This window comes from Python bivittatus, unplaced genomic scaffold (genome assembly GCF_059951505.1).
Source record: "Python bivittatus isolate LINGU-HERP-01145 unplaced genomic scaffold, Pbiv_v1 ctg000850_np1212, whole genome shotgun sequence".
Taxonomy (NCBI): Eukaryota; Metazoa; Chordata; class Lepidosauria; order Squamata; family Pythonidae; genus Python; species Python bivittatus.
In genome coordinates, this window is record NW_028277112.1 from 14,752,225 (window position 1) to 15,040,582 (window position 288,358).

At 37.3% G+C, this 288,358-nt stretch overlaps 5 protein-coding genes across 5 annotated transcripts; 3 read left to right on the forward strand and 2 right to left on the reverse strand.

Moving 5' to 3' along the window:
* Window positions 1–19,969: 19,969 nt before the first annotated feature.
* On the forward strand, window positions 19,970–76,789 carry LNPEP (leucyl and cystinyl aminopeptidase). Its single transcript, XM_007430066.4, has 18 exons — window positions 19,970–20,450; window positions 40,736–41,573; window positions 42,962–43,100; window positions 47,866–47,997; window positions 48,799–48,919; window positions 51,392–51,546; window positions 52,519–52,632; window positions 54,288–54,419; window positions 59,398–59,529; window positions 61,325–61,485; window positions 63,070–63,158; window positions 66,129–66,312; window positions 66,588–66,744; window positions 67,459–67,643; window positions 69,926–70,087; window positions 72,651–72,791; window positions 73,479–73,560; window positions 74,352–76,789. Exons 1-18 carry the CDS (start codon window positions 20,429–20,431, stop codon window positions 74,481–74,483), a joined length of 3,078 nt encoding a protein of 1,025 aa, XP_007430128.1. The 5' UTR covers window positions 19,970–20,428; the 3' UTR covers window positions 74,484–76,789.
* A 16,443-nt stretch (window positions 76,790–93,232) lies between these two features.
* LOC112540859 (2'-5'-oligoadenylate synthase 1-like) lies at window positions 93,233–105,117 on the forward strand. The gene is made up of 7 exons (XM_025167844.1): window positions 93,233–93,397; window positions 98,224–98,410; window positions 99,654–99,844; window positions 102,475–102,635; window positions 102,753–102,877; window positions 103,081–103,270; window positions 104,961–105,117. The coding sequence occupies exons 1-7, from the start codon at window positions 93,233–93,235 to the stop codon at window positions 105,115–105,117; spliced, it is 1,176 nt and encodes a 391-aa protein (XP_025023612.1).
* Window positions 105,118–106,237: 1,120 nt separating this feature from the next.
* On the reverse strand, window positions 106,238–141,478 carry LIX1 (limb and CNS expressed 1). Its single transcript, XM_007430065.4, has 6 exons — window positions 140,873–141,478; window positions 129,880–130,043; window positions 116,699–116,839; window positions 111,253–111,348; window positions 109,827–109,904; window positions 106,238–108,241 (listed from the first exon to the last, which is right to left on the reverse strand). The coding sequence occupies exons 1-6, from the start codon at window positions 140,979–140,981 to the stop codon at window positions 107,957–107,959; spliced, it is 873 nt and encodes a 290-aa protein (XP_007430127.1). The 5' UTR covers window positions 140,982–141,478; the 3' UTR covers window positions 106,238–107,956.
* Window positions 141,479–145,333: 3,855 nt separating this feature from the next.
* On the reverse strand, window positions 145,334–162,316 carry RIOK2 (RIO kinase 2). The gene is made up of 10 exons (XM_007430064.4): window positions 162,145–162,316; window positions 161,235–161,373; window positions 160,225–160,341; window positions 159,788–159,963; window positions 157,131–157,219; window positions 153,365–153,556; window positions 152,771–152,863; window positions 150,908–151,423; window positions 149,659–149,755; window positions 145,334–146,766 (listed from the first exon to the last, which is right to left on the reverse strand). The coding sequence occupies exons 1-10, from the start codon at window positions 162,208–162,210 to the stop codon at window positions 146,605–146,607; spliced, it is 1,647 nt and encodes a 548-aa protein (XP_007430126.1). The 5' UTR covers window positions 162,211–162,316; the 3' UTR covers window positions 145,334–146,604.
* An 87-nt stretch (window positions 162,317–162,403) lies between these two features.
* On the forward strand, window positions 162,404–210,309 carry LOC112540858 (uncharacterized). Its single transcript, XM_025167843.2, has 12 exons — window positions 162,404–162,707; window positions 170,820–170,957; window positions 172,509–172,558; window positions 173,804–173,903; window positions 174,924–175,012; window positions 177,556–177,670; window positions 180,804–180,923; window positions 186,063–186,293; window positions 201,999–202,157; window positions 206,351–206,498; window positions 206,693–206,836; window positions 208,260–210,309. The coding sequence occupies exons 1-12, from the start codon at window positions 162,657–162,659 to the stop codon at window positions 208,709–208,711; spliced, it is 1,797 nt and encodes a 598-aa protein (XP_025023611.1). The 5' UTR covers window positions 162,404–162,656; the 3' UTR covers window positions 208,712–210,309.
* The last annotated feature ends 78,049 nt before the right edge of the window (window positions 210,310–288,358 follow it).

Genomic DNA, 288,358 nt, shown 5'->3' on the forward strand with positions numbered 1-288,358 from the left:
TTTATCTATTCTTGCAGATATTAAAGGATCTGATTAGTTTTGTGGTATGTTTTTGTGCTTATTTGCAATGTTTTCTTTATTATAAACTATAAAAAGTTATTAATTTTTTTAAAAACAGTTGCCCAGTAATGTCATGCTTACTGCCACAAGGGGTAGCTGTTTTGCTACTTTGATTCAGTCAAGCACTGAAGTTAATAAATTAAAAATAAAATAAAATAGAAGCAGAAAAACATAATGATGTTTTTATATTCAGTATTTAATTTGGTTTGGAAGAGTGTTTTTCACAAGTTAAACATTTAGTGTGATCGCTTTTCAAAAGTTAAACAATAGCATCAATTGAAAAAGTAATAACTAACAGGCACACATAACTCCAGTACTACGCATGGCTATGTGTAGCCCAAGCAGAGTTCAGTGAATGTATATTTCACAAAGAAACTAGTTGACACACTGTTACCAACAAATTAATATTTACTATTAGTCTGGGAAACACTAGTACAGTCTCTTTACGGGCCCAGAGTGAATCAGAATTGAACAGCCTGCTGTATGCAAATAAAATTATGCTACAGAAATTAGTCTGAACATTTTCCCCCTCATTTTATGTTCATTTCCTATTGCAAACCCTGTGGCTATTTTATAGGATATATTTTTTATTCTGGCAATTGATTTCAATAAGTTTGATTATAATGAGCATGCTGTAAAAGTTTCTAAGACACATTGATTTCAGAAGCAGTTTCAATACAGTTTATGTCATAAAATGTGCATTATAAACGATTGCCACCAGCCTTGTACATCAAGAACAGCATGTCTTAAAAGGAAGGCTAGGGTGATGAAACTGCATCTATGACTAAGTCACACGCAGGGGCTTGCCACTATTAGCATGGCATTACTATCATGAATAAAATACAATTTGCATGCAAATGTATCTACACTCCATATTTTTCTGCACGAGGATTCCTAGAACAGGGCAAATTGTCATATGATGTTAGGGGGGATAAAAAACATTTCCTCACATTTCAAGAAAATCTTCATTTTGTTCACTTGTACACAGTATATATATCACTGGGATGCCAAGATCAGAGTTCTATAGAAAGTCTACCAATATTGTCCATGTGGCTGTTTTTCATTTAGAATGTGTACAGTGAAGTATAGAGATGAAAGTTTCTTTTCCACAGAACTATTTCCTGAAGCGAGAAGGTCAGAACATTCATGAATTTCAAAAGGGATCATTCAAACACTAAGGTATCATTAAATATTATTATTCTGAAATAGTTTTATGCTGTGGTCTTGTCAATTGCCTGACATTAATCTTTTCCAGGGAAGAAAGCAAAATCAGTTCAGAGTTCATAAAAACCGTTCATCTGGGTGTTGTCTATCACTGTTTTAAAGTAATTATGATTTTTCCCAAGGAATGAAGAGATTCAGGAAACTCTGAACTTAAAAACAATAGAACCATTTGGACTTCAGTACTGATATAAATACTTTCACCTCTGGCTATCTGATTAGAGCATATTTGGAAGGATCAAAAATGCCTTCTTGAGAGAAAAAAGCTCCATTAACTTATGGAGCTAGTAAAAATGTATGAAACTACATTTGTGTGTTTGAATAAATATACTGATCCTGTTGTAGCTTTGATGCAAATGGATAATTTTTCTTATGGACTGCTATTGAAAGGAATGACTTTTGTGCTTGTGAGAGATGGATAAAATATGTTATTATTGACAAAGAAATAGTAGCTTGAGCATGCTAAGAGTGCAGCTGTGTGAGAGAGAAGGAAGTAGTGTTAAGTGTTATGGTTATCAAATAGTGGCAGATGGAGAGGAAGTTGTCTCCTTGTGTGGGACAATGGAGCAATCTTTAAATTAATTTAATCTGGGGCAATCTTTATCAGTATAATGCAATTAGCTGAAAATTACCATAGACTTGCAATGGATGAGGTGGGAGGGACCAGGAAGAAATCATAGAGCGGCCGGAAAGAGTGTACACCCTGAGTACCTTAGCCAATGGGGAAAAGGGGAGGGTCTTGTGATTGGGAAGGTATATAATTAGGCCGGAGTGTGTATGTGGGTGTGGCTTCTTATTTGCAATGAAGCCCACCAGCCTTTGCAAACGCTTCCAATAAAACTTTACTTCTGACTAACCCAGAGAGATTTGTGATGCCTGTTTCACACATGCTCTACTCCTAAGTAATTATCCACCTCATTAAGATACTCTATGACATCAGCATACATGTCTTGAATACATCACTGAAGAAACACTGTAGTTGAATTCTGAAGCTTTGGGTTGGATTAGGCCTATCGACCAGATATTCCCCTTTTTCTGCATCCCTGGGCCTTACGTTGGGAGTTTGGAACATAGCAGCTGCAAGTACCACCCCACCTGCTCTAACCTAGATGGTGTCCTGTGACTTTGTTTTAAAAAAAGAGATTAAAAATGTTCAACATCTAACAATTCTAATGAGATTTTACCCTTGTTTATTTTATTTAGTTTTTAAATTATTTTTGTCCTATTCATGAAATCTTGGAAAATTGCATGATACTGACCATCTGAAAAGGTGGCTGATTTCTGACATATTTACATGGTGAAATGATGTATGAAAACCAGCTAAAGAGAGAAAGCATGAAAAAAATACACACTGGATTGCTAATCACTTTTATGTGGTTTAAGATATAAGCATGTTCCAATTTTTGGAAACATCTGCAGTCGATAGTGAATTAAATGACATAAGGAAAGGAAACATTGTCTTGAAGCTTTTGTTTTGGCTGGTCTTGTCAGTATCTTGTAAATACTGTATAATTTTCATCAATAATAGGAGTAACTGTAGACCAAGATTACTACAGAAAAAATAATGTCTTAAGAAATTAGTCATAAAAGTTAACATAAATATCAAATGCAAAATAACAGTCTACATTAGGACAGCTTCTATTGTCTTGTACTGTATTAACTGCCATTTTTTTTCTTCTATGTGTGATATATTAAAAAGTGTGATGGAATGGAATTATGAAGGCCAAGCTCAGGGAGATAAGCATTTTCTTAGCTCACCGGAACCGCGTGGGAGGAACAAGAGGATGAGACTGGCACCTCCCTGAGGCATTCACACTGTTGTGGCTGGAGGACTTTGGGAACTGGGGTTTTAGTCTGGGAAGATTCTTGCTAGAGGTTGTAGCTAATAAACATAGCTGGACTGAATTTGCATGGTCTCTTGGAGTTCCTTGGGCTAGGCCTGACAAAAAGTCATCTTACCTGCACATTGTCAGTTTTTCTGAATCAAATGCTGTCTCTGGGAGTGTTCCTACCATATCTATTTTTTAAATATCATACAAGGCTTAATGACTATTTAGATAAGAAAAAAATCTTGGTGAATTGTTTGCAACTGGCAAGTCAGTGGAACCCCACCAAAAACATGGAATACACTAGGAAATCTCCCTGGATTCCCTGGGTATCTTTGGCTTACTTGCTGTCACTCATGTGTAGTTCTCTTTCAGTAAAACTGCCACAGCATCTTATTGCTTACTCACTACAACTTAGCTGTTTCAGAAAGTTGATATCCTGCTGGAATGAAAAGAAATTGTATGATAGGAATGGAGACTAACTATTTAATCATAAATTAATGTTAACAGAAATGCAGTAAGGCTTTTCCAAAAGCACTGGAAAACTTACCATATTTTGGAGAGAGAATATATATATATATGTGTATAATACACACACACACTCAAATACACTCTCATTCATTTATATGTATAGTCTTATTCATTAAATATATATATAAACTTAATGAAGCCAACTGTTCCCTCCTCAAAATAATTCATAAGAATTAAATATGCTTGATGAAAGTTTGTTATGATTGAGCTGGTAGTATGCAAGGTTGGAGGTTTTAGGCCTTCTGTCTTAGAAACTCTCTAGGTGTTCCCCCCTTGGCTTTCATCCTGCCCCAGAAAAGTGGGCTGGTAGTTCACATTGCTACCACCTATCTTTCAGGAAGTGCCTTACTTGGCATCTCTCTCCTCCCCTCTTCCAATCTGGGTGTGTGAGAGCAATGGGGATCTCATCAATTGTATTGCCTTTTCAGATGGGAAGGAAGGAAGGAAGGAAGGAAGGAAGGAAGGAAGGAAGGAAGGAAGGAAGGGTATAATGCAACCTTGTTGCTTTGTAGCACTGAGGCATGTGGAGATAGACAAATCGCACAAGAGACAAATAAAATCAAACTTTATTTTTAAAAAGACAAAATGTAAAAATCACTTTTAAAAATTTAAGTATTAAAATGCAGATATGCATTTCTTACAAAGCTAGAATCCAGGAAAATACAATTGTACTAGAAAATTGGTTAAACTGAAAAAATAAAAAAAAACTACCAGTGGGCTACATTTTAAAGACAAACCTGCTATAAAAGGGATTTCTAGCAAGGGATTTCAGGTATTATTCTAAATCACAGGAAAGATTAAATATAAATTATTTATTCATGCACAATTGGAGATATGCATAAAAAAGCTGATGTACGCATAATTACTCAGTTTGCACAGAGAAATAAAAATAGGATTCATTCAGCACAGAGAAATAAACATCAAGGTTAATGTGCATTCCTTCCTATAGACTTCTTTCCTATTTCTTTAGAAAAAGAATTTTCTTAAATCAGAGGTTTCTTCTCATTCAGTTCCTTGAACAGTTCAGTCCCTTTGCCTTTCAAAAAAAAAAAAAAAAAAGGCTGAAGTAATCTTGCAGAGTAGCACTCCTGTCAAGTGGTAGAGCTACATAGCAATATTCTGTTACAAATTCTGTTTGTCAGGTATAATTTCTACAAACACTCACAAATAAATGTAAGTGCATGGAAAAAAGAGGAAAATCTTGCATTTATCAATATTCTCAATGCAATGTGATTTGCAGGTTAGGCAGATTCTTGTTATTAGGTTAAAAGCTAGTCACACGCTAGTGTAAAAGCATATTCTGATAGACAACCTTTTACATATTTGCTTTTACCCGCATTATTGTACCCAACTGATACCAAAGGGAGTTAACAATGAATAAACATTACTAAAATGCTGTGCAGTAGTTTCTTCATTTATTTTATTATCCACTTAAAGAAGATTCTACTATTTTGTTAAGCACAAAAAACAATGTAGTTCCCAAAATGGAGAAGGGAGGATGTACCACTTCTACTACTAATGGGAGCCAAGGGGAGGAGGGAGAAATACATTGCCATTTAAATTGAGTGCAGTAGTGTTTCACAAAGCATATTATTATAATAGTGGTTATAGAGAATATCTGAGAATCTCTCCTCCATCTTAACTTTGCTACTCAGCTGATAAGCTACTTTTGTACTATATATGACAGCTCTTTCTAGAACGAAATTAATTGCTGAGGAGCAAATGCAGGTGGGAGGATACTTTTGTGCTATATCTAATAATAGTTAAAGTTGAATCTTGGGCCAAAGTATAAGCTGATAGTGATTGAATTTCAAAGTCCCACTAGTTACCAGTATTTTTTCCCACTAAACAAGATAAGAATGGTTGGGAGATCATGTGATTTTGGTGTAGCAGAAAGTAACTCTCTCATGAAAGTCTGAAAAGGGGGTATAGAGTTGATTTGGCTTTCTGCCCTAAAAATCTAATGTTAACATTGGTTCCTCTACAAATCTGATAGGAAACAACAATCTGTTGAAATGCTAATCTCATGAACCCTATACTTAACCTGTATATAGGCTTAAATAATTCTTATATTGCATACATTACATTTCATACATCTCTAATACTCTTCTTTTGGGGAAACTATCTGATTAAGTACTAGAAACCTGGAAACTTCCAGAAAAATTCAGTGGTAGTAGTTGATTTGGTTCTCAGACCTCCAAAGAATCTCATGCAGAGTCTGGGTCAACATAATGTATTAAGTATCCTTTTTCCAGCAGAGATATTGGGATTTGTAGACCTGGTCTGGACTCTGATGTGAAATTTTCTGGCTGTACATAAAAGTTACCACTGTCTTGACCCTGATCTTACTAAAAATAGGTTTTAGCAGCCTGAAGGGAAGAGAAGAAGGAAATGATAAAATCCATAATTAGATGCTTATAATATTTGCTGAACAAAGATATTGCGACTTTGATGTTTGGAATGTTAATTGCACAATCCCTGTAGTGAAACAGTACCATTCCTATAAACGTTACTGTAATTTCTGTCCTAAGTATGTACCAGCTCTTATTACCTCTTCTTATTTTTTCATTTTCACTAAGATTTTTAAAAATATAAATAAAATTTCTGATGTATTCCTACAGTTTTATTTCAGCTTCAATACAACAAGCCTATGCCTTTGGAAAAATGGAATTATCACCAGGATGATTACATTATAGAAAACTCAGATGTTTTTATTTTGAATTTTTAAAGAACTTTCAGGTGTTGATGGCCTATTTCAAGTAACTAATACAGTGTTACATGCATTACATGGGAATACGTTCCACTGCACTGAAAATAATGAGACTAAATTCTGAGTAGGATAAGATTTCACTGGAAAGCTGCTTTCTTAAATACTCTTTCCCTTAGTTGGTAACCTATAGATGAATTGGAATAGTAATTCCCACATTTTCCTTTATAAGCCATGTTGTCTAGACATTCTGGTAGCTACAGTCCCAACCCTTCTCAAAGGTACCAGGTTGGGGAAGGTGACTATACAAACCAGGAAATAAGCCCTATTGGAGTTAATGGGACTTGGTTCTAATATGTATACAATTTCCTTGTAAATCAATTGAAAGAGTCCATTTGAATCCTGGAAATAACAATGGGATTCCTATGTTGCAGCATGTTGTGCATAAGAAACAGCACGTGCACAGATGCCCAACAGACGGTTTGTACTGTCAGCTCTGATAGTGCCACTTAGCTATTAGAAAGCGGAGGGAAGTGGTGGGCTCTGCGTTTAGTCTGTATTACACTTCCAAACAGATGGCCAAAGCTGCCAGCAAAATGTGCCTTTTCAGTACTGCAAGTATAATCCCATTCCAAAACCTAATATATATCAAACACATATAAATTAAGCCATTCTTAGCCATGACCAAGGCAACATAGAGATAAGAGAACTTTAAAAATAATATCAAATAAGCCCCTTAAAAAAGAATTTTAACAGCAACAACATTTTAAGACCAAAGAGACCCAATAAGTTAACTAGATCCATGTGCACACATGGAAGTGGGGATGTGAGTTTCAGGTTTCATAAGAACATTTAAAAATAAACTCCTGTGCATATGGCCCACTTAGCACATAATGGGGAAGTGGTAGTAAGAGTATTGTGAAGGACACCTGCCTCCTTTTTTTATGCTTATGGTTACTGTGCAATATTTCCACTCACAAGGAAAATAGTTTCCCCTTTGAGTATAGAGGCTTTTAGATCCCCTTCAAAAAGACTTATTTCTGCTACGGGTTCCTTGTTCATTTTTTCCTACTACTTTTATGCAAAGACATAAACATCTCTGTTCTTGTTTCTTATCCCAGAAAATGGGTGGACAGATGACAACACACTGACTACACTCCCCCCTCCCCCCAAATCATGGAACATCCTGAGATTTCACTTGTGAAATCACAAGTGAGAATACCTTCGCTAGCCAGATCTTTTACTCATGACAGAGTTTGCTTATAACTATGTCTCTGCTTTAACATAGCCATTATTCTTTGAAGCCAGCTATGGCTTCCAATACATGGAGAACATCTATTTATGTGGTGCTAAGATTTGACATTGACTTGATGGCACATAACCGATCAGTCAAATGGCTACCATCCTCACTTTGTCTCTGGTCCTTTATTTGTCCCAGAAATCTTTTGTTTCACTCAAAAGATTCAGGAACCTCAGCCTTTTTCAGGAACAACTAGACTATACAAAGGCAACTTGGAGGGAGAGGCTGGGAGTTGAGAAATTGAGTGGGGAGATACAAGATTAGACTATCCCATTGCCTCTAAAATTCCTGCACTGAAAGACACTTCATTGCTGGAAGGAGAAAGGGAGAGTTTTGAAATCACAAGTGTCTTGTTGGCTCCTGACAAAGAGGAGAATGCTTTTGGAGACAGATGGACAATAAAGGGAAGCGCCACCTATTCCTGACACTCTAAATCTGGAGGAAAAGGAGTGTTCAGCTATAGAGATGGAGGGATGGAACATATCCCTTTCCTGCTGCTCTGAATCAGGAAGAAAGAGGAATAGTTCCTGATCTTTCCAGACAATTAGAAGGAGAAAGGTGGAAGATGGAGAAAATGATGATAGAAGAAATAAATTGGGATTTTCCAAGGAGGAATATTGATTATCTAAATAACCAACTGCCGCTAATATGAGAAATGGAAAGAAAATGGACTGTGAAAAAGGCAGGAAAAGGCACCAGATTTAAATTGCAATGGCTATAAGCAGGAACATCCTAATGTTTACAGAGGGCAATCAACTGACTTAAGTGCTTTCATTTTAGTATGCAATAAAGGTATAGTATTTATCTAGCAATGCATCAAATGTCTGGTAGTTTCTGCTGAATTTGAGCCTGACAGCAAGAGTTCCTACATCCAGAAACATAATTGACTGTCTTTGCTTAATTAGATTATATCATAGAGAGTTAGATTGTCATGGGAACAACTAAACCTATCCAGCTCTTATGGTTTAATTTAGGGCTAAATTTACCTTCCCCAACCAACCCTATCATGCAAATAGGCATGACAGGGTTCAGAGGGCCAGAATACAAATATCAGAGCCCTTTGCAAAAATAGAACATCAGTAGACACCCCATCTCTATTTTATTTTTCAGCTCCCTTTATGAGCTCACATAGAGGTGAAACAAGGGTAGAAAGAATGAGCAAGCTTCCTCTAATGTGGCAGATGTATTATTGTTGTTGTTGTTGTTGTTATTATTGTTACGATAGTGGAAGAAGGCTGCTCCCTATTTTAATTGGGGCATGTATGATTATGTACTGGGAGCTCCTGGACAGCAAATGTTTTCTCTGGGACTGAAGCTGAAAAGGCAGCCATGTAGCCATTTAGTACCAAACTAAATGTGATGCAAAAGTTCTTGTGAACTGTTTTGTGATCAATTTTTTTTTTTTTTGGCATTGCTAAAGAGCAACTTTGTGGAGCTGTTTAGAGATCTTTAGCAGGAAGGAGCTTCATAATCCTTTCTCTTCAAGTCATCTTTCTTTCAAATTTTCCTCCCACTATTATTATTCAACAGGGAAGAGAAATATAGGGAATCTATATTGTCAGTTTAGCTGTATCTTTGGATAATGTTATTTTTTAAAAATAATATACATGGAATTGACTACCTTTTCTTCATTTGCTTCTTTCCAACATGAATAAAAATTTATTCCAAAACTTTTATATTGTCTCTACCTTGGCCCTGACTCAAGAAAATATTTGAGGATGAAAGCTGAAAAATTTGATAGCACAATATTATACTAAGCTTTCATGATACACATTTGAATTTAGAATGGCAGTTTATTTCATCTTAACATTTTCACCTCATCTGACAGCATATTATTATTATTATTATTATTATTATTATTATTATTATTATTATTCCTTGAGTAGCATGCATTCATTTACACTGACATACTTTATGGCACAGTATTTATTCACACATACACATTATGCTGCTCCTTTTTGTGGTAAGCAATATTACGTAAATCACAGAAAAGGAATAAGAAATAGTAAGACAAAGAAATTAAGGCATTAAGCAACAAAAAACACAGGCAATAGGGATGTGCTATGTTTCATAATCTGAAGCTGAAATGTGCTTTGGAGTGGTTTTGGCTGTGCATAGCATTCCTGTTGGTACTTCCTTAAGGGAGCTGTCTTTTCCTGGGCTAACATGGTAGCTATACAATCTAAGGAAAATATGTGCTTGAGTTAAGGAGGCACCGATAGGGCATGATAAGAAGCATCAGAGTAGATATGTTGGTGTTTCCTTAGTGCAAAATATTAAGTCTTAACTATGTTTCTCTTAGAGAAGTGCTGTGCTTTGGCTCTGAAGCTGAAAAGGTACCTCAGAGTGGGCATGGGCATGCATGCTGCACTTACCAGCATCTTGTGAAATAATTTCATATTTTCCCGTAGCCACACAGTTCTAGGAAAAGGTGCATTTGTGTTAAAGAAGCACCAACACACCATGTATGCTGCATTCTCAACATCTTTTTAATAATAGAGGATTTATGTTGACATGAAGTCAGCCCTTCAATGTGACTAGTATTCATTGAAAGTATAAACTCACCTTGTGGTATGTTGATTACAACATAGTTGGAAACTTTGTTGCATCTTCTCAACTAATTGGCCAACAGGAACAAAGTTAGTATAGGGCTTCCCTTCTTTGACAACATTTCCTCCTTGACATTACCTAGCATGCCTCTAATTGGTTAGACTAATATTTTCAGGGCTATCATCCATGCCAGTTCCTCTTCCTTGTTCCCGCAATTCTTCTCTGTCCCCTCTGATAATGAAGTAGATACCATACCAGGCTTCATGTGAAGCATTTAGGGTTTCTATCTAAATGTAATTTTTTGAAAAGGTGTTCTTTTTAAAATAAAAGCACATTCTATGAATTGCCGTATTTTTTTTATTTTTCTTGGCATGCATATTCTTCTGCATAGAGTTACTCCCATCAGTGGGGTCCACAGTAAATCATGATGATGCCCAAATGACAATGCACACAATGACATACATGATCATGCAAATGCCCTGATTACATATTGACATCTGGATGTCTGATGCAAGCACCTAAGTCTCAGCATTTGTGTGATTATGTCATCCCACACTTGCTCCATCTGCAGACACTTATGACTGCCATAAAAAGAAGAACTAGGTCCTACCCTTCCAGCAATCTAGCACAAGATTGCTAGATTGGTTACTGGGACGAAGAAACCTGTGGCGTTTCTTTTTCTCACGATCTGAAGCAATAGCACTAAGAAAGGAAAGGAAGGCAAAGTGAAACTTGTAATGATTACAAACAGCAACCTATCTACCGTATGTTGCTGTATATCTGGACTAGCACACAGGATAATTAAAAAATAATAGAATGACAGCTTTAGGGCAGGGGCAGGCAACTTTATTTGGCCTGGGCTGCATTTTATTTTGGCCCCTGTTGACAGTAGAGTGTGCTTTGAGATATGGTGGACCAATCCTGTTGAGTGGACAGGATTGAAAGAAAAATGGTGTGCGTGTTAAATGTAGGGATAGATAGATACATCTAGGCTCAAATAGGGTTAGGATGCATCAATTCTGAACTTGATTTCTATTAAAAATAGCTAAAATTGTTACATCTTCCATGTCTTAATCTGTTACACAGTAAAAGTTAAAGATTCTGATCCCAATAGCATTACATAGTCAGGATTCTAGCCTCAGGGTAATAAGGCTGTTATTTCTTTTCTACCAATAAAGTATTCCATGCTAATATTCATATAATCTAGGCATCTCCAATAGTTTGCAAGGCAAGATACAATTTTTCAATATGGACAGACCATGGTGATGTGTACGAAAACTGCTATATTTAAATAGAGTTTATTATCTTTTGGTAACAACTGATTTTTCAACGTATGATTTATACTCACTAAGAAGCAAACTTTATATACTCCTATTTCACTATGTATATATTTCTAAAATATTTTGGGTGAAACATTTCTCTATTTTTCTATCATTCTAAAATCCCTCTTGGCCTTTATGTAATCCATTTGCTACCTCTTAATGGAGGTACTATTACATGCAGTGTAACTAGATGAAATACGATGGCAGAAATGATGTGATTGTACACATACCACAGCACAGGCATAAGGCAGTGGTTTCTACAAGTCAGAGATGGGGTGTAGAGTTGCAGTATACTTTTTTTTACTTAACCAGGAATGGTATTGTCTGAGACGAGCTGGCAGTATTATTCCAGACATCGTACTGTATACTATAACATAGCAGAATCACAATAGTCTTAGTGTGCACTGTAAATTGTCATTTAGCCACAAACTAATGCAACTTTTTCCAAGCTAGGGGCTCTAGATGTATTAAACTTCAATTCCCAGAATTCTTAGCCAGCATTTGGCACCAGAGTGAGAAAAGGTGTTTAATTTAAATGTGCCTGCAGCACAATGGTATGTTAGTTTTATAGTTTGATTAAGGTTCAATTTACATCTCAAGATAATCAATTATTTTAAAATCATCATTTGTGGAATAAGTCACAATCGGTTATGGATACTTTTTTTGGTATTTACCAGGTTTAATGTCCCACATGATTTTATATACTGTAGATGGATGGATGGATAGAATACTATAATGGAAAGCTTCAGCTTCAAGTATAATTTTATTTCTAAGAATACTTCTGGCACTACACGTGCCTTATACATTGCAGCATTCTTAGAAAATTAAAATAAAAAGGGGCCACAAACCAGTGCTGCTTTTTATAGAAAGATTAGACAAAAGGGCAGTTCAGGTGGCTGAAAGCATTCAGGGAAACTAGGGAAGAATGTAAACTCATCCATTTGTTTTCTGATAAATGCATGCTTTGTTTCTTGCCATATCTTCCACTGTAGCCATTTTAATGATGTATCCATAATACAGCATATTCTCAAAATTCTGAATGTTCTGGATTTGATTTTCTCAAACATTTTATATCATAAGATATAAAACATAACATTTTACTGAATAGCCTTTATTTGCAGGATGATAAATCCCTTTGTTTCACTAGCACGTTTTCCAACCATAATTTTAAAAAAAAAACCCTCTTCAATCACACTGGGTTACAATTTGAATTATAACTAAGTAGCATGGGAATAATAGGAATTGTAGTCCATTTATATAGAGTGTACCAGAAAGATTGATCAAATCTGAATAACAGTTTGCGCATTGTCTAGTGATGGGCATGAAATAATTAACAGGACAAAACCAATTTATTAATAACACTGTTCTTTATGGTACCAATATATCTCTGTCAAATATTACCTAAATGCATTGTCCATCTTCAGATTTTAAAATAAATATGTGATATGACTATTCAGTCATATATATTACACAGGATTATTTGATATTGGGATAAGGCACCACATCTAGTCTGCAGATGAATTGTTATAAATTCTGAAATATGTAAAAGGCATAATACTTTCTTTTCTACTTTGCCTGATTATGTTTCTTACCTATTTCATTTATTTACCATTTCTTTCTTTCTTTCTTTCTTTTCTCTTTCTTTCTTTCTTTCTTTCTTTCTTTCTTTCTTTCTTTCTTTCTTTCTTTCTTTCTTTCTTTCTTTCTTTCTTTCTTTCTTTCTTTACCATTTCAGTATTGGACAAAGTGTTTAGCATTATACAAGCATGCAACCACTGTACATTTTCCTCAGTGTTTCCATGAAAATTAATAAATGAAAAAAATATATGACTATGATTACAATCTTGCAATACTTACCTAAAAGTAAGTCCAGTTAAAATAAATGCTTTTTACTGGTAAGTGAGCCTAGATAGGCTTGTTGTTCTTATTGGTTTTTAAACAGCGATTATCAATACATTAATTTAAATGAAATGAAAATAAGGTGAAGCCAATAAGCTGCGCTGCTTAAAAAGTCACATTAGCTAATTTAAAACTTCTGATATTTAGTATTTTATTTCTAAATCTCATTTTAAAATAGTTCTAGAATTTAATTCAGTCACAGTAGCATAACATTTTCTTTCAGAGAAACAAAAGTCAGGAAGTAACACTGAGATAACTGAAATACCAGTTTCTTTTCTTATTTACACATCAAAGAATGTCAAAAAGCAAAACTATTTCATTGCTAAAGAGACAGGAAACGTACATGTTTATTTAATGTTTCAATAGAATACTTTGAAATTTTCCATACCTTGTTTTTAGAGTACAAATGAAATGGAAATAGCTTCACGCAGTCAAGGAATAGTTTTCAGAATTTATAATAAGAAGCCCTTTAGAGCAAGAAGAGGAAGTTTGGAATCTATGGATATAGCAATTGTATCACTGCCAGGGACTCCCGCATCAACTCATCCAAATAACTGATCAATAAACTTAAACACCTACTAGATGGCTATGAACAGTCCATCAGCTCACCAATCAAGTGATGTTGTCAAGGTCTTGTCTTAGTGCCCGGAGGCTGTTTGGGTCTGAATGGGGAGAAACACGTTTAAATTCAGCCCTAACATCACTAAGTGGCTTTGGGTGCATGGTTCTTCCTGTACTGGAGAATCTCCATAATTAATTCTGAATGGGGTGGCCATGTAGAATTGGTGCACAATTTGGGGGTCTTCCTGTCTAAAGAGCAGATGGCAGCTGTGGCCAGAAAAGCCTTCTCAAAGATTAATCTGTGTGTTCTTTCCTGAACTGGGAGTTCCTTTTTAAGGTACTTCATAATGACATTGCATGTGGAGTACTACAACATGCTCTACCCAGGTCTGCCCTTGAAGACCACATGGAAGCTACATCTGCTCCAGAATGCAATGGAATGAGCAGTTATGGGCGCACCTTAGGGTGCCCAGGTAACACCTCTGTTATTTGAGCTGCACTGGTTACAGTGAGCTTTTGGGTGCAATTCATGATGTCAGGAATCATCTATAAAATCCTCCATGGCATAGAACCTATATATCTGAGGGATGATCTCTCTCCCATTTCTGCCCACCTCATAAGATTCAACAGTGTGGGTATGCTTCATTAAGCAATCTATCAATTAAGCAATCTCATCTGATGGGACCTAGGAAACATGCCTTCTTGTCAGAGTGAGTGTCCTTTAGAATGGCATTCCATCAGAGGTTCAGACTGCCCCAACTCTACAAGCTTTTAAACGATCTACGAGAATCTGGTTTATTCCTGAACTTCTAGGATAGGTCAGGGAGTGCCCATCTGGCCTGAAATGTCTCTATTAGAGTATATATCAGTGATTCTCAACCTTTTTGAAGCTGCCGCCCCCCTAAGGAGCAGAAAATTTTTCAACACCACCCTTTGTGAAAATCCTGTAATTTAGGGTATGGGGGGGGGGGAGTTACTGAATTATAAAAGGCAAACATTTTAAGTAATTTTTTTCAGTAGACTTACACACCAAATTTGTTCGATTTAACTCGATACTTTTGCCCTGGAAGGTAATTGCATTCCTTTTATTAAAATTAAAATGTTGTTCTTGTTCAGTCGTTAAGTCGTGTCCGACTCTTCGTGACCCCATGAACCATATTGCGCCAGGCCTTCCTGTCCTTCACTGCCTCCCTGAGTTTGCTCAGTTTCATGCTCATTGCTTCAGTGATGCTATCTAACCATCTCATCCTCTGCCGTCCTCTTCTCCTTTTGCCTTCAATCTTTCCCAGCATCAGGGTCTTTTCCAAAGACTCCTCTCTTCGCATTAGGTGACCAAAGTATCTGAGCTTGAGCTTCATTATCAGTCCTTCCAATGAGCAATCAGGGTTGATTTCCTTTAAGATTGACTGGTTTGACCTCCTAGCAGTCCAGGGGACTCTTAAGAGTCTTCTCCAGCACCACAGTTCAAAGGCATCAATTCTTCGGCGCTCAGCCTTCTTTATGGTCCAGCTCTCACAGCCATACATTACTACTGGAAAAACCATAGCTTTGACTATGCGGATCTTTGTCGGCAAGGTGGCGTCTCTGCTTTTTAATATGCTATCTAGGTTTGCCATAGCTTTCCTCCCAAGGAGCAAGCGTCTTTTAATTTCATGGCTGCAGTCTCCATCTGCGGTGATCTTGGAGCCCAAATAAATGAAGTCTGTTACTGCTTCCATTTCTACCCCTTCTATTTGCCAGCAGGAATTGATGGGTCCAGATGCCATGATCTTAGTTTTTTTAATGTTGAGTTTCAAGTCAGCTTTCTCACTCTCCTCTTTCACCCTCATCAAGAGGCTCTTTAGTTCTTCTTCACTTTCTGCCATTAGGGTGGTATCGTCTGCATATCTGAGGTTATTGATGATTCTCCCTGCAATCTTAATTCCGGCTTGTGATTCTTCCAGCCTGGCATTTCTCATGATGTACTCTGCATATAGGTTAAATAAGCAGGGTGACAGTATACAGCCTTGTCGTACTCCTTTCCCTATTTTGAACCAATCGGTTGTTCCGTGACCGGTTCTAACTGTTGCTTCTTGGCCCGCATACAGATTTATCAGGAGACAGGTAAGATGGTCTGGTACCCCCATCTCTTTAAGAATTTGCCACAGTTTGTTGTGATCCACACAATCGAAGGCTTTTGCATAGTCAATGAAGCAGAAGTAGATGTTTTTCTGGAACTCTCGTGCTTTCTCCATGATCCAGTGAATGTTGGCAATTTGATCTCTAGTTCCTCTGCCTCTTCGAAACCCAGCTTGTACATCCGGTAGTTCTCGGTTCACGTACTGCTGAAGCCTAGCTTGTAGGATTTTGAGCATAACCTTGCTAGCATGTGAAATGAAAATTTAAAATGACTAATGCAAAAAAAATAAAGATAAAGAACTAATAAGCGCACTTACCTAGCCGACTGGCCAAATAAACAATGAAAGTAAATCGAAACTGAGGGGAAAAAACAGAAATGAAGCGAACGAAAAGCAACTCAAGAAACACAGGTCAAATCAAACATTCATATTGAAAGGACGCTCAACGCACGTGCTGCAATTAATCGCGCGGGAAGACAGCTGACGCACGCGCTGTGATTAATCGTGCGGGAAAACAGCTGACGCATGTGCTGTGCTGGTTGGGATTGGAGAAGAATTGTAGTGTCGAGTTCTTCAAGGTCAGCCTACCTAGAATACAAATTCGTCTCACCATTCTTAGAAGTGCGTGAGGGCAGCCATCGCGTAAGTTTGTTTTATTGCTGGTACAAATGGTGTAAACTGGATAATCGATTTAATAAATTTTTTTGGGAGTTTTAAAATTAAGTTTGAATGCCAAAACATGCTCATCGCCCCTCTACCGCCCAAAACATGCCCACCGCCCCCCTACCGCCCCAAACAAGTTCACCGCCCCTCAGCATCCTCCCACCGCCCCCCGGGGGGCAGTACTGCCCCTGTTGAGAACCAATGGTATATATGTTTTCCCGTTTTGTTTACTATTGTTTACTTTTTGTTTTTAAGTATAGCATCTATTTTTAACCTATATGCCTCCCAGATCAGTGTTGAGTAGAGCAGCCTTATCATTCTAAATAAATAAATAAATAAACTGTGTGTGGGGGCTCTAATCATGGTGCATGTGCTGTGTGTGTGAGATGCACACACACACACAAAGATCATCTAATCAGGGTGAGTGCTTGCATACTGCATCTGTTTATGTATGTGGTCACTGGGAAGGCTGCATCCTCTTTGCTCTGGGTCACATGACTAAGAGGGAGGGGTTTAGAATGTCAGCACCATCCCGGTTGAAAGCCTAATTCCCTCTCCCATTTGAAAAACTACAGGAAACTTTTTCTGGACTTTTTTCTTCACAGGCCCTGGCCAGGTCTCACACATTTTTTAACACTATCTGTCTTGCTGGTTTCTCCCCCAACACCAAATTTGGTCATATTCTGTTCTGGTTTTGGAGTTTTCCTGCTGATGGAAAATGTCCAGTCCCACATTGCATAACCTATATATTACTAAAACTCTTGTGTTGGTAACCTTCAACTGGGCGAAACAGTACATCATATGGCAACAATTTTTGAACCAAGGTACCTCAAATGGGCTAACTTGCATCCAAGATCTGGGACCCATTACTCCTGTGGGATTGAAATTTGGGAAATTTGTGGCCGCTTCAGCATTGCTGTGCTGCTGTGCCGTCATGGTCAGCCCAGGTCACATGATCGTCATGGGCGTATCCCTGACCTCTTTCCTGCCTCCTTCTGTCCCTTTCACTCAATCGGCTGGCGACAAGGCCTGATGGGCGAGTGGCGATTGGCTGCTTTGGAAATGAGGCAGAAATCTGAAATCTCTTTATGGCTGTGGGTGTTGAGGGAAGGATGAGGGAGTGACCTGGATGCCTGCTGGCAAGTTAGGGCTGGCTGGGGGGCGCCAGTGATTGATGGGTGAGCCCTCTTCCTCCCTCAAGGGAGGGGGCTCTTGGGGACATGCCAGAATGGGGAGTAGGGGTACTGTTTTCCTTATGGTAAGGAAGGGAGGGAGGGAGGGAGGGTTTCTGATGCTCCCTGCCAATGGAGACGCTGGCAGCAAGTTGGAAATCACTCCTGCTGCTTTTTTGCCCTTGGTCATTCTGTTTCTCTGTTTAGGTAAGGAAATACCTCTGAAACTATGACCCAATGGGTCACAGGTTGTCTAGTTTCTTTTGAATATCATATTAGTTTAGAAAGAATAAAAAAGTGGGTGGCTGCATCTCCATGTCCAGAGAAGTAGAGAAAGAGGAAGAGGAAAAGAAGGGGCAGTGGCAGGTTCAGCGGTAGCAATAAACTGAAATAGCAAAGAATATCCTGTGATGCCAGAGAGTGGTAAACTTCATTAGTTTGTTTTCTAGTTAAATGGGCATTTTGTGATTTTCTACACCCATTATAGTAGAATGAATTTAACTTGCTCACAAAATACAAACCAGGAAGAAGGGAAAGAAATATACCAGGGAAGCATCACTTCATTGTTGTGAATTTTTCATTGCCTATAACAAATATAGTTAGTCAAAAGGACAGATTACTAAGATACTACATAGGCAAATAACTGGGTTACTGTTGTTCTCTCTCTCTCTTCTGAAAACATATACATCAGCAGAAGAGAGTCAGATTGACACCAAGACTATCCTAGTAACATCAATGGCATTAGATGCTGATCCGGCCCAAAGGACATTAGGTATATCCAATAACTGCAATGTGCTCAACTTAGTTACTCCCTTTGAAGAGTCTTTGGAAATAATTGATCCAGAATGCTATAGCTATTAGCAGGAACTGCATATAATAAGCATGTGACCCCCTTTTGTGTATCCCACAACCTCCAAAATCCATCTGGCTGGACTACAGATAGGGGCTACTTGGTGGCTATGGCTTGATTCTGAAACTTGCTTCAGAGAATTTTGTCCCACTGCCGCACTAACACCCTTCCTGAAACTGGTGAAGACCTTCCTTTTGGGAGGGAGCTCTATCTATCTATCTGGAAATAGACAGAACTACTTATTGCTGCTATAATGCTGTTTTTTATTTCCTCATTTTGGTTGATGCTGTGAGTTTCCTAGTACTCCAAGAGGATAGTAAAAATATGGGTTAAATTACAAGAAGAGCTGAAGGTTAATGTCTATAGACACTATACATCTAAGGAGATTTTAACTAAGAACTATAATTGAGAATTTAGACAGCTAATTTAAGCAGGTTCACATTACTAATTTTGAGCCTTTTCAGTACCATAAGGCTACAATTTAATAACAAATTACAATTGTAAAAAGAATAATTTCAGGACCAGATCACTTTCAGATTTATCTGTAAACAAAGAGCAAGTCTGAGAACTAAACTAAAACAATTGATAAGACTCCCTCTTTCCTGGCAGATTCTTGAGTCTCAGCAAGTGTGAAAAAAGTTAGCAGGGTGACAGTTTGTTATTTATCCATATTCCAAGAAAAAAACTTTTTTCCTGCTGTATTTTACTTACACAGCTTCGAGACACCAGAGCACTGCTAAAAACCAACAAGAAACAAATCTTTTGCCATCGATCTGTTTATGACTTATTACCACCTATTATTTGGTCTGAGATGTTGCACCTTTATGGCGATTCTGCTGCCTTTGAAGTCAAGAGTCAGAAAGAGGGGAGAGGCAGCAAAAATCATAAAACACGATACACGTAACGGAAAAAGATGTGTCTGTTAAACATGTTCATATTAAACTATTCGGGCCTAAGCCCTAACTTAAATTAAGCCTCCCTGGCTGTAATGAGATTTACCAGTCGGCTTCAGACCGCAGTCCGACTTGATTCCAGTAGCATTATTAGCGAGCGGGGATTCCAAGCGGTAAAAAGGAGGGCCGTGGTTCGTCCTAGATAACAGAGGAAAAACGCCCAAGGGTCATGGTCGTCTGGACCAGGCGCAGCCGCCCCGGGAGGCAGCCACCGGCGTAGGCTCTTCCAGCGCCTCCTCAACTGGTGCCTAAGGGTTGAAAGGAGGTGGCCTCGGCGGCCGCTAAACAGCCCATCCCTAGGAGGGGAGGGGTTGGAGAAGCTGGGAAACGGAAAATGGTTGAGGGCTGAGGCTGGCTTCGGAGTCAAGCCGCCAGAGCCGTTCGGCTGGGAAGAGAAGCGAGCCGACTGGGCAGCGGATCAGCGGTCCCCCCCCCCCCCCGGGGCCGTCCTCCTGCTCCCGTCATAGGGCTTGTTATTCTGTTGGCAGCGGCGACTGAGACTGCATGAAGCCTCTCTGCGACCTCAGGGCCGGCACCCGCGTCCTCCTCGGTAACATGCAGCTGCGGGAGGAGGAGGAGGAGCAGGCCAAGGCGTGAGGAGGAGCCGCGGCGGGTTCTGCTTTCTGTTTGTTTTGGTTTCGGACGTGTTTGTCTTTTCCTCCCAATTCGTGCTTTGGCTCGCCTCACAGAAGGAAAATGGAGTCCTTCCCCAGTAGCGGTGAGTAAAAGCAGCCCTTTTTCTGGCCTTCCTGCGCGTCAGCGGTAACCCGACTCCTCCGGCTTGCTTCTGGAGGACCTCTAGTTACAGCAGAAACCACCCGGCCCTCAGGAGGCCGTGCAAGAGGGGCCACGGCCCCGCTCTAAACTTTCTGCAACCTCAAGGCCACGCGGCTTTAAGCAGCCGAAGGTAAGGGGTCTCCTCCCCCCAAGTCGGTTGGGCAGAAGGTGGCCACGCCGCGCACGCGCGACCCTTCCCCATAGAAAGGCTCGAAGGTAAGATTACGACGGTGACAGCCTGAGAGTCGCCGTTGGAAAGTTTGGGGGAAGGACTTCTCCCCCTCGCCTACCGAGCGAAGATCTCACAGGTCGAGGCTGAAGCAATGAGTTTTCATGGACCGCATTTTGCTTCCTGAGATGCAGGGAGAATTAACCTGAACCCTAAAGTGGATACACCAGTTTGGTGGTGTGGGGGATCAGTAAAGGATTGCTGAGAGGGAAATACCGTGTAAAAAGAGCACATGCTGATAATTGCATACAGATATTAGCTTTTTACAAACGACCTAGAATTGGAGTGACCTGAAATGTAGGGAAAGCAGCTCTTTGAAAAGGAGGAGGGAATCTCTGTCAACACCTGTCTTTGGCTGGTAGCCAACTGCATCTAAAGTGATGTAAACTCTTCCAGACTTGCTTGGTTTAAAAAAAAAAAATACCCGTTTTCCTCCCTGTTTATTGGGTTCTATAGTTGAAAAAGCATTTAGCTTTTTTAGGGCCTGACTGGATGCATCCAGAAGCCGACTGGAAATGGAATTGCTTCTGGAAACTGGGCCAAGAGAAGGTTCTCCATTCCCAAGCAAGACTTTTAATTTAACAATGATGGCTACTGCTATTTATGAAATGTCAACAGAGCAATTCTCACTTGGTTTACCGTAATGATAGTAATAACAAGAACAATTCTCAGTGCAAGGTTTTGAACTGCTATATATTTTATGATTAGTGAAAGCATGTGCTCTTTTTACACGGTATTTCCCTCTCAACAATCCTTTACTAATCATATATTTTATGATTAGTGAAAGGTTCTCAGGGATTCAGTTCAGTGATTAGAAAACGTAAAGCTTTCCTTTTTTATATGGTTAGTTATGATGGAGTTACAGTCAGTGTTGTTGTACATATAAGAATTGAATTCCCAGATTTAATTCAACTATAGAATGCAACTGATATTTCAAAATGCCAGCAGTTTAGAGTGAAAAAATGACTGGAATCTTGAAATCAATGTTACATGAAAATAACTTTTAGCACTAATCAATGAACTAAAGCTTTTGTTCATAAAGGAGATGTCTTGGTAAACATATAGAAATATCTCCTAGAGAATATTCTACTAATATGTTTTTCTGAAATCTTTTGTTTTTGAGTGAACAGAGAAGATTGATTGAAGAAGAAGAAAGAGATAGTGGGGAAAATACTACTTTTGTCCTGTTTAGATTATCTTTATTTATGGAATAATTTATTTAAAATATGTACATTCTGTTTATTATCTTTGTTTCCTAAAGTGAACTGTGAATATTGGTTGAGATATTAACAAATCCCCACATGTTGCTTTTTTTTTTGTATCTAAATACATTCTTGAATTTTCTTTTTTCTTTTTGCTCATTTCTACATTTTAAAAAGCCTCACTTGGTGTCAGCACCTGGCTAATCTTCTCTTGGATTAGAAACTAAGCAGGGTTGGGTGTAGTATCTACTGGGATGGTAATCTTCAAGGGAATCCTGGGTCTATATACTAGATTGGGAAGTCTGGAAAAAAAAAATCCAGAAAAAAAGACAGACCAAGGAAACTACATGGACATGTCCATGACCTCACCTCAAGGAAAGCTTGAATGAAAGGATTTTTTTAAAAACCTTTTTAGGCCTTAAATACAGTGCAGTGATCTTTACCATGGCGCATTAAGGTTAGATTAATTAATTCCATATTTGCAGTGGCACTTGAATTGGAAAAGGAGACATGGAGAACAACCTATTATTCTTTGGCTAGAATTGTAATCCATAAATAGGTTTGTATTTGTTGTCTATAAAGTATGTCTAGTTCTTAAATAAAAATCCTTATCTTTAAGATACAAATAAGTTCTGGTCTCCAGCCAGGACTCACTTAACTCCTTTCCACTACTGCTTTATGATATATTCTGTGAACCGATTGGGCCTGAGGAGAAACACTACAAGTTTTTTTAAGGAGTCATACAACTTGAAATCATTTATTGTAACTGTTGCAAAAATGGTATGTTAGTTGATTCCAAGAACAATGAAATTATCTGGGATTAAGGTACCTAACATACATTGAGGTAAGAATTTGAATTTGCATGAAATAAAATTGTAGGGGTCACATAAGCACATTTATATACGTAATATTCTTGCAACAGATATACATTGATCTAATTAAATCAGGGTAGCAACCTTTTTTCTACCTAGAGCTACAGTTATAGAATTGGAAGCAATTTTATAGGTCATCTAGTCCAATCCTCTGCCCAGTGCAGGAACGTACTAAACTATCCCTGAGAGGTAGTCATACAGCCCCTATCTAAAACTTCCAACGTGGGAAAGACTATCACTGTTCCTGGCAGATTTACCTGCTTTTATTGTCTGGAAATTCCACCTAATATTCAGCCTGAACCTCACTTCTTTTATTTTCACCCCATTAATATTTTGTCCTTGTTTTCAACAGAGAACAGCTCTTCAGTGTGGCAGCCTTTTAGGTACTGTGTATTTATATTCAGTATCATATCTTCCCAGCTGTTTTAATGGCTTCTCGTTGACCTTTCAGGCCCCTTTACAGCCTGGTAGCTCTACACAGAATCTGCTTCAGCTTTTCCCTATCCCTTTTAACGTATGATGTCCAGAATTGGACACAGTACTCAAAGTACACTTGGGATTCCTCTTCAAGGGTAAACCATTGCACATAGAACACAAATATTTGTCTCTCTAAATATTTGGCTGTCTCAGAAGTATATCATCAAAAGTGATAAAGAATATCAAATAGTCTTTGTTCTCCCATTTTCCTTATTTCTACTAATGAAAAAGCCATGAAAATTATATTAAAAAATACTCCAAACATTTGAATAAATTGCTCTGAAGTTTTCTTCCCAACCCTTTTGTACAAAAATACCCCCTAATTCAAATGTTGATAAGCAACACTTATCAATAGTCCTTGCTGCAGATATAATGTTGTACAGTAACTATTTCGGCTAGCACCATATGCAAAAAGTGTACAATTCTTGATAACTTGATAGATCCCAAATATTGGAACTATAGCTAAGCAGAGCATGTGTCTTTCACTCATAAGCCAATCTGTCTAAAATGTGGGTAGTAATTAAAGTGTTGGACTATGATTGGTGAGATCCAGGTTCAAGTACACTTCAGCAATGGAAACTCACTGGGTGACTTGGCCAGTTACCCTTACCCTGGTCTACCTCAGATGGTGGTGGTTGTGAGAAAAAATTGGAAGAAGTGGCTTGTATACCCCCTTGAGTTCCTGGCAGAAAACTGAAATACAAATTAGCAAATAAACATTGCATTTGGACGCTAAAGATGGCAACAATTGGACATGTTTTAAGAGCAGGTAGCATACAAATGTTGGTAAATAAAGTTTGTACCACATCCATTAACATTATGCAATTCATACTTTCTGGCATTTCATATATATTGGAGGTGCCCAATGTATATGAAATACATTTTTATTGCATTAACCTCATTTTAAGATACAGTAAAAAGAAACTCATTTTACAGACTAAAGCAACCTTCCACTGATTCATCAAGACAGCATTCAAGCCCTTTGTTCAAAATGTTGTATAAATAATTGTTATGCCAAATTGCTATGCCAAGTTGATGATTTCAAATATTACTTGTGGTACCTAGAGAAGACCCTTTTGTTAGGGTCATTTAGTAATAAGGCAACAATATTTTTTCACTTCCTGCTATTTCCCTCCCTTCTGTCCCTTTTTGGCAAAAATGTGGATCAAAATTACTTCCCAAACATGGTAATTAAACTCAAGAAAAAACTTTGATTAGCATGGATATATATCTGTGTTGAGCTCTTGGAAATAGAGTTGGAACTTGGCAAATGTCTTTCTTTAGAGCTCTTCTGGGAATGCAAGTGTTTGATTCATAATCCTACCTAATTTAACTTTTCAAGTCTTGTTTGTAAAATGTATGTAAAAGCTGAACTCTTAAATTAAACTGCATCTAGAAAACTACTTTAGCTTACAAGTTCCACTTAAATGAAGCTTGTAGTTTTAAAAATAAAACCAATGCTTTATTTGTAAGCTGACTTTTTTCCACTAAGCAAATCTGTGTTGACCTAGGGACCCATAGAGCTATACTTAAAGGCCTACAGACAGAAGAGGTTGTGAAGAACAAATGATTTATCCTTTAGCATCAGTGTTTTTGAGGAATATTTTTTAAAAAACATGCTGTATTTCTTTTTAGCTCTTTTTTAGATCCCTTTGACATTTTCTGAAAGCTAGTCTTGAAGAAGCTTTTATCCCTAATTGACTTTTTTATAGGCAGTGAGCTATGTTTCAAGAGGCGAATGATTGGATCCTCTGCCTTCTGCTTATCCAGGATATGATTGCTGCCCTTTGAGTACTGTACTTCTAATGGGTTTTAAAGATGAACTCCCAGGACTGCCTTGTTCACTATGTGTTCATAGAAATTTCAAAGAATAGATGTAAAATTTAGAAGATATTTCTGAATGTTTCCTGTTAACATACATTGTAATGTATGTATAACTATTTCTTCCACCTTCCCCCACAACTCAGTTCAATCAACTCAGGTGATTTGTTCTTTCTAATGTCTTGCTACAATTCCCCATAATTAATTCCTCAGTATGCGTGTTATTCACAGAGAATGCAGTGAGCACTTAGATAATTACAGGCATCCTAAGGTCACTGAGCTTTTGGGATGAAATGTAAATGAAGTAGTCTCATAAATGAAAAATTATGTTTGATGTTATGCTTGTTTAAAGGGTTGAACAGTACTTATCCATTGAAAACATGGAGAACTTATTTGTTTGTTAGATTTCTATCCAGTCTTGCAAAGCTGAAGTAAGTGAAATGAAACCAAATATGAGCTGTTTGTTAAGTTGCAGATAATTAAATGTATGACCTTATTTTCATGCAACTGTAATGATGCTTGACATATTAAATATTTAAATAATAGCCTTCTATTGAAAATGTAATTTTTTCTAATAATTTCTTTTCGTTTCTGGCACTTTAGATCTATGGTTCTAGTGGTACCAAAAAATATTCTGGAAATTGGCTTCCCAATTGGGATATAAGAAATTTTTTTAATACGATGATCAGAAATGCAGATATGAAAAACCTAAGAGTTTTTTTTTAAATGTCTAGTAAATAGATTTGTCATTTTTATTGTCAGCCCATATAAAAAGTTCTCCTTGGTTTGTTGCATGTTAAACAAAGTTGGGTACTTTAGCCAAACAAGTTGTTCAACATACTTGATTTTGACTTGAGCCAGATATGTCTTCTTTTTTTTTTTTGTCTTTTTAAAAGAAACAGTAACATGAACAGTGCTTTAAAAAATTTTAGGTTTCAGAAGCTACATTAAATGTCATGTATGTCATATTTTCCCAGTTTTTATCTGTAGAGGACTTAATGGGCATATTGCATCAAGAACATCCAGAAAAACACTAGCAGAAATTACTTGGCAGAATGCTACATAAGTCAAAATTAAATAAGGCCTGGCTCTTTTACATCAGGCCCGGGCTTGTTGAATCTCATTTCCTTCCTGTTATGTTTAAGAGTTAGAATGGTGGGCATTTGTTAGATCAACTGTTCTGTTACATCTGTCTGTGCAGGTATACATTTGTTGGAATATGAGTTGTTTAAGTGATCAGTGTCATACAGATGAAGCCAGTCTTTCACTGGTTATAGAAAGTATTTTTCAGGTGAAAACATTGGGATCAAAGTGTTTGGAAAATAAGTATCTGAGTAACAAAAATGCTGGTATACTGAAAAGATTGCAAGTTATATGTGAAAAAGAATGAATTTACTATTGAAAACTTATTGTAATATATAGTTTCTGTAGTTTCAACCCAATAGTATTTCACTTGAGTTTGATAACAAGGTAGATCTTGATCTTTTGTGAGCAACCAGTGAGGAAAGATTCAGAATAGGCAAAATACCGGGCACCTTTGCATTTTATACTTTGGAAAAGATGCAATGAGAACAATTGTCTGAGGGTTGGCATTTGAAATGAAGACTATCTTCAAGTGCAGGAACTTTTCTTTCCTCAAAAGAAAGGTGGGGTAGTTCTGGAAAACATACCAAATGAAGAGAGAGAGATCATACGTGAAACACATTTAATTCTGATTTAGGATACAATTTTGCCAAAATAATTCTGCTGATTCCTTTGCTTCAGTTGTACAAGATTTTACCACGTGCTTAACTTTCCAGTTAAGACTGAAAAAGATTCAAAGTTAATTACTTGGGGTAGGATTGTTCTGTCCATTGGAATTTGCTAAACTACAGAAACCTTTTCGGGATAACAGTTATCTGAACATATTGATATAACACTAAATTATCAGCATAATCTTGTCTATTAACTTTTTCCTCTATCAGTTGTAATTACATAAGTGATGGGATAGTAGATAATTTTCTCGTTGGATTTAGATGGCTCCTAGTGAAATCAGGCTTAGAAAATTTGAGGTGGGCTTTTTTTGTCACATAGTAGCTGCCAGAAACTTGCACCATATGCTTTCTCAAGTGCCTTTAGGCAGAATGTATTAAGAAATACAGTGGCTTGTCTAAATCGCAGTGGCATTGCGAAGATGATCTGGACTGGAACCATGTTTTCATAACCAGGCATGAGGATAACATTTATTTCCAAGTAAACACCAGTGCAAATGGCTGTGCACTCTATTATTATTACCTAATATACATCTGTGTTTATAATATATATCTGTGTACTGTATATTAGGAACGGGGTTGTATCAGTTTTCTTTGTACTGTAGTGAGAAATATATGTAACTAGATCTTGAAAATTAGTTATGCAAATGTGAGCCCAGTGCCAAAATCTCTACTTTCTTGATAGTTTTCTTTTGGACTACACCACTCTTCCAGTTGATAACCGCAATGAATTTCCTACTGATCCCAAAGGTGCTATACTAGTTGGAGGGGGTGAGACCAGATTCTTAGCATGTGCATATAGATTTCATAGTGGAAAATTGCTGCAGCTTCCCCTCTGTATTTTTAAAACGCTCTGATTTGCCAAAACTCTATTGAGAAACTTAGAGAGACATGCAATTAAAGCTGGGGACATGGCCATGTATACCCTCCATATCTTTGTACATACTGTCTCTTAAATCCTGATTTTGCTACGTTGAATAGCATGAAATGCAAGATGATTTTGTGTTTATTTTCTCACATGTGAGTTGAATTCTCACAATTACAGCCTCTGATTTTAGCTGTCATAGGTAGGTACTCAGGTGATGTTGTAATGTGCATATGCATTTGTATCACACTGAAATTAAATCTTTTTTCAGTAATGGCAGTATGCTTGCATGCAAGAATCAAAAGTGTAGAATACCATATTTTTTATGACTACAGTGGTTAAAATTATGAGTGATTCTATATGTGCAGTGGCGAGGGTGTCAGTTGCTTGTCTGGAAGTAAACAGTACTAAATAGAGTGAGTCTTCTTTTGAATATGATTGCTGCATATGATTGCTTTGTTAGGCTTATTGCTAAACATATGGCACTATGTAAATTCAACTCAGTAGAATTTACTTCCAAATAAATATGCTTGGGGCTGTATCATTATCTAGAGCAGCCTTTCTCAACCTTTTGACCCTGGAGCAACCCTTGAAATATTTTTCAGGCCTTGGGGAACCCCTGCACGTTCAGGCTCAAATATAGGCCAGAAGTTACAAATTTATTATATTCATTTCATATGTAGGCCTATATATGTGCATTAACAATGTTCTTAAAATAAAGAATGAAACTTACCTCTTTAACGTGAAACCTATGCTTGTTTTTTGCTGCACAAATACTCAGTTCTAGGCCAAACTTGAGATAAGCACACATGGATTTCATCTTCAACTAAATAAGATGATTTCTGTCTTTGCTTTTGATGCTTGTTAAACAAGAAAGTTTGCTCACACATGTAAGAAGTTGAAAACTGCAGGTAAATGTTCAATGCCTTCCTATGAAGGGCAGGATACTCTTCTTTCACAGAAATCCAGAACTTGTCCATGGACAGATCAGTGAATCTCATCTTGAGTGTACGATCAGATTGCAGCTCACAAAGTTCTTCCTTTGAAGGAAAAGTTCTCAGGCTGAGCAGAAGATGCAGAGAAAGGATCCCTCACCCAGTCATACATTTGTGTTGGAAGGGAGGGAAAGTACTGATCAGGTTTTTTTTCTGCAGTACTTCCAGGTGGTCAATTACATTTGAGACTTTTTGGTATCCTTCCTCACTCTCAAGCCCAAGCAGCAGTGGAAAATATTTCCTTTTGCAACATGATTTTTCCAAACATTCAGTTTTCTTTTAAATCCAAGAATCTTGTCACTTGAAGTCAAAACATTTTCTCCAGTGCCTTGCAGAGACTTGTTCAGCTGGTTCATGTGATGAAAGATGTCCGCTAAGTATGCTAGCTTCTGCAACCATTCTCCATCTTCAACACACTCAGCAAAATGTGGAATACTGTTTTCTCGAAAATACTCTTGCAATTCTGCCTTCAGCTCAAACACCCTGTTGAGAACTCTTCCTCTGCTGAACCAGTGTATTTCTGTGTATAACAGGAGACTTATGGTGCTTTTTGTCTAGGTTTTCACACAGTTTTTTAACATTCTTGAGTGAACTGGTCTCTGTTTAATAAAGTTAATCATTTTTGTAGCATCATCCAGAACTTTTTTTTCATTTCATCTCAAGAGTTCATCAAGAGTTTTTGACACCATCACCTCTCTGTGAAAAAAACTGTGTTGTGACAACATCAGGATTTTCTTTTCTTACAAGAGAAACAAAATCTCTCATGGAGCCAACCATTGATGGAGCACCATCAGTACAGATACCAACACAGTTCCTCCAAGCCAGACTTTTTGTTTCCAGATATGAAGACAAAACATTAAATACATCTTGGTCTTTGCATGTTTCATGTAGTTCTTTGCAGCAGAAAAAGTTTTCTTGAATTTCACCATCATTTACGAATCTTACAAATTCCATAACATGACATTTATTGGTGAAATCTGTTGACTTATCAATTTGGATAGAAAAGCTGCTGTTCTTCAGTTTATCACACAAAACCTCTTCAGCATCATGTGACATGTCATCAATATGCCAACTTACTGTACTGTTTGACAGTGGAACCTTTTCAGTTTCTTGACTGCATCTGGCCCTAGCTTTTTTCCCATTATTATTTTACATGCTGGCATGATTACTTTCTCACTCATAGCATGACTTTTCCTTTGCTGTGTAATAAGTTCTGCTACTGTATAACTTCCTTCTTGGGCTTTTTTACTGACTTCATTTTATTAACAAAAGCTTTATTCTGTTCGTTCTGTGATTCCAATAGCTGTTTAAAAGTAAGTAATCAGAACTTTTACTTGTTACATGGCTGTGATTTATAGTTAAATATCTTTTTAATTTTGCTGGAGCCATTGCTGCATTTGTAAGTTTGCCACAGATGAGGCACAATGGAGTAGGACAACTTGGATTACCAGTCCATGTAAAACCCATTGATAAATAGCTTTCATTGTAAAGACGGACTTTTTTTGAGTCCGTTGATGTACCAGTGCAGGGAAATGCCTGAGAAGATTTAAATTCTTCATTATTATTATCATCATTAAAATTATTGGTATTGCCCGTTCTGGAATCCTCCTCTTCTCTTTCATATCTCCTCTTCAAAAATTGCCACATTGGACCCTCAGACATGACTGAATAAACATGTGCAAAATTTATTTAAAATAACGGGATAAATAACTAGAGGAAAACTGCAGGGAAAATATGCAGGAGGGAGAGATTGACGTCACAGACTAAGTTGGATGAGTCCATTAATTTCTTCAAATCAAATCAAATCAAAGTTTATTGATTAGCCCTAAGGTCTTATCAAAATAACAGTTAGACAGTAATTAATAAAACTCTTTACAAAAGTAATGTAGCAAGCATTAAATAAAACATGAATAAAAATAGAGTAATAAGTATAAGTAGGTATACATATAAGTGAAAATACAAATCATATTTCCATATCACCCCGGCAATTCACTCCAATCAACCCCACATATATAGATCTCAAATGCATTGCTTTGCTTAAAAACAAGGCTGTGTTGTATGTTATTTTGGGGTTTTGACCACATATAAAATATGTTATTCTAATATGTGAATCCCAATGGGTCATTCGTTTAACATATGGGCCAAGGTGTAAGTCTCTCACTGTCTTATACAAGTTACAGTTGAATAGTATATGTGCTATATCCTCAATTTCAGGTGCTCTGCATATACAAATGTATTCATTATAAGGGATCCTGTTAAATCTCCCATATCTGACCATGGTATCAAGTTGTTCAAATGTAGCTCGTGTGAATACCTCCCTAAGTTGTTTTGGCATTTGCATTTTTAAGTAATTATCGGTTTGAAATGTATGTTTATAACAGCTCAGCCATTTTAAATTGCCAACCTTACTGAGGGTGGCTATATCTTTTTGCGCTTTGATATCCAAAATTCTTTGTACAGCTCTCTTTTTAGCTTGATCTCCAAGAACATCAGAGACTGGGAGACCACAATTCCTTATATAATTTATCAATTGTGTAATCCAAGTGGTCTGTCGTTGGGATTCTATCTGTTCTAATAAACACAATCTAGGAAGTTTATCAGATTCCATTTCATTTTATACCAGTAATTATATGCTCTGATTTTAGTTTGTGAATAGATTGTGTAAATTCCCAGTTTAGCTCTAACAGCGGCAGCTGAAGTCCCAGGGTGCTTCTCAGATTCTGTGTTTGTGTTTGTTCTATTGTTGTTGTAGAGTCTAAGCCCCAAACTTCTGCTGCATCTAAAAGCATGGGAATTACCTTAGCTTTATATACTTTAATTATTGGGATCAAGGAGCCTGGGTAGCTATGAGTTTTTAATTAGAGCAATAGGTTCATACGTGCCCTTGCTCTAAGCAGGCTCCTTTGATGGTGGCAAATCCAAAATCCGGTCTCAGAGAAAATTACCCCAAGGTAAGGAAAGGCTTTCACTTGCTCTATTACTTCTCCATCTAATCACCATCTATGTCTCTGCTGACCTTTTCCAAATACCATAATTTTTGATTTTGATTTGTTAATGATTAGAGAATTGTCATGACAATAGGAGCTAAGCCTTCTTAACAATCTGCGAAGTCCCACTTGCAAGTAAGATAATATCATGTCATCAGCATATAACAAGGTGTTACAATATGTATTTAGGACTTTAGGCATATGTACTGAGGGGTCTTTCATTACTCCCAGCAGGTCATTGATATATAGACTAAATAACAATGAAGCCCCAGGAAAGGATTTCTTGCCAACTGAATTATTTAAAAACTTCCCTAACTGGTCGGGTCCCTTACTGGCAGGTCTATTTACACATATAAATAACACCTACCAGATCCCAGTTGGGTGGAAGATGGCAATAGTGGTGCCTATATATAAAAAAGGAAGTAAAGAAGACCCTAGTAATTATAGGCCTATTAGTCTATAGATATTGTTGCCGAAATATATGCTCGATTACTCTTGAGTAGACTTGAAAGCTGGGTATATGAAAAAGTTATCCTGGCAGAAGAACAAGCAGGTTTTAGGCAGAATCGATCAACCATCGATAACTGTTTTGTTTTAAATCACCTGATCGCCAAATATGCTGGTAAGAGGAGACATCTCTATGCTGCCTTTATTGATTTGACGACGGTGTTTGACACAGTGAATAGAGAATTATTATGGAGCAAATTGATTACCCTCAAAATCGAACACAGACTGCTGGTATTGATTAAAGCTCTACATACAAGCACATGTTTGAGAGTGAGGTTTAAGGTAAACGGAGCTATGACAAACAGGGTTAACACATATAAAGGGGTAAGACAAGGGTGCATATTAGCGCCATTAATTTCTTGAAAAATACACTTCTCCCTCCCCTTCAGTACATTCCTCCCTTCCTGCAATATATTCCTCCTTTCCTGTAATATATTCCTCCCTTCCTGCAATATAGCATTCACTTGTTATCAACGGTCTCCCCATCTTGCATCAAAAATTAAGAATGGATTCAACCAAATACAGTCCTACAGTGCACTACCAGAGAACTCAGAAAGAGTTGTGACTAGATTTTTGTTTGGTATCTGCTCATCACTCCGAGAACGTGTTGCCTGAATTTGAAATAATTTTTTTAATAAATCATGATCTTCCAGGGAACCCCTAGTGACCTCTTGTGGAACCCTAGGGTTCCCTGGAACCCTCCTTGAGAAACCCTGATCTAGAGCAGAAATAGGCAAACATTTTTTTTTAAAATCAAGGGTTACATTTCTTCAGAGTTAAACTTTTAGGGAGCATATAATGGGTTAGATTGAAGTTAATAATGGGTGGGTTCAGAGCCCAGAGTGAGTGAGGATGCTTTTTCTCAGACAGCTTTTTTTCTCTTTCTGTCATCCATCCTTTTCCTTGCCATTCTTTTTCTGATAGTCTTCTTTCAGTCCTGTGTAAGTTGTTGCAGAGAAGGATAGGTATCTTTTACCAGAGATTAGAAGTTATGTCCTGTAAAGGATTTTAAAATTAGGCTATGGCCTTAGGGAGTAAATTGTCCATCCCTGATCTATAGAGAGTTTTCAAAGTTTCATTTGAATTGGAAGTAATATTTCTTAAAAGTCTGAATACAAACTATAAATGTGTGCATTGTTTATATATTAATAAGAATATGCCTTATACATCTTCAGAACATATGAACTAAGCTATTAAATTTATTCTCTGTAATTTGAAGTTCTGCAATATGATAGCCATAGTCAAAACAAAGGATGTTATGAATTCTGAAGTTGAAAGTTTGAGGAGTCTGGCATGAAGAAAAGCATTGGAATATAATCTACAAGTTCTCTTATTTTTGTCTATCATGGTTTTTGTTTGTTCTTAGGCCTGTAGTAATTTTGTCATTCAGAAATCTAAATATTTAAGGCTGTAGTGCATACTTACAGTTACTAGAGTTTTCTTGAATTATTCTCCTTAACATATTGGAATTTTGGCTCCGAATCAAAAATATAAATTTTATCCAAGATAAATTAAAACCTTGCATTAAAGTAAGAAAAATGGGCAATTTTGTAGTACTGGGTCCAGTTCTAAACATAAATTAGGCATTCACAAATTTGAGCACATTTGGAGAAGATATTCATATGAGAAACTACTGAAAGATCGAAAAGGTATGTTCAGCCTTAAAAAGAGGAGCTGAAAAGGAGATATGTTAGTGGCCTCCAGATATCTAAAAAGCTATCATGAAGATAATGGAGCAAAGTCATTCCCTGTTATTTCAAGGTCAGGATTAGAATCCCTGGGGTGAAACTGCAAAAGAAACAGATTTTGGTGAAACATTAAGAGAAGTGTCTTAATGGTCAGATCAAGTATCAGTGAAACAGATTGCAATTCTGGATAATGGGTTTTTACTCCCTTGCAATCTTAATCTGATGTTAGACAACCATTTATTTGGGAAACTAAACATCTCAACACTGAGCAGGAAGCTGGACTGAATCAAAAAGATTATTTTAACTATGATTTTGTTATTTTATAAAGTTATAATGTGTGCTTATATTTCTGATAGGAAGCCAGAAATATTCCTCTGATTTAAGGAAAGCAAATTGTGACTGATATTCTGGTGCAGACTTTCTCAGCTGATACTTGTTGGACAGTGTTGGGCTTCAGGGTTTAGCAATCGTAGTCTAGACAAGAGATTTCCTGACATTTTGTTGGTAACTGTGGCTGGCATGTTCAGCGGCAAGGTGAACTAAGACAGTCCCTGGTCAGTTGCCTGTGGTCTGTGTAAGATCACCTTCCCTCTGAAGATCCCAACCATAGATGCTAGTGAAACATCAGGAAATCTGTTGTCTAGACCGTGGTCACTAAACCCTGAAGCCCAACACTGCCCGACAAATTGTCATTGAGTTTCTTTCAGATTTGGAATTAAAATTTTGGTGTTCACATTAAATTTCTGATGCTTAATCAATTGGTAATCTATATCTTGTCCTTCCTGTCTCAGAATAAAATTAGCTAGTCCATCAAGAACTGAGAGGACTTTTGTTTTATCTTTGTAATTCCTAATTTTTGTTTGTTTCTATCTGATATCTGTGCTTCCTTAATAGAAACAGAGATTAAGCCCAATGCAAATGACACCCCAAACCTCCCTGTTGGCCAGATTGCTTGAAAACATTTTTATACTCTTAAAATAAAGCTTTGAAAGGGGATTGAAAGCATTTTCAGCATTAATATGAATGCAGATCAGGCAATAACCACATCAAGCAATGCAGGGGCGTGGGGAGGTTGGAAGGGGGAGTAGAATGTGTGCCCATTCCTCTTATTTCAGTTTCGCTCACATGCAGTGACCCACTTATACAAGGCCTATGTTTCCTGTTCTGTACTGAATTGTTTTTACTTTCTTTGAAAAAAGCACCGAGTTATTTACAATCTTGCATAAGGAATTACTAGAATAAATGTTTAATTTTATATGTATTTGTTTTTAATTAGATTGCTGTAACACATACCATTGACTGGTACATATGTCACTCAAAACTGTCATTATTGGAGAAGTTTATGAGCCCAGTTAGGAAGGGAGGGAGGGAAGTAAGGAATGAAGAAATTTAGTAACACGCTTCCAGGGACAGCAATGGTGGACTGAAGATGGCTCTGCTTTTGTGGAGCTGACCATGGCGAAAAGAGGAGCCAGTGAAGGGATCCTTGGAACCCCTCTCCAGATAAAAGAGGGGACAAGGATCATCCACAAGTTTGCTCTGTACAGAATCTCCCTGCCAAGAGATCACAAAATAGCAATCTCTAGTGGGTTTAAGAGTTCTGGGAGCTGAGGGAAAAACATCCTGCCCAAGCCACAGTTTAGCACCTTTCAAAGGGCACTGGGTCCTCTTTCTTCCTCTCTTAATTACTTTATGGACTTGCTTTTTATGGATTATTTAGAAGTTAAGAACCTTCTGAAGGGCAAATTTTATCACACTGGGAGAATCTCCTTCTACCTTGGATGAAAGAAACTACATGTAAGTCTAAGGTTTAAAAAAAAAAGATTTATTTTTTGAAGAGCAAAAGGGTTTGAAAAGTTAAGGGGCTAGATGGACTTGAAAGAAGATTTCCTGTGGATATTTATAAAAATTACAAAATATATATATATGAAGATTTTGAAATTAATTGTAATTTAAATGTAAATTTCCCATGGGAAAGTTTTCTTGTTTGGAAAATAAACAGATGATAAGGAAACTTGGGGGAAGAGATCCATTAATACAATGGAGCAATAGTATGTGACTATAGAAGAGTTTTAGGTGGTTTGGGAGCAGTGCACCCAGAAATTACTGAAAATACTGTCTGACAGTTTAATAGAGAATATAGGAGAACAACAGATTTCATTGGAGAAAACGGAGATTGAGGCCGATTGAATGTGAATTTGGAGTTTAAAAAATGCCAGATTAGTGATTTGGAAAAAGATGTTGTGGATCTGAAAATGGAAAATGATGCTAATAGGGATTTACAGATGAAAGGGGACATATAAATAATAAACCAGAAGAGTGATTTGAAAAGTTGTCTTATTATGGATTTACAGAAGGGATGTGTTAATTGAATGAAGCTGTTCCTGAGAAGACACAGAAACTATTGAGGCTGTTCTTGAAAGAAGACAAAGAGAAAATGATAAGCAACCAATGTGTGAGACATTATTTGTCAAGATTAAAGAGTAAACTTTTTAAAAGTAAGAAGAAGGTTTATAAAGTGAATTTATTTGACTATGGTTAAAATATAAGTTGTGGTTTCTGGTAGTTACAAATGGGACTTCTTTTTGACCAGGACTGAAGGATGAGGTTTTTAGGATTGGCGTGTAAGTGGGGAGAGATTTCTTTTACTTTACTTTTTAGAGGAAATGATACACTGGATTATAAACTGGATTTCTTTGATTATGGTTAAAATACATATGTTATTATCTCTGGTAGCCCTAAATGGACTTTTGGTGATTAGGATTGAAAGATGAATTTTTACAATTTGATTATTGATAAGAGATGAGATATGGGAAGAAGAGAATTCTTTTATGAAATACTTGAGAAGGTGTTAAATTACTGAAGCTGTTTATACTTGTCTGGAGTGAAGGGGAATTCATCTTTTATATATCTTTTTTTTTCCTTTCTTTTCTCTGTCTCTTTGCACTTCTCTTTTTTCTTTTTTTTACTCTTTATAATTTCTTTAGTTTGTATTTTTTATCCTTGTATTTGAAAACTTGAATAAAAATTATTATAAGAAAAAAGTAATTTAGTCACAGTCCCCTAATTATGAGCCTAGAGTAGATGAAATATATCTCTGTCCAGATAATTTTAAGCAAATGTTAGTCCAGTTAGTTTCAGTGAAGTGGATGAACTCTTGATGTGCACATGGAACTTACATGAGTTCTGATGAACTTTTCATCTTACTGTATAGTCTACTCTGACTGTCAGAGGCTTTCTGAGAACTCATGAAAAGGCACTTTTCTTTCACCCTTTGAATTAGTGATATTACAAGATGCATATGTATCATTCTGCCAAGCATGTGCTCAGCTACCAAGTCATAAGTCTCTCCCAAATGCTTTCTTAATGTTGAAAATTAAGAAGCATAGAAATGCTAATTGTTAGATGAATTGGTTATTGTTTGGGTATACTTTTGAAGAGGAAGAAAGGGTTTTGTGTAGTTTCCGACAGGATTATGCAGATGAGACATTAGTGGAACATAGCATTAAAACTTGCCAAGCCACCCACAGTGTGGTAGCCTTCAGAGGTGTTTCTGCCATGCTTGCTAAGAATGTTATAAATTGTTATCCCAAAATGTCTGGGGAGTACTATGTTTAGGAAAAATATTCTAGTCTGCTACTGGAAGTATTGCATTCTAATGCACTTTGATTTTTTTTTCTAAATAATTCATACTTGGAAATACATATGACAGACTGATTAATGCATAATTGAAGTAAATATCTTAGCAGTTGCCTGCAGTGAAGTTGTCTGCTTATATTAATGCTATGGGGAAAAATCCATATGTCATTCTTAATAAAGTTGGAAGAGTTCAGATGTATAAATGCTTAAGTGTGGAACTACAAGTTAATATATGTACCTAAATATTCCAGAATAATGTTAATCTACCCTAATCAAAGTTAAAATAAGTCTACTTTTAGTGCAAATGATTTGAGAGATACAGTATATAATAAATATATTGCTGCATATTAATATAATGTAAGCAATATATATATATATATTGCTGCATATTGCTGCTTTAGAACTATGCTGTGTATTGACTGAAATCTTGTTAATTCCTTGTTTCAGCAAGTCAAGTACATAGATGCTTTGGCTGGTAATAGCTAAAAAACTTTTTATGACAGAGCTTTTATCATCTTAATTCCATGTTTTTCTTCCTGTTTTTGTGAATTTATAATTTCTGTTCCATATCTAGAAATGGTGGATATTGTCACTGATTTGGTTTGTATACTGAATAAGACATAATATGCATCTATTTTTGTTTGCATTCACATATCATGTTAAGTTTAAAAACAAAAACAAAAAACTTCAGAAATAACCAGCACCTCTTCTGAAGAAAAATTCACTAATTTGAGTAGTAATGAGACTCATCTTCAGAATGTCAACACCAGTGATAAAACGTAAGGAGGAGAATTTGTGTCACACAGATGTTTGTGCTAAGGAATCCATTGCTCGTACAGCTATTTGAATTTTGTTTTCTGTGCAGTCTGAAACCCTGATAGCACAGAATTTGAGAATTATATAAACATAATAATATGCATAGATGTATGTGTGAAGGTTCTTGTAATACAGTCATCCATGCTGTGTATATAGGTATCTACTCTTAACTTTTGTGTATATAGATATCTGTGTATATAGATATGTACTCTTAACTTTTCTAGTTAATATAATCTCTGATATGGCTATTATCGCTGTCATGATTAGACCAGCCTTCTCTAACTAAGGATAATTAAAAAAAAAAAAAAGCAATTGGAAACTGGTTCATTCAATTGAATTTCAATTATTAGTTTTAGAATTTTTGTTTTTCTGTGTGGTAGGCCTGTAGGATAGAAGATTGGAGACCCCAAATTTCATCTCCAGAAGCACTTTAAATCTTCTCATCCTGGATCCACTTCTTGCTTTGGGGTGATGGCCTTGTAGTTCCTGTCCATCTATCCTCCTGGAAGCATGTCTAGGACTTTCATATCTGGGGCTGCCCTTCTGATAATTAACAACTTAAGATGCAAATATAGAAATATTTTTTTAGCGGAGCATTGTAGCACAGAAGTATGGTTTCTAGAGGATTCAGCTGTTTGTTTTCCCCTTGGGAGATAAACAAAATTATTTATTTATAAAGAAAAACATGTAGAATGCTCTATTTGCTTCATTATTAAAATGCAGATGTGAACAAAATTATAGTGTAGCCCAGAACATAGTAATACAGCAATCTGCAGATTAAGTTAAGAAAAATCCAAGACAAAATGTGATTTTTGGACAGACCACAACATGGGCCTGGTCTAATACAAATTGAGAGATCTCTGCCCAAAATATTTAGAATACAAGATGTATAGAGAATTCAAAACAATGCAGAAGACAAGAAGACTCTAAAGAAAAAAATATTTTATCTTAATGAACATAGACTGAGATATGTGTAAGGCTGAAATCAAACATTCAATTTCATAACTTGCACAGAGTGATAAAAGACTTGAAACTTAGCATAACAGAGCAAACAGAAGAACATAAACCAGAAACCTAGTGAAAATTCGTGGCTACACATTTATTTCTACAGTCCTGAAGTAAGTGGCCCTTCAGAGTTCCTGAACTCCAACTTCTTGGAGAACTTCCATCAGAAGCTATTGGGGATAGGAAAACCCCATCCTTGCTCAGACTCTTTCCACAGACTTCTTTCTGAAAGAAAGGCAAAACTAATAGCCATCTCACTGGTAAGGACAGTGTGCAAATCTATAGTTCCCAGTCCAGCAAACTTTTTTTTAGTGTTTGCTTTTTTAGGATTATCTGATTGGCACAGTAAAAAGCAACAGTAAAATCCTTAAAACAATTTACAAGACAAAGTTTTATTTTTGAATATGAATTATACTTCCCTATAACTGAGCAGAGGTGCATATATGCATATAAAGTTAGTTTATATTATATAATATTCTTTGGGGGAGCAATCTGAGATAGAACAATTTGAATGATGAAACTTGTAAATGTAATACAGTAGTTAAGTGAATGCTTGTTGTTTGTTACTCTTATTTTTAAATTTTGCATTAAAGCATTATGGATCCTTGTTAAAGACACAAAACTCCAGTAGTATTTAGAAGGTATTTGTATTTAGAGAGGAACTGAAAATTATTTTTTGTCAACTTGAAAGGCCAAGACTCCTTCAGCATGAGCTGATCAATGTACTTTGGAGTGGGGGCATTCATGAAAAACCTGAGCAGATATAGAGTTATGATGACCAGAATTTTGGTTATGGTATTTCTAGTGATTTATGTTTCTTAATTTTATAAACTGTGCCTGATCTTAATAGTATATTTTAAAAGAAAATACATTGTGTTGTAGTAAGGATATTTGAAGCAAGTTGTACTGAATTGTTAAAATGTTTTCTGTGATTTCCTTAAAGGTAGAGTATGGTGGTGCAAGAGACATTTGTCACTGGTGAAATTCAGTGATCTACTTACGTTTTTGCAAACTCATCCTGAAAATCTATTCCTGAGGAGTTCAGGAAGTCTATAAATCTGTATCTGAGGGAACATTAAAGGGTGGCTCTAGACTATAGAAGATTTGAAGTCCCACTTCACAAGCAGATTCTGTTTATTATTGGATTTGCCTTGTGAGGAAATCACCAAAACACCTTGATTCATCCATTTGTTTAGCAACTATTACAGCAGCTATTTGAGCTGTTACTATACAGACACCTTGCAGATGGTTTCTTATATGAGAACTATAATATGAACCCCAATTTTTATCAACTATATGTAAAATAATCAAAAACCCAACCACAACCATTTCAATTACTTGTTCCATAACATGTTGCTTTTGTATTTCTTAGATCGAGTTCAGTTACCTAGAAATATGATTGAAAACAGCATGTTCGAGGAAGAGCCTGATGTGGTTGACTTGGCTAAAGAGCCTAGCTTGCATCCTTTGGAGCCTGATGAAGTAGAATATGAACCAAGAAGTTCTCGTCTTCTTGTACGTGGTCTTGGAGATCATGAAATGGATGAAGATGAAGAAGATTATGAATCGTCATCAGCCAAACTTCTGGGAATGTCTTTCATGAATAGAAGCACTGGCCTGCGTAATAATATGGCTGGTTATAGACAGCGTTCAGATGGCTCATGTTCTCCATCTGTAAGGACCACAGTAATCTGTGCTGTTGTTCTTGTGATAGCTGTGTCTGTAATAATGGCAATCTATCTTCTTCCCAAGTGCACTTTTACCAAAGAAGGTTGTCACAACAAAAACCACACAATGGAAGATATATATCCTTTGGCAACTAATGGAAAGCCTTTTCCATGGGCTCATTTTAGGCTTCCAGGTGCTATTGTTCCAGTACATTATGATATTGTTCTACAGCCAAATCTAACCACAATGAGATTTACAGGTTCTGTTCTGATAACTGTGGAGGTTATTCAGGTTACTATGCATATCATACTTCATAGTTCAAAGCTTAATATTACCAAGGTAACACTTGCTTCACTGGGTTCAAGCCAGCCAAAACCAGCAAATTTTCTGGAATATCCAGTGAATGACCAGATTGCAATTATAGCTCCAGAAGCTCTTCTTGTGGGACAAAAATATAACATCAACCTGGAGTATTCCTCAAATTTATCAGACACTTACTCTGGCTTTTATAAAATTGCATTTAAGAATAGCAGCTCAACAAGGTAAGATTAGAATGGATTTATTTCTGTCTTAACTGGAAAAAAATTATGTGCATGTATTGAAGGAGCGCATAACCCCTCAGGGCTGCATGCAGCTTTTGAAAGCCTTGGATGCAGGCTCCTAAATCGCGGAGAAGTTGTTTCCAAATTTTAAGTTTGGAAATTATTAAAAACAAGGGGAATAATCACACTGAAAAATAGTTTTTGTTAAGCCTCTGTTTTTGTCTTGGGCTTGCTTATTTTTTTGGAGTGTACTCCCACCCTTGGCATACCATTTAACAGCCAACACAGGATATCAGCTGGAAAAAGGTTGCACGTCTCTGATGTACTGTATGATGTAACCCCATTTTAAAGGAACTGTATTATGATTCATTTTCTTCTTATTGATTTATCTTCAGATTTCTCTTCATACCAAGGTAGCTGGCTTCCAGATTAGCACATAGGAGAACTAAAATATTCATCTTTATAGATTAGTTTTAATATTATCTATATTGCTGAATATTAAGGAATCCTATTGTGGAAATAAAGCGCTATTCTTTATTTAGTATCAGAACATCTTAGTGCCACCTGAAATGCACACTTGGCATGCAAAAAATCCCTGATTTAATTCTGGGTATTTTCATGGAAGACTTCTTCCTTGAAATCTAGAAAGACTGCTGCCAATCAGTACTAATAATATTGTGCTAAATAGAATCAAGCAGGCTTATATATGGCTGGGCACTATGGCCATATGACATTTGGCCATTGAATAGGCCATTAAATGTACTAGGCCTAGTTTTCAGGTAATTATAAACCAAAACTCCTGAATAATAATATGGGTTTTGGTTTTGTTAATATAAAAGTTGTTCACTTGAACATTTCGAACTAGAGGAATTAGGATAAGTCATTTTTTTCCTGTTGTAGATGCTGTATAGAGAATTTAATTTTTTTTAAAAAAAATCTAGCTGTATATGTAATTGTTATTGTTAGGATCTTGACCAAAATATGGCTAATGTCAAATGCAATTTGTTTAACTTAATTTTTTTGGAAATAAAATGCATCACAAGGTGGATTAAGCTACAACAGGTAAAAGGAGTTTAAAATGCATTATAAGTATAAAGATGACTTAGGAAGATGCTTTTAAATGTCTTGGATGAAGCGTTATGAAGGCCACATCTTTGTAACAATTCCCTGTGTGCTACATAACTCTTAATATTCATATGGATTCAATGTCCTAGAAATCTGTCAGGTCCTTTTGAATTTCTAGATGGGGTAGCATTTTACTTTTCTTGAACAATTAAAGTAATATGGCTAGGATTGTGTTTTTCGCTCTAAATTTTATTTCTCAACTATGTAATATATATCGATTAAAAAGAAATCAGATTTGAATGCATTTCTTTTATTTTTATCAGTTGGCTTGCAGCAACTCAATTTGAGCCCCTGTCGGCAAGAGCAGCATTCCCTTGCTTTGATGAACCAGCATTCAAAGCCAATTTTCAAATCAAAGTCAAGAGAGAATATCAACACACTGCTCTGTCAAATATGCCAAAGGTATATACTATCCATATTTTTGTGGTCTGATGTTTATACAGTTATATGCTCATGATATGTGCCACAGAACAGGAAAATTGTGTTACTTGGTAAAGAACTTTATGTTATGAGCTTATGTGGCTATTAGTCACATTTTTGTATTTCTCCCCACAATAAAAAAGCAAGATACAGTGGTACCTCGAGTTACGAATTTAATCCGTTCCGTGACTCTGGTTGCAACTCGAATTGGTCGCAACACGAGGCAGATTTTCCCATAAGGTTCAGTGTAATTACCGTTAATCCGTTCTGGCGTGGAGGACAGAGAGGCGGCTATTGCTTGGAGGGAGAGTCAGGGGCGGAAAAATGGCCGCGGACCATGTGTCAGGGGCAGAAAAATGGCCGCGGACCACGTGTCAGGGGCGGGAAAATGGCCGCGGACCACATGTCAGGGGTGGAAAATGGCTACGGACCACGTGTCACGGGAGGGAAAATGGCTGCGGATCCGGTTCGTAACTCGAGGTGGTTCGCAACACGAGGTAAATTTTTGGGGCCGGAGCTGGTCGTAACACGAAAAATTCGTAAGCAGAGGCGTTCGTAACTCAAAGTACCACTATAAATGTAGCTTTAAGAAAAGCTAAAAGATTGATATAATCTACTTTCCACTTTCCCTTGGAGGCTAGCTGGATTGCGCTGGGAATCCCACAAATAGGATATGAAGGCTTTTCCTTTTTTGTCAATAGCAACAGAGATTGCATTTTTGTAACCAACTCTATTCATTTCAGTTGACTGATTTTTAATTATTATAAGGCCTAGAAAATGTGGTGGCATTATTGCAGAGATATTCCACTAAATGAAAGAACATGGTAACATTTTTTTTTTCAAAATGGTGGCTGACAAACATGGAAAACTCTAGGTCTCAGGATCAAAGGGAAGATGGGTGGTCAGTAAAAGGGGGAGCTTTGAACATTATGACCCTTTTTCCAAACCTGGCATCTGTCCATGTTAGCTGAGCCATATAGGGTCCCACTAATCTTAAAAGAACAAAGAAGCAGTCGGATGCTGGTGACTAGCCATTGAAGAGTGAACATGTGAGAGCAAATAGACGAAGGAGAAAGTGGATGAGAAAATGATCGGAGTATTGTTTTTTATTAGAGTTTCAGTATTGCTGAATGAGAGTCTGGAACCGGTATGACAAGATTTAGAGAAAATGAAGGCACGGTGGAATTGGATTAAAGGGGATTGGAACTGAAACAGAAGAAGCGAGAGGATTTTAACGGTGGCAGTTGATTATAAAATGAAAGAGAAAGTGAGAAGATGAGAAGAAAGATAAGAACTGGATTCACTAATATCCATGCCAGTGTGGCTCAGAAATTAACCAGTGGCTAACAAAAGTAGCTGCGCAGTCTGGATGGAGAAAAAGTGGCTGGGGGAAGAATAGGTGCAGAATCTTTTCATTAACAACATCTGGCCTAGGTGCTAGATGAGGGCTGCAGGAAGAGTGAGTGCTGAGCTAGTTGAAAGGCCAAGCTACTGAGTACCTGTAATAGATGAGAGCAGTTGGTGATGCCAAGAGATGCAGATCATAGCTATGGGTCCTCCCTTGGGCAGCTTCAGATGCCAGGAACATCAATCAGATTATCTTTGGGGGCACAGTCACTAAGGAAGTGCCACGTAGAGCTGTCTGATTTTGTGTCAGATTCAAAGAGGAGGCCCCTCTGGAGTGAGAAGGGGAAATTCCTACTTTCATCAGTTCAGTAAGAGGGAGTTGGGGTGGGAAGGGATCAATAGAAATGTTTTAAGTTGAGGATAGAAGAGATTGATGTGAAAGTGAAAAAATGTAGTGTGAATATGTAGTTTTAATGTAGGATGGGTAAATCTGAGTAGCAGGGACCTCTCTTGTCTGGATAAATACAAAATAAGTTTTGGATGAAAAAGTGAGAGGGAAGCATACCTAGAGGATTGGTATTGGTTGTAGTAACAGCTCTGTTGGCTGGAAATAGGAAGTGGGAAATTCAGAAGATCAAGTGGAGTCATGAGAGACAAGCATATCCTGACAGTAACAGGAAAGAGAAAATATGACTGGAGACTCTGGCTTGACCATTCCAGGAGAAGAAGATCTGCACATTGTAGTTAATCTCCACTTCCAAACCAGCAATCTAGTTCTGGAGACCATTTTACCAGATAACTGGAGCTTTAGGTTGCTCCTAGTAATACTAGATTTATGTGTGATAAGACTACACAGATAACAAGCAGACATGGTGGAATGAGAGTGGCAGTGTTGCCCCTTGGAGATCTGCCCTCTTGAGTCTTGTCTTGCATCATGTATGATACTAATGTGTGGGGAGCAATGATCTTCAAAGAAAGTTTACTGGCAGCCAAGGACTCTTCCCATGATGTGATGGGTCTCAGTGCTTATATCTCAACGTTGAATTGTAAAGGCAAGCTGGGTATTCTGCTTGTGTGCTGCACATTTTGCTGCATAGTGGAAGCTCTTCCTAAGTATCTTTACCTCATCTCTGGGCTGGTGTTGGTGTCTCCCTTGTTTGAAGTGCTGGAAAACTTCAATTTTGAGGTCTTGGGGTGAGGTTCAAGTATTCATGGCCTACATGACACTAAGGGTGGCAAAGTTTCTTCTCTGCCCTTATTGCATTGGCATAAAATGCCACCCCCCCAATTCTTCCCTTCTAGGGGTGGGAATTGTCAAGATCTGTCAACAGGCTGCTGTGGGAGTTTAGGACATTTCACTGATAATATTGCTCCAGTTTCCTCAAATCTTGAACTCTACATGGGCATAATCTCTGAAGATAACCGTGTTTTTTTTCCCCTGCTGCTGTTTCACATTTATGTGAAATCTGGGAGAAGTCATCTGTTGCATCAGGGTACAGTATCATCAATATGTTAATACCTAGTTATATATCTCCAACCTGAGCCAAACAATAATGCAGTGGAAATCCTGACCTGGTGCTTGGGAGGCTGTAGGGATTTGGTTTGTGAGTGTGTGTGGAGGGGTGGACTTTGATCTTAGCTGAATCCCATCAAGGCTTGATTACTGGTTGTCCAGACCTTTAAAGCCCTACATGGCTTGGGACCTGGTCTCTTAAGGAGCAGTTTCTTCAAGTGGATCCTACCCATCCAGTACACATGTCTCAGTTTGGGATGCAGAGAGTTCCTTTCACATATGAGATCGAAGGGAAAACAAGCACATCTTGTTTCTCAGCATTAGCACCTACCTTACTGTAGCAGCCTTCCATCAGAAATATGGGTAGCACCATCACTTCTGACCTCTAGAAAAATGTTAAAAACTGAGCTTTTCAGAAGAACATTTAATTAAGACACGTCACTGGTATCATATTATTAATTTTGATTTTAGTAATTTATGAAATACTTTGATAATTGTAGATTCTTATTTTTGTATTACATAAATAATTTGGTTTTTATTGTACACCATCATGAATCAATGTGGAATGTACCACTATACAAATCCAACTGATTATATAAGATTCTTAGATTCATGGTATTTCTGGTCATAGAGACTGAAATATGGAAAAAATAAGGCAAAAGAGTTTTGGTAAGAAGTATAGTTTGTTTTCTTTTGCTAATTTGTATACATTTATTCAAATTTAGAAATAATTACCTGTGATGGAATGGAATTATGAAGGCCAGGCTCAGGGAGATAAACATTTTCTTAGCTCGCCAGAAGAGCGTGGGAGCACCAAGAGGATGAGATTGGCACCTCCCTGAGGAATTCACACTGTTGTGGCTGGCTGGCTTGGGAGCTGGGGTTTCAGTCTGGGAAAATTCTTGCTAGAGGTTGTAGCTAATAAACATAGCTGAACTGAATCTGCATTGTCTCTTGGAGTTCCTTGGACTAGGCCTGACATTACCATAATATAGCAATATAATATATCCTACCCTAAGGCTTTTTTTTTTGCTTCATTTATTTAATTAAATGACTGCCTAGGTATAGGAGGTTAATTATTGTGAGAATGCAGTGCTAGCTGATTAGGAGTGGGATTAGCCCTTTTGCCTTTGAAACCTTATAATGTAATTATATGGCACTCTAACAAATGCTCTCTAGAGTGTCTTTTTATCTTTTTTAACATTATGTAGCATCATTTTGTGCGTAATGTGCCCTAGTTTGGGCTACCCTGATTTTTTTTCAAATGAAATTTAAAAAAAAGCAAAAATGAGGAGACTGATGGTAAATTCTTCATTAAAATGCTCGTACAGCTTTCTTGCTATCAGTTCCTGTTTTTCAGTGATGCTTTGCAAATTTGGCATCAGTGCTTTTTAAATATACTATAGGAGCAGTTTCTTGAAAGAATCCTAGTCAGGCTGAGATCATGTCATGAAATAAATTGAGTCTGTGTAACAGCATCATGCAACCAAAAGTCAAATAAGTAATGACTTTTACTTTAAAGTGCTTTCTGCTAATACTCTGGATGAATGTTTCTTTCTCAGTTAACACATTCATGAAGTGTGTTACATACAGAACAAATATCTTTATAAAATCAACTGTTTACTATCTTTGGTTCAACCCTGGCGGGTGAGCTTGCTCTATACTGAACAGTGATTTTTACTTCTTAGATTTATTGATATAATTTTAATTTGCAAACTATTGAGTAGTGCAGTCATAGGAAATATCAATATTCTGTACATTGCATTTTGCATATTAGCCACTCTCCAAGCATCTCAACATAGAACAGATGGCTTCTGAAACTTATGCTCCAGGATCTGCAGCTTCTATTTACATAATTAAATTATGATCTCTGGTTTGTATTTCCAGAATTCAACCAAAGCCCTGGCAAATGGATTATTTCAAGACGAATTCTCTGTGAGCTTGAAAATGAGCACTTACCTAGTAGCTGTCATTGTTGGAAACTTGGCACATACCAGTAAGGAAACAAATGGGATTCTGGTATGTGGACTTTTTGCTCCTAAAAACCTTACTTGTGTTTTCCCAGTGTGTTATGATATACTTGCTAGGTTTGAATTAATAATGTTCACTAGCTTGAGTCATTGCACCACTGAGAGTAGACTGTAGTTTTCTGACCTGATAGTATCAGTTGGCTTGGTAGCTGCTTTTTTTTTTTTTTTGCTCATATCAAATTATTACAAGATTCAGTAGTGTATGTTAATCTAAACAAGGAGTATGTGCCTATTTGTCAGGGCCAGGGGAGAACTGTTGTGAATCATCTTGAAGAAAGATCCATTTGCTGACCTAAATCTGAAGAGACAGAATAATGTGAAGCTCCTTTTCAGTTCTTATTCTACCCACTACTTCCTTTTATTTCCACCTGATGAGATCTGTTTTTATCTGGGGAAAATCTCAGCCACTCCTTCTGATGCTGGTCGGAGGCAGAGGGGAAATACCCAACTAGTGGCCCAGACCTGAACTATGAACGTGTATGTATTAGCACCATAGAAGTGGCTCTTCTGCCATCAGAATGTAAGTCTTTAGAAATGACAAAACAAGGAAAATATCTATTTTCATATTATAAAACAAAATATGCTATACAAATGGGACTAAGACAAAAGCTATCTTGACAATATTTATTGTAAATAGTGAAAATTGGTTCTCAGTGGACTGACTTATAAATGCTGCCTTGTCAACTATTGTACTGAATCTTCGTTTTTCTCATTAAGAAATGTAGACAATGAAAAAGTGAATTCCACTGAGATTTTCCTCTGACTTCCTCTCTCTTTCCTATTGTGCCAGGTATCTGTCTATGCTGTAGCACAAAAGCTGGAGCAGACTGAGTATGCCTTGAACACAGCAGTGAAGCTTCTTGAATTTTACCAGAATTATTTTAACATAACATACCCATTTAACAAAATAGGTGAGAGATTGTATATTCTTATGAGATTGTTGATCAAGTCAGCAACTTTATAGACCTCCCTTGTAAATAATGTTTTTAAAGGGATGGTAAGTTGGACATAGTGTGGAAGGTTTAGATACGTTGTTTGAGAATCAGGGGGAAAAAATAAATTAAAACATTTATTTCAATCTGTAGGCCACAGCTTTGATTAATTTTTGTAAAAAAGATTTAAAAGGCTGGTATGCAGAGTCCCCAAATGATTTTACACTTCAAACACTACTTCATAAACTCTGCCATAGTCTCTTATTGTCTTTTTTTAAAAAGAAGCAAAGGTATTTGGAAATAGTAATCAAGTAAAATCAGTTAAAATAATAAACTGAAGCAGAAGTAGCATTCAGCTGAAAATTGTGAGGGAAACAATTTTGCCCTTCTGTTTAAAGAAACAAAGGTTAATTCTTCCTGCTGTGCTCTGAACTATGTGAACCTTCTGAACAATTTCTAATGTCAGTCCCCGCACATGATATATTTATTGATACATTGATGTAATGCATTAATATACGATTTCATATGCCGAAACATCTAAGGGCAATTTACAATAAATAGATGATGAAACAATATAAACAGCAAAATAAAAGCAGTATTCCATAAATATATATTCATTAGAGAGGTGGGGGAGAGGATAAGAAAAGAAAACAGTATTCCAACATGCGTGTCAGGAAGTCCTGGAGGAAGAGTAAGTTTTCAGCAGGTGCCTAAAGATGTTACAGTATTTTTTTCCTTTTGTGCCTTTGAGTCCGTGTTGACTTCTGGTGACTGTCTAAACTAGTCCCTGCAGTTTTCTTGGCAATGTTTTTTTTTTCCAGAAGTGGCTTGCCATTGCCATCTTCCTAGGTCTGAGAGAATGACTGGCTCAAAGTCACCCAGCTGGCTTTGTGCCCAAGGCAGGACTAGAATTCATAATCTCCCAGTTTCTAGCCTGGTGCCTTAACCACTACACCAAACTGACTATTACAGTAAGCGCCTCCTGAATTTCAGAGGGAAAAAGCATTCCAGAGTGTGGATACCAACACAAAAGCCACACATGAACATCTGCCAGATGGCACTCAGCAGCTCTTGGTACATATAGCAGCACCTCCCTAATGATCTCAGTGACCAGACAGTTCTATAACACCTTTAACAAGGAGATTATTTTTCTTAAAGGTTACAAAAGTACTTATTCAGGCAGTAAGTAATGGTGTAACTTGGACAACACTATTTTTTTTGGGGGGGGGGGAGAAGGTTGTATCTAATGCCAAATATAAACATAGTTGATGAGAATGCCTAAAGAACACAGCTGGTATACATCTAAATCTCAGTAAAATTAGCCAGAATTAATGGTAAGTCATGACTGATAGAAGTGTAGGGTATAATAAGGGTAATTGAGAAGGGAACAAGTCCAGAAGAAAAAAAATGTGCTGTCTTGGTTGTTTCTTCCTTTTTTAAAATGGATTATCAGTTCCCACTGTTATAACTCCCCCTTTGTTTACCCCTCATATAGGTTAAGGCTGCCAATGGTTGTTAGTCATATTATGTGCAGTCTCAGAGTCAGTATGTCTCTAAATGGAGGATGCTAGGAATCCAAAGAGGAGAGTACTGTTGTTCTCATTCCCCCGACTGTAGGCTTCCCATAGGATGGCCATTTTGGAACAGAATGCTAGATTAAATAATTCTTCAGTTGGATCTCCTTAATTTTTTTAATGAAATTTCTTTATCATAGCTTGATATTATACTCTGAGAGGGCATATTCTCAGGAAACAAAAAATATCATTTAGAAGTAACAGCTAATATTAGGGTGGAAAATATAGTGGTGAGCTAGAAAATATGCTAAATGTTAATAATCAGCAAAAGTAGTAGATAGGCAAAAATGAATTACTACACCTGTATAGTTTTAAATACCATCATATGATAGGAAGATACAACCATTTATAAAACTAAGTACAAGTGAATGTATTATATTTTAGTGTTTTAGATGCTGATATGTGTATACATACTGGATGTATGTACATAATAATGTAACATCCACGCAGAGCTTTTAATGAGTGGGAGTGCAGTAGGCAAAGTGTGTAGTAATTAGTTTACAGTAATGAGAAATGTATAGCCTGAGTCTTAGCAGTAAGATACTTTGTAAACAAGTAAGAGAGACTCCTTCACTGCATTATTATACAATTAAACATGGTGAATGTTCCTATTACCTTTTTGAGAAGGCACATATTTATGTGCCTGCACAAGTTTAAGAATTTAAGAATTCCCTTAGTTTATAAAAGATGTGGGATAGATTAAATATATTGATAAACTGCCCACATGTTGTTTAAAAGTGACAAGATCAAGTTCATCAGAGATTATGGATATGTCCATGGAATTAAATATCAGTATGTATGATGGAAATGTTCAATAAGCTTTGTAAATAGTGAATGCTGGAAGTATGTTTAAAATAGTTCTTCCTTCTTTGTCCAGATTTGGTAGCTCTTCCAGATTTTCAGGCTGCAGGTATGGAGAACTGGGGTTTGATCACTTTTCGAGAGACAGCACTCCTTTTTGATAATAACACTTCTTCAGCAATTGATAAAAAGAGAGTAACAGCAGTAATTGCTCATGAGCTAGCCCACCAGGTATGGAATCTACTGTTCTCTGTATTCTAAAAGTACTAAAAAGATGGTTCTCTTTTAAATAATTGAAATTCCCAAACTGGTAGTTTACAAGCAAGCTTGTTTTTTCTAATTTTTTATTCCATTGTTCTAATAAGTTAATTCAGCCACTGATGCATTTAAGCTGGAAGTGATTTCTTTATTTTCTCCCTGCCACACCCATCTCTAGCATGAGTACCTGGCATGCGATATGAGAGCAGTAGAATTGTGAACCCTGGAGTTACCTTACTTTAGTCTTCTTCCTTTCTTACATGTTGTACAGTCAAAATATATGAAAGACTTAAAGAAATAGCAGAGAAGATTTTTTAAAAGGCCAATCTACATACTAACCTGTGCACAAAAAGCAATAAGAAAGAATTACAGGCAATTACAAATTGGAAGAACATGTGAGCTACCAGTGTGCATAGGCTGTGGCCACCAATTAGGTGTTAATGTGGATTTCATGTATATATTGTTGCATTTTTAGTTGTAGTAATCTAATCCTCTGCAACCAATATTGTGACACAGCTAGAACAATTTGCAGCACTGTATCCTGCAGCTAAGATGCTTCTGAAAGTTTTGATTAATTAAACATTAACATACCATAAGCTGTCAGCACAGGCACTTATTAAAGAATCATATAGCCAATCACATGGCTTTACTGGCTGAGGGAGCATATATAGCCCTAGTACAAGCTTTTTGTTCTGTTTCCTGTTGTAAAGATTAATGTTGTTTTGTGAAGCTGATACACTAGTTTTTGAGGATGTATGAGTCTTTTTTTTTTTTTTTAAGTATATGACAGCCCTCTAGATGTCTTGAGCTGAACTCTTGGAATCTCTGGCTAGAACAGATGGGCTAGAATAGATCTGGAAGTCCTTGTATATATCTCAGCCTAGGGCTCCATCTTTTGACACAGAATGTAATAATAGAGGCATAATATGTACTTTATGTTTGTAGTGGTTTGGCAATCTGGTAACAATGGAATGGTGGAATGACCTGTGGCTGAATGAAGGATTTGCTACTTTTATGGAAAATCTTGCCATGAAGATGGTCTTTCCAGATTTGTATACTGTAAGTGCATTGAGGGTTGATGGGTTTATATATTTCTCATCTTTTCTATGCGTCTTTTGACTTGACCTGTCTTCCTATTTAGCCTCAAAAGCTAGAGCTGTTTATATAATTTAGGAGGTTATTTGTGAAAAAGAAAAACTTAATTTTTCATAGCTAGGAAAAATACTTCATAGGCTAAGAAATTAAGTCTTTCCCTCACAGCTGGGTAAAATAATTGATATACCTTAAGTTACAGGCAGTCCCCAGGTTAAGAACATCCAACTTACGAACAGCTCTTACTTACAAACGGGCTGCCTATTACTAAAAATGGCAGACGGCGTTCTCCTTCCTCGAGCTGATGAACTGCTGAAGCTGCACAATGTTTTCATCAACTGCTGAAGCTGCGCGTTTTTAATATACAGTTTTCAGTGGTTTTCAGTGGTTCATGAAAACATCGCGCAGCTTAAGCAGTTCTTTGGCTCAAGGAAGAACACTGCCATTTTTTAGTAACTCATAAGTACAAGTTCCAACTTAACATACAAATTCGAGTTAAAGACAGACTTAGGAACAGAACTCATTCTTAACCTGAGGATTGCCTATACTGATATTTTTGAAAAGTAGAAGAGTGACAAAAAGAAATTCTGCCAGTCTACAATTAGAAGGTCTTATTTCTACTATTCCTCCTGAAATAAATGCCAGTTAAGGTAAAAAATACTTTGGTTCCAAGAAAATTAGGATTTTTAAAGTATATTTGGCAACCTTTGTTCAGTAAAATGGTTGGATTTCTTTTGGTTAAAACTGTGAAAATAACAAATTTGGATTCCAGATAATAGCTATTTCCATCATGGCTCCTGGTACAAAAGTTAATGTACACTAAAATATTGAACAGGATGTCAAGAAATAAGTATTCTGTAGACTTGGGAAGAAAGACATCAATAGCTGTGGAGAGAAATGATGAATGATGTAACGTGTAAATGGAACATTTGCAATTTGTGGTAGGTAGGGAGTATCTGTGTCTCTCTTACTCACATATCCTGTCATGGAAGGCTCTTACAGGGTAAGCTTCCTACTTAAACTAATTTGGAAATCTCATGAATGAAACTATATATACAGTACATTGCTATCATGAAGAAATAACATTTCACCATTTGATGGTGCCAGATCGTTTCATAAGATACATAGTTTTTCTCTGGGTGAATGAGTGAAAACATACCAGCTTGATTTGCCTCTCCCAGTGCCATTATTTTCTGGAATGTATGGTCACTTGGAGGTACTCTTTATGAATTGATTGTGCCTCTGTATTATTTGCTTAATGTGGGTTAAAGGAGCAAATGTAATAGTGCAGTTGTCTATCCTCTTTCAAATGTAAAACTCATCAAGTGACTTTGAACCAGATGATATCTGTCACCCTAACCTACTACACAAAGTTGATGGAGGATATAATAAGGGATATGATGGGTGCTTGAACTCCAAGAGAAAAGACAAGTCATAAATGTAATAATAAAATAAGAATAAGAATCTTCATGATAGATACAATAATTTATAAAATTCTCAGAGGACCTACCAGATAGAAAAAATATATGAAAAAAAGCCTTTTTTTCCTGATCTTTACTGACTGGTTAAATTTATCATGTTAATTAATGTTCATTTTACTTAAATGTCTTTCAATTCTTCAGGATGACATTTTTTTAAATCTGCAATTTAAGACCATGGAGAAAGATTCCATGAATTCATCTCACCCGGTTTCCCTTGCTGTCAATTCATCAGCAGAGATCGAACAAATGTTTGATGTAGTCTCCTACATCAAGGTAACTTCATAGGTTCTGTAAATGTGGTTTTAATAAAATTAAATGCATTTGCAAAGTTGATACAGATCTATTTCAAATCACATTCTAAGTATGGGCAACAAGAGGTCAGAAGCTGAAGGAAAAAACATTTCAAGAGTGGATTAGGAGGGAGGTGTTGAGAGGACAATATAATGGAAAATATATATCCCATTGGGAGAAATTTTTAATCTGATTTTTTTAGCAGACAAATGCTTGGTTTTAGAAATATCTTTTTTTTTAAAAAAAGGAAGAGCTAAAAAGAATATTTTTGTTCTCTCTTCACTGATGGCACCTTAAATAGTTCCTTACTTCAGCATTTTTGAATGTTTTTGGATATAACATTAAATCAGGGATGGGAAATCTATAGGGTTCAAATAATCCCTGAGATCTAGTTTTGCAAGATAATTCTGGTGGTTCCCACTCCTCCCCCATAAAATTCTAAAACAGGGGCCAAGCCTCAGGGAGTCATCTTAATTTGCATAATGCCCCTTCTTCCCACTGTAATAAACCTGCCATGATCAAGGTGGCTTTTGAAGGTCAGAAAACATAATAGAAGATGTTTATAAAGTATAGCCTCTCCTCAAAAAAGCTGCCTGCTTTAAACCATGTTTAGCATAATGAGAAGAAACTCAGCTTCATTCCATGCTTGCATCTTTAGGATTCTGTGAGAAGATATCAGAAGCATCTACTTCTGTTTTAGATTAATCATAGTTTGGTTAACACACTAAACCATGGTACATTTTATTAAAAGAACTAGTTTCTTCATGGCTAAATCAAAGGAAAATGTGGGAGAACTTGAGCCCTGGGGCAGGCATGGTTTGCAGCTATATCTGAATCTCCTATGGTTCTCCTCCTGTCTCCTTTTGAACATACTTAGCTATGGTTAAGAATCAGCAACATTCAGCAATACAAATAAGTGGTGCCCATAAAAGGATTTTTTAAAATATAAAATAAAATGAAGTCTCAGAAGACTGGACAGATTTAAAAAATGATGTATATTGCTGTTCACACGTGACACCTTTGTCTAAAATGTTTGCCTTTGTCTAAAATGTTTGCTATAGAAAAAAGACCAGGGTATCCCCACACATTCCCTATAGAGAAGTTAGGGATATAGCTTCATCAGTTACCTCTATGCACACCTTTAAGTCAATACTTTGAGCGTAGTTTAACAGAATGTCATTGTTAGTGTTAGTCTTGAAAATAAAGAGCATGGCCTGATCACTGTTGAAATGGAAAGGAGCTAATGCTTTTAATTAAAAGGTTGGATTGTGCTGCCATTATAACAGACCCTAGCTTTTAAATTTTAATATAGAAATGAGGGTTTTTTAGTTTTTATAACACTTTTTAAAAATAATTTTATGGAAAATTGAAAAAAAAAAGACAATACAAACTAAACTCAGAGAGGAAAAAAAATAAAGAGAGAATAGAAAGTGCAAGAGAAAAGGAAAGAAAGGAAAGAAAGAAAAAAATAAGAAAAATATTAAAAGAAGTGTTCTGATCTTCATCACAACAAGCACAAACTTAGTAATTCTTCACCGCCTATAAGGTCACATGCAAGTATCTCTTCTTCCCATAACCCATCTCTTATCCGTACAGAAATCTATAAATGATTAGTGTTATTTCATTGCCCATCTGAATGTAGACAAAAGTTATGTGATTAAATCATTTGATAACAGGATGCAAATGAGCTGGTTCAGTATGGACTGAAATGGAGGGGAAAAAAGGATGGAGAGTATGTTTGTAATGGAAATGCTATTCTGCCAAGGACTACATCAAATAGTAGTGAAGAATCAGTTGTGGAAAATTTTTTAAAAATGTGAATAGGTACAAAATCTTCCTCTTTCTTCTGCCCATTCTATAAGATCAGATAGGATTGGAATGCTCCAGTTTCCATCAATAAAGTAATCTTGTCTTATGCAGACTTCAAGGTGTGCTTTCTCTGTAGCAACATCTGCTCTTTGGAACAGCATCGCTCAACCCTGCTGACCTTTGGAGGGCATTAAAGAACTGGCCTTTTCCACAAGCACTGGGTTGTTGTTATTGTGTGAACCCACTAATTATGGTATAGTGAAATGTGTTTCTCCAGCCTGCCATGGTTGCTTTTTATTACTATTGTTTTATTTATTCTTAACCTGTTTTTAATCCTCTTTAAGCCACCAGAGGTGTTAATGAGTGGGTGGCTTAGAAATTGACTAAATAAATAAAATGTAAATAAGTTGTTGAGTTGTATCCCAACTAGAATATTTGTAAACATAGAAACAGGAGAATTCATATCTGAATAGATTATGCTTATAATACTGTAGGGATGCCCAATGTTTTGGATTCACATATAATTGTGTGGAAAACAGATGTATTTGAACTCATTTTCCCCCTTTGCTGTATCAAAGTTCTTTTTGTAACTTCTAATTAGGTTCCATGCCAGCATAAGTTCCTTTTGTGTTTTAGCCGTTCTGACTTTCTGGAGATACTAGCTACCTGCTAATGCAACTCCTTGGTGACAACACCAACCTTCCATTTCCCTATACATGACTGTTTTAATTCTTAGTCAATAGCAACCTATGTATCCATTTTCTATGCTCCTACCTTTTTTTTCTCATTGGTATGGTGCATGACTGTACCTCCAGCATCTTATTTTTGAGAAGTTCCTATCCTCCCTTTGATCTAAAGATTATGCACAAGAACCTACCTAGTACTCCTCTAAGCTTGTGGAAGTGATCTCTTGAAATATTTTTGTATTATCTTGAACTCCAAGTTGATGTGATCACTTCCTCCAAAAATCCCTACTGATTTAATTCCTTCAACCGACTCTTCCTTATTGAAGATGGTCTCCAGCCATCTGAAAAATGAAACAGCAAACCCACTGAGGAATTTAGGGGGCTTTACAGTCTTGAGTTAGTTGATTTTCTAACAGTTGTCTAGGTAATTGAAATCTCCCATTATTACTATGTCTCTACTTCCTGAAAATTCTATAATCTGGTCCAGGTCTGTGTTTTCCAGATCTGTCTGGCTGAATGATACATAGTGCACTTTTAACAATATCGTGGATTCTTTTTCCTTTGTTCTTACCCAAATGCCCTTTGTTGGACACTCATGCTCAATATGCTTCCTCTTCCCTTTTGTCTGATTTATTCGTTTTGAGTTATACCTTTTGCATTCCACTGATGAGTTGTATTCCACCAGGTTTCAATAATGCCTGCTAAATCACTAAATGTCTGTCTTTCTACATGAATATTCCTGTTTGTTCCCATATTCTGGGCATTTGAGTAGTGAAGCTGGAATCTTTTCGGTCATATACCTCAAGCCTTTATTCCTATATATACCTGTTCATTATTGGGTGCCTTCTGCCTACATCTTGTAATCCCATTCTCAGTACTTTGCATCATCCTATTTTCTAGGGTGTCTTCTCCCTTCCCCAAAGGATTTATTTTAAAACTCTCCAGATCAGTTTTACAAGGTAGGTTTGTAAACATGTTCTTTCTAGTCGTCATAAGGTACAGCCCATTTCTTGCCAGAGTTTATCATCTTTGAAATGCATCCCTCTATCCAAGAATTTATATTTTTCTTGGCACCATCTGATAGACAGTTGTTCAGTTCCATTATTTGTTTCTTCTTCCTGGGGCACATGCCTTAACAGGGAAGAATGAAGAAAACACCACTTGTATCCTCAGCTCCTTTATTTATTTATTTACTTAGAAGATTTAGATGGCTTGTCCAACATGTATGATCATGACTCTGGGCGGTGTAATGAAAAATTCAGATCCTAACTACAACAGTATCAATAAAAACAATAAAAAACAACATGCCAGTAATTGGGACCCATTAACACATACTCCATCTCCCAAAGACAAGCTCATCTGTCATCCTGGCCCAATGCCTGGGAGAAAAACTAAGTTTTTAAAGCCCCCCTAAAGGCTAACTTGGCCCAGCAAGGTCAACTGAATTTTGGGGTAGAAATTCTTTCAGTGGGCAGGCACTGCAAGAGGACAGGCACACCTCTTAGGTCCCATCAGATAACATTGCTTCAGGGAAGGATCTGGAGCATCCCCATCCTGTTAGCATGTGAGACAGGCAGAAATAATCAAAGACACATGGTCCCACAAATAACCTGGTCCTGTACCATGTTCCTTTCCAGTGCTTCCAGGTCCCTTGCTGTGTCTTCAGATCTTGTCATTTGTTCCCATGTGGATGAATAGAAAGGGCTAATTGTTAATGTGAGCCTTTCTGTCATGTTCCAGTTGTGTGACTCAGGAAGAAAACACATTTCTCTTGAGGGAGAAGCCAAGAGATTGCTGCTTCATCCAGGGGTCCAGAAACACATCAGTGGGGAGGCCCTGGAATATATCCAGGGCTCCAAAGAAAAAGAGTTTTTCCTGACAGGTTCAGGGTTTTGCATCGCATTTCTCCATTACTCAGCCCGGTTTTCTTCTGGGAGATTTCTTGGTACCACTGTCCCTCCACAACCATTTCTTGTATCAGATTCCAGAATTCTGTTTTCCCTAATAAGCTGGGGGTCCCGTCACCTTCTCTTCTAGGAGAGCAATCAGCCTGCACTTGCAGCATGTGTAGTTTTTGTTTTCATCAGGGAAGGAACAAACCTGGCATATCTCCTGCAAGTCATATGAGCAGTTCCCTCCTTCTCCATGTCCTGCTGATGAACAACACCAACCAACCAACCCCATATGTCTTCTCCTTGATCTGCCCTGTCAAACTCCTACTTGCTGTTTCTGTTCAGTTGCTCACTCTGGTTATCACTAATTGGTGTCACTAAATCGGAACAAAATCAAGCTTTTTTTCTTTTTCTCCCCTCCTGAATAAAGCTTTTCAAACCAACTCTAGCATATTTCAAGTCTAATAATTTCTGCTGGGTTCAGTATTTTGTTTAAGTTAATCATCATGTTTCTGTGTAAATTAAAATTAGGAATTTTGGATTTAACTTTGTAACTTATTTTTATTCCTACAGGGATCTTCTCTCTTGTTTATGTTAAAAAACTATCTTCATAAAGATGATTTCCAAGCTGGCATTCAGATCTATTTGCATGACTATAGCTATGGTTCCACGCACAGTGATAACTTATGGGACAGTATGACTAAGGTAAATCTCTTTGGATACCTTCTAAAAAAAAAGGTATTAGTACTCACCCTATCAGTTATCTGTATATTCCTGGTCTGCTGTTTAGGATAACCTAATTACTATTTCTTTTAAAGGGACTATATTCCCTTCATTAAGGAGAAATTTATAGCCTCCTTGTTACAAACGGAGATCTTCTCCTTCTTGGATATATTAAGCCATGAAGAGCAAAGGTGAAGCAGACTGGTGGCAAGTACACTTGGCTATCATCTTGTTAGTATCCTCAAGTTAGTGTAAACTCATCCAATTCAACAGGACCAGTTGGCTAAATGATAAATATAAATGAATTAACTATGGAGTGAATGCTTTTTTTGTCATTTAATCTCACACAGCATAAGTCATTCACATATATTCTAGCCATCTCCCATCATCGTTGCCTTCAGCTTAGGTATATACTGTGGAGCTGCCTGCCTTGTTTTTAGAGGAAAAGGCATTTTTCTCAATCATATTGCTGTGCTCATTTCTATATTCCATAAAGCAACCAGAATTTTGGCAGAAATGCTTACCAGACAATCTCCCATAGTAATTAAGACCATTTTTCTAGATCCCAGGTCTCCCCAGAAGGGAAAGGTCACTTAGGTTTAAACTTTAGCAGGGAGAAAATTAACTGGGAGAAAGAGATAGAGGCTATATTTCTCAACATTTTTACCATCCTCCTGTGTGGATGCTCTTCTATTCAAAGTGCTAAACATTATAGAGCCAATGTTTGTTTGTCTTTGGTAAAAAGAAAGTTCCATCTCAGCTATCTTGCCTTGATTGTTTTCTCCCTGCAGGAGGTTTGCTCAGCTTCTGCTTATAGCTTTCAAGAAATTATTTGCCATCTGGTTAATTTGCTTTGTGGATTAGAAGATTCTTCTTTAATACTGCTGTAATTCTAGTCAGTAATCAGGAAGAAATCAGCCTCCAAAACTTTTGTCTTTGTTCCTAAGAGGTGGTTTAATTATGACAAGTAATTTAAAACAGCCTCCTTCAACTTAACACCCCCGGATGTTCTGGACTTATAATTCTCAGAATTAGCAGCCAACATGGCCATTGGTATATTCCAACTAATTTTTAGAGTGTCAAGTTGGAGAAGGCTAGATCCCATTTTAGAAAACAAAACTATATCCCTTTCCAAAACAGAAATTACAATAACTCAAAAACCATCTTCCTATTCCATGACCTTGTATCTCTAGTTCTTCTGTATTCTCTGTTATTATGAAAATGGAGTGTATTGAGGCTATTTTGCTATTAAGAGCAATATTGCTTCTAACTGTCTTCTTGGAAAGAAGATAGTTGAAAAAATGCTTAAAAGAATGTTTTTAAAGTAGCATCTACTGTAGGCTGTGCAGCACTTCAATTTTGACCTCTAAAAAATCCTTAGAAACACAAGCATAGTAACTATGTTAAAAGCAGCCATGCTCTTTCCAAGAATTGTGTGACCACTGTGAATGGTAGCAGTAAAGTCCTGCAAACAGATGAATCTGCATTAAAGTGTTGGAGACAGGTGTCACTGCATGTTTGCACTTTTGCATGATGTGAAGTATCTTTTAGAGATTGAATCTGAAGTGCTGTACAACTTTAATTTACTGTGTTTCTAAAGCAATATGAAAATAAGGCAGAAAGTCCTAAAAAGTAGAACTTGTAGCATTAAACTATGATTGACAAGCTTGTTAATGAGAATCGTATTTCAACAGTTTATTTAGCTCTTTAATTAGTGAAAAGAAGATATTGATTATGTTGACACCGCCATTTTTTGCATGTGTATGTTTTTTCTAAGGTGACACATGGAGTAGCTGATGTAAAAACAATGATGAACACTTGGACAATTCAGAAAGGATTTCCATTAGTGACTGTCAAAAGGGAAGGAAAAAAAATCAATTTGAAGCAGGAAAAATTTGTGCATAATACAGAATTGGAAAATCAGATCTCTTCTTCAAGGTTTTTTTCCTTCTTAATTTGCATAGTTTAATTTTTCAGTCTGTGTTTTAGATTTTAAAAAGGAAGAGGACTGAGATATAGGATAAATATTAAAGTGTGTGTGTATGAGGGAACAGTAGTTAGATGGAAACCTGATGGAGGCTTTCTTACCTTTCTAAAGATAAAGTCATTTGTATGCTGAGCTGAGCTCCTGGTGACTTCAGGAAAACAGCCATGTAGATTTCTTGGTAATTGTATGAAAATAGTTTACAAGTGCCTTCTTCTGGCATTTGTTTTAAAAATATACCAGTACGGCAAACAGTCCTGAGATTTCCTGGTAGCCTCCAACCCAAGTGCTAACCAGTTCTGATTCTGCTTAGCTTTTGAAGATCAGCAAAGGTCAGGTCAGATAAGTGCCACTACCTAGCTAGGTCTTACCTTTGCACTACTTTCAAAACTATCATAAAGCATATAGATAAGGCAGGCAATAACACTTGTCACTTGTAATGTCACATTAAATTGATAAGGCAGAAATATTGTGCGGGCAGGATTTCATCCTTTACATTGGATGATAGAAACCATTATTCATTGTAAGCTGTAATTTTTTTTTATATCTGCCCATTGTTTCTGTCAATACAGATTTTTTCATACTGAAAAGATACTCTAATTTGAAGAAGAATAAATTTCACCTAGGCAGTGCCTATAGCCTTGACTGTGATAAGAACAAATGTAATATATAAATACTGCATAAGTGAAATTGAGATTTTTAAATAAAAAATAAAAAAATTAAAGTAGAAACATTTTGTATATGACAAGTGTCAAAAATACAGTTGTGATTTCTTTTTTATGTAACTTGAAGTTGAATTACCCAATTCTCCCTGTACAGAACTGTGAATTCCACGAGCTACAGAATATCAGGAGCAAGTCAAGACTCTGTGTGTGACTACACTGCCACTAATACCCAGCCTCATTTTCAAAAGTGTGATTAGGATGAACGATCTCCAGCCCTCATTCTTCCCCACTGTGTCCTGATTGGGACCTCTCTCCTGAGATCCCTCCACAATAAGTCTTCCATAGGCTTTACATTCTTATTTTTGTTAAAAAGGGGTAAGGCAAAAAGCCCTGAATTCACACTCTCTGATAATGTCATTGGGTCATTATCATATTGCTTCTGCCTGGAGACCCCCCCCTCAAATACAGTAATTTTTAAGGACAGTCTCTGGGCATAAAAAGATTGCCTGCTCCTGGATTGGTGTGACCAGGTTTAATTCAGAGAAGACAGTGGTTTTGCAGAAACTATAAAAGTAATAAGTAACAGAAATTAATTTGTACTCTTGAAACCATCTGGTTGCCTGAATATTTAAGCTCTGAATAGGCAAGCTCAGCCACTGAATCAGAGAAAGGAATTCTGGGCACTTTAACAAATTGTGCATGTAGTGACATACCTTTGCAGTTTGATTTCTATCATTGCACCTTTGTTTTATACATGTACATTAAATCAGGTGTAATCTCACAGAAACTTAAGGCAATTGTTGCTCTACTATAATCTTATCAGCCTTATAGAACTTTGTGATCTAAGAGTGTGTACCCTTTTGTTTTTCCTAGTTATCTGTGGCAGATTCCTCTTTCTTACATCACCAGCAATGACAGCTCATCCCTCCCTTTGCAGACATACTTACTGGATAAAAAGTCAGGTATGCCATTTATCTTTTGAAAGTTAGAAAATGCTGTACTGAGGTCAAACCTCAGTGGTCCTAACATGGTCCAGTCATGATAAAGGCACGGTCCAGTCATCACAAAGAACTAACACTTCTGGAGACTCCTAGCAACTCTGCCCTAGAACATTGTCTACCCTTGGGGTTAGCCTTCTGTATCTAGTTTGCTACTATGGAACAAGGAAGCTGGACCAAATAGGCTACTGGTGTTATCCAGAAGAATGGTCCTTTTATTCTACATTTGAACAGTGCCAGCCTCACTTCTTCAGATGCTCTCAAGCAAAAATATCAATTTGTATAGAAGGTATTATATATTTTATTATATATTTTCTCTGGATTGTTTAGACTTAGGAATAAAACTGGCATAGCAGTTCTGAGATTAGTGAGAACTGGTAATGAATCCCAGGTGTCTTCTGTGACTCTTAAAAGAATAACCAAATAACCAAACTCAGAAAGGGGGATTTAAAAGCTTAGAATTTAAACCTGTAGTGTTAGCACATATATAGGCTCTGATTGCTGTATCAGTAGACGGATCTTGTGCTGTAGTTGGCTTTATTTTTTGCCCTTAGTACATGCCCTTCATTAGCCGAGTATATGTAAGTATGTATGTATTTATTTAACACATTCTATAACTACCCATTTACCCAGGGGAACTTTGGGTGGTGAGCAGAAATAAAAATATAAGCATAAACTATGCAAGTGCAAGAGTGTACTGGCAAGAAAGCCAGTTCCAGAATAATGGGCTAAGAGCCTAGATTTACAGTTGTGGCAAATGGGCACTGGGCTGAATTGTGGCAGTTACATGTTAAGAACCATTTTAATCTTTGTGTCCCTGAATTAGTATCTGCACCCATTACTGCTGTATTCTGTCCATCCTCCTTATTGCTGACCATCTTCTCTTTTTTCTATCTTTCCCAACATTATAGACTTCTCCAGAGAGCTAGGTCTTCTCATACTATATCCCAAATATGATAATTTGGTCATTTATGCCTAGAGTAAGAACTCTGTCTTGATTTGTTTTATGATTCATTTGTTTGTTTTCTTGGCTATCCATAATATTCTTAATAGTAAGTTCAAAAGCATCAATACTCTTTCTATCCTGCTTTTCAGAGTCCAGCTTTTCACTTCTATAGAGTGTCACAGAGAAACCCATTGCTTGTACAATTCTGATCTTTGTAGGCATAGGAGTGTAATAGAAGCAACTTTAAATGATAACAAGATCTCTGTACTTGATCTCTGAAGCTTGAATAATTGGCCATATTCTGATTTCTAGATGCTATGCTGTAAGTGGTATTCTGCTGTTGACTAGTTAAATGTAGCACTGACTTAACACTTTATGTGAATAAATATCTAAGTTGAGCATGTCAGAACAGGTGCAGTTCTGATAATAATGAAAAGAAAGCTTCTTGCTGCAGGCTTTTTAATCATACTAATACTATGTTACATCTTAGGGAATTGTAGGATCTTTTTGATATTGAATGTTTAGTTACCAAGGAAATCTTCACTCTACACAGACATCAGTGTTGGTGGTTTAAACTACCAGTTGTCCTCATTTTTCTGAGTGACAGGAACATCCTACATGAAGTTTGGGAACGAAAAGATTCATACTTTTATTTATTTCATATATTTATTATTCTGCTTTCAGGATACAAATCCTACCAAGAGGCTTACAAGCAACATCTATACTCATAAATAGGAACATTACAAAAGAGGCCTTTTTCTAATCTGGCTTCTCTGAAATATAGAATGAGTAGTAAAGCAAACCACTGAGATTTAAGTAATTCACTTCTTGATAAATATGTTTTGTTTATAATTGAACACTGGTTTCCAAAGAAGATGCTAGCACCATGTATTTAAAAGAAATCAATGTACTATTGCCAACATCTAGGCTGCAGCATGTTTGTAGTATTAAATATGCTGATGGAATCAGCAAAGCTAGTTTAAATGAGAAAAGATTTTAAAACAGTGTTACTTTCTATGATTAAAACAAAATAGTTGGGATTTGATATTTCTGTGAACTGCATTACTGGTAAGTGAGCTGATGACGAAATATATACATTGTGGTAAACAGTTATGCATTATTCAATATATTTACTTGAAGTTAAGTGTAAAACTGAGCTCAGCACATAAAAACATGATGTGACATGGGTTAGCTCAATGCAGTTTCATTTCCTGATCTACTTAGTTGCTTAACAAATAAATAAAAACTGAGCAATTCTTCGTGAAGCAGGAGGAACCGTTAAGATGGAGAATTTTTTCCAATGCTATTAATAATGTGTCAGTTTAGTATAAACTTTGGAAAGAGGATAAATTCATTGAAACCATATAATGTTCCCAGTCAGTGGATGTAACAGGACTTCTGACCATTATTCTACCCTTTCATAATTGCAGGAAACAAGGCAATTTGTGTGCATGGCTTGCAATTTGTCTGTATGGCTTACAACTCTGTAACATGGAGTGCAATTTAAAAAGGACAGTTAATTTTTCAAAAAAGACTATTCATGCAACTAACCTAACCACCAAGGGTCTCATGATTGCTGTGAGAATAAATACAATAAATAAACCATACTGTAGAGAGTTGAATTGTGATATTGAGAGTAGCATGTGAAAAAGTTTTATGATGCTGAAGTGCGCTTATATGTCATGAAGCAAATTTGACTCTCATTGCTGTTGGAGGCAGATAACTATATTGTGGAATGACTTGGTGAAAATTCAGTTTGTGTGAAGATAGAGTAGTAGACTTTATTACTCTGCAAGATATACTTTGTAACACTGAACATGAGCTGTTTGCCACTGCAGGTACCCTGGTCTTCTGGAAGAAACAGAAAGACAAATGGCTGCCCAAGTATTGTCAGTAAAGAATGTTTATCCTTGTGAATGCTTAGTGGTTAGCATTGATTTAAACTGATGCTTTCTTTTTCTCCCCCGCCCCTTTTTTTTTTTGCCTAGGTGTAATTGACTATCCTCATGAAATAAAGTGGGTGAAGTTCAATGTGAAGGCAGATGGTTACTATATTGTGCATTATGCTGATAATGACTGGATTGCTCTAATTGAATTACTGAAGACAAATCCCAGTATTTTTGATCCCAAAGACAGAGCCAATTTGATCCATAACATTTTCATTCTGGCTGGGTAATTATCCAAAAGATGGATGAACCTAAGTTTCTTTTTGTCAAATACAAATTGAAATATAAAGCATCTCAACAGAGAATACGATATTTAATCAGAATATATACATAAAATGTTATAATATTTTAGAGATTCACGACTTGGTGAAGCAGGAAAATAGAAGTTCTAGTTTAGAATTGCTTTTTTTAAGAATTTCTACAAGTTTCCACAGTACAAGCCTTTTCAATATTAGGCTTAGGATACTGGTCTGAATGTTTTGTTTTTTCTGATCTGTTTAGGATAGGAAAAGTCCCTTTGGCCATGGCTTTCAATCTAATAGACTATATAGTAAAAGAAAACAGCACTGCTCCAATCATGCAAGCTTTACACCAACTCAGTCGTATCTTCAATCTAGTTGAGAAACGGGGAATGCTGGAGCTCTCATCCAGAGTGTTGGTAAGTTCTTGAAAATAGGAAGGTAGCAATTACATGAAAGCTAGAAAGTTGTATTATGTAGTAGCATAATGTCTGAACTGAAATGTCTTTATGTAGCATTCATTGTATTTTTGTTTAAGAAATGCTATGCTTTTAATAGTTCATAATTTAACCTACAGGCTTTGTCGCTTAGAAGCACATTTTAATGTCAAAGGCCACGTGTTGTAATTGCATCCCTTTGTATCTTGGGTAAATAATATGGCTACTCAGAAGGGAAAAAGCTTCTGAACTTTTATAGTTCCTTTCATTTCTTCATGGTCTCTTAACATTTTTAACTGCTGTCTCTTCTAGTAGTACGATAGTGAGGGAATAATAAATCTGATTTCCAGCAAACAAATAGGTTTCTAAGATGTCACAGTTTTTTCTACTTGTGTGATTCTGGATTTCTAGTACACATTCATTCACTTTCAAATCATATAATCAAACTAATTTGCACAATAAATTCTGAGTGTCTAGCAAATCTCACCCATAGGATCTTTGATGCTCACTTTGGAGTTAGTTCTGAATAAATAAGGCTGTGGTAATAGTTGACAGAAATGAAGGAGAATTGGTCAGGTTTCTGCTCAGATCTGTGCTCTAGATCATTTTTGCAGATTTTGAAGTTAATTACAGTACAATTGTAATAAGGTTTTGTCTAATGACCAGTGGTAATCTTTTTCCTTTGCTATTTTCTAGTATAGAATTGAAAACTTATTTGGAGACAAGATTGAGCAACAAACATGGAACAATAATAAGACTCTCTCAGAACTAGAGCTACAGTCAAGTCTACTAAGTTTTGCCTGTTCCTATGGTTTAGGAAAGTGTAGTTCAATTGCTTATAACCTATTTAACACATGGAAGAACTCCAATGGGACAGAAAGGTAAAGAATAAAAAATGCTTCTTATTAAAGTTACTTTTCTCCTTGGGCTTTAAGAAGCTACTTGACCATCACCACAAAAAATGAGTCTTTTTTTTTTATCAGTATATATGTGCAAATGATTATCTTTTTCATTGGGGACGAAATTTTACTATAGGCATGCATTGAATTTTTGGGCACCTCATATGACAACAAATCCAATTTTCGATGGCTTATTATTTGAATTAGTCACAGACCTGGCTTATCTGTTATGCCATGCCATAATGTTGTCTGACTGGCTTTGTGTTACCATGTGATATAAACTATCTGTTGTAGTTTATAAACCACAGTTTGTGGCTCGCTGTGTTTTGTGAGTGCAACCAATTTTGCTTTATTCAGTAAGCCATATTTAGACAAACCTTGACTTAATATGATGTCTGAATGCAGTCACAGAAAACTGTCCTCCACACTGCTTGGGGATTAAGGCTCTTTTTGGCATGCTTCCAAGCGTGAAGCAACATGTTATGTGCTCATTTACAAACATATAAAATGAGAACATTTTCTTGGACTTGTAGTGATGGGTAAGACTTTCCACATTTTGCAGTTTTTCTTTCCATCCAGAAGGATGTTTGTCTGTCTAGCTTTCCAGATCCTTCTTAGTTTACAAACTTTATGAGCACTTTCTTTGCGATACCAGGAATATTTCTCTGAGATCAGACTAAGGCATCTATTCCACTGGTGAATAATTATTCAGAGGTGATTGTATCCTAATTAGTGCTATATTAACACAGTGCTGATTGGATGACTGTAGAAGACAATGTAAACCACTAATGGGGACTAAAACAGGAATGAGCAATGGGCAGCCTTTGAGGTGTCAGGTGCACAACTAAGTCTGCTGACTTTCCAGTGGGCCACAGGAAGCTTAGCAATATGGTGACATCAGTGAGAGGGGCAAGGATATTTTTTTCTGCCTTTCTTTTTGTTTGGTTGTTTGAGTTTTTAAAGAGTAGGAATAGGAAAAGCTTTCTTTATGCTTTTGGTCATTTTGACACTGATTTCAAGATGCAGTGGCTGGTCACAAATGGGGGAGGGTTGAGGACTGCATGTGGTCAATGGGCTGCCCATCCATGGTCTAAGAATTTAACCTTATTTTTATTTCTGTTCTGAACACAATTTTAGGATCACAGACAGTAGTAGCAGTATTAGGACATTTTTGTATATTTCAGACCACAGTTTGCTTTAATATGGAATGGGAAGCCTTGGTGCAAGAACATCCCAAAGAAGTTCCTTCACAATGAAGAAGGGAAAAGCCAGTGGAGTTTAATGCTGGCTAGGAAACCTAAGAAATCCAGTTTGGTGTAGTAGTTAAGGTAGCAGGCAAGAAACCAGGAGCTTATAAGTTGTAGTCTCTCCTTAGGCCAAAGCTAGCTGCTTGACTTGGGCCAATCACTCTCAGCCCTAGGAAAAAGTCAATGGCAAACCATTTCTAAAAAAATTGCCAAGAAAACTGCAGGGGCTAGTCCAGGAGTTGCCAAGAGTCAATACTAGCTCAAAGGCATGCCCACATGCAAAAGGAGATGTAACAAGAATATGTTGCCGTTCTTCTGAACACTGGTATTGCAAAACTTCTCACTTGTGCTTGCATTTCAATAGCATAGCAAAGGATAGGATCAGACTGGTATCCATCCAATATTTAATTAAATTGTTTGATCACTCTTACAATCATTTGAGCATTAGAGTCATTAACTATTTAACCTTTTGAACTCTTATCTGATACTGATTAACTGTTAGACTTGTCACAGTACTTGAGAGAGAGAAAAAAGCAGAGTCCAGCTCCTGCCTGTCAGAAGTGACTATTGCTCAGAGAAATACATTTGTGGTGCCAAATATAAGGCATGAAGCTGAAAGACAGGAATCAGCTGTTCCCAGGCCAATTAGAACCATTACGACATCAGATGACTCTCAGTCTCAAGACCATTAAGAGAATGGCCAAGTATCCAATGACCTGGAAAGATGGGAAGAGGAAGCCTAGAATTTTAAAAAAAAATCCAATCTAGCTGAGTTGTGTTTGTGAAATGATTGCTGAATAACCAGTTCCTTAACAGAGGGTTAGTGTTGGGAGAGATTTACAGCCTTGCCAGAGTTTCGGCAACGGGAATATCTGTGTCCGACTACAAATTGCTCTATCATGTCTAAGGGCTTTACTGGGAGCAGTTAGTATTCATATTGTTTTTATGTTTAATGTGGATGTCCATATGAGAATTCTAAGAATATATATATTCTTTTCTTTTGCTATCACTCTGCAGCCTGCCGACAAATGTTATGAAGATCATATTCACAGCTGGGGCAAAAACTGAAACTGGCTGGCAATTCCTTTTAAAGATGTATTCCTTTGTGGATTCTGAACCAGAAAAACTCAAAATTCTTGAATCTCTGGCCAGCACAAATGATGTTCAAAAACTCATCTGGTACAGTTCCCCCTCCTATTCCCATATGCAATACATTTTTAAAATTGAAGATTTTAAATCTTAAATAAAAGTTAGTTTTCTAGTCATGGTCAATCATCATTGGTTTAATTTATTTAAATCTGATTACTATAGATTTCTCTAGGTCATTGTACAAAGAAGTTAAAGTACATGAACATTTAGCATGCTTTTCATAACCCTTTTAATCTTTTGAATGAAAGAAATCCTATGCACTGACATCAAGGTTAATGAACAGATGTTTTGGCTTATGAACACCTGTATCTGAGGAACACTCTTTCTTCCCTTGGTTATATAACTTCCCTTAGTGATATAACTCAATTGCTTTAAAGTTGATAAAACAGATTATGCTTTCTAGACCTATACTTTCTTGTAATTAGAATATTCAGGGATATATGCAGTTGCAAAGTTCTAGATAACTTCCATCAGGTTTCTAAACTTCAGCTGAAACTATCTAAAAAGGGCACACTTTGCCAAAATATACAAACATAAGGGGTTCTCAAATACAGAGTAATATTCAGTGATTTTTTTCCTAGACTCAGGTTCATCTCATACTTGACCTGACCACTGCCATTCCCTCTTTAACCTACTTCAAAGAGCTTCCTTCCTTCCTAGGAGCTTAAGGATATTTTATACTACTGTAGTCTCAACAATAATTATACCCCATTGAGTCTCAGTATATTGAGGAGTCCTGTCTGCTAACAGTGTGCTCATGTTGTAAGCTGTACTATACTATACTATACTATACTATACTATACTATACTATACTATACTATACTATACTATACTATACATGTATGTACACCCACACACATACCGCATACGCACACACGCATATACATACATATATACATACACACTCGAGTTCATTAATACAAAGTGCTGTGCATTTCTTCATTTCTGAAGCACATGTGTCTAGAAAAAGCATCTCTTTTCAAATTGTTAAAGCAGCAAAGTCTTTTCATAGCTTAAGCAGCTACTTTAGAAGTTGCTCCTGGCTTTTTCTGTATGCTTTGCAAAGGAGTTAGGCATGTACATGCATGTGAATTCAGTCAGCAGTAGCTTCCAAAGCAGCCACGTGAGCTTAGAAAAAGACATGCTCTAACAATTCAAAAAGAGATGCTTCCTATGCATTCTTCTGTATTCTGGAGCATTTCTTTCAAACGATTTGTCCAATACTTGTGTATTAGGGTTATGTAGGCAGTTTTAGAAAGGTCAGGTGAATGGGTCAATCTCCTGAGTCCTACAAACGTTTTAATATGCATATTTTTTAATAAGTGCATTTAAATAAATACTTAAAATTGTGCCATTTAGGCAGGTGTGTATTTAATCTCTAGAAAAACAAGCTTATAGCTATGTTTACAGAATTTTCATGTGTCTTCTGTATACATTAAGCTGCTGGGTGATTTGTGATTTGAAACATTTTGTTTTGGATGTCCATGTAATATATTTTATTTAATCATCTAAATGTTGACCTCTGAATTGGAACCCATGCATGTATCAAAAAATGTATGTGCCAAAAGAGCCCTTTTTCAGGACCTAAAGCATTACAGCTGCTATTTGTCATAATAATAATAATTTATTAAACTTATATGCTACCCAACTCTCAACAGCTAAGGGCAGCTTGCAATAATCAAACAAATAAATTACGATAAAATTAATAAAACATAAAAAATAAAGATGAAAGATGGCAAGCGCAATGATTTATAGTCATAGTGTGTATATATGTATGTGTATACGTATATGTATGCATGTAGTCCTCAGCTTACATCCATTCATTCATCAACAGCTCAAAGTTAGGGCAGTGCTGAAAAAAATGGATGTATGACTGGTCCTTGATGTTCCGGCCATTGCAGCACCCTCATGGTATTGTTATCCAGGAGCTTGGGTGCCCAGCTTGTGATTATGACATCGCAGGGAGCCGCAGTCATGTGATTGCCATTTGCGACCTTCCTTGCTGGCTTCCCACAAGCAAAATAAATGGGGGAGCTGACAGGGAAGGTCTCAAGTCACTTCAGTAAGTCACTGCTTTTTCTCCCACCCGCAAAGGCCCTCCCAGGCCCTCCCAGATCCTCCCCCAGACTCCACCCCCCCAGCACCCCTGCACTCCTTAACTGGGACTCCCGCCTCTTCCCACTTAATGACCTGCACATCTTGGGGTTACAACAGCAACCGGGACTGCCTGGGATTGCCGTTGCTAAGTGATGCAGTCACGTGATGCCGCATTTTATGACTGCATTGCTTAGTGATAGCAATCCCAGTCCCAGTTGCCGTCATAATCCAAGGACTATCTGCGTGTGTGTCTGTGTGTGTGTCTATACACACACACAAATAGTCTATTTATAGACTATATGTGTAGAGAGAGATGTATAGACCATATGACTATATAGAGAGATTATATGATTATATATATAATCAGGTAGTCAGATATCCATAGTCCCTGGATTATTAGGCATTATCTAGTTCAAATTACAGATGATATAGTTCCCTGGAAAAAGTCTACATGCATGCCTAGAAATGGGATTTTATTGTTTTTTTTATTTCATAGGTTAATGCAAACAAGCCTGCAAGGAGTCGTAATCAGATCACAGGATCTTCCAACTGTCATAAAAACTATCAGTCAGAAGTTGCCTGGACATTTACTGGCATGGGATTTTGTCAAAGAAAATTGGGATCAGCTTATTAAAAAGTAATAGTTTTGCTTGAATTCTCATTATAATCATTCCTTGCCCCCCTACATGAATCAGCTATGAAACAGGTAGTTGCTAACCTCTGACATGAGTAAGCATTCTCTTAGGACTCACACTGGTTTCTTGAATCTTCCAGCATGTCCTCATCACTGTCTAGAATTAACACTGCTCAATGATGGGGTGACTTTAGCACTGAGCTGTATAAAGACTGTTTGACTCAGTGATGCTATAATTTATGATGATATGGTATCTTTTGAAAAACATGACATTTGAGAATCTTTACTATGGCTTTCTCAACTTGGTGCCTTCCAGATGAATTAAACTACTCTACCCAGAATCTTCATTTTAATTTAACACTAAATTGGGTGAGATTGATTTAAGTTCTTCTGTACTCCAAATATAATTAATCTGTTTTGCCGCTATCTGTAAAATGCATGAATGGGAGAAATTATATTTGATATTCTGTATTCTCTCGATTTGTGAAAAATATTGAGTATATTAGTGATTTTACAAAAGTTTGCTTTATGTGGCTGGTGACAAATGTAAGATTATTGATCTTGGAATTCCCTCCAAACCTCCAATTTATTAGGTATCAAATGAAATGCTTTAGATTAAGTGATATAGGCATCAGGTTAACATAGGCTAGTGAAATAGATTTAATCTTGATCCATTTTTCTAAATATCAGGTTTCACCGTGGATCATACACTATTCAAAGCATTGTAACTTCAACAACGCATCAGTTCTCAACAGTGGGACATCTGCTTGAGGTCAGTTGGATAAATTGTTCCAAAAGAATTTTAGAATAATACTGTCACTGACATAGTAAGAAGGCAATACGTGATGCAGGTCAAGATTCTAAATTATGATATTGTTTACAATACTAATAGTTGTGTTTCATAGAGATTTTGGGGACAGAGTAATGTGAAAGATCTTTTCTGAAATTAGAGAAACTGTTTCTAATACGTAGTTATTACATTGTTCATTAAGGATAGTTATTTAATTTCTTAAATTGTGTGAAATAGTCTGGATTTCAAAATTTACAATTTCTGTAACAATGTAATAGTGGTGGGGTGAGCTCCCATCATTCGTCCCTAGCTCCTGCCCACTTAGCAGTTCGAAAGCATAAGTGAGTAGATAAATAGGTACTCTTACCCCGGTGGGAGGAAAAACACTGGCAGTGCCTTGCATGGGAAAACGGGAATTGGTTGCCAATTGCTGGATGCAATGCAATGGAAGAGACTCGATTTCCTGCGACCGCCAGCTGGGCTCCACCCTAGGAAGGAGGCAATGGCAAACCACTTCTGAAAAAACCTTGCCAGGAAAACTGCAGGGACTCATCCAGGCAGTCTCCATAGAATCGGTCACGATTGAAAGCAGATTTAAAAAAAATAATAAAGCACAAATAGTTAATAGGTAAATGAAATTTGCATTCCCCATCAGTCTTGCTGATACATTTAGATAACAGCTGGTTGGGCTATTTTGAATGCTTAAGGGATTACTTATTTTCAGTGCCCTGAGACATTTTTTTCTCTTTTTTTCATGTGTGACCTTTCTTTAGGTTAAGACATTCTTTGAATCAAAGTCAGAGGAAACTGCTCAGTTGCGGTGTGCCCAAGAAGCTATTGAGACAATTCAACTGAATATCCAGTGGATGGAAAAAAACTTGGCTCTCCTGGAGAAATTGCTATAGTAATCACAATTCTCTTACAGCTTGTATTAGTCACTAGGAATGCTGCAACTCTTGGTCTTTTGCTTTTGCAAAAAAAAAAAAGTTAAACATGAGCAATGCAATTTTTGTTTTTTGCACTGTGAGAGAGGGTTCTAGTTAGCTCAGGGTTCATCTCTTCCGAATTGGCTCTCTTTGGAGTATTTGTGGACTGGACATAGTTGCTAATTAAGGGAAAGCTCATTGATTGACCAGACATTTACCCCAAACAAGGATACTGTAATAACTTTTAAAATTGAGGTACAGCTCCCTTCCATTGTAGGAAAATGGAATTACATTTCTACATACAGAGTACATTTTTACTTAAAGAAAAGACAAGAGAGCAAGATAAACACTCCTGAGACCTGCCTTTTCTCTGCAAAATTCAGTTTGGTCTTTCTCACTGTGCATAGTTTCTTGAATTGTAAACATTGTCCCTGCTGTAAAGCATTTTTTTTCATTATCATTATAAGCAGTGGCTAAAACACAATTAATGAAGGTGAACAGGTGAAGTCAAAAATAAGGTTTTGGGGAGTTCTGGGTGTTGATTTATAAATATTTTCTAGGAATTATGCAAATATCAGAATTTTTGTTTTTAATTTGCCTACAACATGGCTAGAAGTTACTAGTACTATGTACTGAATAAGTCGAATTACCTTTTGTAAACACAAAGTAAAATATCAAGAGAGCTATGCTGAACCAACCCATAGAGGTTTTCAAACAGGTTCTAAATTATAGCTTGGAAAATGCTTTATATAGTTTTCAGATTCCAGTTTTGTTTCTCACTTTGATGTAGCTGCCTAAAAGTATGTAGTACACTGTTTCAACAATTTCAGAATTATCAGCTTGGGAATTTCCTGGTTTCAGTTTCTTTTCAGTACTGCCCTGATGTTTCACATTGTTCTGTATATAGATATTTCTAAAAATAGACCATGCCTATGCTTTGACCAAAGTCAATATTTGTCAAATCACAAGACGTGCTATTTGTGTCACCCATCCTTGTTCTAAAACCTTTCACCAAAAATAAAGCATGCCAGATTGAATATTACAACAAACTATCCCACACTTGTCAAACTCTTCTATTCTATGCTAATTTTTTATAGTAAAGTAAATAACTGGCATTTGAGGTATTATTGTCAACAGTTTTATGTGTTATTCAGTACAGTTCTAAAACTCCCCGATACAATATTGTATTATGGAAGAATTGAGAAGAATAAAAATGGATGAAAAAGTTAAATGTGTTGATTTAGGCCAGCTTCCCCAACTTGATATTTTTAAGATGTTTTAGAACTACAAATTCCACAATTCTTAGCCACTGTTGAGACTTACAGTTCTGGGATTTATATTTCCAACACATCTGAAAGGGCACCAGATGGGTAATGCTTTCAATCATTTGAAAGTACTCTTAATTTCTGAGTTTGTTCCTATCAAAGAGGATAGTTTAATAAGCTCTTTCTTCAAGCAAACATCAACTTGGAAAGGTATGGATCCAATTTGACATCAGCTTTTGAGACATGCCTTTCTTCATATTTGTGAAAAATCCCACTTTTTATTGAAATGTTGTATCTAGTATAGATTCTACAATAGGAACAGAAGATGATTGTTTGGTTCAATATTTTACTACTGATTTTACTTCATTTATTTCTCATGGAGGATTACATACTCTGGAAGCTTTTAAATCTTATTATTTCTGTGCCACAGAGTTCAGTGCTACATAAACCAATATTAGATAGTTTGTTTTGTTTCTTCATATGTACTCCAGAAATTGGAATGTAACCGTGGGATAAAGCTGATGCATCCTTTGTGGTACAAATAATTCAAAGTGGAGGACACTGCTGAAGAATATACAAATTCAATGTTTGAAGCAATTTTGGGTCAATATGAAAGAGGCAGTTTCCTAGATCAAGAGAAGCATTCAAAACCAATTTTGCTTAATTATGAATTTAACATCATAAAAACATAAACTAGATAAGTTGTTTTCAATTATATTTCAATTATATCGAAAACAGGGAAAGGAGAAAAATATACCAAGCAACCTAGTTTTAGTACTTCTGACTCTTTAATACACTGAAAACAAAGTTATTGCTATTAACTAGCTCAGCTTCTAAATTGGTTGAAAATAACTCACCTTGATATTAGCCCTCCCCCATCCCCCAAAATGGCTCACTTTACAAAGTGAAGAGCATCTTTCATGGTTGGTAGAGAATGTGAGGCTTGCTATGTTTCTCTCATATATCTGTTTTGTTCCCCACTCTTATATTTCTGTGCATTGCCCTCCCTCCCTCCCTCCCTCCCATCCATCCATCCATCCATCCATCCATCCATCCATCCATCCATCCATCCTAGCATTCTGTAGAATTGTTGCTGCTTTCTTTGTTGGATCATCTGACACTTAGAATCCTATGTAGAGTTGTGCTTGCTACTGGAAATGTGAACTGGACTTGAAATTGTAGTGCACCTATGTTCTAGAATTAGAATATTTGTTTTAAATGAAGGCACTGATGCTTTGAGAATACTTTCAAATATTTATCTTTTTAAAAATGATTGTGGTTTGATTTTGATTTACATTTTATAAATTATGCTTAAATAGAGAAACATATTTAAAATGAATCAATCATGTATGGATCTGGGATCCAAAGCAGTCAGTACACTTTTTGCTTCCAACAAAGTTTGATTTCCAACAATCTGTAATCTGGAAAAGTTGGACTTTCTATGCATGTGCATTTGTATGTATGCTGAAACCATAAATGATAGGCCATAGGTATACCTTAAATGTAATTGTCTTGAGTCCATTCAGAAGAAGAATTTGCTGTAATAATACGAAATGCTTTTATCCAGTTCAATAATCAGGGGTGACTTTAATGGAGTAGATAATTTTTTATTACATCGAGGACTAATTAAAGTAATTTGAATGTCCTCAATTTTCTTTATGGTTTCTTAGCTTAGAAATGCTTGATTCTCAAATCTTGATCAAAGCTTTTGTGCTGCTTTGGAATCCTAACTTTGCAATATCTTATACATGTATCCTGTTGAAAGTGGTAGCATTTTTGTTATGAAGTTTTTCCCCCCCTAAAATCAGTCACTTTACTGTAGAAATACAATGTAGAGTGGTACAAACTATGTACCCCCTCCTAGCAATTAGGTTTCAAAGCTTTCTGTAACAGATGGGATTGGAAGAGGGAAAAAAATGAGATCAAACTTGGTTGTGTTTTCAATCTGTTTGAAATAATAGTTCATGTGCCTTAAAGTATATTATAAGTATTATAATATATATATAATGGAAGTCTATTTTTGTTAAAAGCCCTTCATAGTTATGAATCTCCATATCTTCAAAGATTATTGAGAGATAGAATGTTATGCTTACTTAGTGAAGGAAAATCTTTTTTGTTCAAATTATAAACATGTCAATTTGAACGTCTTAAAACCAAAAACTGATTTTGGCCTCTGTAGCCATGATGCAGAGTTCCACAGAGCTCTAAATAGCCAAGAGCATTGTATATGCAATGGCTAGTTTGTTCTCTTTAGTGTTAAGAAGTGTGTATACTTAATATGTACATGGAGCATTCTGTAACATTTAAAAGTGTGTTTCTCTATATGTTTGCATTAAAGCCTTTTATTAATGAGATAATTAAACAAGCCTTAGTCCCAGTAGTCTGGCTTTGTGGATAAAACTTATAGTTCTACACATTTGAAACACAACTGTTAAGTCTACAAACTTTGGAGAAATACTCAACTATTTGCATCTTACATATGTTTGTATATCCATGCATACCGGTATGTGCCACTGTGTGTATCACAGATAACTTTTCTGCCTATTTTATTTAACATGGAAATATGCTTGTCTGTCTAGTGTACTATCATGATCAGCCCAGAAGTTTTAGCTGTGGTTCCCAAAGACCAATTATTTCCAGTATATTTGAGGAGAAAATTACTAGATATATGACTGGAGAGTGACCATAGTAGTTATATTTAATTTTTAAATGTAAAGGAAAATATACGTAGTTTTTGTTCTGCCTCCACCCATTAGATTTTGGTGTGGCCTCAGGCATGCTATTGAAAGGTCAAATATAACTCTTGATCCAAAAAATACCCCAGATCTACAGCTTTCCACATGTGTGGACCTCTTTCTCAAATGTTGCACTGGACATCGGGAAGAGTAGGACCGGCACATGTTTGCTCTTCTCTCTACGTATTGGCTGAATGCATGGAGTTCAATATAAACCTACCCCAATATTTAGAGTCAGTTTTTGTTCTCTTTGAAACCGTTGCTAGATATAATATTTCTATTCAGCCTGCAAAGTTATAAAGTTGGAGCATTACAATTTGTTTTCTTCTGGCAAAGCATTGTAACAAAGCCAGATTTCTCTCTCTGCCACCTATTTGTGATCTCCATGGAATTTTGAAAAAAATGCTATGCACAGTAATTTAGCGTTTAACTTCTGGTTTTGGAATGGGTGAGAGTATTCCAAATGATGTTTGATGAAAAGATATTACATTATGGTGGTTATATAGGGGTGTGTGAAAGGGCCTTAAAAGTGCAGGTTTCAGCTATAATTTTGTATATGTATAGCCATACTGGGGCTGTAATTCTGTCAAAATGCACAAACACACAAAGCAATCGAGCCATTTAAAATTGCCCATCTCCAGAGTAATTATTCTTTTACTTCAAATAATGAAACTGTTTATTTTTAAATGCTCTCAAAGCGACTACATTTTAACTGTAATGTTAGTAATTTTATACAGCTGTGGGAGATAGAATTCATGTAATGGATCTTGCTGCTTTTAAAAACTGCCTGCTCCATTACAGGTGAAATTGGACATGCACTGTGAGGCTTATACTTGAAAGAATGTGGCCTTATTTTTTCTTTAATAGCATCATACTACAGGACACTGACCCTTATATTTATATGACTGTCTATCTTCCACCTGTTCTGTGTTAGAACATTTCTCCCTCTGATGATAGATTGGCTTTTTAAAATCCTTCTGGAAGATGTTATCTTTCACTGCACTCTGAACTTTTAAATATTGCCTCATTTAAGGATACATTTTTGTACATATTTCACAAATGGATGCCCCTATGCCAGAGAGCCAGGTTAGTCTAGTGGTTAAGGCACCAGGCTACAAAGCAGGAAATTGCGAGTTCTAGTCCCACCTTAGGCATGAAAGCAGGCTGGGTGACTTTGGGCCAGTCACTCTCCCTCAGCCCAACTCACCTCACAGGGTGGTGGTTCTGGGGAAAATAGGAGGAGGAAGGAGTATTAGGTGTGTTCACTGCCTTGAGTTATTTATAAAATAATAAAGGTGGGATTAAAAAAAAATCTTAAAAATGTTTAGATATATGTTTCTTAATTTCCACTTCAAATGGTGGTTGATGATTTGTCCATCACATGTTTGTTTTATCCCACTAATAAGATATTTAAAGTTTTAGCCAATTAAAAATATTGCTTTGCCATACTCTCAGGTCTTGATATTTAAGAACTTAAGCCTCCTAGAATGTTACTAAAACCTGCAATTTGCAGCAGAAATGCAGATCTTTACCCATGACACCGCTGCTTAGATCAAAGCAACGGTTGGGCATCTTTTTTAGGTTAGTCATGGCACATGTAGCAAATTACTGTCTAAATCTAAGAGTTACCTTTATAAAATGTGCAACAGTATGATGAAGTTGGAATGAATTATTGAAAGCCACTGAAGACACTTAAATTTACAGAGTCTTAAAAAGGGTGAATTTAAGAGTAAATTTGCACCAGATCTGTGGAGAGATTGTAGTTCTGTTGATAACAAGCTGGCTTAAATAATGGTAACATGAAAATAGTTCTGGAATATCAAGTATTACTGGACATTGAAAGGGATTACACTTCTCTGTTGATATCTCTATAGAAAGCATAGCGTACATTCTTATCAAAAGAGTAACTCCAAGTTGTAGAATATTTGTTTTGAAGAGGAATATTTTAGAAAATGAGATATGTGTTTGTGTCTATACGTAGATGTACACATTATATGCAAATCTGTGGGTTTTCTTAATTTGTAAAGGACAAATGAAAGCCTATTTTCTTATATTTTGAATAAAATGGTCTGTGTATACTCAGCACTGGCTGAATGGCATATATATTGCAAACACAATTGCTTTTTTTGTGTGTGTGAAACAAAAATAAAACCATTTAAATATAATCTTAAATGACTATCTTGTATTTTTACTTTAGTAGATGTAGTTCAAACACATTGCTTGAGCTTTCAATTTTACTTTTATTTTTTAATTAGATCCTCTCTTCAGAGAAAGAGACTTCCTAAACTAGAGATTCAATGGATTCATTGGTTTATGGAATAATTCTCTTTTAAAATTATTGCCTTTTGGGTATATGCGTGTATAAATAAATATCCCCTCCCACCCTATGGGTGGTATGTGTCTTCTTCAATCTCGGGTCCTCTACCAGAGGCCTGGAAGTTGAAGGTTCTGCACATTATCATAGATGTTCCTAACAGTGAACTAGTGAACTGATATAGAAGAAGGACAGCAGTAAATACCCCCTTGGAAAATGAGGTTGGAGGCTAAGATCAAGGCAACTCAGAAGTTACCTGGTGGAAGTACAGAAGGGTGTGAAAATTAAAGATCAGACTTGGCTACTGAAAAAATACAAGGGCCTGACTTCATCTGAAGCCCTAGAGACTGCTAAACAAAGGCTCTCAGCACTGGCTGCCAGGCTAAGGAGATACAGTAGAGAAGCAGAGGACAAGAAGATAAATGCCCTGTTCTCCAAAGAACCATCCAAAGTGTACTCCCAACTGCAGTGCAGCAACACAGTAACAGCAGGGCCACCAGCAGCAGAAACTGAACAGTACTGGAAGAACATATGGGAGAAAGAGAAGACACATATGGGAGAAAGAGAAGGGCATTGGGAACAATACCTGAGGCTCAAAACACCAGTTGCTCATAGATAGAGCAGTCGCCTGAGACTCAAGGTCTAGGCAGACCAATCTAAGCACAGCCTGGATAGGAAAGCCTATGACTGAATGCCACACACATTGATCTGTGAATGCCTGGCACTCACTGGACACCAAGGACCTACCACAAGAACTCAATGGGACTGTGGAAGACAACACTGGAAGTCAACACAGTTTGCACAAGTGGACATCAAGTGCCGCATATTCCAAGGTGATGCACTGTCCCCACTGCTGTTCTGCATAGTGAACCCCCTCAGCCAGATAATCACAAGAACTGGATATGAATACAAGTTCAAGAGTGGAACTATCACCAGCCACCTCCTCTACATGGATGACATCAAGCTGTATGCTGAGAGTGAATGAGACGTCGACTCATTGATCCACCTGACACAGATTTACAGTGAGGACATTGGGATGCCATTTGGACTGGAGAAATGTGGCAGGATGATAGTAAAGAGAGGGAAGGAGGTTAAGGCTGATGGGGTGGAGCTACCAGCAGGCCACATAGCAGACATACAGACCAGCTACAAGTACCTTGGTATCCCACAGTCAGATGGGAACCATGAAGAGGAGGCAAGGAAGACAGCAACATCCAAGTACCACCATAGGATAAGACAGGTCCTGAAGAGCCAGCTCAATGGAAAGAACAAGATCTATGCCATCAACACATATGCCTTGCCAGTCATCAGATATCCTGCTGGTATACTGAGATGGCCAGAGGAGGACATGGAGGCTGCTGATGTGAAGTCCTGGAAGTTCCTAACAATGTACAGAGATTTCCACCCCAAGTCTAACATCCAGAGACTGTACACTAGCTGGAAAGAGGGTGAGTGGGATCTGGTGAGTGTCAAAGCTACTGTCCTGGATGAAACCCGGAGTATCCAGGAGTACATCAGGAAGATGGCACCCAAAGATGAGCTGCTGAGAGAATGCCTGAGGCAGCAGCAGACATGGGAGGAAGTTCAAGTGGAGGAAGGGCCATGGCAAAACGAGACCCTGTATGGGATGTACCATCGACAGATAGCAGAGGTGGCTGACATTGGAAAATCCTACTAGTAGCTGGGAAGGGCTGGACAGTACATGGGCTAGACCCTCCCAAGTCCAGATGGGAGATTCCATAGAAGGTCATGGGGAGTTACAGGGCTAAGATCCTGTGGGACTTCCAGATCCAGATGGATAGGCAGGTACTGACCAATCAACCAGACATCGTGGTAGTAGACAAGGACCAGAAGACAGCGGTGGTGATAGATGAGCCAAGTGACAGCAACATCAGGAAGGAGGAGTATGAGAATCTGGAGAAGTACCAGGACCTGAAGGAAGAACTGGAGAGGATGTGGAAAGTAAAAGCCAAAGTTGTCCCGGTGGTGGTAGCACTCAGGGGTGTGACTCCTAAGCTGGGAGAGTGGCTCCAACAGATCCCAGGAACAACATCAGAGCTGTCTGTCCAGAAGAGTGCAGTGCTACGAACAGCTGAGATACTGTGCAGAACCCTCAAACTCCCAGGCCTCTGGTAGAGGACCTGAGGTTGAGGAAGAAGCATACCACCCATAGGGGTGAGAGGGGATTTATTTATATATTATATATTGGGGGGGGGGGGAGATTCCATTCATTCATTCATTCATTCATTCATTCATTCATTCATTCATTCATTCATTCATTCTTTAAGAGTAATGGCAAAAAGGTGCTTTGGACATTCACATAGCACTATTGGCTAACCCACATATGTCTTTTCCCAGGGCTATGCAACTGTAGAGGGCAGACATACAAAAGATACAGTGGTTTAAGAAGTTGCTGCCAAGTGTTACATGACTCCCACACATTTGGAAGCATTTTTCTCTTCTGAGTTGTTCAAACACTGCTTCACTGATGGGGGGAGAGGGAATTGCAAAATTATTATGGCTCAAATTGGTGGCTTGCCATCTGTTCCTCTCCAACAGCCTTTAGGACCCTTCTGATTGTTGTAAATAACTCTTAAAGCACCTCCAGTTGGCTTTTTGCTTTTGTACTGAAAATGCATATAACAGCTTTCCCCAACTTGAGTCTTTCTGGATGAACAGGAACTGCAACTCCTAGAAGTTCAGGCAGCATGGCCAAAGGTGGGAAGTCTGGCAGTTCTTACATATAACATAAGGAAGGATGCTAAAACTGAAACGCTTGGTGTAGTGTCACTGCAGAAGAAGTGTTGAGCTGCTACAGTGGGGTGGGGCACTTTTTCTCTGCCCGCATATGATAAATCCCCTACTCCCATGTTCACTTAAAGACTCACAGATTGTGGTCTCATCACTTTGGAGAAGGAAGGATAAGTAACAATGTCTTAATTAAGATATTTCTGTCAGTCAACTGTCTGAGTTATAATCAAGTCACTGATAACATGTGCCATCAAAGCAGATGCTGTACTATTCATATCTCTTATATTCTGAACATGTATTAAAAAGTTGGCAAAGGACATTGAGCCTAGGGGTAGATCTGAAAACCTAGGAAGGTGTTGCACAGCAGACAGCTGGCTCCATGGGTTCCTAACAAGCTAAGCAATGCAGTCTGGTATATATATATTTTCTTCAATAATTCTAATAATCTATATGCAATAAGATCTCTGATGTTCACCCTGGTGTGCACCTGTTGTCTTCAAATCCTGAAACCTATCGGCTAAAGGCTTTCCACTAGTCTCAAAACACTTGGGGAGCAGAAGAAAAGAATGAAGCAAGCACATATTTATTCAGGTGAGATGCAGTAGCTGAAAAATGTGGCTTCTGAGCCTTCAGTCCTCTTTCATTCATATACAGTGTGTGTGTATATATACATGCCCACACATACACACATACATATACATATATATACAACCATATAGTTAACTTCGTTCAGCAATCCAAGGACATGGAAAGTCAAATGGCTTGGAAAACAAAGGTGGAACTGCAAAGAGTGTTCACTCCCACAAAAGTTTCTTGTGTAAAGTGATGCTGACATAATCATTGCTGCTTTGAGATACATAGTATATAAATTGATTACTAAAAGTTGAGGTCAAAAGGCAGAAAATCCCACCAGTTTGTCTTCCTAGGAATCAAACCTAGTAATAAGTAAAGACTAATTTGCTGCCTTTTCAGGACATCCAAAATAATTTAGCTCTTTCTACCTAAGGAGAGCTGACCTCATCTAGGAGAACTGTATGACTGGACTTTCCAGACCCAGATATAGCAACAAGGCAAATAATTCTAACAGAATGGTAATATTTGGGGGGAGGGAGGGGCACACAGTTCCCAAATCCTTTTTTGCTGACTCCAGAGACTCCCTGCATTAGGAAAAACAGATCAAGAGTTTTTCAACATAATTTAACATAGCTTTTAAAAAAGACTCCACTCAAGAAATCTGGAGAAAGAAAATCCTAGCTTTCCCCCCTTAGCATTACTTCCATCTCCAGTGAACCCTTTGCACTCCCTAAAGGTTGCCCCTCTGGCCTACATTTTTAGTTGATTAAAGTTCATGATCTTTGGAATCAAAACACAAGAGCTGTGTTTATACATGACATACTTATCCAACAGTCAACTGAATTATGGTATGTTCGATTTGGGGGGTTGCTACCATCAACTAATCTCACAGGCTCAATTTGCACATTACAGTCTAAAAAGTGGTTGCCTGGATCATGCTTAGTATGTTCAACAGACCCAGTTGCAGCTTTGCAGAGGTAAATGAAAAGATTTATTCCTGGTTTGTATATTCTGCCACTTTGGAGATGTGGGTGGTGGATTTGTTTTCTCTACACTTTCCCTTGCTGTTTTGTAATCATGACAAAATGAGGACAAAAAGGATTTGACATCCTGTGTGGCCTTCATGTGAACCACACAGGAAGAAAAACCACATTTTATAGCCTGTTCTCCTACCAAGATCTGATAACTCTGTTTAATTATTGGTATAGCATTCAAACCAGCATCACTGAGCCTAAATGTAAAAATAAATAAATGTTCTCTTCCCCCCCCCCCTTTCAAGTGCTCCCACCTGGAAATGATAGTCAGCCAACCTAACTTCCATTTCCTATATTACCCTCCTCAAAGCAGGTCATTTTCTGCATCAAGAAGAGATGATGTATTTCAAACTGGTTGACTGATAGGAAAACTTTAAAACATGAAATGCTAACACTGCAGTTACGCTAGTAAATCAGAAATAAACAGATCTGCTTTCTGCAGGAAGAGCCCCTTCAACTATCTTAAATCTCCAACCTTAATATTCTTTTTCCTGTTTGTTTGTGGTTTTCAAATATGACTCAAATAACGGATTAGTGTATACTACGTTAAGCTACTTAGCTTTCTCAAACTTGCACTGTGAGTTTTTCAAAGTTACTCAGATTTGCATAAGGATATACATTCCTTAATAAAACATAAAGCAAAAGGAAACTATGCTAAGGAAGTTTTGGGGAAAAAAGCTTCAGTGTTATTGAATGTGACCAGGAGCTCAACTACAAATTGTTAACATCTGCATTTTGGTACTTCTAAGCTTAAAAACAAAATTATTCAGTAGCAGCATAAACGTTTAACATTTTTCTTCTCCCAAAGCTCACTGTACAGTACACTCGCCCAGCATTAGCTCTGTAACCAAAATGTGTTTGAAGAGTTTGACAGCAAATTTTTGTTCTGAATCTGAAGTGTTCTCCTTTCACTCAAGAGTATGCATGGCTAGCTAAGATAATCTCTCATTTAATAGTTCCAAGAGAAATTGTTAAGTGACTATTTATATGCTATAGTCACCTCTTGAAGCCTTCATACATTCCTTGACATGGCAGTAGCTGTAACTATCTGGTGAGATCTAGTGACTCAGAAAAGAAACCTTACTGTGGGTCTCATTTTTGAATTTATAGTAAGTTCCCAGTTGAGATCTGGAACTCTGTTACATGAGTGTCTTGTTTTTCTTTCAGCATATTCAGGGCAGCATACATGAGAGTCTCCCATTTTATGATCCACTGTATAACCTTACCTACTTCTATTCTTCCAGCATCTCTTAGTCTCAGTTTAATCCCTGAGTATAAAGAGCAAAGATGTGGTTCAGTTCCACTTTCTGATTTACAGCACATCACTAGCAAAACATAGAGAATGGCTTGAGCAGACATTCTCAGGTCAGTTTCTTGACCAGACAGCAATATGGCTATATGTAAACCAGCCTGTTACAATGCTTCTGTTCAGTAAGTTGCATGTTCTTGCACACTGTGACTAGGTACACATCTCATACTAAATATAATGTGCAGTGAGTTTTGCTTAGTACATGGTATGATCCCAAGCATTTTGGTTGTGGTTTGTTATGGCTTAGTGTGGGATGATAACCCAGCCATTCTGATTTATCAACTGTGTTTTTTTTGTCTTAGCATTTTATGTGAATCCCACTAACTGTAATTTATTCAATAAACCATTCAACAATGGCTTAGAACAATGTGTGAACCAGACCTATGCAGTACTTGTTTCTAAAACCTTCCATTTGATGCTACAGATACAGTTGGTTTAAATTAGGCATGAGGAATTTGAAGCTTCCCCAGTGTTGCTGAGTATCAACTGCTAACCACCATGCCCAATGGTGAAAGATGGTGGGAGCTGTAACTCACTAACATCTGGAAGAACACTTACACCTTTTTGAAAGAGTGAGGGTCTGTTAGTCAAAATATGCCTACAGGATGCAAAACACTATCAAATATTTAAATTATTACATTTATTCTCACCTTTAATCCAAAAAGGTTAATACAATGCAGATAGTCTTTCTCCCTCTATTTTAACCTCCATTGAAATCAGGTTGGAAAATACTATCTAGTTTAATTAGCTTTATGGCCTAATGCAAATATGAGCCCAGTTCCAGCTCCAAGACTAACTCCTACCAAGCTGTTCTTTATTGTCTGATGCAACTTATTTTGCATGCAGCTAGAACAAATACAATCTCTCATTAAAACCATCTAGGTAAAAGTTCTCCACTTCTGAATAATTATTATAGTTTTGCCCAGTACAAATTCAGCAAGGCTGAGTTCTGTGTGCCTTTCAAATGCTACATAAAATACAATACAATAATAATTAACCTAAAGTTCATTTTTATACGTGCTTCAAGAAGCCAAAGTTTGAGGTCCTGTTACATGATTATACATCTTTTGCTTGATCCCTATTAAAAGGGGAACAGGTTTTTTTCACTGTTCCTTTTTTTGCTGATGCTATCATTCATTCTACTCTGAAATATATAACCACAATGTCTCATCTAGCCATACACTTTTGTATGCATTTATGCATCCGGTTGTATATGTTAACTCCTGGACCTTCAATATCACATTTCATGGAGTTATTTTATTCCTCCACATGGTACACATTTCTGTTTCAACATCTGACTATATTGTGTATGTTTACAATAACAAACCGTGGGGCAATTCTTAAAAAATGAAATAGCAGTTTTTTAATTGTATTTAAATGCTGGCAGATTTAGAACAGATTATTTTGTTTGTGCTCTTGGGTAACAGTAAAATGGTTGTTATCCAGGTTATTTTTCAGATGAATGATTGTCCCTTACAATGTTCATTAAGTGTCTGGCCACATCAGGACTAGAACTGTCATGTGTCTTTCCAGCAAGTTTCTGAAATACCTATAGCTAGATAGATACTATAGATATTTACAGCTAACTTTCATTAGTTAAAAATGCTTCTATGTAGTCACAAATGTTCATGTTCTTCCTTAAGTTTGAAAATATATTCTTTATTATTAGATTTTTATTCTGCCTTTTTTATGTATGTTTTGGTCAATTCAAGACAGCGAGCATACCTAATACTCTTGCCTCCTATTTTCCTGAGAACAACAACCCTATGAGGTGGGGTGGGCTGAGAGAGAGTGACTGGCCCAAAGACACCCAGCTGGTTTTTCATGCCTAAGGTAGAACTAGAACTCACAGTCTCCTGCTTTCTAGGCCAGCACCTTCACCACTACACTAAACTGGCTCTTTAAAATATATGATAGTATTCCCAACCAACACATACAACTGTCTAAGATGGGATTCTAGCAAGCTCATTAAGTTCAGATTGTAAAATATGGGTGAATAACCTTTCTTTGACCAAGAATTGCATATTTTTCAAAGTATTTTTCAACCACCGCAGGCCATGAGAGGACGTGGCAGTGACATTACTGGCAGTGGAATCCCCAATATTTTCAGCTTTCATTTCCTGTGGGATCCCAAGATATTAAGGTTTTTCTCAAACAGGTCATGTTTCCCCTTCACTTCAGCAAAGTTTCAAATATTAAGACCAACAACAGCAACAAAGGGATGGCTGGGGGCTCTGTGACCTGATGCACATCATCCTAAGGTGAAGCTAAAGGATTAATAATGAATAGACTTGTTTGCACCAGCTTCTGCTTCTCTGCAACAGTATTATACAAGTTTTCTTTATTTTTTTTTCTTTTTCTACAGCAAATATTGCTATTTCACTATTTATTTAAAAAATCAAAAGGCCAAGAGAATCACAGGAACAGAAACTTGCTCCAGGGAAAGAAAAATAATCTACACAAGGACCTAAAAACTGTCTGTGATGGATACAGCCATAATTATGATTTTTAGCCTCTTCATATAATAAATACAATATGCCACAATTATGTATGCAAAATATAAGAGGAAAAGATGGAAGACATCGACAGTAAAATCTGTTGATGACATGATATGAATTCTTGATTAAGATGAACAAAGAACATTTTTTCCTCAACAAGGGCTGTTGTTTAAACAAGTTTTAAAAATTATTATTTTATTTATTAGGTTTATATCCTGCCTTTCAGCCAGGAACTCGAGTCAGTGTGCTAGTGGAGCTTTGATCACATGATTGGGGCTACCATCTTGACTTTCCCTCCCCCCCATCTCCCCTTCCTAGTTTTAATATCAACTTCTCTCCTCTTTCTAATGCAGCACTAACCAACTGTCCATACATTTTCTCAAACCTTTTTTTTTTCTTGTTGTGTTTCAGTGATCCTGATTTGAATAACAGGTAATCTGCTGAAGCTGAATAACATAATATCCATGTTTATTATGTCCTTGCTCCACAACAATGCAGAAAATACATGCGTTGGTTGGGTTTTCTTTAGGAGTGAAGACAGAAGGAGGTATGCAGCAGAGCAGGATGAAATACAAAGCTATAGCAGGGTTATTATGTCATTATTTGATCATAAGTGCCCCGTGCCTAATGTAAATATAACAAAACTGGGGTGGGGGATCTTTTACCCTGTGGAAGAGATCACTTCCTAATTCCACACAATAATGCTCTTTTCTGGCCCTACAGCTTTTAACCTCTACCTTCCTTTCACATCTTTGGAGATTTTCTTCAATAGCTATTAGCTGATATAAAAAATTTATCAACAAGGATATAGACTTTGGGTGGGAAGCTTTTACAGTAAGCTAGATTTTTTTTTCTTGTTTTGCATTTCTATCATGGTTTTTACCTACAGCTTTGTAAGCTCTTTTGGCTGATGTGCACTATTATTTGGTAGACTGAACATTTTTGAAAAGTATTCCTTACAAACTGTGCTGGAATGTGCACTCAGTGCTTCTTTCTCAAGTCCATGTAACATTTAGGGAAAAGGGAAAATGACAAGTTAGTTGTAATGGGTCTATATAGGTAATGGTGATTATTTATGATTGGCAGGGTGGATGGATGTAGCCTCAGTTTCACACATCATAATTGACATATTATGAGACTGGCAGAGACAGCAAGCAACACTGAGAGTGTTGGGAAGCTGAGACCAAGGGGAATATTTTGAAGAGAGCTTGAATGGAATAGGTAAGAAATCTTTTTAAGGCAACTAAATCACTAGCACTAAAGGAATGGATGCATAAAGACATCTTGAAGAAAGCTCTCCCCGAAAGGCCTTAAAAAAAGATAGCACCATTTTCTTTTCTTTGATTTAATGATCAGTTGTGATATACTTGCACAGATAATCAGATAATCCAAGAAATCAAATTTACACATTCATGCGTAAAAAAATTATCAGCTCTTCCTATTCTGGGCAAAACTGGGCAATGACATTCCTCCTGCTAGTATTTTCTTGCACTGAAAGATATACTTGGGTTCAATTAGCCCAGGCAATATAAAAATACTAAGTATACTTGCTATCTCAAGCAGCTGTACTCAAGAATCAGACAGGTGTGACTTCCATGTTCCCTTGTTCTTATTCTTCTGGTTCTGGTTCTAGTTCTATCAACCAGTCCTTCTCCAGCCTGGCACCTCCAGGCTCTGAGAATTCCTAGCTGACCAGTGTTCTGTACTCAATGACAGCTTAAAATCAGAAGGTTCGGCCTACTTTCCTGACTTCAAAAAGAGCAGGACATAAAAGCCTGAAGTTTTCTGAATAGCTCTGAAATTTTAACAAAATCCTTTCAGATTAATGTTTAATATACTTGTAATTTAAATTTGTTGAAATATGACACCAGGATGGAAGGTAACCTTGTTTCTCCATCACATAGATATAAACACACACATACATATATGTGTATATTTTATAGTAATGTAAGTAGACTGTTTAAGAAGCAGAAACTTTAAAAGTCTCTTTAGAATACAAGAGACTTTTAAACAAGATTGCTGCTTCTTAAACAGACGAAGTATTATTGTTTGTCTCTGTTCAGTTTCAATAAATCCCTTTTTTATATCTTCTACTGTCTAGACACAGCATCTTTAACAAACAGGAACCTTTCTTGTTAGTGGGTGATATCTATGGGAATTGATTATTTAAGGCATTTTTACCTCATTTCTTCAGCTGAAAAAATCTCCCACAATGGCTTATCCAGATCAGTAATACGACAATCTCAAACAGCAAAGGAAAAAAAAAATAGGATGGAGAAGGAAAAACAACTGCAGGACTAGACTTTATAACGGTTCCTTCTGCCACTGGAAGAGCAAAGCCAGCTGCCTGACAAGTGTCCTTCTCTGGGTTATTAGGATCAGGTTGCCTTTGCCTTGTGGGAATATACTTTCCAAGAGATACTGTGAGATTCTATTTCATGTAGCCCAGTGTTTCTCAACCTTGGGAACTTTAAGGTGTGTGGACTTCAACTCCCAGAATTCCCCAGCCACCCCTGCTGGCTGAGGAATTCTGGGAGTTGAAGTCCACGCCTTAAAATTCCCAAGGTTGAGAAACATTGATGTAGCCAAAGGCCAATCTTAGCAATGAAAAGAGATTTGGAACCAGGGTACGATCAGAACATTTTATTTATTTATTTATTTATTTACTGGCCTTACATGCTGCTCCAGTCATAATTGCTTCTGAATAACATATAGAATGGTAGAGTTCATTTCCAAATTCTCAAATAAAAGTAGAGGTTAACTCCAGGTCCTGAAAGAAAAGGATTGTAGTTTAGTGCCAGAGAAGTGCCTAGGTTTAATTACCTCTAGAGAAGAATCTACCCCAGACTATCTGAAGCCCCGGAGAGCAGCCCTCAAACTATAGAGGCCATGATACGGGAGATGGATGAATGGTCTGATTTGGCAATAAGGCAGCGATCAGGTTCATGCATCAGACTAAGGTATAGTAAGGCTTGCTTGATTTGGACTTAGCATGTTGTGTGAACCCAGCCCTATTTTGCCTTTGCAAATCACATTTTATTATTTATTATTATTTGCTAACACTAATATCCTCCTCGTAATTCTGGGCAACTCATACCATCAATAAAAAACACAGAAATAACAGCACAGAGAATCCCAACAGTAGCAAGCAGTATAAATATTTAAGATAACAAAATAGCAGTTTAATGCAAACAGCATGTGGTGTAAATCCAGTGTAGTGATTTGTTCATCAGACCATAAATTAAGCAAACCATGGCTTAATGTACATTCTTGCCTTTCAGCATGCAGAAGTAAATGAACAGAAAGAGCTCACAATCCTGCTTTCTTCTTGCCTTAATTTACAGAATTAATTCTTGACTTGCTGTAACCTGCCTAGTACTTGGGTTTCAAAATGCTATCATTCAATAAACTCTGCAGGAAATGGTGCGGATTCCAGCCCTTCATTCCTGCCAGTTGTTTCTGTGCTAACAAAGCAACAGGAGCTGCTGCTGCTTCTCCACTGACATATTAATCAAACAGCTTAAGCGGTGGAAATATGAGAGAAAAACACACCCAATAATTGGTGACAAAGCATTGCCCACATTTCCAAAACCTCCAGTTATATATTGTACAAAAAATCAGGGATTTTAATGGCAATAAATAAATAATATGAATGTCTCATGTCAAACTCCTCTTCCAGTCACTGTAAAATGCACAACAGCCCCAAAGGAGCTGCAATGCACACTGTATGTTTATGGCTACTATTTCAGTGCTATTAGAGCCAAGTTCATTATGAAGTCCTTGTGAGACAAATTACTCGAGTCTCTTACTACGGTAGCACAAACTACAATACCCACAATTCTAAGCCACCAGGGGTGGTACAGAGATGATTTGTACACCTGGCAGTGTAACTGGGCAACACAGAAACAAACACACTTGCATGAAATAAGGACACAATGGCTTTGGCAAGGTAGGATTTCTTTTTGGCAGAAAATCTCTCCTTTGCAATTGACCCTTTAAACTAAGGACACAAAAATCAAACTGGAAAAGAAATGAGCACTCTTAAAATAAATTACTTAGATGGTTTAGGAGTGTTGTTCCAAGCTGATCAGAACTGGATCGGTTTGATTCTAAATGTGGAGACTGTCTGAGATCTGGGGCAATTTATTCAGATTTAGTTGCTCCTATGTGCATAGTAGTTATATTACTGTATTGTGATCAGAAGTGTTAAGAGGTTCTTTTCAAAAGCATGGTTCTGTGTTTTTACAGAATGTGGCATCTAAAACAGAAATCTTATAACTGTGAGAGATGTGGAAATGACTTTGTCAGTCGTGCAGCTCTGAAGTACCATTTTCATGCTAAGCATCTTGGGAGGGTTCATTGTGAAACATGTGGTGTGGAGATTTTACGAGAGGTTCCTTCACATCACTCAGAGGTAAGATGGAAGATGTTACCTTATTCATTCTTAGTTCAGTTCTGTTGTTGTTGTTATTGAATGACCTTTACAAGTATCTGGAAGTGTTATTTGGGGAAAAAAAAGAAAGGAAAAGGCAGCACCAGAATGCTACTATACTAGGAGCATATTATGTTGAAAGATCAGGATTGGTTATTGATTGCTTTCTAAGCATTATTGGTTTAATGCTGGACAATCTGGGAGGCTGCTTATGAAAATATGAATTATTCAGGCATTAAGGTCAACACAAGAAGCTGTTTACAAATTCCCTTATTTTCTGAGAGTCATTTTTAGGAGACAAGGTTCCCTCAAGCTTTCCGTTTCCAATTGCACTCTCCTCCCCTCTTTTGTAGTAAGATTCTAAGTATTTTTATTATTGTTACCTATTCTGAAGAGCATATGGAAAAAGGATGGAATGCCACTTGTATGAATTAAGGACTGAGTCAAAGAATGAATTGATGGAGGATGCTACATTCACCCAGGTAATCTCTGTGGCTAGGAATGGCTATTGCTAGCTTTGGTTGTATACCGGTTATGTGCTTTGTGCCCTTTCCGGAACAGAGATGACATAGCTGTAATTGTTCGTGGAATGGTTACTTCACTTTCATATTATTGTAATGCAGAATATATGGGGCTATCCTTGTGCTTACTCCAAAAGCTGCAGATGGTGCTGAATGAGGTGGCCAAGTGGCTGAGCAAGGCACTTGTCAGTGTACATATTGCATCTCATTGAAGCATAGAATTCTCAGGATGGAAATCCTCTACTACAGCCTCCTCAACAGATGGCCATATAGCCTCACATTTCCAGTGGAGCATCCACCTTGTCCTGACACAGCCTGTTGGATTGTTGAACAGCTATTACAATTAGGAAGTTTTTCCCGATGCCCAACTGACATCTGCTTCCTTGTAATTTAGATCCATTTTTTCTCCTCTCGTCCTTTGGAACAGCTCTCCCTCATCTCCTACAAGGCAGCTTGTCAGACACTTGAAAACAGTTACCATGTATCCCTGCAATTTTAGCCTTTTTCAGACTAAATATACTCAACAACTCCACCTGTTCCTCATACATTTTTCCTTCCAGGCCCCTTATAATTTTTGGTTGCTCTCTTCTAGTCATACTCCAACTTAATAGTGTCCTTCCTAAAATGTGATTTCAAAATTTTAGGTTTGGTGCAGAGTGGAAAGGAACAATTATTTATTGTCATCTTGACACTACACTCCTGTTGTTGTAGCATAAGATTCTATTATTTTTGTTGTTGGTCGCACAATCAGCCAGTTGTTTAGACTGGATTTGATATTTTTATCCACCTATTCCCAAGAACCTGGGATAGGTAGATGTTGTTTGATGGTGTTAAAGGTATCGTCGCAGGATGTAAGCTGTTCCAAGTAAAGCTGCCTTTTGCAATTGACTTATGGTGATTTTGTCAATGCCAATGGTCTTCAAGTGGTGCTTGAGATGTTTTGAGATTTCACCCAAGATGCCTATTACTATCGGTACAATCTTTGCTTTCTTTTGCCACAGTCGTTCTATTTCTATTTGCAGGGCTTTATATTTTGTGATTTTTTTCCAGTTCTCTCTCTTCTATTCTGCTGTCTCTACGTATTGCAATGTTCAATATCCAGACTTTTTTTTGTCTTTCTTATCAACAATTGTTAAGTCTGGGGAGTTATGTGGGAGGTGCTTGTTGGGTTGAATTCTAAAGTCCCAGAGCACTTTAGCTTCTTCACTTTCTACTACTTTGTCTGTTTTATGGTCCCACCAGTTCTTGCTTGCAGGCAAAGGATATTTCTTGCAGATATTCTAATGCACTATTGTAGCTACTTTGTCATGTCACTGTCTGTAGTCAGTCTGTGTGAACTTCTTGAGGCAGCTAACTAGATGGTCCACTGTTTCTTCAGCTTCTTTGCAGAGGTGGCATTTGCTGTCTGTTGCTATCTTCTCAATTCTGGCTTTGTATATATTTATTCTTAAGGCTTGGTCTTGTGCAGCCAGAATTAGCCCCTCTGTCTCTTTCTTCAACTTTCCTGCCCTTAGCCATTGCCAGGTCTTGTTGTTATCTGCTTTGCCTGCTAGTTTTTTTGTGTACTGGCCATGTAATACTTTGCCTTACCAGCCATGTCTCTTTTCTATTCTTCATTTGGTCTTTCTTGTAGGCCAGTTTGGTCTTTTCAGTATTCAGTAAGCTTTCATGGTGTACTAGCTTCAGTGCATCTTCTTCACTGTCCTTCAGATATTCTTCCAATGCCATTTTTTTTCTTCAACTGTCTGGTGTACTTGCAACATTCCACACCCACCAATGCTCTGTGGTAAATGGAATCTGTCAACATCGCTGCATGAATGAAGGGCATGATTCATTGTCATTATTTTTCTGGTCTTCCTATCCAGGGCTTCTAGTACTGCTTGAGTCCAGTCCACTATTCCAGCTGTGTAATAACTGGAATTGCCCAGGTATTAATTGCCTTGATGGTATTTCCTCCTTTCTGATGATGATGATGATGATTTATAGCTGTGTCAAAGTTTTGGCTCACGTTCAGCTTGTGATATAGCAAGATACCCATATTCTGTTTGCATGTAGTCTTACCAATATGGTTCCTCCACCCTATACTCATGCCTTTGATTTTTCCCACCCACAGGACTTCTGATTTCTTCCTGTTGAAATTCTTCTTACTACTTACATTTTGCCCTCTTCTCTACTAGAATCACAGAGAAGTCTTTGTCATATGGTTTTCTGCTATCAAAATACATTGTGTCTATCAAATTCCTATGGTCGGCTAAACTAGTCAGTATCAAAAAAGATCAGGTTGGTTTGATATGATTTATTCTTAGTAAACCCATGTTGGATCTTGTAAAGCATCTTCTTCCCATATCTCATCTCTTATCAATAAGCAAATTGTAAAAACTCATCATTCAATCCTATTCAGCAAAAGTCCATAAGAGCTACCATAAGAGCTACCAGAAGTAATAACATATATCTATTTTTAACATTAATCAAATAATTCCATTTTGTATTCCAATTTATCACTTTCTCTGAGGAATAAAGCAAAAGAAATATCTCCCCCTTTATAAACAAATCTTTAAAATCTCGTCATCCAGTCCTGGTCAAAAAGAAATTCCATTAATAGTTACCAAAAACCACAACATCTATATTTTAACCCTGGTCAAATAAATTAACTTTGTATTCCCTCCATTTACTTTTAAAAAGCTTGATCTTTAATCCTGTCAAATAATAATGTTGATTTCTCTTTGTCTCCTCTCAGGAACAGCTTCAGTAGTTTAACATGTCCTTTTTGTAAATCCAAGATAAGGCTATCCAAGTCTCTCTTCTCATTTATTACTTGTATGTCCCCTTTGGTTTCATTTGTAAATCCACTGTGGCATCTTTTTTCATATCACTCTTGTAGTCTGGCATTTTTTAAAAATCCATTTTCAAATCCACATTCAATTCAGCCTTAGTTTCTAATTTGTCCAGTAAAATCTGTTCCTCTTCTGTAGCCTCTATCAGATCCATTTTTATAGTGGCAGACAATCTTGAAAGTAATTTCTGAGTACATTGTTCCCAGATAGCCTTAATTTCTTCTATAGTCAGATAATATTGCTCCGTTGTATTAATAGGTCTCTTCTCCTTTAATTGTAATCCTTAGTTCTCTCTGGTTCCCTCTAGTCAACCTTCAAAGTCCTCTCTTATTGTATGTTTATTTTCCAATCAGCAAAATTTTCCCACAGGAGGATTTCTTACAATTCATTTCAAAATCTTCATATATACTTTTCTAAAATTTTAAACAAGCCACAGGAAATATTCTTTCAAGTCCATCTGTCCCCTTAAGTTTCCAAAATCAACATTCTAGTCCCTCTTTTGCTGTTTTCCAAAAATTAATTTTTTTCTTTTTAATCCTTAAATTTACATGCAATTTCTTTCATCCAAGATAGAAGGAAGCTCTCCCACATCATGAAACTTGCCCTTCAGAAGGTTCTTAACATCCAAAAGATCAGTAACAAGTAATTTCCTAAGGTAATTAAGAGAGGAAGTGGGCAAACTGGTGTCCTTTTGAAGGCACGGAACTGTGGCTTAGGCATGATGATTTTCCCCCAGCTCCCAGAGCTCTCAAACCCAGTGGAGACTGCTATTCTATGATCTCTTCACAAGGAGCTTCTGTGTGAAGCAAACTTGTGGGTGATCCTAGTCCTTTCCTTAATCCAGAGAGGGGCTCTGATAAGCCAATTCATTGGCTCCTCTTTCTGCTGCAGCGATCAGCTTCACTCTTGCAGAGCTGTTTTCAGTCTGCCATTGCTTCCCTGGAAGTCAGAGCAACTAGTTATGATAGATATTTACTATAGGTAGTCCCTGATTAGCAACTGCCTCAGACAGTGACCATTGACAGATATGACAGTGATGAAAAAGTAACTTTGCAACCAATCCTCACATTTAGGACCTTTACAGGTCTGTAAAGCAAAGGAAAGCTGAAGTAAGATCATAAGCACAGTTACAGTTTCACTTATTGATAGTTTTGTTTAATGACTGTGCAGCTGGTCCCAGTTGTGGGCACTAAATGAGGACTACCTGTAATTCCAATTAATACCTCTTGTATAGGAAGAGGAGATAATGCCTCTGTGTAAAATTGGCAAACTTCCCATGAGTATCCGGTTGGCCACTGTAGAAACAGAATACTATTTTACCATGGTTTTCAGTCTGTTCCAATAGGGCTTTTAAAATGTTCTTATGTATCCTCTTCTTCCCATTATTAATTTCTCTGTCTCCTGATTCAGGCGATTCAGTATTAATTCACTCATATAGGTTGCTGTTTAACAGGCTGAGCATGGAATGGTGCTGGCTAACAATCAAAGGAGTTGCTGGAATATGAATCTGAAAAGGGAAACAAAATTTGTAGCCGTGGGAACAGCCACTTCTTGCAGAATGTGCTGCAAACGGTTTGGATCAGTCCATGCCAGAGAACACCATGAGAAGCAGAAGCACCACTTTACAGCCAATAAAAGAGGTGATGTTTTTATTCTGCACTTTAGCTCCGAAGTCTTCGCACTGCTAAAGGTCTGTGGGATTTGAATTCTAGTTTTTAAAGCTGACCCACATGCTTCATTTTCCTATATAGTAGCAGGGTGTGCAAATTATGGCCTTCCAAAACTACTATAAAAGTTACTACTAAATTATAATGCTCAGTACAACAGGGCAAACTGCTTAAATATATGGTGGTTGTGTTCCATATATTGGTTATGGACACATCTCTGTACATTGGCTGTGCAACAATCTCCAGTGACCCAGTCAACTATTGAGTGACCATTTTCTCATGAGAATTCTGACCTACCTCAAAAGCAAATGGGAGGCTGTTACTTTCTAGATTTTTTTTCACATTGCCACTATGGAGAGTCAGGTGCCATGCCCAACCAAACCCCCCTCCTCCTTTTTTTTTCACTCCCATATATGGCCATATGGGAATGAAAATTAACATGTAACAGAGACAAAGTTCCTAGAGATGCTCTATTTTTGCTTAGCTTTTCTAGGACCATCTCTGTCTCACAACGGAGAAGGGGCAGTTAGCAACTGGATCAGCTGTTCATATGACATGCCTGACTGGAGGGAATTCTTTTAGGTCTAAAGATTTCAGATAAAAACATGTAATTTGCATGTTACCTCACTCTTCTTTGACTGACTAAAATATGCTGGGTAGGACTGGGTTAAAGTTAAGAACATCTTGGGGATACAAGGATTTGAGGGGAAGACTTCCTGGCCTCAGATAGTATTCAGGAAATTCACTCTGATATGAAGGGATGTGTTATCTCTTCACAGTCACACAAAACCTTGGTACTGTGAACAGCTATCTCAGTTGTCCAGTTCATGTAATTGAAAGTGGGAAAAAAGAGGTCCAAAGCCACCCAGCTCAGATAGCACCAGCCATTTACATACAAAGTTCTCTTGGCTTCTTTGCATCCTGAAACCCTGATTGCAGGGTGTTCCAGAATCTAAGGGAACCTTCTTGCATAAAGACCTACATCAGTATTTCTCAACCCTGGGATTTCTGGGGGTTGAAGTCCACACATATTCAAGTGGGCAAGGTTGAGAAACACTGACCTACATCTTATCTTAGAAATCCATGTTAGGGTACTGATGATAATAGTAAGCTCCAAATGAGTTACTTAATACAATGCAGAATAGCCATGCATCATAATTTAGGAAAACCTGTAATTTGTCTTGATTTTTTTTTATATATATATATATATATACAGCTCAGATGGCCACTAAATTTAAGCCTGATAGCTTCTTGGAATATACAACACCATTGGAGATAAAGATATTTGTGGAAGAAAAACTCAGACCTATTTTGGGTGCTGTAAGGCTAGCCTGTGCATCAGACGTTGAAGGCATTATTGCATTCATCAAAGAAATGTTTCCATTGCCAATAACTGACGTTATCAAGGTATTGATGTTTGCTATGCTTCTGTCTTGAGATTGATCATAAAAATACACTCTTATTCCCTATTAAAAAGTTACTCTTTTTGAATCTGGCATTCCATATTTTATTATTTGTCCACACAACTGTGTGTGGATTAGTGAGTCTGTGTGCAATCAATCAATTTATTTATTGTTTTGATCACAGGTCATAACAAATAAGGTAAAACCCGCACAAAAGTGGCCACCACATACAAAATATATACTTCAGTTCTTCATTGATATCATCCGTTTCATATTTTCTCTCAAGAGTAATGCTTTGCAGTGAGACTGATTTGTTTGAGGACTACTCAGTGTGCAGTGCTTTACTTAGAGAAATGTATGCATCATACCTTCAGATAGAGAGATGGCTCAGGCTATTTTAGTATCTGACCAAATATACAAATGTCCCTTCATGTTGATAAAAATATTATTTTTATCATCTGAACGGATATTTGGATATTCTGTAAATTACCAATCTGTGGCCCTTTCATCAACTTCTACTGCAATAGCCTGGATCTTCCAGTCTATTCAGTCAATGTTGCTGTGGCTGAGGTGAAGATAGGAGCTGAATAATTCCTCCTTTAATGTTCAGATATTACTGAACACTGGATATGATTTATTATGACAAAAATTAAGAATTAGGCAATGTCTTACTGGAAACAGTATATACATTTTTGAATAAAATAAAACTTCTGCATCCTTTGAATCACTGCTGCTTTATGAACTTTTGAAGTCTCTGGTGTCTGAGTTAATCAAGTGTTTTAAGGTTTCTTTATACATTATATTCTTCATCTTAAAGTTAATCTCTGTTTAAGGAAAAAAGCATGTGAAACTGATTTGAGCAAATGTGTTCCATTAATATGTATGCCAGTGAGCTATTATGTATATGGAAGCTTCACAAATTATATTTGGAACAAAATGAACACATGGATGGGTATTATGCAAGACAGCTATACTGTATGTATTATCTGTAAGAAGCAATGTAACTGATAAAGCAGATGATAGTCTTGCATCCCTAGGCAATTAATTTTATGGATGAATGATGTGTGGGATATGTCCTGGATGTATGCCACATTTCTTTAAGGACTTTTTCTCTAAAACTTCATAGTTAATTATCCTGTTCTAAGGTGGTAAAGTCCATGAATAACTAATGTATCTAGCCAACACTCAGCAGCAATAGCAAGATCCAGAAGACGGCAGAAGGCCCACTTGATAGGAACAGGCAGACCTAGTCATCCAATACAGATCTGGAATTCAGGGAAATCAGGTTAACAGGACCATGGACAGATCACTGGGCTCAAGGAACTTCTTTTAAGTCCTAACTGTAACCCCAAAATCCACATCAAAGTAATATCATGATTAGATCAATGGAAGGTTTATATAATCGTGGCAAGGTTCCAAATTTCAAAGAACTCTTCATCAAGCAAGACTGTTAGAAATGCAGGCAAAAGTGGGGGTAAAGAAAAATGTGCCTGGAGGTAAGCCATGTTGTATCGAACTACATTGTTACACTGACTACTGAAATATCTCCAGACATATACATTGAGATTTATCAAGTATATGAGTGGTGTTGGGCTACACAAGGAAAAGCAAATAGTAATTGCTCCATTAAAAAAAAAAACAAAGCAAGAAAATTTAGCTGTTCAAATCAAAATTGTTTTCCAACCTCTGTGAGACACTCAGATTCTTTGACAGATGAATCAGCAAAGAAGTCTGTGTAAACAAAGCTGGAGGTAATTCAAGACGTTCTAGGTTAAAAATCAGGTGGTTTACTTAATGACAAGAGGGCATATTCCCTCAGAATACAAATTTAACATAAGGGGTAGAAAATTGTCCATTTCTATAGTATCTCGTTGAACAGCTTAAATTCAGCATTTTCCAAATCATATAAAAAGCAGAGGTAACTGTATTGATCAACTGGAACAAAAATCCATATTGAGATGATACTGTCCATTAAAGATGCACAAATGATTGCAAATGAAACTTGATATTCTCTGGTTGTGCTATGTGCTATGGCTAAGACAATTGTCAAAAACTGTATAGGGCTTATTGAGTTATAGCCCAAAACCTCTAGAAGCACCCACTTGGAGAATGCTACCTTATATCCTTCTTGGCCCTGTCTTGCCAAGACATTGCCCCATTCACATGACTTACAGGGATTGCCTTTGAGACTGGACCCTAGTTCTTTCATTTAGCTGGCTCTTTGTGCTAGTGAGGAAATCTTTGGAATTACAAGATAGTCTGCATGATGCACCATAGTTGTTTGCAATGGGCTAGTTTGGATATCTCCAGTTCCAAGTTGTGCATTTTAGAGTTGAGATGAGATAAAAGTTCTTTTGTTGGGGGTGATAGTAAAGAAAAACAATCCCCTTCATACTTGATCCCTGCCCTTAGACCAAGCCATGTCCTTAAAGACAATTGGACACATGGGATGATTTATTTTTCTGGAAGTAATCCTTTCTACTAGCATCTTACTGTGATGCACCTGTTTTCTGCTAATGGCCTAAAATACTGCAAGTGTGGAGCTGGTGTTTCTGTTTTGCTGTAAAGTATTCAAGACTATGTGGGTTAAAATCAAGTATTAACTATCTTTTTGGGTAATATTCTATGCAACAGGGTGGTTCATATATAAAAGGAACAGATACCCAAGACTTTTCTGATGTGGACATAGTTCTTTTTAGCAAAGCTTTTGCCAGTTTAGAAGACTGCCAAAGGACAACTCCAGAGATACTAGAAGAGTTAGGAAGCGCCCTGATAAAATCCTCATGGACGAACAGGTTTGAATTGAAAGTTGTCTTCTATTGTCTTCTACTTTGATGCCTTCCCCTCCTAATTACAGTTAAGCTCTTAGCATAGAAGCATCATTAAATCTTCTACTTTCTTCCTCCTTTAAGGTTAGTCTTGCAGAAACGGACAAAATTTTCCTTAAGGTTCTATTTTAAGTGTTATAAAAATCACCATGGCCACTCATTTGACATCATGCCTTGCGATGGCGTGCTTGCATCTGTGTTATCAACAGGTAAGATGTGGCTGTTATTTGGGAAAGTGGTTCTTCCTCCTCATACCAAAACATCACTACTGGGAGTTCTACATTATTGTAGTTTAAATTGATGTAATATTTTCAGGAGCTCACAATCTGTAAGGTTTGGTTTTAGTTAAGATCTAAAGGTAAAGTAGGTCAAAGCAGCATCATTAGTCTTATAAGTTGCTTGGTGTTAACAGGTTTAAAAGAGAGCTTTTACCACAAGCTGTACCTTTGCAGTGATGATGATAAAATCCAGCTGTACACCATGGCCTTATTGAAGTACCAAGTTGAATTTGTCAAAGCATCAACAGCGAGGGTGAAGGACTTCATACGTTTAATGAAGCACTGGTTCAAAACTTCATTTGCTGAACCAACCGAAGAAAATAAGTAAGTTGCTAGTATCTAAATCTCCACTTTTTTTTTATCTTCAGATTCTCATCTTTTCCCATTTTATAATAGTAGAGGTGTGATTCATAGGTTGTTATATCTTTTTTATATGTCTTTTCCAGCTCCATATGATGGGTAATTTGTGAAATCAGAAAACAAATAAAAAACTTGGTGGCAGCAGGGGAAATAATATAGAAAAGCTAAGCCTGCAGCTCTTCCCATGCAAGGAACAGTTTAACAAACCAAAGTTAAAAACAAAATGCTATTGTTGGTTTTTATTTTATTTATTCATTTATTTATTAAATTTGTATGCTGCCCATCTCCCTCAGATGGGAGTTTTTAGCCCTTTGGTTTACAACCTTTGCTATTAACCATTTCTTGCCATGGAAACTGTGTGCAGTTCCTCTCTCTGTCTCAATTTCTGTCTCTGCATTTAGATTTCGCAGGCTTCCCTCCTCCTATACAGTTGAACTGATCACTATTTATGTCTGGGAGCTGGCTGGAAAGCCCATCTTTTTCAGCTTTGTACAGGGCATGAGAGCTGTTCTGAAGCTTTTGATTCGGTATCAAGCAATATGTATCACATGGCACAAACATTACAGACCAAATTTTCCAATTTTCCAGAAGATGTTTTTGAAGCAAAGTAGGTAAGTAAACCTACTGTATAGTTAGCTACCTCTTCATTTTGTTACAGCAAAAGTACAGGGCAACTCTACTTTCTATCACTATAAAAAGTCATTGGTTAAGGAAAAGCCAGGTTAGCTTCTAGTAAGTTGTGCCCAAGGTTCTTTAAAACTGCAGCTTGTGACTATAACTTATTTAGGAAATATTTGTCTGCATTACAGGACACTAGAAAGAACAGCTTCTATAGGCCATGCTTTTGGGGATCAAGAGCTTGTAGTTCAACTAGCCTTGATGATAGTACCCACTTCTACCTGATCGGTAGTTTTATGAACCATATTAATTCATCACGGCAAGCTGTCTGAAATAAATGGGACTTTTCTTTATGAAACAGTATAGTTATATCTCTTGTGCCCAAATGTGTATGTATTTCAATTTGTATTGTCAAAATACAGTATATTTAGGAATAGCAAACTTCAATTTTTACTGGTTTCTTCCTTATCTTTCTGTTCTAGTATTGCCCAATGACACCAGGTAGGGGAGGACTGTGTTCCCACCTCTTGTTTTTGAAGAGGGGTTTTGCTTCTGGGAGGGTCATCACTCATATTAAACTCCTGTGCTTCCCTTCTCTATCGTCTGTTTTCATAGAACAAGCATTGGTATGCTTTGTTCTGGGAGATGAATATTCATGTGTGACAAAAAGTGTGTTCCTGGGTGTAGGAGTCAGAGTGTTAGTTATGAAGTGGTTGTGTTGATGGTTGTTGTTTTTATCTTGGTTGCTGATTGCATATTTATTTTGTGATTTTTGCTGTTTTTAATTGTTGTACACTACCCAGAGTCACTTGTTTGAGATGGGTGGCCATAAAAATTGAGAGAGAGAGAGAGAGATGATAGATAGAAGATTTGTGAAAGGGATGAGCAGGGAGAGCTGGAACCCTAGGCTGGGTGAGAGGGGATGTGTGCATGTGTGAACATTGAGGGTGCATAGGCTCAACTAAGCCATCTTGTAGCAAAGCATGTTTGAATGTCCATTCATTTGCCAATATGGGCCATTTTCTCTCTCTCTTAGGCCATTTGTGCTGGATCCCGTTAACCCAACCTTCAACGTATGTGAAAATAGCAATGCTTGGGATGAAGTAGCCCACGTGGCCAGACGGAGTCTCCTCAAGCCCCTCTTCAATGGCATAACAGCAAAGGAGCCTTGGCTTTTTACAAACAACTGGTGAACTCAAGTAAGTCTTTGTTACAATCAGCAAGGTCTCCATACTGCTGGCTAGAAGAAAGCCAGAGTATGAAAATGAAACTGATAGGTAAACAGCCATGACACATATATTTTACTTGTAATTTCCTCCCCTCCTCAAGAATACAATAGGAGGGCAGGTGGGTGAGTCAGAGAAGGAGCTGACATAAACAAACTATGACTCTTCCTATAAAAGCCCATTTTCTCCTACTCCCCTCCCCATATCCACAAACAAATGCCCACTGCTTTTGTTCCTGTGATGTTCCATCCCATGCTTCCAAGATAAACATAGGTTTAGAATTGGTGGATGAAAAATGGCTAGAGGGGAAAATTTAGGGTGAAAGCAACTGGCAGCATTGAGTGCATATCAATGGGCTTGTGTACTTACAGATTTCAAACAATTTACATTTTATGTCTAAAATAAAATCAGATGAGCTTCTGTCCTCCTGTGCACCCTCCTATCTTCTCCTGCCTTACAAGAGGCAGATTAGTTTTTCCCTTTTCCCTTTCTTCCTGTGCTTAATCTTTACAAGAAGTGAGTGTTGATAGAGCAGGCTTCTCTTTAAGATGTGTAGACTTCACCTCCCAGAATTCCCCAGCCAGCCTTGAAATTACAGCCATGTAATCTGCCCTTGCTATTGGGGTATCTTTTCTTTGTGGACTGAAATATTAACCAAACAATTGCCATCTCATTTGTAAAACAAAGGAACAAAATCTGTGCTGGCTAGCTGCTCAAATTTTTTTTTTATTTTTTCTTGTTATTTGCTTAACTGGAAGAAAAAAAAATCCAGTACAAATGTATACTATTTTATGGTTCAAGAACTGGACACAAGGTTGTGAAACATGGAGAATTTTTAGATTATAGGTAAAACTGTGCTTTAAGTTCTCTTTTTTTGTCCCCTTGTGGAAGGAGGGCAAAGTTGCTTCTCCTTTGATGTGTCATTACAAGTTTAGGTTTCAAGTGTAAAACAAACCATGGAATGAAAGAAGCCTTACGATGTTTTTATGCCCCAGAGAAATTAGCTATCACAGTAAGTCTCTATGTTTATACATAGATGCAGAACATTCATAATATGCTTTTTTTTTTCTGAGAAGGTTTCAGAACACTTTATTTTACTATCCAAATTCTACATATGAGGATGATCAAACAGAATACATTAATGAAATACACATAGCCATTTTTAATATTATGGTTCCTTCATATACCCATTCTTGCAATTCTGTATAGGCAATGGATCTTATTTTAATACTAAAACAATTTGTTGAAGCACAGAGATGACAACCGTAGATGAATGCTAAAAAGCACCTGATTTACTTTGTATAATATGCCATTTTCTGGCTATATGTGAATACAGAGTTATTCACAGTAATATAATAACACACATGACTCTTTTGCATTATAGATAACAACAGTGGAAACTTCAGTCAAACTGGATTGTCTGGACTATGGTTGATAAACAATATATTGTGATACTGGAGAGGTAAAGAGCTAACCAGCCAAGATTACTGCTAAATTAGAAATCCATGATGAATGAAATATTAGCAGCTTTGAACAATTTTGGTTGAGGGTCTTAAGTTAGGAAATTTTGAAAGCAGACCAAAAATTCAGTTGTTAAGATGTCATTATTTCATGTGAAATTAAATAGAAAATACTGTTACAGGAACTGTGCTGAATAATTCTAAATTATCATTTTCAATCCCAAAATATATTTGGCTTTTTATTGTGGTGACAGTTAGTAAAGCTGAGCACACTTGAAAAATGATTCCAAAGTGTTTCAGTCCTTGCATGAGGACAGCACCACTCTGCTATTCATCAAAGCAATCCATCTTTTCCAGACTTCTGTGCAACCCTGAAAAAGGATGTATCTGCTTTAAGGAATCAATCCTAATCTGATTTTTTTTGCAGTCCAGATCTGGTAGCCATACACTTGACTATTATTATGATTCTTCCAACATTGATTGGGCATTGTGTTGATGTAACAGTCAGTGTTTCTCCTGCTAAGTATCTATACAGCCTGTTTTAGTATTGGAACTTTGAACAAGATGTGTAGTTATTTCAATTACTGTTCAAAAATATTGCTTTCTTTTTCTGATTTGCAGAGGAAAGCAATATAGACTAGCAAAACAATGCAATCATTTGATTCCCTATTCAGAGGCAACAAGTCTGACATGTTATTTGCCTAATTAGTAAATGAGACTGAAGTTGGCTTCTTTCACCTGAGGTTTTTTTCCTTTCTTGTGTAAAAAGAAATGTATTTATACAGATTTGCTACAGCTAAGTATGTTTTATAATTATCACACTGATTTTTTTGAGAAAATTTCACTATTCTTAATATGAAAACTTTATAGTTCTCTTTTAAAAAAGACTAGTAAACTTACAGGTGGGTTTTTCCCCTCCATACTGCAAGGATATTTCACTTCTTTCCCATACATCTCCCAGATGAATTAATTCAATACACTAAAAGGTCTGGTCAACAATACTTAACTAACTATGCTTCTTCTTAAAGAAGTTAGAAGCCTAAATGCTATTATTATTTAAAGAGAGATTCTAAAAAGTCTCTTGGTCCATTCTGAGATTGTATCATGGCAGTTTTAGGCATTGCCCAACCAATGAAAGAAGCATAAACTGAAGCATTATGTCCTTTCTTGCTTCCTGGGACCTTTAGTTTAATATACAAGGAGTCCTTACCTACCTGGAATACATTCTTCTCATCAAGGAAGAAATCTGAGACTTTCAGCTTAGTACATTACACAATACGCTAGGTAAGGTAAACAGTTACTTGCTGTTGACGAAGCTTATGATAACCCCATCTCTCAAATGCATGTTAGTGATAGCCGCTGAGGGCTAGGCTCATATGATCATCATTTGAAGAGGTGGCTGCAGAATCACTATACAGCTGACTCAGTGCTAGGCCAAGGATTTCTTTTTTTTCTTTGTAAAACCGCAGCTCTTGCCCGGCTTTCCTTGCTTCTTCAAGCTCTCTAAGTGCCACTTGTAGCTCTTGTGATATAATGCCTGGAGTTTCTTGCTCTTTCATAAGCCAGTCCAGTGCCATATGACTTCTCATCCGTTCATCTAAATTATATTGGGAATAGTAGGAAATCACTTCCTAAGACACACCCACCCCAGAAGAAAGAGTTAGCAATCAATATAGCAAATTAAATACATTCTAAAATATAGATATTGGAGAACCAGGTAACTTATCCCACCAAAGAAACATGACATGAACTGCAGTCCTAGCTGGGTAGGAGCTTTAATGTGGGCAAGTAAAAGGGTAAGAGCCAGTTTGGTGTAATGATTAAAGGCACCAGGCTAGAACCTGGGAGACATGGAGTTCTAGTCCTGCCTTAGGCACGAAGGTAGCTGGGTCATTTTGGGCCAGTCACTTTCTCACAGCCCTAGGAATAAGGCAATGGCAAACTACTTCCAGAAATATTGTCAAGAATACTGCAAGGATGTCAGCCCTGTGGGATAGACCAGTCCAAGAAAGAGAATCCACATAGGGCTAAAACTATTTTTATTAAGATTGGCTATAGTAACAGAATCTTGCAAGTCTGAATGTGCTTCCTCACCTGTCAAGCTCATCTTCTTTACCCTCTACAAGGCAGCAGTCCCTATAGTCACCAGGAGTCAACACTGACTCAAAGGCACACCCAGAAGTCTTAGGGTTAGTGCACAATGGGAAGGACTGCATTACTCTCTAGTGTCATAAAATTAGAAATTGTACTTGAAAATTTTTTAAAGCCCTTTATATTATTGCCTTCATATTTCCACACTCATTTGTTCACCTACCAGATCACTGTCTTCCATTTTGCTTTTTGGATATGTATCAAAAAGTGCATCACTGGATGGTATGCAAGCTTGTGATGATAAGGGCTGTCATGGTTCTTTAAAAATGGGATCTTGTAACCTACAGAACTAACATTTCAATCTTTTATCTATTTACTATTAGAATCCAGGCTCTCCTTGAGAGGGTTCCTCTTTACCACTTTACCATCAGCATAAACTGAGGCTAGCTGTGATTGTTAAGTAATGTAATAATTACTTACAGTAATTATATATATATATATATATATATATATATATGTATACACACACACACACACACACACACACGTTTACTGAATTGTCTGAGATATTTCTTAGTATATGCTTAATATGAAATGAATTTTGCTTACTGAAAAGAATTCTGTTTACTATCAACATAAACCAGAACTATCCATTATTGAAATCAGAGATTTCTCATGTTTATTTAATTTTTTTAAATGTTTGGTGTTATGTATATATGTTTTACATAGTTTATATATGTAGATCCCATTCGTTCCATCCCAACTCTTGTCCACAATTTCTGATTATATGTTTTTAGAACATTTTTCTTGGGAGGTCTATGCCTCCGTATTGTATTTTCATTGTTTGCTGTCCTGCGCTGTGCTACCCAGTTCATGCTCTGATGTCTTAGGCTGAACATTGATTACAAATGATGGAATCTCAGTTGGAAAGAGGTAAACTTAAACCTAAACATTTTCTAGCAATGGGACTTGAAAATTGCTAAGGTTGGTTGAACCAGACCAACCACAATAAATGACTTATAGAAAAGAAGCCGCATATTACACAGTAGAACTTCAAGTAGAGTTTTCTAAAACAACTGTTGGGAGCGACTGACCATTAGTGCTCCCTTTCAGAAGGCTACTTACTTGCCGAGAACACTTAGTTTCACGCAGAGCTTTAAGGCTTCCATTCCAGTGAAGAAGCTGAAACACGATCATAAGCTCCTATGGGGGGTGGGGAACGGGGGAGAGAAACAAGGAGGATGCATTCAGAAGCCCAGGACTAGAATCTGAATTCCAACCAAGTTTAGAAAATGTATAGATTTTTATTAACAACTAGTTACTGGATTGCTTTAAGGCACATATTTTTTTCCTGAAAATAATGTGGGATTTGGTGTGTACATAGTGGATTAGATTCAAAACTACCGTTTTTCTGCAAAACACCATACAAATACTGTTATACATTTTGGTCTAGAGCAGTAGAACTAAGCCTGACGGTTATTTCTCCACTTTTACAAGAGCTGGTTTACCTCTAAACCTCTACTTCTAAAAATTGCTTTAGTAATAAATCATAGCAAGCATCAAACTTTTTTTCCATTAATGTTGCAATATTATACATATTTATCGGAAGTGCATCCATGGAAAGAAATAGGGCTTACTTTTGGGATGCTACACCTTTTAAATATACTGTCTTGCCTTTTTTTCCTTTAAAAAAAGGCAATAACTAATCAATGGAGATTCTAAATTGACACCTGACACCATTTTTAAGATTTACATACATCTTTAGTTAATTTATTATTGATAATCTGTTTTATTCTATTTTATACAAAATTATGAAGCACCTCTGATTTTAGCATTAATAATAAAAATCAAGCTTTTCTTAGATTACCGTGGAAACATTTACTACAATCAATTATTACATAAATAAACATGCTTCCCCTGTTACTTTGGTGCAATGGCAGTTGAAAAAATAAAGAAAGCCCTGAAGCGATTGTGGCAGCAGCCTGAATGTTGGAATTGGACTGAAACGGACCTTACACGAAAGGAAATATTTTCAGTGGTCCACTCTGGGAGCATGGAAAGTCAAACATAACAATTTGGATTGCTTAGTTTTTCCAATGCATATTAAAATCATGTCAGGCAGGGGTAACTAAAATGCGACTTTTTCCAGTTGGACTCCAAAATGGAAAGCAGTGTACAAGGAGAGAAATGTCAATTTGCAGACTTTTTCTTCAAAAAAAAATACCAGAAAAAATATCAGTATGGGTGTGTATATAACCACAGATCTCAGTTATTGATGAAAGTTCATTTTCTACGGTGCTGAAATGAAACACTTCAAATGCCACTTTATCCTTTATGCTGAACAGTAAGGTGAAAGGTCAGAGAAGAAGGAAACAGCAACAAGAACAACCACAACATAACTTTAAAGGAAGCCGTATCTGTAATTGGAAAAATTAAGGCTGCTTCCTGAACACTTAGTAGGAAGTGGTTTTCCAATGACTTCAGAAAAAATATGCTTGTATATCTTTAAAATTCTGGGCAGCCTGGATCACATAAAGGCCACAGCACATACCTGAAATTCTAGCATTGTTTTTCCCATGTTTGATTCTAGCATATAGTGATATGCTCCAATACTTGTGCTGGGATCATCTGCATCATTTAAAGTACCCTTTAAAGGAAAAAGAGATAAAATAAAACTGAATCATGAAAGCTCATTTTTAAGCAGAGAAAAAATGTATTCAGTCTTTACACCTCATATATGTATGAATCTTTTCCAATAAAAGCAGTGACATAAAACTTACACATTTATCAAAACTATTTTAAGCCTTAACTAAGTGTACTTTCTTGGAATTTTCCACATCTTCCTTTGGTATTTTAAAAAAGAGTTTTTGTGCTGTTAGTAGATATGTTCTGATATAAGCCAGCTGTGGTGGATCTGATTTTCAGTTTCTGCCGGACAGCAGCAGATTTTTAAGCAAACATTTTCCATAAATGAGAGAATCTGCTTGGTGTCCCCAAGGCCAATTTATCTAGCTATTACTCGATTACTTAATACATGCAACTTACTGATTGGAATTCTTAAAGTAGCTCACAGAATAATAATGAAACAGATCAGAGGTGTTGGCAGGTGGGGTCAAAAAAGTCAAGATGGAGGCTGGGACAACACATTGGAAGCACAACCCTTTTCACATGTAAAAAAAGGGGTGGGTGGGTGTGTATTCACAACCTCCATCTTGACTCTTGTCCCGGAAGAGGGGCTAGATGAGGAATGGTGTGTGTTCATCATATGCATTTCTCTCTTTCCCTTTCTTGCACACACGTGCCTGGCATGAGACAGCTGCCTGTTGGTGGAAGGGAGACCACTTGGTAGAACTTTTTTTTGCTTTCTCTCTGCCTTTCTCATTCTCCCTCCCCTTTTTTGAGGGGTTAAAATTCGACTCAAAATGATTGTTATCAGTGGACTTGTGGAGTTTAGTATATGTCAAATTCAACACAGAAGGGTTGAACAGTCAAAGAATCTCCCACTCAGAGTCTGCCTCTTAAATCATGAGAGCACAGTTATCTTGTAGTCTCTTCCATGGGTCAATACATCTTAGTATCATAGAGCCGCATCCAAGGGGAGAAAGCGGCTGCTTGAATCAAAGCTTTATACCCAGTGATATTGTTTTCCATTTTGGGGGAACCATCTGAAGATGAAATATTTGCTGACTTTTTTTTCCTTTTCTTTTTAATCATCTTTAATATTCTGGAAAAGCTGTGCAAAACTGAACAGAGCATTGTCCACAAAACAGTTTCTGCACTGGAACCGTGAGCAGATTTATAGCTTTGGAAATGCAAGAACATTAGCACACTACTGCTACAATATTTATGCTGGCTTTTAAATATCCCTGAGGACAACTGCCTAGAACTCTGGGATTTTAAGCTTTTGCCTTAGAAAATTTCCGTTGAAAAAAATACATATTGCATTGAATGAACTTTCTTTGAAAAATTGCATGTAAATGAATCATGGCTCAGTTTCCCCAAATGTATAGTATTGTTCTCAAAAATGGAATGGGATTCTTAAAAGCCTTTTTCAGGACTTGTAAAGAGGTTTGGGGGGAAAAAAGCTTTCTTTCACTTGCAGATGTCCTCTACTTTATAAATCCACCATAACTTTAAACACCTTCTCCATCTACCCAGAGTCACATAAGCAAAATGTTCAGTAAAGGAGCAACAGTGTCAAGTTTATTTTATTAGAGGGCACCTCTTTCCAAGTAATTCCAACACTCCTGTTCCCTTCTTATCAACTGTTCCTTCTGCAAAGATGGGAATATTTCATTAATTTTTCTGGAGACTGAAGTAATATATTCACCAGAGGTCAGCATATTTCTTTTCTTTCTATAAATTTTGCTGCATTATTGATTAGATTAGCCACATGCTTTTACTGAAATAGTTTTCTGTTCCTACTACTAATAACTGTAAGGTATAACATGGCTCCAGTAAGATTATCTTTATCCATCAACTCCCAACTCATTAGATATACTTCCATCATGATGATGGGGATGGAGAGGAGATGACTTCATCCACTGTCCTTTAGATTATTTTACTTGTCAATCACAAGAAAGAGGCAGGAACCAAGTGTGCCTATTGAATATATAACCAGAACGGGCAACTCTTTTTTATGTTGCACTTGAATTGCACTAAATATTTATTGGGATGGGGGCTGCAGGGGGTGGAAAGGTAATGCAAAGTGGGTGAGATCTTCTGCTTTCTCTGATTTTTTTTCTTTTTAAGAGGAAGATCCTGCCTGCCTGCCTGCCTGCCTGCCTGCCTGCCTGCCTCCCTCCATTTTAGAGTTTGCCCAATCTCCTAACGGCAGGACACCATGCTTCTAAGATTTGGCAATTCTGGCCAGGGGTCTCTGGGGCTATGATAAGGCATTCTGGGGCCTCAGATCGCCTACTCTTGTTATATGTATAGGGTTTCCATATATACAGAGTTAATTGTCCCTTAGAAACATTTGGAACATCAAAAACCAAAATTATATATTTCTCTTCTAATGTTTATATATGCAGCATTAAAAAACTGGAACCCTTGGCTGGCATATAGAAAACCTTATAGGGGTTTCTAATGGGGTTTTATATAAAACATTAATTTAGAACTGTTCATACTCTTATTTCAAGGGAATGAATGCATTTAGTTTTTAATAATATTTAAAATTCCCTATATTATACCTTGCATTTACTTGATTTTTATATCTATGGTAATATATAAGTAGGGAACTTTACATATACATTGCCTGTTCAAGATAAGCATAATGTTTATTAAAAATTGTATCTATTAGTAAATGCAGAAACTTCCATGATAGAACACAGTAGCTGATGACAACATACAGTAATTGTAAACCGACACGTGAAAAATATAGAGGTAACCTCAAATGCAGATGTTAACATCTGATTCTGTTTCACAAAAACTCCTGCCAACTTATTTCCTTGCCAGAGGCAGTTAAATAATAAAGAATAAAGGACTGAAACAGAAATACAGGAAAGTGAATCAAAGGGCTCAGATACTTTATACTTCTGTTTTAGCCTTGGGACCATTACTGACTTTCCTTATATTTTATAATTGATTTCAAGAAAGTATATATTCTGTGGAGTCCTTGGGGTTCTCTGAGCTTGGTTCTTTTCTTGCAAACATTTCATTACCTGGCCAGATAACATCTTCAGTGCTAAAATGGGAAGAGGTTTGCTCTCTATTTATCTGCTGTGGCCTGCTTTGCCAGTGCTGGTGGGGGTGGGGGTTCTGGTTTGCTCCTCTGATCGTTCCTTGATTAGCATCTGTTGACTGCTTGATTGTGTGCCTGGTGTGACCTTTGCTTATCTGGGTGATGATTGCTGGAGATTGACTGCTGGTGAGGCGATCTTCTGATCTTTAGTCTCTTTTGAATAGTATGTAGATGCTGATAATCTCTATGTGTCTGTTAATTGCTTCCCTATCTGAATACCAGGTTTCCAAGAATTCTCTTGCATGTATTGTCGAAGGCTTTCACGGCCGGAATACGATGGGTGGTGTGGGTCTTCCGGGCTGCTCCTGTCTGTGCTCCTGCTCTCTGAAGATGCCGGCCACAGATGCTGGCGAAACGTTAGGAAACAAAACTTCCAGAACACGGCCACACAGGCTGGAAGACCCACACCAGCCAATTCTCTTGCATATTTGGATTTGGCTTGGTCTAAAATGCTGACAGTTTCTGAGTTAAAACTGTGGTTGAGTCTGTCCATGTGTTGTGCAATTAAGGAATTTTCATCATGTCTTCTGACTGCTAGTTGGTGCTCATGGATGCGTTCTGCTAGTCTTCTGCCTGTTTGTCCTATGTAGTGTTTGTTACAGTCCTTACACTGTATGTTGTAGATGACTCCTGTTTTTTCTTCTTGGGCAACTGGGTCTTTTGGTTTACTTAGGATATTTTGGAGTGATTTTGTTGGTTTGTGTGGTACAGAGATGCCATATGGTTGTAATAATCTGTTGGTGGTTTCCGAGATGTTTCTGATGTATGGCAGTGTGATCCTTTTCATGGCTTGTGTGGGTTGTGTTGTAGTAGGTTGAGTGGTCAGGCACTTTTTGATAAAGTTACATGGGTATCCATTTTGTTGGAAGATGTTGCATAGGTGGTCTTTTTCCTTTTTCTGCTGTTCTGGGTTGCTGCAATGCGTTTGAGCTAGCTTGAATAACATTCTTACACAGCTCCTCTTGTGGGAGGTCGGGTTGTTGCTTTGGTAGTGGAGTACTGATTGGTGTGGGTTGTCTTCTGATAAACGTGGGTTTCTAATTTCCTGTTGTTTCCTCTGCTGATGAGGATATCCAGGAAGGGTAGTGTGTTGTTGTTTTCTTCTTCTCTGGTGAATTTTATTCCTTTGAAGATGTTGTTAATGGTTTCATGTGTCTTTTCTAGTTGTTTCTTTTTTATTATAACAAATGTGTCAGAGTATATATTCTCTGAGGAAATGGCAGGATATAACTAGACATTTTTAATCATTTATCTTAATAACACTAAGCTTAATTGATACACTAAGTGTGCATGAATGACTGTTGAGTGTACATTTTTTTTCTTTCATTGCATCAATATCCTAACGATGGGTGAAGCAATGTTTCTAGTTCAGGTTCATGCCTGGACTATATACAATGTTCTACTTTTTTTTGTATTGAAACTGGATAATCAAGGCACTGATGTGACTCAGATCAGATCTGTCAACTTCTTGAGTTCTATATCTAGTGAGTGCTCTACACAACATGAGTGGGCTGTTAGGTCCAGTAAAATGTGGAAATTATGTACAACATGTCTCCCAATCTAAATCTTTTCGGAGTTGGGTGGCCTTAAAAATCAAATCAAATCAAATCAAAACAATCAATCAATCAGCCAATATTCTTGTTCAGGGCCTGGTGCCCATTTTACTTTTTATCCCCATACAATTCACCTTCCATTTTGTCACCCTATATCTCATCACCATAAGTCAGAAGCAAAATGTAATTGGTGGTGTACATTTAGTGAAAATACAGTATGAAACAAGTGCCTTAAGTCTCAACATCCATTTCCCCCTTAACTTGCTCAACACAACCAAACAGAAATGTTCACATTCCATTTACATCACCATGTCATCACCATCCCCCCATTTCTCTTGGAGACTGAATAGTTTTAAAGCCTAAAGTGCAGCTCTCATTAAAAAAAAAACAAATCCTCATCCCTGGCGTATGCAATGTCAGTACTTGTAACTTCTATTTCTCAACAACATGCTGAAATAAGCTCATATGTTCCTCTTAAGAAACAACACAGATTACCAACTTTTAAAGTGTGGCCTTGATTTCTTTGTTATGTCATGAGGGAAAGGGTGTTTGGGTCAAAAGGGAGACATTCATCATAGTGTCAGAAACTTATCAATGAAGGCCCTCTCATGCATACTGTTATGTGAATGATTTCCTTCCTGCTTGTAATTCTGTCATAAATACAGAGGAAGACAGCACACAAAATGATGGCTAATACTTACACTGGTGGAAGAAACAGCTTCTTGGACACTCTCCATAATGAATTCCTTTGTGATCTTGCGACAAGGCAACTCATTGAACAGAGAATTGATAAGAGCCACTTTTGCAGCATCTCGTCGCGCTTCTGCCCTACTTAGGGAACACTAAAATATAAATAAACGTTTGTAAGAACTGGGACAGCATATTTCTCATCTTTAGATGAGATTGTCCTAACTGTGTTTAACACCAAAGAGAAGTATATTTGATGACCTGGAATCTTTAAAAAAAATCATTCTTCTGAGATGAGTCATCATCAACTGAATGTTCTCACATGGTTGTGGCTTTCACTCCTTCTGGGGTTAGAAGCACTGTTTCGTTACTTTGTAATTCATGTGGAACTGCCTGTTTTGTACAGACTCCAATAATACCCCAAAGCTTTGGTCATTCACCCATCTCAAAAAGAACAACTTATACAGCTGCAAAAGATTTGAAAAAGGCAGCCAAAATAATCAAGGAGATGGAGCACCTTCCTTCTGTGGAAGGACTAAAAGATTTGGGGCTTTGAAGTTTAGAGAAAAATAACTAAGTGGTGGTGGGAAGATGAGATTTATAAAACTGTGCATGATGAGAATAAAGTGAGCATTCTCCTCCTCATGCAGGATATTTAAACTCAAGGTGAAATGCAATGAAGTTCATGGGCCATATATTGAGGCAGGCAAACAGTAACCACGGCATTCACATCTGTATGCCATGCCAAATCGGGATTCATCAGGATTCTGGCTTAGCAGAAAACAAGGGCTACATTAATGCATGCTATTTATTCCTGCTACGTCTTCCAATCAATAGATATAGCAATCAAATATAGACAGCTTAGAGACTTGTTTACATCTGTAGCCAGTGAAGTGGCTGTGCACTTCAACAATGAAGTGATGTGCACCATAACACTCTTGTGCAAATGAATTTGCAATTACTCACTGATGTTTCTTACCCTGTCCCTACAAACATGCATGCGTGTTCAGTCTGTTGTCAATATCAGGCACTCTGTTTTGTTCTGCTTGAAACAAGCCAGGGAAAGAATCCATACTCAGCTTATTCCTTTGGATAACTCCAAAAAGTATAAGCTGATTTCCTGGTTGGGAAAGCACAGTAAAGAAACTGCAGATGGACCCAGGAGTAGTTGGATTACTGGTGCCCATTGGCAAAGAAACCAATGGGTGCGATCCAAGCAGCCTGTGCTAGCACACTGCTGGTTCCCTGCTAAGCTAGAATTCAGGGGATTTGGTTTAGTTCTGGCTCCCTGCCTTAGTCATGGAAAAGACTAGCAGGAACAGCTAACACACTTTAAATAGGATGTAGCTGTACAAAGTTTGTCAGTCCTGACTATCGATGATTTCCACAATTTACATAGTGAGCCTATGGTTAACTAGCTACTTAAAGAGAATGGCTAGTATTTGTTTTTAGTTCCATTTTCTAAAGTTTTGCCCAAGCTTTCTTTAATACTGCCTAAGTTCATCACCATTGCCAAAACCTTGTAGTGCTGAATTTTGCATAGAGTAAATCTGGTTTAGTAGAGAAACAGATACTGCAACACCGCCTGATGCAGTGAAGTCTGTTCATTCTGCAGTGTGATTAAATATTTGTAGCACTGGCCTATGGTTGATATAATTGCTAGTATTTTTCCTTAAAGACAATCCTTAGAAGAAAAGTAAAATCCATTTTACTTTCTACCAGCTAGTTCACTAGAAATGTACTTTAAAAAATCAACCAAGAATTACTGTATGAAGACACCTGAACTTTTCCTTACACATCTTTTATAACTTTCTTGAGTTGCCTAAATCAATGTAGTTCACCAGTTTCTTTTATTAGTTTTAACCTTCTCTTGTGGGTTATATGAATATTTACTTTTTCAAATTCCTAGACAAAATTCAGAGCTGTATGCTTTTAATAATAAACGTTATAATAGAAACCAATCCAAACAATTTGGATTTAAACCATCTTTGCAAAGGCTAAACCCAGTAAAAAGGCAAGATAAAAGAAACTATTTATTTTAAGTAAGACCAGCAAAGTATCAGATCAAAGAGGCTGCATACATTTAAAAGAAAATAGCAAATCTTTGCAGGCTGGGAGATTTACACATCAAGAATAATTCTTACCTCTTTTTGAAAATAATTGGAGACACAAAAGCTTAAGTGGTTTGAGCATTACAGTTTAGTTCCTCTACCCATGTTTTCTCCTGTGACCTTCTTAATACCCACTCTCATATAAGCAGTATTCTTCATTCTGGGAATTCATGAGAATTGTGGAAACCTCAAGCCTTAATTTTGTCTGAGGGCAAAGGTATTTCCACAGATTGCTCTACAGAAGTGTTAGAAAAAAGTATGGCAACCTTCTTTGGTGAAAAGAATGAAAAAGTAGTGTGAATATGAGGGGGTGGCTACCCCTTTTAATTAATGGACATGTTGTATGCTGTGTTAGTCTCCCTTGCAGTGAGGTATTGGTCTAAAAAAACCAAACACTTGTTGTAGATATTAGATGAAGTCAAACTTAGCAATATGGTAGTGCACCAAGCTGTTTACAGCTGATACACTACAATTAGTCCTATGAAAGAAGTTTCAATATTCAATATTATTAGGAACACAGAATTCTAAATCAGGACAATGGAGTGGCAGTATAATTGGAGTGCAGAAATCAAGCATGTAAGGCAGGGGTGAGAATCTCCAGACAACTGAGGGTAGGCTTTGCAGAGGGTTGGGGAGTTAGGCAATTTGGTATATGGGTGTTTTCAGCCTAAAAGAAGACTTACATAACTTTTAAATGGTTCCCACCACCATCCTCACTAACAAATTGTATTGATAATCCATTACAGAAGCTCCTGCAGAGTAAATGCATTTCCTTGTGATTCCCTTTTGAATCTGAAACAACTTGAAGTCCTTTTTGGGGAATCTGCAGATTTTTAGAAGACCTCCCTCCTATTGGCTCCTGTGGACAATCTGCTGCACATAATATAATGTGTCCGGCCTTAGTCTGTAATGTATTGTAGAGTGAGTAATACAGATACATTGAAATCTACTTAATGTAGTCCCAATGAATTTAAGTTCCATTTGTTTTATAAGATGATTTCAAGTGGGACTTCAGCCTAGATCCAGGTGAATCCATGCATTGCTATTAAATCCTCATCCTGAGAAACTTCAAAGTTATTTCCAAAGGTATCTAGTATGGGCCAGATAAACCAATGAAAAATTGAGACTTTTGTTTATTGTTTTACAGCTTTTTCATGAGCATTGTATAAAGGAAAAAGACTTCTCTTGTTTTCTAAACTGATATTCTCGATTCTCCCTATTTCAGTCTTTGCACCTAGACTCCTCTCAAAATACCAACATTCTTAGTACAATTCCCTTCTCTTCCAAAGATAAAGGAGAGATGGAACCACAAGGATGTAAAATATCTTTAATGGCAATTCACATAGCCCATTGGAGGTGTGTCAACATGTTGCTGCTTAAAAGCCAGGCAAAACTACTTATAATTTCATAAGCAGAATGGCTAGAAATTGATTTGGGCTAACAAGAAATTCAAAAAGTGATCTTAGGACCTAGTTCTCCTGTCTTTTATTTCAGTCTGTTCTCATTGTAAAGCATCTTCTGATAAAATGTTGTTTTTCACACTGACTTTTGGGGGAAGGGAATCCGTGCCCATTTACCTGCTTGTGTGGTGGTGAAGATACAATCAATGAATTCTAAATTACAGAGGCAGATTTGCTGCACGGAAAGCTGTCTGCTTATTCCATGAATAAGCTGTTTGCATATCAGCTATGCTGATCTTCCTTGTAAGCTTTTGTTGCCATTGTGGCTACTGCTATTAAATAATAGATCTAAATCCCTCTGTTAACAAAAGGGAGTGTAGGGAAGTTGATCTTGCTCTCTTTTCTATCCCTGTCTATGGCTGTGTCTCCACCACTACATGTATAAGATGTTCCCTTGAAGATTAGGATCCATGTTAACTGGGGTGTACAGAAATGGGGAGATGTCAGAAAAGTGCTTTATAATTAAGGAAGCATGGAAGAGATGGTAATGAGAAGAGAAAGCAGAAATGTCAGCATTTGTTTACCACTTCCATGGGAAGAAAAATTGGGTCCAACCCACGACACTTGCACTGGTATGTATGTAGTTGCCTAAGAACCATAGGAAGTGACCTTGGGGGAAATAATTGGTCTATCACAGTCAGTAATTTTGCATGTGAAACATATGCTTTTCCACTTTCCCAGCATCCTTCTTTGAGCTGTGCTTCTTCAGGAAGCTCAGAATAAGCCAGGACTCTTCTTTGTCCAGCGTTACTTTCAGAGAGATAGCAGAAGTACCATGGAACTATGATGAGGTCTCCCTTGTTTTCCACCTCCTCACATAACTGAGCTTTCTGATGGCTATTTGATTCATTGAACGTAAAACTGGAAAATTTGGCTGTATCTATTAAAATATTTCACAGGTATATGAATGCATTTAGATTACCTCAAGGAGGCATAAACCGAAGATGGGACAACTTGGGAATATGATACAGCTAATCAGTTCCCCAAGTCCTTGTACTTAAATGAAACTGAAGAATATGTGGTTTGGGGGCTGTAATTGAAAGATCTTATTTATTGCAATCCTCACAGCAACTTGTATGTAGCCTGGAGATTAAAGGAACGCTATACAAAATATCACTGGATGGAAACAGAAGGCAGAGACTGGGGCACAATTGCATGCCTTCTAAGAGCCAAGGATGTGGTTTCAGGAAGTTACCTAAGGCTACAATGAAGGAGATGAAAACCATATGTTCATGTATTTTAGGTGATGATTCTCCATGGCCAGTGAATTAAAGATCTCTGTAAATCACAATAAACTGGAGAAAATAAAATTAAGCTCTTACTAGTGTAGAAGTAAATAATGTCTGTCTGCATAAGATCTATTATATATCTCAGAGCTTTGCAGAAATGTATTTTAAGGAATTAAAAGTGCTTAGTTTAAACATTGCTTCAACATTGTTTCCTTCTCTAATTATGGATGAATCTTCAGAAGATGGAAAGGGTTAGGTAATCAGGGCTAAATAGTTTGGATGTTCAGATGAATGGACTGGAGTGAGAAGAAGGAACACAACTAGTTTACATACATAATATTATAAACTATTGTGCTATATAATAATATGAAACCCAGGCACTTCTTGAAAAGAGCAGGCTTAGAAAAATGTGAAGGAACTAAAATAAAGTGGGATAAAAAAATTACTCTGTTGTATATCTGACAGAAATAGCCTTGAGGTTGTTCATGTAGAATCTTTGCATTTTGTTTTTTAACCTATTAATTCTTGTTATCCTCCACCAGAGCAAGCTCTGTGTTTTATACATTTGCATCTTGTTCCCAGTAGCTAAATGATTACATTCCTTTAATAACTGCACTGGTCTCTTTTTCCTGAGGTGAGAAGCTTTTCTGTTTTTAAATATGGTATCAATATACAACTAGGTATATATGAACTTCTACATATTGCTAAATCTTCTGGGGTGATCCAAGGAGTCTGCATTTCATTTTTATCCTTGTTCAGTGCAAAGACATTTTAACAAGTGTCATTTGAGCAAGACTAAAAACACAATCCTTGCTTTCAAAGTTTGAATGAACAGGCACAATTTAATTCTCTTTTTAATGGAAAGAAATCTGACCAAGGTGGAGGTTGAGAAGGCAGGTGGGTGGCCATGATAGAAGGAGTTATCAACTTAAATCCAAATGATGGCAGGAAGCACTTAAGCACATGCCAGTAAAGGCACTATTTTGTGGTGTCTCTTTTTCCCTCCCTTATGATAGCTACAGTTAGATTGATTTGGCTGTTATGGGTTTAAATGCAAGTTTAACAAGCTTCATGAATCAGTCTTCTACATTAATACAGATGAAGTCTTGTACTGTATACAACTTTTGCTATCTGGTAAACAAACATTAACATGAAAATATTCCATGTTATTTATTCTTCACATGATCTTTTGAAGTTGTGCCTAGTAAAAACAAGTGGATAGCAGATGCAATCAACAATAGATACCCTCGCAGATGCTTCCCCACGTTTTGGGAGAGCGGGATATACTAAAGGAACATGCCAGATGCTGGTAAATCGTTGTCAGTCTGGCTGGGATCTAAAAGACCACATGAAACACACTGTGAACACTGGGGCAATTCTACCCCCATTTCCTTTTGCAGTGCTTGAAGTGCTTGAAAGTGTTTTCTACCTATCTGTGAAGAATATGAATCTACAATATTGGCCTCTCAGAAATCAATATGTCGCAAAGCATTCTGTCAGCACATAGTTAGACGAGATAACCAAAAAGCCTTTTTGGGTGCCATGCTCCTATATGTCAGGAAACCAAGCCTTATGGTAGTAGTATAAATCGATCACAGGTGAAAGTCACTCCTACATTTTTTTCAAAATCCCAAGATTGGCAACCTCTGTTTCCGAGTCATGTCCGATTTTTGTATATTATTCTCATTCTATTTTTATAATTCTCTGTAAATACAGAAGGAAACTGAATAGAATCCATATAAACAAAAAGAGATTTCTGCACTTCACTTAAATATCTTTAGTTTCCCTCTAATAAATACTTCCTCCCTCATCCTCTTGCTAAAATGTTTATTTCCATTCTTATTGAGGGGTTATTTTGCTCTCCAGTGGCATAACTGAAATGCTTTTGCTACTTCGAAAGAATAAACTTCCTGCAATTATGTTTCTTTGCTGAATCCTGAGACTTTTTTAAAAAGTTCCATGGATTAGAAGCAAAATCTAACATATAGTGCTAAATCTAAAACAATGCTTGCCAACATGACAGTCCTAGCTCAATCCCTTAAAACATGTGGCCTTTTCTCTGTTGTATTACTTTCACTTCTTCCTAGCAATTTTCTATTTCAAACATGCAAAGATCTAACAATTTCTAGAGACATTTTTTTTTTGCTTTTTTGTTGCTTTTTAATTTTTTTTGCTGGACTAACTTTAACCATGCATCTTAAGATGTAAATTGACCTAACTATCAGCTACTTTTCATTTTCTTAGTTGTAATATGAACTCTGGATCTTATATTCAGGTTTCCTTTAATTCATCTAAATAAAGAGCTCAACTTTCTCTTAGAACATTATTTATCTCGATCATATTTCAGCTAAAATGTGAAACAGATTGCATTATAGTCAGTGGCACCTCAACTACAGCATATGCTCTGAATCAAATTTTCCCATCAATATATTATACAATTGTAAATAATGTCAAATTGATTTTGAAGTAAGATGTTTGATTTTTTTGAAGTAAGATCATATTTACTACTTACTTGTTCATTCATGAGATCCTCTTGCACACTGATTCCTCCACTGACCTATTTATGTCTAAAGGTTTTCCTTCTTAATGTATAGTTTACTGCTCATACAGAAGTTAAATGCATGCATGATTACACTTATCAGCTGTTGTTGTAGCTAAATGTTGTTAAGTTTGGATCCAGTTGAAATAAATTTGGGCCCCTATCCAAGGACCTCTAAAGTAGAGTTCTTGATCAATTTTCTAGGAATTTCTTCCTGCACTGTTCTGTGGCTCCACAGCAGCAGTGTCACATTTATGGATATGGATAAAAAACAGTGAGATATAGACATAGGCTTTTCATGTTACTCAGTCACAGTTTCACTTATAGCTTACAACAAAACATTAATGATTAGCTAGCATTAGTGCCATCTGTCTGAAAGTGGGTAAACCTTGTAAGTGATGAAAACATTTTTTGTTGGATAAAAACAGAATATGAAGTTGTGTGTGGGGTGGAGGGTGGAATTGTTGGATTAAAAACAGAATGTGACAGGGGAACTTTTAGTAATATGTGAAAAACAGGTGAAAAAAAAATCTCATTAGTCTGGGTAGAACACCAAGATGGTACTGAGCGTGCTTGTGGATGACTTCTAGTAGGAGTAGGATAAGAGTGCTGTGATTTTTCTGGTCCTGCTTGACCTCTTGGCAGTGTTCAATAGCATCAGTCATAGTATCCTTCTGAATTGTTTCTGGATGCTGGAAGTGAGGAGCACTCCATTGCTGTAGCTCTTTTTTTTTTTTTTTCCTGGTGCTGGTTCCGGTTTAGGTTGGTAGGTTGGAAGAGGCATCTAGCCCAAGCCCTTACTATGAGGGGTCCCATAGGTCTCAACAATCTCCCCTCTTCTATTCAACATCTACATGAGACTGCTGGATGAGATCATCTGTTAGCATGATCATTTGGGTATTATTGGTATGTGGATGATACCCAGCTTTATATCTCAATCCTGGTCTGGAAAAAGAATGCTGTGGATTCTGGTGCCAGGAGGATGTAAGGGTCTGGATGGGGAGTAACAGGCTGAAGTTCAACCAAAGCAAGACTGATTAGCTTTGGTTTCAAGGACCTTCCAGTCATAGAGATTTTATTTTTTGATGAGATTGCACTTCCCCAAGTAGAATTTGCAGTAGTCTGAGTGTCCTCCTGGGCACTCAGCTCCTATTTAATGAGCAGGTGGCAGCTGTAGCCTTTGCACAAATCCATCATGTGAACCAATTGCATTCTTGTTTGGATTGTGAGCCCTTCTCACAGTCACTGTTGGTCTAATCACCTCCTACTTGAACTACTGCAATGCCTTATATATGGGGCTACCCATGATTACCACTCAGAAGCTACAACTGGTCCAGAATGCAGTTGCATAAGCAGTTATGAGCATTCTTTATTTTGCCCATGTAACATCTCTATTCTGTAAGCTCCACTGGTTAACATTGGTATTCTGGTAACAATTTGAAGTGTTAGCTACCACCTATAAAGCCCTACATGGTTTAGGAATTGGTTACCCATGGGATCTGCCTGACCAATAAGATCTGGAACAGCTGGCATGCTCTAAGTCCCAACTGTAAAACATTGTCATCTTGTGGAACCTAGAAGGCACCTTCGCTATAGCTTCACCTGCCCTGAGGTTCATATGGTCTTGGCCCTAGTGAATGTTCATAAGGTTCAACCCTGCTGAAAGAGCTACTTCCAGCAGGGTGGGGTAGAGGGTAATGATTTACTCCCTTGTAGTTTATTCCCAATTATTATAATTGTTTTGAATTGGTTATCCTCCCTGATATATAGCTATGTACTATTTTTATTATTTCTAAGGTTGTTTTAATCCTAACATGTAAAATGCCTAGAGTTACTCCTGTAATTTAAGCAGGATACATGTTACTTAATTAATAATTCTTGGGTTGAGAAAACAATAAAATCACCTTTGAGGTGGGGCTAGTGGTTCCATTAACTGACTACTGCTAGATACAACATGTAGAAACCTTTTGTGTGTAACTTCGTATACATAAACATCTAGAATGAATCTAAAGTAGATACTTTTTTTAATACCCAATAAATATGCTCACAATCTGATATAATGTAGGAACCTGTAAATGTCAGTATTGGTTGAATTTTGATGATGGCTTTACAAGAATTCTTTATCTCTTAAATGTTAAAAGAAAATTTAAACCTTATCTATTTATTTAAAATTAAAGATGAATTAAACCTTTTCATTATCCAGAAGTAAATACCTTTGTGAGTGACATTCCTATTGGTAAAAAAGCAAAACCATCTGCTAGAGCAATGAGTAGGTTGACATCAGAGTTCAGTGAAAGGCGAGCCAAAAGCTTATCAGATAAGCCTCTGGTTGCCCCCCTTTAGAGTAAATGGAAAATGAAGTACCATTTTCACGGGTGGCTTTTTCTGCTAATGCCTGGTATAAGTGACATCAAGAAAATAAGAATTATATGGATACATTGAACTTCTTGTATTCTTGGACTTTACATAGTCATGGAGGGCAGGCAATTACATTATTCCCAGAGCCATCAGAGCTACTGTTCAAATATGTATGAGAGATATTTTAATTGATTCCATTTAAAAAATCATTAACTACAATATTGACATTTAATTAGAAAAAGCACCCTAGCCGAGGTATGAGCTAATTTAACTATAAATATTAAGAATAAAATTTCTCATCCTTCCTAAACTCACAATGAAGCCACTGGAGTGCTCTAGTAGGCTTTATTTCCTCTAGCTGATTACCAGGGGGAAAAAAAAAGATGGTAAATGTAATGCTGAAATCCCATATCCTATCAGCTAACCTCAATGGACTAGAGCAGTGCTTCTCAACCTTGGCAACTTTAAGACCTGTGGATTTCAATTCCCAGAATTCCCCAACCAGCAAGGGCAAAGGCTAGCTGGGGAATTTTGGGAGTTGAAATCCACAGGTCTTAAAGTTGCCAAGGTTGAGAAACACTGGACTAGAAGATGTTTCAAAAGACTTGGCAAGGTAGTTCTGAGGCACCCAGAAAGAATACCTACAAGTTCTTACTCTGTAATTGGAAAGCCAGTGGAATGTTCTGCCAGCACACTGTTATTGTTGAGAGTGTTTCATACATAGGAAAGGAGAAAGGTGGCTTGTGCACTGGGTTGCATTAAAAGCAAGCCCATTAATCAGTGTTATTGCTGCTGTCTTTTGGAAATTGGCCTTTGCAATTAGAACATTTTTCTTTACTTTCTTCCTGAAACAATTAATCTATTAAAAAAAAGTAGAGGCCCCCCCCCCCCTCGAAAGAGGATATACAGTTCATCCTATCTAATCAGTCTAATTACCCTTTCAGAAGCCTTCCACTGCTAGACTCGGTGATGAATCATAGCTATCAATAATTGAGATTAAACAGAACAGATGCTCCATGTCAACTAACAGCATCCAAAGTGTATCATCAGCTTCTTTGTAATGCATTTAGGAGACATTTGTTTAGGCGACGAGACTAATAGAAGGATTATTGACACAGTTGCAAATGTTGGCAAAGCAGAGTGAAATATTATAGGGATGATGGCATAACAGGTAGTAGTTGCATAGTTTTTATTAAAAGCTTTAAAGCAAATTAATGATGGTCTTCCTATTATTTTTGTCTCATTGTCTCATTTTCAGCTGAAAATCCCTGGTAGCCCAAAACACTACAAACACTCCAAATTTAGAGAAGTAATTCAATCCAGTTGGCATCAAGGTAGAGGAATTCTTAATACAACGCACTTTACAATGAAGAGTAATTTTCATTTGTTATTATAATGTGTATTTCTTTTAGACACATGTTCTTAAAGAGCAAGGCCTCTTTTTGATTTCTATTTTTTGAACATTACATTTTTATCAGTATTGTTTATATCATTTTACATTTGGAAATAAACAATATAGAATTATATAATATTCGAACTGTTGATGACCTGCTCCAGCATGGGGGGGGGGGGGTAAAGGGTTGGGGTAAAGAGGGAGAATGCAGAGGGACCAAAGCTGAAAACTTAAACTATTGTCAGCCCTCCCAGGTAAACCAGACAGGAAACATGACTAGATGAGCGAATTCTACTTTCTTGTAAGGCTACATTAACAGCGTCTTGCAAGTCTGAAAGTACAAACCTCCCATCCTCCCTATTTACCACCTCAGTAGTTAGAGTGGGTCCTTTCTAAGTTTCTTTTTCTGGCCATTACTCTGTTGCGGACTCCTTTCTCTTTTATCTGATCATTCCCTGGGCAGCATCTCTTCCCCACCCCCCACCCCCCACCCCCCTGTCTTCCAAGGTTACCCTCACATTCCATCACAACTATAATGTTTGAATATCTATTACTCCTCTCATATTTGCTTCACTCTTTTGCCTTTTGACAACTCTTGAACTTTTGTGATCTTGACCTGATTTAATAATGATATTACTTAAAGACAGCTTGCTTTAAACGTTCTCAATAAATCAAGGTAATTCAGGCTGAACTCAGGTCAAGCAAAAAGAATTGGAAATTATCCAAGAAAGGCATTGCTCCCTACAGTGGACCCAGTGTGTTTTCTTGCTTTCAAATATAGTAATGTTTGTGGAGATGGTTTGATTCACATCTCATGCTAAACCATGGCTTATTTAACTATCATTTACTAACTATGCCACAACTGGTTATGTTCACACAACACTAAGCAAACCAGCTATGATTTACTATGATGTGTGATTCCACTCAGTGCCAAAAAGCTTACGTGTATACTTAAGAGTCACTCCTTTAGATTTATTTTACAAATTACCTTCAGTTTTTTGAGGGGGGAAAATGGCCTTTATTTTTAGTCTAGTTGAAATATCTTATACTCAGACTATAATCTACTGAATATAACATATATTTATGCATGTAGTTTACACACATCAAACATTTAAAGCGTAATTATATTCTAGCATTTGTTATCAACCTTGAAACAGTAATGGTAGTGCAAAACAAAACAAAACCCCACAAACCCTATCTAATTAGGCACAACTCCAAAATATATTAACATTTCATTAAATTCACTTACAGGACAATTCTGTGCAAATGTACTTTAAAGCAAGTCATATTATACTTGGCAAAATGTACTCCCTAGCAAGTATGTTTAGGGTTTTAACCTTAGAGATTTTCCTAACATTTGAAAGCCGTTTGTATAACCTATTTTTGCATAAAGAAGACATATCATCAGCAGTTTATCAATAGGGAATATTTCCAAAAACATCTCTTTATTCTTTGGGGGAGATACTCTAGATAATATGAACTTCGAACTTTAAGAAGAATCTTCCTAAATCAGATCCCATCAAGTGTCTACATGAAATGAATAAAAAGGTGAAAGCTGCCCCTTGTTTTCTGCCTGCTATATGACATTGAGACAAATATTATATTTGGATTTAAAGGATCCATTTGGTGAATGTTATCTGCCAACATTCCTTTTGAAAAAGCTATCTAGCGACTGGCCTCCATATGTTGTTATTTTTGTTAGATGTCTCAATGAACCTTTTGTAGATGAAAGGAATCCTCCAACCCCAGGAGGTTCTAAGCCAGCTGAGGAATCCCACAGACAAAAGAGGGCAGGGGAGGCAGTGATAGTCACTGATTCTTCCACCCCCTAAAGCCTCCTGAGCATTTGCTCCAGAAGATAGGGAGACCTTGAGGAACAGCTGGGGAGAACGTCTGGGCTTCCAATGGGAGAGAAATTCCACATAGGTTTCACTAGGGCATTGGACCTTTTTCTCAGCATGTTGCCCTTCAGATATGTTGGTCTTTGGCTCTCATGATATTGATGTAATTCTGATGAGCTAAATTCATTCTCATCAGAATGATATACTAGATTTTTTCAATGTTTTATACTTTGTCATTAAATGCTCTACCTTTTATATTCTTACCTGAAAATTACCAAAACAGCTTCCTCCAGGCAGGGTGACATAGCTTACAAATGGAGGCCCAGGCAAGTTTAGTGACTCGTATATCACAGTGCCTTCACTTGAAAACACACCTTTCTGTTTCTGCTTGTTCTCCCAGAATTCCTGAAGCATTGCCACAACGTTCACTATCAAAATATAGGAGTGAATGTTTTAGTCACAATTCATTGCCTAAAACATACCTGATTCACTATACTAAACGCAAAGCATTTAGACAGAGTTACACGGCTGTTCAACTGATCAAGACCTTAGTTAGGAAGCAGTTGTCTATGTCTCACATGTGGAGGTATCCCCAGTATAAAGTAAGTATGATTCATATTTGAAATAATCATACGTATTGGCATTTTTCATTCAAAGTAGGAAAGCTTAATTAGTTAAAATAGAACCCCAATAATTATTTCAATATTGTGGATTTCATAGAAACACAGAATTGGAAGAAGCAAATTATGCCATTGAGACAACCTACTGCTCAGTGCAGGAATCCAGATGTTTTAAAGATAATGGCTGTCTACCCTTCATTTGAACACATCCAGGGAAAGGCAGCCACCACTCTCTGGAGAACTGGTTCCATTGCTGCACTGCTCTTACTTTTGGAATATTTTTTCTAACATTCAGTTGGAATCTGCCTTCACCTTCCTATCACTTAAATCCATTATTCCATGTCCTGCACTCTGGAATTAGAGATAGCAAATCTTGACTTTTTCTGTGGGATTATTATACTTCTCTTGGCAAGATGAATTAAAAACTCAACGATACCAGAAATTCTGATTAGTAGATTTCTTATAAAACAGCTAATGAAGCTATTGTGAAGCAATCCCAGCAACTGCTGTGTATTAAATGCAAAATCTCTTTATACTAAAATCAAGATTCAGATTTCTGCATCTCTTTCTCCTGCCCATGGAATGTAAGTGAGGGAAGCCAATATCTTTTGGGTTGAAGGAATGGTTTCCACCTGTCTCTTGTTTGGGTAATAGACTGATCTAATAGCAGTCTGACTGTCTTATGCAAATCCATCCCTTATAGATTTGCATGCAACATCTCAAAGCTAGAGTGGAGTTTTAATTAACATTCATATGCTTTCTTCCCCTTAATCATAAAGACAACTGGATCTAATTTCATTTCTATTAAGATTAGAGAATAAGTTTCATCCCAGCCTTCAGATCTGTTGACAAGGAGATGTTGCCTGCGTATTTATGACTTCATAGAACTTATCTTTTAAAAAAATATATGTATACATTTTCCCTCTGTATTCCATGTCTGGGCAAGGCTTACAACCTCTGAGAGTCTGTCTGAATTGCAGCAGGATATAACTGTCATAATAATTAAATAAAAACTTTTTTAAATATTTCTGTTCTCAGGGGGCTCTCTTGGGAAATAAAAGAGGGGGATAAAAGAGACTAAATTAAATTAAAATGGTAACAGGCATGGGAAAATATCACAAAAATTCTATTTCCATAGCATATCATAGCCAACCAATCCACAATACCATCAAGAGACTATATAACAGAGAGCAATCTATAAACAGTTTAGTTATTAAATAAGGACTGAAGATAGTCTGGACTGGGTGGAGTTGTGCAGGACCCAGTTCTAAGCATTCTGGTGCCTGAGCTTCAGGGAAGTCAATGGGTCTTCATTTCTAAATATGAGGATTTCCCTCCTCTCCAGCAGCAGAATCAACTACTAAAAGTTATTGCAAAATGTGCTGTAGGTTTGGATAGGCTGGGTGAAAAAACAAAGCTGAAATGTGATATTCAAAGTATAAGTTGCATACATTTCTCCTTTTAGCTTATCAATTTTGGTGTAAAAGTCACATGCTTTCAAACTATCTTTGACTTCACCTGTTTCAGATCTGTTTAAAATTTAGTGGAAGCAAGTGTGATAGCATGTGATAGCTGTCTTTAGCGCATAGCTGATGTGCTAAGAGAGTGCAGTTTCTGATGAAGAATATACCATATGAAGCCCTTGCTAGAGAATCAGGTTCTCAACTGTTATTGAAACTCAATGCATTTTATATCCTTTTTATTCTCTTCTTGTTTCAAGTCATCCATCAAAACAGTGATAGTTTCTTCAGAAATGTGTATAGTCTGGCTATATTGAACAGCTTTATATAAGAATACCAGAATGCTGAAATAGTTTCTTGTATAATCCTGTTATAATCTAATGGAAAACCTCCAACTCTATGAAATAGCCTTCTCTGACATGGAGTAATTCAAACTCCCAGAACTACCAGTAAGGTTAGCTTTCTGGCACTAGCTGTCCAACATATTAGAAGGACAGCTGGTTAGGGAAGGCTGTCGTAAAATATGAATAAGAAAACAGGGTTTGATCTACCTTTCAGAAGGGCAAATAAACCAAAACTAAAATAGAGAACAGGTGGTCATATCAATCTGTGATAGTAGGATTAAGATTTGACACAGAAAATTAACAAAATCGAATTCTGGTCACCACTAAGGAATATTGCTTAATCTGTCCTTAAAGCCTAGCAATGTCTGCTCTGACTGCTCTTAAACGTTTCAGGCAGAAGTTTTTAATAACACCTCTTTTTCTTTTAAAAATGGAAAATGGGATTGAAAGTGAGACATTTATACTCATCCCATTCTTTTGCACAAGCCGTAATCAGATGAATTGGCCAGAAATATTTGCAGAACAATCAAGAATACCTCAAATTGGTCTTGTATTTTATTTATTTTTGGCTGCATTCACAAAGCCAAGACCTGCACACACGCACATGGATACATATGTATACATACACAATAGTGTCTTGGTTCACCCATTAACACTAATCCATGATTGTTGTATCACCTATTTTAGAAAGCTAAAAACATACAGACTTTGTTATGGCTTAGTACAACTTGTTAACTCAGTTTATGGCTACTAAAACCTGAGTTATCAATATGCTTTAATTTATAGAACACCAGATGATCAAATGGTCAATAGAAAAGTTGAAGAACCATTGCAGTATGACTGCTTTTCCAGTAGAGAAACGACTGCATTGGTAAAGGAACCAACCTTTACCAATGACAATTATCCATTTCTGTGATGTTCTTTTTGTGTGCTGTGCTACCATACATGAGCTAGGCTTGCAGTTGCGATGATGGAGGGGGAGTGAGATGTATGAATTAGGAAAACAAATAATCAGCCTGCAGACCAAGAATGGAGAATGACCTTTCTTTTTTTCTATGCTACTTTTTTGGGGCAGTCTCACGACAAGGCTTCAAATACTTTGAAGGACAAACATGTTTATTCTTGATCATTTTTCACAAGTCATTTCAAAGTGGAGAGAATCTAAAAGAAGCGATTAAGTTTGGTTGAATTTTTCCACAATGTTTTGAGAAAGATTTCTTTTTTAATGTTCTCTTGGCTAGGTAATAGGCCACAAGCATGTAACCTGGAACCTATCCCTTTCTTTTCCTGATGTGCTTGTTGATAAAATAATACAGTGTCAAGAACATTTTTCCTTGGCAAAAGAGAGTTCTTTTGGAATGGTTCTGTTTAGGGTTGCTTCCAGCACACACTTTTATTTTCAGTGGGGTTTATACCCAGGTCGGTGTCCTTACCAATCAAGTGGAAGTGGGCTCCTTGGAAATCAACAAAGTTAGAGGAAGCTAGCAGTGGATATATAAAGTGCCAAAGAGGGCAAAGAAGATAACAGTTTCAGGTTTAAAATGCAATAAAGAGGCCACACAGGAGTGAAGGAAACCACCCAAAGCTGAGGAATAACTGCTAGAACTGATGGAGGAATGTTAGAGCTGAAGCCTGTTGCAATCTTCCTGGCCATGTGTGGTACCAAGACAGACTCCTAAGACTCTTTCAAGGTCACAAACAAACCATTTATAAAGAAGACAAGCCATATGCTTTTCCTGCTTAGTCAGTTGTAAAAGGGTTTTCAAGAGAAAGGTTGTTTTAGCTAACTTGTCAGATTAATATTAAATAACCATTTGACTGTCGAGTGGGAAAAGTAACAGTCCTTTGGAGTTTAGTACATTTCATATCTGAGGTCCCCTCACCCTCTTTTTTTAAGGACAATTCTTTTATGCAAGGCTACTAAAATAGTCTTCCATTTCCTCAATCAATCTGCAGCACGTAATCAGTAAAACTGGATAGTTTAAACAAATGCGTAACTTAAATGTTCACCTTCTGGCAGCTGCCTCCCATTAGGGGCTATAATTTAACACATGCCTCACCCTGAAACTGCAGAAGATGTTCTCAGTTCTGCACACACGTATTAAATGTATATAAAGAGAAAAAAAACACATTGTGATAGTTATATAGATACAGGAACCGCAACAATAGTTTATTTACTTTGGTTTATATGCCAATCATCACCAAAAGGTTTTCATTGGCTTACAGCAAACTGATGTGAATAGGATTAAAAAAAGAACAATAATAACAGAACCAATTAAATAATACTAATAAACAACAACAGCAACACACCTCCACTCAGGGATAGCGTGATCCTCACTTGTTCCAAAATGTCCTCCTGAAGTATTATGATTTACAACTCTTTGGAAGCTTGATAAGGAGGGGATGATTTGAATAGTGGGGGTAGGGTGTTTCAAAGGTGGGGGGCTATCACCAAGAAAGCTTGATAGTTGGCTCTCAGTAGTGGCATTCCTTCAGTGTTGATACCGTCAGCAAGTTGTCTCTCTCCGATTTCACCAGGTGGGCAGATTCAACCCAGAGAAGCAGGCAGCCTCAGAGATATCTAGGCCATGAGCCATGTGGGTGACAACTTGCATTTTAAACTGCACATAGAAGTTCACTACCAGCCAATATCGTTCCTGCAGTATTAGGAACCTCCATGAAACCATAACTACCTGGGGTATTGCATGCTGAACCAACTGAAGCTTTTGAATGGCCTTTAAGGACAGTCTCATGTAGAACAAACTGCCATAGTCCAGTTGCAATGTGACTGGGATATAAGTGTCTGTGAGCAAAATCTGTTCTAGAAATGGTCACAACTGGTACAGCATTTGTAGTAGCAACTAAAACAATAACAAATAGGCATCTAGAACATAATACATGAAACACTGCTGTTATAGACAAGACAGAAGTGTAATACCTGGAGACAGCTGAATTGATGAAAAACAACTGAAGAAAATAACAAAATATCATGATTTACAAAATGAGGCTGAAAGGTGATTGAGGACAAAACAGATTGTCATACTGATTGTAACTGGAGCTCTTGGTGCAAATATTTAGACATTTTAAACTTACTGGACTTCTTACCACTAATTTTGCAAAAGACTACCCTATTTGGAACAGCATATATTTTATACTGAGAACTCCACGACTCTTAGGTCCTTGGCTAGGACCTAAATCATTGGAGTCTATATCCAAACAATTAATCTATTATATTTATTTGGACAAGCAGAAGAGTATTAATTGCCATGCCACTTTTTATTCAAGCTGTGCAAATATTCAGGAGGTGCTTTGCTTCAATGAAAACCTGAGCAAGGCACCCTAAAATGCTTCATTTGCTTCTAAGAGAGAAGTGAAGCAGTCACATTGCTTCACTTAGCCTGCTCCAATGGGCACTTGCAATGGCTTGTGCAGAATGTTCTTTTGGCTATCACAAGTGCCGGAGGAAACTGCAAGCCAACATGAAATTCCTTGTCAAGACAACTGAAAATGGTCTTGCACAAGCTTGCTTGCTTATGTGCCATCAAGACAGTGTTGATTCTTAGCAACTACCTAGATAGATTTTCTTCAGGAAAACCTGTCCCCAGCCTGGTCCTTCAGGTCTTCCAATGGTGCGCCCATTGCCACTGTAATTGAGTCCATCCACTTGGCTGCTCGTAATCCTCTTCTCTTTCCTTTCTCCTTTCCCAGCATTATAGACTTCTTCAGAGAGGTATGTGCATAATGTGTCCAAAGTATGATAATTTGAACTTGGTAAGTTCTGGCTTGAATAACTATGGGTTGATTTATTCAATGGTCCATTTGTTTGTTTTCTTGGCTATCCTTGGTATTCTCACAAAAGTTCAACAGCATCAATACTCTCACCATTTGTTTGTTTATTTTCTTGGCTGTCCATGGTATTCTCAGGAGTCTTCTCCATCACCAAAGTTCAAAAGCATCAATGCTCTTCCTATTCTTCTTCTTCAAAATTGAACTTGCACTTCCATAGAGTGTCACAGGGAATACCATTGTTTGTGTGATTCTGATCTTTGTAGATTTATACAGATCACAGCATTTGAATAACTTTTCCAAGGCATGTGCTTTTGCACCTACTAAAGGAAAGCAGGTAATGGCACATGTTTGCTAATTCATTATTGCAGTAGCTCAATTATGAGCAACATACTTTTCTGTTTTGCTGAGCACAATACTCAGTAACACATTTTACTCAGATTCCAGTTGTGTCAACCACTGTCCATTTATAGCAGAACTGAGCCACATCCTGTCTCTAAAAGCATGCTAAGACTGTACTGCTGAAATTAAGGAGCATGTTGTTATTTTGGTAGCTCATATTTTTCATTATTTTTCAAATCACAATTAGCCTTTACTGCATTTTTCTGAATCAAAGATGAGCCCCCCCCCCAAATATTTAAAAGCAAAATGGGAAGGTTGTTTTAGATTTGTTGATAGTATGGAGGTGGACAAGGTTTCTTCTCTAATAAGGTAAGCTTTGTGTACCTGTTTTGAGTAAAAAACAAAGAAACTCCAACTCTTTCAAATCCCCCAAAATTGAACATTTCAATCCCATATTATCAGATCACCACCATGAACTCTGTGGCCCTTGAAGACTGGATTATTTGAAAGATTGTTTTTAATGATGCAGTGTTCAATGGGCATCCCTGTTCTACTCAAAAGGTGTCTATTCTTCAGTCCAAGGGTGCACATGGCCTTCCAAATCTTTTTAGGCAACTGCCAGCCCTCTCCTCAATGGCTGCTAATTTGGGGTAAATTATTTAAAATAAGGCTTAATGATTTTAAGACAGAATAACATGGGGAGGGGAAGTCAACTGTTACAAATCATGGAGAGAATTGAAAGAAAATGTTGGCCTTTTCCCTCTTAGTATGTAAATATTATGGAATGGAACAAGTTAAATTATAAAACTGCACATAGTCTAAAATGTATATCTGTTCTTCATTTCACCAAGTCAGCCTAGGACAACCCTTTCAGGCACTGTAACAATACACTGTCTTACTATGGTTTATTTCATTTTGGCTTACCATATTCAATGAATCCGGACATTGTAGCTTATTGAAAAAAGCATGATTGCAAGAAATGATGGATCAGTACAACGTGAGACCTTAGCCAGATTCCCCAAATAGCTCATATCAATTAAAAGATGATTGGCCAATGTATAATCCTCACCTGATATCTAAAAGATTAGATTGTGTTACAGCATCAATTATACAAGCATGATTAGGATTGTACTTTTGACATAAGAGCAACCATACTAAAAACTGAACCATATACTTCAATATGTTGGTGAGTGATATTTCCCTAATGGGTTGAATTCAAAATTGTACTGTGGGGAAAAAAAAGAGATGATTATGTTTTTCTTCTGCTATACAAGTGAGCAACATTTAGGACCCTGACAACTATATTAGGTGTCAAAGTTTTTGGAGTCTTTGCCTGCCTGCCTACATATATCTCCTCCATCAACTCAACCTTCCCCATAGATTCATGCAAGGCCACTGTGAAAAAAAGAAGAGGAAAAGCACATGGCTTCTGAAAAAGCTGATTAATTAGTCAATCTAGTCCAGGGCCATACTAGGGTATGAATGGGGGGCTATTGACTGGCCACTTGGTTCTGGTGCTTATATAACCACTATTAGACAAATTAACCACACTACCATAAGACACAGGCTGCCTTTCTAACCTGCTGTCCTCCTGTGCATTAGAACAGTTCCTAGATATTTCAGCCAGCATGTCCACATCCAGGTTAGATCATGGATACTGAGAGTACTATGCCTAAAGCTCCAGGTTGAAGGAGACAGTGCTCATGTATTTAAATGATACTGCCTGGATGCACACACCACACTAAGCTGTAACTCCTATTCAGATGTTATCTAACTAGTTACACACACAACAGCAGCAGAAATACTTTTTGTCCTATATATTGTAGGTTTCTCTCCATATAGTACAAATGTTTATAGCAAGATACCTTTATACATATAGTTGTACATTCATTAGCTTCCATGTGAGTTTAAACCTCACTATCATAGTTTATGCCTATGTGGAAGTTGTAGATATCAAAACCTCAGTGGTAAAGACATCCATGTGGTACATCTGGATGGCCGTTCCAGAAACTATGTTCCAGGAATGACATGATGGGGAAGGGGGCTCATTATCATAACTTGCATTGTGAAAGTAATCTATCAGATAACACCTGAATGTAGAAATATATTGATTTTGACTTAGGCTATTCTAGGAACTCATGGTAGTTTATGGTTTAGCATCTTTCTAATAGTGGTTGACAGGTTAGTGGGAAGTGTGAAGCAGCCCCATGTGTTATGTGACATGACTGACACAAGCTACATCATTCATGTCTTTTGCATGATGACATGACACTTGCATTGTCACTTGCCCCACCTTCATGAATACCCATGCCTCATTCCCATAATGCCCTTGGTGTCTGGTCTGTTATTTAATCAATTAGACAACTTGATATTATCAGGTAATTGGATCTAGGCCTTTTCATAATCCCATTGTCATTTTCACAAAGCTAATCTTCTCATCTTGATTTTTCTTGCTAATAAAAGTAGCACACTCCTTCCACTAGTGATATCCCATAAATAAAAGTGATAGAACCACTGTTTTTAAATATACTGTATTCAGCAATATAGATTACCCAAAATTATCTGGAAGACTCGTGAAGAAAGCAGCCAGAGAAGACTTCTTGATTTCTGAGGGAAATGAGCATCAGGATCGGATGCTAATTTGGAACAAGTCTTGTGGGTTCTATAAATAAATAACTATTTTGACAATAGCAGTTGTCAAAACTCTGGGGTAGAAAATATAGATTTGCCCTTGATACTTAATTTTGTTTTTATACATGTCTATTTGCACTTGAATACCAATTAGTTGACTTCAGAAAACAACAACAACAATCTAGCTTGAGAAGGGAAGAGGGGGAAGTAAATATAATTACAGAAGCAAGAGCAGGAGCATTCATGCTTTAGAGGTCCATAAAATAACATGACTGAAAGCCTGAGGGACAATTGGAGGAATAAGAAATAGCTTGATGAGCACCCATTACTCCTTCACTACCCTGTAGAACTTTTCTTACAACTGAATTCCACATTCATTTTCAAGAAGGAGATTAGGAAACATACAGCCTATATTGAAGTATAATTACCAGAATTAAGATTGCTCAAATGCTGCGCTTTAGTAAAGAGTAATTTCTTTCTACATTAGAAGTGACTTACAGTAATCAGTGCATAACACAGTAAAGTTCAATAACAAGTAGTGAAATTGTCAAGAGTGCTAAGATCACCAAAGTACTCTTTTTGATGGTTGACTCCACTTTTGTGGTAAGATTCCATTAAAATGGTATTTTAAGCCCATCTTGTTTGACATGTGCTTTTTCTGCTTTATTATAGCCATTTTCTCACCTCTCCAGTCTGTGGGTGGGCATAGTAACCATCTGAGAGGCCAATAAATATACTTTCAATCAAAACCTTGCATAATGATTTTCAGGAATCCACCACAAAGAAGAGGAAAGAAAGCTTTCCGTCTTTCCTACACCAAATTCTTCTTGCTTATGAGATGCATCTGCTCCTACAAGGTTTCAGAATAAAAAACTCAGCTGAATGTAGGACGGCTGCAACAGGAGGGAGATTTTCTTCTGGGTGGGCTAAGGAAGTTCTGTTCATGTTTGTTTATCTGTCTAACTGCTGATTTCTGTCAAACCATGTATGGAGTAACAGATACATAACTGCTCTTTGCCAGCTGCTTATTTCAAGCATTAATTCCATTTAATTTAGAAAGAATCATTCTGTTGCAGTGTCATTTAACATAAGAACTAAGCATAGCCTTAATGTTTATAACATAATACAGTTGATTATTTTTTCTTAAAAATGTTATCCTGGAAAAAATGTGTAATTTAGGGTAAAATTGTAGCTGCTGCTCTTTCTTTCTCTCTCTATCTCACATTCAAAGTTAACAAAAAGTGGTATCAAAGAGGTTGATGGAACATTCTGAAATGGATCTATTCACCTAAGAAATTTTGCAAACTGTTCAAAACTGATTTTCTGTAGTGTTCAGGAATTCTGCTTTTCTGAGCATAGGATTCCAGGATCCTGATGCTCTTTCTGATATAAAGTACTTAGTCTTTAAAAAAAAGAGAAATCATCTTTGAATCTTCAGCAACATTATTCAAAAACTAGCAGGCTCAGATTACATTGAAGAAAGAGGGGTTTTATATACTGCTATATAGCTTTTAAGAGCTAAATTTATTATAGTACAAACATTAATGGGAAAAATAAACTCAGTACAAATTCTAACACCAATTTAGAATTTACTATAGTAAAACTACAAGTTTTATGCCATTGTCTGTGTGTATGTGTATGAACACATACACTAATCAGAAAAAAATATTTTATTGAGGTACTTTGAGATGTATTTAACACACACACACACACACACACACGATGTCATATAAAGATCACAGCATAAATTGAAGTGTTAATATTTTGGAATAAATGTTATCAGACACATTAAAACTACCTAGAGACAAAGGTGATTGCCAGTATAATAAACCGTGCATTCAGGTTTTTTGCTGAATTCTAAGAGACTTATTTTAAAAAGAGTAAATTAACATTAAATAAAATATGCTATTGATAGAAAGTAAAATATCATAAATAATAGTCTCTTAGCCTCTCTCAAAATTGAATTTGTACACAAAATATTATAGACAGATCTCTGCAATGTCTCTGTCCTACAGATTTCAGTTGGATGGGAATGCAAGCATCATCTCAGTAGTCCAGACATTTTGGTACTTACAGTCTTTAAAAGCTAGTGTAGGGTCTCTGTGAGGCAAGACTTGAGAAATGATGTGTTGTAGAGATTCCAAAGTTCTGTCCATCTTGGGCTGCCTTTTTCCAGACTGCATCCACAAAGTGTCCACATGCCGGAATTCTTCCAGTCCTGTCTTGAATTTATGCAGCTCATTGCTGAACTGGATTACCAACGAATCTCTTTCAACATCTGCCAATCAGACATTGGCCAGATTCAAAAGACCCTTCAGGGGGTCTCCCTCCCTGGCTCACTTATCTTTGTTGTTGGCTGAGCTAATTAGCTAGAGAAGGAGGCTGACTACTGCTTTCTTCTGTTAAACACACCCACCTACTGGCTAGCTGGAGAAGCTAATCATGAGAAAGGCATTCCTCCTCTCATCCTGATGTTGACAGACTCAGACAAAGTGTGGATTTCTGTTAATTTAAATAAGAGTCCAACCCCATGAGGTTAATAAGGAAGGGGAAAAATTAGAGACACTGAAAAGCTATATAGAATTTTACATATTCAACAAGCTGTAAGATGCAGACACATTTGCTTAGGCTAATCACAACACCGTCATTTTAAATGAAAACATGCGATACCCGGATTTAAATATCTTCCTTTATTTCCTGATACCTTCAAACATTTTAGCCCCACTCCATCTCCAAAGTTTTCTTCATGATCAGATGTTTGCCTCTGAATTTCATCATAAAATCACCTTAGTATTATGAGGGAGAATCTGAAAAGAATAGCTGTTGATAGATCAACATTGTTTCTTTCATTTATATTCCACCATTTTTGCAGAAAATAGCACTCAAAGCAGCTAAGAAGAGTGATAAACAGATAAAATTAAGAATACAAATTCACTGAAACCAAAATTTAAAATACTTCAATATGAGGAAATAAATAGCACTCACACATTGCAGATTTCTTTGGTAAACAGGTTGCCTTTTATGCCAAAAATTGTCTGGATAGAAACATTCTTGTCTCTGACAAAAGACAGCTGAGAAAAAATAGCCCAGCTAGTTCCAGAGGCCCAGAGCTATTTAATTCCCTAGAAATGGGCTTTGGGTGATGGTGGCTTTGAAAGAAGGACCTCTCCCAAGGACATTAAAACTGGGCAGGTTCATATGGAAGAATGAAATTTTTCAGGCAATCTAGTCCCCAACAGTATCTGTATATGTAAGTCATAAACAACACTTAGGATTTATGTGGAAACAATACTGTCACCAGGGAAATTGTTTGATTTTGTTAACGCAGGTTGAAAAGAAATAATTTCCATGGATGACCATTTAATTTGATTTTACCAGCTTCTATTGTTTTTGTCAAATGTTTAATTCCTAAATTCCTGAGTGTTGAAGTTCATAACACAAATCTTTATTAGTCTACTAAAAACTAAATCACATTTGAGATTCAGCAGCTTGGTAAAGAATTGCAACTTTAAGGGAAGAACTAAAAATTCAGATGAAGAGTGCTTTGCTCATGCCGGCATTAAATAGAAAGTAGCTGTCTAGTGTCGCTAATGTGAATGTGACCTTCACTTAAAAAAATACAGACACTTAGACAGTCATGCAAGAATTTCTAGTTAGCTATCACACCATATGGAAACATGGTAATGTATCCATACGTAAGTTCACTAAAATACCTGACAACTGAGATGTGGACACTGGAATCTGTTAATAATCTTCATTTACAAAGTTACAAATGCTGAAGTCATGGAGCAAAATATCCTTATGTGAATATTCAGAGGTGTTGGAAGAAGTTAAAAAAAAGTAAAGATGGCCACTGCACCCACACCATCAAAGCCCCGCTTTTTAATGTGCACTGCAGGTGCCATCTTGACTTTTTTTACCCTTCTGTAGACACCCCTGTGACTACTGTTATCCTTATATAGCAGGAGCATGTAACTTTTCTCAGGCCAAGAGCCTTAGCCTTACTAGCATTTGTGGGCTGTACTCCAAAAAGTAACGGATGGGGCCGAAGCAAAAACTATATTTCATTTCATTTGTCTTGAAACTGAGTTGAAATTAAACTTGGTTTTCCAGATTTAGTAATTTTCCTCTTCTTCCATATTAAAAATTGCACCTTAGAAGTTTCTGAGCCCAAGCTCAAGACTTTAGGAGACAGTGTGTGGTCCAGGGATTTACGTTCTGCCCTTCTTGCAGTCAAAATAAACCAGGTGCCGTATGCCAGGGTTCCTCAACCTCAGCAACTTTAAGATGGGTGGACTTCAACTCCCAGAATTCTCCAGCCAGCAGCTGAGGTTGAGGAACCCTGCCATATGCAGTACTGAACTAAAAGCAAGAGGCTTCTTAGCAAGCCTAAGTTAGCTGGTTACAATATGCCTTGATGGCGTATTTCATGCCACTGTACAAACACTCCTGGGTTCACTGAGGTGCTTTACCTTGCTCCAATGGCCTCCTCCAGTGATTGGAAATGCTTAAGGAGCCCATTGGGACAAGTAGATGCATGGGGACAGCTCTGCTGTGGCCTTTAGAATCGAGGGGCTGCGTTGTTTTAAAGCTGTGCTTTGCATGGCCCTCTTCCTTCATCTTCTGAGGCTGCCCTGGTCAGTTACATAAGCACCCTGAGTGCAGCCATTAGAAAAATATTGAAGAATTTCGTTCTGTTGAATGTTTTGCATCTCTTGCATACAACTTTGTTCAGATTGTTAGGAACATTATTCATCTAGCCTACATATTTGCTGAAGTTCCTAGTAAATAAATTTGATGACTATATGCATATGAAACAGGAATGGTGCACTGAGTTGATCCTTTGCATAAACTTCATGATGACCTTTGAAGACTTCAGATATTTCAGAAATTATTTTGCTGTTCTTCTTAAAAATATATCACGGTAAAAAGTTGAGGCTGAACTCTTACTTGTTTCTGTCTATAAAGATAGGCTTTAATCTAAATAAAACTCAAGTTAGGGAGCATTGGTTATTTATGGCCATACAGTACCCTTTTTTTTTTAAGTAATGCAATTAGTTAAGTTAGGAAAGTTCCTTCCTCAGAAGGAAATTTCATTAAGTTCAAAGGTGTATACCTCCAAGTACGTGCATCAGATTATAGCCTAATTCTTACATTTATATTTAAACTTTATTTTTATCCAATGCTTTATCTTTCAGTGTCTTTTTCTATATCACAAAGCTCTCTGTGGGAACAGGCCACAAGCTGAGAGCCTAGAAAAAAGGGGATATTGCAGAGTTTATCAAATCAAATCACTGAATGGAATCAATTTACCAAATGGGATTAATAATGTATGAATTGAATCTGATGCTTTTGATTTCTTTTTCTAATGAATTGGAAAACTGAATTGAATCAATTCAAAGTTTTATAAGAAAGGAAAAATTATATTGATTTACCAAATTTTTGGATTGAATTGACCAAATTAGATCAGAGCTGGATTTATACATCACACTAAACAGGAATGACATTGGGTTGATTCTTGCCTCATGCAACGTAGTGTTCTAAGCAAGCCAACCCATAATGGCTTGCTTATCAAACTATGGTTAAACCTGGTTTACTAGTGTGTGAATACAAACATTTGCATTGTAACAGCAAGATCTTTGACTTGAACTTTTGGGGTGAAGAAAGGAAAAAATGCTTGTGTAAATGCAATGTGTAAAAATATTCACATAGGATTATTCACTGTAACTCAAAAATTATGTAGTGGTACTACTTCTATTTATAGTGTCTCAGCCACAGTCTGAATAGTATATTCAACTAAAATCAGGCCTAATTCTTAAGTCTCAAATTCAGTTTTGTTTTTACATACTTTCTTTTGGATTCTCTGAGCTCAGGAAGATCTGCACCGAACTGTACATCACAAGTGTTGCAGACATTTTGCAATGTGTTTCAGCCAAGTTTCATAAGTGCAATGATCCAGAAGTGAGGGTTGCCTTGCCATATTTATAATCTGTGTGGGATTTGAATTTTATGGGGTGGGTTGGTTAGTGATTGAATGCTTCTTGGGAAGCAACCATTGCTTAGTGGTTGAACCTGGTGTTACCTCTGTTTTGATTAGTCTACCTTGTCAGTTGTGAATGTTTACATCTTGTATTTGATTAGGTGATAAATCATGTCTAGTTCTTTGTTCTATTGATGGTTCTTTTATTTGATGCCAGACTTTCAGAAACTCTCTGGCTGTTCTGCTATTTACTTGGTCAATTGTTTCTGTATGTTCCCAGTTAAAAAACAGCAAAACACCTGAAGCACTCATGATCTACACGTTGGTGCAGATCTTCCTGAACCTGGAGAACCCCCCAAAAAGTATGTATACAGAGCCTGGGCTATCATTATTTCAAGAGTTTTTTTTCCCCTTAAATCCTCACCAGCATGCACCTGAAGATGGAAAGCAAAGGGGCAATATTAAATAAGAATGGTAGAAAGGAGCAGGGGAACAGGCGAATGCCTAAAAATGCTATTGGAAAGTAGAAGGTTTTACACAAGACACTACCCATGGTGAAGTTAGTCATGGTTTCTTTGGTTTATTTCCTGGGATGCTACTGAACTACAAGCTAGCACAATGGCTGGTTAGAAATTAGAAATTGTTGTATCACATGATAAAACTGTGCATAATAAAATTCTGGATAACTGTAGGAATTAATACCACCTAAAAGTTGATTATTTCTCAAAACATCAGATAATTTTAACGTGTTTTTTCTGAAATAGAAACACTCTTAGTACAAAGTTCTTAAAGGTCAATAGGTAGTCATAAAACAAAAATAACAATGACTGTACAATAACACAATATTTCCTGTTACACGTATAACTTTTTAAATGAGTGATCTAAGTTCTTATTCCACTGAGCCTTTTATCTGTCTTAAATTCTTATCTACTAAATGGGCTTACTTTTTAATATTCTATTCTGTAATGTTTTTCCAAAACCCAGAATTAAAAAAAAATATTTTCAACTATTCTTTGGGATGCTTTCAAACTTCTATATTATTTTTTTCCCCTAAATGATGGTAGATTAGATCAAGCATGCCTACTACTTTTCTTATATTCTAAAGATACAACATTTTGGCTAAATAAGCCTACCTACAGGGCTCAGGACTTTTGGTAATAGGCTATTTAGTAAGTTGTTGAATAAATATAGGAAAAATTATTAGCAGTAGCACAGACCTTTTTGAAATGTTCTTGCAAGGTCTGTGCAAGATCATTTTCATTACCTGTCACAGTTTGGATGGGGTTTATATATGCAACCTTTGGGATGTGGTAAAAAGAACTTTAGGTTTAAAATTTTTATATTTGTGCAAGAACTGTTAAATTTGTCAAACTCTGAAATCCAAGCATCACTGAAAGTTTTATATCAACTACTGCATAGACTCCAAGGCAATTTAAGCACAGTGAAATTAATTAAGTAGCAATTTGTGTTAACCAAGCTATGGATTGGCTTAAAAAATTAACCACATTGATTCAGCCTATGGGTTTAGACCAGTCCTACACCTATTTTCTGAATACCCTTACAGCTTGATTTATTTGATTTTAGGAATTTTTTAAAACTACACTCAGGATACAAGAACACAATATGACATTTCAATGAAATCTTGATATAATGGACTTTGTAAGTAATGGACCAAATTTCCACAGCAACTGACATCATTTGTGCTGTGATGTCATTATACAAATAACATAATGAGGTAAATGAGCCATTATTTAATGAGTCCATTAAAATCAAATTTTATTTGATTTGTGAGGTGGGAGAAAAAGGATAAATGTTTCCCTAGGATGTCATTCCCAGAAGCTAGCTGAATCCAAACTTGATTTGATATTGTACATGTGTTCTCGCCGTTGTTTGGTGTAAATGTTAGCTTCTCCTTTCTGCAGTCGCCGTCTGAAAGCAGCTTTTTGTTGCTTATTTAGTTGGCGCTTTACCTTCTGTTTTACCAGTTCCTGAAATAATAAGTTTTATAAAAACATTAGCCTAGCTTGCAATTAAATAATATCAAAATTCAATTTACATGTTACCCTATTTCAATCAACATCAAATTTCTAGGGAGTACTGAATATTAGTTTTTCTTGATGTCTGCGAATACCTGCAAAAGGTTTTTAAAAAAATAACCAATGTACTTAAGAATAAGCAAGTCATGCAAAAAGAAGCAACACGCTTTAGATGTGTTTGAGTTTTGAGATTGTCTGGAAGAATAACAGACCCTCTTGTGGTTGTGCCCAGCAATGGATGCCTGACAAAGTACACATATAAATTAGAAGCTGCATTCTGAAACTTGATTTCACTAAATAGGATGAAAATTTCCCCTTCATTCAACAATAGAAAATAATTTAATGAGCACAGCTACAATACTTAAATTTTAGATTGGCTAGAACTACATATGAAAAAGGAGAATCTGGTATTAGCAAGAACGTGATGAAATGCTAAGAGTGCTGCATTTTGTCTTGGGGTTCAAATTCCCACTTAATTATGAAGTTCCCTGGAAGATTTTGCACCAAACATATTGCAAGTTTATAAGACAAGGAGGCAACCCTCAATGAGATTGCTCTGAGCTATTTCAAAGGAGAAAGGGGTATTTTTAAAAAGGAAGCCAAAAAGATACAATTAGCATTGATACAAAACATTAGAGATCTGTACAGAATGACCAGCCAACTAAGCTATGTGAATATTTAAGAAAAGTTGAAGCCTTTGCTAAATGGAGGTATAATCAGAAAATTTAGACTTATATCCCACATGGGTATGATAAAAAGATACTTTATCATCATTGGGTCAAATTTATCTCAAGAGAGAGTTTTCCACACTCTGAAGGGAAGACTAAAAGAAGGAATTCCAGTAATCATAATCAAGGAAAAGAAGGATGTTCCAGAGAACTGGATTATACCCTCTGCCTTTAATATATTCACTTTTCTTCCATCCCCAATATAAACATTTCTTGAAGTTTTCTCACTGCAGGCTGCAGTTTAGCATCACACACAATTATATCTGATTGTAAACTGCTAGGAAGTTCCACAGGACTTAGAAATCCAGTAAGCATTATGTTCTCTCTTTCTCTCTTTAGACTTCAGTTTCATTTTTCTTATACTCTTTTTCTTTCAAAATAATACCAGTTATTTTCCCCAACTTGCTTTGCACCTCAGGATTCTTCAGGGAAGGAGTTCTATCATGATGCTCTTCTTTTAATTATTTTACCACCAGCAACTTATCAGGAATTTAAAGAATTTAGAAGACAAAGATGTTATTGTTTTCTGTCCATCTCTTTTGTTGAGTGATCTCTGGATTCCAAGAGACAATTGTTTTGGCCTTTCAAACTGCACTCTTAAGATCTCTTATATTTTTCAAGGCAATGAAAGCTCCTTTGTCAAGAAGTTTGCTTTCAATCTTGTTGACGGGGGATAGGGGTGGGGGGTAGAGGTACACAACGTCATGTTGGCCACCCGCCAAAACAAAGGAGGAACTCATTCCTCCCCATCTCTGCTAGTTTGGAAAGCCATGCTGACAAACTTATTTAGGCATAGAAGGGGGCTAGTAATGGCCTTTTCTTATTTCTATAAACTACTAAAAATGTTGAAACTGTGAAGATGCATGTACTGGAATTAACAAATAAGGATGTTGTATGACTTGTTTAAAAAGAAAATTAAGTATTAATCCTCAAAATCCATGCTTGCTTTAGCTTTTTTTGTATTTTACATTTCAAGGTGCTCAGTATATTATGTGTCCACCTGAAGGCACTATAGCATAAGCAAAGTACAATTTAATAAAACCATGCAGAAAGCAGAAACAAAGATTTGTAGAATTACATTTTTCATATTTCTGGAGATGTATTTTATTTTGTTGTATACAGTATGTAAAGTAAACCACTGTACTTGTATGCAGCAGTTACTAAGACATTAGGATCGTTACATCATGCAAAATTATCCTGGAGCAACAGAAAATGAATAAATTGCTTGAAAATAATTTTACCTTAGTTCTAACCTTCAGGATAAAAATAACTAGAAAACCTCAACATCCCATCAACACCTTAAGGGTCGAGCTTTCAAAAGAAGTATCTGTGCTAGATTCAATTAGAAGTTATTTCTGTGTCATTCAAAATGAGTATCATTAAGAGCTTTGGATACATTGAGCTTGGAATATTGCAGAAAAAGTGATTATATCTGTACCAAATTCTGTAGGTTGACTCAACAGGCATTTGTCAGCTCTGAGCTTTTGAACCCATTTGTACTGATGGAGTGGTGTGACTGGACAAACATCTGCATATGGTCTAATCTTAATCTGTTCTTTAAAAATTGAATTATAACAATAGATGTAAATATAGTATTACTATTTTGATATTGTAGAAAAGTAATGAAAAAGTGAAATTTTCATCATATTGTATTATTGGTTGTTTCTTTTTTATTATTTCTGGTGTTATTTTTTTTTCTTTTTAGCTTGTACTGTTCAGTTTTTTCAGGTACATAGCTTTTTCTTTAACAGTTTAAAATGAAATGTAGAAGTTTAGTTCTTAACTGTTCTTGTTTAGTACTTAATTGTTCTAAGAATTCAATAAAATCATTTAAAAAACAATAAGGTGTTTAAATGATCAAGGCTTAAGAATAAAGAAGCAGAATATTCAGGATTCCCTTAAACAAATTGGCTTTATCCATTACCTGGACTGATGACAATAGCTTAAAAAAATATTTCCCAAAATAAAAAACATTTACATTTCCCAATAAGGATCTACTGCATATGAAATTGTACTGTACAAATGTTATTGAATCTGGAATCAGACTTAGCAGTAGATGATTGAGGGAGGTGCGGGTGGGGAGGCATGATCCTGAACCCATTAAGTAAAAACTTACAGGAGGAATTGTTGAGTGGCTTGCAGTACTCTGTATTGAAGTCACACTAGTAGTTCTTGTCCTGTGCTGATTGACATGAAACAGGCTCTCTTCATCCCTGAAGCAAGAAATATTTTTTTAGTCATCCATTTTTAAACCAAGTTCTACTAAGCAGCTTTTCCAATGCAAACGAACTGGAACTGACATTCACAAAGGCTGTTTCCACAGTACCAATTCTGATAATGGACATAATACACCATGGAATTCACTCCCAAAACCTGCTAAAGGAATGGAGGTTGTTCTTTGGGTTCCTTAAAGTCATCTGGTTTATTTAGTATAAGTGTTATTCATACCTGCCCTCCCAATGTTCTTACATGTATTGTTTTTAATTGCTTGTGAACTGGCAGATTGACCTATTCTGACCCCTTCATTGTACAGCTATCCAAGTATCTGCCCTTTGTCTTGCCAACCATGCTGCGTATTCATCTCCACTACAGGCATTATTTGGATATGGTAGCCTGTGTTGGAGAACCCACTTCTCTATATAAGATGAACAAACTGATAAATACTCAGTAAAGTTTTTTGTAAGGATTTTCCAGGTATGCAGAACAAATGCTAAAAAGCTGAAACAAATAGTTAACATCGGATGGCATAAAGCAACACAGGGAGCTTGTGGCCCACCTGCAGTCTCCTTGCCTGCATTTCTGCAGACCTTGGAAATGTTCAAATGTCTACATTTAGCCACAAGAAACTTCTGGTAGTGTTTTTAAAACTTTTTTTTAAAAAAATAAGAACATAAATATATGTGGGTTCTACTAGGTTCAACACATTTATTTTGTGCTTAGCTCCTTCCTTCCACAAACCCGGATGTCACATCTTTTGTGGTTCTCAGAAATAAGAAGCAAGTAACAGTTCAGGTGAAAATAAAAGGATCCTTGTTCCTCCATCATGAAGTGATCAAATACAAACTGCCATAAAACAACCATATATATTAATGGGAAGTCTGCAAAGTTTTAATATTTCTACATCAGGGTCAGTTATGAAAGTGACACAATCTGGCAATTTTGTAGGCTGCCAATTGGTATTAAAATGTAAACTAGTTAAAATGAAGTTCATAGTATATGCCAACATTTGAAACAAACTCACAATTAAAAAAAACACTATCTGCAAAGATTACATGCTTAATACTTGAGAGGAGCTCACCTTTTGGAAAGGAAAAACAAAGAAACAATATATGGAAAGCTTCTAAATGATCAGTATAGATCTGTACCTGAAAGGTCTAAATTCTCTGTTTAATGTAGATAAGTCAACCAGACCAGGGCATTCATTTTCATATTCTTTGTCAGCAGCGTCTTCTTCATGACCCGCTTGATCTTCCAACTGGGTGGAATTTTCGATGTTCTTTTTATCACCAGAAAAATCAATGGCAGAGCTTTCAGGGTCAGACTCCTCTTCAGTCATAATAATGTGTCCTTCAACCTGCTGTAAGGCACAGCTGAATCCCTGCAAATCTAAACTGTCTTCACTTTCACCTACACTCTCTTCCTCAGTGGTTTGCAACAAAGCTTCTGAAGCTTCTTTTATCTCATCTATGAAGTTTCCATCAGTCATTTGATCTATGCCGTTACATGAAGCTCTCTCTCCTTCTGGATCATGCACATCAGAAAAAGTCTCAGTTTTAAGGCTCTCATATTGAGGGCAATCCAAGTAAAGTAGTCCATCATTTTCCTGCATTTCTTTGGTGTAACCGCTGGCTGAAATTTCAACATCAAGACAACACTCTTTCCTGGTAATGTTGAAAGAAAGTTAATCATAAATCATTGGCAGTTTTCCAACCCACAGAACAGGACAAATGCTTCTCAAGTAATGCTCAAATCATGATATTAAAAATTCAAGCAAACACTGCTTGTTTATAATCTGCCAGTGCTTCCCAAAAGGATGCAGAGGAGGAAGAGAAAAGAATTGCAATCTTGAGATGGGATTTTAGAAACTACTAAAAGAATGATTAGTTGTATATTGTGAATGGACTCAATGTTTTATTTTTTAAAAAATGGGAGGAAGGGAAGATGTGTCTTTAAAAAAAGAGATAATGATTATAAAGAAAAACAGAGGGAGATTTCCATTTAGATCAACAAAAAGTCTGAATATAAGTCCAAGTGATAGTAGGAACTGGAAATAAATGGGAACAATGGGTTCAGCTCAGTAAGAAAGAAGCAGACAGGGCCAGACTTAGCCCTCTGGAGCTAAAGCTTTTTAGCTTTTTAGCTAAAGCTTTTTAGCCTTAGCCCTGCAGAGTTAAAGCTTTGCAAAAAGCTCCTGGAGCACAGTGCGCCAAAAAGCAATCTACCCTCAGAAAATGGAAAGGAGAGGGTCAAAGGGGGCTGCGAGGCCCGGTCTCCCCATCTATCACAGCTAGAGGGCCAAAGTTCCCGGGAGCGGCCATTGTACCTGCAGGGGAAGACCAAAAAAAAAAAAAAAAGAAGGAGAGGGAGGGAAGAAGGGGTGCATCCCCCCCCCCCCGCAGAGCAAAACAAAAACCCAGCCCAGCCCCGGCCCCAGTCAGGAGCTTTTTGCAAAGGGGCCTTTTAGCACACTGCTGCTAAGGTGCTGCTTTGGTTTTTTTTTTTCTTTTCTTTGCAGTGCGAAGCAAAAGCTCAGCCCAGCCCCACCCCAGAGCTTTTTGCAAGGAGGCTTTTTGCAAAGGGGCCTTTTGGAGCAAGAAGATGGCGAAGGTCAGCTGGGGCGGCAGAACACAGGGCAGCAGGGGACCAAGAGGGCAGAGATCAGGGGGGATAGGCGGGTGGGGGAGTTGAAGCGGCCCTGCAGTTGTGTGAGTGGGCTGCCAGGCGCCCGAATATTGATCACATGACCGTGGGGGTGCTGCAATGGCTAAAACTTTGGGCACCAGTCATAAGTCCATTTTTTCAGCATAGTGTAATTTCAAATTGTTGCTGAATGAATGATCGTTAAGTGAGGACTGCCTGAACTTAAATTTTAATATGGCAAATATCCCCACGGGGGAAATAAGTACTACTATGATAGTACTTGTATGTTATGAACTCAATGTGTACTATGGAAGAAGACTCAGAAGAATGAAATACATATTCATGTCTAAACATACCATACAGCTTACCTAACATCCTTGAAAGTTGGATATAGTTCACTTTCATAGCTGAAGCGCTTCATGAAGAAATCACGGATACATTTCACATCTCTGTCAAAATACCTGAATCAAAATATTAATAAAAGATTCCTATTTCTATCTTGCCACAATCGAAAAGACTCTTGGTGGCTTACTTAGAGTATTAAAAAAACTAATTAAAACATCAATTGTACAAACTTCACAATAAGACCAATAAAACCAACCATCAAACCCAAATATGAAAATAGAAATTCAAGATGGTATTATAAAATTAGAAAAAGCTTTCAGAAACTGCTCCAAAACAATTCAGATTAACCTTTAGAATATCAAGTTACAAAGAGTAATTACTTAAACTTCCTCAGAATAAATTATTTTATATAGTGGCTGATGCATAATGGACTTTGGTTTTAGTTTACCATGATTCTAATTTATTGGCTTGTAAGCTATCGGTTAGGGCTTAGTGTTGTGTGAAAAAGCCATCATTGTTCAGCAAAGCTTAGTTGAAATAATCCAAGGTTTAGTGTGAAATTTAAACCTAAGCACCTTTGTTGAGCCACGCACTGTTAACACGGAGGAGTTACTCACCATTCAGCATTGGGGTGAGAGGTTGACACCATCTGTGGGAAATCAATCATCGTAACCTGGTCTTTATTATCCAACATGAGATTGAATTCATTAAAATCACCATGGATCAAGCCATGGTTGGCAAGTTTTACAATTAATTCCATTAACTCATTATATAGGGAGGCAGGGTCTTCAAGATGATGTACCTGACATCTACATAAAAAATTAAGAACACAAGATAGCTCTATTTAGTTATAAACTAAACCAGGACGAAAACAATACCACATTAGCCTGAATAGAAATTGCCTGAAGAGGAAAAAAATACTCACTACAACTACAAAGGAAAACAGAAAACAGAAAAAATTATAAACTCAGACAAAATCATATGCAGTGCCCAGTTTCCCTGCCATGTCAACTCAAGGTTGAAATAAATCCTAGACATTATACCACTCCCAGCAAGAAATAAATATAAATGTATGTGTAATTATGTGTGTGTGTGTGGTATGTGTAGGTGTAGGTACACATGTACATACACCTGTCAGAAACTCCACATCACAGCAAAGTCAGGACAAAAAAAAGTTGAATTAACAGATAATAACAAAGGATGAAAATATATTGCCTGAAAAATAAGGTAGCACATTTATACAATATTTATACAATTGAGTCACACCTGCATGTAGCAACCATTTTCTTTCACAAAACTTTTCCAACACATGAAAACACAGAAGTGCAAAATATTCCTCTCCCTCCTTCCAAAACAAAAAGCAAAAAAGGAGAAGGGAAGTCTTGAATGGAATATTTCAGGACTCTGCACAGTTCAACATATGGATGAAGGGTTAGAAGATATGATAACTATATTTGCAGACACAAAGATAGGGGAAGATAGCAACCATCTCAGAGGACAATTACAAGATTCAGGAAGATTCTGACAAGCTGTAACATGGGCAAAAAACAGGCAATATGAATTTCAACAGAGACAAATGTAAAGCAAAAAATTAAAGATGTAAATATAGTATGGGAGGAACATACTGGGCAGCAGCATATGCAGAAAGGATCTAAATGTCTGGTGGATCACAAGCTGAGCATAAACTTATAGTGTGATGCAGAAAAAGCAAAGGAATTCCTGGATCACATTAGTAGAAGTAAAGCATCAAGATCAAAAGAAGTCATTATTCCTCTCTATTCTTATTGGTCAGACCTCACCTAGAATATTGTGCCATTTCTGGGTATTGCCTTTTAGGAAGGACACTAACAAGCTGGTGTTTTCAAAGGAAAGCAACCAAGATGATAAAGTGTCAGAGGAAAGTTCGGAAGTGTTAGATAACTTTAGCCAGATAAATATAGAGACACATGATAGCTACCTTCAAGTATCTGAAGGGCTGCCAGAAGATGGAGCAGAATTGTTCAGTTATTCCAGAAGACAGACAAAAAACGATGGGTTTAAGTTCTAATGAATGAGATTACAGTTGGGTATCACCAAAAAAAAAAAAAAAAAGCCTAATGGTAATAGAACAGATTAGGTTGGGAGATCATACATTCTCTTTTGCTGGAGGTATTATAGAGGCTGCATGGCCATCTGATGGGTAAACATTAGAAGCCGATTCTTGCACTGGGCAGGGTGATAAATTAGGTGATCATCAGTGTTTGCTTTCTGTTCACAAGCTGGCTGTCTACTGCTATGGTTTTCTGTATGGCCAAGTTTTACTAATGTGTTTAAAAATTATTTCCTGTAAATAGCACGTTTATTGTTTCCTTTCTTTCCTATGTATCTTTTCATTTTTCTTTAAAAAATAAAAACAAGCCTGAAAGTTTTAAAGTAGTACTGATCACCTGCTGATATTTATATTTTCATTAAAATTAGCTCTTACACACTGGATTTATATTGCTGGTATTACAGGCTATCAGGTCATCCATACTGAAACCTCATACAGACAAATCATTCAACTATGTTGAAATCTCTTATGTGAACTAGGTTTGGGACATTATTAAGTGCTAGGGAATGTTCTTTTTATTACAATCCAATAATCAAGTTTTAATTGGAAAGTTATCCTTTTTCTGATCAGGCAGCTAGCTCTGGACACCTATCATGTCATTTTATAATTGTGTTGTGTTGATCTCAAGTGTGCCTGATTAAATTTTGATCAAGGAATAAAAATGAAGAAATGATTGGATGTTAATGTCAACTATACAAATGCATGTAATGCTTCTGTTTGCAAACTTTAGTTACTGTATGTTGTTAAAAAATGACAACTCCAGGCAACAATATAAAACTAGGAGTAAGCGTTACACAACTTTAATTCCTACAGTTATATTACTCTGCTAATTAAAACAATTTGCATCTGAATGAAAGCCCATAAATATACAAAGCAGTGGTCACAGTACAGTTTGAGAACATAGGATATAACTAAAGCAATTTCGATACCATATAAGCTACAGGCAGGAATACTTATTTTTAAACACTTGCATGCATTAGCTGTTTTACCAAAAAAAGAAAAAAAATAGCAAAAAAAATTATGCTGCTGGTGGTGGCAGCCATGCTAGCAAAACAGCTTTAAATAAAACATGAATGGAAAAGAAAAATAAACAAAAATAGTGGCATTGGCTGGAGGCACAATGTCTTTGACAGCATCATTTGAAAAAGAAAAGGCCAATGGCTTAGTACTAAAAGGAAATTACTACTAGCACAATGCTTGGTATACTGTCAATTCACTTTGAACATCTTTCAGAGAAGTTAAACAGGGCTTCTTGAAATAATTCACTGCTTTGTTAAGAAGTTTGTTTTATTATATGCTTTAGTATTTAGTTATATTGACTATGTGCATCAAATTGATGTCAACTCTTAGCAGCCATTTAGGCAGACCTTCTCCAGGAACATCTGTGCCTTCAGGTCTTTCAGTGATGCAATCAAGTCAAGCCATTTGGCAGCCATCTCTTAAACTAATGAACTATGCAGGGATTTAAAAGTTTAAAGAACAGAATGCTGGGGAACTGGGCATTACTTCTCCTTTTAGTCTTTTTTCCCCCATAAATATAAGTAAATAAATCCTGCTGCCAGTGTCTAGACTACTCCCAGTATGTTGCAGCTGAGAAGAGGACAGGAACAGACCCATCTCTTCTTCTATCAAAAATCAACAAGATGAAAGTCTGTCAGAAAGGAGGATCAAGTTCTTCCTCTTCTTGTGAAAATGTCAGCTTTCACTGGAGGAAGAAACAGTTTTGCTGTTTAGCTCATCCTACATCTATAGGAACTGATAAAGTGTTTAAGATCCAATATGATAAATTGCTTTACCTCACTCCTATTAGTGATGTAATAGTTTTCTATGTTTTTTAGAAATTATTTTGGGAGCAAAGCCTGAGTAAACTGTATGAGCACTTTCCTTAATCATTTTACAGTATATATCATCTTAAAAGAAAGTACTTTGTATCATTTTTTAAAAAATAAAAAATAGAACATGCCAGAAAAAAACACAATTTTTGTTTTCCCAAACTTCCACATTTTTAGTAGAAGCGTACCATAAAGTATGGGGAAAAGAGCCACCTACACCTAATATACTATCTAGCTGGAGGACTAGCAGTAATAAAAAATGGTAGTAATTCTTTAGAGTAAATGAAGACAGTTCACATGTAATTGAACTGACATATTTTGGCTTAATCGCTTCTGAACTGTGTCCTGAAGAGAACTATTTGCGTCTTTTTTCAAACAGCAGTGTCTGGCAGTTTATCAATTTACACCAATGGAAGTGAAGGAGCCTTAATAGGTCTGTGCCAGGCAAGTATTGATACTTACAGTGGGTAACCATTGACAAGTTCCATTACTACTGCATGTCTGTTGTAGTCATATGGTTTTGGAACAGGAAACTTTCTGTCATGCAAAGCCTGGTCAAGGGAGGAAATTACAACCAAAGAAACACACACAGAGAACATGAATAAATAAATCTGAAGGATAAATAATGTGTTAATGTTAACGTTTGATAATGAATGGCCAAAACAAACTTGTACCAGTCCAAATGAAGCACAAATATAGGAGCAGCGCTGCTATATCAGGCCAAAGATCCATCTCATTTTTTAACATGGCCACTCCAAAAGCTCAGTGAAGTTGACAGGCATCAAACTGAAGGAAACTTCTGGACCTGCCCTTCAACAAATGATATTAAAACAGACTACCATATAAACTGGTGGATAAGCTGAGAATTTTAGGTGCCAAAATACACCCCCCAAATTGGGTTCAGCTAATCTGCAGATGGGTTTATCCGCGAGTATATATGGTATATATGGGTATTTTATACTTTTAAAAAGTATAAAATACCCATATATCCCATATATACCTGCGGATAAGCTCATCCGCAAATTTTTAACCAAAATAGCATGAAAAATGCAGGTCGACTTATCTGTGGGTGGTACGTTTTCATGGTATTTTTATTAAAAAATCAACTTATCCGTGGATGGGCATATCCGTGAGTATATTTATTTATTTATTTATTAAACTTGTCCCCACCCATCTCCCCCCAATGGGGGACTCTAGGCGGCTTACAACATATTAAAACAATAAATAAATATACAGTTAAAATTTATAAAAGGACACATTTACAAAGAATAAAGGGAAAAGGAAAAATCCAGGAGGCCGACGGAAGCAACACTAGACCTCTAGGGGGCTAGCCAACCCCATATCTGATGACCTCCCTCCCCACCCCAGGCCAGATGGCAGAACCAGTTCTTCAAGTCCTTCTGAAAGGCCGGGAGTGAGGGGGCCTGTCTCACCTCCGGGGGCAAGATGTTCCAAAGGGCGGGGGTTACAGCAGAGAAGGCCTGCCTTCTGGACCCCACCAGAGTTCTTTTGCCGAGGGGGTCCGGAGCATGCCCTTTCTGTGTGATAAGGTGGAACAGGTTGAAATTGTGGGGGACATATACAGTATCTTTAAATATGGTATTTCCATTTAAACATCATAATTAGTAGCCATTACTAGCCACAACATCCAATAATTTGTCTGATCCCTTTTCAAAGATGTCTACCGTGTCCTGTGGCAGCAAATTTGTAAGCTGTTTTTCTTTATTGCATGCCTCATTTTTCTGATCTGAATGATCCCAAGATCTATGGTTATATCATAGGGGGAAACTGTTTCTTTATTAACGTCCACAAAGTGTTCTAAAACCTATCGTGTCTCCCCTTAGTATTTTTTATTTCTGTCGGTCAATGAACAGCCCTAGAAAGAGCATGGCAGGCCTCTTCACCAAAGGTGTTACCCCTCCCTGAACACCCCATTCATGTGATGTGAGTCCTGGACTCTACTGAAGGCATATCAAACAACTGGACAAATTTGACATGCATGCTCTCCCCTCCATCCTTGGCATTTGTTGGCAAGACCATGTCTCCAACCTGGAGGTCTTGGATCATGCAGAGTCCACCAGCATTGAGTCCCTGATTATCAGAGCCCAGATGCCGTGAGTGAGACACGTCAACAGAATGGATGACCACCATATGCCTCGCCAGTTGCTCTATAGTGTACTGGAATCTGGGAAGACACCTTGAGGTCGACTATGCAAGCGCTACAAAGACGCTGTGAAAGACGCTGTGAAAGAAACCCTTTACCCTTTATCCAGCCAAGGGAAGTAGAAGCTGCAGTTGCTAATAGAACACACTGGCGAGCCTGTGCTATGAGGCATCCACTGGCTTTGAAGACAGGCGCTGCCAAAAACTGATAGAAAGCTGAGTGGCATCACAGAATAACACCCACAGTTATCAAAACAATGGACTTCCAATGCCCCCATGGTACTAGACTCTACACTTCCAGACTGAGACTGTACTGCTACCTCTGTGTCCACAGATAAACTGCACAACAGCGTGTCTTCTTCGAAGCCAAAGGACTACCATATATCACGAGGAATGCGCTCCAATTTCTATCTTATTTTGGTTGCATTTTCTGCAACTTTCCCTCTGTAGCATTCTTTATGGAAATGGAAGTGGTCAGAACACAACAAAGTATTTCATGCATTTCATATCTATGAAAAAGTATTACAACAATGGAAATTCTAATCTGCAAGTCATGTTTAGTAGCCATTATTATAAAATTGAATTATTACTTTGCTACCATACACAGCGGTAAAATCTATTTTTTTGCCTTTATTTAATAAAACAGAACAAAGGGGAAAAAAACCATAGTAAAAGAAAAAACAAAGGAAAAAAATAAAAGCAATACACCAACTTGGTGGTAAATCTAGTTGTGATTCACAATCATGGATGAGCCAAATGAACTCAAACAATGAGCTCATGATGATTCTTACAAGACTGATCAGGAGCATATCAGGAAAGAAAAATGGCCATTCTAAATCAAACTCATCATTTTAATAAGTGAAAGGGAAGTTATAGGAAGGCAACTGAGACTCGGTTCTATCTTTTACTCAGCTGTAACTGCCTGGGGTCAAGGATCAGGGGTATATAAACCATACCTTCATACAGGCAAATTCCTTCGTTGCAGCAAGACGTGAGAGGTAGAGCCATGACATCTTGTGTCTGTGTTTATGGTAATCACGCTTGTTTTTCAAGTTCCGAAAGGATGTCCTTCCAAGCCTATGCAATTTTAACGCAAGCTGCTCTTCCTTTTCATTTGCAACAGTGTAAATATCTTTAAAACAAAATTTCATTCATACAGCTTTAGATCCTATTCTTACCTATTAAAGAGATTTTAGAATGATGACAATATGTATATGAGTTATATGACACAAATAATATTATCGATCCAGTCAGGCGTTGAAATGAATTGGAGACAGATTATCACTAAACAGATAGGTCCTACAGTCAGCATTTGGAGGGAATTTACCAACAAAAGTTATTAGAATAATTTTCCCACTCTCTTCCTGCCCATTAAACTAATGTTTAAAAATACCTGATTCTTTTCCAACACCCATTTGGTTCCCAACAGAACAGATAACTTCTCGAGAAGTCAGTGTTTTCAAGGCAAGGTAATCATATCCTCCATTAGTTAATCGATAACCTTGGACAGCTGAAAAATTAAAATAAATGTCACAAAAGTGTGCATATGCTAATAACTCACAACTTGATTATCCTTCTGAATGAAGATTTTACCCTGCATTTATATTGGACTATAGTTTCTAACACCTCTAACCATCCAGTTGTTTCTGCTTGACAGAACCTGGAAGGGTCCCACCTATAAGACAGTCATCCTGTGGAACCCCGGAAGCATGTATTCTCTGTAGCTGGGCTTACCCTGTGGAACAGGGTCCCCTCAGAGGTTGATATGACTCCTTTTGTACACTTGTGAAAAGTTGGCTTTTCCAGCAGACCTAGGGATTTGCTGCTTGGTAGTTATTTTGTTTGTTGTAATAGTTTGAGTTGGTCATCCTCCCTGGTGTATAGTATATTATGTCAGTTTCTTGCTATTTTTATTAGTTCTATGGTAATTTCTATTACTTCTAACCCTAATCTGTAAACTGCCTAGCATTACCTGAGTCACTGAGATGATAAGTTTATTTGATACTTTGTATGCCAACAATGATGTTGATTATGGAGTCCTCAGTGCTCTTTGAGCTTGGTTGTTACAACCACCTTGGATGTTGACTATGTTGGGCACTGTAGCTCAATGCAACTGGAGGACATAAAGTTGGGAAAAGCCATTTTAAATCATTGAAAGGATTCAAAGTAGCTTATCTCAGAACAACCTCTTATAACTGTTTATTCAATCCTAAAGAAACCTTATATAAGCACTGTACCTAAGTGAAAAGGGGACTGAATATGTTTGAGATGATGACAAATGCTCTGTTTTCTCTAATTTGTATCATTTGAAATATAGCAGTAAAGGTGCATTACTAATACAATCATTAACCTTTTGTTGGCAGGTGAGCATGTGCACAGACATACAACAACATTTATACTTACTTTTAGTTCGTTCATAAGCTACAAGCCTGTGTTTTGTTAATTCTTTCAGAATTTTGTTACAACCCCCATGTTTAAGACTGGCAATGGAGGCAATCAAACTAGGAGGGACTATTTCATGATTCTTCATGCCCATTTCTACCTATAATAACAAAAAGAAATAATAATAAATCAAAACCCCATTTTGATAAGCCTGACTTCTGGCATCTTGCCTACTCTTTGTGAATCATGCATTTCCTTTAACATTGATAATCTGACAAAAAATAATAAGACTGTTTAGTCGTGAAATGGTATTCTCAAGGCAAATGAATAATAGAACAAATTTTTGGCAGGCCTTAATTCCAGTCCAGATTATCCCAACTCAGTGTCTTCGGAATGCATACAGTCCACACCAACTAATTAGGTTAATTGGAGAAAATAAAAGTCATAGACTGCACGATAGTGAGGAAGACTGGGTTAAAGTTTAATAGCATGTGGCTAAGATTGTAAAAGAAGGGCAAACTGCACTAGAAGGACTCAGAGAACAACGCCAGTATTTTTCTTCCCTTGGCATTTTAGTATTTGGGGAACTCTGCTTTCGGTCATCTCCCAACTGTTACTTTTCAAAGACAGATTTAAGATAAGTCAACATAATCTTACCTACTTTTTTAAAACAAGGGCAGCACATCTTTAAACAGATGTGGAACCCCCAGATATTCTTGAACTCCCAACAATTCCAGCCAGCATGCCCAATATGAAGGATTCTGGAAGTTTAAGAACATCTGGAGGATCATACGCCCCATTCCTGTCCCACCACTTTTACAAGCAGCCATCCTAAATCTCTTTCAGAAGGAGACACGTGGCCCGTCCCGACCAATTCAGATCTCAAACCGCCGCTCGATTATATAAATTGAATCCGCCAACCAAGCCTTACCGCAGTGAGGACCCTAAAGTGATCCCGGGAAAGGTATCGGAGTAAAACTACGTTCAATTTTCCCATGGCGCCGTCCAGATACTCCCCGACAGCACAACGTGAAGCGCCAGCTGAATTTCGCCCAACACGCAAGTCTCGTCTCGTTATTTGGGATACGCATGCGCGCTCCTCTTCCTGTCCGTCGAATGCGCGCGCACAGAAATGCACACGCCTCCTCTCTGCGTTGGGTCCTTTTCAGAGACGGTTATTCGTTTCAGATCCTAACAGCTATGTATATGTGCCCGTAGGGTCGTCCCCAGTATTTGTGCCAAGACAACATAACCCCCGGGTCATAATGCGAAGAATTATAATATTTGCACGGAACTGTTTACATCTCGCTAGCAAATCTTTTGGCTTCTTCAGATGTGCAGGTTCTGTCGCAAGTATCTGGCAGGGTCAGTTGCTGGGGAAACGCGTCGCGCGAGAGGAAGCAGTCGAAACAAGGCTCGCCCCCTGAAGCTCCCTTGAGCATCATGAACAGCCGAAGTGACCGGCCCGTTCCTTTGCCTCGGACAGCTGCTAAGGTAACGACCGCAGGGAGATGGTGGTTTCCCCCCCGCCCCAACCAGGTGATGTGGCGGTAGATGATCGACTAGATTCAGATGGAACTTGCATCAGTCGCTGTGGCACCCTCCCTCCATCTGCCGTCCCCACTTCCATCAGCTCGTATGAACTGTGCTCGGAGAGAAAAATTGTTAGGTTTGGGCTTCAGGGAGAATTCAAGCCGAGCAGTGTTTTTCAGGACTTAAAACATTGAAATCTGGAAAAAGGCATTTGAGCCAATGGATAGGGCTGGTTCCCTTTCAGCCCTTCTTGCTAATCGTTGGAAAAGCGAAGAGAGAAGAGAGTTTCTGGGGATGTGCAGAGAACTGATTTTCACTACCTCTTGGCCATCTACGGGCCCTCTTTTCTCCTAGCCTAAGTGAGAATAGACTTTTCCTATTTGATTCCCTCCAGATATACTGCATGATGCTTCAGTTCCCATGAGTCCCATCTCCTGCAGTTTTCAGCTGTGCTTTTGGGGAATTCCAGGGCATCCGAAGGCCATCAGGTTAAGCAGTGTATATTAAGGTGATAAGGTTCTCTAGATCAATTGAAGTGCCTTTCAAGCATGGGCTTTCCCTAGAGGCAGGTGGGAGGATCAAATGACATAGACACTTATGTGACTATTTACACTGGGACCCAAGGACATAAGAATGGCATTTCTGTTACGACTCTGAGCATATCATCATAATCCATCATTGTGGTTTGGTGCAGGTCCTATTGCTTTCAGTAGGGATGTAAAACACTGCCACAGTGTCTTCGGTGACAGGCTTATAGTCCACCTTTATTGTACTCCAAGAGACGCTTTTGATTGGCATGGGTTACAGATATTGTAAAATAAATAAATAAATATTCTGTTTGGTGCAAGGGATTCAGATCCATATCTAACATATTAGCTGCCTTGCCTGTTGCTGAAGATCTTCAGATTTTTATGTGTGTGTGTGTGTGTATGAATAATATCAGGATATACACACACACACATATACATACACACACATACATACATTTGTTGTTGTTGTTTAGTCGTTAAGTTGTGTCCGACTCTTCGTGACCCCATGAACCATATTGTGCCAGGCCTTCCTGTCCTTCACTGCCTCCCTGAGTTTGCTCAGTTTCATGCTCATCATACATACATACATACATATATACACATACCCCGATAGATATGGTTGCCACCTTGAGTTGAATATACTCATTCATTCAACTCAAGGTGGAAAACATACCTAATTCTTTTGTCTCCTATTTTCCCCACAAAAACAACCCCGTGAGGTAGGTTGGGCTGAAAGAGTATGATTGGCCTAAAGTCATCCAGCCAGCTTTCATGCTTAAGGGAGGCCCAGAACTTGCAGTCTCCTGGTTTCTAAACCAGCACCTTAACTAATGTTCAGGTAAAATCTGTCTGCCTGAACCTTAGGTCCTTTGCATTTAATATTACAATAGAGAAAATAGTCTTGCCTGGTGCTGGTTGTAATCCATCTAGTATCTAAAATTCTGTCATATCTATCTGTAGTTTTGTCTTATCCAGGCTAAATGTACTCAATTTTTCAATATTTCTTCGTAGGAATTCTTTCTTACATCTTTAAAAAATTTATTGTTCTTCTCTGAATCTGTTTAAAATGTGCATTCAAAAGAACATCACTTTGATTATAGTAGGATTAAATTGGATAAGTAGGTGCCATTGAGTCAGTTCCTCATGTATGCATGCATACATGGTTCTGTTGGCCTCTCCACTGTAACAATTTAAGGACATTCCAATACTCCATCTATCTAATCCATTGCTATGCCTTCTATTTCTCTCAGTATTGCCAAGCATATTTATTTCTCTTGTCCATCATCCACTCATATCATATGCCAAAATATATCCATTTCTACTTGCTGATCATCACCTTAAGGGAGCAATTAGCCTTAAAAGTGCAGTATATGGCCCAGACTGACTGAATAATTTTTGTTGCATTTCTTGGTATTCTTAGTAACTAGTGTATCTCTAGTTCAGTATTTCAATGGTGTCTGGCTTCTTTCATTCACTATTTCTTAGTATACAGCTTTTACAACCATACATTACCATTGATAAGACCATTACTTTTATTCCTATCTTGCCATTGCCATTCTTATGTTTTGCAATCCTGTCTTTGGATGGACATTAAAAGAATTCTTACATGCTAAGATTCTTTGAAGTTTGCATTGCTTTCCTCCCTAGGAAATCATGCTTTTATTTCTCCAGCATAGTGTCCATCTTTATTTTTAAATATGAGATAAGAAAACCATCTATTATCTTCACTTCTTCACGTCAACTGTAAATTCACATAGCATGCTTTATCTTCTGTAGAAAGTCCAGATTGTTCTTTTTGTAGATGAGCAGTTATATAGATTTGTTTAATAAATAAATAAAATTGGAAAGTAAACAAACTAAATTTACAATCAATTAAATGAGTTATGTGTCCACACCCATACCAGAGCTCCACTAATATTCTGGTGCACAAGTTGCTGGGGTAAGTCTGTCCCCTGGCCTTTCTTCGCTCGTACACACTGCACCCTCCTTCCCCCTTCACTTGCACATGCCCTGCACACTCTTTCCCTGGCCTTCCTGCACTTGTACACACATGTACCCTGTGCCCTCTTTCCACAGCCTCCCTGTGATTGCATGTACCCCGCACCCTCATTCCCTGGCTACATATGATAACTGCAGCCAGATTATTATATGCACAAAGATGGAAAGATTTGGCATTATCCACAATGGAGGAATGGTTTGTGAAGATGATGGAACTTGCTGAGATGGCTAAATTGATTTCTTTGATCAGAGAAAAGACAATATTTATGTTTATTGCTGACTGGAATGGACTTTTTGTGTAAAACAGAAAAAAATGGGCATATGATTTATGGTTTTGATGATTAGACAGGACAGATTATAGAAAGAAGAGAGTCATGTTGTAACCACAGAGTAAGTGATAAATTTATAATTATCCTTATAACTGCTGTAAAGAAGATTGGAAACTACTTCTTGTATCATTTTTCTTTCTTTTCTATTTTTCTTTTACTTTTCCCCCCTTTCTTGCATCTGGCTTTCTCTTCTATTTCTTTTTCTTTTCTTTTTCTTTATAGTTTGTATTAGTTTTTATCTTCCTTTTTAAAACTGAAGCATTGTGAGAACAGCGAATGCGATTTGGAGAACAGTGGACATGACCTTCTCGCGAGGTTTCAGAAGGCCTCAGAAACTTTTTGAAGCTTCCCAAGAATGGTGTGTGCTGTTTGGAGAACAGTGTAAGCAGCCTTGGGAAGAAGGCCTGTTGTGGCCAGCAGCTGCCTTGCATAAGGCCAGGCTGAGCGTTCCTTGTCAGCAGCGGGAAGAAGATGGCAGAAGGAGTTCAAGCCAAACATGACTCTTGTTGACTTCATGGACCACATCCATATAGTTTTCTTGATAAGATTTATTTATTTATTTATTTATTTATTTATTTATTTATTTATTTATTGTATTTATATAGCTACCCGCCTCACATAAAAGTGACTCTGGGCACTGTACAACAATTAAAAAGAATAAATACATAAAAAACAATTACAAGTAAAAATAACTATAAAAGCACACAAAACAGGAGGGGATAATATTAATAAGGGACCTATCGCAACATCTCCCCAGTCCCCGGGCCCCCCAGGCCTGATCACATAGCTAGGTCTTGAAGGACTTGCAGAATGTTGAGAGGGATGGAGTTAATCTCACTCCTGGGGGGAGAAGATTCCACAAGGCGGGTGCCATGGCAGAGAAGGCCCACCTCCTGGGACCCGCCAAATATAATACCCTGGTGGACGAGACCTGTAGCATGCCTTCTCTGCCAGATCTGATGGGAATATGATTTGCCATTGACATCTTCTGGATTATTATTTTTTTTTTTTACTTTTCAGTAGCCTACAGTTCTGATATGTCCCAGTGGTCTTCCATCCCACTATTAAGCAGGTCTCATTCTGCATATCTTTTGGAGCTTGGCCAAGATTGGCTAGATGCAATCCAATATATATCCAATATAGCTGAGCTAAAATTAGGTGCAAGATACATGATGCAAATATTCATGATACTAACAAATGGTGCTTATATATGACTTTTTAAAAAATAGTTTTTTTTAAATAACTAAATACATAGCTCCATAATTGGATTTCTGTTGATTCACAAAATAGGATTTTATAAGTAAATACAGAGATGCTAGACTCCAGGGAGAAAGTGTAATTTTGTATGAATTGAACAAATTTAAATGCCAGTAATGATGCGTTTAGATTTATCTAAGCTGAGAAATTTTGCATAAATGCCGAAGATGATTTGGAACTATTAAAAAGCAGCGTTCAGTATTATTAAAAGTGGCACGTAAACGAATTTCAGTTTATTCAAATAAATGTATTTTGCTTAATATGTAATGACAATAAAATCACAGTTTTGGCAAACTATGATTGAAACTATTCCTGTGAATGTAGGTGGATTTTTTATTTAGGATATATTTATTTCTTCATTTCATTTCTGGAGAATAAACAATTCAATTAAAAGTGGGCAACTATCAATGAATATAGAAAAATACTAATTTTGCTAAACCAACGTGTACAGATACCTCCGTGATTCAATCACTATAGATAAATTAAGGCATTTTGTAAAGTCTAGAGTCCTGTTAAAACCAGCTATGTTGCATGTTATGTTTCATTCCATGTGACCTGCTCAACGCTACCCACTGACACAGCCTTCAGAAGGATACTACCTTGCTGGGCACCATACGAGCTAGTGGAGAACCAGTTAAAATATCACATCAGTTGTACTGTTTTGTACTCAAATATCTTAGGCAAGTTACAGCCCTTGTGTGAGTAAGCATGGCTTGTGGCATTTATTTTATTGATGGGTTCTTGATATTTTTCCAACCTTCTAAATCTGCCCCCAAAATCAGGATCCCATAAGGATGCAAAAAATTGTATCTAAAAGTAATGACTTTGTCACTGATTTGCTTTTCTTATATTTGGTAGAAGGAAGCTAATGCAGTACACTTATAATTATATTTGAAAGATAATGTTAATTCAGTTGACCTCTTTTCTATTGAAAGAGACTGGTTGAAAAAACAACACTCTTCAAGTACTTTGTTTACCTTCATTTTTTAAGAAAGAAAGCGGTCATTCTACAATCTTCTCAGCATCAATAAAGGTTTTGTGTGCCTCTAGAGGGCAGCACATTACTTTTCTATAAAAGATGATACAACAGGCAAAAGTGATCTGGGATTTTGTAAGAAGAAATATTTTTTAAAACTTACTGCATTTATGACTGCAAGATCAAATGCTATGCTTTAAAAAAAAATTGAATGAGGTATTATTACAGGGAAAAATGCTTTAAATTGACTAATTAAACACACACTGAAGCATATGTTGCTTTGTAAAACAATTTGTGTATATTTAGTTATCATCATACAATTGGTCTTGTGAGTTTCATGTGATTATTGGAGCACTCCTGACTGCCCTGCCTTTTTGATGGGCACTGGATAATGGATCCGAAGCTTGGACGTTTACATGTTGGTGCAGGCAACTACAATGGAGAAGCCTATCCACGGACTATCACACATATGAAACTTTTCGGGTTTAATATCTCTCTTTTTACAAGTTCTCTTACTACTGAGACTGTAAAAGATAAAAGATTTATACAATCTGAAGAGAAATAAGAGTAGAAAAAAAATAGCCCTGAGTTGCAGTAACACAAGAGAAAGCAAAGATTTGAATACTCTTCCGTTGAACATTTATTTTCTTGGTCACTGTCAAGTTATATATGGTTTACTCTTTTGGTGCTTGTATCTGTTATTTCAGCACGTTAAAGCAGTGCCGTTTTTGTTCTCAAATTACATGGATGCTTCAGACATTGCTTGGGCTATTCTCTGCAGAAGGCTAAAGCCTTCTTGTCAGATTCTTTTGCAACGAATATACCATGTCTGTGAGGCTTCTTGCAAAAATCAGTGTTCACTTTTATAAATGTTCAATAGATTAAAAAAATCTCAGCACAAAGCTAGCTATTCAGTTCTTGCAAAGTATACTAATAGAGATCCTTATAAAATTTGAACATAGTTGCAAACAAAAATGAAATTGTAGACTTGACACTTGCCAGATCAAAGAAAGTTCCTTTCCTTGCTAAAATATTGTTTAAACCTGAAACCTTTAAAAGCCCAATAGCTTTTAGACATTGGGTGAACTCAAGTTTGACTTGTTCTGTTTCTGAAAATGTGCTGACATTAGAATAATATATCTTTGCTTTCTTACCAAGGATCATTGCAACTGTTCCTGATACCCCAGTTTTTAAAATGAGAATTGAGCCATATAAAAGAGTGGCAAATTGATAGTGAAGATGTGGAATGTTTTGGGATTTTTACTTTTATCCATAGTTACTTGGAGCTTCATTTCTTGACTTAAGAAATAGAAAAGCCTTGAAAAATCATTGGTGGCACAGAAATCTTTTTATTTGTTTTCAACTTTTCATCTGGCATTTTTTGATTTAGGGCAACAAATTTGAAATGTTGTACATTTGGAATCCTTGATTTTTTTTTTTGAGAAATTCAGGTTGAAAACTTCTAATTTAGAGCAATACTTTAAGTAAATAACATTTTCTGCCCTGTAGATTAATACATATGTACAGCCTTCTTTGGTCAGCCCAATTCTGTTCCACCTCTGAAATTTTGCAGTGGGAAGCATACTGTTTTCATGTTCTTAGTCAGAATACATCATTCACAGTTTTTGCAAAGATGAGCATATGGCTGCTATTTATCTATTTTGCAAGCTGCAGGATGACTTAAAAACAAGGCTTTTGGAAAGAATTAGATAGGCATAATGTGCTTCACATGGGAAAGCAATTATACAATTATGCTGCAGAGGCTCATTCTGAATTCATTTGGTATGGTGGTTAATATAACCTTGCTCACTATAGTCAGTAATCCTGCCTCATCGTTACCTACAACACAGCCAAATGTATTATTTGAGCAGTAGAATTTAAATGCTTACTTAGAAGCCCCACTGATTTAGGTGGGTCTTCCTTTCTTTCAATATAAGAATTGAGTCCTATGAAAAGAACTGGCAGTTATTAGTGAAGGAGTGAAATTTAAGATTTTGTAATCTTATCCTTTTAAGTGCCTAGTAAAGGCAATTAAATCTCAATATTTCAAGGATCTGACTCAAAAAACTGTGTTTCTAGTTTATTTTATAAAGTTATGTGAAAAGGGCTAGATTGTTCTAAGATTTGAGAGGCATATCATGAAGTTTCCTGTATCACATATTATGATGTCTGGAAATTCCTTTCTTTAGCAATAAAATTAAAAATAATAATGTCTAACATTTGTGGATCAAAATATCTAAAAAAAGAGGCAAGTCATATTTGAAACTGGTATCCTAAGAATAAACACGTCTCATTTTAATTCATGTTATATGGGATAGAATACAACAAAAGCTGAAATGCACATAGAAACAGTTATTATAACAAAAAATATAGCTTGAGAAGCTCTATTCTTTGAACTTCATTGATATTTGCAATAATAGAAAGTAGTATTCAGCAGTGTAGGTTATATTAATGCCATTTGCAAAACTATATTGCGATGGCACAAAATGGAATGTATCTTAATGTGGCTGGAAATAAAGAAAAGTTTCCCCGTGACAGAATGTATCTCCATACTATGTTTACTTTACTCACTACTAAACACATTTTAACCATTGGTAAGATAAGTAAGGTGTAATTATGGAATTTCATAAAAATATTTACTATTTTTTATGGTGTGGTTTAAGCAAAAGATGGCTATTATATGTATTCAGAATAAGAGGCATATATACCTTAATTGATGCAATGTGATTTTTTTTTTAACAATCATTAAGCTTTGCATATTTCTTAAAGGTCTTAAGGGTAGGAAAAAATAAGAAACCACTTAGTTATAAGCAGTTCCTTTTAATTTGAAGCATGAGATTAATTTGAAGTCCAGAGAATCAAAAAATTATGAAACATGTTATTCAATGTTGCCTACTTTTTAAATTGCCTTTTTTTTCTTAATGTCTGTTTTTATAAATTCATTTTTTTCTTATACAATCCTGAGTGTGGTTTTGTGCTATAGGTTGGAAAGCCCAAACCGAAGGACCATGCAAGCAGCCATCTGTCTCTGTGTTCGGCTTATCACGATAATTGGCTGCTTAGAGAAGATGAGCAGAACAATGAACATGACATCCCCCTTAGGAATATGAATGACCACAAGGTTAAAAAAAAGTATTTCATTGTGTACACAATTTAAAGAGGGTTACATTCAGGCCTGCTATTTAAGCAAGTTACTGTACTATTTTTATATTGAACGTAGGGACTGACATCTTTATTTCTCATGCTTGGAACTTTCTGCTTCAAAAGACATTATTTTAGCATTGCAGAATTTGAGATAAGCATAAAAGAGTCAGGCTAATGCAAATGTTTCAAATAATCAGGATTAGGAATCTATTCAAAAATCTACCCAATTACATAAGCAATAGTTTTTTAAAAAAAAAAACCCGGAAAGTATATGTACTCTGTAAAGAATCTGAATTTATAAAACTTTAACATTAAAATAGGAGCTATTTTCTTACTTCCTTTTAACTTTTCATTACTTCCAAATATCAGTTTCACAGGGGTTACAATACAAATATAAAATTGCAATTGATCAATTATATATTTAACATAAAAATGAAAAATTATAGCCAACAAAAATGCTCAAAAATATGTATTTTAAGGCTTTTTTGAAGGAAAAACAACCATAAGAAAAAGTCAGTCCTCAATTCAGCAGAAGATTTGACAGAGATCTGGATTCAGAAACAGCACCAAACAGCATACTTATTCCTGTCATGTGTAACCCCACAAAGAACAGGATGATCTGTTTCCTGTACTTATGGTCTCCTAAATGAATTCATTTTGTCTTGTCTTCAGCTTCAATTTATTATACCATATCCAGCCCATGATCAAACAAGTATTTGAGTAGCTATGACTTGATGATTTTACAGAAAAAATAGATTTGCATGTCATCAGTATATCCTGATGATCTCCCTCTGTGATTTCCTGTAGATACTGAAAAGTATTTAATACAGAATTGGAGACAGAATAATAGTTGCTGTTTCATGCAGCAGTGTTATCTAAGCAAACACTATTTGAATCTAATTGAAAAGCTGGAATTGAACCACAGCAAAATTGTCTAGAAATCCAGAATATCATTGTTTATGTTAGCAAAGATGTTGAAAGGTCTAGAAAAAACACAGACTTAAGCTTTTCTGGGTGATCCCCAACAGAGATTGTTTGTGACTAACCAGTCTTAATCCTGTAGCTGATAATCTGTGTCATTTGGAACACAGTGAGCACCTTTTGAATCATTTTACACAGCTACAGTATGTGAAGGTAAATCTCTACCTGCCCATGTCTGAAGAATCCAATACTGGCTTAAGAAAAGGTCTAATAGTTGCTTCTTTTAAAGAAGAAGGCATCCTATCATCTCTGAGAGAATAATTTATGATATTAACTAAGATTTCACTTACAACTATCTTGCTAGAAATTGCAAATCATGTTGAACAAGCATCAAGAAGACAAATGATTTCCAATAGTCTATTCATAATTTTAAATATCTCTTTTTGGTGAAATATGCTTGCTTATGATTGTATTTCAAGATGATGTTATGATTCATTGTGTCTAGATTTGAAACATTAGAGTCTTAGATTAGGAAAATTAAAAGTTTTAAAAATAGAGTTCTGTTTTCATCAATTATCATTTATCTATACTATCTTTGTTTTTTTAGAAATTGCAGGAAGAAAATATGAAAATAAAGAATGAATTAGAAGACTTAAGGTACTGCTACATATCAGTTATATATAAATCAAAACTGTGACTTGGCATATTGAAAACTGAAGATGTTAAAATTATGGTAGAAGATTCTGAGATATCAACAGAATGAAATGTCATGTTGCATAGTTTGAACTTGTCATTGGCTACTCAAGATACTTAAAAAGACTCAGCTAGATAAAAGAATCTTTACTGCATACTAGAATCAAACTGGGGGACGCGGTGGCGCAGCGGCTTAATGACGCTGAAAGTTGCTGGCCAGAAATGGTCGACGCTTCAGCGGTTCGAGTCCAGCCTTCGCGTTAAACAGGGTGAGCTCCTGTTTCCTCCCCAGTTCCTGTCAACCCAACAGTTTGAAAACTTACGTGAGTAGATAAATGGGGACTCTCACTCCGGTGGGAGGAAAAATGCTGGCGGCGCCTTGCAAAAAAGGAGTTGGGAGCAGTTGCCGGTAAGCGCGAAAAACCGCGCACGCCCGAAAAGGGCGCGAAGCAATGGAAACCCCGCCTCCTGCGCTCGCCAGCTGGGCTCTGCCCTAGGAAGAGGTTCTGGCAAACCACTTCCGAAAAACAGTTGCCTTGAAAACTGCAAGGACTCGTCCAAGCAGTCACTGCAGGGTCAGCAATGACTGAGCGCAGACAAAAAAAAAAAAAAAGAATCAAACTATTTAAAGAGGGCAATTGCTCTGTCAACATGGGGATGCAGTCCATTCTTAATAACCACTGCAATTCAGTCTGGTGCTGTTTTTTCCTGTCTTTCCCACATCTGAATAAATGTCATGTCTAGCAATTCTCAGAATTGATACTAAAAAAATCAGTTGATTGTTGATGTAATTGGCATTCCTGTCTGGAGAAATTCTAACACCCAGTGTTAGAAATTCAGTTCTCCAGTTCTAGAACAAGCCCATAAAATCTTGAACCTTCAACTTATGTTCCATATGGTAGCTCCCTAGAAAGATAGGGAGGTTTTTTTCTGCTAGGAAATGGTATGATACTAACAGCTTCTTCAAGAAAGTCTAGGAGACAATAGCTTATTTTTAGTACAATAAAATATAGACAGTTTTCCGAAAAAAATAGGATTTTTGAGTGATCAGCTCAAAGGAGACCCAATAATAAACATGTGTTCCACTTTTTACATCACTTTTAACAAATCCATTAAAATAGATCCATAAATTGTAGTTACAGTATTAAAGATCAATAGAGCTTTATGTGACCTTTGAAATTATTTTGAGAAAGATATTTTATATTTTAGAAGCCAATATGAACAGCTCATAGAAGAAGGAAAGAACAAATGCTTTGATGAAAGACGGGTCAGTTTTTTAAAAGCTCAAGCACTACAGCTGGAAAGGCAGGTAATATCGTATACCTTTGTGAAACACCTGCATTTAATTTTATATAAAAGATTTGAAAGCTGCCAATATATGAGGATCTAAAAAGCACTTTTCTAAAATTGTGTTTTGGATTATCTAAATAGAGCTAGGCAAAATGTTTTAATCTCAGGATACTCTGACCTTGGAATGGGTGTTTGGAGAATTTTAAGCTCAGAACAAAACATACATTCTGTATTCTGACCTAGGAGAAAAAACTTAATTTTGTGTTCTAGGTCTTCTAAGTGCTGCAGCTGGGCTGTTTTATATCTCTTCCCCCCCCCCCCAATTTTTTCCAGCCTAACCATACAACAGCAGGGATATGTTGGGTCCTTGCTGCTATTAGCTTACACTGAATGGGGTGAGGTGGGAGTAAAGCATTGAGGGGAGCAAAGCAGTTAAACACATGATAAAACAGAAGACTGCTTTTAGCTATATTGAAAACTATAAAAAACTGTTACTTTTTTAAAAGTTCCTATGGAGAAATTAGAGTTCACATGGGTAGATGAATGGATTGTATATATTGAGCTGTGCTTTATTTTGCAGGCAGGTATTGCAGAGGTATGTACTGTATGTATGTACTACTGTGTTAAACACACAAAAGCATTGTTAAAGTTATTGAGATTGTATAAATGCAAAAGCTACTAGTGCAGTGTTGTCTTTGTTGATTTGAGCTTTGGTGTATGTGCACACTGTGTGCACCTGTGGCTGTGCCAAGTTTCACCATAATTTTAAAAATGCCCACCATGTCAGCAATGGCCATGCTAGCTGGGGAATTGGGGCAAGTAAAGTCTGGACATTTGGAAAGATCCAGAGCCCAAGATTCTTGTGATTGCATGGCTGATGCAGCACTGTGCCCATTTAAACCTCGTGTTTTTCTTCTATTTTGAGGTGTCATGACAGAATGTTCTTTTCAGTTTCTTACAGAAAAAAAAAAATTGCTCAGAGAGAAGAAAGCAGAGATGCTTTTAAGAGTGATTCTCTGTATGTTTTTTTTCCTTTCAGGTGGTACTGCTTACAGAAGGATTAAATTCCCAAGCTGTTCTTATGTTAGAGTTAAGCACATCTTTAGAAGCTCTTACTGACAAGGTTAGGTAAGCAATGGAAAGACACTTTACCTCCACTATTTGAAATGAAATAGATATGACGGTGCTCACCTTGATAAAGGTTACATAGCCTAATGTGTAGGGAACTTTAAAAGAAGGGGACAGTCCTCTTTTAAAGAAGTAGACATGCATATTTATCTTGGTAAATAGAAAACAACACAGTAGGTAACATCTTATTACAGAGGTCCATATATTTTATGTTGTGTCTTAAAACAGAAAGGACTAATGGAATCTATTAATCATTTATTCAGTATTTTGCTGATATGTGTTTTTCCTCCTCCCAGCTGTTAGCTTACCAAATCAGGGCTTAGCAATAAATCATAGATTCACTAACATTACACAGCCAAGCTTGACCCCTGGCTTGACTTGGCTAAAAACTTTCAGACATGGCTCAGCTAGATTAGAATTTTTATTGCAAACAGGAATGAAGCCATGCACAACAGTTGATTGCCCACTTCTAATGTCAAGATGTAAAAAGACTTTCCTAAACAATTTTTCAGGTTTTAGTAGTTATTAAATTAAGCATGGATTTGCAGGAAACAAGGTAGGATACCAAGATCATGCAAATAGTTCTGTGCAGGCTGGCTTTAGGCACTGGTTCCATGAACAAGATTTGTGTTTTGTGTGGGGAATGAGAGCTTAACTTCTGTTTCTCTTCTCTTCTTCCCAACATGCCCAATGCCTCCTAAGTTTTTCCTTCTAGAACCCTTATCATCTAGGTTGTTCCCCTCTAACATGCTACATGTCCTTTCTAAAATATAATGCTCAGTAATGGATACAAAGTGTGATTTGATGAATACAGGAGAGAGGATTGATTTCTCTTGATCTTGACACTATATTGCTGCTGATGGAGCCTAAGATTGCATTTGCATTTTTTGCAATTGATAGTACATGTTCACCTTGTGAACCCTTTTGTTCATTATTATCCTTTTAGTAGGCTGTTGTTGTTGTTGTTATTCTTATCCTTTTATCTAAGAAGAAACAGAATCTAGCCTTAGAATGTTCCCATCAGACGTGTACCTGACATTTACCTTATTCTGAAGAACTTTAAAATTCATTGGTTGGATTCATGTTGCATAAGCTATTGGTTAGCTTTGGCCTTAATAAACAATAGCTATGGCTCAGGCAGCATGTGAACACAACCATTAATTTTGACTCAGAAAAACATTTATGGGGCTTTACATATTTGGTTTATAGAAGCATAAAATTGTAGAGTTAGAAAAACCCTTCTTGCCTCTGTTCTGTTTTATATATCTATATCTATATATCTAACAGTATGTGTGTGTGTGTAGGTGTGTGTGTGTGTGTATATATATATATATAATCAGTTTATCTGATTGACTGTGGGTGCAGACATATATCCACACTCCAGAAAGGAATGGGAGTGTTCAACATGGCATTACCTGGCAGTCAAAAGAAATGGATAGGCTTATATGAAAGAAGATACTTCATAAGATGCTCTTTGCTCTTGTTACATAAGAAAGTGTTTCAAAAAAGTAAATGGAAAAGAGAAAGGAAAAGAGAAGAATTCAGTTACAGGCTGTGGTGTGGCACAGTGAATTGCGTTATAAAATAAATAATATTCACAGACCTGCTTCCTGCTGAGTAACTTTATTTTCAAACTCACTTTGGTTTGACATGAGTTTTGGGAAAAATGGTAATCTTTCTGGGATGCAGTGATTTAGCTCTGGGTTGACTAGTATAGATCACTGTCTATGAAAGCATGTTTGTGAATTGAAATTTCATAAGTTCTCATTTCCTGAAAAGATGTCTTTAACATTGGACCCCTCCAAGATAATTTGTATTGGGTTATAGAATGAAAATTAGTAACCCCATTGTATTTGTGTGGAAGTTCTCTCCACTTCCATAGTTAAACTCTTCAGACACTGAAGTCTATTATTGCTAGTGTCAGCCCTTTGAAGGAGGCCAGGTCAAGAAACAGACAGTGCAGAATTCCAAGAATGCTACTTCATTGTTGTAGGATATAGTAACAGAATATTGAAAGCCTGTCCAAGTTTCTCTCTGTTCCATTTTACTGCTAAAAAAATCAAGGTGGGGTTAATTTGAGGCCCTTTCTCACACTTCCTTCAATTACTGGACTGTGTAATCTCTTGTCCAATTCCCTCCTTAATGGCTGCTTCATATCTTTCCCAAAGTCACCGTTAAATTCCTTTACAGCTGGTTAGTATATTTTGCACTACATGATCGGAAAACATGCCTATTATTTTAAAAGGAACATACTCATTTCTATTTATTAATGTGAATCAAAGAGGAATTTAAATTGTGTGTTTTCAGATATGTTTTCATACTCTGTACCTGTGTTGGTTTTTCTCTGGCTGGAACTTTGAACTGTTTTTTAGTGAATAACTTCGTTGTTGCAAAATCAACTTTATAATAAAAACTTAACTATATCGTATTTGATCTTTGAAATTTTAAAAGAGTACAGATACATGCTACATAACTATGAAAAATATTAAATGAAAATGAATTAAGCTGCTGTAACAGTTCTAATGCATTACAATTGTTTATAGCTCTTTCCGTAGCCCCGAAGGAACTGCATCGAAAGTAATCATGCCACATCTAGAACTTCTTCAAATAATTGAGATGTGTCAGACAATGAGATTCAAACTGCAGAGACACCAACAAGTGAGTTTTGATAGCATGAGGAATCTATTTATATGAAAAATTCTTTTCAAATATAGGATCTGTGGCATCCATGAGGTATGTCAAAAAAGTCAAGATGGTGGTTGTGTCTGTGTGATCAAACCCCCAACCCTTTTTTATATACGTGCAACACATGCATACATGTAAAAAGTCAGGTCTTCATCCATGCAGTCATGGCTGCCATCTTGACTTTTCTCCAGTGATTAAAAGGTTACAAACAAGACTAGAAGAATACATTGTGAAGTTATACATATTAACTGCAGATAACTTTGTAGCTTTTTCAGAAGGTTAAATATTTTCATACTTTGTAAGAATGCAGATGTTTGTTCATGCTGTGAGAAATGTCCAATTACTGTACTGTATATCTTATCAGTTCATAAACCTATGCCAAAGCTGTGACATAAAGCTGTCATATCAATGCTTTGTCTATGGTGCATTGTCATATCCCTTCAGGGACCCTGGAAACATATTTTCATTAACTCTGTATGGACACCTCTGCTCAAAGTGAAAACCCTAGCCAAGCTATAGAACATCTGCCAACGTAGACACTAGTGATAATGTCAAAGATCAAGAGCCATTTTTCTGTGCTAGCCCTACTTTCTGCCAGCCAGCAACATAGCAAGATGGATGCCTGCCACAACCAGTGATATGTGAATTATTAGAAGAAAAGAGTAATTTTTACCAATATCTTAAGATGGCAACTTAAACATAGTTACGGGCTTGGTAGAGATTGGGACCAGGAATCCAATAAACAAGCAACAAATCCAAGGGATTAATATTGGATACTAGATAACCAGTTACCAGTTGAGTCATCATTTCAGCAATATTTCCTTACCTAAACAGAGAAGCAGAATGATCAAGGACAAAAAAGTAGTAGGAGTGTGAGCAACTTATAACTTGCTGCCAGCTTCCCCACTGACTTTGCTTGTGGGAAGCTGGCAGGGAGCATCAGAAATCTCCCTCCCTCCCTCCCTCCCTCCCTCCCTCCGCACCATTTTGCCCAATTGAAGGTTACAAACAAGACCCTGTAACCTGCTCCTAAGGAATGAAATCCAATTTTCACTGGTTTTTGTTTGCATTAGCTGTAATGGAACATAAGTCCTCTTCGGACATTGGGGAGGGGAGGGGGCTAGGTACAAGAATTGGGAATGGATGAGATAAGGTATCTCGAATCAGATGGGGGAGAATTAAGGTATTCTCCTTTTGGTGCCCTACATTAGATAATTCAGCTGCTGGTATCTCTCTGTGTCTGCATTTAAAACATGATTTTTGTGTTCCTGGTAATGTCATTTAAGCAAAAAACAATAGTAGGAGGTGGGGAATTTTCAAGAGGCCAGTTGTTTACTTTGGAAGGATTTAGTATAGTTTATAGGCCAAATATAATCTAGAATGTAAATTAATATATATATGGATCACTAATGAATAGTTCATAAAATATGGTGCATTTGTGCTGCCATAATTTTTTTACGTTTAATCTCTTGTCATTTTAACATTGTAACTGGCCTTTGTTCTTTCCACTTTTGAATTCTTGGCGTGTTGACCAATCTGCTAGTATACCTGAGTATTATGGTCTTTTCTGGCTGCTACTGCATATATATAAATCCTTAAATAAACTATCTTCCAGAGAGTTAATCTGTTGTAGCAAAGAATCTTGTGGTTCCTTAAAGGCTAATACATTTGTTATGGGTTTAAAAAGAAGCTAAATAGCTCGTTTCAGATGCCAAAGTTATGGCTACAGAGGGCAGTATAACTCAGTGTAAGATCTGTTCCAGAAAACTAGTGAATATTGTGCTCTGAAAACCAAGCTAGACATGCTTTTAAAGCAAACAATCAAGAAACATTTCCTTTAAGGCTCCTGGAAAGGATAAGATGGCAACTGATATGTCAGCAGGCTTCATTTTCAACTCTATTTGTATTGTTAGGATGGTGAACAAGAGTGACTAATATGAATGGACTGACTTCTCATCAATACTGCAGTAGTGCTATGATTCCTATACTAGATCTGTTCATTCAAAACTAATTTGCTACATGTTAAGAAATACACAGTTGCAGATGGTGTTCCTTATTCAAGCAGTGAACAGCAGATTAGAGAAGGGGTTCAGGTGTAAGAATTAGATGTTCAAATTGCCTTGGTGCCATCATCATTAGTAAGTCTTTGTGCATTGGCAGCCATCATCACAATGAAAGGTCTAGCATTCAACATTTCCATCTTCTGGAAATCTCTCTGTCTCTCTTATGCATTTGAATACTTACAGTTTTGAATTATGTATAGTAGCTGTTCTTAAAGAAAAAAAATTGCAGCATTATAGCTGCTTTGACACATTTTAAAATTCTAAATAATTGTGCTACTATAAGAATGGGGGATCAGTGATCAACAGTAGTGCAAAATGAATTGGCAGGCAACTGCATACAATGTGGACCCATGCTCTGGTGTACAGAAATAATTTGAATATATGTTCTTGCCTTTTTTGGTTCTGTCTAAGTACTGAACAATAATATTCTATTTATTACGTTAAGAATGACATAGTAAATCATAGGAAGAGGGCTGGAAGTTACTGGTAAACCACTATTGTTTTGTTGACAAGAAAACAATATGGATGTGTCCATGTAGTCAATAGGAACTGAACATGACCAAGGGAGTCTTTACCTTTTATATTCATTTAATACTTTGTACAACTAAAGAATAAAGCTGTCTATAAAATATAAGTATTAGTAGAATAGAAAAAATATGAAGTCTTCAAAATTTTATGTGAGTCTGCTAGGAATTTGTTGATTGTCTTGAAAAAAGATAAGTCAATAAGAAGTTAGATAAAAAATGGTTAATTGATAAACTTATGTTAGAATAATTGCTTCTGATGCTTTGATTAAAGAACCTAGATTCAAACTTAACTTTCAAGAATTTTATCATTGACATTAATGAAGTAAAGCATTTTTATCATTAAAAGAAGGGAACTTTCTTAGAGCCTGTATATATTTACAAACTGAGATTTATTTATTTTTTATTTATTTCTTCAATTTATATAGCCACCCATCTCAGACCAGTGAGATGATTTAGACTGGCTGAATTTAGCTCTACATAATTGTTTTAAAATATCCTACTACATGTTTCTTTCAGGTTTCTGATCTGTCAAAACTTGCATTGCCTTGGACGTTTGGAGGGAATCTTGCTGTCCAACCGATAACCCTTTTGGATGTTTGTTACGGCAAAATAGAAAATTTAAATCTTAGATATGTGGTAAGGCTTTAATAATATGAAAGTCAATATATTTGACTTTGACTTTGTTTTCTAGTTTTTGCCTTGTATAAATGTCATTTTATTCTTTTCAACCCAATGTAATGTTGGAAAGAAATAATGTGAAGAGGCTCAGGACTCTGTCCACCTATCTGTCTCTCTGTCAGCAGGATAACTCTGGAAATAGAATGGATTTGGCATGGCATAAGAAGTTGACAAAAGAAAGACCAGCGTGGAAAATGAGCTGGATCTGGCAGGGAGCTGTGGAGAAAAACATTTGAGAAGAAAAAAATTCCCAGTGCCACCCTATCAAAGAAACGGTTGCGTATTAGTTTGGAATGCTGCTGACTACTCCATTCTAAGTCCTCCTCCCTCCTGGTCACTTGACCTAGAGTGGAGCATATGTAGCTCAGTGCTCACTGTACTAACACACACAGATGCCACATAAGGGTAGAGCAGAAGTGCACACAGACACACAGATGCAATGCATATGCAGCACCCTGATTAGATTTGCTTACACACACACAGAGGGAACATATTTGTATCTTCCCACATTAGAACCTTACGTGTGCGCACACACACACACACACATACACCCAGACTATACACATGCGCTTGCCCTTATTAGAACCTACAGACATACAGAGGCAACACATATACATACACCCTGAGGAGAGTGTATACCGGAAACATTATTTTGTTACATATAAAATAAATAAATACATACATACAGATGGCCACTGGGGTAAAGGGATTGGAAAGAATTCTGGAATCCATGCCTGTATGTTTTTCCTACCTAGATTATTTATTGTATATTCCTATATTAATGCCAATTAGCATTAATATCAAAGCATTTATTCTTCTTACTTTTGAGCTGTAGATGCCAGGATCCCTGATAGTTTGTGTTCTGTAAAAAAATCATTAAAAGTGAATCAAAAGGGTTTTGTACATCAAAGCATTCTGATTTAATGGCAAAATTATGTACCTGATAGAATTATTTGAACTAGCTCTCCCAAGAAATGACTTATGCAAGCATCCTTTTCCGTAAGCAATCATACAAACTGTATGTAATTAAAATAAAAGGAAAGAACACTTTCCTTAAAAGAGAACCCTGAGCTATGCAGTGATGCCAACACATTTGTTCTGCATGTGGTGTGTGAATCCTCTAGCATATGTGTTGCAGGATACATATTTTGTTCATAACTGTTTCTTTGCCTAGCTTTGAGTCCACAAGTATTATGAAGAATTAATTCGTGCTTTGGGTCAGTAGTAGAAAAATGCTAATGCAGCTGGAGGTTTGATCTGAATTGCAACTCTGTAAGGAATTAAATGTGCCATGAGTCCCTGTACTAGGGATAGTCATTTGTGACTAAGAGAAGCAATGATGCCTTGCTTTCCAAACTCTCATTTTTGTTAACTATCCACAAAATGCCAGTTCTTGATTTTGGAGAGGTAAGTGTGGAAATAAAAGCAGTCCTTGATAGCTGACATGTAAAAGAAGAAAAGTGCATTTCTAACCTCAGTAATATATCGACGGTGTCACTTTTAGAATCTGGACTGAAGCAAATTGGCAATGACAGCTCCTGATTTCCACTGATCTCACTTGAAAAACACTGAGAAAGGTATCTCTGCAAAGAAGCTTCCTTGTTGAATTATTCATGAAACTAACTTCATCACATGGAGCACCTGCTGAGAAAAGCTTGCATTGCATATTAACATACGTGCATCAAGCTTTACTATTAAACCCTACTACCAGCATGCCATTTGCTGTGACAATCATAATACTCCAAGTTAGGGGCAATGACAAATAGAAGGCTTACATTGGGGAACATTTCACATTTTTAATTAGCTTTGGGAAAAGGTCACATTATAGAAATATGAAAAGAGTGACATTCATTCTTTTCTAATACATGTTTGTAATTCGAAGATTTTTTTCATCTCATAGGCTACTCTTAAAATATGTGGAGCTTTCATACCAACTGAAGTAATCTATATAATGATGAACACATTCACTTGGCACTACAATAAATTTAAATGAGATTTTCTATTAAAACATTGTATCCAAAACCAGAGGACATTACTTTACCTCCCAGTTTTTAATTTTTTTATTAGGGTATATAGGTATAATTTGGATCTGTATTTAAGGAGTGTGTGCAATTCTCTTGAAATTGCATGTAAGAATTGTAGTTGTGGAGCTTTTGACAGGATATAAATAATAAAATATTTATTTAACAACAGTGATAAAATATTCTCTATAGCTCTCAACCTGAATCACCTAATCTATATAAAATTTATAGTTGCTTTTGTTATTAACGAACAATAATTCAGCCTGCCTTCTGGTATATGGGGAATCATATGTGTTTTTAAACAGTTCTTCCATGTAATTAAGTAGTGTGGGCTGTGTGTCTGAAGTCTATTCTTCTTTTTCTTTACTTACAAATCTTTACAATTCACTGTTTGAGAGGTGGAATCAGCAGGCAGTGTATTTAATCCCCTGCCTTAACTCTTTTAAAGAAAATCAGTGATCAGCAAAGGACTGTCTCTGATCATACCAGATGATACTGCTTGAATTGAATTGCACAGAATTAATGATATTTCTACTTCCTCAAATACATATTCAATAGGTTTTGGCCTTTTACTTTAATCATTCCTTGTAAAAACTGAGGGCTATGAGAAGAAAGTGAGCTGAAGTAGCTGTACAAGCACATGCATGCAAAGACAATCCATAGCAATATCTAAGCAGTTGTTTGAGCCTTGCAAAAATGTGGCTGCTTTAATGATTTGGAAAGAGGTGTTTTGTATACGTACTCCTGCACTGCTTTTGAAGGCTTTGCAGACTGAATATTTTGGCTGAGATCCGGTTTTGTTGTTTACTGATAAAACTGCTTCCATTGACCACTAAGGAAAAGGGTGAATTTTCTTTTTAAAAATATCTATATATCATTTTTCACACGTTTGTAAAGCATAATACAAGTGTTTTGGGAAAGAGAACTTGTTTTCAAGCTCAGCTACTATACTGCCTAATTATTGAATATATATTTTAAGGAAAATATTATTTATTTCATGTTAGTATGCACTTCCCTGTGCTTGGTGTAATATACTAGCAAGTTTACGCTGGCGCTTGTATGTGTGTATGTGTATGTGTATATGTATATACTGTATATGCATATACAGTATATACATAAAAGAAACTTGTTTAACTTACAATGAAGGCCCTAGAGAAAATTAGTTGTATATTGGAAACATTTGAAAAAGAAAGCACCATGTGGAATGTCTTAGATCTTTGTTTGAAATTAAGTAGTCAGAAGCCTTCAGCAACAAGGGTATTGAGCAAATAGGAGGGATTCATCAAAGCTCACTTGACTGGGCATCCTTCCTCCTTGTGCTGTAAGATGAAGTGTGATGCTCTTTGTTGTTGTTTGTTATTCTTCATCTGTTGTTTGCTCAGACCTGAAACCCCAAGAATAAGATGAACCAATTCGAAATTATTTGGAAAGATTATCTTAAGCATCAGGCCAAGTGAATAATTTAAAATAGAACACCAAAAAGGAGTGTTTCTGAAGTTACAGAAATACATTTCAGAAGGCATTTTAATCTTTATCTAATCTTTATCCAATATCTGCAAAATGCCAACATTTCAAACCTGATAAGGAATTTCCACTGATATAATTGAAGAGGAAGTGATACTAGCTTATTTCCCACTTGCCTTGCTATTCATGGTACTTTACTATTTTTGTGAAAGTCTGAGGAACCATTTGGAAGTAAATGAAAAATAGCTTTCGGATTAGTACAGAGAGGAAGAAACAGACAAAAATAGCCTTCTCTCCATTTGTGCCAGTGGGAATAGCCTTTCTCCAGATATAGTCTGTATTGCTATTTCCTGTCTTCTGAACAAAGAAATGGATGACTTAGGTATCTCTAACTAAAGTCCCAGCATAATATTATCTGGAACACATCTGATGCAGTTTACTTTCCCTATTTTAAATAGTTTTATTATTTTCTGTTTGAATATTAGAATTGATCAATTGCCTCGTTTTTAATTGTGTTTGGACTGGTTTATGTGTGTGTGCATGTGTGTGTGATTTACGGCTTCCTTTCGGTATCATGTACCTTCCATTGTCCTTTCTGTGTATGTCTGTACACAGAATGTATGTATGTGCACGCATGTATTGGTGATTCAGTGTTTTCTGCTGCATTGAAATAACACCTGTTTTTCATTTGCAGTTTTCTGTGTGTAAAGAATAATATTAGCTGTATGAAGCATAATTATGACTAACAGTGGGAAACATCAGTGATTAAAATGAAATTTTCAAAACTGTATATAGATTAGAAAGCTCATTCACATTGTGGTGTTCAAGCATGAAAAATATGCATGGGCAGCACTTATTTTTCCTTGGGCCATTATTTTAAATAGATATTTGTTGTCTGATACATTTTCAGAATGGATACTAGTCCATTTTTTTGTTTTTGTTTCAGCAGCATTTCCTTACACTTCTGTGCCTTTGCTTTTAACTTCAGTAAAATTCTAATCTTTTTATGCTGATTACTTCAAAATGAGCTCTTGCAATGTCTTTTTCATTTTCACTTGATGAAAACATGCTGTTCAATACATTGCAAGTAACAGCTGGCTAAAGGTTTAAACAGGAAAAGAACATAAGATTCTGTGGTAGGTAAAAGATAAACATTCTCTTGTTTATACTTTTCTAATACTCTGTTTAGAAGTTTGCAATTTTTAATCCCTCCCTCCCTTTTACTACTTTTGCTCTGAGCTGTTCTTTTGGAAAAACAATCAGCCCTGTTTGGAGAGTGGCTTTGATCTCTGTTTTCTTATTTATTTTAAGAAGCTAGAAGTCTGGCAATTTGTTGTGTTTTTTACTTTGTCAGATCATGCCCCCTCAACACATGTTCTCCACAGATGGCTTGGAAAGGGGAAAAAAGGCCCAGCAGAATGCCTGAAGTTTGATGTTCCACCAAGTTCCCAAGATATTTTTTTTTATATAAATGTCAGTGTGTTTGCTGTTGTGCCTGCAGGTGCTCAGTTAGGCAAGTGGCCTTTCACCTGGCATAATTAACTTGTTTTTATTTCCTCAGATGTTTATCATTTTTATCTTAACCTTTTTTTGATTGTTATTGTTTTCATAGAGTGCTCTTGAAGGAAAACTGAGCAAGTTGTGGAGACACCTGCTTGCCATGAGGCAAAATCTGAGTTTCATGCTCGCCCCAGGACAAGCGTCCTCTGAAGCAGCTCATCAGATTCTACCAACTGTTGTTTATGCTCGGCTGATAAATCAAGTAGTTCAGTGTCATCAGTCTGTGGAGGAATGTTGCACTGATTTGCTCACTTTGACACTTCTGGTACCTTCAGCTCCTTGGGTGAGTATAAGGTGCGATATATTGAAAAGTGACACTTTAAATACTACCCCAAATACTACTGGAATACTCAAAATTCTTCTGGAATCAGGCTGTAGTCGTTTTGATATATTCTTCAATGTTATTTGACCTGAGACAAAAGTTGTCATTTTCTCAGAGACAGAGAGAAAATGTAACATAAATTAATTGCTGGTATTATCATTACCTAAAATGCTTTGTGCATGACATCAAAATGATGTTTTGTGTGATGTGATGTCATGATACAAATTATGCATTTGCTTCAGTGCAAAACAACATGCCATTATGATGGCATGCAATGTCATTTGCCCCCCTTTGCAGACACTCCATGCATCATAGTCTTTTCCTTCTTCCCTTCCTTCTCTCAAGTGTAGCTTTACATGAGCACCTGGAAGTAATGGCACAACAGGGTTTTCTTTCCATATGAAAGCTGCTCTGAAAGATTGGGCAGTACTGGAGCATGGAGGACCTCTGATGCAACTTCTCCAATTTTTCCACTGATGCAGGGAGGAATTGGGCTGCATTAGATTCCATGCTGACAGCAGAACATGAAATAGAGTGATTTAATATCAAGGGCAAAAGTCCATTACAGATTTGGGGTTTGTAGTACTTTCTAAAGAACTTTAAAAATGATCCCACCTTTTAGAGGTGTAGTAGTCCTTTCTAAGGACATTGAAAGTGGAAAAATAATTAGATACTTTGAAAAAACGATTACACCTGAAATGCATTGAACAACTACTGTAGGTAATATGATGATAAAGCACTTTAAAAATGATTTCTTGTCCTTTTTTCATTTGAGAACAAAGTGCCTAGCCTTTTCATCTTTTTATACCAGAACATATGCGGATGTTGCTAATTCCTAGTTTTGCAAGTTCATTTATTTCATTTTGTGCCACTGGGGTATTGTCCACCTCATTAAGTTGTCTGGATCTTGTTTGTGGTCTTTGCTTTTAATTCTGAGAACATACAGGTTTTATGTCCCCAATAAATATTTCTTAATTGAATACATGCAGGTAATCTTCGACTTATGATGACAATTGGGACACGTGATATGATTGTAACGTGTGACTGCATCACTTAGTGACAGCAATCCCTGCAGTCCTGGTTGCCGTCATTAACTGAATCTCATGTTTGTTAGACAAGGCAACTTCCTGCCAGCTTCCCACAACCAAAGTCAGTGGGGAAGCTGGTAGGAAGTTGCAAGTCCTGGCAGGCAGGCTGGGAAGTAGCTGCTGCTGGGTGGGGGAGGGCGTGAGGGGATATGTGGGGGTGCCAGGGAGGGTCAGGGATGGTGTGTGAGGGTGTGCAAGGGGTGCCTTGTGGGTTGGGGACGGTGTGCAGCAGTATGTGGTGGTGCACAAGAATTATCTTGTGGCTTGGGAAAGGTGCACCAGGGAGCATGGGGGTGCATGAGAGGCGCAGTGGGGGTTGGGGACAGTGCATGGGGTGCATGAGAGGTGCTAGATGGGCCAGCTGCGCAGCAGTGCATGAGAGATGCCATATGTGTTGGGTATGTGGGGGTGTGCAAGAGATGCTGCATGGGTTGGGTATGTGGGGGTGTGCAAGAGATGCTGCATGGGTTGGGAAGGGTGTGCGGGGTGCAGCATGGGTCAGGAAGGGTGCATGGAGGTGCATACGTGACTGATGTGACACGAGTGCAGAGGGGCTGTGGAAGGTGTGCTGGTGGAGGAGACACCCCAGCGACTTGCAACCTGCCCTGCTAGCTTCCCCATTGACTTTCTGAGGTAGCTGGCAGAGAAGATTGCAATCACGCAGGGTGTTTGGCAACTGGTCATAAGTGCAAATGGGTTGCCCAGTGCCCAGATTGAGATCATGTGACCATGGGGGTGCTGGGACAGCTATAACTCCAAGGACCAGTTATAACTACCATTCGTTCAGCACCATTGTAGCTTCGAACGGTCGCTTAACTAATCGTTGTAAGTTGAGGACTACTTGTATCAATGTTTTCAGAACTTTCAGTACATTGGAAGCATGATGGAATAGAAATGAGTATTATTTTCTGAGTACTGGCATGCTACAGAAAGACAATCTTTTCTAATGTTATTAAATAGCATTTTTAAGAAAATGAATTAACTTGAATTAAAAAGAAACACTATTCTGGCAACATTTTCAGAAACAGATTCTCAAACATAGTACAAGCTTTGGAATGGTCTTGACATTTTCAAACACCAGTGCACTTTTAAACTGATGAAGCATGTTCAAATCTGCTTCTCTAGAAAGAATGGGCTATTAGTGAAAGGAGTAAGTTGAGTCTTTTTGCAACAAGATGCAATTTCAGTATTTCATCTTAATGTAGAAACGATATAAACAAATATGTCAATGCAGGAAGTAGTGTCCTCCAAAACAGAAGATTAGGAAACTTTGAAAATGTTGTGGCAAGGTTCCCTTCGATTCTTATGGCATTGAGATCAAATTAGTGTATTGGCAAGTAAGTTGTTTTTCTCTTAAGGCAGTAGAATTTAACTCTGTGTGTAGATTATTGTCTGATAGCACTACCTATGGTGCATTATCATACAGTTTTAATTAGTCATAGGATACTTTGATGTCCCTCAAATGAACAGAATTCAGGAATAACTATAGTAATCTAATTTGAAATATTCCTACTTATTTTCATTTATCCTTTGAGGTTTTTAGTAGGTTCAATGAAAAATTTATAGCTAAACTTTCATTGAAAAATGCTGCCAAAGTAGAATTAAAATGGCTGAGTTTCTTATTTCATCTGTTTTTATAGTAGATAATTAGGAATGCAAGCCAACCTTTGTTAATGTTGGGATTTGTTTCCATTGAATATAAAGGGAATTAATTTTCAAATAATATTAGTTAAGATTGTACTGCATTATTTTCTTTGAGGAAAATAAAGTAACTTTCTGTTATAAAATAACTACAGGTGTAAACAAGTATAAGAACTGTAATATGGTTGAAAAGCATATGTTCCAGAAACATATCTGGATACTAAATTGACCTTTGCAAGACTAACTCTATGCGTTCCTTTCATTTACTACTGAGTTGCTTACTTTATTGGTTCTTCTCTTTCACAAGTTCAAGGGTGAACACCAATATGCGTATAGCTAAAATAACAAATTATCCGCAAAACAGGGAGGTCAACAAGGTAAGTAAAATTCCAAGATTTTCAGAAACGTTTCACATTAAAAACTAACTTCCCTCATTTATGGGGAAAGACAACAAATGGGGAAAGACAACAAAGAATATGTTTCTCATTCTAGTCTGAAACAGTTTCAGTATAGTCTCAATTTATTTCAATGAATATCTGATTTCTGGTTTATTTTAAATTACACCAAATTTATGGTTCATTTCTAATGCTAGACTTGAAAATGATCATCACTCTTTTCTCACACAAGAATTTCTTATGATTAAATGATTCTGAAAAGAAATGCAAATAAACATATTGGTCCCTTCCCTCTTACTATTACAAAAGTTACAAGGTAGATTGTTCTCCTATTTGTCTACCTCTCCATCCCCATGGTGAGATCAGTTTTCAGTACCATAGATTCATTTTGATTCTAAAATGCTATTTTCCTGGGAGAAACACTGAATCTCTTTTGCTTTAAGTCACAATCCATATTATGTATTTTTCTCCAGCTGAATTCCAGACAGACAAAAACATGCATTTAGAACAGTTTAGAAAAGCAGCTGCTGTGAGGGAAGTATTTGAAATATACCATAGCTGCTTGGGGAAGATGCAAGTGCCTTCAGACAAAAATGTGTTTTAGACATGAATGTGTAACAACTTGTTTATCCTGAGGCTCAGGTTAGTAGATGCTGAAAACACCATCTCAATGTTCAGAAATAAAAGTCAATAGTACTGTCAGCACTGGGAATGATACGGTGGGGGTGTGAGCTGTAAACTAATGAGATGAATCCAGAAATGAAGAGATTAATATACAATTTGGTGTTTTGTGACATTTCATTATCTACATCTATGAAAAAGAAGAACACGAATCTAAACTGCATCCAGTTATTTGTTTTTATAAATTAATGTGTGAGCATCAAGAAATTGGGAGCTGTTATTTCAACATATTGTTGTAAATTCAAGAAATTAATATATTTCATGTTAAAATTCTAAATATTAGAATCAGGTTTCTGGGAACAATTGAGTAAAAACCTTTCTTATAAACAAAAATGCCAAAGTTGAGGTAAAGGGATCCTTCATAGATTGCTTTTCAGTCCTGAACTTCACCCTTCAAATTTGTAAGTAACTTACTATTTGATTACTAAAGAGAAAATCCTTTTTCTGTTCTGAGAAGTTACTGTTGCATGATTTATGCCTCCTATACAAACAGATGAGAAGGCAGGAACATGATGCTTAGTATGAGAAAACAAAGAAACAAAACTAATAACTTTGCTTTCATTATAACATATCTTATAATAAGATAATATCATGCAAGTCCTTTCTCCAAATTGAAATCAGCAGGATCCGAATGTGCCAAGCCACTTGTCTGAATGGGGAAGGATCCATTCTAATCCTCTTCCCTTAAGGCAGGGTTACCTGGTAAGTGAGTCCTTGTAAGTCAGCCAGGTGCATGGACCAACTCTCATGATTCTCCAGTTATTGTAGAAGATCCTCAGGTTGAGGAATGCTGCTATTAGTGATTAGTGTTATCAAATGTGATTTTTGCTTTCAGATGCTATCCCTGAAGTCTCTGGACTGGCAATATAAGCTGCCTGAAAAGCACCTGCAAGCACAAAATTTCTCTGTAAATATATGAGTTAAGAGTTCTCTTCAAGGAAACCCTTTTCAGCATCATGAGAACTAAATAGCTAATGGGCTAGTCACCTGCTACTGTTATCCAACAAGCCCCCCCCCCAATCAGTTTTGCCACAATATAGTTAGATGTAGCTATTGCTATGGTTGAATTTTCTCCTATCCTAAAGGATATAATTCAGTCAAAGGCTTATTGTGATTTACATATCATTAGAAGTGAGGATGTATATCTATAGAGCTTTAAAACTGCATTTTTGTATACTATATTGATTTTGCAGTAATAAACTAACATATATTGAATAATACAAATAACCTTAAATGCTTTTGAAAAGGACATGACCTTCTCATTAGTTTTTCAGGAATAAACATTTGTTGTAGTAGAATTTGTATAGACATTGTTATGCTGCAATAAATGATAATCTTATTTTTTAGTATTATTTTTACCTTGTTGAACCAGCATTTTGAAAATAGGATTGTTTGCTTGAATTGGCTGATTTAGCAAAAATGTATTAATTAATGATTAACATAGATGTAGGCTTAATTATCTCTAATTTGTTTTTTGAATATGATAACCCCATATGAGAACACAAGCACCTAAATTCTCTAAAGGGTTGTGGACAGTTATTTATGGTATTAGTAAGCAAGGACATTTAGTGCCTCAGGAAGTGGGTGGCTGTGATGAATTATTTAAGAGTCTTTTTATGTTTTTTTCCCATGAAGATGGAAAGAAAAAAGCCTTGCTGAAGTCTCATGAATAAACCTACATTCTCTAGAGTATCAGAACCAAAGGAAAAGGGATCAGGAACTGACATCTGATGCTTTCTAGTCCTGAGTTGATGTAGCAATATAATAAAATTCATTGGGCTCTCCATTAATTTTAGCCAAATTATACTATAAAATGACTTGATTTGTATCTACTCAGATACACAATCAAGCAAGTATTTATAAAACAGTGTGTTACATTGCTGGGTATACTAGATGTTACATTTTATTTCTTACAGAGACTTACAAATCAAATAACAGCCAGAAACACGGAAATAGTAAATATAATCTGCATGTAAGGAGCAGTTTTCAAAACTGTCAGTTCTTGTGGAACAGAAAGATAGGACCCAGAATTCTTTCATCTGATGGTGTTGGTTACGTTGAGCCATTTCTCTTAGTGTTCTTTCTAGTATGTTTTGGATGCTTTAATCTTTTTTTCATTACTCAGAGGGTTAATTATGATATTGGTTGGAAATTCTTCTCTAGCTGGGAATTAGATCATGAATTCTGTGATAGGAATATAGCGTCTAGCCAAAACCACAGGAGTATTTATAGTGCGATCCCAGCAGAGCCACTAAACATGCCATTTAGAAGTGATAGAATTTCATAAATATTTAGAAAGTATATATAAATGTCAGCATCCTCCTTAAATATCTCTGAAACTTCATAATAGTTAAGAACACTTAGCTCATGGTTCAGGAACTCTGAATATTCTAGATTTTAATTCCTTATGGCTGCTGGAAGGATTCTGAAAACAACCGAAATTGGATTTTCAAGGATATTTCAAACTTCTAAGAGTAAGAGATATTGTGGGATTCAATACATGAAAGACTATCTGTAATATAAGCTTTGTTGTTGAAAGGAAGCAGTCAGCTGTATTCAGTAAGCATTTTGCATTAGCAGAAAACATTTCCATTTATTGAGTTTTGCAGTCATCTGTATCCACATGTCTCCTATTCCATTATTCTCCCTTGCCTACCCGAAAAGGGCTGGTGACTCCCTGGAAGTAAAGAAGATATAGTGTAGAGAGCTGCTATAGATGAAAGAAAAATTGTACACCAGTACTTTCAACTAAGGCAAAGCCACGTTTGTTACTAAGACATGGATTTCTAACAAGTTGTCAGTGAATGCTCTTTTAGGAATTGCAGCCTCAGTACAATGAATGAAAATTGAGTGTGGCAGTAAATATCAGTAGGCACCTCCAGCTGCAATTCTGCTTTCCATAATAGAGAGGATTGTGTTTTGAGAGCCAGGAAGTAATATTTTAAATGTAACCATTAAAATAGTATTTTAGTTTCAAGAATATTATATCAATGTTCTATAAAATATTTTTATCAGTCTCTCTCCATTCTGGGAGTTATTATTGGACATGATATGGACATGTTCTTTTGTTACTACTGACTTTATTTTGGTCTCCAGAAACTGCCTATTTTATCCAAATATACAAAAATATAAGCCAATTATCAAAGGTCAAGTTGAAGCTTTTAAACAGGTTAGATACAACAGGTAATCAACTATTACAGGGAATAAAATTTGGAGAGCCGCTCTGCAGTGAGATGGGTGGTGACAAATTTGAAATATAAATAAATACATAAATAAGCACCAACATCTGAAGGAGCCCAAAATAAACAAGGTTGAAGTGAAGGTTTTCCTTGATACATTAATGTAAATCTGCCAATTCCTGAATGTACCTATTCCAGTTTAAAAAATGGATGAATCTCAAATTCATTGGTTGATACTTAAGTTTGAATAAGTCTAACTGAAGATTGTGCATTTATTCATTAATTATGTGTGTTCACCAAATGATCCATATATGACTGACTTGATTACATATAATTTACTCTTGTGTTGGACACATTCAGTAATTGCTGCAAAATGTAATCAGATGAGTGTTTCAGTCAATTTTATTTCTTTATTTTGCTTTGAAGGCTAAACTGAATAAAACTGCCTAGATAAGTAAAATTAGAAGAATAAAAAAAATGGCACGTTATCTGTTTTTGTTAGACATAGTAATGATATTAACTTATTTATTTATTTTTCTTTTAACCTATTTACTGTATTTTTCCGACTATAAGATGATACTTTTTTCTAAAATCCTTACCCTAAAAACTGAAGGGCGTCTTATTCAAGGAAGTCAGCCAAGAATCGCGCGGTTCCAAACTGCCCATACTTTGTTTCTGCAGAGAGGCTTCCTCCTATTGCTAGCCTCCAATCACGAGTGAAATAGCTTGTCTCCCAAACAGACTTCCTCCAATCACGAGCCTGATGTAACTGACGTCAGCTGATGCTGAACAAACCAATTAGAGGAAGGCTGATTGCAGAGACAAGCTATCTGCAGTTTCACTCGTGCTTGAATGTAATCAGTTAAGCAAAAGAGCCTGGAAATAGAGCTGCAGAGAGACGGTTTGGACCTCCTCCCACCGAGTGTATCAGGTCAATGTTAACTAATTACTAAATAAAAATGTGTTCTGCACTATCTTTAAAATATTGATTTTTTAATTTTGGGCTGGAAAAGTGGGGGTCGTCTTGTACATGGGGGCGTCGTATTGTCGGAAAAATATGGTATTTACAACTTATTTTCAGTTAAGTATTGTAAAGATAGTGAAGTCATGCAAAAGCTGTTAAAAGATAAGAGACAGTAAACAAAATCTTAATCCTAGGAAAGAAGTAAGCATAAGAAAAAGACTCAAAATAATCTCGCCTTGATCCTGTATGGTAGAAGAGAGGACTGAGGAAAACTCTGTCAGGCTTTCAAGATTCTGTTCTTACACTCTATAACAACAAAGTAGAGTGCTAGTCGATCTTGTGGTGTCTGATTCCTGACCTGGCTTATCTTGAAGGGCTAACAAATATGTATTTAGCTTTCTGAAAAAAAATCTTGTTGCAGATATTGAATTTAAAAGAAAATAAAGTAAACTGAAAAACAATATACAAAACAAGACTATTGAGTTATAGTTGGAAGGGGAAATTAGGCCATTGAATGAAATCTTCTGTTCAATGCCTCTTTTATGTTTGACTTATTTGAAGCTACCTCCCACTGGTGACTCATATGGAGCTATGATCAACTACAATTCAAAGATCCTTTTCACATCTCCCATCCTACTTTATCATTTGTTTTTTTTTTTATAAAGGGAAGACGTTTGTCTCTCTCAAATTCCATTTTGTTATTTTTAGTCCACTACTCTTATGTATACATCATCTTGATTTTTATTTTTGTCTCTTGAGAGACTTAACCATCTCACTGAATTTTATATCATCTGCAAATTTGATAAGTATCTAAGTCAGTGATAAAAATGTAGAAAAACTTGTGGCATTCCTCTTCAGTAACCCACTCCAGTCTAATGAGAAACTGTTGATAAGCATTCTTTAAATACTTTTTAAGCTACTATGGATCCACCTAATAAGACATGTCATCCAGTCCATATTTAACTGTTTTGCTACTCAGAATAACATGGGGCTTTGCCGAAACAAAATGTGTTATTATCCACAGCATTCCTATAATCTACTGATGAAGTTATCCTATCAAAACTGAAATTAGTGTGACATTTCACAAATCCTTTTAAATTTCTAGCAATCACTGCATTTTTTAAAAGAAGTTTGAAGATTAGTTGCTTTATGATTTGTTGAAAAAATCTACCCAACAATATCAGATTGACTAGTCTGTTGTTTCTGAATTCTTCTTTGCCCCTTTTTTGAAGATAGGGACATTTCCCTCCTCTAGTCATCTGGTACTTAATAATTTTCCAAGAGTATTCAAAAATAATGAAGGGAGGTTTAGCCACGCTATCAGGAAGTTTGTTTGGTACCCTAGGATGTAATTCATCTGGTTCTAAAATTCATAGTTGCTGAAAATCAGTAGGTATTCTATAACGGTGTCTCTTTCAAGTTCAAGCTGTAATCCTTTTCCAGCCAGTAGCATCTGCAGGAACTTGCCGGTTTCATCAGAAGGATGAAAGCGAAGTCACACTGCAAGGTCAGCCCCTTTTGGGTGAATGTGGAAGGTCACAACACATATAGAGAAGGAGTGGGATTTGCATGGTGATGCTGTGCAATCTTCCTGACACCCACCCCCACCATCTTCCTCAACTGCTGGGTACAATTTATTTCTCACAATTGCCCAGCTTAACACATTCAGTCTTGCTGGAGAAGGCTGGCTGAATATAAGAATTGAATAGCTCTGCCTTTTCTTTGCCTTTTGGTATTTTTTGCTATTTTTATTGAGTTACTTTTTCCTTATTTTGAATGTAGATGGAGGTTTTTTATTATCCTTCATTAGCTTCAGCTTATTTTGAGTGGGTACCATCTCTACAAATGTAGGTTACCTGTATGTATGATATCTTTCTAACCTCTCCTCTTTTTATATTGTATACATATCCATATTGATTTGCAGATCCTCACAAAGCTCCTTATGCAGGCACATGGGCTTTTGCATTTCTTTCATCTCAGGAATTATTGTATATTGTGCTTTTAATTCCCCCCATGTTAGGAACTCCCACCCACTTGAGCTTTTTTCTGTTGGCTTCTCTTACCAAAAAGTACCACTCGCCATCACTGAGTTCATTAAAATTTGTTTTCTTGAAATTATTTATGTTTTAAAGTTTGTATTTTTACCTTATTTGCATAAATTGGGTATGCAAACCAGTCAAAGTCAGTTTCAGTTGAAGCTGCATATAACCTCTGTAAGTAAATAAGTATGTATTTTATGTTCATCTTTAATTTTATTTAAAATCAATCATTACATGATCACTTTTCCTATTTATTAAGAACAATTCAAGAATAGTTGATTCCCTTTTGTATTCTTTATAGTATAAAGTTTTCCTATCCAGTTAAAAATGCCAATGAAAATTATATGGAAAATCACTTTGAGTAACAAATTCCATGGTTCCTGCTTTATTAAATTAAACTAGAGTACTCATTGGAAAGACACACACATTTAGATTGTGCAATAATATGGGATTGGAAATACAGATGAATCATCAAAATCCAACACTATGAACATAAAATCCAGAGTTGTAAAAGAAGCAGATACTTAAGGTTTAAAATATGGAAATAAAAAAGAGAGATGAAAGTTGCTGCACTTACAGATCAGAATATAGAATATTATATGACTCTTTTCCATAATGTGGATGCTGTTTTCTTTAGTCTACAGATGGCAGCAATTTGCTACAATAATGGTATGCTGAGGCTTTCAGGTTTAACCAGTGTTTTTAATGCCTTGATGAAACATAAACATTAAAACTTGTTCATAGGGACTAGTGTAATTATAGCCCAACATAATTCAATAGGTTGACTTGAGTGTAGGAAGCCTAGGTTTTTGTTCATATATTGGTATTTTTGGCAGCAAGTAGCAGGCTATTATTTGTCAGCCCCCAAGCTTTATCTTTTAAAAATAATGTTAATACTAACTTTTGTAAAGTAAAATATTATAAAGTGCTCTGAATGTTAAAACTTTGTTGATGGGAGAAGGTAGAGCACTGAGCCTCCTAACTGTTAAAACACTATTGTAGTATAATGAATTTTTAGCATTGATTTCACAAACACTTTTTTCTCATGTTTTATTTATTGTGTTGAAGAGAAATGCTTATGTTTGTATTGATTTATAAAATTATGTAACATATATTTTGTAGAAACTATATTGTTACTTCTTTTTATTTTAAATTATATTGCCAACCACAATTATTGGTACCGTCTATACTCATGGATAAGCCCATCTGTGGATTAGCTGACCTTTGAATTTTTAACCAAAATACTATGAAAAATGCCAACCTTTATAAAGTACAGTATTACCGTATATACTTCTACATAAGCTGAATCTAATTTTGTAGATGTATTTTGGCATCTAAAATTCTTGCATGAGTCTATACAGTATTTCTTGAGGTTAGGATGCTTGTGAGGCATAGGATAAGTCATGGAATTATAAGTTGTGGAATTTTAGTGATTTCCTTGACTGTTTTTCCTCTGTTCTCAATCATTCACAAGTTTGTTGTTGCCCCTTAATAAAGAACAGAAAGAAACCTGTGTATCTTCTGTTTACTGTTGGAGATAAAGGAAAGTTCATGTAGGTTCCTTCAGAGAACTGTACCTGCATCTCCTTTGCAAGATGGGAGCCTTATTCCCACACATATATTTCCTGCTGGAGGGGATGAAAGAAGAGCTGGGCTGCTCATGAGCTGGGCTTCCATTATAGAGTAAAAGTAGTCCTCGGTTAACGATAGCAATTGGGCCCAAAATTTCTGTTGCTAAGCGATGTTTTAAAGCGCAATGTCATGTGATCATGATGCTTAGTGACAGCAGTTCCAGCACTTCCAGTTGCCATCGTTAAGCAAATCCCATGCCATCGTTAAGCATGATGTCACATGGTCACCATTTGCGACCACCTGCTGGCTTCCCCATTGACTTTGCTTGTCAGAAGCTGGCAGCGAAGGTAGCAAATGGTGATTGTGTGACTCTGGGACACTGCAATGTCATAATTGCAAGCTGGTTGCCAAGTGCATGGATCGCAATCATGTGACTGTGGGGATTCTGCAATGGCCAGAACTTCAAAGACTGGTTGTAAGTACTCCTTGTTCAGCACCATTGTAAGTTTGAATGGTTGCTGAACAAGTGGTTGTTAAGCGAGGACCACCTGTAATCAGGAAACCCTTTCTTCTGCCAACTATCATTGTAGTAACTTTCATGCAGAGATTTTTTTTGTTTCTGTCCCTTTCCTAATGTTTTATTAAAAATGTTCTTATTTAAATGCATAATTACAAAAGTGAATGTATTAACTTCATCAGCTCAGACCCCAAGGAATCCTACTATAAGTGGAGAAAGAACAGGTTCAAGTCCCACCATTCCTGACCTTGAAATAGAGGCTTTGACTTGGAAATAAAGGCAAGCCCTCTGACCCCATTCACAGCCCTAGGGAATGCCAGCAAGTAGAAAATACGGTGGACTCCTTGGTGGTCTCTCAGCTTGGTTGTTTGCTTGCAGATGTTTCATTTCCCAACTAGGTAATATCATCAGTGTCAGTAAGTGTGGAGTTTTCTCCCTGTTTATATATAATAGCTTGCCGTGCCAGTTATGGTGGGGGTGTGGTTTTTCTGCTTGATTGTTTGTCTGGTGTTAATCCTTGCTTATCTGGGTGTTGGCTGCTGGAGAGGATGTGTTCTGGTCTTTCAACTCTGAGCTGCATATATTCTCTTCTATTGGAACCAGAAAATAGCAAGGTGAAGACATGGGTGGTTGCACATGAAGGCACCTAACGGAAGTTGGCTATTTGCTTCTGCTGACTGCAGTAAATCATGGCTGTTCAGCTTTAACATATTCAAACATGCTTAGAACAAGAAACATGTACAAATTCAATGATGGCCTACCTTGAAGCTCTGTGTTGTGCTTACCCTGTGTTGTGAATTTTTGACCCCCAGACTGGATTAGACAACTGTGACTGACTCTCCCTTGGATCTTGACCATTATATTCAGATTGTTTTTTGGTGTTTAGACTTTCAAACTGAGTCAGATGCTACTGCTGTCTGACCCCTTGCAACCCAGATGAAGACTAATTTGTGGCTGTATGAGCAACTGCAGTCCTAAGTAGATTTTCTGATTCATGTTTGGCCTGTTTCTTTGTTCCAGAGTCTTGCTAAGTTGTGAAACTGGAAAACTTTCTGATTGAGATGTCATTTGATGGGGAAAAAACTCACAATGGCTCAAGCATTTCATGTTCTGATGAACAAAACATAAAACATGTTGAATGTTCCAGCTCTCAGCAACAATGGAAACTGAGAAGCCCTTTGCTTCCTTAATTTTTACACCAGGCTCAGAGTAGGAGGAATGGCTTGGGCAGGCAAAGATGATGGCCTGGACCTCTGGGTTATTTTTAGCCCAGGAGGAGGAACTTGAGGAAGTGTTGAAGGGAAGCAGGAGCAGTGGAGACAATGCTAAACTGGGAGGTGCTCACTCTGTCTGGTGGTTGGCCTGATTCCAGTTTGTTGCCCTTGTGCTGTGCTCTGAGCACTGGCCACTGGAACCTCTCTCCTGGACTTGGGGGCTGGAGTCTCTGTTATACAGCCAGCTATTTATGATCGTGATCTTATTGCCCATCTGGACACGAAGGGGGAGGGCTATGGGTCCATGAGGTGTATAGTAGAACTTGCCGTAGCAGCTGGATACCAGAGAGGTTGCTGAGTGCCTGAGGCAGAAATGGCCTATTAAGGTGTTTGGTGTTGCTATGAGGAGCTAGGGTGTGTGGGGGTATGGTGTGGTGTGAGAGGGAGGTAAGTAAGTGAAGAGTATGTGTGTGTTGGCCTGGGAGGGGATCAAGGAGTGTGAGGGAACTAAGGGAGGAGAAAGGGAAGGCATAAACTTGGAGATTGAGTCAGGTATAGGTAAGTATAATGGGGATCTGATGGTGGGTTCCCACTGGGGACATTATTTGAGAGAGGTCATGACATCTAGCCCTCAGTATTCACCCTTTTTATCAGGTTTCCAGATCCTCAGCGTCTGACCTGGCATTAAACCAAAACCTGGGTAGGCCCAGAATAGGGAGTTCCCCTCTCAGCCTGCCCAGGTTTCAGGGTTGTCATTAGCCAAGAGCCCAGAGGAGAGGGAGTGGGGTGGCTATTTTCATTTATGAGTCATTGAGGGCTTTCAAAGGTTCTGTGCTACAGATAACTGGATGTGGGACACTTTGGTTGGGCTCTAGGGAACTGTCAGCCTCCCATGTAGACCAGACAGGGAACATGACAAGATGAGCTAATTCTACTTTATTGTATGGCTACATTAACAGAATCTTGCAAGTCTGAAAGTACAAATCTCTCACCATCTCTTTTTACTGCCTGATAAAGTGGATCCTTTCTAAGTTTCTTTCTCTTCCTGTTATTAAACTGTGAGCTCCTCCCCCTTGTGAGAGGAAAATTATTAGTAGCCTTCTATATGTTTTAATGTTAGTTTTGATTGCTAAAATATGGCCTTTAGGGCAATGTAGGGCAATGATAGGAAATAAGTAAACTTGCAAGACTAAGCAAACTTGTTGATGGGAACAGATGTGACAGGGACGAATAGAACAGGAAAGTATGGTAAAATTAGCACCAAGGAAGTTCAGTTGCTAAACCTAGGAGTCATGTCTGTGGTTTGTAGTTTTTGAGGATAAAAAGGATTGCATCTGAGGGGGTCTTTGCCACACGGCTAAGCTGTCTTACCTGACCGCTTGCTTGGTCGGCATTGCAATGTGAATCTAAGTAAGTACCTTGTATGCTTTTGACTGAACTTTACTTGCTTGTTGAACTAACATTTAATAAAGCTTTTAGAACTTCAAAGTGATTTGTTTTATGGTGTGTCTGCCTCCCGTGTTTAATGAGGTTTTTTCCCTGACACCCTTTTATCTGATCATTCCTTAGGCAGCATCTTTTCCCCTCGTCTCCTAAGGTCATTCCCACATACCATTACAGAAACAGTTGGGACTGGTCCTGTTGTATTGCCCTCCCTACTGCACAGTATCATCTCTGCCCTTCCTGCTGGATTCCATTGCTGGCTGGCTCTGGAGACCCCAAGGTTGTTAGTCCTCAGGAATTTCAACTTGCTGCCAGACAGTGTTGAGTCCTGGGGAACTCAGGAGTTCACAACCACCATGGCAACCATGGAGATGAAGGACTGATGTATACCAATAGTTGCATTTTGGATCTGGTTTTTGTCTCAGAGCAGTTATGATGTGATCTGGTAGTAGAGAATTTTACCGTCTGTCTCTTGCCATGGTCAGATAACTTTCTGAATGCCTTTTGGCTTGCCGGTGTCACCCTGCTCTGCAGGGAGATAGGGCCTATTAGATTGGCCCACCCCATGGGACTTATGGGCCCTTCTGGGTTCTAGAGGAATCTTGAGATTATCCCTGAGAATCTTTATCACAGCCTGGAATGGGCAGATGGTAAGGGCCTTGGACTGCGTGGCTACTATTGGGCCTCTCCCTGTGTGCTGATATAGGGGTGCACCTTGTTTTTCCAAGGAGCTCCGGGTGATGAAGCACCAGAAGAAATGCCTGGAACACCCTTGGAGGAAGATGAAGAGCAAATCTAATTGAACATAGGAGCCCTTATTCAGGATTACATTGTGGCAATAAGGGCAGTGAAATGTTATTTTTCCATCCTCATTAAAAGAAAAAAAATGCCGGGTAAAGCACTCCTTTTAGTAGTTTTCCAAATATTTTTCAGGACATTTTAGAAAATTCTTTGAGCCAGGAATTCACTGTGGAGAATGTGCTTGCAACACTTCCAGCATTTCCCAAGGGTGCCCCTCAGCAACGTGCTAAAAGAGCTGTAGATGCCTTAGTAAAGGCTCAGAATTATTCCAGGCAAATGTCAATGCAGCAGGTGAGTGGATATGAATTTAACACAACTTAGCTTTTTATACTGAGAAGAAAAATCCAAATTTTGTTTTACTTTGCAATGACTGGGCATAGTTCTCCTACTATCTTAACTAAGCTAATGCATGACGGTATTTTTCATCTAATGTTTGAGCAGGCATTTTTCTCATTCCCTATTGGGACAGTCACTGTTTGTCTGTTTAGTGGGAATTTATGAACATTGGAGATTCCATTTTTTATTTAATAAAATATTTATAGCCTGCCCACTATGCTAAGGATCTCCTGGTGGGCTGCAAACCATAAAATATGTAAGATAAAACAACATGCAATAAAATGTATAATAATTTAAAATATTAAGACAACGGGGACCATAACACAAGAGTGGACAATCACCAAATGTTATGATGGGTAGTGGAGCATAGCAAGGTTCTGATTTTTAAGATCCAAATGCATGAGTAAGAAACTAGGTCTTCCCCAGTACCAATAAGCCAATAGTATTCAAATGGTACAGAAACCCTCTCCCATCATGCATCTCTCTCAATCCTAGGGGTGCTGAGGAGGGCCTCTCCTCCACAGAATTTCATGTTTAGGCAAATGCATATTGGGTGAAATGCTTCTTCAGGGATCAAGAAACAATACAAGCAGAGCCTGGATATTGTGTGTGAAAGACAGTAATAATTTAAGAAGGCTCAGTAAATTAAAGCTTCAACTTTGGCACAACAGTTAGATCAGGGACTTTCAATTCAGTTACGGTTTTAGCCCCTTTTTTCTTTTAGAAGAAGGAGAACCATAACCCATTGCTAGAGCACATGCTATGAATAACATAAAGCCCCAAGGTCAGTCCTTGATATTCTAAATGGAAAGACTGTTGGGAACCACTGAGAAGAAATGTTAGAAAAGCCACTGCCTGTTTTGGAATAAAGAGGTGTTAAAGTAGAGGGCCCTGTCTCCTGATTCAGCAGCTCTTTTGTATCCTTAAAAGGTAAGTTTGGAGTAACAGAAATGCTATGCTGTTTTGAATATACACAGCCAGATAGGTTTATATAAAACCGTGTTTTTAATAACTTCTAATGTTACATTCTTTATTTAAAGCTGAGAGGCAAAAATAAAGTTTGGACTTATATATTAAAATACAACTATCTAGCTGTCGGAGTACCTTAGAATTAAAATAATAGCAATGTATTTCATTATCCAACAATTGTCAGTTATGGTTACATATATGGGCAAAAGTTAATAGCTGCTAGCACTGTTCTAAATATATTTATGCAAGAATTTACAAAATATTAACAAGTTAGGGAAAATATGCAGAGCACAGCTTCTTTACTTCTTTCCAACCCTTTTGCTTGCAGTGGCTATAGAAGGTGTCATTTTCTTCTGTGTAATTGAATATCCTGTATCCACTGTGTGTGCATGTCTGTGTATTTCTGTTTTTCCTTTGGCTTGTGTGTTTGAGGGTACTGTACATAATTTGGAGAGCAACTTTACATAATTTCTTTCTAATATTCTGTTAGGTTAGAAAGAAAAAAAAGAGATTCTGCAGAATTCTTATCGTGCTTTGGATTTAATTTTTATTTTTATTTTGGTATGAAACTCTAGCATGCAAGTGCAGGCTAACTCTTCTAGTAAGAAGACACCATCAGGATGGTATCCTTGAATCTAGCTCACTGGAGTTTTCTAGCAGAAAAACCTATCTGCTCTTCATTTTCAGTCGGTTCATCTTGGAGCCATTTTATCTTGTGCCTGGGAAAGTACATTAAGTCACTAAAATAATCTTACTGCTAGCTCAATAATGGCCAATAACCCTGAAGTCAAAATTGTCTCAGACCCATTTCAGAATATTTATTTTTCCAAAGGCTATTGGATTCTCCCTGGAGGCAAGGAAGAGAATGTTTAATGGCTTTCTGCAAAGAAGGCACCTTCATTTTTCTCTTCTATGATACCTTGATGTTACAGTATAGTGTATAAGTAGCAAATTGTATTCAGATCAAAACCTAAATTCCCAGTGTGTTTATATAATTCTGCTGCCTGCTCTTAATTCAGTATCAAGGATTTCATTAATCTTGTGTAGTGAAAAACATTTTCAGCACAAATGGAATGAAGATCAGTGTACCAAAAAAAAATAAAAATCACACAATAAATTGTACTTTAGAAAATATAATTTATTTTTGTTGTAACGCTGAACTCTCTCTTCAGCTGTACAAACTGAAGCAGGAAATGGGGAAGATTGTTTCTTAGAATAGAAATGATTCTTGCCAGATAAGTCTGTTTTGTGAGCTTGTAAAGCAATCTATTAAAAGGCATTATTTAAAAGGGTTTAGGGAGCATTGTGTTTAATGCTTTTTTAAGGCAAGTTGACAAATATTCAAACTTCTTTCTAGATTTAATTATTTTTTGTTTATTATTTGGGCAGTATTGTCATGTCTAAGGATTAGAGGTATTTGGTAAAGGCAAGTCCTACCAGCTAACTATTTGGGGTTTTGGTTAGGAACTCTATCTGCTAACTCATATAGTAGTCACCGTACATCACTCCTTCAGCAACATTAATAGGACTGGGCTGTCTACTTTCCTGAACTTATCTTTCTGACTCTTAGTAAGAAATCTAAAATGACTTGGTTATGCCTTCACTTTCTCAAGAGTGGTTTCTTTCAGGATTTAACTCTTCAGTTGACTGAAAAAGAACAAACAATCCACACCTGCATAATATCTTTCTTCATATATAGATATTTTATACTACAGAAAAATCAATTACAGTAACATGTCTGTTTAATAAACATTTGGAGGAATCAGGTCTGTAATTGTAATGGTATGTGGGAAAAACCTTGGGAGATGGGGGCAAGAGACACTGCCTAGGGAATGGTCAGATAAGAGACAGCATAGCCCACAGCTGGATAGTGGGTGTGGCAAGAGGTGCAGAAGAGACCCGCCCTAATTTCTCAGGCTGTAAAGGAGACAGAGGAAGAATTGTACTTTCAGACCTGCATGATTCTGTTAATGTAGCCTTACAATAAAGTAGAATTAGCTGATCTGGTTGTGTTTCCTGTCTGGTCTACCTAATAAGGCTGATAGTAATAGAACAATAAAAAATGAGCTTAGAACCTTTTTTTTCCCCCCGGTGCTTTCAAGTCCCTCTTGAATCCTAGCAAATGCCTGGATTAGTCCCTGCAGTTTTCTTGGCAAGATTTCAGAAGTGGTTTGCCACTACTTTCTTCCCTGGGCTTAGAGAATGTGACTGGCCCAAAGTTACGCAGATGGCTTTGTGCCTAAGGGAGCACTAGAATTCAGTCTCCAGGCTTGTGCCTTAACCACTACACCAGACTGTCTTTCTTAGAAATCTTCTACCCCATTTAATCACTTTCTTAATATTTCTACCATTGAAAAATAGCTTCCTGTTCACCTAGAAACCTAGTCTACTGTCTGTGTTCTGATTATTTCTCAGTATAAAATTCTTAATATCTACCATGACTGGTAGAAGTTTGATGTATATCTAGACACACAAATTGTGTGTGTGTGTCTGTGTATATGTGTGTGTCTGTGTCTATCTTAGTACCTGAAGCATTGCTATGGCATGTTGATGCTTTTTCCCACCCCCCCTGCATTTTTTTATAAATATATATAAACAGTGGTTGTATACCAAATGTATACCAATGCAGAAGTCAAAAGACTATGCATGACAAATCTGTGATAAAAACAACAATAATAATATATCGAAACAACCACATTTTGGAAAATTGGACTAAGGGATACATTGAAGAATTAATAATTGATGAGTTTTTGAGATAGTAAATTTTGTAGTCTGGATATGGGAAAGTAGATAAGTTTAATATTTAAAATGGTGATTTTGTTATATTTAAGATGCTTGTAATATGTTTAGATGAAGCCTTTGGTTACAATTACAAAAACGTTCCTTTATGTCATTACAAAAACGTTCCTTTATGTCATAACACTTCATTATAAAAATGTGATCTACAACGGAAAAAATAGCAAGTTAGCCCATTATTCAAGTGTTGCACCACAACACTTTTAGCCTATTCTGTAATGCATTTTATAGAAAGAAATTGCACATTTTATAGAATGAATTGATGGTGGTACATATAACTATTAGTTTGTGAAATAATAGTTTATAATATTTATTCTTTTTGCCCTTTTTTCTGGGTGATTGCTAATTCTAATCATATTTGTTGATCTTTTTTTCACTTCTAGATACTTGCTTTGCAAGCTGAACTAAATTTCCACAGAAATTTATATAATCTCCAAGTTAAGTATATTGAAGCTGTGTTCGAAGGGATAAAGCAAGCGTACCACACATTTCAAGATAATGTTGCTATGGTTCTTTGTTCCCCACTACAAGGTAAATATATGTCTGGGAATAACAGCATCAATCAAATCCAGTTTTCAAGTACTAATGTATACTAAGGACACATTTAAACATTAATTACCTGAAAACAATTCAAATGTAATAACATATCTGTCTATTCTGTTTGATATTTTTGAGAAAAATCTCTAGGAAATTATTTATCACTTTCCATCCATCTCTTCATGCAGATGTTTTTTCTTCTTATGCAAAACTTAAAACTGGAGCTTCGGAAGATGCTTTGAGAGACTTTCTCACTGTTTTTAAAAACAATGCTGAACAAATCCAATATGCCATTGAAACTTTGACTCCATCAGCAAGTCAGCAGCAGGAAGGTAAGAACTTGTAAATGTGCAATGGCATTTTGTCTTGGTTTCTTGTATTGAAAAATGAAAGAAAGCAGTCTGTAAACATCCTACATCACTCTTCTTGGTCAAAAACCAAGTTGTTACAAGGATTTGCAGTTATGTTCTATGACAGGATTTTCAAAATGGGGCTCCACGGAACCCTAGGTTTCTTCAAGGACTTGAATGGTTTCCACAGAACTAAGAGGGGGAAAAACACACCCCTTCATAAGGGACTAAGGGAGAAAAAGCCACCTCTCTACAAAGGACTAGAAAATGTTCATCTTCTTGAGCACTAAAGACTTTATTAATGGGAACAAAAGAAAACTCAAAGAAATAAAACTCATCCAAGATCCTTTAATCAGACTTAGTGTCACAATTAATTGCAAAGTAGTCAAGAGATACAATATAATCTTTCATATTAGTATGTCTTTGGTATTAGTAAAGTTGACTATAAATATGCCTTAATGTAAATGTATTTGCCCCCAAACCTGATATTCACTTGATAGATGGAAACATGGCCAGTGTTTTCTAATATATGGTTCATAGGCATGCTTTCATTTTGGAGAATGCAATCCTATTCATGTGTTAAATGGAATTTACTTCCTCATGTAAATAGTATAATGGAATAGGAAGCATGTCTAGGATTATAGATGAAGTCTATAATACATCAATGAGATGGCTACCCCTGAACAAATAGCAACATTTGACCATGTCCTCTTGTTTAGAAAAGAAATTAGTCACAATTGCCCAAGTGAAATAGTTCAGTCTGAGACTTAGACCTATGTAACACTCTTGCAATAGAAGCATTGGCTAAAACATAATTGGATGCATCATGATGATATCACCTGCTTGGCTCAAGTATCCTTCTGGCTTGAAGTGATATAGTCAACATGACGCAGCAGGGAATTTGGAACCAAGAACCAATGTAGTAAAGTCCCTCATTTAAAAGTCCTTAAGGTTTAGGAGGAGGTAAGCTACCATTTGCCAGGTAAAAGAGTTTTTTTTTTTAAAGGCATAAACCTAATGGCTACGTAGAAACTGAGTCAAGAAATTGGGCCTGTGGCAAACTCCAAAAGATTGTATGTAAAATCTATTATAAGGCATATTCAATATATTAACACATTGATGGTGCTAATGAAACATCTCTAAACAATGGCAAAATAGGTTTCTGGCTTTATTTGATAAGGAAGGATAACTATGGTACATTTATTTGCTTTAACAACATAAGAGAATTCTGTAGCACTGTGATATCTGATTTTTCTACATTTAGTGTAAACTAGTAAACTGGAAAAACCCAGTTATTACTAAAGCTATTTAAAACTATGTATGTATTTCAAACAGCCTGAGAGCAACTGTTGATTTAAGCCCTGATTATGCAATTTAACCCTCTTCCCTTTTTTTAATTTTTAAGGTGATGAGGCCCTGTCAAGTTTTGGAAAAGAGTTCTTTCTATCTTTGGAACGGTCACTCAAAGCCTGTGGAGAACAACGGGATAAAGCAGCCAGTGAAATGGGAATCTTACAGATGGAACTGGATCAGGCTTTAGAAAAACTTAGGAATTTAAGGGAACAAAAGATTAAAAAATCAGGGACCATTCAGCATTTCCCTAATCATGAAGAAACAGAAACAAGTTGCTTGAATGTAGTTTCACAAAAGTCTGAATCTAATTCCACATCTAAATTTCCTCCAACCAGACTTGATCTTTTGCTGAAACAAGCTTCTGTTGTAGAGAGAGAGCCTACCAATTTGCTCTCCAAGCAGAAACTGGGAAATTCTGATGATATAATTATTCAGCAGAAGGGAAAGGTCCTTCATAGGAGCAAGAGTATGAAGGCCACTGAAAGGGCACCATGGCAAGATTAGTATTTGACAGCTTTGCATTTGTTACAGTTTTTATAGTGAAGCTCTGTGGTACAGAAATGAATGAGTGGGAGTCAGTGTTGACTTTTCAGCATCTTCTCAATGCCACTTTAATTATGCCAGATATGGTTACATAAAACTGTTTAGGAGATGGCAAACATTTGATATGTTAAAGCTATTCCCACATTTGCATAGCAGTGTGCTCAAGCATCACATATCTCTGAAGACACAAAAGCATTAAATTAAATCTGTGAAATGTGAGTGACTCAAACAGCTTCCTTGAAACTTGCCACAGCCAAGGTTACTTTTCATATATACTATAACTCCATCTCACAATTCTTCAAGAACTTGCAGAAGTGTATTTTAAGTAACAAAAGAAGCAGCCACTGGACTACTTAGTATTAATCTTTGTTAGATATATGTATGTATATAAAAAGATACAAATCATGTAGTCACTTGGAAGGGAAATGAATACTCACCAGTGGCTTTCTCCCTTCTGTTCTTACAGTCCTGTCACACATTTCATTATTTACTCATTTTCTTATTAATTATGCAGTAGATGAAAGATTTCGTTGTGTGACATTCAAAGGTTATATAGTCTGGCCATTTTGTTTTTAGGTGTCAGTAGAAGGACTGTTTATAGAAAGATGAAAACTGGTTTCTTGGATGCTAAGCCAAGATCATAGGAGACAGCTATGCATGTGTACCCCCAAACAATTTCTACAGATGATAGTATTTTGAACCTGGTCCATTGCTATTCTGTAGAAAGTGTGTTCCTTTACTATAGTCATTTTTATGAAATTAAAAATTTGCATTTGTAATATTTCTAAATTCAACCATACTTCTCTATGAATGTTCTAAGGTGTCAGAGGAATATGGTTGCTCTGGTTGGCATGTTCTCCCTACTGAAAACAGTCTTGAAAGCAAGACTAATCAAGTTGTTTAGGATGACGAAGTGAGGTCCAAGAACAACCTTCAAAATATTTTACCAATTATAAGTGATTTTAAATAATATATGCAGAATTTTCAAAAAGAAAATTCAGAATGTTAAGAAAACATTCAAGCCTTTAGCCTTGAAGGATTACGGACAAATGTCTTAGATATTATTTTGTGATTATTTTATTTTTATAGTTCATGATATTTCTTGATTTATTGTACACTAACCAGAGTTAATATGATTGGGAACGTGTACATAGCTTGCACATACTGTGAATAAAATGCATTAAATGGATATATTTTTATAGGATTTCCTGAAATGTTACTGCTCAAATTAAATAATGAACTAGAATGCAATACTTGTTATAGGTTTACTTTATTTTCCACCAAATTCCATACTAGAAGATACTAAATTAAGCATATATTTGTGTCAGTCTGCTTGTGTTCCTTTTCCTGTTTATTGTGTGGTTCTTCTGAGGTAAATGTATTACAGAAATCATTTCAAGACAGTGTGCATTTAGTTTTGAAATAATTTCTTCTATTATTTCTTTAAAGCATGTTTAATAATATTCAGCATAGTTTATAATTCATACAATAACAATAAAATCCAATAAACTTGGTAGGTGTAAAATTAAATCTCAAATGTAAAAATAAGCTCACCGTAAGACAGAAAAGTGTTTTATAAAAGTTGTAGAGGCAAATAAATGGCTTTACCTATTTTGAAAATGAGAGTATGTTCTTATAATTGTGGCATCACCACTGAGAAAATCCTCTCCCCAATTTTCAGGCACCTTACATCTGCTAGTGTGTAGTGTAGTGTTTAGGACTAGGAAAGGGGATTCATATTTTCGATTCCTGGTTCTTCTTTTGAGATAAGTGAGTGACTTAGAAACCTTCATAATCAAATCAAATCTTTATTATGGTCAAAGACCAGCATAAAGAAACCTCCATAGTCTTTTTACCAAACTATCTCATTGGATAATGATTGTAAGGATAAATGGGGCGGGGGGGGGAGGACCCTCGGGCAGGATAATAAATAGGCATACAAAATGTGAGCAACTGATAAAAATATTACATTTCATATGGATTGATTTGGGAAAGGATAGTTCAAGTACCCTCTTCTAAACTATGTATGTGGCTGAACTGAAAGTTCTCAATAATACTTTTGGATTGAAAATGTGAAGATGAAATTTACATTTTCCAAAATACAGGTGGGTTAACAAAACCAGTTAACAAAAACCTGGAATCATATACTTGAATGGGTCCTTAGTAATTATTTAGTCTAACCTTCTGCTCAGTGCAGAATATACTATATCGTTTTGACAGTGACAATCCAGATTCTGAAGACCTCCAGTGAAGCAGAACTTACCACTTAATGCAGCAGCCTGTTCCACTAGCTGTCAGTTCATAGAGTCAGGAAGTTTTTTCTGATGTCTAGCCTGGACCTCCTTTTTTTGTAGTTTTAGTCCACTGGTTCTGGTCCTGCCCTGTGGCACCAAAAAAAAAAAAAAAAGTTTACTCTCTCTTCTATGACAGTCCTTCAGGTATTTGAATATTGTATTTGAATATCTCCCTTCAAGTGTCTCTTCTTTACACTAAACGCACCCAGATCTTTTCATTATTCCTTATATGGATTGGCTTCTATACCCTTTGAATAATAATTTGGACAACCAATCACATTTAGGATACTGTTGGTATATAACTTTATACTTTCTATAAAGTAGAAAGTGAGGATTGATTTATTGCCTTTGATCCTTTTGGTGAGTTGCTGCATAACAGTTTGAATTTTAGTTTGTAAACTGCAGCCTGAACATCCAGGAATCCATTTATAGAAGGTCCTCTTTTTAGAGCTTTCATCTATTTCCAGGTAAGCCTGTAGCACTCTACAGGCTATGTACAAGACAAAATCCAGCTTCCAGTTATGTACATTTATTAAAGAATCAAGAGAATAAAATGAAACAGATGTAAGTACTAAATACGTCTGAGGACACTTATTGGCCATCCCCAGGATATCGTAACATGATCAGGCCTTCACTTTTCACCTGATCTTGAAGACAAAAGTAAGTTCCATTACTTGGTGGATTTTTAGGAAAGTGGACATGGATTCCAGGAAGGGGTATACAACCTGACCAATCAATGACTTGGAGGATCAAAATTGTCCCAAGGGATTCCTTCAGTACTGACTTTGTTTAAAGCTGAGCCAAAGGTGGAATGTGTTTACAGCAGTTTGTATGTCTGGGAAAATCCTTTATTAGAGAAATAGTCTGACAAGAGGGAGGGAGAAAACTGATTTGGTCACAGCTTCCATGTTCAATACGATCAAAAACCAGTGAATAATCTGTCTCTATTGTACTGTCAACAAGTGTAGTTTTCATTCTGAGCACAATTGGAAAGTAAATAATCAGCTGTCCTCCAAGACTGCTTGGAGCTGTCAAGAGTTAATGCAAAACTGAGAGGAGGGTAGTTCTCTCTAGGGCCAAACTAAGATAAAATCCATGGATAGAAAATTAGTAACTTGGATATACTAATTGGTATAAATGAAATTCTTGAATGTGGTCAGTATAGATAATCTACACATTTCAGTTACAAAATGCAAGTGCAAAAAAGTTCTATTTCCCATCTTTGGGAAGCTTGATCTTTCACTTCATCCTTCCAAAGGGCTTCATTTGAAAAATACCAGCTGAACAGATTGCCTATTCCTTTTTAAGATGATAAACACACAGAGCTACAATAGGTATTCATTTGGTTTTTGTATTATTAGTACATATATTGTTTTTCCCTCTTGGCTTACTAAGGTGAGAACTGAGACCTACTGCCAGCAGTCCTTACTTCATGTTTTAAAAGTCCTCATAATCCTGCTGGCTTTCTGTGAATTATGTATGAACCTCATCTATTCTGAGTTTTCATGTGTAAATAGCCAGCCACCTACCATTTCCTCTGTTTTGCATTTTAATTGGTTTGTGCTTGTGTTTCCCCCCCAATCTTTAGATTACCATATGATAGATATTTATTTGGAAATTATTGACTTTGATTAGTACAAATTAAAATCAGAGCTACTATAATTTTATTAGATATTTTAATCAGGAAAACTCTCTTTAAAAGAAAAAAAGAAAAAGGTTGATGCTACTTCCTCATCATCACAGTCATTTTATGTAAGATTACAAATTATTAGGATTTAATTAATTTCTTTATTAGAAACATATGTTTGGATACCAACACATAATTTATACCAATGTTAACATAATTAGTTTTCAAAAGATCAAAATTGTTTTCTCTGAAAATCATCCACACATCCATTTTTAATAATAAAAATTGCTTTGCTTTTGAATTCCTTACTTCCTTTGAAGTTAGTCCAGAAAAAATGATATTCAATCCTCAGTCATTCTAGCTGTATGATACAGACTTATGGAAATTTAGTGCAATTAATTACATGTTAATGCCATCTTGTGATAATATCAAAATTCTGTTTTGTGAAGGAACATTCTATTTGATACACAGACTACATTTTGCATGGACAGAAGTTTGTTGTTGCAAATCAGGTAGTTGTAATGCAGCTTTTATAAACTGTTAGCTTTTTCAGATTCTTCTAAATTTATTTATAGGCCTATATAGCAGGTTGGCACATATAGATTTCCATTTTTGCAAAACATAATATTGTTATACTTTCAATTTTGTACTTTATTATACTTACCTGTTAGCAATTGTCCTGTGGTTGAACTGTATTTTTAATTAGCACGCAAAGACTTGCCTGGAGAATCTAGTCTTTTCTTATTTGCTTATCTGAATTAGCTAATTATTTCCTACTTTTGCCTTAAGCTAAATACCTACTGGACACTTAACAATGTAACTAATCCTCACCTTCCCTCCTTCTCCTTCTTTTGTGCCTTTGAGTCAGGTTTTGACTACTGGACTAACCCTGCAGTTTTCTTGTCAAGGTTTTTCAGAAGTGGTTTGCCATTGCCTCCTTCCTAGGGCTGAGAGAGAGTGCCTGCTGGCTTTGCGCTTAAGGCAGGACTAGAGCTCACAGTCTCCTGGTTTCTACTATAGCCTGGTGCCTAAACAATTCAGCTTATTTTATTATATTATTTCATTCTAAAATACACAGACCTGTTTTTCCCAAAGGCATTTAAGCAACCCCAGAAAGTGGGTGGGAAGAAAGAGAAAGGTTAAAGGGTTATAAAACTTGACCAACAAAGGCAGTTCCTTGTGGGGGTTGGCCATAGTGAGCCCCTCTTGCTGCTCTCCACATCTACTGCAGCTGAGAAGAAAGGGGACTTTCCTATGTAAGCATCCAGAATTATTTAATAAAGCTTTGTTCATTGCTTTCATTCTGATATCTCTTGTCCATTCCTCTTCTGGTATCTGAACCTGCAGCTGCTCTAGCTGGCAACACCAATTATCTGTGAAGAATCCTATTTCCTGGTCAGGCAGTGAGACCTCTGTCCACCTACTGTAGTGCTGCTGGGTCTGTCACACTGAGATCCAGTGGACCCTTGAACATAAAGCCACTTTCTGAGTCTAGTGCCTTCCAGCAGTAAGAACATGAAATGGCGTTGCCTTATCTATTACAGCTTTGTCTTATCTTTCAGAAAAAACAAAAGCCCTATGGTGCTTCAGCATGATTGAAACAGTGAAATATTAATTGATCCATTAGAAGGCAAAGAGAGCCCAAAGGGCCTTGATTCTTTCACCTGTTGTGAGAATTCCCTTAGCTTTGGGGACACATTTAGAATTTGGGGACTATGTTGTGCTCACTCCTGTAAAATGGCTGGTAGTTAGGGGTTTGCTCATTTGTAAAACAGATGCCAGATAGGCTGATATAAACAGTTAAACAGATATAAATGTGTATATATAAATATATATCTGTAACAGATATAAACAGTTAAACAGCATTGATTTACTAGCATTCAGCCTGCCAACCCTAGCCTTAGTTACTGATTTTAGAAAGTTTTAGAAAGTACAATTTTGTTAAAACTGGAAAGATAAGAAAATGAGGATTGAGGATTGTTTGTGACATTACAGCTTTCAATATGATACTTTCCAAATATTTCCAAATACACTGTCTATTATTTCCAGGCACAGTGGCTATTGACTGTGGTAGTTGGGAAGATGGGAACTGAAGAGGAAAGGCACTGTTTTGAGAAAGGTGGATTCTGAATATCCAGCAGCATTTCCCCCCCTCCAATTCTGTGCCGCACTTCCTTTTCTTCCTTGTTGCTACTGAGGAGAGTTAAGATACTCCCCTTTCAAATAACTATAATGATCTTACAAATTTGGGCTGAGATCTTATAACATTTCAATATGTTCTCATGCAAGATGAGTTTTGGGGGAATCTGGCAGGTGCTGTTTGTCAGCTTTAGTTTTGGAAACTGTCAGCCTTCCCAGGTAGACCAGACAGGAAACACAACCAGATGAGCTAATTCTAGTTTATTGTAAGTCTACATTAACAGAAACTTGCAAGTCTGAAAGTACAAATCTCCCACTATCTCCTTAACAGCCTGAGAAGTTAGGGAGGGTCCCTTCTGAGCCTCTTTCTCCATCCATTATGCAGCTGTGGGCAATGCCCTCTCTTATCTGACCATTCCCTAGGCAGCATCTCTTCACCTGTTTCTCAAGGTACCATTACAGAACCTGAGGGAGGAAAGAATGGCCATGTACTTTGCTCTCAGAGGAGGCATCAGCAGCCTTAAAGAATGGGCTGTGAACATAGCCTTGGATGGCAGACCCTGGCAGAAATGTTTGTATTCTATTATAGATATAGAAGAACTCTCTCTGCCTCATGCTAACTCCGTGCACAGGGCTTATGATAATGGATCATATCATTTTGCTCAGGTTGTGATCTCATTTAAAGTCTCCTCTGAGCTAAGCTCAACTTCTGATGACTTTGGGGCCACATTAAGCTAGTTTTCTTTACAAGAATGTGGGTGTGGTTTGTGTTGACTTTTTGGGGGGTGTGACCTCATACAGAGAGAAATTTAGGAGGCTGAGTGGGAAACAAAGCAGGAAAAGCATCCTATTTGGGGAAGGCTCTTTTGTCTCACCCTGAAAAATCTGTGTTGTGGTGACCAGTAGGCAGGATATAGCATAATGATGCTTCCTGCCCATTGCATCATAGAACCAGTCATAGTTCTCTTATTGGTTCTGTGCTTTCTTTGATACATTGTTCCAGTAGCAAAAATCTGTTTGCTGATTTAAAGAAGAGAAGGAGCCACGGAACCCAATTGCCCCAGATATTTGTCATTACTGCTGGTCCAAAGACTTTTTTGCCTTTTCACAATTCCCCATATTTTCCCCACTGGATTGTTAGTTGATTGAAATGCTAAGCTCTGCATGGGGCATCATCTTAACTGAGGCAGATTTTGATATCTTAAATAAATACTCATGAACTGGGCTAGAGGCAGATGATATTGGACTATTATAATATATATATATATATATATATATATATATATATATATATATGGATATTCCCCATGTCTGAATTTTACCATCATATGGGCAGAGTTAAAGAAAGCTTACAGGATAAAATTACAAATAGTATGAAACAGAGCCAAATTTTAGTCACAGGTTAAATTTTCATTCCTGTAGTTATTCTTGTTTTGCCATTAACTTATCCGAGGTAAGATCAATTACAATTACATAGTATAAATTGGGTGCAAATATGCATGTACTTAATTTTATGCTAATTAAATACAATCAAGGTTTTTAACACAGTCTCAAATTATTTGCTAATGCTTAGTAATGTGTTTTGTCCATTCGACCTATTCTGAAATGATTTAAACTATTAAAAACATTCCCAATTTATTTGACAGAAAATTATCTTGGTTCTACACACTGTATGAATTGTTTATTGCCAAATAATGCCAGCATGCTATTATTCTATCCATTCCTCAGTTATACAGTATTATCTCAGTAATCCTTAAAACACCAGCATTATACAGTATTAAGCTAAAGCAACCCTACTGCAATTTCTAAGCTTTCATCTGATTTTTTTTCCTCCTCTTTGTTAAAGAAACAAGTTTGCTTTAAAGATTTCAACTGAGATTTCTTAGCTTGTCTTTTAGGTTCTACATGATATCAACTCTTGGGTCAATATCTTGCCCATCTGTTGTTCCACATATTCATCTTGAAGTGATTCTACTAATGCTTATAAATATCTCTTGAACCATCATATTAATATTACCAGGATCATTGTTTCAACAAGGGCATGACATACTAATGAAGACACATGGCATGAAATCAGTTGCATATGAACCTTAATTGGGTCATGCATCATATGAAAATAACCCACGCCCGTGATTGTCATAGCAATACTATTATATTCTCTATGAATTTGGTTTAGATTATTCTTTTTCCAATAATTTTTCAGAACTCAGCTCTAAGGCCCCTATCAACATCTCCAAATAACAATGATTTAAAGTTGACCTTGCACTTTTGCAACAGCAGATTCAATGCCTTTATTCGATGACTTGGATAAAGATAACAAAAGAAAATGGCTTCTGTCAGCTTGTAAAAATAGATTACTTCTCAAATAAGAACCAAGTTTCAAATTCAAAATTATTTTTTCACAGTTGTAGGTCCCCAGTCCCCATTAAATTAAAAATCTATGGACAGCTGCACAACGAACTAGTTGAATCATGAATGTGTCATGGTGATATGTGGGCTGTATTAGATCAAAATATGAAACCTAGAACCATAAAGTTGGAAGGGATTAGAGCAGAATCAAATTCAATTCCTTATCCCAAGACAGTGTCATCTGTATATCTGTAGATTAACTACATCGTTCAACTCACTTGCAGAGATGCACAATGACAAGAAACCTGGAAAACAGATATCACCATACAATAAAGTTACTGTCTGCATAGCAAAGCCTCTGTATATCTCCATCATCATCATCATCATCATCATCATCATCATCATCATCATCAATCTATTTGAGAGGAAAGTGAAAAGGTGAATCAGCATAGTACAACCTTTCCCAACCTAATGTTTTTCACATGTGTTGGGCTTCAATTCCCATAATTCCCAGTCAGAACTGCAACAGTCAGGTGGGTATAGCATCATGGGAGCTGAAGTTTGAACACATCTAGAAAACAATGCATTTGGTGAAGCTTAGCTCTAATTCACTGGATTTTTCAAACTTTACTATATAGCAGATGATAAATTCTCTAAGTAAATTCAAAATCAAGTGTATCTGTTGGTCATAAGAGTTTACAAGGGATGGGATCCTTTACTCCTCCAGGTATTGTTGAAGTATAAGTTCCAATGACCCAGCCAACACAACCAGTGGTGATAGATTCTGGGAACTATGGTTCAGCAGTATCTGGAGAATGAGGGATACCTCATTTCTACTTCTATAGCAAGAAGCATCTTGCTTGTTGGATTGCAACAGAAGCTATCTCAAATGGAACACGTTTCACATTCTTCATTCTTTTCTTCTCTCCAACTCAAAATAAGATAATTAAATGGAGGCAGTAGATAAGTCCCTAAAGTCATTAATTGAACCGCAATAGATTTTGCAGTACTTTAATCAAATGTGTGTGTATAGGATCTGTAAATCAATGGAACAGGAGATAGATAGATAGATAGATAGATAGATAGATAGATAGATATTCCATTGATATTCTATTCAGCAGTAGTAGCAGGTCTTGATTTCAGCAGCTGAGATTTCATTAACAGGTTTCAGGCTGTCCTCACAGATCAGCCTCCAAGGGTAGCATTTAAAATTTATTAAATTGGTTCCTTCATATGAGGAGAAATGAAGAAACAATTTTTATAAGACAGTATTGAATTAAAATAACAATAGTAGCATTTACATTTTTGTCAGAAATGACATTATTTTTGCATGAAATTAACTGAACAGAAAGCTCAACTGAGGTGACATTTTGAATGGGACACCACCAGCTATTGGGCAGTTCTTCAACTATTAATCCAAATATGAATGACTAGAGTAGATATTAGCTAAATTCTTTTCTCTCACTAACGTGCAGGACATTAAAAAATAAATTAAGACAGATTCAAGTTGAATGAATTATTTTTTCTAGTGGTAAGAATAATTAGAATTAATTAGTTAATTAACCAGTTCATTAGGAAGATGATGAGCTGCCATTCAAGCAGAAGATGTATAGATATTTGTCAGGGAAGACTTTTCAACCAGCAAAGCTTTTGCATTGGCTGGTCAAGGACTGCTGACTGTTTTTTTCATTCTGCTACCATCTATGTCCCTCTGACCCCTAATTTCTAGAATGTTGGAGGACATTCTAGAACAGTGCTATAGGTGGTATTGGGGAATGCAAGTAGGAATGGAATTAGTGAAAATCACCATTTCCTGCCTCTCTTTCCATCAGCAAGAGTCCACATAAAACTAAAACTCTGGACCCAGCTGACAATATAACTAGGTATACCATATCTGGATTGCAAAAATCTGGATGACCAGTAGATGGCAGCAAATACAGATTAACACATTAACTTTTTGTATTGTCGAAGGCTTTCACGGCCAGAATACGATGGTTGATGTGGGTCTTCCGGGCTGTGTGGCCGTGTTCTGGAAGTTTTGTTTCCTAACGTTTTGCCAGCATCTGTGACCGGCATCTTCAGAGGGCAGGAGCACAGACAGGAGCTGTTCTCTCTGTGCCCAGGATGATGTGACCGTGTTGTGGATATTTATAGAGATCAGCGAGGGTGCCTGAAGGGTGTGTGTGTGTGTGTGGGGGGGGGGGTGTTAATGAGTGGCTGCTTGTTTTGGTGGTATAGTATGTGTATATCTTCCTGGGGGTTAGGCAGGGTTTTTTCTATTGAGTTGTTAACGAGTGGCTGCTGAGGGTGATTGGCATGTTCATTGTGTGATGATCTTGCTTAGCATTTTAGGGAATTATTTCTGAAATAAAGGCCATATAGGATGGTACCTCATCCTCAAGATGTTTGTTTCCTTTCAAAACCTTTGTCATAACTGTTCCAGGTTTATCACAGTCCTCAATGTATTCTTTGTATTTCCTTTTATTTTATAGTGACACTGGTTTAATTACTGCTAACAATGTAATCTCGATTTTTAATTTGTTCTTTTACAGTTAAATTAATTCCAGTGATTTTCTTGCCTCTTGCATGTTTTCAATGTACTTTAAAGGTTAAGCATTGCCATAAAAAAAAAATGTAAGTAGAGGATCAGCTAATTGCAGAACACAGCATGCACGACAAGAGAGCAAAGAGGCTTCTAAATTCCCTTTAGTAAATAGAATATGAGCTTTATTTTACATAAGGATGGATATTTTCCATTCAGAGATAGTGGTATGCAGGCCATTTGGAATCTGAACTGTTTCAGTCATTTTGGAAACACCTTGAGCTTGAAACCACTGTCTTTTGAGTTCAAAGAACCCAGCTTTGAACTTGAAATAATTCCACAATGACCAAAACAGACCATTTCAAACATAAGTTTGCTTTTTCAAACCTGAAACATGGCATTTCAAGTACAGAATGTTTGAGCCATTTTGCACACTCCTTTTCAGGGACGTCAGAGTGTAACATTACTAGAAGAAAGCGATCTACCTTTTTGTCATTGTTTCCCTATTACTCATATCTTGGAACCTAATACTAGGAGAGAGTTAATTTAATTTACAATTAATGCCTAATTTTAGTATAGTGAATTTTGTAGTTCCAGCTATACTCTCAGAGATGATTCACATAATAACTCTGTTTAGTTCTTTTTCTTCTTGGCTTCTCAGTGCTAATATTGGAAAGGCTACTGTATTTGCTATGTACTCTACAATACATAGAGGAAAAAAGTATGTGACTATCCCTTTTATTACTGAAAATCCTTTGAAGTTTGTGGTCAAGAGTGAGTCTTTCTGAAGGGTAGACTTGAGTTCACTGCCCTAATAAAATACTATTTCAAGTTAAGCTGTACTGGGTAGGGGCTAGGTGGCCCTCAAGATGTGGGCTCCAATTACTATCAGCCCCAGCTAGCATGACCAGCATTCAGGGAAGAAGGTTCCTGTCATCAAACAACATCTGGAGAGCCATAAATTTTCCATCTATGGCTTAAACAACATTTACTTTGTTTTCATAGATGAGTCAGAACCTTAGCATTTTTAAAAGAGGTGATTTCAACATTCACAGATAAAATGATTCACACTTCTTGTTCTCACTCATTGGTGTTTCCTGAGTTGCTTTTTAAAGATATAAAATATATCAGAAGATGTTCCTGTTTATATACAATACAAAAACTGGGAGGATGGGACTTTGGTCAAGCTGTGATTCTTGAACCAATTCTTGTCTCCAGTGCTAAGGAGCTTCCATGTTATATCTCAGGTGGTATCCTGCTTGTCTGTTTGCAGACAAAACATTTTCTGTCATTTGTGGGTTTTTTTTAGTTTCCATCTAAACACTTAATGGAATATTAAGTGGATGCCCCCACTTAATATTCCATAAGCCAAGGCTGCATTGTTTCAGTGAAACTTTGGCACCTAATGGTGCTGAGCAGGGCATTCATTTTCTACATTTAATGTTTGGGTTTTATGATTATGTATTCTTATTTTGTGTATTGCTATATGCTGCCTAGAGTTCTCCAGTATTGGAGTGATTATAAGCATTGCAAATAAATAAAATATTTTTATGTTCGAAGTCTAATATTGTTTCGATGAATATTGGAAAAAAGATGAATAATAACTATACACATGTATTAGCTTTCAAAAAGGCAAAAAGCTTGATTTGTTCTATATCTTCTATTGATGATAACCAAAAAAATTATGAAATGTCTCCCCTCAGATGATAATAGAAAAGTTATTTAAATATGAAATTGGAAGAGGAGAACAATGGTGCTAGTATTGTCCATAACTACCTTGCACTAAAAAGAACAATTTTTCGTGCTACCATTTTATCAGAATAAACAAACTGATATCAGAGCTACTGTAATATACTACCTGAATTCTAATTTTTAATCAATCTATTCTGGACTATATGTTATTTTTATTTACATTTCTGTCCCTTTTCTCTGAGGAGTTCAAGGCTGTGTAAGTGGTTCTTCTCCAACATCATTTGTCCAACTATCCTGCATGGAAAGTTAAGGCTGAGAGCATCCCATGGTCAATTGCAGAGTAGTGAATCTACATTCAGAGCCCTGCTCTAGTACTCTAACCACAAGATCACACTGAGTATAAACACAGTAGCTTCAGATAAGAAAGCTCCAATTAGATGCTTTTTTCCTCTTGCATCTTAAGGACAATAGGTTGGAAAATGACCTTGCTTTCAGCAATTAATTGCTCTGTTCCTTATTGAGAAACTGTTGTTTTCCATTTTATGAGTCAATGTCCTGCTCTTCCTCAAAAGAACAGATGTTGGGAAGCAGCATATGTCTGGCTAAAGACTCCATTGTCAGCTATTTCATTGCCTATAATTACAGCATTAATAAATGAATCATTTCCTTTGGAAGACAAGTGCTGCGAGCTGATCACACCGTTATGAGTACTAGAAGTTCTGGAAACGTTCCAGTGGTGTCTGTTTTTGGAAATGAGAGCATTTTGGAAAGGAATAGCCAGGAGTGTGGCTTTAAAAACAAACAAGCAGAGAAGTAATGATTTGAAGAAAAGACGTGATTGCATGCTGCTTAAATTAAGTGGGTTAATAAATTAAGCCACAGTTCATAGTATGTAAGTTCATGTATAAAAGAGAATCTCCTGAACAAAAGTACAAGATATCCTAGAAACTACCACACCACTGAGTATGCATACCTACGAGAACAGGAATTATAATTAATCATTAGTTGCAAACTGATAATTGCAAGAAATACAGTCCTTGTACATATTGTATTATACACTCAGCTTTATATAACTCAATATCAGGTAGACAAGCTTTTGGGGCCATTTGGGACATTGAAAGAATATTGTGGGTGCTTTCACAAAATGGCGACATAGCTGTAAAGGCCACTCACTAAACATCTCTTTACAAAAGACAAACTACGAAGATTGTTTTTTGGTAACCACTGTACTGGACAAATGGATACATTTCAGTAGAAGGCACTGGAAGGGAAACTATTCACAATTTTGTATTTTCTGAGAATGCATATGTCTCTTATAGGAACCCTGTCAATTTGTAAATAAAGACAATCCCGGTGCTTTGCCTTGCAGTGTGCCTGCTTTCTTAAAAACACTACTAGAATTTTTATCATGTGTAATAAGGATCCTAGCAGGTGTCAAGTGAGGTATCCATAGTCTTCCTCCTTTAGTTGGCTTAGACTCAGCAGAAGCTACTAAGACACCAATACACTGACTGAGGCACAGGATAAGAATCTTTTTTGCATGCTAGAATGAAGACACTGCAAGCAGTTGAAAGTCCTCTGCCTAAATGAGATTTCAGTTTAAATTTCATGCTTTTTTTTCCCTGGCTTTTCCATGGCATACTTCATAGCATGAAGTAGCAGTTGATGATTGACATATTTGGCATATCTGCCCTGGGGAACTCTAGCTCCACTGTATCTCCCATAGGCTTCCCATTGTCTACCCCTGCCATAGTAGGATAGTAAACTCCAGAATAGACATGGTGTAGTCCAAACATTTTTTGGTCATGTTGTATCCTTTACATGAAACAAATTAAACCCAATTTATATAGTTCACAAATATCAGTCAAATTGGTACAGGTAGTCCTCGGGTTACGATGGTAATTTGGACTGGAATTTCCATTGTTAAGTGATACACTTGTAAAACACAACATCACGTTACTGCATCACTTAGAGATGGCAATCCCAGTAGTCCTGGTTGCCGTCATTAACCGAATCCCACCCAGTTGTTAGTCAAGGACCCACCCTGATTCAAGCCATTCCCAGCTTGGTCACTCCCAGCCCTGAGCCTTGGCAAGGTAAGGGACTGCCTCCTCTTTAACTCTCTCCACCCATCTATCTTTCCCCTCATCTCTGCCCTTTTGGCTGCCCTGCACTCTACCACCTCTGCTGGCCCTGCTGTCCTGTACTCCACTGGCCCTGTGCTCCAATGGCCCTGCAGCCCCCAGCTGACCTTCGCTGTCTTCTTCCTCCTGCTGCTGATGAGGCGCACCCAGCCTGGACCTTCATGAGGCAGCTGCTGGCTGTGCCAGGCCTTCTTCCCGAGGCTGTGCATGCCCTTGTCCAAATTGCATGAAGCTTTCAAATTGTGTGCGGCCCTTGTCCAATTTCAAACCCTCGCACCACTGGAGCTCAGGGCAGCAGGGCCAGCAGAGGTGGTGGAGTGCAAGGAGGCCAAAAAGGCAGAGTTGCTGGGGGGGGGAGAGATAGGCAGGTGGGGGGAGTTGAAGCGCCCTTGGGGTTGTAAGTGCGGGTGGGCTGCCAAGTGTCTGAATTTTGATCACGTGACCATGGGGGTGCTGCAACGGCCATAACTTTGGAGACCAGGCATACTGTAAATATCATTTGTTCAGCACTGCAGAAACTTTGAATGGTTACGGAATGAATGGTCATTAACAGAAGACTACCTGTATAGTCTTACAGGTTTGGGTTTTGTTTAATACTGTACCATTCAATGCTAAGAATACATTGCTGTTCTGTAACTAGATCCCAAGTTGGCTTTGGATGGGGATGGAGATTTGCCCAGGTTCAGGGAAAGGCAGAGCATTTTTAAATTGGTGTAGAACTTAAAGGACAATTTAAATTTTAAATCTCTCAGCTTACTTCTCCTCTGACATTCAGACAATCCTCTACCATCTCTTTCTCTTTCTTATCTCTCTTAACTCTCTCTCTCTCATCTCTCACCTATCATCATATTTGTATAGCCTCATTTCAGGGGAAGCCCCTGTGTTCCAGCCCTCTGCGTTCAAGCCCAGACCCTGGTCAGCAGACCTACAGAGGCCCAGGCTTTTGGCTGCTGCTGCTGCTGAATACCAGGTCAGTCAATAATAAGGCTGCCCTTATACATGACCTTATTGGGGAGGAGCAGGCTGACCTGGCATGCATTACTGAGACCTGGCTGACACCAGAAGGGGGTGTTGCCCTTTTGTAAATGTGTCCAGACGGGTTTAAGGTTTGGCGCCCACCAAGACCCCATGGTAGGGTAGGGGGTGTGGCAGTGGTCATCTGGGAATCTCTGCTGGCCTTCAGGAGCTCTGCTCCACAAGTTGCTGGATGTGAGACCCTGTTCCTGAGGATGGGCATGTGGGATCAGCTGGGAGTTTTAATTCTGAACCAGCCTCCCTGCTGCATAGCAACCTCCCTGCCTGAACTGCTGGAGGCCATCTCAGGGTTGGCAGTGGAGTTCCCCAGACTTATGGTCTTGGGGGACTTTAATCTGCCATCCCTGGGGTTGGCCTTGGAGGTGATTCTGGAGTTCATGGCTACCATGGCGGCCATGGGCCTATCCCAGGTCATCCATGGCCCGACTCCAGACATGGTTTTGGTGGAATTTGTCCCCTTTGTCACGATCAAACTACTCCCTGCTGGCCTTCAGATTCTCCTATGCTGCCCCTCTCTGCAGGGAGGTGGGGACATATTTGAACGGTCTGCCCCCAGTGACTGATGGACCTGAGAGGGTTCCAAAGGGATTTGGGGGTTGTTCCTGAGGCCTTGCTGCACAGTCCAGTGGAGGCCCTGGCTGCAGCCTGGAATAAGGAGGCGGCTGGGGCCTTGGATAGGATCATGCCTGCGTGTCTTCTCTTGGCCCATTGCCCCTGGCACTCCTCCTTATGGAGGAGTTAAGGGTGCTGAAAAGAGCTAAGAGATGTCTAGAGCACCACTGGTGGAAAACTAAGGACGAGTCTGACTGAACATGGGTTAGAGTCACTATTAAGGCCTACCTTGTCGCAATAAGGGTGGTGAAACATACTGTATTTTTCCGACTATAAGACGATACTTTTTTCTAAAACCCTTACGCTAAAAATTGAAGGGTGTCTTATGTAAGGAAGTAAGCCGAGGAGAGAACCGCGGGGTTGCAAAACTGCCCATACTTTGTCTCTGCAAACAGGTTTCCTCCTATTGCTAGCCTCCAATCACGAGTGAAATAGCTTGTCTCTGCAAATAGACTTCCTCCAATCACAAGCCTTGTGTAACTGACGTCAGCTGATGCTGAACAAAGCAATTGGAGGAAGTCTGTTTGCAGAGGCAAGCTATCAGCAGTTTCACTCGTGATTGAATGTAATCAGTTATGCAAAAGAGCATGGAAATAGAGCTGCAGAGAGACGGTTTGGACCTCCTCCCACCAGTATCAGGTAAATGTTACTTAATTACTAAATAAAAATGTGTTCTGCACTATCTTTAAAATATTGATTTCTTAATTTTGGGTTGGAAAAGTGGGGGGCGTCTTGTACGTGGGGGCGTCTTATTGATGGAAAAATACGGTAATTATTTCTCTGCTCTTATTGCATCTGCAGAGTGTCACCCGGTGGTCCTGTTTAGGGTCACCCAGTCCCTACAGGGTAGGGAAGGCTCGGAGGACCACCTACAGGGCTTCTCAGAGGAATTTGCTGAACCCTTGATGGATAAAATCGCTCGGATCCATTCCCATTTGCAGGCCAAGCATGATGCAGGTCCAGTGGAGATGCCCGGGAAGCAGACTTACCCAGTTATCTGGGAACGGTTTGATACTGTTGGACCTGAGGAAGTGGACAGGGTCCTCAGGGCTGTTAGCGCAGCTACCAGTATTTTAGATCCTTGTCTCCCCTTGTTGGTTAAAGCCACCAGGGAAGTGACATTAGGGTGGGTACTGGAGGTGGTCAATTCATCCTTGCAGGAGGGGGTGTTCCTGAAGCCTTTTAAGGAGGCCCTGGTTCGCTCCCTCCTCAAGAAACCATCACTAGGTCCCACATTTCTGGACAATTTTCATCCAGTTTCCCACCTTTCCTTTTTAGGAAAGGTGGTGGAAAAGGTGGTCATGTGACAGCTTCAGAGGAATCTGGAGGAAATGGATTATCTGGACACCTATCAGTCAGGATTCAGGCCCAGTTATGGGACAGAAACAGCATTGTTTTCACTTTTAGATGATCGCTGGTGAGAGTGGGATGGGGGTAGTGCATCCATCCTTGCTCTTCTTGACCTCTCGGCAGCTTTCAATACCTTTTGGGTCGACTACAGGAGTTGGGGCTGAGTGGCACAGTTTTGTGCTGGTTCAGCTCCATTCTCCAAGGCTGATCCCAATTGATGTTAATAGGGAGTGAGAAGTCCAACCCATGGCCCCTACTTTGTGGGGTGCCTCAGGGTTCGGTGCTATCACCGCTCCTATTTAACATCTACATGAAACTGTTGGGTGAGATCATCCAGCACCAGGGGATGAGGTATCATCAGTATGCTGATGATACTCGACTATATATCTCCATCCCTGGTGACATAAGTGATGCTGTGGCTACCCTTTTGCAATGGCTGGAGGCTGTAGGGTCCTGGATGGGGGACAACAGGCTTGAACTGAACCCTGGTAAGATGGAGTGGCTGTGGGTACAGGAAGCCTCAAGATCTAGGAGTTGATCATCTTTGGTTCTTGATGGGATTGCACTACCCCAGATAGACCCAGTGTGTAATCTGGGGTCCCTCCTAGACTTATGATTCCTGTTTGAAGAGCAGGTGGCAGTCGTGGCTAGGAGGGCCTTTGTGCAACTTCATGTTGTGTGGTAGTTATGCCCCATCCTGGATCGGGAGGCTCTCCGCACAGTCACTCATGCCTTGGTCACCTCCCAGTTGGATCACTGCAATGTACTCTACATGGGGCTACCCTTGAAGAGTGTTCAGAAGCTACAACTGGTGCAAAATGCAGCGGTGCGGACAGTTATGAATGCCCCTGGGGGACCCATATACCACCTCTGTTATGTGAGCTGCATTGGTTGCTGGTTTGCTTCCGGGTCCAATTCAAGGTGTTGGTTATTACCTTTAAAGCCCTTTATGGCACAGAACCAGGTTATCTGAGGAGCTGTCTCGCCCCCATTATATCAGCTTGTCACACTCGGTCTGGCAGAGGGGGAATGTTGTGGACCCCACCAGTCAAGGAATTTTGACTGGTGTGGTCTAGGAAGAGAGCCTTTTCTGCCATGGCCCCCGCTCTGTGGAACAGAGGCATGCCCCTACTCTCATGGCCTTCAGGAAGAATGTGAAATCTTGGGTATGCCAGATGACCTGGCGGGCTGATGGAGGCTTGCATTATTGGAATTGGCTCGTGGGGTAATTGATTCTTCCCCCCCCCCCCCGGTCATCCTGAATTTTGTAGTCTTCTGATGGATATAGTCTTTTTATCTAGTAAGATCTTTTTTTAATTTAATGTGGATATTTATATATTTTTTTACTGTTTTTGATGTTTGATTTTAATTGTGAGCCACTCACCCTTTGGGGAAGATGGGCAGCATATAAATTTAAAAATAAATAAATAAATAAATAAATAAATAAATAAATGAATAAATAAATAAATAAATAAGAAATGGGTTGGAAACAGGAAAGAGGATGGTGGAGATTGAGAAAGAAGAAAAGGGTACAGAAAGGCCTCAGTCCCTTCCATTCAACAGGCCATTCTCCCAATATCCTCAAGGGAATGCAGCCCACTGGATCTCTGCAAGGTAGATCAGAACTGATTCCTCTGTGTAGCAGACAGGGATTCTGAGGGGTTGGTAAGAGTGTCTTGCCTGGGGTCACTGAATGAGTTAATAACTGAAGCAAAATTTGAACTAATGATTTTCTGAACTGTACTTTAGTCTCTTAACCATGCCGAGCATCTGTTATTATTGTGACACCAGTACACTGGCACCAGGGTAGGGTACCATACACTATGTCATGCTGTGCTACACATTTTTATCAAGGGGTAAATGGACATGTGTGAAAGACATCCACTCAAAGCAGGCCATAAACACTGGGAGATGTCAGTTTTTGTGAAAACACCAGAATGAAGACTTTGAAGAAGACATAATAATCAATGGTTGTCAAAACAAGAGACGTTCCCATCTAGGTTGAACTAGATGAAGTGATGGCACTCTGTGGAAAAATAGCAGGAGGCATGAGAAGAATAGCAACTGGGATTTGCCAAACCTTGTTATGTAATTATAAAAGTGAATGGGAATATATCGGTCTGCCCCACTCAGTCTGGCAGAAGAGGCATGTTGTGGACTCCACCAGTAAAGGAATTTCGACTGCAGGGTCTAGGAAGAGAGCCTTTTCTGTTGTGGCCCCCACTCTGTGGAACAACTTACCACTCAAGGTGCGGTGCACCCCACTCTCATGGCCTTCAGGAAGCGTGTGAATTCTTGGCTATGCCAGATGGCCTGGGGGCCTGATGGGGCTTGCACCACTGGAATTGGCTCGTGGAGTAATTGGTTCTATCCCCCCCATCACCTTAAATGTTTTAGTCTTTTTATGTATATAGTCTTTTTATATAGTTTGATTTTTTAACTAAATTAATGTGGATATTTACATTTTTAACTGTTTTTGAGGTTTGATTTTAATTGTGAGCTGCCCTGAGTCACCCTCTGGGGGAGATGGGTGGCATATAAGTTAAATGAATAAAATAAATAGCCTCCATTTCACAAAATGTGACTCTGGGCGGCATATAATAAATGTATCACTTTAGAGTCATCCACTAATCTGAGGTGAAATAGGATTATGCTTGTTCGTCTGTTGGGTTTCTTTGGAGAGTTTTCTTCCAGCTGCTAAGCATCCCATACCTGCTCTGCAATAATGTGGATGAACACTAGATGGCAGTCCGGTTTTCATGTTTATGAATCTCGCTGCTGCCATCTGGTGGTTATTTGACTTTTGCAACCCAGATATGGTATGTATAGCTAATTGAGATGGTTATACAGGTAGCCCTTGAGTTACGACTATTCATTCAGTGGCCATTCAAAGTTTCCATGATGCTGAAAAGGGATACTTATGACCTGTCCTCAGAATTGCAGCTGTCCCAGCAGCCCCCGCAGTCACGTGATCATGATCTGGGTGCTTGACAACCTGTTTTCACTTGCAACTGGTTGCCAAGCGCCCTGTGATCACGTTTGCCATTTGCAACCTTCCCTGCTGGCTTCCCCCAAGCAAGTCAATGGGAAGCTGGCAAGGAAGGTCACAAGTCATTGCGGTATGTCTACGCCCCCACCCAGACTTTCTTCACTAGCACACACCATGCCTTCCTTCTCCCCTTTGCTCGCACATGCTCCATGCCCTCTTTTCTTGGCCTCCCTGCATTCACACACATGCATGGACCCCATGGTCTCTTTCCACGGCCTCCCTGTGATTGCACACATGCACGCACATACCCCGCACCCTCCTTCCACAGCCTCTCTGCAATCGCACCCTCCCCATGCCTCTTTCCTCAGCCTCTCTGCACTTGCACATATGCATGCATGCACCCCCGTGCCCTCTTTCCATGGCTTTTCTGAGCTCGTGCTGCACTGCACACCCTCTCCCCTGACTTTTACACAGCCTGCACCAGGCCTCCCAAGGCCTCCCCCCGCCCTGCAGCACCCCTGCACCCTTACCTGGGACTCCCTCTGCTTTCCACTTATCGATCTGTGCATCTTAGGTTATGACAAGAACCGGGACTGCCTGGATTGCTGTTGTTAAGTGATGTGGTCACGTGACGTGGTGCTTTACAAATACACCAAAGCATATGAAGACAAAATAGTTTGGGCGTTCTTTCTTTGGAAAGATCTGTGGCAGTTCTTAAATCCAGAAAACCTATTTTCTTACATTTTGGATTATTTTTGTTTTATAGATAATATAACTGCTTGCTTAAAGATGTGAAGCAATTGTTAACTTCAGATGAGTTCCCAAGATAGAGAACAAGACTAAAAACAAGTGTGTGTGTGTGTGTGTATGTGTGGGGTACTTGGAGGTTAAAAATATATATATTTTAAAAAGAAGAGCCAGAGAAGCCCACTTACCAAGCTCGAAAATCTTGAATTTTAATGAAAGTCATGAAGTTATGACAGTGGCAGAGAACATGCTATTAATTTTTGAGGACAATCTTGCTTCCAAAGCCTTTCCTTCCAGTGGTATGAAGCCTCATTTTAATGATCTTGTATGAGATTGGTAACCAACAGAGCTTCTTATTATTGGAATTATAGATTCTTATTGGGTAATAGACATCACCAGCACAACTGCGGCATTCTAAACCAAGCCGTGGTCACAGGTTGCTTTGTGTAGCTTGCATTACAACAAGCTAGCCGAGAGATTATAGGGACCTGAACTGTTCTGGCAGCTGGGTCATTTCAAAATGTATTTTTCATGATTGAAAAATTACAGCCTCTTGATTATTCTTGGACTCAGATTTTGAACGCCAAGAGAAGAACATTGCTCGCCCACATTGCTCACTTGGGTGAGGTTACAGGGGTGTTGCTTGAACAATGTTCCAGTCACTAGTAAGAAAAGAGGGTAGAGAATTACCCGCTCCATCTGCAAACACAGAGTCAATGTTTTGGAAAAAAAGACTTTTACCTTCCATCAGCACATTTTTTTTTCTCCTAGAAGTACATCAGAAAGACCACAGGGAAAGACTTATGAGGGAAATTATGAGAGAAAAACATTTTCTGAGCATCCACTTTACCTCTGCAGCCTCGATTTGAATTCAAACTTAGGGAGTTGATATATTTCTTGGTCCATGCTTTTGCTTTCTGGAAAAGGGCCCAGCTGGCATTTCATCTGAAACTGATAGTTGCACTGCTAAGCACAATGCCCACCTGTGAGTATATTGCAAGTGGAAATTTTCTTTGGGGTCTTGTGGAGAAACTTTAGAGGGATTGTGATTTATTTCATAAAGGGACCATAACCAGAACCTGTGCTCAAAAACTCTTCAAGGAAAGTCTTACCTTTGATGTCATTCCATTGCTTTTTACCTACGTAAGGAAAAAAAAGTTGTTTGTTTTTTATTGCTGACATACATAGCACTTCTTCCTCCCATTTTCCCCACAAGAACAATCCTATAAAGTAGGTTAAACTGAGAGAGAGGCTAGCCCCAAATCACCCACTGAGCTTCTCTGGCTGAAGTTGGATTTGAACTTGGGTCTTTCTGGCAGCAGTTTCCTGGAGGTGGGATGTCAAAAATGGCAAGATATTGGCCTCACCCCTTTGTATGTGTGCATGCATTACAACTCCACGGCTGCTCTTTTGCCTTGTTTTACTGCTCTGTGTGGATGTTGCTGCTGTCTGCTGCCAGTCCAACAACTTAATCACTGCACTACGCTGGGTCTCATAAGGATGTTGTCTGTAGACTCCAGATGATTGGACATGTATAAACCATAGAAATGGAAATATAGAGTGTCTCCTTTTCACAGGGTAATAGCATAAACTTACTATTTATCACTGACTGCTGTGATCTGGGTTACCGAGTTGTCACTCATGCAATCGAATGCAGCATTTCTAAATTGCACTTGGTTGGTGAGAGGTTTCAATGGGAACTTTAACAAACTTAAAAATAAAACAGTTGGTGAAGAGAGAAAAGGGAACCTGAAGGTGGATGAAAGAAGAAGAAAATAAGTCTGGCAGGACGTGGTTCATTTTAAAATGAAAAATGCTGCAATGGCAACATTTCCTGTAATTTCTTTTAAGGAATCAAGAATTTCAGTTCTCCTGTGAAAATGTAGGAGAGCTTGGATAAAAAATAAATGAAATAGAAGACAAGATAGTTTGGATGCATCTTACAGGTAGCCCAAATTAAATGTGCCTACTGTGTGTTCATTTCAGTATAAAATTTTCTACAGCAACAAGAGAATACATATCAGGCAAAGTGTCACTGTGGGGTTCTCTGAGCTTGGTTCTTTTCTTGCAAACGTTTCATTACCCGGCTAACATCTTCAGTGCTAAGGTGGGATGGGGTTTGCTCTCTGTTTATGTGCTGTGGCCTGCCTTGCCAGTGCTGGTAAGGGTGGGGGTTTTGTTTTGCTTCTCTGGTAGTTCTTCGATTAGCATATGTTTGCTGGTTGATTGTGAAGAACCAAGCTCAGAGAACCCCAAGGACTCCACAGTTCAACCCTGAGCTACACATATTCACCGCTAAAATATCACTCATGTTCAGCAGTGATAGTTTGAGATCCCTGTAGTCCAATCTGGATGGGTTGCATTTGGGAGATTTGGGTTTGATTTCCCTGTTTAAGTTTTTGAAATATATAAAGGTCAGTTCATGAAAGAATGCATTTCTGAGAAGGGGTACATACAGAATTGTTGTAATAAAATCTGTGGCCCCGTTTTCAGTCTCAGAAATCCAGCTCAAGTGAACCTGCTTTTAAGTTTTCTTTCTTAAAGTTTCATATTAAAACTTTTTTTCTTTAACCTTCTGTATATTATATGCTGGGAAACAGATTACTGTCATCCGATTTCACTTATTTATAATTCTGAAGCTGGCATTATTTTTAATTATTCAAACACTTCCCACAGTCGCAGTCTGTAAGAAATCTCCTGTATTAACACTTCTCTAAATCACCTTCACAGTGTTCAGTAACTTTTAATCTGTTGCAGCTTTTTAAAATTCCTCTATTACTATGAAATGTTATTGATGAAAAACTTATTTGTGTGTATTCTTTCCTATGCTTGAATAATGAGGATAATTTGGTTTTTTATTTAAGTTCTGACAGAGGATTTTTTTGATTTATCGATTTTATATCTGGCATCAGTAACCCAAATATTCAAAACAATTTGCTTCACATCCCACAATCTGGGATCACAATGCATTACACAACTGCTATAAAATAAACATCCAGTATACCATTTGTTACATTTGAATGACTGTATTTAAATTCATTTCATAAACATGCAGATTTAATCAGATCAAGCAGATCAAATGCCCCCAAATCCAAGTATCTATTAGATGGCAGCAAAAAGTTAAAATTATTTACATCTCTGTGCTGCAATCTAGTGGTTGCCTGCAGTTTTAGAGTCTCACTATGGAAGTCCTAACATGTAATTTGTCCATTTTCTGCTTTGACCACGCCTACATTAATCTCTGCCCTGCCCACATGTGGTTCTCCTTGCTTTGCCCTTGGTATGTTCCAACACTTTTACAAGAGTGCTGCATAGAATTGCAACCAATCTATACTTATCAGCTATGGGATAGAATACAGTTATTTATATCTGTAATCCTTGCTAATCTAGTAATGAAAACATGTCAGCAGAAGGAGACATTTGGCTACGAAGAAGCCACATCATTAGCCTTATCCAGATGGATCCCTGAGAAGGATAGACTGCCTGAGCAGATTATACACATAATGGACAAGACCAACACATATGACAAGATGGTAAGTAGCATTACAACCAAATTGGTTGAACATCATCCAAAAAGCAAGAAAATCCCTCAAGCAAATATTATGAGAGATGTTATTAGTATAACTGGTATTACCACTTGCCAGTACTGTTACTTGGGGGCGGGGCAGCAATCTTCAAAATAGTTTCTGTCAATTTAATCCTTAAAGTGTGATGTATCTGTTTCCTCCTCCTCTTTCTGTTAAGCAAGTATTTTGTTTTCACTAAGCTATTGGCATAATGGATTTTGTTGGCCTTGTTGTGTGGCTTTTGAATAATTGGGCTTTAATATGGCATACTGCAATGTTCCCAATTTCGAGCTGCAAATCAGGAACATGAATGCCATTGTTCATACATTCCACAGCCATAATACTGTTTCCATATTATTTGAAAATTCAACTGTACACCATACACATCAATTTTGTGCAGTAGCTTACGCTTCATGGATTATGTATGCTTCACAAGATTTAGTTTGGAAAACTATTTAACTAGATCTACTTCAGAGACTGCCCATTCAGCTTGGAGGCTGAATCTGAAATGAGATTGGGAAATGTGAAATTTAATGCTGTTCAGGCAACACACAAATGACTATATCTCTTTCCAATTTTAAATGAAGTTGGACACAATTTCCAAGCATGGTAATCCTTTCTGAGGGGAAGAAGTCTGTCCAGTTTCATAGAAATAGATGGAGTGTTAGAATAAACTCATTTAAGTGCTTTAAATGTTTGGGTCTGGCTGTATAGACTAGCAATCTTCATTTCTAGTATCTATACCTTGAGGTAAGATTCCTACAACCATCTTTAGTAGGGTGGAAAATATATAGCCTAACCAGCAACCCTTTTGTGGCTTCCAGAGTTCTCCAGAATAGGTGAGATCGTTTTCAGCTTGTGTTTTGTTTTTTATATTTTTTTAAGTTCAGGAGAACAATGGATGTCTTAAGCCTTGCAGGGTCAGAAAGTATCCATTTCATTCATAACTCTTCTGCAACAAACTGAGTTGCCCTGTCCCAGACAGACAGGAATCTTGAGGCACTATAACACGGAAAGCGTACTTCAGACATTGAGCAGAAAATTGCCCCCTGAAGTCCTTTGGGGATTAATAGAGAGGAAGATTGCCCACTTCTGCATCATCTCCAGAAGTTGTTGCCTGCCAATTTTGGCAATGAGGCGACTCAGCAATGCAGGTAAGCCTGATGATGCATAAAAGTGATGGGATTATGTATGCTTCACAAGACAATGACTCGGCTGTATGGTGTCTTGGGTAAAATGTCTGCATTTCCAAGTACTGATACAAAGATTTCCCCCTCCCAGTCAGGAACAGTCAATGATCTTGAGCCTATTTTAATTTTGAAAACTAATAAGCACTTTAGTGATCAAAGTAATTTGAATCCTAACTTGTTTCATGGGATGGGTGCATGTGTGTGTGACTTGTTTTATCAAAGAAGAAATTGTTACTCACTTGTCATTCAGGGCACCGCTCCATCCCACTGTCCTCCAGAAGGTGCCTGGGTACCTTGATTTCCATGTAGTTGGAATTACTTTGTATCTTCTCATCTGTGGGAAAGAATTGTGGAACTAATCTTGATACCTATTAAATAAGTAAACAGTTCTGACATCTCTGATATTTTTACCAGTATATTTAACACACAGGAGTAATTGCATGGCTTAAGCAAGGATATAGTTGTGGATGAATTTTGAATCTTATTCTTAATTTCCTAAAAGCATTCCCTATTCTATATATGAAATTAAACAATACAAAATATTGAACCCCTCCCCCCAATTTCCTCCTGGCTACATAAATAATTCTTCCTGAAAATATATACTGTATGCTAAATCAACATGCACAATGTTTATAAGACATTTGCTTAGAAAGAGAAAGAGATTCATGCAATGTGAATGAAATATTTAGGCTCTTTATTCTCAGTTATCCACAAATATGGCTTTCTATGTTTATGATGCTTTTTAGTGGTTCAAATACAGAAAATGGAGAGTAGAATAAGATAAACATGGGGGGGGGGTTCAGTTTTTAACTATAACTATATATCTTGTTTTCTGTCTTATGTAATATTTACATATCTATAGCCAAATTTGATCCTAAATCTATGTTTTGTGAGATATTGGAGAATATAGAGACAGAGATATAGGAGTAACAAAGAGGGAAACGAGTAACCTTTCCACAACAACCAATTCTCTCATTAAATATACCCTCCTCAGACTATTCAAAATGGCTGAAGAAGAACACTTTTCAGGGAGATAGTGAATGGGTCACCATGCCTGTTAGTCTCCCTTTCTAATCCTTCTCTAGCACATGAATCAGTATTGGTGTAAATGCGACTGGGGACTCCATGTTTCCCTTTTAATCTCAACATTGGGTTTGAAACATCTTGGGCCTTAAATGCAGGTGAAATGTTGAAGAGTGAACTTCCTTTTGTATCTCTGTCTCCAAAGCCATTTTAACAAGTAAATTCTAGCAGTCAATTTTCACAAGCAATACTTCAAAAGAAGCTGTCAATCTCTCTAGCGATTTGGACATGAGAAGTACAGATTGCATTCAAAAATTCTGCAGAAATTGGCTTCAGTAAATATTCCACAATAGAATATTGACTACATCAAAAATTGATAAGAAGACTGCTAGCTTCAGTTAGAGCAGTGTTTTTCAAACGTGGCAACTTTAAGTTGTGTGGACTTCAACTCCCAGAATTCCCCTGTCAGCGGATTCATTACCATCGTTGCATGGCACATTATAGACTGACAAATTTAAAACTGATTTTAGTTATATATTAAATTTAATGGGTCTATTACTGAATACTTGATGTGACCCAGAATATAAATTGTTGGAATTATATCCAACTTAGAGCTTTGACACAAAGGCCCAAGTACATTCGTGTAATGCAATTGCCTCTCTGATTTAGTGGTCCTTCTACAAAATGGAAATAATTGTTAAGGAGAATGGCCATATATATTAATCAGAGGCTGATTAAACTCCTGATGTTATTCCATATAAATCAAAAATACCAGAAATATTATATTGTCTCATTTGCTGGGGTAATTAGATATTTTAAAAATGCATTCTTGTATGAGAACTAGTAAATATACAGGTAGTCCTTGCTTACCAAATGCCTTGTACAGCGACTGTTCAAAGTTATGATGGTGCTGAAAAAAAAAACTTTGCGACCAAGGCAGATATTTACAACCTTCACAGCATCTCTCTCTCAGTCACATTTGCCATTATAGTCAGTTAGTACACAATGTCCTGTGCCTGACCCTTTTTTTTTCTTCTCCCACCCCTCATAGAGTGGAGAGATTGCCCAAACAAGCAATCCCTTCCTGAGTGGCTTTTCTTTGCAGCTCAGCACTTCCCCAAAAAGTGCTATCCACAAGTTAACAAGCTCCTAAGCAGCTTGGGGCTAGGAGCCATGATTGTGCTAGGCAAACAGCTGGTGCCAGCACATTGTTTTCAATGTATATTTCCCATTATGTGCCTGCTTACTCTCTTGTAATCCCTTCCTCTCCAGTAAATGTAAATACAAACATTAACATCCCTTCTTGCTAATTATCTCAATGCTGGGGTGAGCATTCCAAAGGGCGGGGTAGTGGGGGAAAAGGAAAGCTGAAGAAAAATCATAGGCACAGTTGCAGTCATGTGATTTACAACTTAGCAACAGTGTCACTTACCAACTGAGTTGCTGGCCCCAATTGTGGTCTCTAAACGAGGACTACCTGTACATATACTACATTCCTGATATGGGCAACTATATGAAACTTTTGGGCAACTCGATGTTGTAGAACTGCATTTCTACCCCCCCCCCCCAAAATAAGTGCTAGGGTTCAAATACCTTTCATCACGCGTACCTGTGGAACTATATCAAAGAACTGCAATGGATTACAATCTCCCAGCATAGTCCCAGCGGTGCCCACAACATTCAGAACAAAAGCAAAATACATGTCCATTTAGTATGTTAGAGTGTGAGCCTGTAAAAATGATCCCAAGTTTATTTTTTTAAATTTTTAATTTTATTTATTTAACTTGTCCCCCGCCCATCTCCCCACAATGGGGGACTCTGGGCGGTTTACAACACACTAAAAACATAAATACAATTAAAAGTTATAAAAACCAAGCATTAAAAAATAAAAAAGCTAAAAAATCCAAGAGGCCGATGGGGGCCACATCAGACCGCTAAGGGGCCAGCCAACCCCATTTCTGATATCCTCCCTCCCTGCCCCAGGCCAGATGGCAGAGCCAGGTCTTCAAATCCCTCCGAAAGGCCTGGAGTGAGGGGGCCTGTCTCACCTCTGGGGGCAAGATGTTCCAGAGGGCGGGGGCCACAGCAGAGAAGGCCCACCTTCTGGATCCTGCTAAACGAAGTTATTTTACCGCAGGGATCTGAAGCATGCCCTCTCTGTGAGATCGGGTGTTCATTGAGTGTTAGGACCAGACTAGACATGATGATAAAGACATTATTAGAAGCACAGTAGTTGTTTTTAAAAATGTAGTAACTGCCTCATAGAGTGCTGTTTGAATGACCACATGCATGTGGAGCAAAGTTACTTCTTCCCCTGACCCCCTGCAGCACTAGGATAGATGGTACATGGTATATACGTTATCTTTTTGGACCAGCCCTGAAGGTTGGGGCATGGTATCCAAGCTGTACTTCTACTTGCAGTTCCATATTCAGAGGGTAGGACTGGATGACCACACCTCAGCTCTGTATCATTTATGCTGTGTGGTCATAAATGCTCTAAGTTTCTGTTGTGTCCCAAATTCTATTTAATTGCTATATGAAACTATTGGGAGTGGTCTTTGGGAGATTTGAAAGGAACTGTCACCAGCATACTGATTCTATCCAACAGAATCATTCTAACAGAATCAATAAATTGCTCCTATTCAATTTTGTAACTGCATTTAGGCACCATACAATAAAAACATATATACCCCCTACCAATGTCACTCAAAGTATATTTTTCTTTAGCATATACATATTCAACACAAGCATTTTCAAGAAAAATTCTTTGCAACTGTATGCTTAACGGGTTCCCGGAATTTTACTGCAGACAAAAATGAAGCCTTAACACAGGACTTGAATGCCCAGAGCAATGCAATGATTGAATAGCTATGTCCCAATATTCCTGCCTTTCTGAATTAATGGATATTGGTAGTTCACATGTTGGCCTAAGGCAGCTGACTTATGTTTATATAAGGATCCTATCTAGCTTGGGAGATGCCATTTCCCACCTTGCCAACTTCCCTGGAACCTTAATAACTGGTTGGGGTGAGGCAGTTGAAGATGCTTTCAGTCTGGTAATGCCTAGATGGGGCTTTTCTTTGTAATATCAGTTCAGGAGAGGCTGCAAGAAACAATGGTAATTTGAGCACAATATTAGTCTGGGTGAAGGCCAATATGCTGAAGTTGAATCCTGAGAAGATGAAGGTGCCATGAATAGATATTATTGGATAAAATGCTATATCACGATTTTATCATTCTCAAGTAAGTCATTTTATGGTAGCAAATATGAACCGTTATATTGAAGTATCTAATAATTAAGTGTTAATAGATGCATTGTGATGGATATGTTGATTCTGAAATTCACAGAGTATCATGTAAGATAACCTAAACCAAATCCAGGAGTTATGAATCCAGCTGCCATCTCCTCCGCTAATATACTGTATATGTTCCATTCCTTCCAATGTTTCTCTGATGACAGCACCTTTTCAGCAGGTATTCCTCTACTTAGCTCCATGTGATCCTAGTATTGTACACATATTTGTTTTCCTTCTGCAGATAGCTGCACTGAATCTACAGCTGCTTACAAAAAGCTGGCTCATCTGAGTAATGTTGATGAGGATTCCAAATTCATAATGCCTGAATGGTACCACTATACATTCAACAAGTTCAGGGTGATATAATGTACTTTCTGGGTCTGTACAATGTCTGGTTCCTTGTACTGAGGTAAAAAAATCAGCCAAAAAGTTAGTGACAATTTGTAAAATCTCAAACTCACAAATTGGTGTTTAGACAATAGTTGAAAAAGCTGACATCTGTTTGTGCTTACGCTGGAATCAGTTCCTGCATATGATTTTCTTGCAGATGGTTAGGCATATAAACACCATTTGAAATGGCACATTATGCAACAATTTGCATTTTAATTTTTATGGTAGCTTGACAAAGAACTCACATGTCTCTATGCATGATATGAAATTATGTTTTAATTATCTGTGAATAATTTACCATTGGTATTTTCCCTAAAAAATCAGAATAAATTCTAATTAGTGTTTGTCAGAATTCTTTCTTTCATTTCATATAAGCAGACTATCAGTGTGAAATTTGTGTGAAATCAGAATTAGTCCTAGAGTAGCTAATTTGTTTTATGAGCTGTTCTTAGGAAGAAGGTAGATTTAAATTGAAGAGCAAAACTTAAACATCAAGGCTTTAGTCTGATAATTGAGAATTTAGCAATGGTGTAATAAAAGTACATCTTCAATTACAGATACTAGTTTGGTACTATCTCAGATAATGAGACAATGTGAACTCTGAAACTACACAAGTTTTATATCTAGATTGCTAGCAAGTAATTTGGCTGATCACTTCCCCCTGTAGTGTCTTCTCCATAGAACTATTCACATCCCTGCAGTTTCTACAGAAAGCTGTACTTCGGAGGGCATTTTAAAGTAATACCAGAACTAAATGTTTTGCTACCACAAACTACTTTCATAAGTAGTTTCATAAGTAGTTCTGAGGTCTTCCAAAGCCTTGCAAGAAGGCCACGTGCAACTTGGAGAAGAGCATGCGCACGTCCTCAGGAAGAAGGCCTTGTGTGGCCAGCAGCTGCCTCATGGAGGGCCAGGCTGGGCACACCTCATCAGCAGTGGGAGGAAGAAGATGGTGAAAGTCAGCTGGGGGCTGCAGGACCAGCGGAGTGCAGTGTTGCAGGGCGGGTGGAGCGCAGGACAGCAGGGGCAGCTATGGCTGGGACTAGGGCTTGGCACTGGGGTGGCTAGGGTTTCGCACCATGGGGCTGGGGCAGCTGGGGGGCTGTGTTTGCGGTGGCTGAGGCTTTGCACTGGGGTGGTTAGCTGCGCCACTGGACTTGAGGTGGCAGTCCTCGGTCGCAGTGGCGGTGCTGGCAGCACTGGGGATGAAGTAGAGGCCCGGGGGTGGGGGTGGCTGGCTGAGACTGTTGAAGGAACCAGGCGTCTACTTCAGCCCCAGCACAGCTGATGCCGCCAGTGCTGACAAGGAGTGCCACTGTGCAGGGTGGCCAAAAGGGCAGATATGGGGGAGATAGTTGGGTGGGGGGAGTTCAAGAGGAGGCAGTCGTACTGAGGCTTACTGAGGCTCAGGGCTGGGATGGACCAAGCCAGGAAAGACTTGGATTGGGGTGGTTCCTCACTGAATGACCGGATGGGATTCGCTTAATGATAGCAACAGGGATTGTTGGAATTGCTATCGCTAAGTGATATGGTCATGTGGCATTGCGCTTTAAGACCGCATTGCTTAGTGATGGAAATTCCGGTCCCTACCTGTAATTCGAAGCTGGAAAACATCAGGTTGGAAAGGCAAATATTTATGTCATAAAATATGGCTGTTTCAGCTCCACTGTTTAGCAATGGGATTTCTTTCAGACATAAAGCGATCCTTCTGGGAGTCTGCCATTGTGTGCACTGAGGAAACCTTTTTTGTGGCATTCTCAGTTTGTAGTTATCTTACACATTACTAGTTGCAGTAACTGAGTTGGGTTGTTTGTGTTGTAGCTGATTGAAAAGAACTGATTTCAGCCACATCCAGCGAGAAATAACATAACTGGGGATCTATAGATAAAGAGGTCACTTAAACAGAACACTAGTGAGCTTATAATCTAGCTGTGCTCAAATTATCTATGTTTTCTCAAAGGAGATGTGAAAAACTTATTTTCAGTGCCAAGCTGCATCCTCTCTGTTGCAAAATAAACTTGGGTCAGCCATGCTGTTAGTTGCTTACTATCAGTCTCTGTTTGATACATTTAACTATTGGAACATGTAGGAATACTCCCTTCACTTAACCTTTTCATGTATTAGTTCAAAACATAATTGATTCAGTTCCTTGATTTTTCAGCATAATTGCAGCACATTGGCTTGTAATTTCAAGTGTAATATTCCAAGCTCTGGAGGACACTAATATGGGGAGGTCTGATTTAGTAGTTCTACTGAACCATAGTGGAATCTAAAAATTGATCTTTGGCTTATTCTTCTGTTACATGATGGGAATCAGTGCTAAGCAGAACTATTAATCAAATACATGACAGTCTTGATTCATACTAAACATTCTGGGTCTACAGTATACCTTTCCCTCTCAATGTAAAGCTTACTGCCAAGAATCCAGAGGTAAACCTGGTCTCTATGTACGTGTGTGTGTGTGGGCGTGCATGCGTGTCTCAAAAGTGAAAATGGCTGTTTCAATTGCATGGATCGTGGATGTCATCTTGACTTATTTGATTGACCCTGATAGCAGAATTGGGTAGTTCTGCTCAAAACCTTAAACCAACACTAGAATACCTGATCCTAAGAAAACCACTATGAATGTAAAAAGATCACCATGATTAAATTCTGAAATAGCAATGAAGCACATCTTTTGTCATCAACTGACATTCAATATTGCTGGGGAAAGATTTAGAACAGAAAGAATTCACCTAAATTAAAGTCAATTTATATTTTGCCCATATATCTGTCAAAATGATGACAAAAATTATAATATGAATCTTCTTGTGGAATTTTCATTTTAGCTCTACTTAGCCAAGTCTCCATTATGGCTTGGTGGGAGGGGAGATATTTCTTAGTGACAAATGCCCTATTTTAATTGGGTTTTTCAAAAAAAAAAAAAGTATAGCAGGCTGTCACCAATCAGGTTAAACTTCTTGACACACAACAGATAATGTAGCTGCTTAGGAGTTTAAGTAATTCTTTCAAGGACTTTCCCTTCAATGCAGTTCTGGGATAAGTGTAGAATCAAGAGGGAAATACTTTGGATTTACTTGCCCAAAGTTAGAAGATGCAGAATTTAGCAAAATTTCAGAAGAATTGAAAGAACCAAGGGGAAGTGTAGCAATTGTGCACTTCCAAATGCAGGGAAGTGTATACCATAGGAAAACACCTTTTAAAATGCATGTAAATAAATTGTCAGACATGAGAAGTAAGATAGAGGGAATAGCCATGAAAGTCAAGAATTGTATGCACACCATTTTAAATAGGACAGGCACAGTAATTACATGATACCTATTTGAGTAGAATTTGGGTTTCAGACTATACGCGGTTCCTTGAAAAGTGTTTGTAAGCTGCTCAGAATGTTGATCATACACTGATCATGCACTGATCATGAAATGGCAGTGTAGAGAAGATACTTTCTCAAACGTCTTTTTTTTCCCATCAATATATGGAAATTAGTAGCAACAATTGACGGGGTACTTGCAGAGAGGGTGGACCACCTATCTGAGCTTGTTCTTCTCATTTACACAATGGTGGTCAATCACTGAACAGGGCTATTCATAATGTGTATCAGCAGCAGGTCAAGGGAACCAATAGCAGAAAAGATAAACCTAAATTACTATAAAGAAGCAGAATATATAAAGATATGACATAGCTATTAACCAGTACTAAAAGTTAAAACACAAATCAATGTAAGAGCTTAAACCCCTTTGTATCCCCAAAGTCTTCACCCAAATAAGTTTTCAGCATCTGTCAGAAGAGGTTAAAGATGGAGCAAAGTGGTCCTTTCTCAGGAAAGAGTTTCAGGTCCTAGTAGTTGGAAACATTAACTGATCCTCTAGAGGCAGTCCTCATTTAGTGACTGCCTCATACAGTGACTGTTCACAGTTACCACAGTGATGAAAAAGTAACTTTATGACCAATCCTTGCATTAACAACCTTTGTAGGAAAGCTGAAGATCATAAGCATAGTCATGATTTCACTTAGTGACTGCTTCACTTAACAACCAGGACTATAGCAACTGTGGTCACTAAACCAGGACTATGTGTACTATTTAAATGTTTTCATTAAATATTTCAACTGTATTTTCTTTAAAAGCACAGCCCAGCCCTTCCTAACCTGGAGTGTGATATGAAGGTCCTGGAGTTCCCAGAATTGCCAGTTAGAAGCATCAAAGTAGTGGCACTTTTTTCCTGACTCAAAATACTTGATTTTGATAGGATCAGCTCAAAGGTCACTAACTGTAACGAAGTTTTTGAATTCTCTAGAGCTTTCATCTGGCAAAGCTGATAAAAAATAGGGGTTCAAATTTTTCTTAAGTTTCTTCACTCCAACAGTCCTATGGAGAACTAAAGGAACAACTATTATATCATGTAGCAGAGCCTAACCTAAAATTTACGCTTTCCTCCCATATTCCATTGTAAAATTCTAGCTGGATTCACACATCACAGTAAATCTAAACTAAACACACCACATTAAGTCTGAGCATAATGTGTGAACACAGCCATTACAATTTGCAACTATAGTTTATGGCTTACCACTGAATATGAAATCAGGAAATACTGTAGATTGTCCATGATTCCACCCTTTTTCTTCAAATGGATGTCAACACTGAATTTTTTTCCTTATGGCCAATACAGCTACGTATGCTTTTTAACATAATTCATTATGTCTTCGTGAATAGTGCAAGAGAGCTATGAGTGTACCGCTAGTCTAAGAATGAATTAAAAATAATTTAAAGGAAGCTAAGAAATCCCATTTTAAAATATCTACCAAGTTGTAGCACTCAATTACTTTTAGGGTTTTTTTTTATCATGGATCCTGCAAAAGTCTTTGGCATTTTGATGCGGACAATTTTCATCTGTGCCTTTATGATGTCTTTATAGTACCACCCAGGAAAAATAAGCAGTGTTTTTTTTATTGCAGGTTGAGTTTCTTTTGTGTTAAGAGTGTATTAGGCAATATCGGCATTTGCAAAATCAGATATGATAGAGATTAAACCATTAGAGAGGCTGCCCTTAAAAGATGAAATAGATCTCTTTGCTTGTCCCATGAGCACTATGCACTTTGGTTGTTAATGCACAAACAACATTTGTATGCATATGTATACATTCATGGTTGTTAGGACTGCTTTCATGTAGTAATTCTAATGGCCATGAATGTTCAGATTACTATCTGCATTCAATCAGATTCCAGCCAGAGGATAAATGAAATGAAATGAAATTTCAGGCAGAAAGGAAATTCCAATAAACTGTATCATTGCTGAACATCTTTTGGAACTTGTTCATTGCTTATTTAACCTTAATATGTCCAAACCTGGATTTTGAATTTTCAAGGACCTCATGGGTCCAGCTTCAGCTTGGCATTCTCAGTTTAGACACTGGGTAAATAAACTTAACTTTCTTACCAATTTTGCTTTGATTCCTGTAATGGGGCATTGCAATGTTCTGACCTTAGTAAAATCCATTTGTCTCATATCGGGTTGTGAAAATAGATGGTTTCAATCAATAAATATTTCATTTCAGAACTTGTTCTCAAAACACTCCAGATCTTAAGGTGGAAAGTTCAATGGCTGTAAGAATAGTGTAATGGGATTGGCCCAAAGAACTTTGTAGTTTGCTGGGAATGGGGGGAAATTGGTAAGAAAGAAATACTATTCAAATTGTTGTATGCCGCCCAGAGTCACCTTGTGTGAGATGGGCAGCTATATAAATATGATAAATAAATAAAAAATAAATAAATTCAGCTTGAATAGATCTTAATTAATTTCAACCAATATCTCAACGCAGAAGAAAGGAGTCCTAGAAATGCTTTCTCTAACTCAACAAATGTACAATAACCTTTTGTCCAACACTCATACAATTCTCAATGACCTGTTGAAGAACTGATCTGAACAACCTCCCTGCCCAGAATGATGGCTGCACTTCTCAAATTTTTCAGTTTGTTATCTCTTGATGTGTACCTTTTCAATCAAAATTCTGCCAGACACTTTCCCAAGCATGCTCAACAATCTCCCGTATATTGGCTTGCAAACTAGCTTAGATATCCTTGCTTGCATAGAATAGAGAAAGAAAAATAAATACATATCTGCACAACTAAGAGAAAGGGGAGGGATGTGACACATCTCTTACATTGGATCTGAATGAAGGTGGTCTAATGTATGAAAGGAATAAAATGTATATCAGAAAATATGAATTGGTATCATCTAGTTTGTGGGTATATATAAAATCAGAAATCCACAAATTGGTGTTAGATGTGGGTTTCATTCTAATGAACAGTGTTAATGGAACAATTGGAGGAGAGCTTTTTAAATAAGTGCAATCCAAGGGAACAATTTTTTTTTTTTTTTTTGCTAAGTGACATTAATGGATGGATGGGATTGTGACGAGAGAACCAAAAACAGTGATTGGGCCCCTTAGAGAGAACGGTGGCTATTGAGTATGTGGTTAGAAAAGGTCTGTTTGTTTTAAGTATGTGGTTTAAGCATAAATCTGTTCTTAGGTACACATGTAAAAGGAATGAATATAAATCTTAATGCATGATCCATTTGATGATTTATGATGAAAGTTTGAGATAATCAGATAAGGATACAAAGGAATTTAGAGGTTCTAAATGTAGGAAATGCCATTTTTTTGTAATACCAAATGAACCTTGGGAAAAAATGGTCATGGAAGAAGAAGAAAAAAGTGAAAGAAGCAAGAGTGAAAGTAGAATGGCCACAGGAGGAGAAAATACAACTCCAGTATGAAAAAGCCTTAGAAGATAATTTCCCAAAAGAATAAAAAGAAAGTAGGTGAAATAAAAAGGATGTGAAAGCTTTTTGGAACCAAAAAAAAAAAAAGAGTTATGTTGTAGAGTGCCATGGAAGTGTACGGTATTTCACTAAAGGAAGAAATGAAAAAATATGCTTGGTGGAATTATTTTTCATTGTGGATGAGAAAAAGAATAAGCAAATTATTGCTGCAATAAATGAGGATCAGAGAAATATATTATATAATGTGAATAGATAGAAAAAGAGTTCCAAAGAATGCAATCAAAAAGAGCAATAAACTGTTAAGATTAAAACGGATAGAGGAATGTGTAGCAATTTGGTGGAAATTAAAAAAAAAATTGAGAAGTAGGTGAAGAGGGCTAAACGAAGTGCCTCCAGCAGAGTGAATGGAATTTGTTTTTAAAAAGAAGTGAAATAATTTCAGATGAAACTGAACTGAGGGATTGCTGGAAGGAGTATTTTAGAGATTTGTATGGGAATGACAGTGATTTGAATTGAAATAAATGCTATAAATGTTGAAGTCCAATTAAAATATTGATGAAACGAAATCATAAATGGTGTTAGAATGTAGAAAAGTATGATGTGAGTTGCTTACAGAGTGGCTTGTTTAATGTTTGCATGAAAACTGTGTCTATGTCTGATGATTAAAAGGATGTTGTTATTTGTTCATTTATGCAATTTACCTCTGCTTAAATTTAGTGGGGTGCTAGCTGTTTTACTATACAAAAGGAAAGGTTGCCTATTGGGCAATCATGACTCTTTACGTCTTGTTTGCCTTTAAAAAGCCCCACAGTTCTAAATCCATAAAATAAAATAAAATAAAATAAAAAACCCTACCCTGTCTAGCAATCCCACCATAACAAATCCTGTGGACCTCAGAGTCAATAGTAATTGTTTGATCTGCCGTCTTGTTCTAGGAAACTTCTTGTTTCAGAGAAGGTGTCTATATAAGAAACGTTGAATCCAATCCTTCTTAGTTTCCCTTAACTTTCCTGATCTGGGTATCGGTAGACATTCTTTTTCTCCCAAACAGATTAGGATATGGGTAGTGGAACCTTTTGGCAATGGCCTGGATATTCTGGTCAGGCATGTAATCTCTATTCCTCCAGTTTTGAAGACGGGGATATGGCAAATCTCAGAACTGGCCAAAATCCAGGTGATTTGCATAGGATCCCCACTCCTCTACCTTTCAGGGTTCAAAACTCTTCCCTAGATAGTTAAGGAAGTAGGGGTCTGTGGAAGAGATCTGTTCCTACTGTTCATCCTCTAAGGAGGCTTTGAACTCAGAGAATTTATTTCTCTTGATTCAACTTGCAAGTTGACTTAGGAGTCCCCATTGCTGTGAGTTTTAAGATTCTTTACTATAAAGCAAAAGTGTACTCATGAGGAAGAAAATGTAATCCATTTAGCCAAGTATTCAGGGATAGTTTTATAAATATGACTTTGGGTTTGCCAAAAACTGGCACTGATCTGTCGACTTGTAAACTCTAAGCCATGTCAAATATGCACAGTATTAAACTCAGGAGATTTGTCTTAGCATATATTGGCCAAGGAGGAGTTATTTTATTGCAGAGCTGCTTGATACACTTGACTATAATACGCCCTTAAAATCTCTAATCGGTTATCATATTATGGGCTTTGCATGTTATTCTTAATATACATTCAAAGCATCTGTTGTAATGGTTCCTTTGGAACTGTTTGCATGCGCATAGTAAAAATGTTTATTGCACAGTGTTTCTTGCTCATTCTACCCTTAATGACTGATATAAAGGTTGAATTGAAGGATATAGATAGTGGGGCATATTGGCAATGGCTTGGATATTCCTGTCCGGCATGCCATGTATATTTTTGAGGATGATAGGGGATGGGGAATCCAAATCCAAATCCAAATTGGATGGTTTATGTTCCTCCTATATATTATTTCAACTATACAGAGCTTTTTGAAATTTCTGCCTTGTTCAGTCTTACAATTATTTCCTTTTCACATTGAAGGCTGCATAGCAGTACTGGAGACTCAACATGGGAATAGTAGACAATTTTGACTGGGCCACATTAAGGTTGTGTGAAGCAGGTTCAGTCCAGCCTCCTGCTTTCCTTGGTGGTGGTAACATAGTCTGGCTTGTGAAGCACTGGGATGGGGCTGATCTGGCTCAGCTGGTAGGTTTTCCTTGAAAAATTGGCTTCTTTGCATGTTCAGAAGCTGTTGTTCTTGAGCAAGCCAAAGCAGGGAGTATTTCACTGTCTGAAAAGGGTGGGGGTGGGGGGTGGCTTTGCAGATTTGCTTCAAGGGAATGCTTCACTCAAAGCTTCATCAGAGTGAAGCATTCTTTAAAATTCTACACACCCTTAGTGCACAGTTTTAAGTGGAATTACTAATGCACACTTCTCAGAGTAAGATACAGATTGTCATGGCCGGATCAATTTATGGTTACCTTGTGGCTGGTTGGCACACTTAACTTCTGCAGGGAGAGGGGACCAATTAAGATGGTTCCCCCGCTCCCCAGTTGCCTCATGAATCTTGTTGGTTTTCAGCAGACACTGGAGGGCTTTCTCAGTGACTTGGCAGGCAGTTCCACCTTGTGCCTTGTAGCTCTCTGGAGTTCAAAAACAACAAGGGCATTGGTTGATTGATTGATTAGCCCTTTCAGGTAGTGCAGGCAAGAAACCAAAACCATGAGTACTAACACTACCTTTATTGTAAGATTACAGTAACAGGATCTTGCAAATCTGAAAGCACATGTCTCCCTCCCCCCTTGCCTTTACTTTCCAGGGAGGGTCCCTTCTGAAATGCTTTCCATGCCCCCATTCCTTCTGTGAGCTGAGATGTCTCTTATCTGACCATTGCCCTGGCTGCAACTCTTCCTTCTTCTGTGTCAAGGATATGCATGTTTTCATTGCTATTCTCCTAACAGTGTTTATTGTTTTGAAGGCTCTCTCCCAATAATTGGTACTTTCTCCTTCATCACCATTTCCCATTGTCATTTCTTCATTGTGTTGTTCCTCAATAAAATACAATACAAACATCTTTTGAGGCATGTGGGATTGCCATGCTTGAGATCCACATTTCCTTTGGGATGCATAGTTTTAACTACTCTTTAATTCAGTGATCTTGCATAGGGTTGCTTCATAAAGTAGTTTGATTTCAACCAAATAGTATACAAATGGTGTGACGATTTACCATCATACCAGGGAATTTTGATCGAAGGGCAGCTCCTGATGGAAGGGAAGTAATGCTCAGTGATTTCCCTTTCTATTTAAGCCCCCAGTGCAAATTGCCCTAGAGGTCCAGATGACTATTTGGAGCATATCTGGGGGTGGGAGGAGAGCAGAGTGCATTGTATGAGAACAATCCACCCCATCTTCTTCTAGCAAGGGTGTCCCACCATGTATGGAAATCCATTCACAGAAACTCTGGCTCTGAGTTAGTATAAATAAAAAAGATCCATATATCATAGTAAGCATGATTTTCTCCTTTGGAACAAACTGTATACATGCCCACACCAAAACCCACACCAGCATTTATAAGACTCTGATCAACCATCAGTCTCTTTCAGACAGAATAGGGTTTCTTTGTACACCATGGCATCAAACAACATGCTGCTCATTTATAGATTTTTAACTTAAATGAGTTTATTTGGGCACAGGTATAGTGAACGTTCATAAATCCTAAGTCACTAGCCTGGATTTTGGGACATCCTTAAGTTAGTTACAACACAGACAATTGATGAAATATATATATATATATATATAGTATACTATATAGTGTATATGTAATACAACAGGAATCATATTACCCCATTAATTTTCCTTGCCCATGTATTGTTTCTTTTTTTAAATGAAGACAATCCAGAGAAATCTTGCAGCTTTATTATTTGCAGCCAAATCATTTTTTGTTTTGGTTCTATGAAGGTTATAATCAGGCATTTGTTTTTATGGCAAAAAACAATGAATGGAAAGTGAGAATGTAGTTGTTTTGCAGAAGGTATATTTCATATCCTAACTGATGCCTTATTGTAAAGACCCATGAATATTTAAGGATGGGAGAAATTATATCCTGCCACTAGCTAAGTGACTGGCTTTCAGAGAAAATGATGTGGAGCAAATGGAGGTGAGATGCAAAAATCAAAACATGCAAAAAGAGAAATAATGCAAATATTAGTGACAGACCAGCTACCTACTTCTCTACCGTGTACAGAGAATTGTACATCAACCACTTGTAATGATGCAGGGCAGGGGGAGAGGTGAAATCTGCATATACCTTCTAAATCAATCAGTTGAAATGGAGGAAGAAATAGGCTGTAGGGGGAAGCCTGAGAATGAGGAAGTGACAGCTGTTTGGGGATGTTCTGAGACAGTAGCAATTGACTGAGACAGTACCATTGTCACAATCTTCTTTGTATCAGCAGCAGAGGAAGGAGAGATTAATGTTCCCTCATATCATATGCAAGTCTAAAAAAACTGGCTTAAAGTGAATATTCCACTCCCACTTCTACATTCTGGCAATCATGGGAGGTGACTTAGTGGAATTTTATCAGGCAGCCTTCTATGGTGACTGCACAGTGGCCAGCGAACGATTGCTCAGAAAGTACTGTTGCATTACATACATCCCATCTGTATGCTTTTCCAAATGCAGCATATTATTTATTGTTAAAATGCACACACACACACACACACACACACTCCACAAGAGCAGGTAAGAAATCTGAAATAGCCCAATAGGAGACCCTGATAGCAATCATTCTCTTTCATCTGTTTTCTTCACCTCTATTTCAACTTTTCTTCTTCCAGATTCACTGCTCTTATATGCTTTAAGTTCTTACTATTTATTCCCTCTCCACTCCCCCCACCATTTATTTGTTTACATATACATACATACGTACATACATATATATATATATATACACATATACATATATATATGGGTTGTATATATGTCTGGGACTTGTATGTATATATGTCTGGGACTTCCAGATCCAGACAGACAGGCAGGTACTGGCCAATCAACCAGACATCGTGGTAGTAGACAAAGACCAGAAGACAGCGGTAGTGATAGATGTATCAGTGCCAAGTGACAGCAACATCAGGAAGAAGGAGCATGAGAAGCTGGAGAAGTACCAGGGCCTGAAGGAGGAAATAGAGAGGATTTGGAAAGTAAAGGCCAAAGTGGTCCCAGTGGTGGTAGGAGCACTCGGGGCCATGACTCCTAAGCTGGGAGAGTGGCTCCAACAGATCCCAGGAACAACATCAGAGCTCTCTTTGCAGAAGAGTGCAGTGCTAGGAACAGCTAAGATACTGTGCAGAACCCTCAAACTCCCAGGCCTCTGGTAGAGGACCCGAGATTGAGGAAGACACATACCACCCATATGGGTGAGAGGGGATTTTTTTTATTTATACACACACACACACACACACACACACACACATACATACCTGTTCTGTTGGATGTGGAGGATGGTGGAGGTGGAAAAACATTATCTGTGTGCAAATGAGAACAAAGTAAGCCTGCCTTGCTTCATCGAAATGATAACCCATAAGGCTGAAAGGGGGGTGAGGTCCTTTACAGAGACAGAATAAAAAGAATTAATGAATCCTGAAAAGCACACAGGGAAACCACATGGAGCTTTTTATTGAGAAGGCAAAGCCAAGATTCTTGTGTTAGTGGGGTGTATAATGATAGGCTATTAAGTCTCCATGCTAGTGCAGCCTCTCTTGGGGCCAAGGCTGACAATTACAGTATAATAAATGTGATTCTTTTGTGAAAGGTTCAATGCACAAACAGTTCTTGACATCCAGAGCTGTTGCCTTGAACCTTGAATTGAATTAATAAGAGAGAGGGGTAGGGCAAGGTGTGTGATATATTCTACAGTGCATGAGCCCGTGTGAGAATCAGGATGGATTCTCCCACTCCTTTTTTTTTAAAAAGTAAGACCTGGTCCCCAAAGATAAAAGGGAATATACAGAGGATGGTTGAGAAATGGTAAAAATGCTAGTAGAATTATCAGATCATAGCCTTCTCTCATGTTGGAAATTGAATTCCCATCCCTTGATCATGTTGGTTGGGAATTCTGGGAATTGTAGTCTCAAAGTATATGGGGCACAACAGCTTAAAAAGCAACATGCCATCTCAGACTGCAGGTTGAGCTCAAATGCCTCCGTGTCAGTAGATATCTAGCATATAAAAAGGAATATTTCTTGCAGCAGCTAATGGCAGGATGCGGGTAGGAGGGAGGATATAGAAACTAGAAAGCTGTCTTAGCTTTGTTTTATTGGTCTATCTTGTCTACAGTAATTATTGAGGCTATCAGACAGGAGTATTTTCCCACCATAGCTGGAAGTGCAAGGATTGCATCTGGGAGCTTTCGGTCTGAAGTACAGTTTCTCTCCCAGGAACGATACTCTGCTAGACTGACCAGGTCTTCTACTGTCAATAGAACTACTTTAGAAAAAGCATTTCAGGAGCTCAGTCTCAGTACAATTGAATTATTAACTATTGAATTCCAGGACAGATTCAACAACGTCTACATAAAGCTAGACATCTCAGTTTGATATGGCATATATTATGTGCCCAGCATAGCTAACCTCTGTTCAGTTTCTACCTTCTGTATCCATCACTGTCAGATTTTAGGCTTGATCCCTTTGCTTATTTTAAAGTATAAAATACTGCAAATTGCTTTTCTCTCAGTGGGCTATAGCAGAATAAAATAATGAAATTACAGCATTCTTCTTGCTAATTAACTATTCTGAAATGCATTATTCATGTTATATAAATTGCTTGAATGCCATAATGTGAATGCGCTTAACTTAAAAAAAATGAACACATAATGCTGGGTGCATTTTTTCTTAATTATACAAGGCTTAAAACCATCTGCATATAAATATGTTCATTATTTAAAATTTGGGGCAGAGGCTAGGGGGAAGGAACAGATGAGAGACTTAGAGTTCTCCATATTTTCTGCTCTGGGGCATCTCATCACTGTTAGATGTACCTGAGAGAATTAACCAACAGTGTAACATTCATAGAAGCTGAGCCAAACAAAATGAACCCAGGCAGAGTAGAAGTCTGGTCTGTTTGACTTGCATATAGCATGTGGGTAGGCAAACATTCTACCTTTTGTAGCAATCATATTAAGAAAGCTCTGCAATTTACATCCAAAAGCATCTACCACATGCTACAATTTAATTTCTTTTGCAAATAATCTGACAACTGCAATGTGACTTAAGTCCCAGTAGTTGTTCTCATTTAAATAGTCTGAACTATAATTGTGTTTGGCAAACTCTGCATGTACAATAGTCTCAGTCCAGTGTCTGGCCTGGGAACTGTACATATTCGTGCTTAGCCAGAGAGATGAAATATGAGCACTGGAGAAGCTGCCTTCTGATAAGTAGGATCAAATAACAACCTACTACAAAGGCAGAGAACACTTTCAGCTTGGAAAGCCCTTTCTATTTTCCATTGAGCAGATTACCTGTTCAGAAAGTCATTTGTATGGTCCCAGGTTTAGATAACACAGTTACTGAATTGGAAGGAGTTCAAAAGTCATATATACCAAGCTTCTGCACAGGGCAGGATCCATTACAGCATCTCTGCCAGATGTTTTTTTTTTCTGTTCAGCCTCTGTTTGAAGACTTCCAGTGAAGGAGAACTTACCACTTCATGTGTCAGACAACTCATGTGGAAGTTCTCTTGACACTAGCCTGAACCTCCTTCCTTGTAATTTTAAACCATTGGTTCTGTTCCTGTGCTTAGATACAATAGACAGTAATTCCACAGTTCTTCAGATATTTGAAGGTTGCTATCATATCTTCCCTCAGTTGTTACTTCTGTAGGCTAAACACACCCAGTTCTTTCAACTGTCCCTCATAGGGCTTGGTTTCTAGACCCTTTATCATCTTGATAGCCCTCCTCTACATTTTCTTCACTTGGTCAATGTCCTTTTGAATTAGAATTTGGACACAATATTGCAAATGGGATCTGAGCAGAGCAGAGCAGAGCAGAGCAGAGCAGAGCAGAGCAGAGCAGAGCAGAGCAGAACAGTATGATCTGGACTCTATTCTCTTATTAATGCACCCCAAAGAAGCACTTGTCTTTTTAGCAGCTGTGCCACACTCCTTGCTCAAGTACAACTTGTGGTTGACTCGATCCTTTTCATCTGCATTACTCCCAGACCAGATCTCCCTTATCCTAGGAGTTGCACCTTACATTTTTTTTCCTGCCCAGATACTGATGTTTACATTTCTCCCTGTTAAATTCCATCCTATTTATTTCAGCCCACTGCTTAAGCCATCTATATCTTTTTTAATCTTCTTTTTCTCCTTATAGTATTAGCCATCTCTCCCAGCTCTGTGTTATCTGCAAACTTCATCAGTGTTCACTTTTAATACATCTCTATTTTGTCCTTGTGTGCTGCATTGTCTCTGGGGAACAGTTTCTCTGTGTGAATATGAGTGTGTTCATGTCTGCAGGCAGGTTCCAATCCATTGCCCATCATTACATGGGAAATCCCTGGAGGAATGGCTAGTAGAAAAAAAAATTAAACAGTCTAAATAACAATAAATTCAGGTGAGACAAGGGGCTTGGTGGATGCCAAGTAAATTATCTCATGTTCTCCTCTAGTTCTAGTCTCCACTTTAAAATCCTTGGCAGGTCAGATGCAACACTGCTGCTTCTAAATAAGTTTGTTTGTATGGGAAAGCTTGAATATGCCCAGCTTGAAATAAACCGTTCTACTTTGTTAAGTAGAGTAACTTAGTTTTGCATGATGTCCAAACTGGGAAATAGTAATTTAAATGTTGCCAACAAATGTGGCATACAAATGAGGTGTTATATAAAGCAGCTTTCTTTAACAACATGGTTCTCTTCAGATGTGTTAAAACTTCAAATCCCATAATTCCTAGCCAATGAGGACTTCTGAAAATTTGGGGAATTACAGGTCCAGTTTATTGGGATGACATCAAGTGAGGGAATGTTTGTGTAAACTACAGTATTTCAGTATGTATATTGTAGAAAACTGATTATATAGTAGAGTTCTTTCAAGCTGGGAATGAAAAAACAAAACAAAACAAAATTATCCCTAAAGATAATAGTGTGTTCTATGTCTTGAAACCTACTGCTATAACAACACTATAGGCCAATCTTGTCAACACTGAGATGGATGGATTTCATTTTTTTAGAATTTTCCAGCCAAATATGGACATTTCTGACAGTTCTGGGAGCTGAACTCCACACATCTAGAAGTTGCCAAGGTTGGTAAACATTGGACTAGATCATAAGACTAGGAAACACCATGGCCTCCATCAAAGAGGATATGGATGTTGAAATTGGAAGCACAATAGAGAATTGGATGTGATTGGACTTAAGTATGCTGATCAGCAGAATAGGAAGCCAAGAAACAAACATTAAGTTGTTCATTTTTAAAAATGTGTTTTAGTCAAAAGAGTAGGTTGTCTGCAGAGTGCGCCCATGTAGAAGCACAGCAAAACCACAACATCTGCAAATTTGCAGAAGGTGCATACTTCATAACTTGCAAAGGAAGATGGACAATGATTCAATATGTGGATTCACTAAGACCTGATTATTGGCTAGGACTGCAGTCTTAAAAGTGGAAGCTTCTAAGGACAGGATACATCTCAGCTGGCAGCCAGGATTAATGAGGGAAAAGATCTAAGCAAGATGTTATTTCAAATATATATTCCTGTACTGGCATTCTCTTTGCAGAAAGCTAGCAAAGTTAGGGCAGCCTTGACTTAGGGCAGCAAAAACCTCCCCTGAACCAGCAGTGGGAATCCTGGTGCACCTGATGCAACAGCCCTCCCACTAAGCTGTAACTTTTACTTTCCTAAAGGGCCAAGTTTGCACCTTGAAGATTTTTCAGAGCTATCTATAGAGGTGCAAATTGCGAAGGTTACCAGGGGGACATTTTAACAGCTTCAGCTATTTTGCGAGCTGTGCCCTTAGTATAAATGACCTTGTTATAGTTATCCACAGACTGGTTAGATCAAATGACACATCCTTTATGTGCAGTCACTTTCAAAGAAGGTTTGGAAGCTTCAACTTCTGTTTTTGGGGGCTTGGCAACAGAATGTATGATACCAATTCCGGACCAGCTGCACTAGTTGGCTATATTTTTCTAGGCACAATTTAAATTGCTAGGCAGCTCCTTAAGGCTTTAAAATGATTGGAATTAAGTTACTTAAATAACCCTCTGCACTACTTACATTTTTCAGTCTAGGAGATCTTACATTCCTGTCTCTGAGATTAGCATGTACGTAATGCAGGGCATTTCCATGGTGGCCGTTGTCCATCAGGATGATTTGCATCCCTGTTGTTCCTAATGGGTCTGAAAGGCTTGGATGTTCTAATCTGTTTTTAAATGAACCAATGCTCATTTTTATTTTATACAATGGAGGAATTATTGTTGCAATTGTTACAGATATTTTATATTTTATCATTCTTTTTCTTCAAAAAAAGTTTGTAAGCCCTTCTCCAAGAGGTGTTATCTCAAAGGGTAGTATCGTGCTAATTTTAAGTAATGATAAAATAAATGAGTGTAATGATGATTCTCTGTTAGAATAGGTTTCCCTGAGAAAATGATAGATGCTTCATTCAAGGTTGCCAAAAAGAAAAGATTGGACAAACTGTTAAGAGGAATGCAGGACTGCCTTCTGAAGGCAATTTTTGGAGCAGAAGACATCTTGCAATGCTTGGTTTGCTTCATTTTTTGCAAAACAACACTATGACTGAAAAGGCTCATAATTATAGCACATTTCACTCACCTTTATTTAGTTTCAATAAAATGAATAAATTATTTAATATAAAGCTAACAATGAGCATGCATACATACACACACACATGTTGTTAGCTTTATATTAAATAATTTATTCATCCATGTATGTATGTGTATATGTGTATATATATGTATGTGTGTGTGTCTGTGTATATAGACACAGACACACAGACACACACACACACAAACACACACACAAACACACACACACACACACACATATATATATATATATATGAATTTTTCATGTTTCTCTTTTCTATTTGCTCTTAATAGCAACATTTTTATACATCTAAGAAGCACAGAGCAGATTTAGGAGCAAATGAACTGTTCACTGAAGGACGCATAAATGTCTTTTCAGAGAAGTAGGGGTAGCAAAGACAAGAAATTCTGCAGACCAGCTCCTTTTAGCAGAATAGCTTTAGGCCTGCTGGACATAGTTTTGCGCATCTGCTTCACCTAAAGGGTTTACCAGTCCAAGATCAACATACTTCAGCCATTCCTCACTAACATGCCACATGCCTTTGAAACTGAAGATTCACAACTGGTGAAAATTTTTCAGTGGACACAAAACACATGGGACTTTTTGTTATGCTTTTCTTTCACAGCAGTGTATGGCTTTTTAAAATGAAAATGCTATCTTGGGCATAAGCCGTCAGGATGCATGAAGTCTGGCATGATATGCAACAACTTAATCACATTAAATATACTTGCACATCTCTTTCTCTGACTTATTCCTAAACTCCTTGATTTGGGTTCTGTACTATTTATCTTCACAAAAGCACACCCTTAATAAATCTTCTTACACTATCTGTGGAATGGTTCCTCTACAAAGAATGTTTATTAGAGGAACTGTGAAAATGTGGTTTTGTTGTGGAGTTCCCATGTGCTCTGAAAAGCAAAGAGTCCTACAGTAGTCAATTGCAAATGCAAATATCAACTGAAGTTGCCAAGCAAATTTGTCTGAATCCTCCGTAACAGAGAGTATTTAGTTATTCTGTTGTTTCTAAAATTTCTTCTCTTTTATATTTATTTATTTTATTATAGCAAAGCTTATGCTGTCATCTATAATGGTAGCACTACTGTTAACAGTAGACCAGGTCCAAAACTATGATCATGGTGTTTAGCTTAGCTTTCCCATCAGCATATTGTTTCATCTTATCCTAGTACTGCTGTTCGATGTCTCTAACCAAAAACTCATCTGCCTCAGCTTGATCTCTGAACTTTGTGCAAGCATCATGCTGAAAAAGGCATCTAGCAGGTGTTTCCTTTGATGCCCTATGTGAAGCAGATAATATGTCATTTAGTTCTTTGGTAATTTCCCTTTTTTTTCCTGCACAGCAAGCTCCTTTTAGGGCTTTCTTCAAATAGCAATAGAAGCTTTCAGTCTTTGAATAATGTGGGGAAGAATGGATGAGTTTAATTTCATCCTAAGACCTGGAAAAACTATCCAATGAGACTGTTTAAGAGTCTTACCAACATTTTAACCTGTCTCACTGCTTATGTGACAAACAAGCAACAGTTTCTTGTAGAGAATTATTGATGGTACTGGAAGAAGTATTTGCAAATACAGTTCTTTCTGGCTGTTTAAAAGAAGGCAAGTCTATTCATTTTTGGTAGGCTTCAGACTGTATGCTTTGAAAAATGACAAAAAAGAACCAAGTAAGAAAAAGTAAATAGATTCAGGAATATTTTGGAAATACAACTTCATGCAAACATTTAGGCACCCCTGGTCAGACTATATGTTTCTATGACTCCCAAAATGAACATAAGCTCACACGATCTCTACATAGTACAAAGGGAAACATACATTTCTGCAAAACTGAATACATACTACTATTTATTCAAAGGAAACAGTGAATATGGCACGTGCAGAAGTTTAGACATACTTAATTCATTGCGATTTCTTATACTCAAAGTTGTTGATAAGGCCCACAAAGATCACCCACATCATAATGTAGTGATAATTATCAACTGTGAAAGGAGGTTAGATCAATTCCTATAGGATAAATCTATATGTGTTTATTATTTACGATGGCTATATATTACCTCCACCATTAAAGATAGTATGCTTCTTAATATCTACTGCTCAGGAACAGAAATAGGTCGGTGGAACAATTGCACCTATGCTCTTGTAGAATTCTTCTACCATCTGATTGGCCAATGAAAGACCAGAATGCTGGGTTAGATAGACTTCTGAAACCAGTATGGTTTTTATGTTCTCAAGTAGACTTGATACTCATCTAGTTTTCCCAATACATCCATATGAGCTTCCTTTGAATCAGATATATTATAAACAAGGCAGCACTGGCTGTAAAAATATATATTTCTAATTTCCAAACAGTTTGCTGCTTTGTGTTAAAAATATGTGTAGCTTTCTCTTCTAATCAGCATTTCACACAACTCTTACTAAGAGGAAATTTTCTTTGCTATGGCAAGTCTCTCTCCAAAATATATATATTTTTTACCATCCTCACAAATCTCCACATCAGACAGGCATTGAACCACATGTAGTTTTAGAGCTCCTGTGGGAAGCATCCCGACAATTTTACTTGTAATGCTTGTACAATATATGTAGTCTGGCAATTCCTTTAAGTTTTCTGAGAACGAGAGTTGGTGTCAGGAGACAATGTTATTGGAAGATGATGTGCAGATGTGATGCACAGAGGCCCAAAGGACAGAAAAATGCATGTTCAGGCCAAGCAAAATGAAGACACCTGTTTGTTTTAATTTATGAGCAAATTGCCCAGCAAGATGTGAACAATTCTCTGCATTTAGCAGACACAATGGTGAAATCTGTGTCAGGTGGCTGCTCTCTTTTTCTTTTATTTTAGCAGGAAAACTATAATGTACTTATGTTCATTATTAATAAATAATATTAAGATTATTAGAATTTGCTATTTAAATTTGTAAACCACTTTTCTTGATGAGGTACCCACAGTAATTAAGAACAAGGAACAAAATAAATTTATAACATGGATACCTTAAAAAGTATCAGATGTATGCAAAGAATATTTAAAACCAGCAATCAATTAAAATTTAACCCACCAAATTTCAGCAGGCAGATACTTAACCCATTAACTTCAAGGAGAACTTAAACAGGAAAGTCTTTTGTGTGGGTTGGGGCCTTTCTGTGTAAAAATAATCCAATAAATCTGGAATGCCTATTGCTATGAACAGAGTTTGCTCCCCTTTTTAGACGGAGAAACAAATACAAAATATCAAATCCTTTGAGCTACTGTTTGGACTTTTCTCGTGTTCAATTGGACTGTTAGTTTATGATTTTTGAAAATGTCTGACGTGCAGAGAGTACCATCTCACTTTTATGATTCCCTGATAAATCCATTATTTTAGAATCTGATGAAAACCAGGAGTAAGTTCCATAGAGTCTTGCTTACGAAATGTGTTTTCCATGACAAAAATTATTACAGCACTAAATAATGTACCAAAAAGCTTCCTTTTCTTATTATATGCTTGTTGAAGCATATTCAGAATTAATCCTTTTTGCATGTTTATTTCTGAAACTAGGCTTTAATATATTAGACATTATGGGTTAATTATACTGCTTTCTAATTTGCAATTTTTCACTGAATGCATTTGCATTACTTGTTTTTCATCTAAAATATGTTGCAAATAAATGATATTAAAATAAGAGATGCCATCAAGATTTTAAAATATCCTGGAATATGTAGTTTTATTTAATATTTATTACAACTAGGTCTTCCCTTGTCTTTTAAGGAACTCTCTGACTGCATCCATGGCTATCTTCCCTCATTTTATTCCTACAACTAGGGCTGGTTTAAGGAATGCTAGATTTGGAGCAGCCCCCTCTCCTGGCCTAGATTAATACTGAAGATGGCTTTCTGCAAACTGAGTTGTATTTAAAAGGAAGAACCCAAAGAACCTACATTAAAAAATAAAGGTGCATCTAGAAGATATAAATTGAATACAAAATCTAAATGCTTAGTGCTTTTTTAAAATGCAACTTCTTCTTTAGAGAGGCAAAGACAGAGAAGCTGCTTTTGTTTTTTTGTGTTCATTAAAAATACTTTATTTAACAATGATACAGCAGATACAGATACACAAATATAGAGATATGTATTCATTTCCCTCATTTAAGAAGTACACCAGCAGTACTTTGTGCTTGTTTTATTACTATTTTAGCCTTATTATAATCCTTTTATTTTATTTAAAACAAAGGTATATTTTCAAAAAAGTTATTATGTATGAATACACAGATAATTACTGAGGTTGTGTGATTATTACTCAGTGACGTTAGTCAAGGTTTCAAGCAGAGTATATGAAGTTATTTTTATGATATCAAAAAGAAGTATAAATTTGAGTTTAATGCCAAGATCTATATGATTGTCTTTAAATGTTAAAAAAAGAAAAAGAAACAAAGAACCCCCCCCAAACATAATATAAGTAAATATTTAATTTCTGACTTCCCCTTCTTTGTACTCCAACTGATTTGCAGTGGCTGTTGGTGTAAGTTTTAAAAACCATACTCTAAATGTTTGTATTTATCTTGCTGTGTAATATGTAATATACATAGAAGCCATTCTTCCTTAAATTTAGTTAAACTTCTGTTATGTATATATACTGTTAGTTTTGCCATTGCTGCGTGTTCTGCAAGTTTAAGTTCCCAGTCTAATATTGTTGGTACTATGTCTTTTATCCAGTACAGGCAGTCCCTGGGTTAAGAATGTCTGACTTACAGACAACTCATACTTACGAACGGGCTGCCTATTACTAAAAATGGTGGATTGTATTCTCCTTCCTCAGGCCGACAAACTGCTGAAGCTGTGCAACGTTTTCATGAACCGCTGAAGCCACACATTTTTAATATACAGCCTGTTTTCAGCAGTTTTCAGCGGTTCATGAAAACTTTGCACAGCTTCAGCGGTTTGTTGGCTCAGGGAAGGAGAATGCCATCCACCATATTTAATAATAGGTAGTCTGTTCGTAAGTACGAGTTCTGACTTACATACAAATTCAGGTTAAAGACAGGCTTAGGAATGGAACTCGTTCTTAACAGCAGGACTGCCTGTATTGCGCAAAGTTTATCCTCACAGCTATAGCATGTATCTTAATAAATTACAGTATTTTTTATATGTTCTGGAATTATGCCTAACTAAAAAAGTGGTTTCATTTTGAATTTGATTCCCCAAATTCTCTGAATAATACTATGTATAACTTTCCAATACTTTTGTTTTTTTTGTATGTCTACCACAAACTGCTTTTGTTTTTGAAGTGCTGTTTTCCTTGCTTTCTGTCCTCTATGCTTTTAGGACTGTGGGGTATCAATCATCTGTTTCAGTTACACAAAGCAAAACATATTCACTTTTTACATCAGTACAATTTGTATTCCAAGGAAAGCCTGAAAATGCTCCCTACCTCAAGCCTAGGGATTAACAGTCCTGTGAATTCCCTGCTCCAGGTTCTCCAAGACTAATAACTAGATAGGCCTTTCCTCATCATACAGGAGTTTCTGGGAGTCCTGCTGGGTGCACCATCTTTGTTAGAAGAAGAGCAAGTAAATGAGCCTGTTACTTAGATGCTGAGAAGTTTGTCCCAAATACCATTGAAGACAGTACAGCCCTAGATCCTGCTGTACCCTGTCCTGCTATAGAGGATTCAGATCTTGGAGCTAAGAACCCCAACTCTCAGGAATGCCATCTGTAGCTTGTACAAAGCTAGAAGATGAGAAGTGGGATGTAGCCATTTACAAGACAAGACACCTGACTGGAATCTCACTCCAATAAATCAGGTTTGTTCAGCTTCAGCTACACCTGGATGGGGCCTGAAGGCACCTTAGGCATTCAAATCCCATATAGAATAGATTTGATGTTGGGGCAACTTCTCTATTAGCTCTTATTTTGATGCTGTGTAATATGCTGTTTTTTTCGGAACCCTCAGTTTTGCCCTCAGAAGCTGACCATCTTGATCAGACTGTATATTAGAATGTTGACTTTCAGCCTGAATCAGTGCATTGCTACTATCTTCCTGGACCCTTGCAGTTTAGGTGGAAGATTAGATCTCAATTTATAGCTTGATGAGCAGTTATAACTGTGAGTGAGTGAGATTTATGACCAGACTATTTTTTTTGACAGAACTACATTAGCCTGTGAAAGGAAGCTATGTCAGCAAAATCTGGCCAACCGGTTCCATTAAAGACTTGGTGCATGTACCCAACATGCTAAGCATCATTAATGTTTATTTTGATCATGTGACCACGGGGGTGCTGCAACGGCTGTAACTTCAGGGACCAGTCGTCTTTTTTCAGCACCATCGTAACTTTGAACGGTTCCTGAACAAATGGTCGTAAGTCAAGGACTACCTGTACTGTGCAATTTTAGTTTGATTGATTTATGGTTTTATTTATTGTATGAATAAAAGAAAAAGGGTTAATTCAGCAACTAGACTAAGTGTCTTGTAGGAATGCAGCCAATGTTCAGAGGTATTCAAGTGTAACTTCTGTTTACCTGCTCCCATCTGCAGTGGACCTGCCAGTTGTGATTCTTAATTAGTTTGACCAGGTTAGATTAGCATTATTCCCAGACTCTGGCAAAGATGTGTTGGCAAAAAGAAAGAAAGAAATCCAGCACACTAATTAAGAAGTGAAGGTTTCCAGATCTTTTCTTTGTCCCAACTGTGACTAGTTAAGTGTGTATAACTGGAATCAAGTGAGCCTGGGGTTGCCTTCTAACTGCAGAAGAGAAAGTTTGGGTCAACCATTGATTTTTCCCTAGTTGGCCTTGGAAAATCTGAACATGCTATCCTGATCATCTTTTTTCATGCCTTTAAAGGGGTAGTTGTGAAATAGTCCTATTCTACTCTAGCAGACAGGGGACCATGATTATTTTGGAATATCTGGCCAGTTGTCCCTTCAGGACAAAGCTATAAGGTGCACCATGTCTCTTCTGAGGGAAACTACAATATGAATAATATGGCCATACTACATTGAGAGTGCTTTTATTTTTTAATAATTTCTAAAGGCTAGCTGTTTATAGGATTGTGCTAATAGAAGCCCTCACTATGGTCATTTACCTTCTAATGACAAATAAATGTCAAAGCAAATCAGACATGGTGTTAAACTGGGAAATTTATTCCACAAATATAGCTGCATAAAACCAACAAACTTTACCAGATGGGTGATAAAATGTACAACTGTAAAACCCTTTGAAATAGCACTGAAGAGAAAAATAGCATTGGATCAGTTTTCATTTGGTTCTGCTGACACAAATATGTACCATGTGAGCTCATAAAATGAGCCTACACTGACAATCTTTTTCTTTTTCTTTTTTGCTATTCAGATTCCAATGTCATCTTGGGAAGGGACACTTGGACTTAAAAAGTTCCTTCATAATTGTTGATGTAGTTCAAGTGATACATGCATTTAATTTCATTTCTATTATATCCATTGTTATATAAGTAATTTGAATAAATGGATTTTTCTATTAGAATTTGAATCCTAGAAACCTGCTACAGTTGGTCAAGGTTTCATTACAGGGTTCACAGATTGTGGTAAGATATGAGCTTTGGTTTGAGTTTAACATTATGGGTGAACCCTTCATTAGAGTTTGCCAACTATAGTTTATGGCATAGTGTTCTGTGAACCATCCATTTTGATTGCTCAACAAACCATGGCTTAGTACAATGTATAAATCCAGCATCCTTGATACCCTTACTTCAGGGTTGGGCAATCTTTTGATAGCCACAGGCTGGGTTTCCCATTTTTGTAGGGCTAAGATAATAATAGAAAGTGGGTGGAGTCAGGATTTTCTAGGAGGTTTCTGTGGTTTCAGGAGAAAGTTTGGAAGTTTTTAAAGGCTTATACTGCAATTTGGGAGTCTCTTACTTTAAAATAGCCATGCCACCAATTTTTAGCAACTGTGGCTGGAGATGATTCTTTGGTTTTAGGTTACACATCCCTGCCTTTCTTTGTAGCAGATGTGGTAACCTCAAATGTTATCCTATGATGGAAGCAAGGCCATCCTCAGGGGAGATAAGAAAAGTCAAGATGGTGTTTGTGATCCACACTTTTTTAGTATATTGCAGCATGGCACATGTGAAAAAGGGAGGAACTTCAATGTTGTGGTCATGGCTATAATCCTGCCTTTTTTTACTTCTTACCACAGATGCTCCTGGGTGGAAGAATGACTTTCTACATATCAGTGTTTTACAGTTTACTCTGTTTGGTGCTCAGATGAGAACATTCTCAATTATTTTCCAGAATCTTCTTAAAATTTCCCCCATGCCTCTTAACTACTCAATATTGCCTGATAGGAGGATTCCTATCAGCTCTGAAATTCCAAGCCAGGGAAAAAAGCCAGTATGAATTTCCACTTTCTCACCATTTTCTCTTGGGTCACAGATGGTACAATCAAGTCATAAATGTAGCAGGATTGCCAGTATATCTATTAAAAATGTTGGCTGGTGTGTAAAAAGAAAAAAAAATGTAAATATATCTAGAGTTGTTTCTGTCAATTTTTTAACAGGATAATTGTGTAGTGCACTCAGAAATAAGTTCCACAGAGTTCATTTGGTCTCAGTGCTACTCTCTCATTCTTGATTTTCGAGGCTTGATTCATTCAGAAGTTTAAAGTTGCTTGTTCTTGTTAGAGAAACAAGACATTGTCATTAGAAGGAACTTCATAACAGTAAGAGCTGTCAAACAGTAGAATAGATTGTCTTCTAAAGTGTAATGTTCTCCTTCACTGGAGGTCCTCAAACAGAGAGTGGATAGCCATCTGTTCAGAATATTTTAGCAGATCCTGCACTGAGCAGAGGGGGATGACCTCTGAAATCCCTTCCTCCAATTCCATGATTCTATGATTTGTAACATCTAGTTTACTCCTTAGCATATTGTATGAACCCAGCCAATTGTTCTTTATTCAATAAACCACAGTATGGTTAAACCACAGTATGATACGAGTACCCTGACTTAATATATTGGTATGCTATTTTTGTTTATTTCTATTTATATAGAACATATTTTTGGTAAGAACCTTACCCAGAAGTAGAAGCACTGTTTTCACATAGTAGGGTAAGTCCAGCATATTCCTTTGCACTCTCCCATACAGTACAATAAAGCTGAATTGATATTTCCTTTTCAGTAGACTTTGAAAATGAAACAAAACCATGGATGCTTCCAAAGAGACCAATTCTAATCAGAAAACCTTGGACAGTTATCTCATTTTTTCCTCCTTCATTTTTTTTTCCTGAGAAACAACAATAACACAAGTCATACTGGAAGCAGAAGAGTTTCAGGCAAGAATGCCCTCCCACTGCCAGCAATTGTACAGTCAACACCTTGTTGGGAAGCACTGCCAGCAGAGGAAATGGGCAACCTGTTGCTCGTGGGTCACATCTGTCATCTGATCGCAAAAGCCTCTGCAAGCAATAATTTCAGACGTCAGGTAGATGTGATCAGCTCCTTCCCATGCCACCCATGTAGCCAAATGCTCAAAGCAAAAGCAAGACACGGAAAGGTAGTCTCACTCAATTTGGGGATCTGTCCACCATTGGCCTAGCTAGTGGCCCCCAAGAAATGACTCCTATGAGAAAATAGTTTGCTTGACATTTTATTGTAAAGTTGTTGTTATTCTAGCTTTGTGCTTCAAAGGCAGGATATCAATGTAGCAAATAAAGATTCTTCTCTAGCTGAGCCATACCTGTGAGACTTCTACTGAGTCTAGCCGAGAAGAACCAGGAGTTCTGTGACTTACTGCTAGGTTGGGCTCTGAACCTGTTCTTGTCAACCATGCTCCCCACCATATAGTTCTGGACTTGCTGAAATAACAGAATTCACAGGCCTTGCTGCTGCTACCCTATCCAGACACTTTAGCCCAGTGGTTCTTAAACTGGGGGTAATTTGGGCATATCCTGGGGACAATTTGTAATTGCTTGTGATAGAGGATCCAGTTTGTGACTGCTACCGCTGAGACACTTGTGTAAAACAACAGAGGGTTTTTTTGAGGTGGGGCAATAGCATTATTTGAGACTAGGAAAAGGGGTAATTGGGTCAGAACGACTTCCCTAGCCTTTTCTGCATTTCCTAATACTTGCAAAACCAAATCTTCCCTTCCAACTGCCCCCTTGAGGGATGTTTCAAAACCTTAATAAATGTGTAGAAATACAAACTGACAAAGCCCACACTCCATGTGGAGAGGGCATGGATGTGTGTGTACAATGCACAGACTACTTGCAGGTGCTAGAAACATTTCTTCTGATGGAAGGCAAACAGCCCGGGAAGCTCTTAGCAGAAGGGAAACCAGCAGCTGGTAATTCAGAACCAGTGCTGATTGGTTTTCTTGCAGCAGTAGTTGCCCACTTCTCCTTTTGGAATCTCAAGTAACACTGAGCCACAATGCAAACCACCAGACATAACTTGGCAGATGCCTAGAAGGCAAATTACTATGAGGCTTATGTGACTGTCATGCAAATCATCTTGAAGAAGGCCCAAAATTTCCTGAGGGATGACTCAGGAACTCCTGCAAGGGGGTTGAAATTAGGCCAAGGGCTGCATGAAATTAGGCCAAGCAGTACATCTGACTTTTCTGTAGCTCAGTCTGTAATTAAACTTATTGAATTGCTACAGACAGAATCATTCTTTTATAGTTACATTGTACCATGCATATGGCACTCAGTAAAATGCCACACACACCAGTAACGCTATATAAACAAGCTATGTTTTTTTTATCCATTTGATATGTTGGGAGATGATATTAAAATCTGAAGATGTCTTGTGTGTTCCAGGTCATGCCTAAGAGTTAGTATTTTATGTTATTTATTTATTAACAGTTTTATATGCTGCTGCATCTCAAAGTATATCCTGACAGTTAACAATGTAGTAATGTAAAATACATATCAATGAAACCAACCCAACTCTCCCTCCCACCCCCAACATCCACATCTACAGTAGCATGTAGAGTCCAAGAGAACCATCAAGAAAGAAGCAATAGTAGGGCTTCGGGGTGAGAACCTAAGGTGGATTAGACATCCATGCGAGTATACAACACAATAGTGAACTCAAAAAGAAGAGGCAAGAGAAAACCCAAGCTATTTTGGATGAGATAAAAAGGAAGAATTAAAGAAATATCCAGAGAAGATAAGTACTTCTCAACAAATTAAGCTTTTACAATGACAGTTGTCTATGTTAACAGTAAGAGAAATGAAAATAAAAATGAACTATGTAAAGCAAAAACAAAAACAAAAAACCTTTCAGTTTGCAAACAATCCAGGGAAATGGTTAGCATATAAATTACAAAAAGAAAAAGAAAAGAAAGAAAATCATATTGAAACTGTACAGGGAGATACTGTATTAACAAATAATGTGACTATGCAAAAAGCATCGATAGTATTCCAACTTGTATAAAGGACAAGACAATTCTGTGGAGAAAACAGATGAAAACCTAAAGAAACAAAATTTATCAAGGATTACAGATGAACAGAAACAGATTATGAATGGACCTTTAACAATAAGGGAAGTTTGTGAAGCTATGAAAAAGATTAAACCAGGAAAGGTGCCTGGACAAGACGTATTACCAGGTTCTTATTATAAATGTTTTGAGGATGAGGTTTTACAACCTTTACAAAATATGTTGAATTCTATATTACAGGGAGGAAAGATGCCAGACAGTTGAAAAGAGGCCAACATAACATTAATACCTAAAGAGGGACAAGATTTGATTTTAACAAGAAACTATAGGCCAATATCATTATTGAAGAATGACTACAAGTTGTTTACAACGATTTTGGTTGATAGGCTGAAAATAATTTTGCAAGAACTGAGTCATGAGCATCAATGTGGGTTTTTATCTAAAAGACAGTTAAAGGATATTATTAGAAATGTGTTGGACATTTTGAATATTTGGAGCAACATAATGAAAAAGAAGCTGCACTGATTTTCTTAGATGCAGAGAAGGCCTTTGACAATTTGAAGTGGGCTTTCTTGTTCAAAGTTTTGGAAGATATGAACTTTGGAAAGAACTATAAAATGGGTAAGATCGATTTATACTTCACAGAAAGCACAAATAATTGTTAATGGAGATTTAACAAAGCCTTGTGAGATACAAAAAGGAACAAGGTAGGGATGCCCATTGACTCCTCTCTTGTTTATTTTGGGTCTTGAAATAGAGTTATAAGACAAGATGAGAGGATTGTGGGAGTAAAGATTTAAAAAGAAACTTAAAAGTTAAGGGATTTTGCAGATGTTGGTTTTGGATGCTCCTTTCAATGGTATTGAAACATCAATGGGAAAATTAAAAGAATTTGGTACATTAGTAGGTTTTAAGATCAATGAACAGAAGATGAAGGTGTTAATAAATAACATGAAAATAGAGGATCACCCAGAATTGATGAATAAAATGGGTTTTAAGATTGAGAAGAAAGTAAAATATCTGGATATCACCATGACAAGTATGAACTGTATGTTATTTCAAAATAACTATGTTAAGACATGGAATGAAGTTAAAAAAGACATGTTAAGATGGGAGAAACTATCATTGTCATTGTTGGGAAGAATTTCTGTGATAAAAATGAAATATCTTGCCTAGAATGATGTTTTTGTTTCAGACAATACCTGTTTTGACAAGCACCATTTAAACAGTGGCAAAAGGATATATCTAAGTTTGTGTGGCAGGTGAAAAAACCACAAGTTAAATACAAAATATTACAAGATGCAAAGGAAAGAGGAGGATTGGCTCTACTTGATTTGAAATTGTTGTTTGCAGCTTACTGTTTGGTTTGGATGAAAGAGTGGGTGCTGCTGAGAAATCGATTGCTTTTGGAGTTAGAAGGACATGAACTGAGATTTGGGTGGCATGGAATTTGTGGTCAAGGTTAATGTGAATTTTAAAAATCATTATGTCAGATGTGCCATATTGAGAATATAGAATAGATGCAAACCCTAGAGATGAAAGCTTCAAGAATTGAAATTTGCCAGCAATTGTTGTCATGCTACGAGAATGAAAATGAGGACACAGCAGCATGATAGCCAACATGGGTTCATCATTGTGACCCTGAAATAAAGTGTCAGTCCATGGAGTATCATCAGAAAGTTTCACTGAGGGTGGAGGGAATCAAAACCCAGGTTTTGGCAGGAAAACCCAAGGTTACAGTTTTTGGGGAGGCAGATGGTGTTATTCACATGGATTTTCTTGAACCTGGCACCACCAGCAATTCAAAGCACTGTAACATTCAAAATGTTTGAAACAATGATTAAGCAGAGTTTGGAAGCACAAGAAAGAAATTTTGCTGCAACGTGACAACGGTAGACCTCATGAGCCACCCAAAAAGGGAACTGCAATGTTAGATCTCATTGTCTTATCCCATCTGCCATACAGTCCAGACTTGATGCCATGAAACTTCTACTTTTTCTTCACATTGAAGGAATATTCCTGCGGGCATCTGTTCAGTTCAAGTGAAGAGGTGGAAAGGATTGTCCACACCTGATTGAAAAAAGAAATGTGGAGTTCTTTCATGATGGCTTTAAGAAGCTTGGCAGAAATGTGTAGTTAAAGATGGTGCTTATGTGGAGAAATAAATACAGGTAGCAAATGAGCTCATATCAAGGATTATTTTCCTGTTTTATTTACTACAATATCTTTGTTTAAACTACAGTTATGGAGGGGGAGGCATTACTTTTCATTCAACCCTTGCATTTGTTTAAATGATTGAAAAACAAGATGAAAGAATTTTCAGAATAAAGTATGCATGGGAGAATCCAGTCCCTCAGGCCAGTTTCTGAAACTGGTTGTTTCCCTGTAAAGCAGTGCCTCAGATTTCCAGTTCAGACAAGCCTCCCTACAAATTGATGGCATTCTGAAAGATAAGAATGCCTATCTTCTATCAAAAGTAATCTTTCCACAAGATGACCAAAGATATCTACTCCAAACACAGGTTTAAAATCCAACTGAAGTGGGTTCAGATAGCCAAGGCCTTCCAGCTTGAAAACTACTTATCTTGGGGACCTCTTGTACCTAGAACACTACTGAACAGTAATGTGGTTGAAGAATAATATTGTCTAACATCTTAGACATGATCAGAACCAGATCTGGTCCTGATTCTGCAACCAGAAGTACAGTTGGCAATAAATATATTGTGTAGTAACATCAGTTGACTCCAACATTATTTGAGTAAATAATGCATATCAAAGACACTTAATAATCAGATGAAACCTTAGTTTCATGATATCTTCAACTTAAGGAAGGATGTGCATTTTCCTGAAAAGGTCCTTTTCATTTTTACATTGCTTTTTCTTTTAAAATGCAGGCTGTTAACAAAAAGTGCAAGGTTAGAAATGTCACTCCGAACTGGGCTGAATTGTCATCATTTTCCTGTTTGTAATTTGTTTTGACTCTTTTGAACATGGCATTAATTGTGCCAAACTTTATTAGAGCATTGTGCATTTGAGGACTTCATGCACACGCCTAATTTATATATACCCTTTTATTATTTTCTTTTCTTGCACTGCTTTGCAAGCACCCCCCAGATAATTGACATCAGCCATGTGATGGACATGTTCTTCAAAGCTTGGTACATTTCTTTTAATAAATTGCCCTAGCTCTGTAAAGAACAAATCACATCATGAGAACCTCTTTTAGAGTTTATTTAATAAGACTATTCTGTGAACTTGATAATGAAGCTCAAGCTCAGATACTTTGGTCACCTAATTCAAAGAGAGGACTCTTTGGAAAAGACCCTGATGCTGGGAAAGATTGAAGGCAAAAGGAGAAGAGGACGGCAGAGGATGAGATGGTTAGATAGCATCACTGAATGAAACTGAGCAAACTCAGGGAGGCCGTGAAGGACAGGGAGGCCTGGCGCAATATGATTCATGGGGTCACGAAGAGTCGGACACGACTTAACGACTGAACAACATTCTGTGAACATGTGATTGCCATATTCATGTCTAAGAAAGCTGGTTTAATCGGGATTTCTGAACATGTATTCACAACAAATTTGCCCATGTACACATTTTATTTCTGATCACAGAAACTATCAAATAAGGTTTCTGAGTACTGTATTATTAACATGGAAAACTCCTCTATGCCTATGCTCTGAAATCTTATGTACTATATGTATTTGTCACAATAAATATGAAAATGTGACTTACAGTAATTTTCTGAAACAGAATATTCAATGTGGATGTTTTATTCCAGAAGAAACCTTAATGTAGATTTACAAAAAGATATTTGTTATTACTGGAAATTGAAGAGCTATATGCAGTTTAGGAAATGTGAAAAGCAGATTACAGAAATGAAAATAACTTTACAGTGCTTGTATTATGATGCCTTTCAGAATGCCTAGAACATAACATTATCTTATTGGAAGCCAAAGTTCATAAATATATTTATGGGTTCTTTCTCCTGAGCCAGATTTAGAGAATGACCTCCAGGCTTGCAAATATCTGCCTCAAAGGTAGAGGTGAGTTTAATAAATTATAGCATTTTAAAATTTTTTAATCCAAACTAAAAAAGAATCCAGCACTTTCCTGCCTCTTATTACAGTTATTACAGTTTCTCTGAATGTCTTTTTCCTTCCATAAAATAACTGGCCAGCTACAGCAATAGCAACAACAGTATTGAAACTGGAGAAACTGGAGATTTCCCTATCATTTCCTTTTTCTTATCCTATATAATTGCTCTATTGTGTTTTATAGCAATGTACTAAGACATTATCCTTCAAAATTTGCAATCTTCCCAAAATCTACTGCAGGTGGGACAAAGGAGAAGAAGTTGGAGAGTAATGATTTCTGTCTTCTTTACATGGAGAACTTATAGTTCTCCTGCTGGAACTAGACTGATGGATAAATGGACAGAAATTTGTCACAATTCCCAGACACCACTTTTGTTCCATGATCTTTCTCTAGATTAAGGGGTTTTGAGGACTGAAAAAAAGAGCTATAAGAATGGGTTTTGGGAATGAGGAGGCTGGCAAGGAATCAAACTTGGCTGGGTTAGCATACAGAATACTTGCTTTGAGCCCAATTACTGCAATGCATTCTACATGTAGCGCTTATAGGAATTTTTTATAAATGGGCCCAGAATGCAGCAGCAATGTTGTGAGTAGCAGTTGTTCTTAGAATGTGGTCTATTTCTCTTTAAATGGTTACACAGGGCGCTAAAGACCTAAATCACTGAACCCAGGAGATTGAAGGGACCATGTTCTTCTGCAGTTTTCCTGTGATAGTACCTCAACTGTGGATCTTCCTTCATATATTTACCTGCCACCGCTGGTCGTACTATTTAGAAAACTCTGTTGGAAACTCCACAGCTAGTCTCTTTTAACCCTAGTTTTATCTGATAAGATATGTATTTTTATTAAGTGAGTTATTAAATCCTTGTCTTTCATGCCACAGTGATTGGATGGAAGCACATTCAGGCACTGGTAGTTTTTCTCTGCAGGCTGCAATTGCTGCTGTTCATTCTCTGGCATCTTCCAGTCAGTTAAATAACAGGCTCCTGAGGAATGCCATTGCTTTGGGAGAGCCCCTTTCTCTACCACAAAATAACAATTTGCTGATCAGTGAGTCTCTTGGAAGCAGGCAGTCCAGTCTAGGGTTGTCCCTTCTCCCTGTCTAAGAGCAACAGAGAAGCAGAGATCTGAAGAACAGGGCTGGATTCTTCCCTCCTTAACATCACTTGCTCTCCAGGTTGCTATTATTGTACTGTTATTAATCATTGCTGAAGTAAGGAAATTGCACCTCTTTTCTACATCCCAGGAAAAATGCTGCACAGTCCTTGGAAGGAAGATGAGGTGGGCTGGGGCTGGTGTATATGCTAATAAAACTGTGCATGGGAGTTTGTACATATACACAGAAATAGGCATCTGTGCCTAACTTTAGCTTAGCTCTTTTGTACTTGCATCCTGATGTCCCACACAAATATCTAAGGGGCAGAGTTTGTACCACAATGTCATGATGCATGATTTGTTACTTCCCCTCTTGCCCTTCACCTGTGGATGTCTAAGCATACAGGTGTTAGTGAGTCCTTCAAGGCCAAAAAAGAAACAATGCTTTACTTGATTATTAGATTTTATATGCTGCCTTTTCACTGGTAGCTTATGGTAGTACACATGTCTCCCTTCATTTTAACCCAACAGCTACAACCTTGTGAGGTAGGGCTGGCATGAGACGAAATTATTGGTTGAAAGCCTTGGTGTGTTTCCATGGCTGAAGGTGAACTTGTATTTGGCTTTCCCTGGTCATAGTTCAACACCTTAACTACCATGCACAGTGGTTCTCTGGTGTGCACTGAGATTACTAATACTATATTGAGGTTGTTATAATGAGCAGATGACACATCTAACAGTAATTTAGGTATAATGATGCATGAAGGGTTTATATACAAAGGGTTTATTTGTAAAATCAGTCATTGTTTGCAGACATCAGAATGGAATGATGAAATGCATAAGACTCAGAACTGAAAAATGGAGACCATCTACTGTAGTTCATTCTTTTGTTCAGTGAAAGAAATATGATAGCTGCTTGAAGATCTCCAAGGAGAGAAAGCCAACTATTTCTCAAGGTGATTGGTTCCATTGATAAAAGATGTTTACCATCAAGAGATTCCTTCTTCAAATTAGTTCAGCCCATGAAATCTAGTATTTGCATTTTTGTGTCTAGCCTCCCTTCAATATTTAAAGAGTGCTTTCACAACTGTCATCTCCTTAATCTTCTCTTCTCCAACTAAACAAACCATTCCCCCCCCCCTCCAGTTCTTCATCATAGGGAAGCCAGTATAGTCTAGTGATTGTTGGACTTGTACCAGGGAGACCCATATTTAAGTCCCCACCTGGCTGTGGAGTTCACTGGTTGACTTTGGGCTATTCTGCCTCTTCTCAGATTATCTCCCAGGATGGCTGCGTAGAGATGAAATCAGGACATTCCCACACAAACGACTGTACTTTGAGGATTCAGAGAAAAGTAAAGATATAAATGCAATGGAGTAAATAAATACTCACCTGAGGATAAGTTTTCCATTCCATTTTGTCTTCAGTGTCCTTCCCTAAACTTGTTCCACTTTGTGTCACTGGTTCTATTAGCTGCATTGGAACTTAATCAAAAGTCTCTGCTGCCTTTAAATTAAATACATAGGGGGCAAAATGGAAATCGTTTTAGAGATTTGGGAGAACCACACACCTATTCAGATTCAGTAGATTGTACACCCCTGTGGACTGAATCAGCTGATCTCTTGTCTCTTCTTAGCATTCCCAAATCAAAAGATTTATAGCACTTATTCTAAGGCAATTTGCAATTTAATAATAGAAAGAAAGGAAATATAGTATGCTGGTTCCTGCTATAAAAAAGTTGCAGAAAAATAGTGTTCCACAGCAAAAGAGAGAGTTGTTATTTAAATATCTTTTACTATAGTTTATGCTATTATTTCTGCTATTACATTTGGCTTTCTCAGAAGATAAAGATATTTGGAATGCACTTAGCAAGACTTACATTAACACCTACACTTTAAAATAAAGTTGCATGACTTGAAATTGAAATCTGCCACATTTTTTGACAAAATAGAAATGAAAATGACCTTTCCCTAGAGGTACTCCCCACATGGATATTGCCTGTCCTACAAGAAATTATTGAATTGCCTCTACTCAGTATGAAGTATTTTTAATATGTAGGATTAAAAAAATGCATACATAAAAAACTGTAAATAATCTGAGGCCAATATGCTTTCAAGGAGTGTTTATCAACTTTGGCAACTTTAAGATGTTTGGACTTCAACTCCCAGAATTCTCCCAGAAAGCTCACTGGCTGGGGAATTCTGGGAGTTGAAGTCCACACATCTTAAAGTTGCTAAGGTTGAGAAACACTGCTTTAGAGGAACAGCTGGGCAGATTTTTGGCTTCTAGGATCTCCTTTAATTTTCTTCATACTCAGTTCTCATATCTGCTACCAGTGAGTATCCCCAAGCCTGAGCAGTTGTCAGAACAGAGAACTAGAACAGACATTGTGGATCTAAAAAGGAATAGGTGTACTTCTTCATTAAACTGGAAATAGAAATCTATAAAAAGAGGATGGATGGTACAGGAGCAGAATGAGCCAAGGAAAAGGATGAAAGTAGAATGAAGATATGAGAAATGTAGTGGAAATGTATAGTGAAGAATTATTCCAGATAAAAGTGCAATGCTTTACTGTACTGTATATGACAAACTGTCAGGCAGAAGACAAGTTCATTTGGAAACCATGCCCCCCCCCCCAAGTTGCTGCTAGTGTAAATAATTTGAGTACCATGATGTTGCAACTCAAAGTGCCTGTCTATCTCAGTCAATCTGGAAGTGGTCAGGGATGACTCTTTTGAATGGACTGGGCTATAAAAGACTGTCATAAAACGAATGTATGTCACACTCCTATAATATCCCATGTCAGGTCTTCTTTTAGGTATGTGTAGCTAACACTGATTTGTTGTTTTTGCTTAAAGTTTCAAAGGCAGCAACAATTTTGCCTAACATAAATTGCTTCAGTGTTTATCTCTAGTGTAGTCTGATCTAGTCTACCCTAGTCTGGTGTTTATCTCTGAACTAGTTCAGTTTTAAAGCTTCGGTCATTATTATTGCAATATTTGGGCTGCAGTGAAGTTAGTGGAATTACTTTGCTTCTCCTGCTCCTCCTTTATTGCTATATTTTCTTGGCAATGTGTCATAGCTTATAATTTAAGGTGGTGTGCAAATGATAGGGTCTATCTATATTTTATCTCAAACTTCATACTAGTTGAAGTCATGAACCACAGTGCTTGTCAGCCATAGTTCTGGGTTGTCTGGAAAAAAAAATGTGCCCAGCAATTACTTTTTACAGACTTAGCCAAGAATAATATCTTGTTCTATAAAGTTGCAAACTGTAGTGTGCATTTGGTATCAATATACAGCTACATTTGTCAATTTAATCAGACTTTTTAGAAGTGTTTGTTCTGCCTCTTTTATTTTATCTCCAGTCCCTTTCTTTGAAGACAGCTTGTACATCCTTATCAGAAATGTACTTAACAATTATAATGTTATCTTTGAAACATGCTTGCAAAGGTTTATTTCATAGCACTTCTGAAAATTACTTAGATTGTCGGATGTGTAGGAATCAGCCAACTTTTATACAAAGGAGCTTGCTTGCTTAGAGTGAGTAAGTTTGGGATTTTACTGTTAGTTAAGTTAAACTCTTTTAAACCAAAGGTCTTAGATTGCTCACAATGAAAGAAGGAATTAATTTCAACCAAGGTTTAGCATAGAATATATGAGTTATCCCTGAAGTAAATTTAATTGCCAGGGATCTGCATATGCAATTATCAGGATTTTTGTAGATGCAAACTGTAAGACACCTTCTAGAAATTCAGTAGTTTTTGAAGTCTTGAGGCTTCCTGCTCTTGTTTTGTACTAGATATAACATATGTTCTTGCCAGATGTTCTTGCAAATATGCAAATATTTTGCCAACATCTCAAAAAGGGCATTTCTGTATGAAAATTTTCAGGAGAATATAAAGCTATAAAAATTATCATATCCTGCTGGATTACTGCAGAGTTTAACATTCTGTTCCTAAAAGGCTGGAGTTCACGAACAGGGTATGAAAGCAATGTTATCCTCCCACATACATTTCCTGGAACTTGATATTCATAGGCATAGGGAGGCAAGGGGATAACTGCAATTATGACTACTAGCCAATGATAGCTTGATCTTCCATGAATGTGTTAAATACCCTTTTGAAGCAAAGTTGGTGGCCATCAATACATTTAGCATGATTTCCCAATATGTAAAAGTACTTAATTTTCTCTGTTGTGGTTCTCCCCCCAAACAACTTTTTGGATCCCAGATTCTGTTGTTATGAGAAAGGGAGAAGAATTCTTTCAGACGCCTCCAAACTACCTTCCAGTTAAAATTAAAAATAAAATATTTTTCAGCAAACTGAATGAGAACTGGAGGAAAATAATGAGGATAATTTTTCTACATGGCACAAATTTGGATCCCTTTAAGCATGAGTTCTACATAAATGGAGGTATTAAAATGTATTTTAATTTTATCGTAGCAAAATGGTAGAGATGGGCATAGGAAGATTAAGTGTTGTGAATACAGCTTCATGGCAGATTTGTTCATATGGCTGAAATGCAAAATCAGACTGCATGTTGAATATCATATATGGCATTTTAAAACCTTTCAACATGCTTTGATGGATTAATTCACAATGATGGTATTCTTATGTTCATCTGTATACCAGTGAGTGGTAAATTATTGCATAGTAAATTGTCAAGGGAAGTAAATTTGTGTGGCTTCACTAATTCGGACTTTCATATTTCAGTAAAGCTACACAAAGATTGTAGTACTTGATTGTAATAGTACTTACAGTTGAAAGCACAAGTAATTCAAAATAGATTTGAGGGCATGTCAGGCAAAAGATGATGTCCCAGTGCTTTCCCAATAATGTTTGATTAAAATTGCTTAATGTTTTCCAAATAATCCAAATTATAGTGAGCTAGAAAATCTCTTGTCACTGATTTTGTAAGAATGGACGTGGTTGGGCTGGGATTCAGGTGCCATAAACGTAGATTCATTATCTGACTTATTTATTTGTTTGTTTCAATGATGAGATTTTTTTCTTGCCAAATTTTGAAGTTTAAATGCATGAATAGAAATGACTTGATCAAAAATTCCACTGTGAATCAAAAAGAAATAAACAACAACCTCTTTCCAATTAACTTGGATCGGACTTCTTGGATTCTTATCAAATTGCCTCATTTGGCTGAAAAGCAGGAAGACAGAAACCATCACTGTATTTGGAGGGCAGAATGGGATCTGCAGCACAGCAGACAAACCACACTGGGATCCGGCATTTGTGTTTTTAATATGAGTATAGCAAACGCAGGTCTGTTCATTACTTTTGAGATACGTAAGATTTTGGTGTTAAGCCATTGCTTAAGCATGGTTTGTTTTGGTTAAAAAAAAAGTCATCTCTGCTCCAGATATATTCTACCATATGTTTTCAGATTGCTGAATGTTTTTGTCAAAACCTTTCCATTCAGAATCATATGTTAAAAGATCTCTTGTACTCAATTCTTTCTGTTTCTTTTTTTCTTCTACATAAAATGGGGGTTTGGCTACTATTCTAATGCTCTCAGGCCATCTGGGTTGAAAATCTGATTCCAGGATTGAGGCATACCTCATGGTCATGAGGGAAGAGGAAATCAATTTAGGAGATGTCTAGTTTTCACCTTGGATGGTTTTGTCAGTTTGTATAATGATGTACAGCTGTTCTTGCCTTTGCTGAAGCCAGATTTAGCTAGTACTCTCTAAACGTTTGACTACAATACCCATCATACCTGTCAGAGGCTATGCACAATGGAAGTCATACTATAACATATTTAGAGAATACAGACTTGGCCAAGCCTGCTTTATTCAAACTCTTGTTCTTTCTCTTCTAGAATCATAGGGAAGAATGAAGTAATGAAGATCTTGAGTAGTCAAGATCAGAAGAGGTAGCCAAAGCAAACTATATTTTTAATTCAGTAATTCAGTTCAAACTTAAAAAAAAAATAGGAGAGATGATTGCAAAAAAGAAAAAAAAAGCCAGAATGTGTCTGCTGTGTATCACTGTTACTTTTAAAAAAAAAATGAGATGACAAAATGAGTTTGACTAATTACTGTAATGAGGATGAGAAATGAACACAAGCCATTTCTGTTCTAAGTCTTGGAACAGAAATCAGGCATGGAAGTGATTTTGGCTCATTGTATAGCATAGATAGGAGAAATTCAGGCTTCTCCATTAAAACAAATGCTGGAATAAATTTGACTCTCCTTATCATATGCAATGAATTATGTTGAATGTTGGCAAAATGTCATATTCCTTTTTCTTTAATTATCTTCTGTTCTGCAGAGTGTTAATCACAGAAATGTAAGTAAGCATCCTTCATGGCAATCATTATAGCCCCTGACAGGAAGGATGGAGGGCAGGCAATAACTCAGTAGCATGGTGCATACTTAGCATAAGGGAAGTCCCAGGCTCTGTCTTAGTATCTCAGAGTTAAAAACTGCTCAGGTTATAGATTGGGAAACACTGTTTGAGTTTTTGCACAGCTGCTGCTGTTCAGTAGAGACAATATCAGATTAAAACAACCAGCGGTGTAAACCAGCACTAAATAAGTTTGTACTCTATACTTTCCCATCTATCTAGCTATTATATCCCTCTTATTTCTAAGCTTTTTCCATTCTATTCCTTTTATAGAGTATCATAGCAATAGCAATTTGGGAATTTTTTAAAAGGCATGATTTTATTATGATGCCTAATGTGGCTTTGATAAAGAATTCCCTGGCTTCCAAGCACTCAGCCAAAAAGTCTGAAGTTAAGTTGCATTCATGTTCATTTGAAGAAGGGGCATCTGGGACCTGCTTTATCTTGAATTCTTAATGTTCAAATGGATATAAGTCAACAACTCTGCTGAACATGAGGAACTTGGGAAAAGCAAGAAGCAGGGCAGGCAGAACATATGGAAATTGGGTGGCGCCAGCACTCCCAGTCCTATGAGATGCTAAGTTTTGAAGCACTCCTGTAAACAGGGCTGCTTTCTCCATGTTGAGTTCAGAACTACAGAGTGAAAACGCTGATCTCTTATGTAGATGTATTGCTTCAGAATGAAAGCAAAAGTTTACTGGCAAAAAATCCAGAACTAATCTGAATTTCAGACTAACTGACTTTTAGAAACAACAAAGAATGGCAGATGAATTTCAAGTGAGATTGTCATGAGTTGGATGGATGGATAATGATTAAAATAAGACATTGCCTATTACCCATGATTGTTGCACTGTTATTGTCTTACATTCTCTCTCTCTCTCTAATTTATTTGCATACTGTCTTAATATGGAAAGATTTTAAAATCCTTATTCAGTATATGACATAATGAAATGACAGACATAGCATGTTACTATGGCAAGTTAAAAACAACAGCAACAACTTGCAATTACATCAGGCAGGAATCTAGTTTGGAAACTCACAGGTGAGCTTTAAGATGCTATTCAGTTCTTTATTGGATATATTAAAAATGTCATTCTAAATTTACTTTGCAAGTAAAGTATCTAGGACCAATAAAATACTGCTGAAAATCTTATTATATATCAAGATATAATCTTCTTTATATTGGATTCTTGTTTTGGGGAGAATAAACCCTTATCTTCAGCCAAAGAGAACTGATTATAGAGAGAACTGATTTTGAATGCTACAGACTATTTAATTACAAACTATTTTTTTTTCCTGTGTCCTGATTTTTTGTAAATCAGTTCCTCTCCAAACAGCAGGTTGGCATGATCAAACAAAGCATTGCAGTGAAATACTGGCTTAGATTTAATCTGTAATTGTGGAGACTGAGGTGAACTGAACTAATACTGGAAAATATATTCTTGAGATGAAAACCAACATTACTACAGTCCGAATACTAAATTGCTATTCTAATTTTGCCCTGGTATTTTCGTTATATAATCTACATGGACATTTTAATATCGTGAAATGTAGTGTGTACATTTTCAACAAACTATATGCATATTAGCATAATTTATCTATTCTGGCTTAGTGTCAGTACAGGTAGTCTTTGTTTACCAATTACTCATTCAGCAATTGTTCAAAGTTATGACGGTGCTGAAAAACAAGACTTATGACTGTTTCTCGAAGATGTGGCTGTTGCAGTGTCCCCATGGTCACGTGATCGCCATTTGTGACCTTCACAACCAGCTTCCGACAAGCAAAGTCAATGGGGAAGCTGGCAGGAAGTTGCAGGTTGGGGTCATGTGACATCACTCTTAACAACTTGTGGTGATTTACTTAACAAACACAGATGGAACTGGTGGAACTGATGTAAGTCACATGGTCACATGGTATGCTTAATGACAGTACCACTTAGCGATGGAATTGCCGGTCCCTATTGTGGTCAGTAAGTAAGGACCACCTGTATTATATTTGATCCAGGTTTCAGGATTTTCTGGATCAGATTCACTAAAGTTAATCTTTGTCTAGATCCCTAATGGTAAATCAGGAGAAGGCAACATTTTTTGTGGGCAGGGAGGGCCTATTTGAGAATTGGAGTGGCTTAGGATCACAGATGACAAACAATGATGCTGAGCAGTTGCGGCCATGGCATATGTGTATCCCTGGAGTTTTATTTAGAGAAGATGGGGAGCTTTTAGAGATTTAAAAAGCATATTAAACCCTTCAGTCTCAGCTTGTCTACTGCCAGGGGTGTCCGTAAAGTCAAAATGGCAGCCAAGATTATGTGAATAAAGACCGGGGGCTTCACCCAGGCAGTTGCAGCAGCCAACCTGACTATTTGATACCCCATCCCTATGGATGCCCCTCCTCACCATGTGTTAAATGCAAAACAAAAGCAGACTTTTGGCCCATACATTCCTCCTGGAGTGTCTTTGCTCAACTTCAGCTGTTGTATCAAGTGGTTTTTGGACCAGCAATCCATGCCTTAACCATTTCCCATTTAGATTACTGCGAGATGCTCTACTGGAGCTGCCCTAAGAGTCTATTGGGAAAATGCAGTTTGTTTTGCTTGAATTGCACTAGACTCCAGTTTGTCTCCAGGCACAGTTCAAGTTTATTTATTTAAACCTAAATTTTAAGTTTTAATGTTTTTCAATATTTATATGCCACTTATTCTTCTGAACTGCTGAAGCTTACCAATAATGTCCTAAATGGTCTGGGCCAGGATAGCTGAAGGACTGCTTCCTCATCTGAGAAGCTGTTACTTAAAAGGTGCAGATTTCTCTGACTTTGAGTTATATTTATGATAATACCCATTACTATGATAAAGCTTCTGTAGCTGAATATTTACCTGTCAAGACATTTTCAAACATATAGGAGTCTAGTCAGGGAAGGGGAAGAGGGAGGGAGCTGTTATATTATGTTCTATAGCATGATAGAAGACAAATTCTGTAAGGGCAGGTTGAATGTTGTTTAGTGATGGAAAACGGCATTTGGTTGCAATAATTCACAAAAGCGACCTTGATGACAAATATAGAATTCTTATGAACACTGAGAAAGCCAAGTGACGTAACAAGGGACATCCTTTAAGGAATGCAGTGTGTTACAAACAGGGATTTGATCTACAACTGGGCACCTGTGAAAAGGACCCACCCAAATCCTGTCAATAAAAGCTGGTGACCTTGAAAAGGAACAGCAGACATGAGAACAATAGATCTTTGTCTGGAGGTGACACTATGGTGCTAAATGAATGCCATCCAATTATCTAGTAATTATGGTGCCATTCACACCTGCCTCCACTCATGACTGCTGTTTAAGGTGGTCACTGAGAGATGTCATGTGGACACCAAGCCGTGAGTTAAAGAAAAAAAAAAAAGATAAGTTCACAGTAAACTGGCAAGGACAGCTTCACAATGGGAAGATGATTCCTTTCATAGCTGTTCTCTCTATTGTGCTTTCTGATGCTGGTTATCAATATCCAATTACTGTTGTATGTACAACCATTAAAAACTGAAATAAACCAAATATATGAAAGAATACAATAAAGAAACAGAAACTTTATGGGATACTTCACCCCTCACACAATTATAATTCATTACTCATCATGGATTTAATAATTTTCCATTTTGGTGTATAATTAGAATGATATGAAGAAGAGGTATAGAGAGAGTTTCAGTATATGTTTCATTTGAAATAATATAATTAAAAAATAGATCCTCTGCAATGCCCAGGATCTGGAATGAGATGTATGTTGACAAAAAGTTTAATTGTTTTTAGAAATAGTGTTTTTTGGAACATTTCTTTTTAAACATCTTTTTTGTGATTTAAACCAGAAAGTTGTTGGATTAATCTACTTTAATCTATTACAAAAACATTAATTCCTATTTTTAAAGAGTCCCATTGACTGTCCCATCTTCTGTTATGTAATTAGATTTATTTATTTTTATCTGTATGAACTCATTTTCTTTAAGGCTGATGCATACTATGGCAGTTAGGGCATTTCTATATTTCTAACACTATCACCACCTGAGAACCTTTAACATTTGTTTTAATTCTTAGTTCCTTTTTTCTTCTCTTGGCCTTCAGCTTCATTATTAGAGGTGATTAAAAAAAAATTTTTTTTTTGCCTCTTGAGGAATAAACTCATCAACATTCACATTTTTTCCTGCAAGATCTGAGGCAGGTGAAGCTGGGCAGTTCCAGGTCTATTCAATTATTAATCACAAATATAATTCCAGATAAAGACTGTATACATGTCCATAAATATTTAAAATTTAAACAATTAAACATGGTGCTTCAAAGCACTTTAATCAAAAGCAGCCAAGATTACAGTGCAGTATCCAAATGAAGAATTACAATAACATTCCAGAAGTTGGGTACAAGAGTGAACAACTTGCTAACCAAAGACCAACCTTTTTTTCACATCAATAAATTGCTTAGCGAGATCCTCTTTTATTTTTTAGTCCTATTTTGGGGGGGCTTGTAATTTATTTCCTGCCATTGCCTATAGTATATAAATCAAGGACAGTGTCTGAAGATATGTAATTCAAGTTAATTAAGCTGATTCCTCTGGAAAATACACTAGGGCAACAAGATTGCTTTCCTTGAGAAGTGATTTCTATATCTGATACTCTATAACCAATATGTACAAGATACATCTGTTAGCTATAATGGTCCAACCCAAGGGCCACCTGCTCCCCAAATTCTTAGGTATGGCTTCCAAAACTTTCTCAAAATTTGCTATTTGTGACAGAAGTGGAAAATTATTAAATCCATGAGATTGCTGCCCTTGGGAATTTTGGCATTAGGTATGGTTGTTTCCATCAGTGAAGACTGGGATACATGTCTCAGATGGGATACATCTCTCTATGGAGATCAATATAGACGTTAGATAATTGTGGTGAAGTTTCAGATTATAGGTATGCCCAGATAATGGGAGATGATGGGAGTAGTCAGGCTAAGCCATTATGGTTTGAATTCAGGATCACATGAAAAAGTGCCAATTCTCAGTGGTATCTATCCCTGTGACTCTGGTGGTTTAGAAACATGTTCTTCTATATTGTATCACTTATCAGGTTATAAGGAAGGAACACATAGATCCATCGCTTTTGAGGTTCCCAGGTAGAAATGAATTATTTTATGTAACTTATTGTTTTGTATACGTGAGCTTAGATACAACTAAATGTTGCAAAGCTTTTTATATTGCTCTTAAGATGAAAGCCCAGTTGCTGTTGATATAACTGCACTAGTTGTTTTAAGCTAACTTTATTTATTTTAAAAATAATACTCCAGCTGAGAGATTTATTGTGTTTTGTTGATTGGCCAAAGACCATTAGAAAAATTCAATGATCACGCAAACTTGAGATAAGTATTTAATAGCATCCACTGTGGTTTCAAATAGTATGCTCAGAGGAGAATTAACTTGAGGTTTATCCATGTAGCAACTTAATTGTATTTTTCTCCCATCCTGGAGCCACAAAGAAATAATGTTGACATAAATTGCACTGCTCTCAGTGTGTTCCTAATGTGCATCTGGAACAGGACCATACAGTTCCTCCACACAACAATGTAAAGGAATGATTGGCTGTTTTCCCTGGCTGCAGTTAAAATGTTACCAACTGCGGAAAAAGTTGCTATACAGAGTATGCGCCAACATGGTGCTTGTCAGGTATGGATGCTCCATCCAATCTTTTTTTTTTTGGTCACAAAAGACTTTTGACCTAACAACCACTAGATGGAGGCAAAGAATCCATCTCTCGTAACTGCAATATAGCAGTTGCCTGGATTTATGCAGGACAGACGTCGCTGATACATGTTTTTGGAGCAGGAGTTCAAGAAGTGGGGGAGGGTTGGTGCACATGAGAGATGTGTTCAGCTGTGGAATGCTCTTGGATACCTCCATATCATTTTCCAAAAAGATTATTGATCTGTCAGTCAACTACTAGGTAACAGCAAAAGAGTTAGAGTTTTTGCCTCTCTTGGTTGCCATCTAGTGTTTGTCCATAATTGTGTAATTAAGATGTAATCATTGGATAAGTGTTAAACAGCCGAGGTATGAAAAATCATTATACTGATTCTTGTGTCACATCATAGCATGCATGCAGATCAGATTTTTCAAAAGTTAGGAGAGAAAAAAAAAAGGGACTGTATGTTGAAGCCATACCTGTACTACATTACGTTCTCCAATGAAGTACATTTTTAAAAGATTGTTGCATGAGAAGCCAGGGCTTCCTTGAGAGCAGTGGTCACTGGGAAGGAAATGCCCCTACAAGGGAGGCTACAGAAGAATCAAGTCATTTCAACTGCACTTCATTCAATTACATTTAAATCCATTCAGCTGGACACAGGCTAGTAAGTTTCAGGGCACTGAGTTTTCTAGGCTGAATGGTTGACCAACCCTTAAAAAAAAAAAGACAAAGGACAAAAAAAAAAAAAAAGGAAGTTGTTGTAGTTCTGGTCTTTCTTTCACCAACATCAGCAATGCAGAAGTGTCAGATGAATGGAAGTGTTGAGGAGTCACTGTCCCTGGCCATTTTATCTCAGGCCTTTCTTCCATCTACCATGGATTGTCTGGATGGGAGGTCTTCTGTTTTCCCAGAAAAAACACTACTTTCACACCGGAACACCTTGGACTGGCTTCAGCCTGCCTCAATAACAGAGTGTCTGTGAGATAGAAACTGAGTTGTAGAGATATGTCCTCAACAAACAATAAGGAGCATCTTCATGCTGTGACAAACAGCACGTGTAGAGGAGCCCTAGCGGTGGTTACGACTATGACTTCAATGCAGAACTCGTTTTCAATACTGAAGAAATTACTTTTTCAACTTATTACATTATTTGCAATGCATGTGGGAATAATTTGGGGGGAAGGAGTAGAAATCTACTCAGTTGACCTGCATATGAGTAGTGGCTGGTCCTATGTGCATTCTGTATGTTATGTGATGCAAAACTTTACTGCATTGCATCAATAATGATGTACAGTATACTTTTCTCCCGTTACATGCCTCTACATCATTTCCTCCTTCTCTTTGCTATTGTCAGTTCAACACTGGCTGAAAATAACTATTTAACTAAGGACTAATTCCAGCTAAATATCATCTTTTGCAAAGCAAAAGGAACACATTTCTTTAGAGACAAATGGGTTTCATGTGCTGTAAGCTCAAGGCTAGCTCTTGAAGAGACAGAGACCAAACATTTGCCACTTTCCATTATATTAGCTTAAGTCAGAGGGAGGTTCTATTACTTTATAGTTACTAACATGATGAAAAAAATCTAGGTCCTTACATAAATTGTTCAGGAAGACTGATATTCCCTGCTGATTTCCATTTGTTCCTGGTTTCCAGATGTTTCTGTGAATTTGCACCACTATAATGCCTCATGGAAACAGAAATAGTTTTACTTCTTATGTCGGTCTTTTCTAATACTTAAAAATAAATCTAGAAACATTTAAAATGGAAACAACCATTTCAATGGTTTGGGGCTTTTTTAGAGATGTAAGCTTGTATTTGCATATGAAGTTGTTTTGTTGGATGCTTAATACATGGTGAGTAAATAGCCAATATATCAGATGATAGTGACACAACTGTCAGGTTAATTTTTGCCCAAATGGTCCAAATTCTGTTTCCAGTTATAGCTTAGTCCCTCTAGCGAATTCTGTTGAATTGTCCACATGTAACTAAGGACACAATTTGGGCCACTATATATCCTCTGAAAACACTTACTGCAAAGCTTGGTGTCCCTATTGACTCTGTTCTTGTTGTACTGAGTCATTATATTAATTTGTTTATCAAGTTGTGTGCTCTGATAACAATTTCCCTTCATCCTGAGCAGCTGCCGAAATGGACAACAGATGCCAAGTTTGGGAACTAGCTGCTATCAGCAGATGGCTAGTTTGAAAAGTAGCTTGCCTCTGTAGGTCTTTTTTTTTTTTAAGCATAAAACTTTGTTACAGGAAATGACTTGGAAAGAAATTCATATTTTGTCCATAAGATCCTTGAGGATAATAATCAGTGATTAATTCAGAGCTAATCACATAATAGTTTATCCAATAGAGATCCTTCTTTTGCAAAGCTGGAG

Excerpts from the sequence above, each read along its gene's own strand:
- LIX1 (XM_007430065.4), bottom strand. The coding sequence starts at position 140,981 with ATGCAGTCTGGAAAAAGGCAGCCCAAGATGGACAGAACTTTGGAATCT. Across the intron at positions 130,044-140,872 it reads TACACTAGCTTTTAAAGACT|TGAACGTTGTGGCAATGCTT; the intron begins GTAAGTACCAAA and ends ATATTTTGATAG. Across the intron at positions 116,840-129,879 it reads GCTGTTTTGGTAATTTTCAG|TGTTCCCTAAGTAGGGCAGA; the intron begins GTAAGAATATAA and ends TTTATATTTTAG.
- LOC112540859 (XM_025167844.1), top strand. The coding sequence starts at position 93,233 with ATGTGGCATCTAAAACAGAAATCTTATAACTGTGAGAGATGTGGAAAT. Across the intron at positions 102,636-102,752 it reads AAATCCTCATGGACGAACAG|GTTAGTCTTGCAGAAACGGA; the intron begins GTTTGAATTGAA and ends TCCTCCTTTAAG. Across the intron at positions 103,271-104,960 it reads GAACCAACCGAAGAAAATAA|GCCATTTGTGCTGGATCCCG; the intron begins GTAAGTTGCTAG and ends TCTCTCTCTTAG.
- LNPEP (XM_007430066.4), top strand. The coding sequence starts at position 20,429 with ATGGAGTCCTTCCCCAGTAGCG. Across the intron at positions 66,745-67,458 it reads AGCTCTCATCCAGAGTGTTG|TATAGAATTGAAAACTTATT; the intron begins GTAAGTTCTTGA and ends GCTATTTTCTAG. Across the intron at positions 73,561-74,351 it reads CAGTGGGACATCTGCTTGAG|GTTAAGACATTCTTTGAATC; the intron begins GTCAGTTGGATA and ends ACCTTTCTTTAG.
- LOC112540858 (XM_025167843.2), top strand. The coding sequence starts at position 162,657 with ATGAACAGCCGAAGTGACCGGCCCGTTCCTTTGCCTCGGACAGCTGCT. Across the intron at positions 162,708-170,819 it reads TGCCTCGGACAGCTGCTAAG|GTTGGAAAGCCCAAACCGAA; the intron begins GTAACGACCGCA and ends TTTGTGCTATAG. Across the intron at positions 202,158-206,350 it reads GGCAAATGTCAATGCAGCAG|ATACTTGCTTTGCAAGCTGA; the intron begins GTGAGTGGATAT and ends TTTCACTTCTAG.
- RIOK2 (XM_007430064.4), bottom strand. The coding sequence starts at position 162,210 with ATGGGAAAATTGAACGTAGTTTTACTCCGATACCTTTCCCGGGATCAC. Across the intron at positions 159,964-160,224 it reads GGGTGTTGGAAAAGAATCAG|ATATTTACACTGTTGCAAAT; the intron begins GTATTTTTAAAC and ends TTTGTTTTAAAG. Across the intron at positions 146,767-149,658 it reads GCCACTCAACAATTCCTCCT|GAACTGGTAAAACAGAAGGT; the intron begins GTAAGTTTTTAC and ends TTATTATTTCAG.